The sequence below is a fragment of the Triturus cristatus genome, chromosome 10, assembly GCF_964204655.1.
Source record: "Triturus cristatus chromosome 10, aTriCri1.1, whole genome shotgun sequence".
Taxonomy (NCBI): Eukaryota; Metazoa; Chordata; class Amphibia; order Caudata; family Salamandridae; genus Triturus; species Triturus cristatus.
In genome coordinates, this window is record NC_140593.1 from 885944832 (window position 1) to 886233189 (window position 288358).

Genomic DNA, 288358 nt, shown 5'->3' on the forward strand with positions numbered 1-288358 from the left:
CTTCTACTTTTGGAATATAGACTTGCAGATGATAACCGATCTGAGCAGTCATATGCTCCAATTTCACGATGCGATAACATCTTCAAACTGAAACTGTATAATTTCTTACTTAGAGTCTTCTCGTGAGAAATCTCTTCCCACATTTCTTTCAATTCAGTCTTTTCTGATTTAGTAATGTAAGACGTTACATATCGAGCAACAGCAATGGAATTGTCCGCAACATACTGAATATCCATGTTAGCGTTCTACATGGATAAAATAACTGGATTGTAGTCATTTATGTATTTTGATTCTTCGCTTCTTCTTAAGATGTAGGTGTTTTTCGGAGACTTTCTTGTGATGGTATGTCGTACAGCTGACATAAAACTGTTCACTCTTCCTTTGGCTAATACAGGACGTGGAAATCCAAAAAGACATTTGGTATAGAACTTATCCTTTGACTTGTACTTTCGTCGACAGTATTTTCCACACCTGTGTCTTTGAAATCGTAAGACTTGTTGTTTTAAGTTTTTCTCTTCTCTGCTATTTGGAAGAGCACATGTAGCATAATTTTCAATGAAAGACAAAACAGTTTCATCTGAATCTGTTCCAAATTTGGGGGCGTCCTGACCCATAACAACATATGTATGTGAGGAGCACCTCTTGCTTGATACTCCTTTCTCCAAAAGAAATCCACAACTTCTCCAAGAGGAGGATTCTTTTTATTGCAGATGAAAGACATCATAGCTTCAAATCTATGATTGAAATATCTGCATACATTGACAGGATCCAAAGAGCACAATTCTCCAGGTGTCTTGTATTCAATATTTTTTATATTGGAATTTGCCTCTCGAAGAAATTCAAGTAAATCATCCCAAGCATACTCAGCACGGCTTAGTGTAACAAACCATGTAGGAGTTCCCAAGTTCCGTAGCATACATTTCAGTTCTCCATGTCGACGGTACCAATATTCATTAGTCCCACGCTGACATGCCATCAGATTAATCAACTGAGATTCTAAATGATCATCTCTCTGATGCACTTTATCCATAAAATCCTTTGCAGTTACATTTTGAAGATGCATTCCAGTTTTTAAAATGTGATTTACTGCATATGAAAGTCCAGACAAGTCACTTTCAAACAGAAGATGAAACATATAAGAGATACATTGTCGAAATCTTTGATCTTCTGCATATAATCTTGTTGTCCGATATTCAGATGCAGGAATCTGCATCATATCGTCCACCTTTTCCTGTTGGAAAAAACTGCGGGAAACAACGAGCTTCCAAGCTCTCTTCCCATACACTCATGGGACTTCCTGTTGCTTTTTTCATTTGAAACAACTCAATTGTATTCCCCATCACCTCTCTGGAATGAAATGGATGTACACTGTAATGTTCATAGATCTCTTCACATCTGGACATGTCCACTTTTTCAATCTGTCCACTTAATGTTTCACTATCTTCTGCTAAATCTATTTATTCTTCTCCAACAAACACATTTTTATAGTACTCATTATTTTTTAACAGATACAATGATGCCTTTTGCACTTTTCTAACATCCACTAACTCTTGCCAGATTTTCTTATTCTTAGTAGGAATACCATTAACTAGAATGACTAGTGGCTCATTTTCTGCATGATCTACTCCAATAGTTTCAATATTTTTACTTAAATCTAATGGTAAATACACAACTCTTCCTTTCAATCCTCTTGGCAACTCTGATGGAGGTAATATACTTGTTTTGGGCTCCATACGAACAATACCCTGAAATGGGTGAACACATTGTATCAGAATAGACTCATACGTATTTAAATTTATCAGCTGTGGAGGAATAGCAACCAACTCTAGATTATTATGAACAGCTCTAGCAGGCATTTTATTCTCATCTAATTTGTTATAACAATATTTGAAAATACGCTGCTCACATCCCAAATCAAAACAATCCTCTACCAACAAATAAGTTGCATATTCCATCCACTTATCATTATCTTCTATTTCACTTTTTAAATACAGATTGACACCCCTAGTCTGATTTTTATAGTGACTTCGCCGACAACAAATACAAGAAACATTTGGTCTTTCACCTGAAATTACCTAAACTTTGTGATTTCATCCTCAAATTTTTCTGTAATTACAGGTTCTACATTGTCTTCAACATTTTGTTCTACTAATGTGTCAGTTTCTTCACTCTCTTGCTGAGGCCCAAAGTAACAAAACTCAATATCCTTACAGACCTGCTTCACATCTGAAACTGACCCACATAAAAGAGCACTGTTCAACTCACTTAACTTTAGTGCTGGACTTTTTGCATAATACAACCTTCTCACTAACTTCCGCATTTGAGTAAGATGTACTGCCAGCATTCTGAAATGGTGAAAAACACTTTCACAAACTTTCCTAGAAAGACAAGCCAGAGAATGACCTTGCAAACCAGTATGTTTTCTCACTCTGCAAGGGTCTAGTCCTTGTAACAGCTTAATCTTTTATTTGACACTTTTTTTATTATAGACTCGTATAAAACTACAGAATTTTTCAATAGATTCCTGTCGTACACTACAACACTACTGCAATCCCAAGTGTACACAGGGTTTTTAGCACGTCTTCCTAAAACTTCATCAGCTATCACTTCTTCTGCATTTCTTTCAACCATTTTCTCTTTCTCCATTGGACAACCATCACTAACCTCATAACCTCTACCACTGGTGTCAACTGCATACAATAATTTTTCCCTTAGTGAATAACTCTCTTCATTAAAAAAAGGCTCTGAACTAGAACTGTGTTTCTATTCTCCCAAAAAACATCACAACGTTTTTTTTATTAATAACTCTTTTCCTCCTACTTTTGGCCTTCATTACATATATTGGTTTATCTAGTGGTCGAATTCTGTTTAACACTAAAATAAACAGTTTCCTTTTTACTTCAAAAGCCTTTTCCACAATGCTTTCAATATGCTTCTTCTTTTTATAAAATAAAGCTCTCTTTTTATATTTCTTCACATCTTTCAGCAAATTATGCACTACTCTCTTGTAAAATATTTTTTTGCGTAATTCCTTATACTGATTTTGTCATCTTTTACCATACTTTATCTCCTTTGACTGAACATTTGCTTTTTTACTTTTCCTCTTATTTTGATTTTGTTTCTTACTTAAAAAATTCTCTGAAGTTGCAGCATTATCTACATTCTGTTTGCCCCTACAAACATTTTTAATAAATTGCTTCGTGATCTTACCAGAAGATTTTTTCCTTTTAGCCACATTATCTTGTTCATTCAATACTTGTGGTTGATGTTTCTTCAAATAATCCTCCTGTCTCTGTTCTTTTCTTTTTCTTTTTTTTCTGGCATAATTTCTCTATTTTAACGTTGAAAAACAGTATCTGCAAAAAAGAATCACAAATAAATGTATATTAATAACTTTCTAATTTACAGTATTCCATTACTGTACAAACACATTTTATATCAAAACTGACTAAGAAACTATAGCCCTGAACCACAAGTGTGACGATGATTAAAACACTACATACATAGTGCATACTACTTTGAAGCAGTTCATGCCCTAAAGCCTACCTCACCAAAAGACTACATGCTAACTGACTGAATGAATACAGTACTAAAAGGAGACACACTGGGTGAGTAACAGGGTGTTTGCTAGAAGTGTATGAATACTAACTGGGGAATTGAAGGTGTGAAAGACAATTGTGTAGCTAATTAGAGGACTGAATGCATACTGGATAGGCATTTAAAGCAGTCCATGTGCTAAGGCCTGGCTCACTGCATGAGTACTTGGGTACTAACTGAATGATTAGACTACAGCAAGGAGACTGCCTGGATGAATTTATAAGTGGTAGGCTTTTCGCACAGGGAATGGATTAGTACTTGGTACTGAATGGGTCACTAGAAGAGTGCAAAGGGAGTGACAGGATGTTTGCTGGACTATATGGATACTGACTAGGGAATTGAAAGTGTAAAAGACAAGTGTCTAGGTGGTTAGAAGACTGCATGCATAGTGCATAGGGGTTTGAAGCAGTCCATGTGCTAAGGCCTGGCTCAGTGCATGAATACTTAGGCAGTGACTGAATCATTAGGGTACTGGAAAGAGAGTGTCTTGGTGAATTTATAAGTGTTTGGGTTTTGGCACAGTGAATGGATTACTACATGGTGCTGAATGGGTCACTAGAAGACTGCAAAGGGAGTGACAGGGTGTTTCCTGGAAGTGTATGGATACTGACTAGGGAATTGAAGGTGTGAAAAACAACTGTGTAGGTGGTTAGAGAACTACATGCATACTGCCTAGACATTTGAAGCAGTCTATTTGGTAATGAATGGTTCACAACATAAGTACTTAGAAACTGACTAAATAATCAGACTACTTCTAGGACAGTGCCTGGGTAAACATTTTAAATTTTCAGTTCTGGTGCAGTGAAGACAATACTACATGGTACTGCACTTTAGTGTCAAAGCATGATTCATTTTATCAATGCATAAGCAAACACTGGCTTCTAATGCTACTAAAACTTGACAACATGACAGGTTTTAAAACACTTATCTGCCACCAAATACACAATGTTACCAAATGCTTCTCTCACAGTGGTTCCCAAATGCACACAAACTCACAGTGTGATTCTAGACAACAACCACTATCCCTAGGAGTTTACCAAAACTCATTCACTACAGTGCAAGTGGTAAGGGAGCTGCACACAATCTACATATTTCACGACAACACTTTAGTGTCAATACCTGACTCATTTAATCAACACATAAGTAAAGACTGGCTTCTAATGCTACTAAAACTTGACAACATGACAGGTTTTAAAATAGTTATCTGTCAGCAAATACACAATGTTACCAAATGCTTCTCTCACAGAGGTTCCCAAATGCACACACACTCACAGTGTGATTCTACACAAACACCACTATCCCTAGGAGTTTACCAAAACTCATTCACTACAGTGGAAGTGGTAAGGGAACTGCACACAATCTACATATTTCACAACTGCACTTTACTGTCAATGCCTGACTCATTTAATGAAAGCATAAGCCATAATATGTCTTCTAATGCTACTAAAACTTGACAACATGACATGTTTTAAAACAGTTATCTGTCAGCAAATACACAATGTTACCAAACGCTTCTCTCACAGTGGTTCCCAAATGCACACAGACTCACAGTGTGATTCTAGACAAGCACCACTATCCCTAGGAGTTTACCAAAACTCATTCACTACAGTGGAAGTGGTAAGGGAACTGCACACAATCTACATATTTCACAACTGCACTTTACTGTCAATGCCTGACTCATTTAATCAACACATAAGCAATGACTGGCTTCTAATGCTACTAAAACTTGACAACATGACAGGTTTTAAAATAGTTATCTGTCAGCAAATACACAATGTTACCAAATGCTTCTCTCACAGTGGTTCCCAAATGCACACACACTCACAGTGTGATTCTACACAAACACCACTATCCCTAAGAGTTTACCAAAACTCATTCATTACAGTGGAAGTGGTAATGAAACTGCACGCAATCTACATATTTCACGACTACACTTTAGTGTCAATATCTGACTCATTTAATGAAAGCATAAGCCATAACTATCCTCTAGTTCTACTAAAACTTGACAACATGACATGTTTTAAAACAGTTATCTGTCAGCAAATACACAATGTTACCAAACGCTTCTCTCACAGTGGTTCCCAAATGCACACAGACTCACAGTGTGATTCTAGACAAGCACCACTATCCCTAGGAGTTTACCAAAACTCATTCACTACAGTGGAAGTGGTAAAGAAACTGCACACAATCTACATATTTCACGACTGCACTTTAATGTCAATGTCTGACTAATTTAATCAACGCATAAGCAAAGACTGGCTTCTAATGCTACTAAAACTTGACAACATGACAGGTTTTAAAACAGTTATCTGTCAGCAAATACACGATGTTACCAAATGCTTCTCTCACAGTGGTTCCCAAATGCACCACAGACTCACAGTGTGATTCTAGACAAGCACCACTATCCCTAGGAGTTTACCAAAACTCATTCACCACAGTGGAAGTGGTAAGGGAACTGCACACAATCTACATATTTCACGACTGCCCTTTTCGTGTCAATGCCTGACTCATTTAATCAATGCATAAGCAATGACTGGCTTCTAATGCTACTAAAACTTGACAACATGACAGGTTTTAAAATAGTTATCTGTCAGCAAATACACGATGTTACCAAATGCTTCTCTCACAGTGGTTCCCAAATGCACACAGACTCACAGTGTGATTCTACACAAAGACCACTATCCCTAGGAGTTTACCAAAACTCATTCACTACAGTGGAAGTGGTAAGGGAATTGCACACAATCTACATATTTCACGACTACACTTTACTGTCAATACCTAACTCATTTAATGAAAGCATAAGACATAACTGTCTTCTAATGCTACTAAAACTTCACAACATGACATGTTTTAAAACAGTTATCTGTCAGCAAATACACGATGTTACCAAACGCTTCTCTCACAGTGGTTCCCAAATGCACCACAGACTCACAGTGTGATTCTAGACAAGCACCACTATCCCTAGGAGTTTACCAAAACTCATTCACCACAGTGGAAGTGGTAAGGGAACTGCACACAATCTACATATTTCACGACTGCACTTTAGTGTCAATGCCTGACTCATTTAATCAACGCATAAGCAAAGACTGGCTTCTAATGCTACTAAAACTTGAAACATAACAGGTTTTAAAACAGTTATCTGTCAGCAAATACACGATGTTACCAAACGCTTCTCTCACAGTGGTTCCCAAATGCACACAGACTCACAGTGTGATTCTAGACAAGCACCACTATCCCTAGGAGTTTACCAAAACTCATTCACTACAGTGGAAGTGGTAAGGGAACTGCACACAATCTATTTCACGACTGCACTTTAGTGTCAATACCTGACTCATTTAATCAATGCATAAGCAATGACTGGCATCTAATGCTACTAAAACTTGACAACATGACAGGTTTTAAAATAGTTATCTGTCAGCAAATACACGATGTTACCAAATGCTTCTCTCACATTGGTTCCCAAATGCACACAGACTCACAGTGTGATTCTAGACAACAACCACTATCCCTACGAGTTTACCAAACCTTATTTACTACTATGGGAGTGGTAAGGGAACTGCACACAATGTGCATATTTCAAAAGTGCACTTTTGTGTCAAAGCCTGACTCATTTAATCAACGCATAAGCAAAGACTGGCTTCTAGTTCTACTAAAACTTGACAACATGACAGGTTTTAAAAGAGTTATCTGTCAGCAAATACAAGGTGTTACTAAATGCTTCTCTCACAGTGGTTCCCAAATGCACACAGGCTCTCTGTGTGATTCTAGACAACCAACACTATCCCTTGCGCTATACCAAAACACATTTCTTCATCTACAAGGAGTACTACATTTTACTGCAGAAACATAACTCATTTCACAAATTCGTAAACAATGACTGGTTTCTAATTCTACCAAAATATAAAAACTGCATAGTTATCTGTCTACAAACACATGAAAAAAACAAATTCTTATCACAAAATGGTTTCTACATGCACACACACTGTCAATAAGATTGTAGAGAAAAAAAAGTACTCCCTACACTTTAGCAGGAGAAATACATTAGTCTGATTAAAATAAAAATAGTCTACATATATCCCCGCACAATTAAATAACTCACCTTTCATGATGTTTTGTAGATTAAGAAGTATATCAGTCACACACCAGATATCAGTCACACACCAGATTTTCTTATACATAATCTCTGCACTGTGCACCTGTCAGCAGAACCAAAGAATGGCAAAGTTTCCCTCTCATTTTCCACACATATACATGTAAACATCAAATCACATTCCTTCCCACATAAATTCAAAAGCAAACACAGATTTCTATTGGTTAAACATTTCAACCCTTTCCAAATGACATAAACCTCCACCCCTCCCCCAATCTGACTTCTGCCCGTTACCATAGAAACAGGTCATGGAACACTGTACTGAGCACACAGGTCACAAGTTCAGCACACACAATGTTGCTAATCAAAACAGCAAGTGTGCTTGACTTCTCAACATATCAGCCTATCATATATAATGTTCCTTACAATACGTTTTTGTTAACCAATAAGAATCATGCGTTTAAAAAACAGAAATATGCACCCTACCTTTCAGTGTAGAAGGTTGTCAAACAACCAATGATTTCTTGTCTTTTTTCAAAATTGCATCTTAGCCACCATTTTACAAACATCTTACTTTCCAAACTGCCATTTCATTTACAGAGACCATCTGAGTGCATCCAGACCGCCTTACAAGATGCTTACAGTGTGGATTGTGGGACACAGCTACATGTTCTGGAGCCAAAGGTATGCAGAAAATAAAGGCATTCACAAAGACCTAGGTTTGCCAAATGTAGACATTAAATGGATTGGACAGAGAGGGTTAAAGTGGCACCAATTGATGCCATTGGTGAAATCCTTCATGCAAATCCAACACCCTGACCTCATAATAGTGCACTGTGGTGGCAATGACCTAGGCACTTTGACTGGGGTAGGTCTGGAAATGCTTATGAAGGACACCTTTGCAGAACTGATTTAACTTTTCTCTAAAACTGCCTTTGTGTATTCTAACATATGCCAAAGGCAGAAATGGAACTGGTCCGATCATTTTTGTCCACAGATTGAGAAAGCTAGGAAACATGTGAATAAATCTGTTTCTGCTTTTCTCCGAGACTACAGAATGGGGTCCATTTACAATAACAATCTGCGCTTTCATATGCAAGAGATGTATAGGAGAGATGGAGTACACTTTACTGATGAAGGAAACAGAGTCTTCCTCAACAACTTTAGACTCTGTATAGGTACTTACTTATAAGTACCAAAAACTCAGAATGAACACAACGGCTCTTTTTAGAGCCACTCAAGAACTAAACAGTTAAGCTTAATCTTAATCTCCCAACAATTTCATTTTTTTTCCCTTGGATCCGCGAACCCACCGCGAGAGAATCCGTGCATCCTACGCGATAGGATGCGCGCACCGTGCGCGCATTTCGCCGTTTTTCGTTTTTTTAAGAGGGGGGCCCCAGGGGGTCCTTCTGGGACCCCCTAAGCACCTCTAGAGGGTCAGAGTATTTCCACTCTGCCCCCTTTATATGTTTTACACACTTTTTCCCCTTGCTTCTTCAGCCTCGCTTCTACCGAGGCAGAAAATGGCCACCAACAGTTCCTAGTTTCGAATGTGGAGAGACACTCGACAGCCAATTAGCATTCAGCGCGCGATCGGGAGGGTGCGTGCTCAGTTCAGGGAGGGTGCGCTTATGGTGCGTGTACGGTCCCCGGCCATAGATATTTATGTACTTTTAACTCTAATTTTCTCAGGAACTACTGAACGGATTCACACCATATATGCAAAAGGCACGAGTCTGAACTGAGGACTACCTCTTTGCCAAATTTGGTGTCATTCCGTTCAGCGGTTCGGGCTGTAGCTGCGACAACAGATCCTATGGGAAATTGCATGGGGAAAACGCGTTTTGGGACCCCCCTTTTTTCTCGGCCCCCGCTTGACGAATCACCACGAAACTTTCAGGGTAGGAGCGGAGTGGAGCTGGACAAAAGTTTGGAAATGTTCACGAGGATTCATCAACCGGCGCCAGACTTATTGGGAATAGAATGATGCGGATTTCCTATGGAAAATAGGTCCTAACTATAACTATCTACTGGCCACCGCCAGTAGATAATATGTTTAAATAAAAAAGTTTGGTCAACTAGCCAGCAAGATAGACTCTTAAACTGTCTCCCATGTGTCTGGTCGGACCACTTTCTTATCTCTTGCTGGGTCCCCTTGGACTGTCCTTCCTCTTGCTTACCTCCAGAGTGGAGGACAGTACGAAGCTGGCATAAAATCAAGTCGGATAATCTCACCGACTTCTTTCGGAGACTTCCCCCACGTAGGCCTGAGGAGGGCCATACTAATATTGACGTAGCTAGCCAATCTCTTAATGATACTCTCCTCTCGGCCATTGACCATCTAGCACCAGAACGCAGCGAAAGAATTAAGCCCAAAAACAAAGGGGCCCCCTGGTTTAACGAGACCTTACGGTTACACAGACAGAGCCTGCGTAAGGCTGAGAGACAGTGGAGAAGAGCTTATAAGGCCTCGGACCTGATTCTCTACAAAGCTGCTCTGGTGCTCTATAAGAAAGCTATCACCTCCAGGAAAGCAGATTATTATGAGGCTCGGATTGTTGATGCTCCTAATAAACAAAAGGAAACTTTTAAGATCTTAAAAGAACTTAGCAGAAAGGTCGATGTGTCATCAACCTTAATATCTTTCGATGTTGATACCCTACAGTCCTTTTTCCTGCAGAAAGTGATGAATATTCTGCTTGAGATTAATAAATCTCCTGCAACTGCTGCAAGTCAAGGACTGGTGTCACCTCAAACTTCACCAGCTCAGTTTCTTGCCCAATTTCCTCCGCTGGACGCTGAAGCGTTGGCTTTCCTGACAAACAAAGTTAAATCCGGCTCACCGGCTGACCCCTGTCCTCCTAGGATTTTACAGCTGGCTCGCCCAATCTTGGAATGTCAGATTCTCTTGCTCCTCAACAACTCCCTGGCCATTGGTCAGGTGCCAAGTAACCTGAAGGAGGCCAGAGTTATCCCCTTACTGAAAAAACCAGGAGCCAACAAGGCTGATCTGAAAAACTACAGGCCAATTTCACAACTCCCCTTTTTGGCCAAAGTTATGGAGCAACATGTCCTAAAAAACCTCTCTGATTTTTTGGACACATTTAAGCTGCTGCATCCACGTCAGGCAGGTTTTAGAGCCTATCATAGCACAGAGCTAGTCATGTTGTCTGTCCTTGACGACCTTAGATTGAATGCTGATAAGAGAGAGCCGAGCGCACTTGTGCTCTTGGATCTCTCTGCAGCTTTCGATACGGTCAGCCACTCCATCTTGCTGACCCGTCTGAGGGACCTGGGAATCAGGGGCACGGCCCTTGACTGGCTAAAATCCTTTCTCTCTGGGCGCTCGCAAAGGGTGCAGCTTGGTGATTGCTCCTCTAAGAGAGGTGTTATCCCATGTGGTGTACCACAGGGCTCTGCGCTGTCCCCTTTGCTCTTTAATATCTATTTGCAACCCTTAGTGTCCGCCCTATCCAATCTCGATTGCCGTGTTTTTAATTATGCTGACGACACCCAGCTTATCCTGAGAATTGACAATTCAGCCCATGCCCAAGAGACGGCCCAAAATATTCTAAGATTTACAACTAACTGGATGACAGCTATCTCTTTAAAAATCAACCCCGATAAAATGGAGGTTCTCGTCGTCCCAACCATTAATAACTCCTGGGGTGGCCTGTTCTGGCCCAAAGAACTTGGGACTCCCCCCTGTCCAGCCCCAGTTGTGGAAAGCTTGGGAATTAAGATCGACGCAGAACTCTCGCTAAGTCATCAAGTCTCCTCAGTGGTGGGCATCTGTTCTGGTATCTTGAGGCAACTGAGGAAGTTGGTCCCCATTCTATCTACCTCCTCCATGAAATCCATAGTCTCGGCTACAATTTTGTCACGCCTTGACTATGGGAACGAGCTGTATCTGGTTCTTCCTCAGAAACTCACTAACCGGCTCCAGGTGGTGTAGAATGATGCTGCTAGGTTGGTTTTTAGCCTTCCTAGGAGGACCCATGCATCACCTCTGCTCTTAAAACTACACTGGTTGCCCGTTAGACAACGCGCGAAATTCAAGGTCCTGTGTATCGCCCATAAATCCCTCTATGGTCAAGCCCCTAGCTACATTAGGGATCGCCTGGTTAAGTATGTTCCAGGACGTCCACTTCGATCTGCAGATGCTTTCCAGCTAGTCTGCCCCCGTAGCAATTTGGTTTCCAAGGGTGGGCGAGCCTTTTCCGTTATCCTGCCACATCTATGGAACCAATTGCCGGATGCTTTACGGAAAGAACCAGGCTTACTCCCCTTTCGAAAGCTATTGAAAACGCTGCTTTTTAGAGACTCTTCCTAAGATCCCTGTCACCAGGACTGTCTTTGCCGGGCTTTCTGCAAATCTCCTTCTGTCAGCGCTAAGAGACCTGTCGGTGTACATGCGCTATATAAATCTCCATACAAATACAAATATACACACCCATAAATATGTGTGTGTATATAAATATATGTAATATAACTTTATACTTTCCTGCAAAATACTTACAATTGCATTGTAAAGGCATGCGTGGCAAAATGTTGTGTGGTAAAGACATGCATTGTAAAGACTTATGTTTTGTTAAGCCCTTGTTGTAAAGGCACATGTTGTAAAGGCATGTTGTAAAGGCATGCGTGGATCCATCATACAACCCTCTAGTGGTGATTCCTTATGAGAGATGCTGGGACTGTCGACGTTAAGAAATTGTCAGGGTACCTGAAACGAATAACCGAGCTGGATGGTAATTTGGAAGATACCCAAGCATCTCTAATGCCTTAGCAATCATGAGAAAGCACCTCGGCCAATCCATTGGCAAACCCTTTGAGATGTTAAAGATAGTATTGGGGTCAAGATTATGAGTGAGTGTTTTACAATGACAATCAGCTGAAACAGGCTTCATAATTTTCCTTCTGAACACAATGATCATCTTTTGAAATTTTAGACACAATTTGTCAATTTCAAGCCTGAGAGCTCAGCATTATAAGGCAATATTTAATGTATACTTCCCCCCGACTAATTTGTTTGGGTAGGCAAAGAGGGAAGATGATAAGTGCCCCAGGTGCGGTGTTGGTCGGGCTGAGCCAGTCCATATGTTTTACAACTGTGACCATTGAGATATGGCCTAGAGACATTCTGGGAGAAATTATTTGGGAGAAGGATCTGTCTCAGCCCAACCATGATGTTATTGGGGGTATGATAGCAGCAGACTAGACACAACCCAGATTAACCTTGTTTGCATATCAGTGGCAGTCGCTATGCTGCTAATTACAGCAAGATGGAAGGATCCAGAACCCCCCTCGTTTCAGGCGTGGCTTGGTCACTTAATAGCTAAATACAACCAAGAAAGAACCTTATATAATTGTAGTTGCAGACAGATAGGAAGTGGGGACAAAAGGTTTGGTCCTCTATGTTGGATTGGATGAGTGGGGACCTCTAATGTAGAGATTGGCTAGTCTCTGGCTCTGATTAGTTTTCAAATTTTCATACGCTTGCTTAATCACTCAGTGAGGTAATGAAACATGGGGACTTCATTATTCTTATTTATACATATACTTATATTTATGCTGACCTTTTAATATTTAATTGTTATAGTATGAATTTATATATGTAATCCATAGATGAAGCAATGAATTTATTCTCCAGGCATGGTGCTATCTATTTATGTCGGTGCTATTGTAATGAATTTTATTATATGCTCTTATCTCTGGGTAAAATACATTTTGATTTTTTTTTTTTAAAGTTACATTCAACTCTTGATGAAATCACACCAGCAATTCAACAGAGTGCGGGGCCAAATCTCCAGCCCTTGATGGAGTCCTCATCAAATTTATCAAATGTAATCTGGATCTATGAGCTCCCCTCCTGACAAATGCTTTTAATAGTATGACGTCTCCTACCATATCAAGTTCTTGGGTGAGCTCTATCATAGTTCCCCTTTTAAAAAAGGCGATCGCACAAAACCCCACAGTTATTGTCCAATCTCTTTTATTGACATACCGGCCAAAACCTTTGTTCGAGTTCTTTACAACAGGATTCAGGATTTGGTTTGTGAAGAGAATATCCTGGATCCACATCAATATGGTTTTCGGGCTGGTATTGGCACTGTGGAGCAGTGCCTTAATTTGAACTTGGTAATTGGTAAGTACACTGTAGCCAAACAGTCTACTCTGTATTTAGAATTCATGGACTTATCAATGGCCTTCGTTTGTGTTAACTGAAATAGGCTCTGGCAACACCTTCATGAAATTGGATTTGACGGGGCTCTAATCCATATATTAGATGCTCTCCACACTAACACCTCAGCAAGGGTGCAATATGGACAAGAAGGCAAACTTTCAGGCATTATTGAGACTCACCTTGGAGTGCGGCAAGGGTGTGTACTTGCTCCCTCATTGTTTATTCTTTTTATTAACAATTTAAGTACGCAGTAGACAGCTAGTACCCTAGACGTCCCAAAGATAAATGCCATTTTGATTCCTGCATTCCTATACGAAGACAATGCGTTTTTAATGGCTGGCACACCTACAGCCCTGAGAACCTTAGTTCACACTTTTGTGTCTTTTATGTCAAAACTTGATCTTTTAACCTTTTTTTCAAAACCCTTTATACTGACATGCGATGCCAAGAGATCCCCAGGCCTCAGCATTACAATTGGTTCAAATGTCTTAGAAAGAACAATTTTGTTTTTGTATTTATGTATAACTTTTAACTCAAGAGATTCCTGGATTCCGCACGTTTTGCAAAGCAGGGCAAAACTGGCACGATCAGCGGGCTCACTCCTCTGTCTCTCACGCCCCTTTAATGGGTGGCCTTTGGCCCAGGCTATACAAATTTATAAAGAGAATGGATGTGGTCCGTCAGCTAGACTGCCGACTTTGGTGCTGGACACCAGGGTTCGAAACTCGGGGTCGCATCTGTAATGTTCGGCGCGCGAGGAGGCGTTCTAGCCTACCGCGCTGCCGGAGTGCGCTAGCGCTGACGCGTGACGTCAGACACTAGCGAGTATTAAATAAAGGGGCGTGGCCTTGGCAAGGTAGTTGGAGCCGCGTGTAAAGAGCAATCACCGGCTCCTGTGTTTATTTAGCGCGAGCACGCTAGCATGCAAATGAACACTAATTGAAACACCACACTGGCGACGAGGGAGTGTTTCTGACCCCTGCACTATATGCCTGTGACCTCATGGGGCTGTGTGGCTGCTCCCATGGGCTTACACAGGAATCAGTGTTCTCTCCAGGAAGGCCCTGTGGAGGCAGCCGGTGCTGCACTGGGGACAGGTGGTGAGAGGCTCATCCAAGAGGCCCAGGCGCAGTGCCCCACGACTGTTGAGTGGCAGGGAAGGCTCAACCATTAACCAGCCGATGCCTATCCTGTGCCCTGTAGCAGGCCCGCGCCCTGTTGCAGCGTCCAGGCCCCGAGGACCCTGCAACTGGCTCCTTGAGCGACGTGACCCCGTTTGATGGTGAGGTGGCATCGCGGGGGAGCCACACCAGACGCGCACGAGGCATTGGCCCACTATCTGCGTTCGGCAAGGGAAGAGAGGCGGACGGCCTCCGCAGCACGCTGAGCACGTGCCAAGATGGTGACAATTCCCGCCCTAGAGCCGTTTGTCGTTGATGGGGCCCCGTCGTCCCTTGCCCTGCGCTGGAGGGACTGGACAGACCGTCTACAAATATATTTTGAGGGGGCAGGCATAGCTAGGGAACGACGCAGAGCCTTACTGCTCCACCTTGGCGGCAAGGACATCACCGCATCTACAAGACCATCGTGGAGGCAACGCCAAAGACATACATCACGCTGCTGAACGCGCTAAATGCCCATTTCGAACCCATGGCCAACAGAGACTATGAAAGGTTCATCTTCCGTCAAGCCAAGCAGGAGGCCGACGAGTCGCTGGATGCATTCCATGGCAGACTGAAGGAGCTTGCCAGCACGTGTGGGTTCCGAGATGAGCAGGAGGAGATCCGAGGACAGATCATACAAGGGTGTTACTCATCCAAACTCCGAGTCACCATCCTCCAGGAAGACGGCAAGCCCCTGGCGGACATCCTCACCTTAGGTCGGTCGAAGGAGCTGTCGCAGGTGAGGGCCTCACACATGGAAGCAGCCTTACATCGCCCTGTAAAGACAGAACAGGTCCAGGTGGCAGAAAAGGTGAATGTGGTACGCCCCAAGGTGAGACCCGCAGGAGGAAAGAGACAACCGGACACGAAAAGGAAGGACTGCGGGTATTGTGGAGGCCAGCCCCACCGCATACAAGAGTGCCCGGCAAGAGGGAAGAAATGCAGCGCATGTGGGTGGATGAACCACTTCGCAGCGGTGTGCAGGTCCACCAGAGTCAAGAAAGAAGCTGCACACGCGGTGCGGGAAGAGGTGGAAAGCGAAGACATGGATGATGACACCGAGGAGTACCCAGTCCACTACGTATTCGCGATCAACCAGCCACAAAGAAAGAAGCGCAGACTTCCGAAATGTCGCATATTGATCCACCAACAGGAAGTCAAAGCGACCATTGACACAGGGGCATCCATTGAGCTGATGGCCGCCAACGTCTATCACCAATTACGCACCAAACCCCCGCTACGAGAAGCAAGGATCCGAGTGTTTGCATACGGTCAAAATACGCCCATCCCACTCATCGGGTGCTTCAAGACAGAATTGCAACACGGGGAGGTGAAGATAGGCACCACCATCTATGTCACAGAAGAAGGCAGTGGTATGCTGCTGAGCGGGCAATCGGCCGAAGAGCTGAAACTGATATCGTTCGCCATGGCAGTCCTGAAGGAGGAGTTGGATACCATCATGGAGGAGTTCGGGGAAGTGTTCAAACGAATCGGGTGCCTGAAGGGGAAAGAGGTGTCCTTACATATCGACCCATCTGTCCAACCGGTGGCGCTGAGGCACAGGCGAATTGCGTTCCATCTGAGGCAAAAGGTCGAGGAGGAGCTGGAGGCGCTCGAAAAACAAGGCATCATCGAGAAAGTCAGTGGACCAACCCCGTGGGTGTCCCCGATCATCAAAACAGCCTGGACAGGTCCGTATCTGTGTGGACATGCGCCTCCCCAACGCCGCCGTAAAAAGGGAACGACACCTGACGCCCACCATTGATGACATCTTAGGGGAGTTGAACGGGGCCAGGTGGTTCTCAAAAATGGACCTCCGATCAGGCTATCACCAGCTGCCACTTCATCCAGACTCGATGTATATAACCACCTTCTCCACGCACGTGGGCCTCAGACGGTATCGGCGCCTGAACTTAGGCATCTCGAGTGCCGCCGAGGTATTCCAGAATACCATTAGGGAAGTCCTCAGCGGACTCCCTGGAGTGCTGAATGTGAGTGATGATCTGCTGATCTACGCGTCAACCATTGAGGAACATCACCAGAGATTGAGGGGAGTCCTCAAGAGAATCCAGGAGTCAGGCCTGACTCTGCACCGGGAGAAATGCCAATTCCTGCAGAACAAGATCAGTTTCTTCGGGTACACATTCTCGGATCTAGGAGTGGCCCCAGACCCAGACAAGGTGAAGGGCGTTCAAGAAGCCCCCGCCCCAACAAACATTTCAGAAGCAAGGAGTTTCTTGGGCATGGTAAACTTCTGTGGACGCTTTATCCCCAACCTCTCCAACCTCACCAAGCCTCTCAGGGAGTTGACAAAGTCTACGACCACATGGCAATGGGACCCCGAACAGGAGCAAGCGTTTCAAGCAACAAAAGCAGCTCTGTCGGCAGACACCACCTTATCGTACTTTGACCCGGCGAAGCCCACCAATGTGGCGGTGGACGCCAGCCCCTATGGTCTGGGAGCGGTGTTGGCGCAACTTTAGAGCAACGGAGAGTGGGCCCCCATCGCCTACGCCAGCCGATCTTTGACTGAGACGGAACAACGCTACTCGCAGATCGAGCGAGAGGCCATCACCATCCATTGGGCTTGCAGACACTCTCACGTGTACGTGTATGGCCATCACTTCACGGTGGCGACTGACCACAAGCCACTCATACCTCTCTTCCAAGGGTCGGCGTCAAAACCTCCACCCAGAATTGAGAAGAGGATACTCCAACTGCAAGGGTACGATTATCGAGTGGAGTACAAACCGGGAGCCACCAATCCAGCGGACTACCTGTCTAGGCACCCGCGCAAAGCCACCTAGGAAGAAAGGAACGAGGCGGAGGACACAGAAGAATATGTCCGGTTAGTGACTGAACGCTCACGACCCCTTCCGATTAGCCTCAACGCAATCATTGACGCGTCAAGAAGAGACGAATGTCTGCAAATAGTGGCGGCGGCAGTCAAGTCAGGGGACTGGAGGGCCCCTGAGGATAAAGGGGGAACTGTCCGTCGACAGCCAAGGATGTCTGCTACGAGGCCCCAGACTGGTCATGCCGGCCAGCCTTGCCCAGCAGGCGGTAGACCTAGCCCACAGAGGACACCAAGGAATGGTAAAGACCAAGGGCAGGCTCCGAGCCAAAGTATGGTTACCCGGCATGGACGCAATGGTAGAGCAAACGGTGAGAACCTGCAATTGGTGCCAAGCGGCAGGACAGCCGGATCGCCCTCACCCCGTGGTGACCGAAGAAAACCCCCAGAGGCCGTGGGAATGTGTGAGTACCGACTTCGGACACCTCTCAGATGGACGTCAATCACTAGTCATCATCGATGATTTTACCAAGTATCCGGAGGTCGAAATAGTGGGGAGCCAAACAGCCACAGAGGTGATTGCAAAGTTTGAGAAAACTATCGCCACTCATGGCATATTTGAGGTGGTCAAGACTGACAACGGACCCCCTTTTCAGGGGCAAGAGTTCGCAGAGTACATCAAGAGCTGGGGGATCCACCACCGCAAGGTGACACCGTGCTGGCCTCAAGCCAACGGAGAGGTGGAACGATTTATGCGCACCCTAAATAAGACAATACGCATAGCCATGGCGGACGGATCACCGTTGGAAAAGGCGATTTACAGTTTTCTGAGGGAATACAGGATGACCCCCCACATCACAACTGAGGCAGCGCCAGGAACAGCCACCATGGGCCGAGTAGTGAGTGACACGCTTCCCCACCACCCGACTTGGGTTCCGGCACAGGCCAGCAACGAGAAGACTCTGGCCAATCGGACTCGCTCAAATGATCAAGCCAGCCGACGGAGAGGAGCTAAGGAGTCAACGATCCAAGTGCAAGATCAAGCATATGTTAAGGACAGATACCCTGGAAGCAAATTTCGACTTCCTTTCGAACCAAGACCATGGACTGTCACCCGCCGGACTGGCACAGCGGTGACCGCCCAGAGAGGAGCTGAAACAGTCACCAGGGATGTATCCTTTTTCAAGAAAGCCCATCCTGGAACACCTCCATTTCCCGGGGTCGAGCCAGAAAGAGGGAGCCCGAGCCAACTGTGCGGAGACCGGGAGGGAGAGGAAGCTCCGGAGGATGATTACGATCCCAGGGACCGCGACCCCCAGTCCCGGCCGGCCACACCCGGGGGTAACCTGCCCAGCTGCTCCTCGCCTCAGGAGGAGCCCAACACCCCAAGGTGCAGGACCCCAGAGATGACCCGGTACAGAGGAAACCAATCCCACTATGGTTTGCGGAGGAATCCAGCACCATCCTCCCAGCTGGCTGACTATCTGCTGTAACCTACCTGGACTGGCGGACTGGTAACAGATCCATCGTTTATTTGCATTTCGTGTTAATTGTTTGCTGTTTTGATAAAGTTGGGAAGGAGTGTAATGTTTGGCGCGCGAGGAGGCGTTCTAGCCTACCGCGCTGCCGGAGTGCGGTAGCGCTGACGCGTGACGTCAGACGCTAGCGAGTATTAAATAAAGGGGCGTGGCCTCGGCAAGGCAGTCGGAGCCGCGTGTAAAGAGCAATCACCGGCTCCTGTGTTTATTTAGCGCGAGCGCGCTAGCATGCAAATGAGCACTAATTGAAACACCACAGCGTCCACATCCTGTGATTCTGGGCGAATCACTTAATCTCCCCGTGCCTGAATGTGTATTGTAAATACGGTGCTCATGTACAGCGCTCCAATACCTTCGGGTCGAGTTCGCGCTATATAAATATGCAAAAAAAAAAAAAAATTACAATGCTCTCGAACAGACACTTATGACACTTATGGGGCGGGCATTTCAAGTTTTCACCACACTACTTCGTGTGTTTCTATTAATAAATGCTAGCTCATTTGCATGATAAAACGGTCGAAGTTGAGTCTCAGAAAGTAAGTATGGAAAGTATTTGCTTTTAAGTGTGGATGCCGCCTCAAATAGTTATGTGTGGAATTCTAGTAGGGCCTGAGAGCGTTCTTTGTTATTTAGGTTTAGCGCTGACACAGTGAAGTACCTGCTTTGTGTCCCTCTAGGTATCAGACAAACCTAGATGCGGTTGCTTGTCCATGTAATAACGGCGCTAACCAATCCATGATTCATTTTCTTTTTTTTCTGCAAATATCAGAAATTGTACACTAAAAGTTTCTTGGTCCGATTTCTGAGATCCAGACATTTGAAACACTGTGTCTTGGCTTGCTTCTCTCTACAATGTCTTTAAGATGAAGAACCCTGCACTGTTGTAACCTGTTTTGTATGTGCTGCTGTTCGCTCACATGACACTATGGGTCGTATTTAATGGGGCGTTGCAATGGATTTTACGAGTTGTCGTTTTAAACGTAAGGCATTGAGCACTTTATTTGTGCTATGTATACAGGGCCTCACTTTGGATTTTATTGTGCCTGCAGTTATTTCTAACATTCATCAAACATTGGACATATTTTATTTGTTTTTTATGGTTGTTTTATCAACCTAATAAAGTTATTCTGATTCTGAAATGTCACTAGTGAAATATGGGTCTAAAGAAAATACATGTTATGCCGCAAAAATGAAGGGAAAAAACACTCGATTCATTATATTTATTAAGAATTTGGATCTCTAATGAGGTCCACTTAAGACGTACGTAAAAAGTCATGTTAGAAACCCAGCAACAATTATAACAACACTTCAATAAAACCATTCTATCTACATCACTACATCAATTTATACAAAGTTAAATCATCAAAAGACATAAAAGGTTACCAAAATCGACTCTGTGGTATTATTTAGACAGCAATAGGGCCCTCCAGTGGAGGAGAGCAGAAAAAACGACACCATATGGAATTTTAAAGCATGTGCAATTAGATAGAATACCATAGGAAAGCAGTTTCATCCAATGGCAGATTATTAAATAAAGTGCATCACATAGCAACAATAATGATAAATCCTTAAATAAAGTGCATCATACAACAGCAACAATAGCAGCAATCGAGAAGTTACCTTCTATACTAAAACAGTAAAGGATCAGATCCTGTTAAGTATAAGTACAATTTGGAAAGATATCATATCATAGCAGCACCATATATATTATATAAAGTGCATCATAAAGCAGCAAAGACATTTCCCTTAGGACTTATTTGTGATGGCAAAAAAACCTAGTTAGTGCAAACAGCAAAGAGTTAACAACAATTGTATATATATTGTTTTCCGCAAGTGAAAAAATAAATACAATGGTCAAAAAGACATAAGAACTTGGAGCGTTGAAGGCCGTATATAAAAACTAATTAGATCTATAGCCAACCATACTCGGGGTCTAATTAAGGCAATTTAAAATATATTCATAAACTCCCTAAAAAAGTTACAAAGTTTTGGGCATACTATTTCATTTTTTGGACAAAACAAGAATTCTCTAGCAGATGAAACATTTTTGATGCCATTCTGGATAAACATTGGACGGAGCCACCTAAATCGAGATGCAGTCAAAGCCGGACATAAAAACAAGATATGATCAAGGTTCTGAATATCCAGATAAGATTACAGAAGTTGCAGTTTTTTCCACCTTCCCTATTAAGTGGCCAATTTACAGTTAAATCATTTAGTGGTAAAAGGTTCATACGGCAAAGAGTAATCCATCTGTGAACACCATGGCTTAAGTTCCAGGAGAGGTACTTCTGAGGAACTCTCGGGGAAGCATTCTTGACTATTGTTCCCGGACTGGCCCTTGCTCTGCAAATACTGACATCTCTCTGATAGCCAATTAAGCCACTTGAAATCTTTAAAAAAGATTTTAATTCTGTGGGGGAGAAGGATAGCACGAAATCCTCTTCCACATTAAAATGTTGCAGTGCCAAGAAGAAATCGCTACGAAAAGAGTATTTATACATTTTTCCTGTCGCATAAAATTTCCTGTCGCATAAAACTCCTCAAAGGAAAAGGTTCACTGTTCTTTAGCTGATAACCCCAACTGATTACCCTAGCTAGACCTTGTGAAAACGAGCTTACCACGCCACATTGGAAAAAACACTCCTTATACGATTATAACACTCATACAGGTTTTTTTTATTCATAAACAGTCTTATATAGCGGCACGTTTCTCCTTGGCCACTTCAGGGTGCTAAGAGATGAGCAAGAGAAAATGAATTAAGAGGGATAGAGCCAGCAGGATGCAAGGGAGGGTCGGGAGATGGGTATTATTCAAATGCCTCCTTGGTGTAGTTGGTTGTAGTTGAACTATAATAATAATAATAAAGATTATTATTGTTATAGTTGAACTCCCATTGCAAAATTGCATTGAATATAGTTGCTCTCAGGTGCGAGGCGAATCTTGAGTGTCTACCAGTATGATTTATATAGATAAAGAGTGGCAACTGTGTCTCAGTAATGAGGTGATTTGAATTGTTGCAACAAGAAAGTTCCCTGACTTTAGTTTGGAGTGTTTGTTACAAAGTTAACAAGTATGACAGTGTGTGCAATATCGACTTGTTTGGTTCAGGTGAGGATTAATAATTATCAAGGTTCAGGGACAGGGGTGCCTTCCATTTTAAAGGGGGTGGACTTTTCCGGCTTGATCACAAGTTGGCAAGTGTATCTCTGCACCTCTTGCCTAACAGGCTAGGTTTGCCCTCCTTGGGTTCAAAGACATTGGAGGTCATTCACGGTGCACAAAGGGCGGAGGGAAAACCCTGCACTGGACATTTCCTGTCAAGGCAGCAGGACACTTACAACGGTAGGCCTGTGCATCGGCTATTTGTGACTCAGAGACAACGAGCCGTCTGTGTCTCTCCACAGCACCCTGCGCCCCATCCACAGCCTCGGACTAGCCTACAGGGCAATCTGGCAGTGCCTGAAGGGGTGGTCTCACAGATCAGTGCATGGGCTCGTTTTTGGGCTGTTTGATGGCCTGTATTGGTGGAATGATTATTAGCGTAGATTTTTCCGTTTTTCCCCAAACATTACCCACAGCAAGCACAACTGCATATGCAGTCTCCCTTACCTTTCAAACCACCTACACATCTTGCTGTTATAAGTTAAAACTGCCTTGATTTGGGAATGTGGTCCACTCTTCTTTAGCTATCTGATTCACTAACAAGGGCCACTCTTAATTTGCTGCTGGGGCCTATTTGTGTCCCAGCGCGACACTGACCCTTCATTCATGAGAGTGGGACCCCCGCCACTCCCCGCACCCCAAGGTTCCTGCACTCATGCCTCCCAACAGCGCAGCCCAATGCCAACTATAGATCTCATTCCTTTCGATATTCAATGAACAGAAGAATGTACAGCACAGCTTGAAATGGTAAAAAGTACAACTACAAGTCATAAAACGGACTAATGATATGTATCACCGATGAAAAGGGACCACTGTGACTTGGAAGCTGCGTGCCCCTCCCTGATCGCAGTACTGCAACCTGGGTGTATCTAAAGTGTCTCTGTTCTGCTCTCTGCAATCCGTCCCGTTACCCTGGCGGTGTCAATGCATACTTCTACTGTGCCAGCTAAAGGATTTGCTTTTTATCAAGAAACTGTTTGATGCCCCCTTAAACTGTTGGGAGTGGGCTATTCAATGCCTTTCAGAAGAGAGAGTGTACCTTTGGCTTAAAAATACGTGTCTTTATTCATTAACAGTAAGTTTAGACAATTGTCTTCATCAAGGTCTAGAATTGTTGTCTGAAATCTTTGTCTTGCCTAGTATTTCTTCTGACATCCGTGGCCTGTTTATTTTCTTTCTCTCTGTTGGAGTATGGGGGTTGTTGTTGCGTTTGACACTCAGGAGTGATTCCTTACAGAATGAAAAAAAACAAGTAAGAAAGACATACTAACCTAATTGTGAAGGACGCCAACGCAGAGTTCCCAGTCTGGGACATAAAAGAACAGACTAGAGCATCCCAATAAGGACAACATGCACAAAAGCCCTTTGGAGACAGCTTCTGCATTGTCTCCATACAGTGGGAACAGAGCCAGCCATGTTGACCTTTAAAAGTCCTTAGCCCTGAAAAAGACCCCACAAGGTAACCAATCACAATAGCTGAAACATGTTAACCTGTTTAAAGGAGAGAAGAAAAAACAACCTAACCACATTTTGATAATAAGGCCCCCTCCTTGGTTGGCAAAATCAGCAGGTCATTATGGGTAAGGTAGCATTGCATATACACTTTTTACGGCTAAACACGTGTGCCCCTAACTATTAGAAACACACTGCCTTACATGAGACAAGGGATATACTTCTGGTGATGAATTTTGCAACACAACTAATAACTAATTATTTATATAGAATGTAAAATATGTTGGGCTACTATAAATGATAAGAAAATTTTCTAATGTATTCTTCACTGTCCTTATATGCAATGTACTTCCTGTTTAGATTATATTGGCTATGCAAAGAAACCTCCCTACAGATTACAACACTCAGGGCTTAATTACGACTCCGGCGGTCCATGGACTGCCAGACTCATGGAGGCGCTGCAATGGCGGTCTTCCGACTACCCTATTACAATAAGGGCGGTCAGACCGCCATTGCCCCGCTGCAGCCGCTAGGGAACCACCGTTCCCTGGAGGTGTTGCTGTGGTCAGGAGGCAGTAATATGCTTGGCGGGACCGCCGCGGGAAATGTATTGCTCTGAAGTAATAATTGATGCGTAAACAAGAGGAAGTTGTAATTTTTAAAGTGAACATGAGAGATGGACGTTGGTGGGAGACCTTACTGATGGCACCCATAAAGCAATTATAGGAACACGCGTGAAGCCTACAATTGCCAGGTAACTTTCGCATAGTTCAGATATGAAGAAATAGGTGCATTTCACTACCCTCCTCAAACACAAAGCTCTCCGACTTGTAAGGCCTAAATTAGGGTCCTCTGATAATAGGATGTTAGGGCACAGGGAAATCTGCTACATCATTTATATCAGAACATTATGTATCTACACATTTATCTTTCTATTTTTTGGTGCATCTTTGTATTGGTGTATAGATGTACCTATGTAACTGTGCATCTATGAATCTTAGCATATTTGTTTCCTGATATCAATGTATCTGTCTCTGCTCATACTAGTATCTAATATATCAAAGGTGAATGAAGAGCTCAATATTTATAGAGGTCCTACGCCTATGTTCCTCCCAGAGGTAAACTAATTAACCATCAAAGTAGGAGTAGTCCCTCATAGGCTGAGTGGTCACAAAATGGTGAAACCACATGGCTAGTACTGCTGTCGCGGGGAGACCTCCAGGTCAGATCTTAATGGCCTCACATACCTGTTAGGCTATCATGCTTTATCATTGGGTGCTCCTCGTCTGGCTGGGGCTGCAATGCCTGATGGGGCTGGGGGCTCTATGTCGGAGATCTTTTGATCCAAATTCGCCGTTTAGGTGAATGCATGAGAGGGGGCTCTGTGAAAGTGTGTCAAGTGAAAAGTGAGGTGTGCCTAAAATAGACTCTAGTGCCCTAAAACCAATTTTAATGGGGAAAGGGTACCGGGACTAAATAAAAACAGTGGTGCTATCATCCGGTCACAATGTACCTAGATAGCTGTCAGCAAAGTGAGGTCTGTGCATCAGTGCCTCTATGTATCTGTCTTTGCATTTATGCATCAATGTCGTTCATCATCTGTTTATCTATGCACCTTTGTATATTTGCACATTCATATCTATGTATGTGTCTCTATACATCTTTGTAGATACACCTTTGTATCTATGAGTCTAAATTAGTATTTCCATGTAACTGAAATTCTATATTTGTATTAATATACATATACATCTGTATATCTTTAAGGCTAAGGGTTTGTATCTGCATATCTATGTATCAATGTCTCTCATTATCTTTGTATATGTGAATATTTATATCTCGGTATCATTATATCTATGGATCTGTGCATCTATACCGAAACATTGATATTTTAATCTATGCGCCTGTGTATGTATGTGTCACTCTATCTTGGTATCTGTGTCTCACGTTATCCATGATGCCCTTTCTTACAGGCTTCATTCACTATGAGAACAGAGTTTGTGGAATCTGATGCGTAAGTGAACAGAACTGGTTATTTGGACATGAGTTCCCATCCCAAGATGGACCGCTGCTTGCACTGCTGTTTTCTCAGCGAGGTTCAAAAAATAGATCAACTGAATACCAATGTCCCATAATGGTAAGAGGGCAGAGACAGGTGGGGCATCTTCTGGTCCTGACAACTGGTCCATCCTGTTATGGCTAAATCTTGATCCTGTAGTGGAAAGGAGAACCTTTAGACAAAAACCAGGATATGTAGAATGGTTTTGTTTCCTGATTTGAAGGTCTTTATTACCCAGCCATTATCAGCCCTCTGCCTTACATTGTCTTCAATGGTGCGCCCAATATTCCAGTATTTTAATATAGCCTTATAGCCTGCCACGGCAGGCTGTTCTGACCGTTAAAGGCTCTTTCCTTTTTTACTTCCTTTGCCTTTGATTGAGGCCAATAACACTGGAGTGGGCCTTTAATGACTGACAGAGCCCATTGTAGGTGAGCGAAAATAACAATCATCAGTGAAATATACACTTTTAATGGAATAATGGGAATTCGACCATCGGGAATGTTATTACAATATGGTAACATATATATATATAGTTCTCTCCTTCACCTCCATAAAACAGCAATTCCATCTAGTAATCAATCAATCAATCAAAGCTTTATTTTGACAACTCGTGTCATAAAAGCAAGGAACAGGCAAGAATATGATAAAATATAAAATATAAATACAGAATACATAAAAACACTTAAAAACACATACAGAGGACGATTTATCATGGAAAAGATAAGCATTAAAACGTAGGGACTTCTGATCTTCTTTAGACATCAGTCCCTCTCGCAGTTATACGAGAAAGATACAATTGTAAGACAAATACAACATAAGTTCATGGGACATGCCATATGGTACACACAGGATTGCTCCTAAGTGGGAAGAAAACGGTACTACGTACAACATGGGGGCTCTTATATGTTTGGCAAAAATCAGTCCTCATACTATGTCAGCGAAGGGCTCCCAATATTAATGAAGAAAGGAGCAAAAATGAAGTTGGAATTGGGTCTACAATTGTACCCTAAATAAAAACCTGATTATTCAGAACATTAAAAATAGCAATTCATCATTAAAGATAATAATGTATAAAATTAATAAAAGTTAAAATTACTCAAGTATGCAAGAAAAATGGAGAAAAACCCCCACAATCTAAATAATACAGTACATTGGAGGGGAAATATCACCAAATTAAGCTATCCCACTTCTAATTATCTATTGATCGCCCTGTGGGGCCCTACAGTACAAGGCAACATGAGTGATCAGCTCGGCTGATAAAAACAGTAAAGTGCTTGTGCATCTCTTCAGCATAAAATATATTAAAGTTATTTTTGTTTACGAAGTTTTATATAGCGCAAACTTGACCCAAAGGTATCGGGTATCAGAGAGTTTTACATAGCACCAGTTGCGTTACATGAGGACACATTCATTTTTGCTAGGCAAGGGGAGATTACGTGATTTACCCAGAATGTTCAGCGTCATTGCCGAGACTCGAACCCGGTTCCCCAGATTCGAGGTTGACCGACCTAGCCGTTAGGCCAACTCCTCTCCCCATGGGAGTTGAGAGTAATGCTTGTTGTTCGCGGCCAGTTACATACTTGGAATTCGCCTACTACATTAGACAATATACATTAGACAATACTTCTCTCTTGAACCTTTCTCCTCATAGCCCTCATAAGGCCTAAAAACGTTGCTACTGCACAAACAAAGGGAGGCCTAGCATCTGATTTAAGGATAGGTAAGGCGTCCTGGAAATTCCGTGTACCCAGTTGCTGGCAGATGGGTCTTATCCATTTGGATCTATAGCAAGTATAAGCTGGACATGCAAATAGCACGTGGGCAACGGACCCCGCTGCTGCCATACATCCTGGGTAGTTGCTAGAATATGAACTGTCATTATACCACTTAGCTAGTATCCCATTAATAGGTATGGTTTTAAGCCTGAATTGTGTCTAGAGTTTCCTGCCCCGTGGAACCTCTAATAAGTCTAGATAGGGTTCCAATGATCTAATGTGTTTGAGAGTTCGGAACTCTATCGTAAGTTTCCACTGGCTGGGCCTAATGGAGTCTTGATATGCAACCCACTCCCAATAAAGTCGTTTTACTGCATATTTTTGTAGCAAGGAAGAAGCGGGTGATCCCACACTTCTCGAAGTCCTACATCAGACGCAAGCTTCCTTACATATTTAATCCATCCCACCTTATTACCTGTGTCCAAGCGGGCTACCTCTATCGGGGCTTCAGCATATGACCGGAGCTCTGGGGTCCGCAGTATCCTGGCCCAGAATAGCAAAGGGCGGAGCTTGGAAATATCACTTATGTCCCATATCTAGCAAAAGAGGGGCTAATGGGATACTTTGGGGCAGCATCACTAGGTTCCTTAGGAACTTGTGCTCTGATCGACTTAGTTCGTAAATGTTGTTAAAGCCCCATAGAGCTGACAGCTTTTAGAATGTAAACATGCAAAGCATCAGAAACAGGTCTGCTGTAGGAGGAGAGGTGTTCCTTCCCTAGTGCCCCTGTGACACGCTTATGAGTCAGTACCATTTTGGTAAGGTGGGACTTCCATCTACTAATCAAATTCTGTGCAAATTAGCAATTGAGACAAAGATATACTCACCATAGTTTTATGACTTCATAGAAAAAAATATTTCTAGAATACAAACACTTAGAAACCATTTCATATAAACTATTTAGTGGAAATTTACGAGATGAATAATATTTAGCATTTGTTAGAAACAATTTGTGGAATATATTTTTTCTTAAATTGTATTTTAAATGTTTTGTCAAGGTGTAAATGCAATTAATATTGAAAAAGAGTGGCTTCAACTGTACCTTTGAGCCTTTGAGCCCAGATGACATGCTGGACCACAAAGGAGTTGATAGCAAATGGGCTGTCCCTCCACTTAATATACCCCCCATCAAAAGATGGACCAACTTAGCAATTCAACTTAATGCATTAACGACAGAGTTCAGCCTTAGGGCAGTTAACGGTAGAACCCCTTCAGACACCCAGGGGGCGAACACCTTCAATAAAGTCAGCGGTCCTTCATGCATCGACTATATTTTAGTTGATGTGAAACCTTGGGACGAGATGACCAACATGTTTGTGAGCACCACAAATGACAGTGATCACAACCCTCTATGTATGACAATGAAGAACCAGTGGTTTCCATTTCCCCACCCTCATCTCAGTCGGGCTTCAAACTTTATCACTGATATCGTCCCCTCGAATTGCAAAAGGCACCTAAAGTGGCACAAGGTCTCTTTGCAAGATTCCAACTTAGCAGCTATCCGCAAGACTTTATCCAAGAAAACAGCAGAACTTCAGGCCGCAGCTGCGGATATAGCCGATTGGGAAGCAGTCCCTGTTATCCATTCCCCCACTGTAGATTTATTGAGCTCTTACTTTCAAGCACCTTGTAGGCACAACAATTTGCGTGTTCCTAAAAAAAAACAGCACCCATGGTACACCAAGAATTGCAAGCTCAAATACAGGCTCTGACTTTAGCAATTAGAACTAAAAAACGCCCCACAGTTAAAACGGCCAGGAAGGAATATAAGGTTGCTTTGCATAAAGCAAAGATTGAATGGGATGAACTGCACTGGCAGGAATTGAAGAATGCAAGTCTTGGGAAGAACAGGAACCGTTTTTGGTCATTTTTTGAGCCGGGGTAACAACAGGGATTTAAGCACTCTGCCCAACCACATCACCAGCCACGAATGGCATGACCATTGAAACTATATTCCACTTCAGAGGACGGATGTCTGGAGGAGCCATGCGGCTCCACAGACGTCTCTCCAGTAGGGAATGGTAGTGATCCCTCCTCGTTGATTGAAATAGAAAATGCAATTAAGAAACTAGTCCCTGCCAAAGCTCCCGGACCAGACAGACTGCCAGGATATCTATTTCTGTCTGACCCCAGTAGTTGGTCGCATTATTTTCAGCTATTGTACAACGCCATAGTCGCAGGTTGCCCAGTCCCAGAATCCTGGAATGGCACTGAAGTGGTCCCCATTTACAAAAAAGGTGATAGGGAAGACCTCTTAAACTACAGGCACAGAAGCTTGATTGACGTAATGCAAAAGGTGTTAAGCAGGGTCCTCTTACAGAGAATTCAATCATGGTCCGAAGAGGAGAATGTCCTTTCTAAATACCAGGCTGGCTTTAGGGCCAGCACTGGGCCGATCAACCATGTATTAAGGCTAATGCTTATATTATGGAAAGTCGTGCTAATTGGAAAGTGCAGCCTTTACCTTGCATTCATAGACTTGAAGACTGCATTCAATCTGGTACCTAGGACCAGATTGTGGCAGATCCTTAAATATATGGGCATTCCACCTCTAATTCTCAACCTATTGATTCGCCTCCATGAGGGAAACTACGCCGAGGTGAGCTGACAGAGCAGATCCCCGTTGGTAAGAGAGTACGCAAGGATTGCGTCATGGCCCCCACCCTCTTCTCCTTATATGTGAACGGGGTAGTGAAGTTTCTCCAAGAAGACCCAGCTGACGCCCCAATCCTGGCAGGCGACAAAGTGCTAACACTTCTGTTCGCTAACGACACCTTGCTGGTGTCGCAGACCCCAGCTGGGCTACAAAAATTAATGGACAGATACCAATCTTTCTGTGACTCCCGTGGCTTAGTCATTAATACAACAAAAACTAAACTCATGGCTTTTAACCCCCTCAAATCCTTTAGGAACAACCTAACACTGAATGGTACCCCCCTGGAGAGAGTCGGTACCTTTGAATACCTTGGCATTCGACTCTCTACCAAAATGCTTTGGAGGCCCCATTTAGCCAAAATGCTTTTGAATCATAAACGCGTGGCAGGGGCACTAACCAAAGAACATCGCTCTTCGTATAGCAGGCCAGTTGCCTCGGCCCTCGTAGTTTACGACGCAAAAGCAGTTAGCTCAGGTCTTTACGGAGCTCAGCTATGGGGGTTAAAGAATGGGATCTGGTGATGCTTGCCCGTAACACCCCATTAACACCTGTTATGTACGATATGGGCAGGCGCCCGTTCAGAGACATTGCTAAGCTTCGCCCATTGCTCTTTTGGGCTCGCATAAGGCGCACCACAGAGCTCACCAATTATGCTACATCCTTAACGCAGGTAATGAACTTAGATGTGGACCATAGGGTCAAGTGGATATCATATGTGAGCAAAAGTATGACACTACTTTGCCTTAAAGAATCATGGGACACCCAAAATCCTCAGAGCAAGGCAGAACTTAAGCGCCAATACTGGGATTTGATTGATAGCCAGGAGCTTAGTAAGCCAAACATGGGGGGACTAACAGATGAATTTCTCACGTTTAAGCAGACTAGAATTCTAGAGCCATACCTAGACGTGATCCAGGTCCCACAGGACAGGGCTTTGTATACTGAGTTTAGGCTTTGCTCGCTCCCTGTCAATGCTCTAACATCAAAGTGGCACTCAGCCGAGAACACAACAGAAAGTTGCCCTTGCTGTGAAGCCGTGATGGAGTGTGTTGCCCATGTCATGTTTGCTTGTCCAGCTTACAGCAACGCACGGTCCAAATGCTGGAAACCAATTTGTAGTGACATGGGCACTCGCGACCACTGGGTTGCCCTGCGCATCCTAAAATTCAACCAAGCGTTTTTTTCGCTTGTGGAGTAGCTACGTTTCTAAGCCATGCGTGGCTAGTTAGGTATAAAGCCCTGCGAGGTGTGTCCTAACCATAGGCCTTATGTGACACCGGAGGTAGTCAAAAAGCAATGTGATGCTGCACTCATTAAATCATAGCTTACATCGGGATATCACCACAAACCTAGAACATCTTAGATGGACATAGCACCTGCACTTTATATAAATGGTGCTGTGACGAACTGTGTTCTTTTTGTCATTTTTTATACTTCCCTTTTAACTAATGTGAACATGTCATGGAATGAATTTGAAGAAACTCGCATGTACACTTTTTAGGTAAATGTTTTTAATGACATCTGTTTTATCTATTGAAATATAACACAACACCAATGAAGCTGTGCCAACATATCTTTTGGGAATTTCTGTACTGAAAGACTCACTCCATCGAATATATGTTTTTATTTTATTGTACATCTGTCGAACAATGCTTTTATTATACATGTTATTGAAATAAAGCTATTGATTGATTGATTGATTGAAAAAGAGTTATCCCTTTTGATTTGAAGGAAGTTAGTAATCCCACATCCATTTAGCCGAAGACATTTACCCTTTTTAGGTTTCGCCTGCACAGTGCTTGTGCTGTGCTTGTGAAATCTTTTGTATTTAATATATTTTAAAGGGGGGGGCTCTTATCAGTTCGCATCTCCAAATTACTGTGTTCATTTGCTTTTGTGTGGAACATTTTCTTTTGTTAACCTCCCCTGGCTGCATGAATTTACAATACTTCTTCTAAGCTGTTCACACTGTTTAATCCCCAGTCACTGTCAAGATAAGATCTCTTCTTATTACTTAGTTGTGTAAAACAGATGCTTTAGCCTCAGAACGTTTGTGGCATTTCCTATTCATGCCTCAGTACCATTCTTTGCACTTTGTAGGCATTATCGGATTATTTTTTTCAAAGTAATCTATTTGGTCATTATGATCAAATTCTAAATGTTGTAATAAACATGGCACATTAACAATAAAGTTAATATAAAAGAGCTATGCTATATTTTAGTACTAAACAGGCAGCCACAAGTGCAGTTACCTTGAAGACAACTGAGTCATTAGTTAAATGGTGCAGCAGGTGCAGTAGCACCAGGTCCCAAAGGTGTGAGAACTTCTTTAAACACATAATATTGCTATATTTGACTACCAAACAGGCAGTCACAATTGCAGTTACCTTGCAGTTAGAGGGTGCAGCAGGTGCAGTGGCATTGGGGCCAAAAGCTCTAGGGACCTTACTAAACCCAGATTATTGCTAAACTTTACTACTAAACAAGACATTCACAAATGCATTTATCTAGCAGGCAATAGGGTCATGAGTTTAATGGTACAGCAAGTGCAGTGGCACCGGGCCAAAAGCTCCATGGACCCCACTAAACACAGAATATTGCTAAACTTTACAACTAAACAGGCAGTCACATGTGCATTTATCTACAGCAGAGCTTTCTAAACTCTGTGGCACGACACAGTACTGTGTCGCCTCCTAAGTGTGGGTGTGTCGCACGACGATGAAGTCGCAGGCAGATTAGGGCGCCCTCTTGGAGTTTGCATTTAGTGGCGCAGTACCATATGTGGAGGAAGGAGAGGTGTTAGGTGAGCGCGGCCTCGTTCCCCTTTGCGACGCGTGTTGAACGTTAAAACCGCAGTCCACGGAGCCACCTCTGCAGTCCCCATCCCAGGCGCTCGGTAAGGCAAATTTCGAATTTTAAAAATTGTTGGCATTCAATTGTATCCCCTGAACTAACATTGCGCCAATGTCGGAGGCGTAGTTTGTATCCCTCCCTTGTTGATTGGTTAGGTAAATAGTATGGCGCCAATCTCGGAATGCTTCTGAATTTCCACTGCCAGGTTGGAAGATGAAATAGGTCTGCGATAGAAACAGACAGAAATTAGTCGAGCAAAAATCTAAATCAGCTGTTTTACAACCTCATCCAATGTGGCCAAGGTGATTTCACGAGCCAGGTGTTATATGGGAAATCCTACTGACTTTGCTTTGGGACACAAAGTAAATACAAAGTCAGTAATACATAGATGCCAAGGTTTTGGATTGCTATGTGTGACACGTTCATAATTTTGAGTTATTAGGAGTGACATTTCAACGACTATGAGTGACTCTTTCAACCGAGTAAAATGAAACAAAATAAATGTGTCCGTGTCCTTGTGTATAGTAACTGATACTCATAAAGCGGGTCGAGTTCGCGCTATATAAAATCGGCGGGAAAAAATAAAATAAAAATGCAATGTGAAAGTGGCTGTATTATTTCATAAAGAGTTTTAGGTCACGCTGATAAAAATCTTGAAATGCTGAGTGGCCTACTACCCAGGCTTGACCACGCTGTCCGCTACCTGCAAGTACAGTGGCACCACAATCTCTGGCGCTAAGTCACCCCGGCCCAAAACGAGTTAGTGCGCTCTCACATAAAATTTCTGAGACAGACTGCCTCACTGCACAGTTACATGGCCCCAGGCACATCCGGATCACCGCTGTGCGCTTACAAGGACATAACAAGTAAGTTAAGTACAATTAGAAGTAGCAGGCACAGTACCTTCTTAACGTACCTTCGTAGACGCCCGCATTCATGGACTAATTTACTCCTGTGACAACCAACGCCAGTCAGCATGATTCTGGCAGGCACTGTGCACACAGTGGACTGGTGCCAGTGCTATGGGCTGAATATGTCCTGGTTCTCTCTCAGTCTGGCCACCCGTGTGGGGTTGGCAGAGGTCGGGTCAATCCGGTCGCAGCGGGATCAATTTAATTAATAAATCCAAATTTTTTCCTTAGGAGCAGCCGCAGGTCCTGAATTTCTAAATCGCGTAAATTTAACTCTGAATTTCTCTGAGACAGTGCATGTAGCTCAGCTAAGAGGTGAGTGCCTCCGAGCTATGCTGTTAGTAGGGCAACTTGTAGAAATTCGAAGTTAAATGTAAGTACTTTATAATGTGCAAGTGCATGAAAACTGGCGCAGAGCTGTCCCCTCTCTGAGTACATGGCCACTGGAGCACAGGAAGGAGCGCATGCGACTCTCACCTGCAACCACCTGCACAAATTAAGCCTTTTTAGGTTATATCTGAACTACGGTGGGAGTGATATCTGATTTTTGACCTACCTGTGGTCATTTTAGCACAGTTGTTCTCTTCCTTGTAATCTCCCTTTTGAAACTGGTTCATATTTTATACGCCTTAGGGCCCAGATTTAATAATTTGTCATTCAACGCAGCACAGCAAGCAAATTTGCTACTCCGAGTAGCCACAATGGAAATTACAGCCCAGAGTCATATCTAATACGAGTGGCCTGCTGCTGCTGTCCGCCAAGCACAGACACTCTAAAAAAGCTGCCTTGCTTCATGCAAATAGTAACTACATCTCCAAGATTGGTGCCATAGTAGTTCACTAACATAGAACCAGGGGATACAAACTGCACTGTGGTTTGATATGCATTCCGCTCTCCCCCATCTCCGAGCCCCATAGAAACGGACAACCCATAGGTGGAATGCGCTGTGTGTTTAAGCCACAATTCTCTGGGAGCGCCTGGAACATGGTATTTTTCCACGCCGAACCGCGTGTGATGGGCAGGGCTAGGCGTGGGGTCAATGCTGGTGATAGCATCGGGCTCAGTGGGGAATCTGTATGTTGAATGCTTTTTTTTTTATTGAAGAGATGCGAAGGGGCGCAGGTGGCAAGTGGCCACCAGTTCTGGAATAGATCAGCAGCATGCACGTTATTATTCATATTTCAAAGACACGTAATCTCTGATGAATGAAGGTGTCCTTGCCTGAACCAGCTAAAAGACTGATGACTTCCATTCTGCCCTTGCTTAAGAATCTTGCCATGATCAAGATGCATGAACAATGGTTGTGAGTATGATCACCAGGTCGACAGGTCCTTTTATTCTTGTCAGAGTAGTTGCAAAGGCTGAGATGAAGGGTCTTGGGAAGCCAAAGGATGTGGATTCTCGAATGCCAGGGGTTAGTTGGCCCTTCTGGTGATTGTTCTGATATTTGGTTTAGTTGGCATTACAGCAGACACCTAGGTGGATTGGGCTCACTTGCTTCGCTCGCTCGTTTTGCTGTGTCGCAAGATGAGCATTGTCTAAAAGGTGTGTCACCAACATGAAAAGTTTGAAAAGCTGTGATCTAGAGGGCACTAAGACCATGATTTCAATGGTGCTGCAGGTGAAGTGGCAGTGGGGCAAAAGTTGTCAGAACTCCTCTAAACACCAAAAATTGCTATATTCTACTAAATAAGCAGTCACACGTGTAGTTTTCCTGCAGGCACTAAGGGCATGATTTGAATTGTGCAGCAGGTGCGGTGGAACCGGGCCCACAGTTGTCAGAGCTCCTCTAAACACATAATATTCCTATTACATCAATTCATTCTACTATTTCCTTCTTTCATTTAATTTTTCACTATTACTTACCCGCATTATACCACTGGTAACAGCACAACATATTGCCTTTTTGTACATGAACAAGTCATAACAGTTTAACAGAATTTCTGTAACTTATATTGTGCAACTACTCAGAAAGCTACAACTTACAACAATAAACAGCTTATTAATCACATAAGTGAAACCTAATGCATTTACCAATGCTTGTTATTTAAATTGTTGTTTCTGTTTGAGGGGCTTCCCCCTGAATACAATTTCCTTCTTTCGGTTACTTTGTTTTTCCCTTTCGCAGTTTTTCTCCCTCTCTCCTGATCCATGTTTCCTCCTTCACTCCAGTTATTTATAGCCCCTGAGTGTACTTCTTTTCAGCCGTTTTGTAAATTTGTTTACTAGTTTATTTTATTGTCTTCTTCCACAATGTTCCTCCCCTTTTAATTTATTTGATGGCCCCCTTGCATACCCTTAGTCCACCTGAGAATCCTTTCCCTACCCTGACTCCAACTGCCTTTATTTTATACTTTAATTTTAAAATGAGTGGCCTTATTTGGGATTGGTGGGCGTCCTGTCATATTTAGAGATCTGTGCCTGCCTGCCAGATATTGCTTGTCCATCAGAGAACAGTTAGTGGAAGGCACTGTAGCTTTGCTGAGTGGCACCCATATTTAATGCAGCCACTTTGTCAAAGCATGAGTTTGTTTTAGAAAAGCAAAAATCCAATGGCCCTTACAGTTTGGGAGTTTTCTCCTAGCACATGAGTGCCATTTATATTCTTTTCCTGATTGGAACTGCCAAGGTTTTCTTGGTAGTTCCAGACATGATACAATGCATGTCTGAATGTGTCCCTAAATGGGGTGAATGGCCAAGATACTTAGACTGATGGATCAATATCATTGAGCATGTTGGTCTAAGGTTACAGCTGGCGAGACAGAGGAGGCTCCCCAAGCTTAAACATGATGGTTCATTCATCTCCACCATGTTTGTGGCAGTTCCTGAAATGGAGGAAAAAGAGAACAATGAAGAAAAAGAAGAAGAATTTGTCCAGGCATTCCTTGTTGTAAACTCTGTTGTGGGTAGAAAGGAATGGAGTGAGGCAGAGAGCAATGATAAAGAGAAGTTAAGTTGCTATTCTAGAGCGTGCTGAGCGCATTTTATGCTGAACGCGACCTGTATAGCGCTTCTCGCTTTGTTGCTTACGAGCGGCTTTTTAATCTGCCCCATTTTTTATTTCGTTTAATTTGTGTTTTTTACCCCTGATTTTAACTGTGAGCCCCTCACTTGCACTATAAAAGGTTGATTTTCACCGCTGTTTGGCGGGTCCCCCTCACGGAGACGCTGGGGTTCTTTTGGCGGCCATATTAGGTGCGTACTGGGTGTGGATCGGGACGCCTTGCGGCGCCATTTTGGAGTTTCGACGTTCTAGTCGTCACAAGGACGCTAGACGTACACATAAGGGGGTCATGCAGACGCGCAGCGGTATCGCGCAGCGGGGTCGCCGGATTACCGCCGGAGTAACGCCAGAGTTCAGCCCGTCTGCGCCCGTCTGCACTGAGGCCGTGCTGCTGGACGTGTTGCTAGAAGATGATCGGCGCCCGATGGATCAGGTAAAGTGCTCGTATACCCTGCAAGATATGCTGGCTCTAAAGCCTTCGTCATCGGCCTGCCATCATCGCTTCACGCCCAATGGCCTTCTATGTTCCATTACATGTTACATCTGTAAGGCGTGTTGGGTGCCCTCTGGTCCTAACAATGATACTCACACCTCCTACGCTCTGCCCAACAGATCACCATTAGGAAATGGGTTCCTAATTAACGCTAGATCATTGATTAAAAATAATGTTGCTTTCTACGATTTTGTTACTGCTAGGAATCCTTCATGGGTGTTTGTCACAGAAACATGGGCCTCCTATTCTTCGGGCCATGATTTGCTGATGGCTATACCGGAAGGTTATGCACTCCATAGACTGGATAGAACTAGATGTAGAGGGGGCGGGTTGGCTATCCTTTATAAAAATTTTCTCACCTGTAGTATCAAAGCCCTGTCCGAATCTTTGGATTCTTTTGAAGCCTTGTATTTCTCTATCTCTTGTTCCCCGTCATTATCCTTCTCAGGTATTCTCATATATAGACCTCCAGGACCCAGATCCAATTTTGGCGGTGAACTTCTTAGAATTTTAGAGCCATATTTTGGTAGGCCGTCTTTTACTATACTTGGGGATTTAAATTTTCACCTAGATGACATGGGATCGAAGGATACACTTACCTTGCTAGACTCGCTGAACGCATGTGGCCTTGCCCAATTGGTTAGTAGTCCTCCCCACCATGCCGGCCATATTTTAGATGGGGTATTCTCCAGCGACCCAAGATTGTCGGTTGGCTCCCCTATCCGACTGGCCTGGTCTGACCATTTGGCAGTACCCTTGGAACTAGCATCTCCCCCTACAAGTGCGCCTATGCGAAATACCTGTAGTAGACAACCTAAGAGGAGTTTTAGGAACATAACTAATGAATCCCTCTCTCCTTTTATAGGGGTTAGGTCGTACTCCTCCTCTAGAGAAGTCGGGGAAGCTGCACAAGAACCCGCTAATTCCATTACTAGAGCGGTGGATGTGCTAGCCCCCGCCTCTCTCCGGTATTCAGCAAGGCGTAATCCATCTGCTCCCTGGTTCTCTGAGGCACTAAGACTCCTGAGGCAGAGCTGTAGGAGACAGGAGAGAAGATGGCGAAAGCTTTGGGACCCCCTCGAAGGTGAGGCATACAAGCGCTCGTTGCGAGAATATAAGGCTAGAATAATAAAGGAAAAGCAAGAGTTCTTCTCTAATCTCACCTCCTCCCTTACTTCATCTAGGGAATTATTTAAAATTGTGGACTCCCTCTGCTCTCTCCAAATGCTCTGTAATAAAATGTCAGACTTCTTCTATAATAAAATCGAGGACATATACCTTGCCTTGGAAGCTCAGAGGACTACGGTGGGTCCCCAACTCTCCCGGGCTCTGGTACAGTTGGAAACTGGGTCTAGAGATCCCTCTAAGATTCTCTCCTCTTTTCCGTTGCTTTCTCGTGAGGAGATGGATCTTTTGTTGAACAGAATAAAATCGGCCTCTCCCCTCGACCCTTGTCCTCTGAAAGTGCTGAAAGCATGTAGGGATACTTTATTACCCCACTTGGTGGAGGTGATGAATGGCGCTTTAACACAGGGTGTCTTTCCGGCAGCCTGGAAAAAGGCGATTGTGAAGCCCCTGCTTAAAAAAAACACTTTGGACCCTAAAATACTCAAAAACTTTCGCCCCATATCTCTGCTCCCTGCTCCTGCGAAAATGCTGGAATCTCACCTGAATTTCCATCTGTCGGCCTTTCTAGATGCTTCTGGATACCTGGATGATTCCCAGCATGGTTTTAGGAGGTGCCATAGTACCGAGTCGGCACTGACTATGGTGACAAATAACATCCGAATGAAGGTGGATCAGGGACAGACTACTCTGCTGGTCCTTCTGGATCTTACTGCAGCATTCGATACCCTCTCTCCCTCGACTTTAATATCACGTCTGAGGGAGTTAGGAGTAGCGGGTACGGCCTTGAGTCTCCTGTCCTCCTTTTTAGATCAAAGAGAGCAGAGGGTCAGGCTTGGTGAGTTTCTTTCCCCGGTTAAAGCCTTGCAGTGCGGGGTTCCACAGGGGTCGGCCCTGAGTCCGACCCTGTTTAACATCTATGTGGCCCCTCTTGCAAGGCTTGTGAAATCGCAGGGGATGGAAGTCGTGTCATACGCAGATGACACCCAAATTATGGTGTCCCTGGCCCACTCAGAGAATACATCAGCGATCAACTTTAGGAACTGCATGCAAGCAGTCTCCGAATGGATGATTCAAAACTCCCTGAAGTTGAACGGTGATAAAACCGAAGTCCTGATTTTTGGCAACAATCAGGATTGTTGGTCTAATGAGTGGTGGCCTCCCTCTTTGGGAACATGCCCTGTTCCATCCCACTCTGCCAGGAATTTGGGCGTTATATTTGACACCTCCTTGTCTATGACTCTCCAGGTGAACAGAACGGTGGCTACCTGCTGGGGTGTTATTAAGATTCTTAGGAGAATCGTTCATTATCTTTCCCCTCAGTCACGTATGCAGACTGTGGTTGCGTTGGTTGGGTCAAGACTGGATTACTGCAATACTTTGTATGCAGATATCAATAAGGGCCTTATCCATCGCCTCCAGGTTGTTCAAAATGCGGCAGCTAGATTTGTTTTAGCGGCACCTGCTGCCTCATCGGCCACCCTAGCCAGGAAAAGCCTGCATTGGCTTCCTATCCAGTATAGGATCTCTTTTAAACTTCTAGCCCTGGTGTTTGGAGCGTTAAGGTCTGTACCTTCCAATGCTTTGGGTTCTCTCTTAACCTGCTATTTACCTAGCAGGTCCCTTCGTTCTTCAGAGATGAACCTGCTGGTAGTTCCCCGCTTTAAGAAAATCAGATGGGGAAGTAGGGCTTTCTGTAATGTGGCTCCCCGGCTATGGAATGCTCTCCCTTTAGAGATCAAAGCCCAGCCTTCAATAATCCTTTTTAAAAAAGCACTCAAAACCTGGTATTTTGTTAAAGCCTATCAGTAAGCAACCTCTATTTTTATTTAATTAGTAATCTTTGTTAGGCGCCTTGACGCCCACTGGGCTAAATTGCGCGTTACAAATCGGATTTCATTTCATTTCATTTCAGAGGTTGCTGTATAAAAATGCCTAAATAGGGATCGTCTCGCCTCTTGATTGATCAGAGTTGAGAGAAATGAAGTGTAAGGTTTTCAGTACACAGAAAATAGTCTTGTGTCACCATGGCATGTTGCACATGGTGGGTACATGGGGTTCACTTGCATTAAAGTTTAAGCCAAGTGCACTATTGATGAGCCAGCATGGATATGTGTGCGGACGGTTTTATATGGAAATGTACAGTATATATGTGTAGTCACAAAGTTCATTGGATTGCTACAACCCCTAAAGTTTTTCTGGAGTTTTCATTACTACTCTGGAAGAAGAATGAATTTGATGATCTGCTTGTGGACGGCCACAATGGTAATTTTAGTTTGTTTCCCTGCTACCTTGACCTGTTCCATGTGGCAAAACATTATGCCAAGGAGGATAGTCAAGTTACTGAATGATATAATATCATACTATTTTGCTAACATTTATTGAGTTGTAGTAAAACTCAAAATAGATGGAGAGCTGAGAGGAGAATGGCACTGAACATTATAAGTCACTGCAGTATCATCCTGAAACGAGTAACATGAGTGAGCATCTCAAGATGCCTTTTTGGATATGTTACTAGAAGAAGGCACTGGATAAGAAAGTTTTGGCATATCATTTAATGCTCTGTGGACACAAGTCTAATACCACATGTTACCCAAGCAACATAAGCCAAGAACTAAATATTGATGTAGGCCATGAAGAAGCGAGTATATCATCAACAATCATCCATAGAAAGGTTTGAGTCAAATGAAGAGTAATGTTTCCGGGACACAGGGAATAGTCTTGTGCCTCCATGGAATGTGCCACATGGTGGGCAAATGGGGGTCACTTGAATTATAGCATAGGCAAAGCGTACGATAGATGAGCTTGGGTAGATATGTGTATTCATGGTGCAATGTCTGTTAAGCTTTAAATAACATTGATATTTGCTCATTACGCACTCAGAGTAGGGTCTAGAATTGGACACACTGCCCCAGGAGGTCTGCAGACTCAGACAGATAGGGTCTGTTTTAGAGGAGAAGACAAAATATGGATCTACAGGGTTTCCCCATGAAAGGAATACAACAGTGCTTTGTGCTGCTAGAACAAATGAAGCACAAGGATTGTTTTCAGCATAGGCGCCATTAAGCAGGATGGATTCGACATCCTGGAAATTCCTGTCAGTTAGAGAGATACGAGGGCCACCCCCCTAACACTGGCCTTTTGGGGTGAGCATCATCTTTTGTTATTACGCTGTCTACAGCTGCAGCCTGCATACCTGTTGTTTTCTCCTGGGGTGGGGCTTCATCCCCCAGGAGACCTCTGCCCAGTGAGGAGGAGCCTGCCAGTGACATCGCACTTAAAGCACTTTCAGCCCCCAGTGGCCGTTCGCAGCTGGGCTGAGCTAACTCTCTGATGTGGACCTCAGCTTGGCACAAGTATTTTGATCACTGTAGATGAGTGCCCCAACATTTACAAACTATGGGCAAATGAAAAGCAATTGGATGCACTGTTATAATAAATGTAGAAAATGAAGAAGGCCCACTCATGTCAATGCAGGCATCAGCAGAAAGTCAAATACATATGTTTGTGTTAAAAGAGAAAAGCAGGCCTAAGCTAGTAGAATAGAATACAGTACAAATGGAGTCAGAACCTGCGGGGAGGGAAATGAACATGAGCTTCAGTAGAATAGAGAAATATAAATTAGACATAAAAGAAATGGAAAGTTAGAGGCTCACATTGTTAGGCTTCAAAGAGACAAGACAAGGACAACTGGTAGTACAAGCTGTGGTGTGGAAGAGTAACGAATAGGACATGCACGAGTCGCATTCCATAAATGTGTGCTTACCTTGTTTTTTCGGAGAGTATTACTTTTTGATATAATGTTGTGCTTAAGCAAATGCTTTATTGAATATGCAAATGTATGATGTATTTGCGCTCACAAATGTATAAAGGAAACTGGTCGCCATATTGCAAGTTGAAGCTCAGATTCCAGTTCCACAGAGCGGACTTACCCCGCGCGCTTTATATAAACATGCTTTGTTGCTAACAGAAATCGTGTTGTCTTTTTCTTTCATCCGGCAACATTTGGCGGAGGCTTCCACTGAGTTCTTCTCGACTGTCCCAGACTGTGCCCGTGGGAGATGCTGCCTGCCCTTGATTGAATAAAAACTGCTCAAATATCAGGTAAGAAGACACCTACAGCCTCATGCATCAAGCCAAAATCCAGTCGGTAAAATACCGAATCGCTAATAGCTCCCGGTATTGAGTTAAAAAAACCCAATCCCAATGCATCAACCCAAAAGCAAAAATCGCTATTTAAGGAATCCTTAAATAGCGATTCCTTAAATAGGGATTCCTTAAATAGCGATTCCTTAAATAGGGATTCCTTAAATAGCGATTCCTTAAATAGCGATTGCATTTAAGGAATCCCAAAGTGAGATTCCTTAAATGCAATGCATCAAAGTTAAAAAATTAGCGATTTTGCTAATAGGGGGAGCAAATTACCATGAAGATGAACTGCATGGTAATTTGCTAAAACTTTGAAAAATGCACTTTTGTGCATTTTTCAAAGTTTCATGTTGCGCACACACATGCCCTTAGAGCATGTGTGTGTGCAACATATGTGCACATATCAATTTCAGGGGTGCAATAGGGTGTCATTTTGACACCCTTGCACCCTTGAAATTGCATGAGCAATTTGCGAGAACCTACTGGTACTCGCTATTTGCTCATGCAATCTCCGATTCATTCCTATGGGCCTGGAGGCCCATAGGAATGATTGGGATGGCATTCCTTAATTGCTACTCGCAATTTGCTAGTAGCAATTAAGGAAAGTTAAGGAATCGCTATTTGAATAGCGATTCCTACATGCATAGCCTTTTGCTATTCCTTATGAGCGAATCCTTATTTTTCGCTAATAAGGAATCGCAAATGCCAATGTTGATGCATATGCCCCCTAGTATTTTACTAAAGGCTGCCTAGTCACTGGATGGGCAGGTAAGAGTCCCAAGTTGCTGTCAAAAGGGGGAGTAGAAATTGAACTTCGTACCTTTAATATTTTAAATTGCATGATTCTTTGACAATTATAGTATAGAAATCCATGCATGGGGTTTTTCTTTTTCTTTTATTGAGATAAAATAAAATGAAATGTGGTGATTCCCGGTACACACTGGAACACTTGCTAGTGTGAATTCCCCTTTGAAATAGAAGGGAAGAGACGCTCCTTTGTAGAGTGATCTAGAAGGCAGTAGCCCATTACTCTGTGTCACGAGGCATCAAGCCCTGACCAGGAAAACGGCCTACGGTTAGGGGCTGACACTGTGAACAATCCCCTCTCCCCTCTTTACCTCCAGCAGCCAGAAACCCCAATCTGGACGACGGACTTTGGAAGTGAGGCAGGCACGGAAGAGCCATGTTTTTTTAATAGGGACGAGCTTGTCTCCAGCCACGTCCCCTTTGATGACGCCGAGAGAGGAAGGCGTTCAAATTGCGGAAGTATCGAGAGAGGAGGGTGCGTGAGGACGGTCGGAGAGGAGAGAGAGACGCGAGCACCCGGAGAGGAAAGAGCGGAGAACGACGGAAAGGACGAGAGAGCAGCCCCCAGAATGAGGTCGGAGACGGCAGAGCCAGGAGGCCAACGGTTCGGTGACTCGCCCCGCCACGTTTCCGGAGAAGCGTGGCACCAGCAGGTACGGGTTCGTATCCTGGGTTGGGCGGGTCGGCAGCAAGTAACTAAACCCTAGGGAGCCTCAATCCCCGGTACCCGTTCCCTCACTTCCCTGACACCTAGGATAGGTAAAAAGGTCACGGTGTACCTCCTCACTCCCCCTCCCCTCACTATTGTGTACAACGTGAACACTAGACTGAAACGGTCTCCCTTCTCTTTTACACGCATCGCGTGGACCGGAGTTCTGCCCCCTATCAAGAAGAACACGGCATCCTGGACCGGAGAACACGAGGAAAGAAGACCCCCTCCAAATGGGCAGATATAGAGACAGAGGACGACTCCCCTCTCCCCTTCTACAGACCCGTCCTAAGCAAGAAAAGAGTGTACAGATCAATAAAAACACCTTCAGTCTCTACCCCTGCCTCAGAGCCTTCTTATATCCCGCGACACTCAGAAGGAAACTTCTGGAAGGGACATTCCTTCGGGGAGTGCCCACAGCTATCCCAGTTAGATCTAGAGGGCTAGTGTAGAAATAGTAAGGCAGGACTGGGTAACAAGTTTGTGGAGTCTGACGTGGTGAAGAGACGGTCATTTGATTGGCACTGCAGGCCTTACTCTACATATGTCAGAAGCCTGGACCTCACATTCCTAGATTTAAGATATCTGGAAGGCGTCTTTAGGAAAAGCGGGACAGCAAACTGCTGGTGTCAATTGTCTTTGCCCTGAGCATGGCTAGACCCTTGGTTGCGAATTCAAAAAGCGCATTAGTTGCAAGTGGATGTTCCTCCAAGAATAAGAAGGACAACATAAAGAGTACAGTACTGCGTAATCACAAGGGACACATTGTAGAGTAGTGTCAGGGCTCCCTGCCAGATGTCATACAGTCTGTTATAAGCGAGGAAGAAAGGCAGTAAGATCTTTGCGATATCTTAGGTATTTCGATACAAACCCCTAAGGTGTCCTGGATGTAGGGAAACATTATTTCAGATAAAAACACAGGGAATCAAGATAAAATGACCCAAGGCAAGCCTAAAGAATAATAATAATTCTCTATGAGTGAGACTGATAATTCACTCTGGTAGGTAACGGATGAGATTGAATTAGAATTTACATTTATATGGCCTATGGAGAACCCTCATGTTCATGTAATACCCCTCAAATTCATATAATAGCAGAGTCACCAATCATTTCAGAGGCCCTTCTTGATGCATTTTTCACAGATATTTATCATTCAGGAGTTTGAAATATGAATGGGACACCACGTCCTCCAGCACCACATATAGTCGTTTATATTCACGATGATATTGTAACATGTACTGCGTCAGGCATAAATCCTCTTAGTTCCCCCCATAAATGCGCCGAGTCAGATATAACCATGGAAGAAATGTTATACAGAATAATTGTGATTGATGTTCACCACTTCGGCCTCACGGGATTATACGTGAAGTCAGGTACCAGTGCATAAGATCAATATGTTTTTACCACTACAATAAGTTAGTGATATTCATAGAACACAAATATAATACTGAGGGCAATAGGTCCAAAGGGACATAGAATAGTGGGCAAACGAACAAGGAAGTAAAGGTGACACTTCTATTACATACAACTAGGAAACATTCACATCCGTAGGGGACCATGGAGACCCCTCTGGAACACATGACAAAAACGTTCTCTTCAGACGAGAAGAAGATACAAAAGTACTGCATACAATAGTACAAAGGCACCAAGGGCCACGCCCAACCAAGGCCAAAGGAAGGGGCATTCGACGAAGACATAATTGAACACACATTGACTTACATTCGCTCTAAGTATAATAGAAAGAAAAGACAGAAAAGGAAGCCACACTGTCATTTTGGTGGGTGTTCCACGATACAACAAGCATAGCCAATAGGTCTCGCCTTTGGGACCTTATAAGTGTTTAGTTATCCAGCACAATATCATTGGTGCAACAACATCAAGTGTTGCATGGCTAAACACTTATAAGGTCCCAAAGGTGAGACCTATTGGCTATGCCAATGCTTGTTTTGAGTGAGTGGCTCATGCAGGTATGCCACTGTGAGGTAGAGGTGCTGCGAGTGCTTTTACAGGAGCTCCTGTGACATTGCGCCTCTTCAAAATGTATCTTGGGTCTGGTGTAATACTTCTAGCCCCTATTCCCATCTTCTCGCACCCAATGCATCCTTAAATGTCCCAAGTACAGCCGGGGTGACACTCCTATTACCCCTGCCCTCCAGTGGCACTTTACCTGTCATGGGTGGTGGTGGTAGACGTCGACAAGAGCACTGTTGGGGTGGGGAGGGAGGGCAAGAGCGTTCGGGGTTAGGATTAGGGGACGGGTTTTGTTGGGGTGGGGAGGTGAGGGGGGGAGAAAAAACTTCAAAGTGGAAAGTAAACGTCCTATGAGTAAGCCAACGACACTAGCCGCGGCTGAGGGCGATTGGGGACGCTGACCCACCTGTTGACGCTGCCCGGCCTCCGGGATGTGGGCTAAAAAGCTGTGTATGAAGGCCCCCTGGCCTAACAAAGATCTGGCACGGGTGATTGAGGCGCAGCCCGTAATGTATGTACAGTGATAATCCTGTGATTCTGCAATAAAAATGGTTTAAAAAAAAAAAATGGGTGGTGGTGGTAGAGGTGGTGGACGTGGTGGAGATGGTGGACATGGTGGTGATAGACGTGGTGGTGGAAGCGGTGGTGGTGGTGGATGTGGTGGTGGTGGACGTGGTGGTGGACATGGTGGTGGTGGATGTGGTGGTGGACGTTGTGGTGGTTGTGGACGTGATGGTGGATGTGGTGGTGGCGGTGGACAAGGTGGTAGAACTGGTGGTGGTGGATGTAGTGGTGGTGGTGTGGTGGTTGTGGATGAAGTGGTGGTGGATATGGTAGTGGTGGATATGGTGGTGGTGGAGGTCTTGGTAGTGGACATGGTGGTGGTGGTGGATGTGGTGGTGGTGGACGTGGTGGTGGTGGACATGGTGGTGGTGGACATGGATGTGGTGGTGGACATGGTGGTGGGTGTGGTAGTGGTGGATGTGGTGTTGGTGGATATGCTGGTGGTGGTGACCTTGTTGGTGGTATACGTGGTCGTGGATGTGGTGGTGGATGTGGTGGTGGTGGACATGGTGGTGGTGGACTTGGTGGTGGTGGACATGGTGGTGAGTGTGGTAGTGGTGGATGTGGTGGTGGTGGATATGGTGGTGGTGGTGGCCTTCTTGGTGGTGGATGTGGTGGTGGATGTGGTGGCGGACATGGTGGTGGACATGGTGGTGGTGGACGTGGTGGTGGATGTGGTGGTGGTGGACGTGGTGGTGGACGTGGTGGTGGGCGTGGTAGTGGACGTGGTGGTGGACGTGGTGGTGGTGGACGTGGTGGTGGATGTGGACATGGTGGTGGATGTAGTGGGGAGTGTTGTGGTGGTGGACATGGTGGTGGTGGATATGGTGGTGTTGGCCTTGTTGGTGGTGGACGTGGTGGTGGTGGACGTGGTGGTGGATGTGGTGGTGGATGTGGTGGACATGGTGGTGGGTGTGGTGGTGGTGTGCGTGGTGGATATGGTGGTGGTGGTGGCCTTGTTAGTGGTGGGCATGGTGGTGGTGGACATTGTAGTGGATGTGGTGGTGGTGGTCGATGTGGTGGTGGTGGATGTGGTGGACGTGGGGGTGGTGGTGAACATGGTGGTGGTGGTGAACGTGGTGGATGTGGTGGTGGATGTGGTGGTGGTGATGGACATGGTGGTGGTGGTGAACGTGGTGGATGTGGTGGTGGATGTGGTGGTGGTGGACATGGTGGTGGTGGGCGTGGAGGTGGTGGTGGATGTGGTGGTGGTGGACGTGGTGGTGGTGGACATGAATGTGGTGGTAGACATGGTGGTGTTGGTGGACATGGTGATGATGGTGGTGGACATGGTGGTGGGTGTGGTGGTGGTGGATGTGGTGGTGGTGGATATGGTGGTGGTGGTGACCTTGTTGGTGGTGTACGTGGATGTGGTGGTGGATGTGGTGGTGGTGGACATGGTGGTGGTGGACTTGGTGGTGGTGGACTTGGTGGTGAGTGTGGTGGTGGTGTAAGTGGTGGTGGTGGATATGTTGGTGGTGGTGGCCTTCTTGGTGGTGGACATGGTGGTGTTGGTGGATATGGTGGTGATGGTGGTGGACATGGTGGTGGGTGTGGTGGTGGTGGATGTGGTGGTGGTGGATATGGTGGTGACCTTGTTGGTGGTGTACGTGGTCGTGGATGTGGTGGTGGATGTGGTGGTGGTGGACATGGTGGTGGTGGACTTGGTGGTGGTGGACATGGTGGTGAGTGTGGTAGTGGTGGATGTGGTGGTTGTGGATATGGTGGTGGTGGTGGCCTTCTTGGTGGTGGATGTGGTGGTGGATGTGGTGGTGGACATGGTGGTGGTGGACGTGGTGGTGGATGTGGTGGTGGTGGACATGGTGGTGGACGTGGTGGTTGACGTGGTGGTGGATGTGGTGGTAGACGTGGTGGTGGTGGACGTGGTGGTGGATGTGGATGTGGTGGTGGACGTAGTGGGGAGTGTGGTGGTGGTGGACATGGTGGTGGTGGATATGGTGGTGTTGGTCTTGTTGGTGGTGGACGTGGTGGTGGTGGATGTGGTGGTGGAAGTGGTGGACATGGTATTGGGTGTGGTGGTGGTGTACATGGTGGTGGTGGACATTGTAGTGGATGTGGTGGTGGTGGTCGATGTGGTGGTGGTGGTGGATGTGGTGGACGTGGGGGTGGTGGTGAACATGGTGGTGGTGGTGAACGTGGTGGATGTGGTGGTGGATGTGGTGGTGGTGATGGACATGGTGGTGGTGGTGAACGTGGTGGATGTGGTGGTGGATGTGGTGGTGGTGGACATGGTGGTGGTGGGCGTGGAGGTGGTGGTGGATGTGGTGGTGGTGGACGTGGTGGTGGTGGACATGAATGTGGTGGTAGACATGGTGGTGTTGGTGGACATGGTGATGATGGTGGTGGACATGGTGGTGGGTGTGGTGGTGGTGGATGTGGTGGTGGTGGATATGGTGGTGGTGGTGACCTTGTTGGTGGTGTACGTGGATGTGGTGGTGGTGGTGGACATGGTGGTGGTGGACTTGGTGGTGGTGGACTTGGTGGTGAGTGTGGTGGTGGTGTAAGTGGTGGTGGTGGATATGTTGGTGGTGGTGGCCTTCTTGGTGGTGGACATGGTGGTGTTGGTGGATATGGTGGTGATGGTGGTGGACATGGTGGTGGGTGTGGTGGTGGTGGATGTGGTGGTGGTGGATATGGTGGTGACCTTGTTGGTGGTGTATGTGGTCGTGGATGTGGTGGTGGATGTGGTGGTGGTGGACATGGTGGTGGTGGACTTGGTGGTGGTGGACATGGTGGTGAGTGTGGTAGTGGTGGATGTGGTGGTTGTGGATATGGTGGTGGTGGTGGCCTTCTTGGTGGTGGATGTGGTGGTGGATGTGGTGGTGGACATGGTGGTGGTGGACGTGGTGGTGGATGTGGTGGTGGTGGACATGGTGGTGGACGTGGTGGTCGACGTGGTGGTGGACGTGGTGGTGGACGTGGTGGTGGTGGACGTGGTGGTGGATGTGGATGTGGTGGTGGACGTAGTGGGGAGTGTGGTGGTGGTGGACATGGTGGTGGTGGATATGGTGGTGTTGGTCTTGTTGGTGGTGGACGTGGTGGTGGTGGATGTGGTGGTGGAAGTGGTGGACATGGTATTGGGTGTGGTGGTGGTGTACATGGTGGTGGTGTACATGGTGGTGGATGTGGTGGTGGTGGTGGATATGGTGGTGGTGGATGTGGTGGACATGGGGGTGGTGGTGAACATGGTGGTGGTGGTGAACGTGGTGGATGTGGTGGTGGATGTGATGGTGGTGATGGACATGGTGGTGGTGGATGTGGTGGTGGTGGACGTGGTGGTGGATGTGGTGGTGGTGGACATGGTGGTGGTGGGCATAGAGGTGGTGGTGGATGTGGTGGTGGTGGACGTCGTGGTGGTGGACATGGATGTGGTGGTAGACATGGTGGTGTTGGTGAACATGGTGATGATGGTGGTGGACATGGTGGTGGGTGTGGTGGTGGTGGATGTGGTGGTGGTGGATATGGTGGTGGTGGTGACCTTGTTGGTGGTGTACGTGGATGTGGTGGTGGATGTGGTGGTGGTGGACATGGTGGTGGTGGACTTGGTGGTGGTGGACATGGTGGTGAGTGTGGTGGTGGTGTATGTGGTGGTGGTGGATATGGTGGTGGCCTTCTTGGTGGTGGATGTGGATGTGGTGGTGTACGTGGTGGTGGGCATGGTGGTGGACATGGTGGTGGTGGACGTGGTGGTGGATGTGGATGTGGTGGTGAGTGTGGTGATGGTGGACATGGTGGTGGTGGATATGGTGGTGTTGGCCTTGTTGGTGGTGGACGTATTGGTGGTGGACGTGGTGGTGAATGTGGTGGTGGATGTGGTGGACATGGTGGTGGTGGACATGGTGGTGGGTGTGGTGGTGGTGTACATGGTGGTGGTGGATATGGTGGTGGTGATGGATGTGGTGGTGGTGGACATGGTGGACATGGGGGTGCTGGTGAACGTGGTGGTGGTGGTGAACATGGTGGTGGTGGATGTGGTGGTGAACGTGGTGGTGGATGCGGTGGTGGTGGGCGTGGTGGTGGATGTGGTGGTGGTGGTGGTGGACGTGGTGGTGGTGGGTGTGGAGGTGGTGGACGTGGTGGTGGATGTGGTGGTGGTGGACGTGGTGGTGGTGGGCGTGGAGGTGGTGGTGGTGGACGTGGTGTTGGTGGACATGGTGGTAGTAGACATGGTGGTGGGTGTGGATGTGGTGGTGGTGGATGTGGTGGTGGATGTGGTGGTGGTGGACATGGTGGTGGTGGGCATGGAGGTGGTGGTGGTGGCGTGGTGTTGGTGGACATGGTGGTGGTGGTGGACATGGTGGTGGGTGTGGTGGGTGTGGTGGTGGTGAATGTGGTGGTGGTGGATATGGTGGTGGTGGTGACCTTGTTGGTGGTGTACGTGGCCGTGGATGTGGTGGTGGATGTGGTGATGGTGGACATGATGGTGGTGGACTTGGTGGTGGTCGACATGGTAGAGAGTGTGGTGGTGGTGGACATGGTGTTGGTGGTGGCCTTCTTGGTGGTGGATGTGGTGGTGGTGGATGTGGTGGTGGACATGTTGGTGGACATGGTGGTGGTGGACGTGGTGGATGTGGTGGTGATGGACGTGGTGGTGGTGGTGGGCGTGGTGGTGGGCATGGTGGTGGATATGGTGGTGGTGGATATGGTGGTGGTGGTGGCCTTGTTGGTGGTGGTTATGGTGGTGGTGGACATGGTGGTGGATGTGGTGGTGGCGGTGGATGTGGTGGTGGTGGACGTGTGGGTGGTGGTGAACATGGTGGTGGTGGTGAACGTGGTGGTGGTGGATGTGGTGGTGGTGATGGACATGGTGGTGGTGGTGGACGTGGTTGTGGTGGATGTGGTGGTGGTGGATGTGGTGGTGGTGGGCGTGGAGGTGGTGGGCGTGGAGGTGGTGGTGGATGTGGTGGTGACCTTGTTGGTGGTGTACATGGTCATGTGGTGGTGGATGTGGTGATGGTGGACATGATGGTGGTGGACTTGGTGGTGGTGGACATGGTAGTGAGTGTGGTGGTGGTGGACGTGGTGGTGATGGATATGGTGGCCCTCTTGGTGGTGGACGTGGTGGTGGTGGATGTGGTGGTGGACATGGTTGTGGACATGGTGGTGGTGGACGTGGTGGTGGTGGATGTGGTGGACGTGGTGGTGGTAGACGTGGTGGTGGGCATGGTGGTGGATGTGTTGGTGGTGGATATGGTGGTGGTGGTGGCATTGTTGGTGGTGGTCATGGTGGTGGTGGTGGATGTGGTGGAAGAGGTGGTGGGCATGGTGGTGGTAGACGTGGTGATGGTGGTGGACATGGTGGCGGACATGGTGGTGGTTGTGGATGGTCTGGTGGACATGGTGGTGGATGTGGTGGAGGTGGATGTGGTGGTGGACGTGGTGGTGGATGTGGTGGTGGACATGGACATGGTGGTGGTGGAGGATGTGGTGGTGGATGTGGTGGTGGTGGTGGTGAACATGGTGGTGGTGGATGTGGTGGTGGTGTGGTGGTGGTGGTGGTGGTGGTGGAGGTGGCCTTGGTGGTGGACGTGGTGGTGGTAGACATGGTGGTGGATGTGGTACTGGATGTGGTGGTGGTGGACGTGGTGGTGGACATGGTGGTGGTGGAGGATGTGGTGGTGGATGTGGTGGTGGTGGTGGTGAACATGGTGGTGGTGGATGTGGTGGTGGTGTGGTGGTGGTGGTGGTGGTGGTGGAGGTGGCCTTGGTGGTGGACGTGGTGGTGGTAGACATGGTGGTGGATGTGGTACTGGATGTGGTGGTGGTGGACGTGGTGGTGGACATGGTGGTGGTGGACTTGGTGGTGGGTGTGGTGATGGTGGACGTGGTGGTGGTGGACATGGTGGTGGTGGATTTGGTGGTGGCCTTGTTGGTAGTGGACATGGTGGACGTGGTGGTGGATGTGGTGGTGGATGTGGTGGTGGAAGTGGTGGTTGTGGACGTGGAGGTGGTGGATGTGGTGGTGGTGGATGTGGTGGTGGTGGACATGGTGGTGGTGGATGTGGTGGTGGTGGACATGGTGGTGGTGGTGGATGTGGTGGTGGTGGACATGGTGGTGGTGGTGAACGTGGTGGATGTGGTGGTGGTGGACATGGTGGTGGTGGATATGGTGGTGGTGGATGTGGTGGTGGTGGACATGGTGGTGGTAGATGAAGTGGTGGTGGTGGACATGGTGGTGGTGGACATGGTGGTGGTGGAGGACGTGGTGGTGGTGGAGGATGTGGTGGTGGTGGACGTGGTAGTGGTGGATGTGGTGGTGGATGTGGTGGTAGACATGGTGGTGGGGGATGTAGTGGTGGATGTGGTGGAGGTGGTGTTGGTGGTGGATGTGGTGGTGGACATGGTGTATGTGGTGGTGGATGTTTTGGATGTGGTGGTGGATGTGGTGGATATAGTCGTGGTGGGGGATGTGGACGTGGTCGTGGATGTTGTAGTGGAGGACGTGGTGGTGGTGGATGGGGTGGTGGTGGTGGATGTGGTGGATGTTGTGGTGGTGGATGTGGCGGTGGTGGTGGACATGCTGGTGGACATGGTGGTGGTGGACGTGGTGGTGGTGGACATGGTGGTGGAGGACATGGTGGTGGTTGACATGGTGGTGGTGGTGGACATGGAGGTGGAGGTGGACATGGTGGTGGATGTGGTGGTGGACGTGGTGGTGGTGTATGTGGTGGTGGTGGATGTGGTGGTGGGCATGGTGGTGGACAGTGTGGTGGTGGACATAGTGGTGGATGTGGTGGTGGTGTTGGACGTGGTGGTGGACGTGGTAGAGGACGTGGTGGTGGTGGTGGACATGGTGGTGGTGGACGTGGTGGTGGTGGAGGTGGTGGATGTGGTGTATGTGGTGGTGGTGGACGTGGTGGTGGTGGAGGACTTTGTGGTGGTGGACGTGGTGGTGGTGGACATGGTGGTGGTGGATGTGGTGGTGGGCATGGTGGTGGTGGACATGGTGGTGGATGTGGTGGTGGTGGACATGGTGGTGGTGGACATGGTGGTGGACATGGTGGTGGTGGACATGGTGTTGATGGTGGACGTGGTGGTGGATGTGATGGTGGTGGATGTTGTGGATGTTGTGGTTGTGGACATGGTGGTGGACGTGCTGGTGGACATGGTGATGGTGGACGTGGTGGTGGTGGACATGGTGGTGGTGGTGGACATGGTGGTGGTGGACGTGGTGGTGGTGGACAAGGTGGTGGACATGGTGGTGGACGTGGTGGTGATGGTGGACGTGGTGGTGGTAGATATGGTGGTGGACGTGGTGGTGGATGTGGTGGTGGTGATCGTGGTGTTAGATGTGGTGGTGGATGTGGTGGTGGTGGACATGGTGGTGGTGGACGTGGTGATGTTGGTGGACATGGTGGTGGTGGTGGTGGACATGGTGGGGGTGGATGTGGTGGTGGTGGTGGATGTGGTGGTGGTGGTGGTGGACGTGGTGGATGTGGTGATGGACATGTTGGTGGTGGACATGGTGGTGGTGGATGTGGTGGTGTTGGTGGACGTGGTGGTGGTGGAGGGCATGGTGGTGGATGTGGTGGACGTGATGGAGGTGTGGACTTGGTTGTGGATGTGGTGGTGGACATGGTGGTGGTGGACATGGTGGTGGATGTGGTGGTGGGGGTGGACATGGTGGTGGACATGGTGGTGGTGGTGGATGTGGTGAACATGGTGATGGTGGATGTGGTGGTGTTGGTGGACATGGTGGTGGTGGACATGGTGGTGGTGGACGTGGTGGGGGACATGGTGGTGGTGGATGTGGTGGTGGTGGAAATGGTGGTGGTGGGGGACATGGTGGTGGTGGTGGTGGATGTGGTGGTGGTGGACGTGGTGGACGTGGTGGTGGACATGGTGGTGGTGGATGTGGTGGTGGTGGAGGATGTGGTGGTGGATGTGGTGGTGGTGGATGTGGTGGTGGATGTGGTGGTGGACATGGTGGTGGGGGATGTGGTGGTGGTGGACATGGTGGGTGGTGGTGGACATGGTGGTGGTGGTGGAAGTGGTGGTGGTGGAGGTGGTGGATGTGGTGGTGGTGGAGGTCATGGTGGTGGTAGACGTGGTGGTGGTGGTGGACGTGGTGGTGGTAGATGTGGTGGTGGTGGTGGATGTGGGAGTGGACGTGGTGGTGGTGGACATGGTGGTGGTGGATTTGGTGGTGGTGGTGGACGTGGTGGTGGTGGAAGTGGTGGTGGATGTGGTGGTGGACGTGGTGGTGGTGTTGGACATGGTAGTGATGGTGGACATGGTGACAAATAGTGAGAAGAGGTAAAAGCAAAACACAGAGTGCAAGATAGAGCATGAGGGAAGAAGTGATGAGAAAACTGTCACATTAAAAGCAAAACACAAAGTAAATGATAGCCGTGCACGAGTGAATAACTAATGCTACTATTTTGAAGCACACGCGTGCTTGTCACAGTAAAAGCAAAACACACTGCTGGCACTGCAATCGTGTGTTTGCTGGCCCGGGAGAGGTGCGTGCGTGCGCGGGCAGTCAGCTCTTTTTGGAAGCACATCCTCATGCACGAGTATGTGCTTCCAAAAAAAGCAGAGCGACGGCTAAAGGTGGTGGACATAGTGGTGGTGGAGGATGTGGTGGTGGTGGAGGACGTGGTGGTGGTGGATGTGGTGGTGGTGGATGTGGTGGTGGATGTGGTGGTGGATGTGGTGGTGGGGGACATGGTGGTGGTGAACATGGTGGTGGACGTGGTGGCGGGCGTGGCAGTGGTGGACGTGGTGGTGGTGGTGGACGTGGTGGTGGTGGAGGGCGTGGTGGTGGTGGATGTGGTGGTGGTGGACGTGGTGGTGGTGGTGGATGTGATGGTGGTGGTGGACGTGGGGGTGGACGTGGTGGTGGTGGTGGACGTGGTGGTGGTTGTGGACGTGGTGGTGGTGGACGTGGTGGTGGTGGTGGATGTGGTGGTGGTGGAAGTGGTGGTGGTGGACATGGTGGTGGACATCGTAGTGGTGGTGGACATAGTGGTGGATGTGGTGACAAATAGTGAGAAAAGGTAAAAGCAAAACAGAGTGAATGGTAAAAAAAAGAAAGCAAGATAGAGCATGAGGGAAGTAATGAGAAAACTGTCACAGTAAAAGCAAAACACAAAGTAAATGATAGTCGTGCACGAGTGAATAACTAATGCTGCTATTTTAAAGCACACGTGTGCTTGTCACAGTAAAAGCAAAACACACTGCTGGCACTGCAATCATATGTTTGCTGGCCCAGGAGTGGTGCGTGCACGTGCAGTCGGCTCTTTTTGGAAGCACATACTCGTGCTTGTGGGTGCGCCCCTGCTCGCTCCCGCAAGGTGGATGCCGCCACAAGCGCGAGTATGTGCCTCCAAAAAGAGCAGAGCGACGGCTAAAGGTCCTCCTATGCAGCGCATGCGCGCTGCGTTGGCGAGACCTAAAAACAAACATGAAAACAATAGCACCCGAAGAAGCATACTCCTCAGAGAAGCCACCTCCTTGTTGTCTTAACCCTATTCTGCCAGCTGCAAGGTACCAAGATCCCTTTTAGAGTTCCACCTAAAGAGGAGCAACAAAAGTCACGGGGAACCGAGGCACCTTCGGACCCAACCCCTACGACTCCTTTGACCGGTCCAGAATCGGACCGAAGAGACAGACTCATAAATAAATTGCAGCACACCGTTATACAGGCAGTACGCTCTAGATGCCCTGCTCCTCTTCTAGGGCAATGGACTACTGGACATGTTGTTCTTAGGCTGGAAGACACTACTAAAGAGACTTTGAGAGCAGCAACTGAGGAATGGATAAGAGAAGAAGAAGGATAAGAGTGGGACATAGAGGCCCCAATATCATGAGCCTTTAAGTGGGTTACTAGACATAGGGGGGCAGAGGAAGACAGAGAGCGGAAAGATAGGCCTAACAGGGATGCAAATGAACAGAACAGGAGACCATATAATTTCCGTGTGTGTCCTCCGCTGGGTCATTTATGGCAGTAAGCAAACCTCACAAACGTGGAAGAGGTCAATCCTAAAAGTGTGGGTCAGATCTAACACCTATAGAGGTAACAGGATATAAGGATGATTGTTATTATTACCAACCCTCTTCAGATGACTTGGCAAAATGGACTAGAAAGGAGAAGAAGAAGCAATGGCCCAGTGAAGGATCTTTTCAACCCATCGACTTAGCAACTGCCGGAGATTGTATACGGCAGGGACAGGGCAACCCAGATTGGACCTATCCCTAGGATGAGTGTCTTGCGGTCTGGGAGAAGTTTGCTATAGACAAACCAACTGAAGGGATCGAAGTAATAGACCAGCTCTGAGGTTAGGCCGAAGACCTGTAAACTCTCGACCAATAACTCTGTTAGCCCTCATTTTCAAGGGTGTACAAATGCCCGCATACGTACCTTGGCCACAGATGAATAAAGAGAATTTAAAGAGAGCCCTACCTCTGCTGTCTGAGTGAGCGGGAAAATGGATCGGATGCTTTGAAAAATACACTGCTGGAGCACTGGCGTAACGATCCTTGAGGGAGCCCCCCGTACAAGGTATATGGAGGGGCCCCCTCCTGACTCTATCGGGAGCTCTCTGGCCAGGGTACTGTGCTGAGGGGGCTGCCTCGAGTTTGGGGCCCCACAGGGGCTGCAGGGGCCTTGGGCGATGTTAAAAGCTTGTTAAGCTCTCTGGTTGGAGACGAGGTAAATACAATTTTTACCAGAGCAGGATTCCCTCAAATAACAGAGATAAACACACAGTTTAATGGGTCATCCTTCAACAATATCTGTCAACATGGCTGGGATGCGCTTCAACAGACATACTCAGACAGACCATTGGAGCCCTTATGGCAGAGAGTATAAAGCCGACTGAAGACATTGCAGAAATCATCACCAGAATGAAAGAACGATGGGTACATGAAGTAGGATGCACCTGGAAAAACATTGGAGGAAATGTAATGTTATTTATAATGTATTGAAACGGGGCCTGCCCACGGATATACAATTAAGCCGAGAAGGAGGAGTGGGCCTAGAGGCTAAACTGTGGACAGAAATACAAGTCCACATAATACATTATTTCAAGAAAAGGAAAGGGCAAGGAAAGGACAGAGCAGGCAGAGAGGGCTACAGCTAAGTTGGTGCAACAGAAACTTAAAAAACATGTACAGAAGGGGCACTTGTAGCGGCATCACAAATGGCTGTCAACGCCGGTGCAGGCACCAGAAGGGTAGCCAGTAAGTAACAAAGGAAAGAGACGAGGACGTTTTTTAGGAGGCCAGGGCCCAGTGCATGGAAAAAGACAAGGAGGATGTAGGGCAGGACAACAGTGTGGTTATTGTGGCAATAGGTTTCATTTTACAAGGAAATGTAAAGTGAAAAGGAACTATGAGCAAGTGCAGGGATGGTTCACTCCACAGAGGCAGATGGGGCGCAACAAATGCAGTGGGCTCCCCAACAACCCCCACAAGTCCGTCAGGCTCAGTGGACCGCACAACAGGGGCAAATGCCACAGAATATGCCCCAGTTTGTCAGAAATACTAAAGGAGGACTAACACAGGTCCAGATAGGAGGAGTAACAGTACAAGGAGGTAATCTCTTTTCTGCACAACCCCAAATGTCCGAGGGACACCAATCAACAGCTTTATACAATGAGGAAGCCGGCAGACAATGATTATGTGCCCAAAATACTATTGGTAACCCACAGATCAGACGAAGAACCCACTGTGACGGTAGCCATTGAAAGTCGCCCTATAGTTTTTTAATTGATACTGGGGCCACTAAATCTTGTGTAAAGGAAGGAACACTACCACTTTCTCACAAGTCAATGGACACACATGGGTTTACATGGGCTGTCATGAGGGTTCCCTCTACTGAATCAGTGAGCATGACAATAGGAGACACTCAGATTGAAGGATCATTGTTATATTCCCCAGATGTATCTGTTAATCTTCTTGGAAGTGAACTAATGTGTAAGTTGAATATGACCATCTCTTTTTTGGAAGATGGGTCAATGGTATGTTACACCTCTGGTATTACACCAGGTAGGATGTTGTCACTCATAGCTCATGAGGACTTGGGACAACAGGTCAGAGTAATTCTTGTGGATACATAGGTCTTTTTGCACAGCATATATGTTTTGATATGCCAGCACTACTGGGGAAGGCAGTGCAGATGCCAAAAAAACTATTGTTCAGACCCGAGAGGCCTTTGGATCCTATAGAAGAACCTGACATGGTGTTGAAAATAATAGCCCTTGAAATAAAGCCACGTTATGCATTATTGATCGCTTTTGACATGAGACAAGCAATGTGGGCACCAGTAGTATTTACAGATCCAGAAATCAAATTGAGAGATATATCAGATGAAGAAATGCTTGGTGAAAGCCCATCAATTGAGACAGTGGTATTACAAATGGATATTCTCATTAGAGTACAGTTGTAATATAGGGGCAGTGCCGAAACATGCACGAGACGGAACAATAAGAGAAAAAGATTTGGCAAAGGTATCAGAGAGTCTGTGGAGAAAGGGACCACATGATGTGGGACTAATTAAAAGAGCTGAGCCTGTGAAAATAACATTGAAGGCCAGGGCTATACTGTCTGAGGTACGTCAGCATCCCTTATCCAGAGAAGCAGAAGAAGGCCACTTTCCCACAATACAGGCGTTACTTGAACAAGGAGTGATATATGAGAGAGCATCACCCTGTAATACACCGAGTTAGCCGATAAAAAAGACTAAGGGAAAACTTGGAGGATGATTCAAGACTTCCTACCCCTGAACTATATAGTAATCCCAGAATTTCCAAGTGTACCAGATGCATCAGTCATACAAACAAACCTTCCCATGGATGCCATCTACTTTTCAGTAATCTATCTGAAAAATGCATTTTTCAGCTGTCCACTGCACCCAGATAGTCGATATCTAACAGGGTTTATGTATAGACACATTTGGTTTTTTCTATAGAAGGGTCATTCAGGGCTATTATGAGTCCCCATGTATCTTTAACAGGACAGTGAAAAAGGATTTAGCAAATGTAAAATAAAAAGGCACCCTTTTACAGTACGTGGATGACATTTTGGTGTGTAGCCCCACTGAAGACGTGCAGGGAGGGTACTATTAGTCTCCTTTGCATGCTTGCAGAAAACGGATACAAAGTGGATAAAGTCAAACTGCAGTATGTGCAGAAAGAAGTTAATTATGGGGCAGATCATATCTAAAGATGGGAGGAGGGCGACACTTGATAGAGCAGAGAGCATCAGAAACATGTCCAAGCTCACCACTACCAAACAAATGCAGCAGTCCTAGGACTTGGCAATCATGCAAGACAGTGGGAATTTGACTACGCCACCCTGACTGCACCACTTTTGACTGCTCTAAAAGAGTCCCATACCAATAGAAACAAAATAAACTGTACTGATGAAAGAGATACAACATTTTTGGAGCTGAAGAATGCAATCACAAATGCTCCAGTGTTAGGTATGCCTGACTACAGCAAACCATTCTACCTCTTCTGTCATTGTAATGGAATGAGAATGACGAGCGTACTGACTCAAAAGACATCTATGGGGCACAAATCAATTGCCTACTACAGTAGGCTGCTAGATCCTGTCATGAAAGGTCACTACCCATGTGAGCCAAAGCAGCATTTGCAGTCCAGAAAAGCACCGCAATAGTTATGGGATCACCTTTAACACTGTATGTAGAGCATGCAGTATTTGCTATTTTACAAAGATGCAAGAGCACTCCTAACTCAGAGGGCATCTGGGTACAAAGTAAGACTTTCAGTACCATCTTTACAAGCGGTTCCCTGTCATACAGTTAGTCAAGGAACATTCTTTGCAAACCCAGTTACTGATGATGAACAAGTACATGACTGTGCTAATTGCATACCAGATGAAGAAAGTATGGTAGGAGAAGACCCCATCCAAGGGAGCATGTTGCGCTCTGTTGATGGATCTTCTGTCATAAATCAGGGCACTAGGATCAGACATTCAGGAGCCGCAGTTGTAAGAGCTGAACAGCAGGGATCATCTAATACATTACAAATCATTAGCCAGATGCCACTACCTTCCCATTTTTCAGAACAGGCGGCTGAATTAGTGGCCATTATTGAAGCACTGCAGCAAGCTGCGGGACTAGAGGTCACCATTTATTCAGATTCATCATATGTCACCACCACTGAACATTATAGCTTTCACAGCTGGGAAAAGAGAGGATTTCTTAAATCTGATGGATGCCCTGTGATGTATAAAGATGTACTGGCACAGTTAATAAAAGCTTTAACACTTCCATCTAAAGTTACAGCGATAAAGTGCGCCGCACACACCAATCAGCAAGTGCTTATCTCTAGGGGTAATGCTCTGGCAGACTGGGCTGTAAAAGAAGCAGCTAAAGCATCCCCAAATTATAGTCAATGTGATGAACACACATTAGGTATGATGACAAGCAAGCAGTAGGATGCTGCGGAATTACTATCCCCATTTACAGAGACAGCTAAATTACATTTGCGTGAGTTGCAAGAACAAGCATTACCTCATAAAAGGGAGCTATGGGAACAGCGAGGTTGCATTCAATCACCAACAGATTTCATTTACAGCCAAGAAAGTACAAACAAGCCAGTAAAGACATAAGCTCTGTTGTACACAGCTCTGGAGCAACTACATCTCCCAGCACACACCGTAAAAGAGTATCTTCTTGCTACATTAAAAGCAGATTAGTTTATTCCATAACTATCTGAAATGATCAATTTGTGCATTGCAGAATGCGCCAGATGTCAACAGTATAGCCCCAAGCCAACCTTAAAGGTGAATGCCTCAACAATACCTCGCCCAACAGGTCCATTTAAAAATCTACACATCGATTTTGTCGACATGATAAAGAGATGTAAAAATTACAGGTTGTTAGAATTGGGAATCTCTGGTTGGCACAGGTATGCACTTGTGACAAGCAGGGACTCTTATTTCTAAGTCAGAGTAAGGGGATCACCCATTCAAATAACCCCTGCTCACCCTTTAGGTAGTGTGGCGCTAGCAGTCAAGACTATTCTCAGGGCGTCATAGGTTAAGCATTTGTGAACACATACAGTACTACAATGACACACCACAAATGGACACCAGTCAAGGTTGTATAAAAATAGGTTTCTTTATATAAGGCTTAGCACAAGACCAGAGTAATGAGTAAAAATGACCACAGTATTATTTCAATGTTCTTGTAGAAAGGCTTAAGATACAAAAATAGGCTTCTTTTAGTCAATTATGCTTCTGTTAAGGCTCTGTACGGTTCGTACCTGGATGTGCGAATCGTTGGCGTTAAAAACAAGGAAAGTACGAGTCAAACAATCATTGCGGACTCCGGGGTCCGTGGCATGCACGCTGCGGTGCGAACAGAACAAAGTACCTTGGTTTTGGGGGGTCCGCGACGGACAGTGCGGGACAAGTCAATGGGTCCGGGTCGTAGTTCGGCAGCGTATTCAGATGCTGGTCGGGTCGCGGCGTCGAGACGCGGCGCTGGTACGGGACCTTCAGGGATACGTGCGGATGGCCCGGATCGGCTTGCAGAGTCTGTGGTGTTCGGCGTTCGAGCCGTACCTTCGGTGCGGATAGGCGGCGACACTTCTCGGCGAGCCGTACAGCGTACGGGGTGGATCGGTGTGATGCGGCGTCTCGGCTCTGAGCACGGCACAGTGCAGTACATCTAGCAGCGTACGGACCGTACCTGCGGGACAATGAAGCTTGGGTCCGGCGTACAGGATTCGGCAGCCAGGGTTGTACGACTCGAATCGGCGGGGAAGGTTAGGTGCGATGCGGCCGGGAGTGATACGGTGCGTACTAACGCTTTTAAATCAGCGTAGACACACGGTGCCGGGCGGCAAAGTTACGGCTTCGCGGCGGATGGGGTACGAGTCGTACTGGGGCCAAATCCAGCAGGAAACAAGCAAGAATTGTCCAGGCAACTCAGTTTTAGAAGGCAGATGAGTCCAATGGTCCTGGGACTCAGTTCAGGGGGCCAGCTCTTCTTCCAAGCCCTTGGAGATTGTTGAAACAAAGTGCAAAGTCTCTTTTAGTCTTTTCCTCTCCTTTCTCAGCAAGGCACCAACTGCAGGCCAATCCCACAGGCTAGGGAAAGTTACTCCTCCTTCAGCTTCTTCCAGGTCCTTCTGGTCAGGCAGAGTTTCTTCGTGGTTCAATCAGGATCTGATTTCTTAGGAGCAGGGCTCCTACATTTATACCAAGTTTCTTTTGTCTTTACAGGCCAGGGGGGCCTTTGCATAATCCCAGTCCAGTTCTTTTCAGTGAGGAGCACTTTGTTGTTGGGACTCTGGCTTCTTCTTTCAGCAGGCATTGCAGAGACATCAGACGCTCCCCAGGGGGTGGAGCCAACATTGTGGTGGCAGAGCACTGCCCTATTCAGAGTCATGGTGCACTCCTCCCACCCATCCTGGTGTAATCTCTCTATTCACCACCTGGCAGCCCCAGCCCTGTCACTCAAGCTACACACAAAGAAGATAGCCCTCCCCTCCAGAGGCGGACTGAAATGGTTAGGCACGCAAAGGCTAACTTTCTAAAAGTAGCATTTGCAAACCCGGGATATTAAAATAACCTTTACTAAAAGATGTATTTTATTATTCTGAGTTCAGGCATACTAAACATGAATTTCTACCATGCTTCCTGAGCCTGCTAGTATTACAGAGTGTTATAATCTAGCAGCCCATTCTGGCCTATGGAGAGCAGGTAGCCTTACAATAGTGAAAAACGAAAATGGCTGTAAATCACTATTAGGACATGCCACACACCTCAGGGCATGTCCTCCCTTATCCTTACAATGCACCCTGCTCTAAGACCTACCATAGGGGTGACTAACATGAAGGTAAGGGAAGGTTTAGGGACTGGCAAGTGGGGACACTTGCCCAGTCAGCATGACAGTACCAGACTGCATGCAGGTTCTGCAATGGCTGACCTTAGACACATTTTACCAGGCTGCTTCTGTGGGTGGCACAACCAGTGCTGCAGCCCACTAGCAGCATTTGGATATACAAGCCCTTGGCACCCCTGGTGCACTCTACTAGGGACTGATAGTAAACCAAATAGCCAAACATGGAAGCCAATTCACATAATACATTTTCCCATAGGGAGCACTTGCCCTGTGGCACTGGATGGCAGTGGCACAGGGCCCTGAGCAGCTAACACCAGCACAAAAATACATTGAGGCACAGACAAAAATGGAAGGGTGACCCACGGCAATGGTGCCAGGTCTAACACAGGTATATTAGAGTAGTTGTTTGTACATTCTCACGATGGATTGAGGCAGGACCCTGTGTACATAATGATGCTAAAGCAGCAGTTAATTTTCTGTTAAGAGAGGTGATACCGAGGAGGGGCATAGAGGAAGCAATCCGCTCTGACAATTGGCTCCATTTTGTCAAGGGAGAATTTCAACACATTTGCACCACCTTAGGAATTAAACATGAACTGACATCTGTTTATCACCTCCTAAGTAATGGAATAGTGGAGCGCCTGAAAAGCCTCCTTAAAAATAAAAAAGGAAACTATGTGCTATGCTGCAAAGGAAATGGCTGTACTGCCTACCACTGGCTTTGTATGCCTTCAGAAATCAGCCAAGAAGTGATCACCATTTAACATCACATCAACATGACAGGACGTCCTACGCACACCATTTTAATGATAGCGAGGCAAAGACATATGCCCATAAGACAGCTGAAGTTTCAGGGTATGAAATAAGTTGTTATTTATCCGAGTTAACTAAATCTGTCAAGTTCTTCTCTTAACAGGTATCGCAAACAGAGAAGACCTCCCCAGCCCAGCAGACCAGTCCAATACCCCTTGGTCAAGTCAATGTTCGGAATTTTGTCCAACAATGGAAGGATCCCAAGTACAATGGCCCCTTCGCAGTGACTATGAGCACTCCCACTGCGGGACACTGGATGGCAGGAAACCATGGATCCATATGAAGGATGTGCGACTGGACCCCACCTTGCCTCAGACACTTCTATAGACAGAAAGGGAGCAAGTGGGGGAAAGCGATACACAAGAGTAACAATGTCTCCCCTCAAAGCCCGGGTGGAGTATTTTGTTGACTGTACTAGGGGACAGTTATGTATTGCTGTTTTGTTTTTCTTGTAATGTCTTCTTACGCTGGCGGCTACATTGAAATGTTTTTTACCACACGTACGGGATTATGTAATAGCATTACGCACTTGCAGAGAACAGTACCCGAACAGAAAAATACATCCCATAGGATTGATGCTGGCTTATTAGATAATATGTGCTATCAACACATGATGGAGATAGAAGGAACGGAGCTAGCGGTAACCCTCTTGGACAGCACCGGATTATCAGTTACCCTTTGTGTTAATAGGTGATAAGTTCAGATTCACCCTCTGTGTGCGCTCTCGACTGGTACCCGCTAACACAATACCTCCCCAACCACTGGGGCAAGCTAGGAACATAAACAGCAAAAGGCGCACCACAATCTCAAATTAGGTCAAAATCAGTCCATATACATCCAATTTTTCTTTTTCAAAATGATCTTCTTTATTTTTCATATGTTAAAATAACATTTAAGAACAGCCAGAGCAGCCGACGCGTTTCGTCCACTTGGGACTTCTTCAGGGCTGCAAAGTGTATATATAAAACAATGTATAAATACAATGAATACCAACATACAATATATACAGAACAAACAACATTATTATAAATCTTAGACAAATCCACATAAAGTACTAATGAGACGGAAGACAAAGGACAAAAATAAACTAAACATATCAGGACATAAACAATTAAAAACAAGGTTATAAGTCAGTTAATCCTTGCTATTGATTTATATTCAATAGTTTTCGGTATCAGTAAGTAATCAACTCTATGGCATGTTTCCAAGTGAGTAGGAATTTTTAAAACTGCACAATTGTGTGATGCGACTGGTTTTTAGAAAAATGCATAAGCCATCGTTAGTTGAGTCAGAAGGGAAAAGAGTAGCTATCAACAGGCTCAGAGGGGTGTCACCGGAAGTGACAAGAGAAAAAGAAGAAGAAGAAGAGGGCGGTTCAAAAATGTACCCACCGTTAGAGATAATACATCTGTTTATGTGATTCTTGCTTGAGAATTCAGGAATATCATTTCAGAGTCACTAGAAAATGTCAAAAATGGAGGAGCATTACTCAGCGTAGTGTTCTAATATTTGCAGAGTGTCAAAGGTACATTTTATGTAATGATAGCCTAAAGATTTAGGCAAAAAGTGGAGTACAAAATCTATCAAAGGGTTCATTCAACGTCACTGAGAAAGGTCAAAAATTTATATGTAGAGGGTCATTCCTCAACGTAATGTTTTAATATTTGCAGAAACCAGAGTGACAAAGATACATCTTATTTTAATGATAACCTGAGGAGTTAAACAGGAAGTGGAGTATACAGCTTAGCAAGGGGTCATATGCAAGAATCGATAGCGCAAATAAGTGAACATATAGGAACTAATTCCAGTGTCACAAGTAAGCCCCCAAAAGGCGAGTTCACTGTACCAAAGTACATAGGGGCCAAGAGAAAATAAAACAAACCCCTTAGGGGTATCTGTACTTACATGGATAATGAGTATATCAAATAGAATAGTGGTCTGGTGTCGATGGGTAGCAAATGCGCGTCCCTTCTTAGTAAGAATCAAGCGTCCAATTAAGTAAAAACCAATGATATAGTGGGATCCCGAATCTTAAGAATGCCTAAGATGAAAACACAATAAACTAATGATTAAGATCAATAGTTGCGTTTTCAAATGGATTCAACTAACCCATTCACAGTATTAAGTATAGGTAAATCTAGGATGGGGATAAAAATAGGATAAATCTAGGCAAAAACGTTATAATGGTGACCAAAATAGGACAATCAAATATTGCGAGCAACCAATCTTAGATTGTATAGTCTTACCATAAGTGTCCAAACAGTAATTTATCACCAACCGTTATATGATTAGTGGATAATAATTAAAAGTATATTCCTTGTATCAAACAGACAGAGGATTTAGCCCTTAACATATATCTACGGGGTTTTATTACTAGAGTGCCATCAATCCTAAAAAACAAGCTCAATGAGAGTTTTTGAGTTTGCCAACAATACTGCTAAGTTAGGCTATTTCTAAATGCTCAAAAACAGCATTTGTCCAAACCTCCAAGGCACCTACCCGATTCCGCATCCTTCGGGTCCTCGATTGAAATCCTCAGGTTTTCCGTAACACCCGAGACTCCTGCTCGTGTGTTTATATAGTAATTGACCCCATGTGAACTCCGAACACCTGGGTCCCTGCCTCGTAACCAGGATTTGCATCACGGTGAAATAACTAAAAGTAGCATGTAAACGCAGTGGCCATTTTGGAAGGGTGCATAGTAATCAGCCTGCTAATGTCAGGAGGATTTGGAACAAGGTCGATAATACGATTGCTAATATAATGTAATAGCGGACGGCACATATATCTATTGCCGTGCATCTGGTGCATGATAACTTCGAAAAAAAGGGGGTATATCGATAGAGAGTAAACAACACTCCGTATAAACCTAAAAACGGGCAGAACAGCCGCCATTTTGGAACAGGAAAGTATTATAAACATAGTGGCCATCTTGGAAGGGTGAAAACGTAATCAACCTGCTAATGTCGACAGGGTTTGAAAAAAAGACGATATTGCAATTGAAGGTATAATGCAATGGCGGACGGCACACATATCCATTGCCGTACACCTAGTTGTGTGCTAACTCATAAAAAGGGGTATGTTAATACAGATTAAACAACACTCCGTATATGCCTAAAAACGGGCAAATCAGCCGCCATTTTGGAACAGGAAAGTATTATAAACATAGTGGCCATCTTGGAAGGGTGAAAAAGTAATCGACCTGCTAATGTCAACAGGGTTTGAAAAAAAGACGATATTGCAATTGAAGGTATAATGTAATGGCGGACGGCACACATATCCATTGCCGTACACCTAGTTGTATGCTAACTCATAAAAAGGGGTATGTTAATACAGATTAAACAACAAACCGTATATGCCTAAAAACGGGCAAATCAGCCGCCATTTTGAAACGGGCAAGTTCTATGAGTCTCAACTCCTAGTATGAGTTTAGTCATTAATCAAAAAAGGACTCGCCTATTACGCACACGTAAAGCATGTAGACGTGAGCAAAACGGACGCCATTATAGACTGGGCGGGTTCTGGGAGTCTTAACTTGACGTATAAGCTAATCCTTAGATAAAAGTATCACTTTTTACATGCATACAAGATCGGAGAGGAGAAACCGATTGACTGAGGAGATATGTCAAAATAAAAACAGAAAACTGGTCTTCCCTATGGTACTAACCAGGTGTATAAAAATCAGCCAGAGCTTGCTACCGAAAGAAGTGAATATAGTGTTATGTTTCATGAAAGATGGCCAATATCAGTGGTATTTGGAACAACTACAGGTGAAGTGCACCGGAGGCTATAGGTCCTAATAATTTATGGTGTGTACATAACACATGAGATCTTTTTCAGCAAAATAAGATAAGAGTGCCAATATGTGTATCGAATACATTTCGAGTTAACAAACCCATTTCAAATAGCCGTGAGTGAAGTCACATGTTGTGTTCGAAGTACAAATGTCACAATAAGGTTCAACCATTGTGAATCATAGATCAATCATCAATGTGCATAATCACATAATCACATAAATATTGTCAATTCAAAGAAAGAACCGGAAAATACAGTTTGGTAAGGCGACAAGATTAAGCATATGTAAATCAGCAGCATGAGCCAGGCTATACCAAGAACACATAATAATCACAATCACAGTGAATGAAAATATGTAGATCAGTAGCGTGAGCTAGACTATACCAGGAGCACATAGTAATAACAATCACAGTGAGCTAAGGCACATAACGTGGCAGTTGTCAAAATTCCGCGTTATGGATTCATACATAATTAACACACAAAAATGCATATCGGCATCAACATTTTGTTTTTCCAGAACAGCAGGGGATAGGGTTAACTTAATCGAAAAAGATGAGTGGTTGATACTAAAAATTCATATGCAAAATACATAGTCATCTGTGGTCGGACTAAGTTGTTCTTAAATCTCATGATCTCTACAGGAAATAATGCATTTCAGATTCTGTGTTATGCCCCATTTCCACACATCGGAGCCTACATATCCAACCTGCCTCGTTGCGTCTCAATTCTAATTCCCTATTCCCTCCTCTGGGGGATGGTTGTATATGATCTATCCCAAAGAACCACAGTTCATTTGGCTTGTGCCCTTTGTCCTGGATGTGTGTAGTAAGGGGATACTTGGAATCACCTTTTACTGCCGCTCTTAGGTGTTCCTGTATTCTGGTCTTAAGTTCCCTTTTTGTGCTGCCTACATAAATGATGTTACATGGACAGCCTAGGATGTATGTTACAAAAGTTGTTTTGCACGTAATGGTGTGCTTGATTTTGTGTGTTTTATCAGTGTTGTATCTGAACGTACGTGTTTTGTTTCTTCCCAGTTTGCAGACATTACATTTCATACATGTAAAGAAGCCCCCGTTGCCCTCTGTCAGCCAGTTTGGGGGTTTGGGGGACGTTACAAAGCTGGGACATAAAATGTTCCTCAGGCTTTGACCCCGTCTGTAGGTTACCCTGGGTGTGTTAGGGATTTCATCCTTTAAACCCGGTATTTCACATAGTAATCTCCAATGTTTCCTCAAGATGTTATAAATCCGATTACTATCTTTATTGAAGGTGGTAACAAGAGCAATGGTAGATTGTTTTTCAATACGTGATGTTTTTTTCTTTTTCTCCAGAGTATTTTCTCTCTTTACCTTGTGAGCCCTCTTTTCGATCTTATTCATGAGGGGCACAGGGTAACCTCTATTGATGAATCTGTTTTTGGTCTCCGTTACATTTCGGATGAATCCATCCTGAGTGCTGCAGATCCTCCTCATTCTTATCATTTCCCCAAAGGGGATGTTATTAACAACATGTCGGGGGTGGGCACTTTCATAACGCAGTACACTATTACAGGCAGTGCTCTTGCGGTATACCGTGCTCTGTATTGTGTTGTTCTGAACAAAAAACTGGATGTCCAGGAAATCAATCCTCTCCTTACTCCAGTTGATTGTGAATCTTATGTTGTATGGGTTATCATTGAGGAAATGAAAGTAACTCATCAGTTCAGGGACAGGTCCATTCCAGATGATGATGACATCATCTATGTACCTGCCCCAGAACAGTATGTATTCCATCCATGTGGAGGCATGGCGGCCCCAGGCGTGCACCCGCTCATACCAGCCCATGAAAAGGCCGGCATAAGCAGGCGCAAACCTGGAACCCATGGCAGTGCCCTGTGTCTGCTGAAACCATTTATTGTCGTGGAGAAAGTAGTTTTTGGACAGGATGATGTCTGTCATCTCCATTAACATCTCATTATGAGATAAGTGGACAGCAGATCTTTGTCCCAAAAAGAATTCCAATGCCCTAAAGCCAAATTCTTTTTTAATGCTGGTATAAAGACTGGACACATCGAGGGTAGTAAAGACTAAGGTGTCTGTCCATTCCAAACCCTCAAGTTTGGATAAGATGTCCTTGCTATCCCTCACATAAGCAGGTAGGTTTTGGACCAATGGCTGTAAGAAGCCATCCACATATTCCGATAATCTCTCTGTAGGAGAGTTAATACCGGAAATGATCGGTCGGCCAGGTGGGAAAGGAGCTCCTTTATGCACTTTGGGCAAAATGTAAATACACGGGAAAGTGGGCTCCCCGACAGCAAGGTATTCGTATTCCTTGCCATCAATTAACCCAGTCTCCCGCCATTCAACTAGTTTGCCATTGATGTGTTTACATAGTGATTTCATCGGGTTATGAGACAGTTTCATATAGCAGTTAGTATCAGCCAATTGTCTTTCTATCTCTCCCATGTAGTCCACTTTGTCCATCACCACCACGTTACCCCCTTTGTCAGCCTCATGGATGACCAACGCAGGATTAGATCTCAAATCCCTCAGAGCGCGATTTTCGGCTGTGGTGAGGTTGTATGTTGTATTATGGTTTACATGACGTGTGGCCTGGAGCTTGTATAGGTCCTGGCTTACTTTTTCCCAAAAGATATCAATATTTGGGTGTGTGCCTGTGGGTATGAATTTAGATCTTTCCTTTAGACCACTGTTAATGGTGAGGTCCTCATCAATATTCAGTTCAGTGCGTAACGAGTCTGTGTCCATTTCTGTTTCAAACTGTATAGATAGCATGGATTTGAGAGCATTGAATTCCGCAACTGTTTGTTCCAAACCCCCATGGGCTTGTTGGTTGTTAGTACACATAGGCCAAACTCTTGAGAAATGTTCTTTCAATTTTATTTGCCGCACAAATTTAAACAGGTCAACAAAAACATCAACATCCCTGCCAGATTGGGTTGGGCAGAATCCTAAGCCTTTACTGAGAACAGATAATTCACAGGTTGACAAAATTTTATGTGACAAATTAACAATCCTCAATTCCTCCATTGTAGGTTCCTCATTGCGGTTTAATTCCTGTTCCCTCCCCTCCTCGATCTCGTTGACCTGTCTGAGGTCATGTTTGTTGTGTTTTTGTTTTTCTCGCTGTTTCTGCCATCGCCTACCGCCCCTTCTTGTCCTTGTTCCTTTGGAGCTAATCTCCCCCCTACTCTCACCTTCTCCATTTCCAATAAAAAAGAAGAGGGTTGGGCAGTCTTAGACTGTATTGGTGTTAAATCTTCTGGTGGTATAGAGCTGACTGAAGAGGAAATCGAGGACACACTACCCGCAAGTGAAGAACCCAGTGTGTCCTCACGTTGTCTTTTCCCCTCTCCCACAGCCTTGATGTTATCATACTTGCGGGCACAGGTATAAACCCTACCATCTCTGTAATCTTTGTCGTCTCTACGTATCTTCTTCACCTTTTTGTCCTTGAGATAGATTTGATAATCCTCAAGGATTTTGTTAAGAATCTCGTAATTTTTTCGAATTGCCTCCTTAGGCTCCAGTGTAGATATCTCAGCCTCTAGGTCACTAATCTCCTGTTGCAACTTCTTCCCTTTCCCCTCCGCGTTTTTAATGAGTATCCGCATCATTACAAATGAGGCGTCATGTAGGTTCTTCTCCCAGTCCCTGAGGTCATCAATCTCAAGGTTTTCAAAGGTGGGAAAAATGAGGATTCTCAGTCCTCTGGGGATCTTGTCATTTTCCATGTATTTCTCAAGGGTTGTTCCGTCCCACCAACGAGCCATTTCGGCTTTTTTTAGTCTCTCCAATTTTTGGAACTTAATCTTCAGACCCTCAGGGCTGGGGGTTGTTGTAGTGGGACCTCCTGTTTTGGAGTTAGTTGTAAACAGATCCTGTGCTAACTCATGTCTTCTATCCTTAAATTGGGCCATCTTATTTCAAAATTGAATTCAAGTTCACTGTCTTCCAATTAGTACAATTTGCTGTGATAAAGTTAGTTATTGGGGTTAATCCGTGCTAACTGGGGTGCAAATACAACTTAGAAGGAACGGAGCTAGCGGTAACCCTCTTGGACAGCACCGGATTATCAGTTACCCTTTGTGTTAATAGGTGATAAGTTCAGATTCACCCTCTGTGTGCGCTCTCGACTGGTACCCGCTAACACAATACCTCCCCAACCACTGGGGCAAGATAGGAACATAAACAGCAAAAGGCGCACCACAATCTCAAATTAGGTCAAAATCAGTCCATATACATCCAATTTTTCTTTTTCAAAATGATCTTCTTTATTTTTCATATGTTAAAATAACATTTAAGAACAGCCAGAGCAGCCGACGCGTTTCGTCCACTTGGGACTTCTTCAGGGCTGCAAAGTGTATATATAAAACAATGTATAAATACAATGAATACCAACATACAATATATACAGAACAAACAACATTATTATAAATCTTAGACAAATCCACATAAAGTACTAATGAGACGGAAGACAAAGGACAAAAATAAACTAAACATATCAGGACATAAACAATTAAAAACAAGGTTATAAGTCAGTTAATCCTTGCTATTGATTTATATTCAATAGTTTTCGGTATCAGTAAGTAATCAACTCTATGGCATGTTTCCAAGTGAGTAGGAATTTTTAAAACTGCACAATTGTGTGATGCGACTGGTTTTTAGAAAAATGCATAAGCCATCGTTAGTTGAGTCAGAAGGGAAAAGAGTAGCTATCAACAGGCTCAGAGGGGTGTCACCGGAAGTGACAAGAGAAAAAGAAGAAGAAGAAGAGGGCGGTTCAAAAATGTACCCACCGTTAGAGATAATACATCTGTTTATGTGATTCTTGCTTGAGAATTCAGGAATATCATTTCAGAGTCACTAGAAAATGTCAAAAATGGAGGAGCATTACTCAGCGTAGTGTTCTAATATTTGCAGAGTGTCAAAGGTACATTTTATGTAATGATAGCCTAAAGATTTAGGCAAAAAGTGGAGTACAAAATCTATCAAAGGGTTCATTCAACGTCACTGAGAAAGGTCAAAAATTTATATGTAGAGGGTCATTCCTCAACGTAATGTTTTAATATTTGCAGAAACCAGAGTGACAAAGATACATCTTATTTTAATGATAACCTGAGGAGTTAAACAGGAAGTGGAGTATACAGCTTAGCAAGGGGTCATATGCAAGAATCGATAGCGCAAATAAGTGAACATATAGGAACTAATTCCAGTGTCACAAGTAAGCCCCCAAAAGGCGAGTTCACTGTACCAAAGTACATAGGGGCCAAGAGAAAATAAAACAAACCCCTTAGGGGTATCTGTACTTACATGGATAATGAGTATATCAAATAGAATAGTGGTCTGGTGTCGATGGGTAGCAAATGCGCGTCCCTTCTTAGTAAGAATCAAGCGTCCAATTAAGTAAAAACCAATGATATAGTGGGATCCCGAATCTTAAGAATGCCTAAGATGAAAACACAATAAACTAATGATTAAGATCAATAGTTGCGTTTTCAAATGGATTCAACTAACCCATTCACAGTATTAAGTATAGGTAAATCTAGGATGGGGATAAAAATAGGATAAATCTAGGCAAAAACGTTATAATGGTGACCAAAATAGGACAATCAAATATTGCGAGCAACCAATCTTAGATTGTATAGTCTTACCATAAGTGTCCAAACAGTAATTTATCACCAACCGTTATATGATTAGTGGATAATAATTAAAAGTATATTCCTTGTATCAAACAGACAGAGGATTTAGCCCTTAACATATATCTACGGGGTTTTATTACTAGAGTGCCATCAATCCTAAAAAACAAGCTCAATGAGAGTTTTTGAGTTTGCCAACAATACTGCTAAGTTAGGCTATTTCTAAATGCTCAAAAACAGCATTTGTCCAAACCTCCAAGGCACCTACCCGATTCCGCATCCTTCGGGTCCTCGATTGAAATCCTCAGGTTTTCCGTAACACCCGAGACTCCTGCTCGTGTGTTTATATAGTAATTGACCCCATGTGAACTCCGAACACCTGGGTCCCTGCCTCGTAACCAGGATTTGCATCACGGTGAAATAACTAAAAGTAGCATGTAAACGCAGTGGCCATTTTGGAAGGGTGCATAGTAATCAGCCTGCTAATGTCAGGAGGATTTGGAACAAGGTCGATAATACGATTGCTAATATAATGTAATAGCGGACGGCACATATATCTATTGCCGTGCATCTGGTGCATGATAACTTCGAAAAAAAGGGGGTATATCGATAGAGAGTAAACAACACTCCGTATAAACCTAAAAACGGGCAGATCAGCCGCCATTTTGGAACAGGAAAGTATTATAAACATAGTGGCCATCTTGGAAGGGTGAAAAAGTAATCAACCTGCTAATGTCGACAGGGTTTGAAAAAAAGACGATATTGCAATTGAAGGTATAATGCAATGGCGGACGGCACACATATCCATTGCCGTACACCTAGTTGTGTGCTAACTCATAAAAAGGGGTATGTTAATACAGATTAAACAACACTCCGTATATGCCTAAAAACGGGCAAATCAGCCGCCATTTTGGAACAGGAAAGTATTATAAACATAGTGGCCATCTTGGAAGGGTGAAAAAGTAATCGACCTGCTAATGTCAACAGGGTTTGAAAAAAAGACGATATTGCAATTGAAGGTATAATGTAATGGCGGACGGCACACATATCCATTGCCGTACACCTAGTTGTATGCTAACTCATAAAAAGGGGTATGTTAATACAGATTAAACAACAAACCGTATATGCCTAAAAACGGGCAAATCAGCCGCCATTTTGAAACGGGCAAGTTCTATGAGTCTCAACTCCTAGTATGAGTTTAGTCATTAATCAAAAAAGGACTCGCCTATTACGCACACGTAAAGCATGTAGACGTGAGCAAAACGGACGCCATTATAGACTGGGCGGGTTCTGGGAGTCTTAACTTGACGTATAAGCTAATCCTTAGATAAAAGTATCACTTTTTACATGCATACAAGATCGGAGAGGAGAAACCGATTGACTGAGGAGATATGTCAAAATAAAAACAGAAAACTGGTCTTCCCTATGGTACTAACCAGGTGTATAAAAATCAGCCAGAGCTTGCTACCGAAAGAAGTGAATATAGTGTTATGTTTCATGAAAGATGGCCAATATCAGTGGTATTTGGAACAACTACAGGTGAAGTGCACCGGAGGCTATAGGTCCTAATAATTTATGGTGTGTACATAACACATGAGATCTTTTTCAGCAAAATAAGATAAGAGTGCCAATATGTGTATCGAATACATTTCGAGTTAACAAACCCATTTCAAATAGCCGTGAGTGAAGTCACATGTTGTGTTCGAAGTACAAATGTCACAATAAGGTTCAACCATTGTGAATCATAGATCAATCATCAATGTGCATAATCACATAATCACATAAATATTGTCAATTCAAAGAAAGAACCGGAAAATACAGTTTGGTAAGGCGACAAGATTAAGCATATGTAAATCAGCAGCATGAGCCAGGCTATACCAAGAACACATAATAATCACAATCACAGTGAATGAAAATATGTAGATCAGTAGCGTGAGCTAGACTATACCAGGAGCACATAGTAATAACAATCACAGTGAGCTAAGGCACATAACGTGGCAGTTGTCAAAATTCCGCGTTATGGATTCATACATAATTAACACACAAAAATGCATATCGGCATCAACATTTTGTTTTTCCAGAACAGCAGGGGATAGGGTTAACTTAATCGAAAAAGATGAGTGGTTGATACTAAAAATTCATATGCAAAATACATAGTCATCTGTGGTCGGACTAAGTTGTTCTTAAATCTCATGATCTCTACAGGAAATAATGCATTTCAGATTCTGTGTTATGCCCCATTTCCACACATCGGAGCCTACATATCCAACCTGCCTCGTTGCGTCTCAATTCTAATTCCCTATTCCCTCCTCTGGGGGATGGTTGTATATGATCTATCCCAAAGAACCACAGTTCATTTGGCTTGTGCCCTTTGTCCTGGATGTGTGTAGTAAGGGGATACTTGGAATCACCTTTTACTGCCGCTCTTAGGTGTTCCTGTATTCTGGTCTTAAGTTCCCTTTTTGTGCTGCCTACATAAATGATGTTACATGGACAGCCTAGGATGTATGTTACAAAAGTTGTTTTGCACGTAATGGTGTGCTTGATTTTGTGTGTTTTATCAGTGTTGTATCTGAACGTACGTGTTTTGTTTCTTCCCAGTTTGCAGACATTACATTTCATACATGTAAAGAAGCCCCCGTTGCCCTCTGTCAGCCAGTTTGGGGGTTTGGGGGACGTTACAAAGCTGGGACATAAAATGTTCCTCAGGCTTTGACCCCGTCTGTAGGTTACCCTGGGTGTGTTAGGGATTTCATCCTTTAAACCCGGTGTTTCACATAGTAATCTCCAATGTTTCCTCAAGATGTTATAAATCCGATTACTATCTTTATTGAAGGTGGTAACAAGAGCAATGGTAGATTGTTTTTCAATACGTGATGTTTTTTTCTTTTTCTCCAGAGTATTTTCTCTCTTTACCTTGTGAGCCCTCTTTTCGATCTTATTCATGAGGGGCACAGGGTAACCTCTATTGATGAATCTGTTTTTGGTCTCCGTTACATTTCGGATGAATCCATCCTGAGTGCTGCAGATCCTCCTCATTCTTATCATTTCCCCAAAGGGGATGTTATTAACAACATGTCGGGGGTGGGCACTTTCATAACGCAGTACACTATTACAGGCAGTGCTCTTGCGGTATACCGTGCTCTGTATTGTGTTGTTCTGAACAAAAAACTGGATGTCCAGGAAATCAATCCTCTCCTTACTCCAGTTGATTGTGAATCTTATGTTGTATGGGTTATCATTGAGGAAATGAAAGTAACTCATCAGTTCAGGGACAGGTCCATTCCAGATGATGATGACATCATCTATGTACCTGCCCCAGAACAGTATGTATTCCATCCATGTGGAGGCATGGCGGCCCCAGGCGTGCACCCGCTCATACCAGCCCATGAAAAGGCCGGCATAAGCAGGCGCAAACCTGGAACCCATGGCAGTGCCCTGTGTCTGCTGAAACCATTTATTGTCGTGGAGAAAGTAGTTTTTGGACAGGATGATGTCTGTCATCTCCATTAACATCTCATTATGAGATAAGTGGACAGCAGATCTTTGTCCCAAAAAGAATTCCAATGCCCTAAAGCCAAATTCTTTTTTAATGCTGGTATAAAGACTGGACACATCGAGGGTAGTAAAGACTAAGGTGTCTGTCCATTCCAAACCCTCAAGTTTGGATAAGATGTCCTTGCTATCCCTCACATAAGCAGGTAGGTTTTGGACCAATGGCTGTAAGAAGCCATCCACATATTCCGATAATCTCTCTGTAGGAGAGTTAATACCGGAAATGATCGGTCGGCCAGGTGGGAAAGGAGCTCCTTTATGCACTTTGGGCAAAATGTAAATACACGGGAAAGTGGGCTCCCCGACAGCAAGGTATTCGTATTCCTTGCCATCAATTAACCCAGTCTCCCGCCATTCAACTAGTTTGCCATTGATGTGTTTACATAGTGATTTCATCGGGTTATGAGACAGTTTCATATAGCAGTTAGTATCAGCCAATTGTCTTTCTATCTCTCCCATGTAGTCCACTTTGTCCATCACCACCACGTTACCCCCTTTGTCAGCCTCACGGATGACCAACGCAGGATTAGATCTCAAATCCCTCAGTACTTTGGTACAGTGAACTCGCCTTTTGGGGGCTTACTTGTGACACTGGAATTAGTTCCTATATGTTCACTTATTTGCGCTATCGATTCTTGCATATGACCCCTTGCTAAGCTGTATACTCCACTTCCTGTTTAACTCCTCAGGTTATCATTAAAATAAGATGTATCTTTGTCACTCTGGTTTCTGCAAATATTAAAACATTACGTTGAGGAATGACCCTCTACATATAAATTTTTGACCTTTCTCAGTGACGTTGAATGAACCCTTTGATAGATTTTGTACTCCACTTTTTGCCTAAATCTTTAGGCTATCATTACATAAAATGTACCTTTGACACTCTGCAAATATTAGAACACTACGCTGAGTAATGCTCCTCCATTTTTGACATTTTCTAGTGACTCTGAAATGATATTCCTGAATTCTCAAGCAAGAATCACATAAACAGATGTATTATCTCTAACGGTGGGTACATTTTTGAACCGCCCTCTTCTTCTTCTTCTTTTTCTCTTGTCACTTCCGGTGACACCCCTCTGAGCCTGTTGATAGCTACTCTTTTCCCTTCTGACTCAACTAACGATGGCTTATGCATTTTTCTAAAAACCAGTCGCATCACACAATTGTGCAGTTTTAAAAATTCCTACTCACTTGGAAACATGCCATAGAGTTGATTACTTACTGATACCGAAAACTATTGAATATAAATCAATAGCAAGGATTAACTGACTTATAACCTTGTTTTTAATTGTTTATGTCCTGATATGTTTAGTTTATTTTTGTCCTTTGTCTTCCGTCTCATTAGTACTTTATGTGGATTTGTCTAAGATTTATAATAATGTTGTTTGTTCTGTATATATTGTATGTTGGTATTCATTGTATTTATACATTGTTTTATATATACACTTTGCAGCCCTGAAGAAGTCCCAAGTGGACGAAACGCGTCGGCTGCTCTGGCTGTTCTTAAATGTTATTTTAACATATGAAAAATAAAGAAGATCATTTTGAAAAAGAAAAATTGGATGTATATGGACTGATTTTGACCTAATTTGAGATTGTGGTGCGCCTTTTGCTGTTTATGTTCACATGATGGAGATAGGTTCGCAGACTGCTAATTCTTTTTGTTTTGTTTGTTCTTTGATTCCACAAGCCACCGATTCAGATAGGTTACACTCATCCAAGGAGGTACCTACAAATGTTACCATGTGTCTGTTACATCTTTTAATTTGTAGAATACGAGTGCAGATGCAACCACTGCAGGTCCAACAGGGAACATTCCTAGTAAACACCAAGCAATATGATAAAGAGTTAGCAGATGTAATGAGTGTTCTAACAGACCGCAAAGAGCTAGTAGTGAAGTTAGATGCAATGGCTAAGACAGGGAATATGAGGTAAAAGGATAAAACTTGGAGAGCTCAAAAATGACAGCAGGGATTTTAAGTGGTATCCTGACCTACGCTTTTTAGCAAGAATTATTCCACTACACCCGAGCCCCATGATTGTTAGGAAAGGCCATATTTCAGAGTAAAAGGATCAGTATACATTAATGGTCATTAACACAATGGCGCTACATTTGGGTGCAGGGCCCTTTCTTTATGGAAGGGAAACCAGACTGATAAATAGCACAAGAGAAAGGTGTTAGTCAGGCAGTATGGGATGAGACTATATCTAGACTAACTTGGGTAGCAACACCTACAGCTCTTTGAGCACGTGGAAAACCTATTCTTTTCCCTTAGCGTTTTAAGGGAAATGGGACAGTCCAGGTGGAAAGAACATCAATTACAATGTCACAAGATATAACGTCGACATGCAATGCGGCGCTTCCAGCCTAATGGATTTTTACTAGAACTGTGATGAGTGGCTGTATACGCGACTTCCTTCAGGATGGGAAGGACTTTTCTTTTTTGTCACTATGTACACTCCCTCACTGATGTTTCCAGGAGTCGACATTTCTGAACTACATGATCATCATTTTTATAATAATGACTTTGTCAGCGTGTCAAATCGTAGATTCACTGGGTTATTAGAATACATTGATTTTATTGTGGTGGAGTAGCAGGCGAGGGTCAGCAGTCGTATTTAGCAGGAGATTTTAATGCAAGATTGCTAATTCCAACTCATCAGAAATGGTCAGCTGTTGGTGAGGGCCCTGATTAGAGAGGCAAGGAGTTGAAGGTCCACCTTTCTGCATTGGACTAGCATGATGTGCTGGAAGTGACTGGCACCAGTGATCAGGGATAGCTTAACTTCCGAGCCAGGAACAGCTCATCTGTCACAGATTACATTTTTGTCTCCCACGATTTAATACATTTGTTGTTGTATGGATCCAAATTGCAGGCATCACAATACATTTGAGATAACCCTGACTGTGCCATCTAGAGAGAAACTCAAAGCAGAGGCTAAGCTCAGTAACTTAAAGCCATCTACTTACAAACATCTGAGGCTAATCTGGATGCTCCCTCCCCCGGCACAAGTTTCAGGACACGTAGTCACTGATAATATGGAGTTAGTCATGGGTTGCCTGGCAACTGACGTTGAAAATGGGGTGATTGTTAGCACCTATGTAGCCTGCTGCTATAGAATTAAACAGTTCCTATCTAAACCCTTTACACCGACTTATACTGCCCCGCAGTGGTTTGACCATGAATACTCAGCAGCTAATCGATTACTGCATAAATCCCTTAAAATCAGTCCCAGGGATGCTCTAGTTATGACTACTCTCTGGAAACACTATAAAACAGTAACAACCAGGTGATGGAAGGAAATCATCACCCAGCAGTGGGACACATTAGCGAATGTATGTCGTTACAACGAATTCCGTTGCAAAGCATGACTTTACCACACATGCGTTACAACGGAATGATTTTTCCTCGCATAATCTTTACCACTAATATTCCTTTACCACGCATACTTGCATGGTAATGGAATACTCTTGGTAAAGGTTATACCCCTCCCCTGTACCATTACGTTTCCCCCCTTCCACCAATACTTTTTATAATTACCCCTGCCTGTTACTCTCAATTTATATATATATATATTTTAAATTTGTATTTCCCTTACCTCTTCACGTCGTCTCTTCGTTCTTCCTTCGTGACTGACGTTATACGTCTTAAATTTGAAGCGTCATTTCCTTTCTCATAAAACGACGTCGATTTTCTCTACTTCCCCACGTTTTTTTGGGGGGGGGGGACCCCCCCATTTCTTTTCTCATTTTTCTTTTTTTGGGGGGGGGGAGAGCCCCCAAGCCCCCTTTTTTTCTAATTTTTGCCTTTAACTCACGTCTTCAACAAGCTGAAAACACACCTTAGACAGTAAAAAAGGACTACACTACTGACGTTAACGCAGGACGTAGCAACGTAGAAGACGATGAAGATGGAAGAAGACTTGCGTGTTAAAGATGATCGTGGAAGAAGAACGCGTGGTGAAGACATCTACGAGGTAAGTGTTGCGTAGTAAATGTTCCTCGTTGTAACGTCATCGTGGTAAAGGATGTTTCCCCACATTAGCCCATGCAGCTCTAACAAAAAGCAGCAAGTTTTTCTGTTGCGCTGTGTCAAATATGAGATCTGACAATCAATTGGCATCTCCAACTAGCTGCCATATAAATAGAGAGGCATGGGTGGCACATTTCTCCCAGATTTACTCTGCTGCAGAATCAGATCCCATGACGTTCGGGATTGAGGTTCCTCGTCAAGCCATACAGGTCACCCTGCAGGAAGTTACTGCTGCCATACATCAGAGCACTGGAGGCAAGTCACCAGGCCCAGATGGTGTCCCTATTGACTTAATCAAATGCAACATCAATCTCTCGGCCCCAATGCTGACCAGTGTTTTTAACAGTCTAAGTCACTCCCATATGCCAAGTTCCAGGGGCGCATTACCTATCGTCCCGATTTTTAAAAAGATGGACCAATCCTTGCCAAGCTGCTATTGCCCCATTTCTTTTATTGACACACCGGCAAAAAATTTGTGCAGGGTCCTATATAACAGGATGTTGGAGTGGGTTGAGGAGAATAACATTTTAGATCCCTTTCAATGTGACTTCCGTAACTGCATAGGCACAGTAGAGCAATGCCTGAACCTGAATTTAATTCTAGGGAAATACACAGTGACAAAGCAAACACCATTATATCCTGCCTTCATGGACTTGTCCATGGCTTTTAACTGTATAAACCATCCTAAGTTGTGGCAACTCTTATTTGGAATCAGGGACATCGTAAGGATTTAGAGGGCCACGGGCAAAACTTATTTTGGGGGCCGCTTTTCAAAACAGCTTTGAATGTATAATCCAGTTTCAACTCTTTCATACCCTCTTTGGCCAGGTCACTGACAGAGCACAGGCACACTGGTCCAAATTCTAAATGTGTTTACACCTAATATTTTGGGAAAGTGACGTCTTTTCAATATTGTAATACAGCAGCAGCTCACTATAATTACTGCAAATAACCTTTGTGACATATTAACATGTGAGGTCCTGTTTTGATCTAAAAGATATTTTTTATGGTTGTTGCATGAAACATAAACACATTTCTCTCTGCAAAAAGTCTGTAATAGGCTCTTACACATCAACCAGATTAAAAATAAATTAAAGGAAACAATCGGTTTAAGAATTATTCAAGTCCATCAGGGAAAGACTCTCTGCAGAACAGAGGTGGCTTTATAGTGCCCCCCCCGAAAGTCTGGGGCCCTGGGCCAGAGCCCACTTTGTACATGCCTTAAAAAGTCTCTGTTTGGAATGGTGCTAGACATGCCACTTGTCCATTTTCTAGCATCTCTGTACACGAATACAAAGGCCAGGGTGAGAGTTGTCCAAAATGGTGAAGTGTCCCAGGAAATCAATATAGAGCGAAGGGTCCGACAAGGGTGCATGTTCGCCCCCTTGCTGTTCATCCTACACATAAATAAGCTTACCTCCCAATTGGTTTCTTGTACCCCAGACGTTCCTTTGATAAATGGCGCCCACTCCCAGTACTGCTATACGTGGATGATGCTGTGTTAATCGCCCCCACACCCAAAGCTCTGCGCTTGTTAGTTTACTGTTTTGTGCAATTTATGGCCACCCTTGACTTATCAACAAATTTCACAAGGTCACTTATAATGGTGTGTATCCCTAAGTCCATTCGACTGTTTAGCATTGTAGTTGGTTCCAATTGTTTGTTAAGTGCTAGCACTTTCCCCTTTTTGGGGGTTACTTTTAGTGCAGCTGGTTCATGGGTTCCAAACAAAACACAGCGCAGAGTGAAGCTATCCAGGGCAGTCGGTTCACTCCTTAGTATCCCATCCCCATTGGGCGGCAGGGCACTTGCCCCACTGCTGCAGATATATACTTCTCAATGTGTCCCAGTGGCATATTACATGGTGCAAATCTGGGGTTTTGTAGTGTACGACCTTACAAACGGAGGAAAACCGTTTCTGCAGAAAGATTCTGTCCATTCCCCTATCCGCCCCTGATTTAATCTGCCACAAGGAGTTGGGTTTAAGCTAATTCTGCGGTAGTGGCCGGCATGGCTCGCAGTTGGGGGGGGGGGGGCTGGCACGGGTCGCTCGACGTGGGTCAATAATTAAAAAAATAGATATTTAAACCTACCTTTGGGCCGGCCCGGGTCCTGCGTCTTCACTGCTACTGCTTTCGTGGCTCCGGCAGGAACAGGAAGTAGGCAGCCTCCCTACCCTCCCCTAAGCCAATCACAACACTCCAGTGGAGCATTGTGATTGGTCGAGACGCCTCCCAGCCAGGGGCTGCAGGGGATAGCATGTTCTCCATGTAGGCTGCAATGCAACCAAAAGTTATTACCATTTTATGTTTCGGCTTTCTCGCACTGTGAGAAAGCAGTGAGGCGGCGCTCCTCCGCCCTAGTGGAGGAGCCGCCGCTGTGATTCTGTTCATCCACTATTATTTTGGCAGTCCATTTGGAATACAGAAGTGGCCTCTCTGACAATAGGTATAATTGGGAATAGTTTAGCTTGTGACAGAGGCCTCTCCTTCCCTTGGTTGGCTTATGTAAAGAAATCAGTGAAAGATACCAGCCTCAGTCACGGATTCTCCAGTGCAGCATCAAAACAAGCACAGCCTTACTAGCCCCGGCACAAGTTCAGAGGCTAAGCACAGAACCAGCTAAAACAACTTTTGCAGCCTAGTTACACTTAAACCCTGAGAACTCCCCTACGAGTTACCTCTGCACTACCCCTCAGCACAGTACTCTGGCCGGAGAGCTCCCGATTGAGTCTGGAGGGGGCCCCTCCATGTAGCTTAGGAGGGGGGGGGGGGGGGGGGGGGGGGGGGGGGGAGCTCAAGTTTCGTTAGCCAATGAGAGGAAGGTGGGGACGTCCTTTACTGTTTCATTTCCGGGTCGATACATCAAATTCCTGCTCTGTTTTCCTTCAGGTTATCGGTATAATCGTGAATCCAGACTGTGCCTATGCAAGGACACTTCTTGTCAATCAATGTCATATTTGATCTTGTTTGTGGTTTTTATAAAAGATCCCCCAAAATGTTTTCAGTCCCTTTTATGAAATTTACAAATCTCAGACAAGGTACCCACGTTTATCACCATCTTCAACAGTTATCTGGACGGGACTTACTTTTAGGTAAGTAAAGTTCTTTCCTGCGCGCTACAATGTGATCTCGGGGCAAAATGCACTTTGATTAAATCTGTTTTTATTGTTTATATATAATCTTTATTTCGGTTAACAAGCCATAAAAGCTTACAAGATAAAAAAAACACGGAACATCACTGTCAATAAAAATCATTCAAATTAATTCATCAATGTGTTGAAAGTCAATAATGACTAAAATTAGAATACATACGTTAATTACAGTTATTGACGCTACTATGTACGTATATATTTCCCCTGGAACAGAGAAGAAAAAAAGGGCTTCGTGAGCATTTGTTTGAACAGTAGGGATTTTTTGTTTATTCTTGTTATATTTTTTTAACACTGCTGATTTATGTGTTATCAGACTTGTATGTTTTCAGTTTATTGAAATTGGTATGGAAATGTTGGATATGCATGTCTGTTTTTATTACACCTACGCACTTTTTCTGGCACTTTGTTAGTCCATATGCACTAAGTTGGACGTGTATTCTTAGTTTTATTGCATTCGTGCATTCGTATGGCACATTGTTACTCCATGGACAAAAATGTCAAGGAGCAGTTGGTTAGGTATGTTTGTTCGATTGCACTTATGAACTTTTATGGCTGCTCCGCAAACAAATACAGTTTTATGAATCTGAAATCTGAATCGTACGTGTTCGTGATCAAAACGTTGTGCTCTTGGGTCCCATCTGCAAACACCGGCTCAAATTAAGCATTGGTGGACCTCAGAGAACGTGACACACAACTTTCATAAATTAACTAACCACAAAGTACCAGAGTACCGCAGCAATCCCCAGGGTCTTCTCCTGCGCATGCGCGCAGTGCTCTTGGCCCCGTCAATAGACCGAGTATAGTTAATAAACCGCTGGTGCGGTGGAAAGGTGGTTGACCTTGCCCGAAGGGCGTACAGGCTAAAAAAAAAAGATAAAAGTCCCCGTGAACCTGTCCAAACATCCAGAATCAAGTCCGATTGATTTTGTAATGCTTGGCACCTTAGATAGTGAGCATGAGGACAAGGTGAGCGCGTGCTGGGAGGGACATGTCACTTTTTGTTCTTCATGTTGTTGACAGCTCTGGGCGAGGCGGCCGGCTGTCATTGGTGTGGTGAGTGAGGCGATCGTCGGGGTCTTCAGGCTGCTGGACATGGAGATCTCAGCTCTTGGGTTTCTGCTGGTCTTGGCTTCCACCGGCCTCTTGGCTGAGTCGAACCCCGGAGGTCGGAGAGAACTCGACGCGGACATCAACTGGATGCAGGTTTGAGCGCTCCTGACGCTGGAGCATAATCTGAACCCTGAATTGCTAATTAAGGACTGACAGCCAATGGTTTTCGTTATTTGTATAATTAAATGGTTCCCTGAACTTCATTAACAAACACAGAACAGGTACCACAAGCACAGCACCAGTGCAAGCTACTCTCCCACAATGAACATCCACAGGCAATAGCACAAGCTTCTCTCCCACGGTGAACATCCACAGGCAACAGTGCAAGCTTCTCCCCCACTGTGAACATCCACAGGCAACAGCTCAAGCTTCTCTATCACAATGAACATCCACAGGCAACAGCGCAAGCATCTCCCCCACAATGAACATCCACAGGAAACAGCGCAAGCTACTCTCCCACGGTGAACATCCACAGGCAACAGCTCAAGCTTCTCTATCACAATGAACATCCACAGGCAACAGCGCACGCTTCTCTATCACAATGAACATCCACAGGCAACAGCTCAAGCTTCTCTATCACAATGAACATCCACAGGCAACAGCGCAAGCTTCTCTCCCACGGTGAACATCCACAGGCAACAGTGCAAGCTTCTCCCCCACTGTGAACATCCACAGGCAACAGCTCAAGCTTCTCTATTACAATGAACATCCACAGGCAACAGCGCAAGCTTCTCTCCCACGGTGAACATCCACAGGCAACAGTGCAAGCTTCTCCCCCACTGTGAACATCCACAGGCAACAGCTCAAGCTTCTCTATCACAATGAACATCCACAGGCAACAGCGCAAACATCTCCCCCACAATGAACATCCACAGGGAACAGCTCAAGCTTCTCCCCCACTGTGAACATCCACAGGCAACAGCTCAAGCTTCTCTATCACAATGAACATCCACAGGCAACAGCGCAAACATCTCCCCCACAATGAACATCCACAGGGAACAGCGCAAGCTTCTCCCCCACTGTGAACATCCACAGGCAACAGCTCAAGCTTCTCTATCACAATGAACATCCACAGGCAACAGCGCAAGCTTCTCTCCCACGGTGAACATCCACAGGGAACAGCGCAAGCTACTCTCCCATGGTGAACATCCACAGGCAACAGCTCAAGCTTCTCTATCACAATGAACATCCACAGGCAACAGCGCAAGCTTCTCTCCCACGGTGAACATCCACAGGCAACAGTGCAAGCTTCTCCACCACTGTGAACATCCACAGGCAACAGCTCAAGCTTCTCTATCACAATGAACATCCACAGGCAACAGCGCAAGCTTCTCTCCCACGGTGAACATCCACAGGCAACAGTGCAAGCTTCTCCCCCACTGTGAACATCCACAGGCAACAGCTCAAGCTTCTCTATTACAATGAACATCCACAGGCAACAGCGCAAGCTTCTCTCCCACGGTGAACATCCACAGGCAACAGTGCAAGCTTCTCCCCCACTGTGAACATCCACAGGCAACAGCTCAAGCTTCTCTATCACAATGAACATCCACAGGCAACAGCGCAAACATCTCCCCCACAATGAACATCCACAGGGAACAGCTCAAGCTTCTCCCCCACTGTGAACATCCACAGGCAACAGCTCAAGCTTCTCTATCACAATGAACATCCACAGGCAACAGCGCAAACATCTCCCCCACAATGAACATCCACAGGGAACAGCGCAAGCTTCTCCCCCACTGTGAACATCCACAGGCAACAGCTCAAGCTTCTCTATCACAATGAACATCCACAGGCAACAGCGCAAGCTTCTCTCCCACGGTGAACATCCACAGGGAACAGCGCAAGCTTCTCCCCCACTGTGAACATCCACAGGCAACAGCTCAAGCTTCTCTATCACAATGAACATCCACAGGCAACAGCTCAAGCTTCTCTATCACAATGAATATCCACAGGCAACAGTGCAAGCTTCTCCCCCACTGTGAACATCCACAGGCAACAGCTCAAGCTTCTCTATCACAATGAACATCCACAGGCAACAGCGCAAGCTTCTCTCCCACGGTGAACATCCACAGGCAACAGTGCAAGCTTTTCCCCAACTGTGAACATCCACAGGCAACAGCTCAAGCTTCTCTATCACAATGAACATCCACAGGCAACAGCGCAAGCTTCTCTCCCACGGTGAACATCCACAGGCAACAGTGCAAGCTTCTCCCCCACTGTGAACATCCACAGGCAACAGCTCAAGCTTCTCTATCACAATGAACATCCACAGGCAACAGCGCAAGCATCTCCCCCACAATGAACATCCACAGGGAACAGCGCAAGCTACTGTCCCACGGTGAACATCCACAGGCAACAGCTCAAGCTTCTCTATCACAATGAACATCCACAGGCAACAGCGCAAGCTTCTCTCCCACGGTGAACATCCACAGGCAACAGTGCAAGCTTCTCCCCCACTGTGAACATCCACAGGCAACAGCTCAAGCTTTTCTATCACAATGAACATCCACAGGCAACAGCGCAAGCTTCTCTCCCACGGTGAACATCCACAGGCAACAGTGCAAGCTTCTCCCCCGCTGTGAACATCCACAGGCAACAGCTCAAGCTTCTCTATTACAATGAACATCCACAGGCAACAGCGCAAGCTTCTCTCCCACGGTGAACATCCACAGGCAACAGTGCAAGCTTCTCCCCCACTGTGAACATCCACAGGCAACAGCTCAAGCTTCTCTATCACAATGAACATCCACAGGCAACAGCGCAAACATCTCCCCCACAATGAACATCCACAGGCAACAGCTCAAGCTTCTCCCCCACTGTGAACATCCACAGGCAACAGCTCAAGCTTCTCTATCACAATGAACATCCACAGGCAACAGCGCAAACATCTCCCCCACAATGAACATCCACAGGGAACAGCGCAAGCTTCTCCCCCACTGTGAACATCCACAGGCAACAGCTCAAGCTTCTCTATCACAATGAACATCCACAGGCAACAGCGCAAACATCTCCCCCACAATGAACATCCACAGGCAACAGCTCAAGCTTCTCTATCACAGTGAACATCCACAGGCAACAGCGCAAGCATCTCCCCCACAATGAACATCCACAGGGAACAGCGCAAGCTTCTCCCCCACTGTGAACATCCACAGGCAACAGCTCAAGCTTCTCTATCACAATGAACATCCACAGGCAACAGTGCAAGCTTCTCTCCCACGGTGAACATCCACAGGCAACAGCGCAAGCATCTCCCCCACAATGAACATCCACAGGGAACAGCGCAAGCTTCTCTCCCACGGTGAACATCCACAGGCAACAGTGCAAGCTTCCCCCCACAATGAACATCCACAGGCAACAGCGCAAGCTACTCTCCCACAATGAACATCCTCAGCCAACAGTGCAAGCTTCTCCCCCACAATGAACATCCACAGGCAACAGCGCAAGCTTCTCCCCCACTGTGAACATCCACAGGCAACAGCTCAAGCTTCTCCCCCACAATGAACATCCACAGGGAACAGCGCAAGCTTCTCCCCCACTGTGAACATCCACAGGCAACAGCTCAAGCTTCTCTATCACAATGAACATCCTCAGCCAACAGTGCAAGCTTCTCCCCCACAATGAACATCCATAGGCAACAGCGCAAGCTTCTCCCCCACTGTGAACATCCACAGGCAACAGCTCAAGCTTCTCCCCCACAATGAACATCCACAGGGAACAGCGCAAGCTTCTCCCCCACTGTGAACATCCACAGGCAACAGCGCAAGCATCTCCCCCACAATGAACATCCACAGGGAACAGCGCAAGCTACTCTCCCATTGTGAACATCCACAGGCAACAGTGCAAGCTTCCCCCCACAATGAACATCCACAGGCAACAGCGCAAGCTTCTCCCCCACTGTGAACATCCACAGGCAACAGCTCAAGCTTCTCTATCACAATGAACATCCACAGGCAACAGCGCAAGCATCTCCCCCACAATTAACATCCACAGGGAACAGCGCAAGCTTCTCCCCCACTGTGAACATCCACAGGCCACAGTTCAAGCTTCTCTATCACAATGAACATCCACAGGCAACAGCGCAAACATCTCCCCCACAATGAACATCCACAGGCAACAGCGCAAGCTTCTCCCCCACTGTGAACATCCACAGGCAACAGCTCAAGCTTCTCCCCCACAATGAACATCCACAGGGAACAGCGCATGCTTCTCCCCCACTGTGAACATCCACAGGCAACAGCTCAAGCTTCTCTATCACAATGAACATCCACAGGCAACAGCGCAAACATCTCCCTCACAATGAACATCCACAGGGAACAGCGCAAGCTTCTCCCCCACTGTGAACATCCACAGGCAACAGCGCAAGCTTCTCTCCCACAATGAACATCCACAGCCAACAGTGCAAGCTTCTCCCCCACAATGAACATCCACAGGCAACAGCACAAGCTTCTCCCCCACTGTGAACATCTACAGGCAACAGCTCAAGCTTCTCCCCCACAATGAACATCCACAGGGAACAGCGCAAGCTTCTCTCCCACAATGAACATCCACAGCCAACAGTGCAAGCTTCTCCCCCACAATGAACATCCACAGGCAACAGCGCAAGCTTCTTCCCCACTGTGAACATCCACAGGCAACGGCTCAAGCTTCTCCCCCACAATGAACATCCACAGGGAACAGCGCAAGCTTCTCCCCCACTGTGAACATCCACAGGCAACAGCTCAAGCTTCTCTATCACAATGAACATCCACAGGCAACAGCGCAAGCATCTCCCCCACAATGAACATCCACAGGGAACAGCGCAAGCTACTCTCCCATGGTGAACATCCACAGGCAAGAGTGCAAGCTTCCCCCCACAATGAACATCCACAGGCAACAGCGCAAGCTTCTCTCCCACGGTGAACATCCACAGGCAACAGTGCAAGCTTCTCCCCCACTGTGAACATCCACAGGCAACAGCTCAAGCTTCTCTATCACAATGAACATCCACAGGCAACAGCGCAAGCATCTCCCCCACAATGAACATCCATAGGGAACAGCGCAAGCTACTCTCCCACGGTGAACATCCACAGGCAACAGTGCAAACTTCCCCCCACAATGAACATCCACAGGCAACAGCACAAGCTTCTCTCCCACAGTGAACATCCACAGGCAACAGTGCAAGCTTCTCCCCCACTGTGAACATCCACAGGCAACAGCTCAAGCTTCTCTATCACAATGAACATCCACAGGCAACAGCGCAAGCTTCTCTCCCACGGTGAACATCCAGAGGCAACAGCGCAAGCATCTCCCCCACAATGAACATCCACAGGGAACAGCGCAAGCTACTCTCCCACGGTGAACATCCACAGGCAACAGTGCAAGCTTCCCCCCTCAATGAACATCCACAGGCAACAGCGTAAGCTTCTGTACCACAATGCACATCCACAGGCTACAGTGCAAGCTTCTTCCCCACTGTGTACATCCACAGGCAACAGCTTAAGCTTCTCTTTCACAATGAACATCCACAGGCGACAGTGCAAGCTTCTCCCCGACAATGAACATACACAGGGAACAGTGCAAGCTACTCTCCCATGGTGAACATCCACAGGCAACAGTGCAAGCTTCCCCCCACAATGAACATCCACAGGCAACAGCGCAAGCTTCTCTCCCACAGTGAACATCCACAGGCAACAGTGCAAGCTTCTGCCCCACAATAAACATCCACATGCAACAGAGCAAGCTCCTCTCCCACAATGAACATCCACAGGCAACAGTGCAAGCTTCTCTCCCACAAGGAACATCCACATGCAACAGTGCAAGCTCCTCTCCCACAAGGAACATCCACATGCAACAGTGCATGCTTCTCTCCTACAATGAACATCCACAGGCAACAGTGCAAGCTTGTCTCCCACAATGAACATCCAGAGGAAACATTGCAAGCTTCTCTCCCACAATGAACACCCACAGGCAACAGTGCAAGCTTCTCTTCCACAATAAACACCCACAGGCAAAAGTGCAAGCTTCTCTCCCACAATGAACATCCACACGCAAAAGTGCAAGCTTCTCTCCCACAATGAACATCCAGAGGAAACAGTGCAAGCTTCTCTCCCACAATGAACATCTACAGTAAAGAGGCAACATTGCAAGCTCCCCTTATGCTCAGAGAATGGTCAGTATGCTGCAAACTTCACTTACATGGAGAGAAAAATTACAGAACAAGTAGTTGCAGTACAGGTTTCTCTCATAAATATTAGGTGCAGTAATAGTGCAAACCTCCTGCACACACAGAGAGACATAGCAGCAGCAGGGGTGTAGCTTAGTCAGTAAGACGGGGGGACGCTTCAAATTTTCCAACAATCATGCTGGGATATCACGTTAATTATTATATGAGAAGCAGTGCTTGAGGGGGGCTTAAGGGCCAATGGAAAGATAAATAAGTGCAGATTGTGGGAGGGGTACACAGTATTTTGTAAAATACCCATGTTTTAAGACCTTCAAAACAGGAGAGTGTATATGTGTTTTTGTGTGTGTATTTAAAAATCCCAGGTGAAATCCGACAGACGTCTCACCATACCCGACTGAAAGCTCCTGTACCCAACTGTTTACTAAATAATACATTTATTAGGGGGGTGTAACACCTCAAACACCTCCTTGAAGATATGCCCCTGAGCAGCAGCACAATACACACATGCACACACCCAGACACACGCTCTCTTTATCTCTCCCTCTCTGTGGTGCAGAAGGGTACCATGTGCCCTAGTGCAAGGTAAAGGAGCCCACGCTCACCTGGTTTAGTAGTGAAAAAAACAGCAATAATAAGGTTGGCCGTTCACACCCACACACCCCAGTGCCACTGCACATGCTTCACTACTAATAGCTATGCCCTGAACGCAGTGTAGAAACAAGTGTAAAATAAGGGTCAGTACTACAACCATCGCAAATTAAATTACAAAGGCAGTAAAGCACGCTTCACGCACACACAGAACAGGAATAGCATGCACAGCAGCAGTGGTGGCAGTTTCCCTTACACACGTAGGACAGGTGCAGTGCAGCCTACATCAGTGCAAACCTAACCCACATATACAAAAACATATTGGCAGTCGACACACACTCCCTCCTGTCACACACACAGCAAGTACTGCGTAAACATCGGCAGTACAAACTTTCATTGTACATAACAAGGCTTAGTTTGAGCAGCAAACACAAAAATTTATGTAATACCCTCAGAGAAATGCTGTTTGCTTAATCATCAAGTCAGCAGGTTTACCACCAGAGACACAATGAGTTCTCTGTGTGCTGCTAGTTGTTTGTTACCTAAATTCAAGGCAATTCCAAGAATTGGACGAGTATGGCTCACTCACGTAATGTGACATGCTTCATCATTCCATACTGGCAAGATTTAAACTGGACCTAAATCATTGTCCCGAGAGAAGAAATATCTAAGAACCCCCTCAGAAAAGCCCGATTCTGAGGTTTAGTCCACCCTAGTAGTAACATCTTACCAGGATGGGATGAGGTGGCAAATGATGAAGCATGTCACATTACGTGGGTGAGCCATCCTCGTCAAATTATTTGAATTGCCTTGAATTTAGGTTACAAACAACTAGCAGCACACAGAGAACTCATTGGGTCTCTGGTAGTAAACCTGCTTACTTGCTGATTAGTACATTGGAACAGTGGTCCCAGTAAACAATTTATCAACACACAAACTACAATAATCACAAAAATTAAATGGAAGAAACGTGGTATACTCAGTATACAGTGTTATTTAATCACACTGAACGTAGATTGGTTCATAGTGTTTGTTTAAACAATGTCAAACAAGTACAGTGCCCCAGGAGGGACAGGTGAAGGCATTGTGGTTGAAGTGAGGATAAGAGGGTGAATATAAACCAAAGTGCGAATCACAAAGTCTGTCACTTAAAAAAAAACAAAAGGCTCGCATTTTAAGCCATAATATTCACAATTTATCCAAACGTTAGATAGCCATGGTTTAAAACAGTAGCACAGTGATTAATCGCTGTTGGTCAGGCTGGCTAGTATTACAGATGGGGCACTGTACTTGTTTGACATTGTTTAAACAAACGCTATGAACCAATGTAAGTTCAGTGTGATTAAATAACACTGTTCACTGAGTATACCACGTTTCTTCCATTTAATTTTTGTGATTATTGTAGTTTGTCTGTTGATAAATTGTTTACTGGGACCACTGTTTCAATGTACTGTTCTATACCCAGGTCCCAGTGACGCAATTTGGGTTTACCCTTCTAGGTAACTGAATTGCTGATTAAGCAAACAGAATTTCTCTGAGGGTATCACACCAATTTTTGTGTTTGTTTGAGTTGGTAAGGGCAGGTGTGAGCCTCATAACGCCACACTTGTCTCCCCTTTGTGATAGAATAGTAGTTTGAGCAGCAGGCAGTACAAGCTTCCCTCTTACACAGACAGAGTAAGTACTGTACAGGCAAAGCCAATAGGACTCTCCTCTACGAGATCTATTAGCTTTGTTAAAGCTTTTTAGACATGTTGCACTGCAGAACTGAGGGCAGCTGCGGTGCAACATGGCTGAAAGTAAAGAAAATAAAAGCGATGGCAGCAGTCAGCACTTGTATCAGTCAGCGCTTAACGCATCATTGCACTTTTTTCCTTTCCTTTTGACCATGTTGTGCAGCAACCATACTGTGCTCATATGTTGGAGCTATTTGGCTTTGTCAATATTAATTTGTTTGTGATGAGATGGGCAAGTAACGCAGGATGAGGTGGGAGGACCAAGCAAAAAAACATCTTTGTAATTCACTTTTTACCCATATATCATTTTAATTATCATCTTAACTTTATTATGTGTTGCAGCAATAAAGTGAGAAAAAAGTGCTGTGACATGGCCATCGCTTTTCGCATGATAGAGCTTTTTTTCTCACGTTTTTTCATTTTTCTCACTAATTCTGCAACACCCTGCCGGTTGTTCTGATGTTTATAAGTCTTATTTAGGATTTGTGCCAAAATCAGAAGCCTTAAAAAAAACACCAACATGTCGCAACTGTATTTTAGTATTTGTGTAACCCTGTAGACCACGGATGAGATCTCAAGTTTCTCTGATTAATGAATATGACGGCACTGATGATGGGGGTGACAACTCTAACATGCTTCAGTTTTGGTACAGACAGGCAGGCAACGAAGATAAGGAGGGTTGCAGGAACTGGTGCAGCTAAATGCTGAATAAGAACAGGGAAAAGGGTTGGATGTGAGGGTAATGAAGAAATACGGAAAATGGGTGGGTGGAGAAATAAGAAATAGTACCTCAATCACAGCAAGATCAGTGGGTGGGCGCTAATGAGGAGGAAGCATTCTGTGCTTGGTCCATGCTCCACAGAAAGAAAAGGAAGTGAGGCCTGACACGCCCTGGCTACTTTGGAGGCAGCAAAGAAGAGTGAAAATGAAGCCAATGAATGTTAAGCAATCGGTGGACTCCAAGCCCTTTATTGTAAACAAGACCCCTCACAAGAGAAAGTACATGCAGTGCATGCGCTGTTGCAGGCAAGGCCTCACAAAGTAATTGTCTAGTATTGGACAATGGGATAAAGTGGAAGGCGGGATTGATGCAGGGTTTCCTGATTTCACACTGTGCAATTCAGCCACTACATGGGTAACTTGTTCTCCCTCACATTTTAGATCAAAACTTAAAGCTTTATGTTTAATTCTTTAAGGCACTGAATCAGCACACTGTGTTAAATACATCCAGGCCATGCACGTTTCATATGCTCAGGTGGTAGTTATGTTTGGAGAGGTTGATGTTTTAATGCAGAAGCGGAATTGAAAACCAGAGCACTCACTCATTGTCAGTGCACTGTGACTATATGCTCCATGTAGCTAAAATTCTTTATTCATTGTTATCAATTATTGAATTAATTTATCCATCATCATTAATTCATCCACCCACACATCACCATCCAAATATTTTTTCATTGAGCCATGTGGCCTGATCTCTAATCTCCATCCATTAATTCAATGATTGGACAAGATTCTATAATGAAAAATGTGTTGTGTAACCTAACATATTTGTAATTTTGTTCAAACATTTCTTGGGAGAAGGGCCCCAAAACCTGACTTGCAATATGGCCAGGTTCGCTCACTGTGCTCAATCGTAACATGCAGGTTTGGGGCTGGTCTGACAAAATTTGCCAATGTTTCTGTAGGTTTACAGTCCAGCTCTGCTGGGAAGGGAAATTTCAGCAATGGTGTTTCACTCACAACCCCAATATGGGGGCCTTCACTCTGCTACACCATGCAGACCAGTGTGTCATCCCTCTCTAGCCATTCCTTGGTGATAGATGCTTGCCCCCATACTTACTGTCCTGTGCCAGTGTGGAGGCTTTGCCTACCTCTCATTTCCTCCTTACTGCTCCCATGCTCAGGGAACTACTCTCCACTGCCTCTCTGGTTGATGTCCCGCAAGAGTCTTCATCTGCTTGCCATGTGTGCTTACGGTTGGGGATGCCGGCAAGAGTGGGTTGGCAACAAACACATTAGTTAAATGATTGTCCAATCCACTGCTTGACTTTCAACAAGAAGAGTATTTTAAGGTACTAGAACTCAATACTACACACACAGTAAAAGGTACAAATTGCAATTTAGTGTTGTGGTGCTAAAGTACATTTGTGCGCACCGTTGACCCCAGGGTTTAAGTTCACTCATTCACCTGGTCCCTCTTTCATGTCTCCACTCTCTTGTTGCCTTTTGACTTACTGTTTAAGCTATTTTCTAGGCTCTTTTATTTTCTGCCCACATTCACCCTTTTCTGACTTCTTGCACTCAACTTTTTCTCCCTCTGCCACTTTCTGAACTGTCATTCCCGCTTTTCTGCATTTCCAAGCCTTTCTTTGCCACCTTTTGCGAATTTCTGCTGCTTTTTGTTGCCTTTTTCTCCACTATCTCTCATTCATCCTTTGATGCTTCTTGAGCGCCTCACTTTCTGTGCAAACTCTCACTCCTCTCATTCATTCCTTCTTTCTGCCCTTCTATGTTTTTTATTGCTCTTTCTTTGCTCGCTTTTCTCTTTCCTTAGGTGTTTCTTTGGAAGCTTTTTCCTCTATCTTTGGACTCTTACCTCCTCTCCTCCTTCCAGCTCTTTTGTTCTTACTTGCCTCCTTTTCCCACCTTTTCTCCCATGCCTCACTTCTCTCCTGCTTCTCACCACCTGCTAAGCCCCACCCATTGTCTGAAGCTCCTCTCCCTCATCCCTCTATTTAATGGTGACTGCAGCATGGATGTGCAGCGGGTGCACAACTGACGTGCAGAAGTGCGCCAAAGACAAGTGCGTATGGGCCCAGCTGGGCCCTGCCTGTGCCTAGTGCCAAAAACCCTGGCCCTTCCCTCACCCACTGCTTTTTCTCGTCCATCACCCTCCATGCTCTCAATCCTGGCCGCTCCACCCCACATTGCAGCTGAGTGTCACCGGCCAACAGCTGAGGGGCCTTCTCCTTCACCTCTTTAACCTTCTCTTGCACCCTCCTGAACACATTCATCCCCTGTACGCCCCACACACAACACACATCAAAAATCACACACCCAGCTACACTACCCCACTCCCACCACTCCACAACCTCTGTCTTTCCTTTCGTGCATTGTTCTGAATACCCGCTCACTCACCAAACATGCTACTAAAATCTGTGATCTGCTGCATGACCATGCACCAGATCCGCTCTTCCTAAAGGAAACATGTCTGGCTCCCACGTCAATTCCGACATTGCCACTGTGATCCCCCCTTCCCCCGGATACAAGACCATAAGATAGGACAGGACCTTCAGACCTGAAGATGGAATCATCATAATTTTCTAGGAGCATATTCAGCAGCGGACGCAAACAACAGCATGGAATACCTATCTTTCAAACTCCACATCACTGACAAAATTCCCACTGAATTGCATTCCCGTTTACCGACCTCAGGGACTTCCAGCCAACCTGGGAAGCACAATCAGCGATATTGTCGCACCGCTGATACTCGACTCCAAGGCCGTCATACTCCTTTATACTTGAGGACCTAAATTACCACCTGGAGGACCCCACAGACCCAAACACGTCCATCCTCCTGAAGGATCTGTCCAACCTTGGACTCACCCAGAGAGTGAAAGACCCCACCCATGATGCCAAACACCTTCTAGACCCCATGTATTACAGTTTCAGCAATCTCACAGTGGATAAGCCCACACCCATTTCCTGGTATGACCACACCCTCGTCCATTTCAACATACCTATCCTTTATCACCACAGGAAAGTCACCATCAAATCCGCTCATTGTGACTGGACCAAGGTCGCAGAAGAATCCTGGTCCTCCGAGCACCTATCCCACTGACAACAACACCTCACCATCCTCACCAGATTGGTCTCCAACTTCAACGCCGGGGTTACCTCCTTGTAGACAAGACAGCTTGGCCGCTGTCAACATCACTAAGGCCACCAGAAGTTAACCTCAAGCAATCTAGTACACACAAGATCTCAAACTCACCAAACACTACTGCAAGCAGCTAGAGCGCAGATGGAGACTATGCCAAGAATACACAGACAAGAGTACATTCAGGTCAGCTCTTAGACAATGCCAGCAACAGATCAGAGCCCCCAAACACCACCCTCACCAAACGCATTGCAAACAGCACAAACAGTGGCAAGGAAATCTTGACCATAATAGAAGACTTCACCTCTCTGACAGCAAGCTCCATCAGCATCATACGCTTGCTGAGCTGCTACACCCAAGTGTTCAATTTTCTTATCACCAAGATCACTAGTATTTATGACAATTTTAAGACCTATTCAGACCCCTCAACCCTCACAGCCCTTTTACCAGTCATCCCAGACAACCTGAAGAACACACTGACCATCTGGCCCACCATCACATCCTTGACACTGCAGTTACCATGCGATCTATACACTTTCAGAGCACCAATGGACCCATACCCCTATTACGTCTCCTCCAAAGGATTGAACGCCATAAGCATGGCCCTCAGCCCCAATCCTGAAAAACTCAGTCAACGCAACCACCTTCTGGGACATCTGTAAACATGCTGCAGTTCTCTGCCACCTTAAGAAGCCTCAGTGAACCCTACTACTCTTGCCAACTACCATCCCGTCTCCCTGCTGTCACTCCCAGAGGAAGTCTGGGAGAAGTTCATGAATAAATGAACAAGTAGTCCACCTTAGCAGTTCACCCTAGTGACAACCAGCTCCTTGACACCACTCTCTCCGGTTTCAGACCCAACCATAGCTCTGAGAGGGTCCTCATCGCCTCCATAGAAGACATCTGACTGATCATGGACATAGGAGACACTGCAGTCCTCATTCTTCTGGATCTTTCTGCTGCATTTGATACTGTGTCCCACCTGATCCTCGGTGACCACACATTGCTGGCAGCGAAGGACTGGCACTAAAATAGATCTGCTCCTTCCTGACAGACTGCACATAGTCAGTCAGCCAGACACCTTTCATCACATCTGATGCCAACCTCATTGGGGTGTACCACAAGAATCCTTGCCCAGCCCAGTGCTGTTCAACGCCTACATGACGCAACTCACCAGCATCATTCGGACCCACGGAATCAACGTTATTTCATATGCGGACAACACTCAGCGAATCCTCTTCCTCTGCCTCAATCTTAACACAGACAGCAAAGAAATAGTCATCTTTGGCAAAGACAGCTCGATATGGAACTTCACCTGGTGGCCTGCCGAACTTGGACCCACTCCCAACCCTACCAACCACGGCAAAAGAAAATCTCAGAATAGTAGTTGGCAATCAACTCTCCATGACCAGTCAAGGGAACACAGTCTCTGCTTCCTGTTCGACACCCTGAAATGCTCAAGGCGGTCTTCAAGTGGATTCTTCTCAGCACCTGGAAGACCGTAACCCAGGCCCTCATTACCAACAAGATGGACTACGCATGAAATGTAGGACTCAGTGCACTACTGACAAGGACACTTCAGACATACAGAACTCAGCAGCCAGACTCACAATCAAACTGCCATGCTGCTTCCACATCACCCCAAACCTCCAAAATCTCCACTCGCTCAACATCCACAAACATGCTATTTTCAAACTGCTTCTTTTTAATTCAGTTTTATCATACTTGCCCAACAAGTCTTTTTTAGCCAGCAAATGACCATGACGTCTTGGGTGGCTATCCAGTTCCTCCTATGCTCACTCGCTTCCCGACTAGGCCTCAGCAATCACAGTCTGAGCCTTTCACAATTCCTGCCTAGAACTGCCATGGAGAGACTGCAGGCCTAGAGACTTAAGTGACCACATATCGCTCACATCAGTCTTGTTCCTCTGAATGTCCCACAGGTCTTGTTCCTCTGAAAGTCCCACAGATACCTGAGACATGCTGCATATTGCTCCTTCTGGACAGACACTCTTCTGAAGGGTTGGCAGGCTACTTTCCTCTCAGAAGGCAGACAGCCTTCTAGGCAGTTCAGGTCAGGTATAAAGCTCTTCAAGGAAGAAGTCAAACTCAGGTAATGTTCCCTCCAATCTGGGAAGCTGGCCGTCAGGCAGGCACCAGCTCTGGTTGAACAACAGACCTTTGAGTACTTTGCTGAGCACTCCCTTCCTTGACCATAGAGGATTTGGATCTGGAAAAACAAGTGTGGTCTCACTTTTATACAGCAAAGTCATACAGGAGATGTGTATCCACTGTATGCCACTTCAGAACAGTTGTTTGGTGTTTGTCCTGTCAGGTGTCCTTTCCAGGTTTCGCTCTAGACACAGCCTTCCAGCAGAGTGTTGCTCCTCACAGCAGGGTAGTCTCCAGCTTGGGGTGCTCACAAAAGAGGCACAAATCAGAGTGTGATTTCTGCACCTGGCTTTCATTGGCCACACTGAGAAGTGACTACCATCACCTAACGGGTCCCTGTCATCTTGAATAATAAAGACTGAAGTCCCACCCTTCAACCCCACCATCTACTAAATGGAACTGCTTCAGAAAGACTAATCAGCACCCCCTCTCAGATTAAGGCCTTATTGAATGTCTAAAGGAGCCTCACCTCCTCACATCCCACTTCAGTGTCTAGGTATCCTCCATCCAGTTCAGGAATATCAGCAATACATTTCCACTGTCTGGGAAAACACCCTCACCTCTATCTTGTGCATGACCATGATTGGGGTATCCAGAATGGATTTCACAGACCTCCATTATTCTGGTTCTCTCGTAGACACCATGCATGTACTATGCAGTCCACATACAAAAACATGCACGACATACACTTGGTATGTTAGCACTAGGATCATGTCAGCGCAAAGAAGTGCAACTTTGAACAAGAGGGCAAGCAGGCCTCCAATGACACAGAATAAAGGGGCCTCATTTGAACTATGAATTTAGAAAACACAGTATGCAGCCTCCACTGCTCAATGTACCAAACCCATGACAGGGACCATAGTCCTAGTCCACTGTCAGTACAATGAGGGTTTGCTTGGTGCATCCCTTCAGGTCACAGGACCTCACTCATGTCAAGAGACAGGCCTAGGTGTCTGCGCACAAGCTGGATTAGTAGGAGGCTAGGGCCAAAATCAAAAACCAGGATACCAGATACATGCATTCGGGCACTCAGGGCTGAGGAACACAAATGTACACCATGCAGGAGGCATTCCTGACCCAGCACAACATGTATAATGAAGATACATTAATGGCTTTGTTGAAGCATGACAAAAATACAATATTCTTGAGTGTAGTAGTGACATTGATAGGAGTGTGGCGCACTCTTTGGGTCATAGTGATGTGTTTATACCTAGGGCCTGGTTGCTTCCCTGACACAGTAGAAGCTTCTTCTACTCCAGCTGTTGCTACCAATGCACTTGATAAGTGGACTCTGTGAGAGTTAGAATGTGTGAAGATTAGTGTAATCAATTTACACTATAAAGTAGGTAATGAAGTTCTGTTTGCGTGACACGAGTGAGATGTGTGCTTATTTTTGAGGGGGGAAGACAATGTGTCATGATTGTGAAGCTTTAATGTAATGGAAACATAGAGGCATGTTGGCTCTTCCCTGGCTTGATGTTGGAATTTCTGGGAACAGGAAGACTCTATACCAGGTCAGGGTGCATGGTAGAGAGGATATATTAATTTTCGGGTGTGAGATGGAAACAGATCTGTGCCCACCTCCAAGAAGACCCTTTGTCTACTATAAACTGAAATACCTCTCCATCACCTGCCTCCTCTATCTTGCTGCCACTTTTTGAGGTCTCCCACTGTGTGCTCCCCCTCCCCAATACATCGACAGAGCTTGTTTCACTGAAGGTGTGTGAAGTTCCCTGTAGTTATCTATAACAATGGTAACAACAAGGCTTCCTCCTCAGTGAATTCCTTTTCCTTTTGAGTGGGACTGACTCCATCCTAGAGGCTGTTGAAGTTCTCTGTTCTCTGGCAGTCAACAAAGTAACAGAGTCCAGGGGTCAGAGGGCACAGAGTAGGATGTGGGCTGTGGGTATGTGTATACAGTGTTAATGTTTGTTGTTCAAGTGCTATTTCGGTCAGGTGAATGCTGTCCTGAGTCCTGACGTTGATAGAAGTGTGAGTTTTTCGTAGCGGAGAAGAAGAGCTCTGCTTAGAGGAGTACAACTGAATCCAATTGTAAAGTTACTAGAAGTAAATTTATGGTTGTAATTTAAGTTGTCAGAGTCTCAAACCCCCTCATTCAAGAGAGCGGACACTCGTAAATCTGCTACTGGGTGGATATTGCCATCCAGAAATAGAGAATACAATCTAGTGGGGATTCTGGGCCACGCAAACTTGGGAGATCACAAAGTCTTCTCTACAATAAAACCTTTCCTCAAAGCCCAACACTGGCTATAGGGCCCCATACTATGGATGTCAAGTAATTGCTTTGGATATTTCTGGATACATCCTAACTTTTGTCTTATGGACTGAGCCCAAATCCCAACACAGGATGGTGTGGCTTGCATGGATCCTACTATATTATCCTATGCAGAATACACTTCAAATTTCAAACTTTGGTTAAAAAAACGGATTTTTTTCATCTTTCTGATGAGGAAAGCTCCAAATCTTTTGGCTAATTTCAAAAGTCCTATTATCGAGTGTTCCGGAACTTCTCCCATAAAAAACAATACTTGACTTGTGTCGTGGGCCTACTGCATAGGACCATGTGAAGTTAATGCAATGTCAATGTGGTCTTCACATAGTTACAGTTTTGCCCTTTTTCTTTCATATGCAGTCATTCTGGGTTCGAGAATACAATGGAACCCATGTAAGCTGCACCGTACTGGTTTGTCCTGGGTCATTGGTTTTCAGAAATGCCTGGGGTTGAGAGAGTCACTTGGGTGCCCGCTTACCTCGGTTTCCAGTTACTGCAGCCATTTCACATAGAAACTGAGAAGAAATTAGATTTTTTAGATATGGTTTTGAAATTTGCAGTTAAATATAGACAGGCGGTACCAAAAAAGGCAAGGAAGTGCACTGGCCACTGTTGTCATGCCAAATTTGTTAAAATGTCATCCAGTGTTTCTTGCACTATCCCTCCCCAAAACTGCACCCGGGTAATTTCAATCAGAAGAGCAACTTTTAAGATCCTCCCTGAATTTTTTCTCTTTTTACTCCTCTGCACAAAACTTTCCAAAATCCAACTTACTTGTTAGTGCAGTATTTTGGAAGTGTTTTATTTAGCTATGTTATAAGACACAAAAGTTTTAATCAACCCAAAATAGGCTTTTATTGACCTAACCAACTCAACCATAATTACAGTCACCATTGCCTACTGTAGTCTCTCTCTCTCTCTCTCTCTCTCTCTCTCTCTCTCTCTCTCTCTCTCTCTTCACTGATGAGTTCATGGCCACTGAGAGATAACAAAGTTTTTAATTCTTCTTCTCTTTCTTCTCCTAGGATGGTTACTTCATGGACAGTCCAGGAGGATGGCGAATGAATAACGACGAAGTCCCCTGGAGTGACTGGGATGACCACGTCTATCTGCCTGGTGCCACAAATCTTGTGGGTTACAGTGTAAGATGAGTAAGGATTAAAAAGTTGCTTGAAAGACCACATGTAGTGGAGCCCTAGTGACGTCTCCACTTAGGACTAGTTTTGTAAATCTCAAGAGAAATTCTTTAATCAATCATAAACCACTTTATTAATAGCATCACATTGGTTGTCAGTGAAGACTTGTTTTACTTGTAATCTTGGGGATCTGTGGTACCTGGTCCTCCAGGTCTCCAACAAATGTAGGACTCACTGTGTCATGGTGGGTGTATTTCATCTAGCAGTCATTGTCATATGCATGAGTAGCCCTAGCCACTTGCCTGACACTATTCCAGGAACACAAGAGGTGCCTACATGGCCTTCACAGGGCAATGGCTATACTAGGGAGGGTTTTCTATTCCGTTTTCTGTGACTGCTTGTCATTCTTTTGGTCTAACCCTTTATTTGATGATAGTAATGATGCTTACTCTTTTCAAGACCGCCAATACAGGATTTCACCTCATTCAGGTGTTCCTCAGCATGATATTGCTAGAGAACCTTTCTCTTTCCTGTGCAAAGACTGCTAGTAAGTGCCAGGGGCTGTGACAGTGGCATCTGAACTGTTAACATCCCTACCATCCCATCTAGTCAATGTGCTACCTATAAATCTTGGAAGAACAATTTCTATGCATGTCTTGTTGGGGTCGGGTTTTCCAAGACACATTTGTATTATGATATAGGTACTATCGCTCAACTGTCAAATATCACACCAATAAATATACTACAGATTTAAAATCAACTGTTATCCATAAATACGCCCTTAAGATTCAATGAAATAGTGCCTGTACTGTACTTTTTTCAACATGTTTTGCTGGAGTGAACCGGCAATTAATAGATGACAAAAGTTAATCGCTTCGGTACCGGCAACAGGTCGTTATAATTGAGAATAGTAGTCTTTGCGCCCGAGGTGATCTGGTCCACTTGCTCCCTCCTTGCGGTATCGTCCTCAGGATGGTTATTCAAAAGGATCAATTATGGCTGGCATTGGACCTTCTGTAGGTGGACCCTTTTGTTGCTGTATTGACTTTGTTTCCTGTTTATGTATGCTCAGGAGCTTAACCAGTATACAGTTTTCATCTGAGGGTCAGATGGATCAAGCCCTTTGATAATAGCCTCCCGGCATGATCGTATTCCTCTGTCCAAAAAAGCTTTTCTTAGTAAAGTGACTCGTGCTAGGTGAAGTTTCTTGTAGATGCATATTAGGTGAATAACATCTTCTTTTAGACGTCCACATAGGCGACACGTTTTTACTTCAATTTATTTCCACTTTGGGGGATCTGCCAGTAATGGATATTTTCCAAAACGCAAAGCCGATAGCTGTTTTTTTAGATGGGCCCGGAAATGTTAAATCTAAGTAAGCTGCTAGTTTGAGAACCCAACAGTTGTTGATAAATGTCCAGGCGTGAGATCTCTGGCTCAGAATACTTTTGTCAAGCAAGAGCGAGTGAAGTTTTGCGACCTTAAAAAGTGTAGATTTAAATGTTACATAAGGCAAATTTTTGTTCCAGAGTTCTAAAGTGCAGGTAGATTTAAGTGCATTGTGCAAATAGCGCATATGTGATATGTTAGGTCCTTTCTCTAGCTCTAACCACAAAGTCTCATTTAGGGTCCATCGAATTTTGCTTTATACGATACCACACTTTAATTGTTGAGTATAACCTGCCAACTGTCTCATTCATTAAACCAAATTCCAATTGCAATTGAGCGGGGGCGCTATTTGAGGGAGCTGAAAAACCCTGTTGAAGATGCTGGTTGTTATGTTATTAAGTAAAGTTGCATCTTTTCCTTGGAAAACAACGCTGGCATAGGTTAAAGTTGGCAGTGTTTTCGCCGTTATAACTGTGATCAGTGATTTGAGTGAGGGTCCCCCCAATTTTACTGCCAGTGTCTTATAGGCAAAGGTTTATACACTTGGCCGTTGAGCCATGTAGTTTTTCTGTTCTCGCTGGTTTAATTTATTATCAAGATAGAATCCCAGGTATTTGTAACTTAACACGCTCTCCAAGGCTTTGCCTTCAAGACAGATTTTATACGGACCGGCAGGCCAGTTGCTAATAAGCATTGTTTTTGTTTTTGCTATATTAATTTCTAGCTTGTTTACTGTTAGGAATTCTACAAGACCCATTATTAGCCTCGTGAGCCCAGTCTTGGTCAAACTGAGTAGGACTATATCGTCGGCGTAGGCAAGGTGCGTAAGGGATAAAAATCCCAGACGCGGGGAGTGAGAGTTGATTGTGCTCAGTTTATCCGATAGATCAGCTAAAAACAAGTTAAATAAATGGGGAGCCATCAAGCACACCTGCTTCAGAGGTTAGGAATAGGTTGAGGAGTAGTAAATTGTGAGTCAGCAGGGTAGATGAGATTAGTGGGCAAAAACTCCCAATACCCTTGTCAGAAAATAAAATCATAAAAGTTACTCCAAAGAGTTCTTGAATCATGATTTGTATTCTAACCCAAAGAGGGTTGACCAGTACTTTGCAGGAGTAAAGCATATGTTCCAAATAACCCACCACCTCATCGCCTTTCCAGCAGAGTCCGGACTCAGTCAGACCCACTTGGTGAAGCATGCTGGGGTTCAATTTTCTTATGAATAGACCAGAATGTTGACTGTGCTAAAGCAGGGGTGATTTTGTCCAGAAAGGGTGCTTCAAGTCTTTTGCGATGATGCATCTGTAAAATAACTAGTATGTGTAGGATGAATACATGAGCTCTATTTCTTTTTCGACTTTTTTTCTAGATAATTTGAAGGAGGTTAAATAAGTTTGTAAATGTGTGATGCCGAATGGCCAACCTTCCTAAATTTATTAGCAGATCAGGGAGGTCAGGGGAGGGCAGTTGAGGTAATTTTCTAAGCCTACCTTTCAGTTTGAGAAAACTGTAACACTTAGGGGCATATGTATCAAATTCTCTATTTGCTATTCTCAAATAGCGATTTTTTGAGAATCGCTATTAGGGAATCGCAAACGAGATGTAAGTAAAAATTCGCAAATTGTTAGCGATTCCTTGGCATTCCTGAATTGCGATTAGCAAATTGCGAATCGCAATTAAGGAATACCTTCCCATTCATTCCTTTGGGCCAGGAGGCCCATAGGAATGAATGGGAAGACATTCTCAATTAGCGATTCGTAATTAGAGAATCGCAAATTGAGAATAATTTCAAAGGGTGCAAGGATGTCATAAGGACACCCTGATGCACCCCTGAAATGAGCATGGGTGCGCATGTGACGCACATACAGGACCCTGAGAATCGGCCCATTTGCGAACGGGAAAAGGGCTTGATACATATGCCCCTTAGTGTCAGAAAGAGAAAATATTGTACACAGAGAGGAGAAGGGTAGAGCATTATTACGTTTTCCTAGATCACCAATAAGGTTGAGGACCCTTACAGCCCAGTGTCCCCAGTAGATTGTTTTGGGAAATACCTTCATTTTATTGTTATGCCTGAGAGCGGCCTGTGCAGAGCTGCACATCTATTTATCTAGTTTTTTTTATCTAACTGTTTCAGCGTGTGGACAGTATCTAGAGTTATGGTCCATGAATGTTCTAATATCAGTTGCAAGATTTGATGTATGGTGAGGGTAGTGCTAGGGGGCAAAGAATGTAGTAGTCACAATTCTATCTGTAACCAAAGCGGGGCTTGGCTCTCCTGTGATATAAACCACCATGTACCTTGGACAGCCAAAAATGCAAGTTGGTATCTCGGGAAGTCAGGAAGATTGAGGCCTCCCTTAGTTTTGTTAATTTTGAATGTGTTCATGGCACTCCTAGCCCTTTTGTCCTTCCACAACTAAATGTATTTGCCTGCTGAGTTGAACAAGAATTTGCAATGCAATTGGTCTCGCCTTTGGGAGCTTATATGCACTGGCGTAACGAAGCTTGATATAGTTCCAAGCTCTATTTTTAATATAACAGCAGGGTCTTCGGTGGTCATATCACTAAAAATACAAGATTTGAAAAAAATATTATTGTCTACGGTACGTGTGGAAGACAATTTCTATGGACTGGAATCAAGAGAATGCTAAAGTGATTCTGGTATTTTACTGACCTCTGCTAGTCGTTTTCTATCAAAAAAGTTAAAATGAGGCAGTTGCCAGAAAAACAAAAAAAAAACGAAAGACCCTCAGCAGAAAGAAATTCTGGTATTTTACTGACCTCTGATGGTCGTTTTATGTTAAGCCAGTTAAATAGAGGCAGTTGAACAGAAAAAAAAGACCAAAGCGGAAGCAGACAAGTCCTAGGGCTGATCTCCAGAGCCCACAAAGTACTTACATATATAAGTATATACTAAAGTATATACACTAAAGTATATACTAAAGTAGAAGTAGTTTCAAATGCTCAACCTAAAAAGGAGTGAGAGAGTGAGATTGGCGGCATACTTCATAGGAAATTAACCAAATTCCAGATTCAAAACAGTAATACTTTACTACCAATTTAGAAGTGGTGGTAACCCATTTGCAAAGGGGAAGGTGTCCCAAGGTACCTCCTTCTCCCTTGAGAATTTAAATAATTATATTTTTTAAGAGCAGGCAGTGATCCCAAAAAAAAAGATGGCTTTATTAAAAAGCATTCACAGACATGGTGGTCTGCTGACCTCAGCAGACCACCATCCCTATGATGGCTGTTGTGAGAAGTTGGCCTGGTATATGCTGTCCACTAATTAAAGTGGGCACCTTGCAACCCTTATGATGTATGAGGTCAAATATAACCTTTAGAAAGCTATCCTAGTGGTAGCTGTGGAGAGCAGCCTTCATGCTTAATCTTGAAGGATCACCTTTAGCATTAACTAAATGAAAGGAGAACCACACAGTAGTTATAAAATATGTATTTATTTAATAACACTCTCTAGTATCCTCTACACGAGGATACAACACAAAGTACACAATACTTTAGCAAAGAAACAGTTGTAAGTAGCACAATACACAGTGGGCTCCAGGGGGAGACCAAACCATATACTAAAATAGTGGTATAAGAACCATGACTGGAGTCGAGACAGTGTCTAGAACACGTAGAGTCGCTGGGACGCCAAGGAACCACCCACGGTGAGTAGAAAGGGACCCCCAAGGAGGACGAGTGCAGTGTGCTAACACGACCGCCTGCTCCGTACAATTCTAGGGGAAGTCGCGATTACACTTTAAAGTTTAAGGACCCTTCTCGGTGGACCTCAAGGAAACCCTTTGGAACTTAGGAGGTTGGAGAGCCACCGCACCCGTGGCTAGCGAAGTACTTGAGTTACCTATCCAAGAAGAGCCGGAAACCGCTGTTGTTTTCAATGGAGGGCCTCAAAGAATAGCTGCTGCTGGGAAGGAAGAAAGTATCTGTAGGAATCCAAGGGTGGATTCGTGATTGAAGGAACCTGTAAGCAGAGGGGACAGAGTCTGGGTCACTTCAGGATGATCAGGGGCTCGGTAGAGGAATGCCCACCGATGTCGGGTGCTTCAGGTGCGAAGAAGGGATGCTTGACTCTGCAGCCACGAGGTCCAGGAAACATCGAGGTCAACCAAGAGCCGGATGCGAGCTGTCCCACGAAGGATGTCGATTGCTGAGGGGTCAGTGTCCAGCTGGAGCACCAACAAGCCTTGCAACAGCAAACCCTGCAGGAAGGTCAAGCAGGTTACGGTGTAGACCAGCAAGGTCCAGAGGGCTCACCAAGCAATGGGGAGTCAGGGCTTGTCTGGAGCAGCCAGGAAAGCTCAATAGAAATCAAGATGACCCTCAAGAGGGCCCACAGGTCGAATGACCAGGGGTCGCGAGGGGACCTTGAGCAAGATCACAAAGTACCAGCCCACAGAGCACTCGGTGTGAGGAGGCTGGAGTTCTTTGGTGGAAATACTGCTCAGGGTCAGGACTACACGAAGTCCAATGGACAAGCTCAGGAATTGCCAACAAGCATATGCGCTTGCAAAAGTACACGGTACACAGGGGTTCAAGTTATGCGGTCCCCACGAAGGATACTGGCCTCAAACTCGGTGAAAGGGCAGCTCAGCCTCAATGAACTTTGGAACCCACCTCCTGTGTAGCTGGAGCCTTTGGAGTCAGCAGGAGCTCAGGATCAGCAGATGGGTCAGTTGCATTACGGTGCATGCGAATGCAGGGGAGGGACTCTTTCACTCCAAGTGAGACTCTTCAGTTGTCCTTAGTGCTCCACAGGACCTGCATGAAGCCTGTGTGGTGCAAGTGTACAGACGATGCTTTGGTCGGAGAGGGAGACGAAGTCGGATCTAGCACCAGCTGACACAGGCTGCAATGGCAAACCTGTAGTTCCTTTTTGCATGGCCTCTCATGGGTGGCATAATATATGCTTCAGACCACGGGAGGTCTCTGGTGTACCTATGCCCTGGGTACATGTGTATCATATTCTAGGGACTTATAAGGGTACCCCTGTATCCAATCTGGAGTGTACCAAAGTACATGGCATAACATTTTAAGGAGAACGAATAGAGACTGGGGTCCTGATTAGCAGGATCCCAGTCGGACTAGTCAAAACAGTGTAACACCAGGCAAAAAGTGGGGGTAACCATAAGAAGCAGATCCTACTTTCCTACAGCTGTCATTCCTAATGGGCCGCAAACTGCAACCTACCTCATTAATATTAATGAGGTAGGTCGATTTGCTACTCACAAGGAATCCCTATATGAACCTCAGTGAGTTTTAGTCATTAAAAATTCTAATTTTCAGATTGTGATTCAGAGAGAATCGCAATTAGGAAATTGGTATTTCTAATATTTATACATCTGGCCCTCTATCTTTCTCGAAGGTGAGGCCCAGAGAGATTTGGATATCCAAAATTCCAAGAATTCAGCATATGAGTTAGCATCACATTCTGTATTGTCAGGTAGTCCAAAAAGCCTAATTTTACCTCTGTGATTTTGTTTTTCAAGTTCGGTCAATTATCAGAATGATTTTTTGAGCTTCCATGCTTGACCATTTCTTTGTAGACATATTTGCATCCTCCAGCATGCTGATTCTAGATTCAGCTTCTGTAAGTCAACCAGTTCTTTAAAGTTGTTTCAGAGGGGCCGCTCACTTTTCTGTCGCTATACGCGCCGCCCACTGGGCTGGCCCAAGCATTATCTCATGCCGCGTCCCTGCTGGCCGCTCTCCCGCCGGGTGCTGTTGTTCTGGGTGGGGACTTCAACGCTGTCTCTGCCCCGCTGCTCATCTCTTCGGGCCCAGTCTCGACGCCCCGCGCCGCACGGGCTAAACAGCTGGTGGGGTGGGCGGAGGCCCAGGGCTTGTGCGACGCGTGGCGTGTCTGGCATCCGCGTGCGCGGCAATACACCCACACTTCGGCCGCCCACCATACTCATGCGCGGATTGACGCAATCTTTGTCCCATCCACCGAATGTGCGGGCATCCAAGACGTTCGCATTCTCCCCAGAGGGATCTCCGATCATTCCCCTGTCCTCCTGGGTCTGGGGCCCCCGCCCCACGGGGCCCGTCAGATGTGGCGCTTCAACGCCTGGTTTCTCCGGGATAAAAGACTCTGCAATGAAGTAGGGTCCGCGCTGGCGCAGTACTTTGGTGACAACGATGGGTCAGTCTCCTCGGCGGGCACCCTCTGGGAGGCGGGTAAGGCCACCATCAGGGGGGCCGCCAAGGCGTTGGTGGTGCGGCACCGCCAGGCGCAGCTTCAGCAACTCACTGCCTGCGAGGCCCGGGCGTTAAGTCTGGAACAATCTCTATCCGCGGATGGGGGTCCGGCCGAGGATCGTCAGCTGCGGCTTCTGCGGGACGAGATTTGCCAGCGGTCACTGGATGCGGCGAAGCTTCTTTGGCAGTCCTCGGTGGCGAGGGTCTACGGGTGGGGTGACAAGAATGGGGCTCTGCTGCACTGGTTGGTCACCTACCCCGGGGCGTCGCGCATTATCCCGGCGATCACCGACTCGAACGGCCAGCTTCAGTCCACCTCCGTGGCCATGGCCAATGCCTTCGCTCAATACTATGCTCGGCTGTACCGGGCCCGGGCGTCGGACTTATCCCTAGCTTCGCTGCTTGCAGCTCACAATTTAAAACTTCCTTGTCTTCGGTCCAGTGACTGGGAGAGTCTGGAGGCGCCCATCTCTCTGGAGGAGATCGGGGAGGCGATCGGGCGCACGTCAGCGGGGAAAACCCCGGGACCGGACGGATTTCCGCAAGAGTTTTACGCCGCCTATAAGGACCTTCTGACCCCTCGGCTGAGCGCCCTTTATGCTGAGGCGGTTGAACGCGGCTCCTTCCGCCCTGAGGCCGATGTGGCCACGATCGTGGTTCTGCCCAAGTCCGCGCCGCCCTCTTGTGACAGATCAGCTTACCGGCCGATCTCCCTCATCAATACAGATATCAAACTCTACGCGGCGGTCCTGGCGCAGAGGCTTCGGCCCTTTCTGTCCACCCTGGACCATCCGGACCAATGTGGCTTCATGCCGGATCGCGGTACCCGCCACTGCCTCCGTCGACTTCACGTGGCCCTGGCCCATCGTCACCGCATATCCCCATATCTCACGCTCCTACTCGCCGACTTCGAGAAGGCGTTTGATTCGGTTGGGTGGCCCTATCTATTTGAGGTCCTGACTCATATGGGTTTCGGCCCCAAATTTGTCGGAATGGTGCGGGTCCTTTACGCGCGTCCTCGTGCTAGTTAACGGGGCGTTGTCGAAGCCGTTTCGGATCGGCCGGGGGACGCGGCAGGGGTGCCCACTGTCGCCTCTCCTCTTTGCCCTTGCCATGGAACCCCTTGGTGCCCTCGTCCGCGCGGACCCTCTTCTTCGGGGCTGGGAGTGGCCGGGCCTTGCGCCCGACAAGATAGCCCTTTATGCAGACGACGTGTTGTTGTACCTTAGCGACCCGGCGCGATCTGGTCCCCGTGCCCTCCATCTCTTGGGCCTTTTTGGCCGTGCGTCGGGCCTCTATTTAAACCCGCATAAATCGGTCCTTGTGCCTCTGCACCCCTCTCGGGAATGCTTTGACTGGCAGGACAGGATTCCCCTCCGCCGGCTGTCGTTTAAATACTTGGGTATCTGGGTCTCCCTGCTCCCGGAATTGAGCTGGGCCCTTAACGTGGCTCCCCTGGTCAAAAAGGCCAAGGCTGACCTGGCGCGCTGGCAACCGCTCCCACTCAACCCGCTGGGGAGGGTGGCACTCTACAAAATGATGATCCTCCCCCGGTTCCTCTACGTCTTACAAAATACCCCCGTGTCCTTTCCGAGGCCTTGGTTCCGCGAGATGGACGGGTTGGCGACTCGATTCCTCTGGGGCGGTGGGAGGCCACGGCTGGCTTTGTCGACGTGTCGTCTACCCACCTTTGATGGAGGGTTCGGTATGACCAACCTCTACCTCTACTATTTGGCCACTCGCCTTCTCGTCATTCACGATTGGTTCGGCGGGGGATGGTCCGACCCGGCCTATGGGGTGGAACTAGCCGATTTGGGTTTCCCCTGCATTTTGGATCGCCTATACGGAGCTCCCATCCCCGCTTCCTGCCCCGGAATCACTAGGGCGGTCTTCTTGGCCTGGCGAGCGGCGCTTCGCCATACCCGGTGGACAGGACGGCTGACGCGCGCCACTCCCCTTTGGCACGGGGCGCTGTTGCAGGATGTTACTGCCTTGGAGGGCTTTCGGTCATGGGACCTGCTCGGCATCTCCCAGCTGGGAGATGTCTGGCGGGGGGGGCGCATGTGCTCATACGCAGAGCTGCAGGAACGCTTCTCCCTTCACTCGTCACAATTTTATAAGTATCTCCAGCTGCGCCATGCCCTGCGCACCTATACTCCTTTAGATGTTCGATTGCCAGACCACAGTCCCCCGGAAGCGCAGGTCTTGCTGGGTAACTTGGGGAGGGGGGGTATTTCCCGTATACACCGCTCTCTTATTAACAATACCCCCGCGGTTCGGGACGGCCTGAGGGAGAGATGGGAGGGTTGGGTGGGACCCTTGGATGAGGTGGATTGGAGGGACGCCCTTATGGCCCCCCGGCTGGTGACGGCCTCCGCCAAGTTGCGGCTGATTCAAATATACTATCTCCACACTGCATACCTCACACCGGAGCGTCTACACCGTGCGGGCCTCTCTGCTGACGCATCTTGCCCCCGCTGTGGCTTTGACCCGGCCGACTTTATCCATATGGTGTGGTCCTGCCCGGACCTAGGAGATTACTGGAGGGGCATAGAGGCTGACCTCACGGAGGTGTTGGGCTGGGAGGTACCACACAACCCTAGACACGCCCTGCTGGGCATCACGGATGGTCTACATGGCACCCGCGCAGAGAAGCTGTTTCTCATGACAGCGTTTATGGTGGCAAAAAGAGACATTGCAGCGGCATGGAAACACCCACGACCGCCTACTTTGGCTAAGTGGAGCGCTGGCGTGGACTGGTGTGCGGCCCAGGAACGAACTCTCTATCAGGCGAGGGGCTGCCCCAAGAAATATCGTAGGGTATGGGGGAAATGGTTGGGCAATGTACTTTGATTGGGCGCTTTGGGGGGGTGGGGGTGGGGGACGGGGCTTCGGGTGGGGAGGAGGGGGAGGGGATCTCACTCTGTGTGATTGTACAGTGGTGGTTTGTCAGGTGCAATGTTTTCTCCTGCTGTGTTTTCAAAATCTCCAATAAAAATTGTTTATCAAAAAAAAAGTTGTTTCAGAGGGCCTGGATATCATGGTACATTGCATCTGTGCTACTTTTGGTTTCTTTTTTTTTCATAACACATTTTATTGTTTTTTTGCAAAGGAAGCAGAACAACAAAAAATACAAATACAAATGTATAAATACAATTACTCATTCGTGGCCCCAGTATCCCCAAACCGGAGCACAGGGCTCTACCCCCAACATGATCAGTGGTTTTCTGAAGCCCAGCATCTGTACAGATAGGATCAATACGAATGTAGTAGCACAGGGTGCCTCTTGCCAGCAGAAGGCATCCACATCACTGACAGCCCAAGGGAAGAGAAACCTCTGCAGCAGTATTTAACCAGGAAGCCCAGCGCTGTGTTTCCAGGGAGCCAAAATGTTGTCGTATTAGTGTGGTACACCCTGTGCCTTAAAGACCAGCTTCTCCATTGCGGGTCAGTAGTCCATGCTCCTCGTCCACTCTTGCATGGGGAGGGCCTGTTCAGCTCTCCAGTGCCTGGCTAGGTCTCTCTTAGCTACCAAATAAGCTATGGCAATGAGGGCACATGTAGCCCTTGTTTCCCCAAGCATGTCCATGATCCCCAACAGTTTGATTTTGGGGGCTAGTGCTAGGCTACGACCAACCACCCACCCAATCCTGTTATTCACCTCTAGTCAGTATTCCTTCTGCTTTTGGTTTCTTGAGCCAAATTGTGAAGTGTCAGTGGTTCTAGCATGGTAAGATCCATATTTGCTGCTGAATCAGATTTCAGTTTAATCTGTGAATTAGGAAGCGGTGGATCCGTTTTTTTGTGTTTCAGGCTGGATTTGGGTTCTGTAGATTCTCTGGTTTCTTTGCCGTCTTTGCTTCTAGATTTGGCTATTGTTTACTGTTCACTAGAGGCAAGCAAAACAGGGAGCTTTACAGCCCCTGAAATGTTTAGCAGGATATGTCACAGTTTATTCTTTGTAGATTGTAGGTTGCAGTCAGTAACACTTGGAAGAAGTCATTTGGTATGACCACATTTTCTACAAATGTGCAGAAATTGAGATTGATAAAGGCATGCATTCAAGCACCAGAAGGACATTTTCTGTGTATTCTATCTCAAGTCCCAAAACATAAAGTAGGCCAGTTACAATTGTTACATAAAGGAATGTCCCAAGCCTGTACATAAAGAGCCAATGATTGTAGATAAGAGCTATAAAAAGTGCCAGAAACTTCAAATAGGCAAGATATGTGCACTGTACCTCTGGTGTAAGGCACACAGCGATCAGACATGGTGCCTGCACAGTTCCATGGGAGGAGAATCCAGATGAGTGAGAGGTGTATATGTCTACACAGCTTAACGTTCCTCTGAAAGCACAGCACCATAAATATTATTCTCTCTTAGGCCTCAGGGTGGCCTTTCCTTTTAAATTATGCTGCTACCACTGGTACTGGCATACCAGTTAAGGCCCAGTGTCTATCTTACCGGTTTATGTGGTTTTGCCAGTGCTCATCTTGAATCAGATAGAATTCAGCATCGAGAAGCAACCTTCCGTTAAACACCACTGCTGGGCGTTGGACAAGTAGCATGAGTGAAGTTGGGCCACATACAACCCTTTATCTGGGAAAATCAGCTGTCTCCGTCCTTATTCGCCATGGGGAAACACCAATACAGGTGGATCGGGAGCAGAGCTGCGGGCTCAGACAGCCATCATGTCCCCCTCGCTAACCACGCCCCCCCCCAACTTAAGTCTTATCCATCAGAAACTAATATGGTTGTTACAGTGTATTAGCCCTGCCTAACAGTGGGAATAGGTAGACTAAGGGGACGATTTTAGAATTTGGCAGAGACTCTGTCACAAACATGATGGATGTCCTAGCCACCTTATTACAAGTGCCATAGGATATAATGTGCTTGTAATAAGGCAGGAGGAGTATCCACCATATTTCTTATGCAGAAATCTGCCCACCAACTAACTCTGGCTCTAAGTGTGTATAGTAAGTTCGACCTCTGTATTTATTTGAGTGGCCCTATCAGTACTATAACGTTGAGTGTCACTTTTTAGAGGTAAGGACCCCAAATCAATGTTGTTTGTCGCGAGGAACTGAAAGTAGTAATAATCCATTAGACTAATTAGTTGACTCGTTATGTGCCATAGCTTGAAAGGGATGCAGTCTGAGTGTGAGTGCCACTGAATGGCGTAAAACAATGTGGAGAGGTCGGCAGCTCATACCGTCAATGTCTCAGGATCAAAGGATGGGTTTCAGTGCAGGCAGTAACTCTTTAAAGAAGATATCATGGTGGCCATAGATATGTCAACAGGCCATACAATATATGACAGTGGGCCATACAAAGTATAGGCGATAGAAAATATGACATTGATCAATAGAGCTGGCAACTTCCCTGCAGGGAAGATGCAAAGGTGGCCATAGATGTGGCAGCCTCACTTCACTGAAGTTATACCAGGCTCCCACAGAAGATATGACAGTTATCATAGGAGATATGGTAATGGGCCTACATAAAAATTACATTATGCCAGAGAATTGGCAGCCTATCTGCAGACAAGGTATGACAGAGGGCCAATCAAGATATATGTCGGACTGTGCCCCGTCCCTCGCGGACCTCACCTGACAAGTACTCTGATCCGCCCGCTCTTTCTCCCTTCCAGCCCCCTGACGATCGCGATTACCTCGGACCAAACGAGGAAGAAGACGAGGATTGGCCCTTGTCTCCAGCCTCTTCCTTCAAGGGGGCGGAGTCTCGCCTCCCGGAGATGAACAAGAAGAAGCCACCCGATGACGAAAGCGGAACCACAAACCAGGAAGAAGACGAGTTCCAGCTGACGAGCACGCCAGAGACCGGGAGAGAAGCCGTTTGAGAAGCCGAGACCAGGAGGGAGGACCCAGCGCCCCGCCACGGCCACGGAGGGTCGTGGCTTGAACAGCTGCGTGCCAAAGTTCGTGGATCGGGAGCGGGGTGGGGACAAGAAAGACGACAGGCTAAAGAGGGACAGGGTCATAGACCTACCGGGAAGAACCGAGAGTTCCTGCGAACTAGTCCGCCTCTGTCCCCCGCCTCCTCTTTTCTGGTGATGGTGCTCTTCTTCAAACTTCGCGCTGAATATCCTCACTCATCGTATACATAAAATCCCACACGGGTGCCCCCCCTACTTACCTGTTGTGGTACCCTGAGCACTGACCAGTGCCTTTTTTTTGTGTTTTCTTTCTTTTCCGGTTCACCTCGACGTCCACAAACAACGAGAGGGAACCCAGCCCAACCCTGACAAAAGAAGGGAGAAGAATCCTTTCCAAGAGGGAAAACGGCATCGGAGTGACTTCCCACACAGTTCCTTTTGTTTTGCTTGTGTTTCGTGATCATCAGTAATAAATACGGGGACCCAGAACCCTTTCCAAAGATCTCCGTGGTCCGCCTGTCTCTATACCCTTACAAGTGGCTAGTCAGATAGGAGTCATACTCCATTGCACGACTAAATGGAGGCCTTAATCCAGCACTTAACCGAAGGGCAAAAGAAACTGGAGTGGGCCATGGAGAGGCAAATGAACATCGCCCAAGCTGATCGGGACCTGTTTAAAGACCTGATCAAGGGACAAATGGATGCCCTTCTGCGTGTGGGGGAGGAGGCAGCACAGGGAGGCGGAGCCACTAGAGGGAGCAAGATCATCCCCTCTGCACCCACGGTCTCCCTTCAGAAGTATGTCCCTGGGGAGGACCCCGATGCTTTCCTCTTAAATTTTGAGCGGGCCGCTAGGGCCTCTGGTTGGCCTGTTGCAAAATGGCCCTTCTTTTTAGCCCCATTGTTATCTGGCGAGGCACAGGCAGCCTACCAGGTTGCCAACGCAGGTGGGGTCACACCCTATGAAGAGGTGAAAGCTATAATCTTAGATCACCTCGGAATGGACTCAGAGACCTATCGAATGAGGTTCCGGAAAGAAAAGGGGGCTCCAGGGGATAACCCCAAAACATTATACTTCAAACTTAAAATGGCGGCGGATAAATGGTTGAAACCCACCGAACGCAGCAAGGAAAAAATCATGGAGTCCATTTACCTGGAGCAATTCGTAGAAAACCTTTTGAACGTATCGGTATGGACCTCGTAGGACCATTCACTAAGACCGCTAAGGGATACCAATATATTTTAGTCCTGGTGGACTATTGCACACGGTTCCCGGAAGCTTTCCCACTCCGCGCACCCACCACCGCGGCTATCGCCGATCGCCTGCTGGAGTTCTTCTCCTGTGTTGGATTTCCTCGTGAAATCTTAACAGACCCGGGAACCCCTTTCCTCTCCCGATTGATGAAACAAGTTTGTACCCTCCTGAAGATTAAACAGATAAGAACCTCGGCCTATCACCCCCAAACTGACGGTCTAGAGGAACGGTACAATGGGACCCTAAAGTTGACTCTTAAAAAGATGTTGGCCCTAGAGGGGCGACGTTGGGATCATCTCCTCCCGCTTGCCTTGTTTGTCATACGAGGACAGGTCCAGGCAAGTCTGGGATGCTCATCATTTGAAATGTTATACGGTCGACAACCCCGGACCTTGTTGGAGATGACCAGGGAAGCATGGGAGGAGGAACCCAACGACGCCCGTGACCTTCTGGAATATAGCCGACAGTTGAAGTCGCATCTGGCTAAATTGCGTGACCTAGCCCACACCAATCTTGACAAACAACAGGAGAAACAGAGAGCCCAGTACGATAAGGGAAAAAAATTGCGTTCTCTCCAGGTGGGGGATTGGGCCTTGGTATGTTTACCAAAATCCCTGACCTCCGTAAAGAAGGAATGGAAGGGACCGTATAAAGTGGTAACAGTTTTTGGGGAAACCACCTATAGACTAGCAATCGGACCAAATCGAGCCCAAACCTATCACATTAATCTCCTAAAAAAATGGCTAGGACCCATCCCTGCCACCCACGACAACCATCTTATCCAGATTCCTAGTGCCATAGATAGCACCTTGGAAAACCTAGTTGTAAATGACCTCCTGAGCCCCTGTCAACAGACCTCCCTATTGAATAGGTTGGGATCAACACCTAGACCACGTCCAGCAGATTTTGGGGCCCCTGCAACAGGCAGGACTACACATAAATGCGAAGAAATCAAGGGTCGGGTTTTCCAAAGTCAAATACTTGAGGTATCTTCTAGGTAACAGTTGTATAGAACCACAAAAGGAAAAAGTAAAGGCCATAACAGACGCCCCACTTCCTACCACAAAGAAGGGGGTACGAGCCTTTCTGGGCCTTTTGGGTTACTATCGACGCTTCATCCCCCATTACTCTACCCTATTTGCACCACTTACTGATCTTCTAAAAAAAGAAGCAAAGACCTGTGATTTGTTATCTCCCTCCCCTGCTGTGCAGCAAGCCTTTTCCAATCTAAAATCCGCCATCGTACAAGGCCCTGTGCTCCTTTCTCCTGACTTCTCCCGGCCCTTCCTCCTGCAGACTGACGCTTCTGAGGTTGGCATAGGGGCCGTTCTCTCACAGGAAACGAAGGACAGAGTGGAGAGCCCAATCTTGTTTATTAGTCGCAAACTATTCCCTAGAGAAACCGTCTATCCTACCCTCGAAAAAGAATGTCTGGCCATCAAATGGGTGGTGGAGAAACTGAGGTATTATCTGGCGGGTGGCAGGTTCACCCTGTTTACAGACCACGCGCCCTTGGTCTGGTTGGCTCGGAACAAGGGAAACAACCCTAGAGTGATGCGTTGGTTCCTCTCCTTAAAACCCTTTGCCTTTAATGTCCACCACCGAAAAAGGATCCTGAACGCTAACGCCGATTATCTTTCCCGCTTCCCTGTCCTCCCCGAACGGGATGACTCTAGGAGAGGGGTGTGTCGGACTGTGCCCTGTCCCTCGCGGACCTCACCTGACAAGTACTCTGATCCGCCCGCTCTTTCTCCCTTCCAGCCCCCTGACGATCGCGATTACCTCGGAACAAACGAGGAAGAAGACGAGGATTGGCCCTTGTCTCCCGCCCCTTCCTTCAAGGGGGCGGAGTCTCTCCTCCCTGAGACCAACAAGAAGAAGCCACCCGATGATGAAAGCGGAACCACAAACCAGGAAGAAGACGAGTTCCAGTTGACGAGCACGCCAGAGACCGGGAGAGAAGCTGTTCGAGAAGCCGAGACCAGGAGGGAGGACCGGAGAGGCCCCCAGGAGGACGTAGCGCCCCGCCACGGCCACGGAGGGTCGTGGCTTGAACAGGTGCGTGCCAAGGTTCATGGGATCGGGAGCGGGGTTTCGGAAAGAAAAGGGGGCTCCAGGGGATAACCCCAAAACATTATACTTCAAACTTAAAATGGCGGCGGATAAATGGTTGAAACCCACCGAACGCAGCAAGGAAAAAATCATGGAGTCCATTTACCTGGAGCAATTCGTAGAGGCATTACCCTATCCCACAGAGAGGTGGCTGAAACAACATTCTAACCTGACGCCTGAGCAAGCTGTGGCTATGGCTGCCTCATACTCCAGGGCCCAACCTTGCGTACCCCATGTGGAGACGGAAAGAACCTCCCGAGCACACTCCGCCCCTCGGAAACCCTTACGACCCATCAGAGACGCGGAGAGAATACCGCCACCTCGAGGAGACATCCCACCCCATCGGGTACCACAATGTTTTGACTGTGGGGGTTGGGGCCACATTGCCAGAACATGTCCTAAGAAACACACCGACGAGCCCATGGATGTCAGCTGTATACCCCGCAGCCTCTTCTACACGGCAGAAGTCGGCTCCTGCTTCTATGTAAGTGTTGTGGTAAACGGGATTCCCATCGAAGCCCTTTTAGATGTGGGATGTAGGCAGCCAGTAATCCATGCAAGTCTGGTGAAAAAGGAACAGATCACTCCAGGAGGGAAGACACATATCCGGTGTGTCCACGGCGATGTAAAGGAATACCCCACAGCCACCGTGCCCCTGACCTATCAACACACCCCTCCCACCTGTATCACAGTCGGGGTTTCGACCACCCTCCCCGAACAACTGATCCTAGGCACTGATAATCAGGGTTTCATGTCCCTTATACAAGAACAAACAAGGAAAACCCGTTCCCTCCTAAAGAAAACAGGGGTTCAGACGGCCCTTCTTACCCAGGAACCCTGGCAGCAGGATACAAAATTCCAGTGGGCCCAGACTAGTGATCCATCCCTTGCCACCGCCTGGCAACAAGCCTGGAACACAGCTGAAGACAGCCCACCCCTCTATCCCTTATTTAGGATAACCAAGGGGTTATTGTATAGGATCGCTAAGGATGGCGAGACACCTCAACTACTAGTTCCCCAGCCCTATAGAGAACAGGTCATGTTTTATGCACACTCTCACCTATTAGCAGGACATTTAGGTCCGGAGAAGGTGTCCCTTAACCTCCTTCGGTATTTCTACTGCCGGGCATATATGCTCACATAAAAAAATACTGTCAGGAGTGCCCCATATACCATGTTAAAAACCCCTATAGCCCACGGGCTGTTCCCCTACAACCTCTACCGGTTATAGGGAAACCTTTTGAACGTATCGGTATGGACCTCGTAGGACCATTCACTAAGACCGCTAAGGGATACCAATATATTTTAGTCCTGGTGGACTATTGCACACGGTTCCCGGAAGCTTTCCCACTCCGCGCACCCACCACCGCGGCTATCGCCGATCGCCTGCTGGAGTTCTTCTCCTGTGTTGGATTTCCTCGTGAAATCTTAACAGACCCGGGAACCCCTTTCCTCTCCCGATTGATGAAACAAGTTTGTACCCTCCTGAAGATTAAACAGATAAGAACCTCGGCCTATCACCCCCAAACTGACGGTCTAGAGGAACGGTACAATGGGACCCTAAAGTTGACTCTTAAAAAGATGTTGGCCCTAGAGGGGCGACGTTGGGATCATCTCCTCCCGCTTGCCTTGTTTGTCATACGAGGACAGGTCCAGGCAAGTCTGGGATGCTCATCATTTGAAATGTTATACGGTCGACAACCCCGGACCTTGTTGGAGATGACCAGGGAAGCATGGGAGGAGTTACCCAACGACGCCCGTGACCTTCTGGAATATAGCCGACAGTTGAAGTCGCATCTGGCTAAATTGCGTGACCTAGCCCACACCAATCTTGACAAACAACAGGAGAAACAGAGAGCCCAGTACGATAAGGGAAAAAAATTGCGTTCTCTCCAGGTGGGGGATTGGGCCTTGGTATGTTTACCAAAATCCCTGACCTCCGTAAAGAAGGAATGGAAGGGACCGTATAAAGTGGTAACAGTTTTTGGGGAAACCACCTATAGACTAGCAATCGGACCAAATCGAGCCCAAACCTATCACATTAATCTCCTAAAAAAATGGCTAGGACCCATCCCTGCCACCCACGACAACCATCTTATCCAGATTCCTAGTGCCATAGATAGCACCTTGGAAAACCTAGTTGTAAATTACCTCCTGAGCCCCTGTCAACAGACCTCCCTATTGAATAGGTTGGGATCAACACCTAGACCACGTCCAGCAGATTTTGGGGCCCCTGCAACAGGCAGGACTACACATAAATGCGAAGAAATCAAGGGTCGGGTTTTCCAAAGTCAAATACTTGAGGTATCTTCTAGGTAACAGTTGTATAGAACCACAAAAGGAAAAAGTAAAGGCCATAACAGACGCCCCACTTCCTACCACAAAGAAGGGGGTACGAGCCTTTCTGGGCCTTTTGGGTTACTATCGACGCTTCATCCCCCATTACTCTACCCTATTTGCACCACTTACTGATCTTCTAAAAAAAGAAGCAAAGACCTGTGATTTGTTATCTCCCTCCCCTGCTGTGCAGCAAGCCTTTTCCAATCTAAAATCCGCCATCGTACAAGGCCCTGTGCTCCTTTCTCCTGACTTCTCCCGGCCCTTCCTCCTGCAGACTGACGCTTCTGAGGTTGGCATAGGGGCCGTTCTCTCACAGGAAACGAAGGACAGAGTGGAGAGCCCAATCTTGTTTATTAGTCGCAAACTATTCCCTAGAGAAACCGTCTATCCTACCCTCGAAAAAGAATGTCTGGCCATCAAATGGGTGGTGGAGAAACTGAGGTATTATCTGGCGGGTGGCAGGTTCACCCTGTTTACAGACCACGCGCCCTTGGTCTGGTTGGCTCGGAACAAGGGAAACAACCCTAGAGTGATGCGTTGGTTCCTCTCCTTACAACCCTTTGCCTTTAATGTCCACCACCGAAAAAGGATCCTGAACGCTAACGCCGATTATCTTTCCCGCTTCCCTGTCCTCCCCGAACGGGATGACTCTAGGAGAGGGGTGTGTCGGACTGTGCCCTGTCCCTCGCGGACCTCACCTGACAAGTACTCTGATCCGCCCGCTCTTTCTCCCTTCCAGCCCCCTGACGATCGCGATTACCTCGGAACAAACGAGGAAGAAGACGAGGATTGGCCCTTGTCTCCCGCCCCTTCCTTCAAGGGGGCGGAGTCTCTCCTCCCTGAGACCAACAAGAAGAAGCCACCCGATGATGAAAGCGGAACCACAAACCAGGAAGAAGACGAGTTCCAGTTGACGAGCACGCCAGAGACCGGGAGAGAAGCTGTTCGAGAAGCCGAGACCAGGAGGGAGGACCAGAGAGGCCCCCAGGAGGACGTAGCGCCCCGCCACGGCCACGGAGGGTCGTGGCTTGAACAGGTGCGTGCCAAGGTTCATGGGATCGGGAGCGGGGTTTCGGAAAGAAAAGGGGGCTCCAGGGGATAACCCCAAAACATTATACTTCAAACTTAAAATGGCGGCGGATAAATGGTTGAAACCCACCGAACGCAGCAAGGAAGAAATCATGGAGTCCATTTACCTGGAGCAATTCGTAGAGGCATTACCCTATCCCACACAGAGGTGGCTGAAACAACATTCTAACCTGACGCCTGAGCAAGCTGTGGATATGGCTGCCTCATACTCCAGGGCCCAACCTCGCGTACCCCATGTGGAGATGGAAAGAACCTCCCGAGCACACTCTGCCCCTCGGAAACCCTTACGACCCATCAGAGACGCGGAGAGAATACCGCCACCTCGAGGAGACATCCCACCCCATCGGGGACCGCAATGTTTTGACTGTGGGGGTTGGGGCCACAGTGCCAGAACATGTCCTAAGAAACACACCGACGAGCCCATGGATGTCAGCTGTATACCCCGCAGCCTCTTCTACACGGCAGAAGTCGGCTCCTACTTCTATGTAAGTGTTGTGGTAAACGGGATTCCCATCGAAGCCCTTTTAGATACGGGATGTAGGCAGTCAGTAATCCATGCAAGTTTGGTGAAAAAGGGACAGATCACTCCAGGAGGGAAGGCACATATCCGGTGTGTCCACGGCGATGTAAAGGAACACCCCACAGCCACTGTGTCCCTGACCTATCAACACACCCCTCCCACCTGCATCACAGTCGGGGTTTTGACCACCCTCCCCGAACAACTGATCCTAGGCACTGATAATCAGGGTTTCATGTCCCTTATACAAGAACAAGCAAGGAAAACCCGTTCCCTCCTAAAGAAAACAGGGGTTCAGACGGCTCTTCTTACCCAGGAACCCTGGCAGCAGGATACAAAATTCCAGTGGGCCCAGACTAGTGATCCATCCCTTGCCACTGCCTGGCAACAAGCCCGGAACACAGCTAAAGACAGCCCACCCCTCTATCCCTTATTTAGGTTAACCAAGGGGTTATTGTATAGGATCGCTAAGGCTGGCGAGACACCTCAACTACTAGTTCCCCAGCCCTATAGAGAACAGGTCATGTTTTATGCACACTCTCACCTATTAGCAGGACATTTAGGTCCGGAGAAGGTGACCCTTAACCTCCTTTGGTATTTCTACTGGCTGGGCACATATGCTCACATAAAAAAATACTGTCAGGAGTGCCCCATATGCCAGGTTAAAAACCCCTACCGCCCACGGGCTGTTCCCCTACAACCTCTACCAGTTATAGGGAAACCTTTTGAACGTATCGGTATGGACCTCGTAGGACCATTACCTAAGACCGCTAAGGGATACCAATATATTTTAGTCCTGGTGGACTATTGCACACGGTTCCCGGAAGCTTTCCCACTCCGCGCACCCACCACCGCGGCTATCGCCGATCGCCTGCTGGAGTTCTTCTCCTGTGTTGGATTTCCTCGTGAAATCTTAACAGACCAGGGAACCCCTTTCCTCTCCCGATTGATAAAACAAGTTTGTACCCTCCTGAAGATTAAACAGATAAGAACCTCGGCCTATCACCCCCAAACTGACGGTCTAGAGGAACGGTACAATGGGACCCTAAAGTTGACTCTTAAAAAGATGTTGGCCCTAGAGGGGCGACGTTGGGATCATCTCCTCCCGCTTGCCTTGTTTGTCATACGAGGACAGGTCCAGGCAAGTCTGGGATGCTCATCATTTGAAATGTTATACGGTCGACAACCCCGGACCTTGTTGGAGATGACCAGGGAAGCATGGGAGGAGGAACCCAACGACGCCCGTGACCTTCTGGAATATAGCCGACAGTTGAAGTCGCATCTGGCTAAATTGCGTGACCTAGCCCACACCAATCTTGACAAACAACAGGAGAAACAGAGAGCCCAGTACGATAAGGGAAAAAAATTGCGTTCTCTCCAGGTGGGGGATTGGGCCTTGGTATGTTTACCAAAATCCCTGACCTCCGTAAAGAAGGAATGGAAGGGACCGTATAAAGTGGTAACAGTTTTTGGGGAAACCACCTATAGACTAGCAATCGGACCAAATCGAGCCCAAACCTATCACATTAATCTCCTAAAAAAATGGCTAGGACCCATCCCTGCCACCCACGACAACCATCTTATCCAGATTCCTAGTGCCATAGATAGCACCTTGGAAAACCTAGTTGTAAATGACCTCCTGAGCCCCTGTCAACAGACCTCCCTATTGAATAGGTTGGGATCAACACCTAGACCACGTCCAGCAGATTTTGGGGCCCCTGCAACAGGCAGGACTACACATAAATGCGAAGAAATCAAGGGTCGGGTTTTCCAAAGTCAAATACTTGAGGTATCTTCTAGGTAACAGTTGTATAGAACCACAAAAGGAAAAAGTAAAGGCCATAACAGACGCCCCACTTCCTACCACAAAGAAGGGGGTACGAGCCTTTCTGGGCCTTTTGGGTTACTATCGACGCTTCATCCCCCATTACTCTACCCTATTTGCACCACTTACTGATCTTCTAAAAAAAGAAGCAAAGACCTGTGATTTGTTATCTCCCTCCCCTGCTGTGCAGCAAGCCTTTTCCAATCTAAAATCCGCCATCGTACAAGGCCCTGTGCTCCTTTCTCCTGACTTCTCCCGGCCCTTCCTCCTGCAGACTGACGCTTCTGAGGTTGGCATAGGGGCCGTTCTCTCACAGGAAACGAAGGACAGAGTGGAGAGCCCAATCTTGTTTATTAGTCGCAAACTATTCCCTAGAGAAACCGTCTATCCTACCCTCGAAAAAGAATGTCTGGCCATCAAATGGGCGGTGGAGAAACTGAGATATTATCTGGAGGGTGGCAGGTTCACCCTGTTTACAGACCATGCGCCCTTGGTCTGGTTGGCTCGGAACAAGGGAAACAACCCTAGAGTGATGTGTTGGTTCCTCTCCTTACAACCCTTTGCCTTTAATGTCCGCCACCGAAAAGGGATCCTGAACTCTAACGCCGATTTCCTTTCCCGCTTCCCTGTCCTCCCCGAACGGGATGACTCTAGGAGAGGGGTGTGTCGGACTGTGCCCCGTCCCTCGCGGACCTCACCTGACAAGTACTCTGATCCGCCCGCTCTTTCTCCCTTCCAGCCCCCTGACGATCGCAATTACCTCGGACCAAACGAGGAAGAAGACGAGGATTGGCCCTTGTCTCCCGCCCCTTCCTTCAAGGGGTCGGAGTCTCTCCTCCCGGAGACCAACAAGAAGAAGCCACCCGATGACGAAAGCTGAACCACAAACCAGGAAGAAGACGAGTTCCAGTTGACGAGCACGCCAGAGACAGGGAGAGAAGCCGTTCGAGAAGCCGAGACCAGGAGGGAGGACCAGAGAGGCCCCCAGGAGGACGTAGCGCCCCGCCACGGCCACGGAGGGCCGTGGCTTGACCAGGTGCGTGCCAAGGTTCGTGGGATCGGGAGCGGGGTGGGGACAAGAAAGACGACAGAGGGACAGGGTCATAGACCTACCGGGAAGAACCGAGAGTTCCTGCGAGCTAGTCCGCCTCTGTCCCCCGCCTCCTCTTTTCTGGTGATGGTGCTCTTCTTCAAACTTCGCGCTGAATATCCTCACTCATCGTATACATAAAATCCCACACGGGTGCCCCCCCCTTACCTATTGTGGTACCCTGAGCACTGACCAGTGCCTTTTTTTTGTGTTTTCTTTCTTTTCCGGTACACCTCGACGTCCACAAACAACGAGAGGGAACCCAGCCCAACCCTGACAAAAGAAGGGAGAAGAATCCTTTCCAAGAGGGAAAACGGCGTCGGAGTGACTTTCCACACAGTTCCTTTTGTTTTGCTTGTGTTTCGTGATCATCAGTAATAAATACGGGGACCCAGAACCCTTTCCAAAGATCTCCGTGGTCCGCCTGTCTCTATACCCTTACAATATAATAGTGGATCACAGAACATGTGACACCAGGCATGGTTTGAATAAGCCAAGAAAGGTAGAGTGGGATATTTAGAACATTTCATTACCTTCTCCTTTAGTTTAGACTTAAAGAATAGCAATGAGATACAAAGCTTCTGAGAGTGTGTAGAGCATTCCAAACTCTAAGTGCTTTCCTGAAAAAGTGCCTTGGAGGGTGAATATTTTGTTTGAAACTGTATTTTGAGAAGTTATGTTCATGGGCTTCTTTGGGTCCTGGATTTCAATGTACAGCATTGAATGTGAGGAAGCCTGTTTTATAGATGGAGCAAGATTCAAGTATTAATAATTTGAGGTAGTTCAGAGCGGGGTTATCTTGTCAAATGTTCTTGTTTGGGCAATCAACCTGGCAGCTGAGGTTAGGATACCTCTGAGCGGGGAGTGATTTAGATCTTGGTGGACGGGTTACTCCATCACAGCAGTGACGGATAGCCTGTCCGCCAAAATATAAATACCATAGGATGTAATTGGATTTATATTCCAGCAGATGGGATATCTGTCACCGTTGTGACGGAGTAACCCCTCTGCCAAGATGCAACCCAGGCCCCTAGTCCAGTTATTATTGTATTACCATAATCAATGCAGGATATCAAGTTCTTTGATTTGAAGATAAAGACTGATAGCTCTCAGGGTTTAAATAATGTGAAGGGTGGGATCGGTGCTGAACTAAACGTGGTGGCCTTGCAGTGGACTGCCACCTCCAATGACTGACCGCCAGCAGAGTCAACAGAAGCTCCACCGACAGTCAATTAGCTGTTCCCCAACTCTATATGGGTTGCTGAACCAGCAGGTCTGGTGGAGTGGGAGACTCACTGATTTGCAGTAGACCAAGCCCTCTGTCAAACTCTAAAAGGCTCCCACAGTCTTTTGAGGGTTAGAGACATCCATGAGCTGATGTCGGATAGGTATGGGGCTAAAATGTGAGTACCATCATCACCCATGGACTGATGAACTTTGATACATCCAAGGGAGTCCCGCAGGGATCTTGTCTAAGCCCTACCTTATTCAACATCTATATAGCTCCCTTGGCCAACCTTATGAGGATATATGGATTTGTACCAATATCCTATGTGGATGACACCCAGCTTACCTTCTCCTTTGATAAATACTCCACAACAGCCCAGACCAACTTCTCAACCGGCATGCTAGCAATATCTCAGTGGATGTGAACTAACTATTTCCAACTAAATGCCGGGAAAACAGAGATTATGCTCTTTGGAGAAGCCACCCTGCTGTGGACACCAGAGTGGTGGGCCAGAGAGTTGGGTGCCCCCCCGCTTCAAAGGCATCAGTAAAGAATCTAGGGGTGCTCATTGAGCAGAGTTTAAACGTGAAGGAGCAAGTGTCTCAAACGATATGCTCATGCTTTCATGTATTAAGTCTGCTGAGGCGAGTTTTTCAGTTTCTTCCAGACCATACACGGAAGACTCTCATCCAGTCACTAGTCCTAAGCCGCTTTGACTGCTGCAATGCTCTACTGATATCGACCAATGAGGCCTTGTTGGATCGCTTGCAGGTGGTGCAAAATACAGCAGCGCGTTTGGTACTGAACGCCTCCTATAGATCTCCTTCGAACCCGCTATTGCGGCAGCTGCACTGGCTCCCAGTGCGCAGGCGAATAAAATTTAAGATTTGCTGCATCACCCATAAGGCAGTGCATGGCAAAGGGCCATCATATTTGGCGGAGAAGCTTAGTCAATACACTCCCCTTAGAGACCTGCGATCTAGCTCTAAATCCCTTCTTAAAGTCCTGCGCATTAACAAGGTCAGGACAGGAGGGAAGGCTTTTCCAACCATGCCCCACGGAACTGGAATTCACTCCTGCTTACATTGAGGCAGTGCACAGACCATTCCCACTTCAGAAAGTCCTTGAAAACATTCCTATTCTAGATGTCTCACATAGTATTAGCATCTTCTTACTCGTCCGCAAGCGCAGAGATACCCCTACGTTGGTGAATCAGGCGCTATATAAGTTAGTAAATAAATAAATAAATACATGCTTTTAAGATAATCTCACCAAAGGAGCAACATACAGGTAAACAGAACCGCTGTGATCACTGATAAGGGATTGCCTGTTTTAATGCAGTATAATATGTTCAGTACCAAACTCTGAATGCCCGGTGTGGCGCATAAAGGTTAAAAAAGGCTGTTACGGATGATGCTATTGAATGCTTTGGATAGGTCCAAAATAATTTTCTAGTATTGTTGCCTTTGCTAAAGATCCTTAGAGGGTCAGCAATGATTTTGAACAAGGGGATTTCTAATTTCCTTGGTGTTTACTTTCAGCAAAAGAGCCATTTGAAGGCCCATCTGCAGATTTTATTCACTTGTTTATGTACACAAGGCTATGGTTATTAGCTAGGAGCAAGGCTGTGATAGTACAGGGCCCAAGTGATGTCTTCAGCGTTGTACTGTGTGGGGCTTTGGCAGTGATAATAAACCAGTGCTTGGGAGACAGGAAAGTTTCTTTCCCTTTGAAGGACCATCCACCCTCCCTCTTTTGTCAGAATTGAGATTTAATGCAAGCCTGGGTAGAGGCAGATTGCATGTTGGCTGCTGTTGTAGAGGCCGCCACACTTGACAGTTTTTAGGGAAACCCTTACAGGTGAGCTGGGGACCCATGTGAACCTTCTGTACTGACAACAGCTGGACATAGGAGTGCCTAAACTGTTCCACTCACTAGAAGGCATTATATCTAGTAACAAGATTACAGCGTAAATATACTACGGGAGAATGTGTGGAGTGGCAGTGGGCAGGAAGGATCGTTGCCAGTTGTATGGTCCCAGCCTACTTGCAGAAGAAGGATTTGCCAGCCAGGGGGCTGTAGCTGACTATGACTGCCTACTTTATACAAACCTCTGGCACTGAACAGTTGGACTTTCTTCTCCTTACCAAATACATTAAAGCCTGGACACTAGAGGGCTGCTCTTTGAAGCTCTGAATACTATACTTGCAAAGAAGAGCCTATTAGGCACTACCTGATGGACTGCTCTTTATTTATTAGCAATAGAAGGAAGTGGCCAAAACCAGTTATGATGAATTATCAGAAATGTAGCATTTGTGACCCGTCGCAGGTGTGTTGCAATCAAAGGGAATGGATCACTTGTAGCTGGCACCAGGGTTCGGGTGGTTGTTTCCGATATTTGGTAAAAAACCCTCATTCACGTAAGGCAGTTCGTGGGCGGTATATCTTGATTCTCCGCCTTGATATCTAAATACGTGACAGCATCATCATAGGGTTTTTCCCATGCTTCCTCCAACCCGGAGGGAACCACTGGATGTTCCAGTAGTGATCAGGGAAAAAAATTAAAAATAAAAAGGAGGTGAGGAGTGCTCAAGTGTAGTGATTGGTTATGTTAAAAAATTCCTCAAGCTACCTATATTCACAAATTTTTATTCTGTTAGGTGCAGGGAAAAAGATAAAAAACAGCTAGTTGCAGAGTGGACATGTAATGAATCCGCTGCAGTTTTAGTCTGAGTGGTCGGTTGACATGTTTCAGCCCCTAGAGTGCCCAGAAGGGTCGGGGGGCTTTCTTCAGGACCTCAGGTGAAAACAAAGTGAGATTGGTATATTATCCAATACTAGGTGGAAGTTCCAATACTATTCGAATGAACTTCATCAAGGATAGTACCTTCGGGGCTCCAAATTAGAACACTGTAGGGCGAACAAGTCAGCGATATTACGCGATTCCGGTGCAGCCACGACTTGTGCTGACACTGTCTTCCTGTTCCGTCGCAGGTGTGGACATGTACTATTATTGCTGCTGTCCTGTCACTGTTGTAGTTACAGATATATTGAGGGGCTGGGAGGTCTAGTCATAGACATCTTTTTGTATACATGTGGTCGCACTCCCATGCTGCACATGTTCTGTTTCCAATTGAATATAAGGGATGTGTGTTTGGATTTTACATATGATTTGCCTGTGGCTGTCTTACCTGATATTCTCATTTTTCACCTACCATTTTCTACCATGCTGCGGATGTTTTTTAATTGTTGTAACTTTATTATGCATGTATTCCCACATTTTATTTGCTTTTCATGTTTTTGTTTCTAAAGATTCTTACAGCGGAAAGAAATATGAGTGTACACTGGTCTGATCAAACCCCAGATTGGTAAAATTCAAATAAATGGTTTTGTGCTGTAAGTTTCAAGAGCTGAGTAGGTTGGTTTTCTCTATGAATTTCTCCAGGAAAGGTTTCTGTCTTATTTATCTATAGTAATGAGACTGTCAGGGTCAATAATAAGGTTTTTTAGAAGAGGGCAAACATAGCCTACTTTAAGGGCACCAGGAAAGGAGTAAGTGCAGCGTGTTCTTTGAGTAGGGATGGAGGTAAAGAGTCAGAGGAGAAGGATGAGGGCTTTGGATTTGAAATTGATATTTCCACATTAGATTGCGATATGGGGTGAGAGCAACCCATGTCGCTGAAGGTATTTCCACCGGTAGGGGATGCCATTAAGGTGCTCGTTGGAGAGAAAATCAATCAGTACCCTTCTTGATTGCATTAATTTTTTAACTGTGCCAGCCGGCTAGGAATGGTGGGTGGAGGATTGTTGGACCCTTGTGACTGGTCATGAATAATCTTGAAAAGCTCTCTTGGTCTATTCATATCATTCCCACATGTGGAACAGAAAAATGAGCAATTTGACTAAAAGGACATTTTTCGTTCCTTCTGTGGGGTTGAGAGTTTGGAGAGAGACGAGGATGTCCTCCTTTTCCTCTCACAGGAACGTTTGAAGTTTTTCTGTTTGCTCCTACCTTATTTGAGCCAACTGATTGGCTTCCTTGGGTTCTTTTTACTTAATTTTGACCGATGCACCCTATTAAATATCCTGGCTATATTGTATTTGTAGAGATGTGATAGTTTACTGGGGACACTGGAATGGGGTTTATCCTGGCTTACAGATTGTTTTCTGTTAAAATAATGCACAGTTTCTAGGAACCAGATACAACCATTCAATTAATGTTTTTTAAAAACGGTAATAGTTTTTGTTCTTTTTACAGGAGGCTGCAAAGGTTCAGCCCTATTTTGACCACCACCTTCAGGTAATAACAATGAATGAGACAGAACTGCAATGTATTGTGTGTATCAGTCACTGAGTATGAATGGATCCAAATCCTGAGTGAGCGAGGGTGGCTCTATCCACGTACCCGATGCAAATATACTGTATAAACCAACCTTAATGAAATGAATTGAACATTCCCACGCCACTAAATAAAACAATACCATATCTTAGAATATAACAACCTGTCATAGAGAAAATATGTCTACTTGAAGAGCAGATAACTAACCTTGGTGAAATATTGTCTTTTGAAATGAACTTGTGGAAACAATTTTAGGATGAAAAATATTTTCAGGTAAACACTCTGCATCCTTATTTCTTTTTTAGATTAGTGGCAGTAATAACTTTGTCCTTATTTAACCCCTGGCACACAGCCTGCCACACCTCAGGTAGTAAGAGTTTGTAGCGTCCTACCAGCCTGGGTACTCGCCAATGACTATGCCACAGATTCTGCTATGTGTGACTGCAACCTAAACATTCTCAAACAAGTTTTCATGGCATTGCGCTTTGACACCTACGTCACAGCTTTATTTATTTATTTATTTTTTGAATACTTTTATTAATTACTAATACGTTCTCTATATAATTTTCCAAAACAACATTTCAATTGTCTGACATCAATGAGTATCACTTGCTATTCTCCATAAACTTAGAATCATGTTTAACCATGGCGCTTGAATACTCTTCCAGTAGCTAAGTCTCTAGGGCATTAACCGCCTGTACATTCTAGCATCTCCAACCGGGCGCAGGGATGGAAGCTTTTAATGTACCCATTGCCAACTGTAGTTTAGGGTGCAACAGAGCTCAGGACATTTTTGTGTGAATAACAGGGACCCCCTGAATATAAGGAAATGAAATATAATTCCTAGGACAGGGTATAACACAATGCAATAGTAACTTCCTAGGCAATTGACGTAATTACTAGATTGATATTTAAGATGTGTCCGAATAGTATAGCCAAAACAGATTTTTTTAAAAGGTATTCACATTAGTGTTTATTGTTAATATGATTCTCACAGAATCAAAAATCAAATCAATAAAAAAAGGCAATTTAACAGTGCATTTATACATAATATAAACAATCAATGTGATAATATTTATCAAACAACAGTAAAAAACTTAAAACAGATCAGTGGCCATATGGTTAGTCTTCTACGCGCGTTTCGGCGAAAAGTACGCCTTCGTCAGGAAAAGCCACAATTCTTCAAAAGGTAGTCTAGCGTGTGGATAGCAAATGAAGGAGTTGTCAGGAGATAGCATAAACAGCCTGATACATGGTGCAGTGCTATAGGTAATATAATTTCATAGTGGCTGAAAAACGTTGCAGGGTAATGCTAGCGATGATCTTGGAACCTGTTCTATTTTTTGGATGGCTTTTCAGGTATGGAGATCAATTGATTGGGACTGACTGGGTATTCATTCATAAATTCAGAATATTTTCTTAATGCAGCAAGATTCTTATGCTGTATTACATGGGTCAGCAGTACGCTGAAGGGTGCTTTGAACTGATACTGTGTAGATAACAGGCGTCTCGTTTTGAGAACAAATGTCCTGATCTGCAGCGAGGGAGAATACCGATAGCTTCTTCGTGAACGCTAGTTTGGCAGTGAGTCAGGACATGCAGTCATTATACTAAACAGGAAATATTCCGCTCTTGCCTGAGAAGACCGTGCTTTGCAAAGCTCAGCCGTTAAGGTATATCTCGAAACAGCCCTACCACAGCTAGAGCTATATATGCCCTGAGATGTCCCCTCTGTTTGCTTATCATTTTCGTTTGTGTGTCTTATAATATTCAACACGTAAAAAGAAAAAGAAATATTTTCCAACATCTAACAATAAAACTCAACTAATAAATGATGTCAATGTGCTATTGTAATGTACAAAGTAAGTGGTGCGTCTACCATCTATAAATAGCCGTGTCTCTATTGATATGCTATTGGGGAGTGTGGGCTGCCACCACTATTGTTCTAGGTGTATAGCTGTCAGGGCCATGTCCACTTACATTTAATATACTTAGAGAATGCAAGGTGTCGGTCTGTGTCAGTCAGTCTGGGTGAGGTAGCATATAGGTGCAGCGCCTCCTCTGCTATTTGATGGCGTATCAAGCGTATATATATAAATTCACTGAAAAAGCCATAGGTTTCAGGCACGTTATAGTTAGGAATTAGCATTTAAAAAACCTCAGAAATTCACTGAAAAATCCATAGGTTTCAGGGGTGTTATAGTTAGCTGGACTTTTCACTTGTACAAAACTATTGAAATTCCCCCGTTATAGTTAGTTCAGCTAACTATAACTCGCGCGCCCGCAATGCACTGCTGATGACGTCACATATTACATCACTCATGACATGGTCAGTGACATCACTCATGACATCTCAAATGACATCACTGATGACATCATCCAGTGAATGTGTGTTTTTCTGAAAATTAAATATGTTTTATATATGTATATCTCAAGGTCGATGGAAGAATAAATGGGTATATAAGTGTCTAAATGGATGATTTGTTTTTGAAAAATTGATTGTGTAACTGACTGATTAAGTGTATCATAGTGAATACATGGCTTAGTGAGTAATGTTTAAATATGTAAATATCTGTATCAGTCTCTCACTTTGTGTATAAGTGGCTGCATGGGTTGGTGAGTAGCTACATGAGTGTCTATATAGGTTATTAGTTGGTTTTTTGAGTATCAGTCTGAGTGTCTGCATGGTTCAGTGGGGGGTATTACGTAGTGCATAGGTGCATGAATGAGTGACTCACTCTTTGTATGTGTTGAAGACAGCATGTGTGCAGGACTGTATGGGTAGATGAGTGTGTGTATGGGTGTGTTAGTGAGTGAATGACTGCCTCAATAGTGTCTTTATGAGTAACTACATATGTTTTAAACTAGTATATGTGACTATTGGTGTATATAAGTGAGTATATGTGAGAGTGAGAGATAGAAAGAGTTCCTGTATGAATAAGTATGTGTTTCTATAAGTGATTGTTTAAAAGACTAAGTATGTGTAAGTTTCCGTAGAAGTAAGTGTGGTGGTGTGTGTATAACTGTATATGCAAGTAAATGTATGTTTGATTCTTTATTAGCATGAGTGACTATGTGTGTGAGTAACTCTATGGATGAGTGGCATTGTGTAACAGGATGTATAGGTGTATGAGTACATATGATGAGTGAGTACACGTATGAGTGACTGTATTGGACTGTTGGTGAATGAGTGGATATGTATGTGGATCTTAGAATTACTGAAGAGGTTGTTGTAACTGGTATTGGTATGTCCATTGTTTTGAAAAGTTTAGTCTCTATTTTTGAATGTGTGTATCAAAGGTTATATTAGGGTGAGAGGAGGTCTGCCACTCTATCACAAGGATGATGTCATCAGTGATGTCATCAGTGATGTCATTTGAGATGTCATCAGTGATGTCATGAGTGATGTCACTGACCATGTCATGAGTGATGTAATATGTGGCGTCATCAGCAGTGCATTGCGGGCGCGCGAGTTATAGTTAGCTGAACTAACTATAACGGGGGAATTTCAATGGTTTTGTACAAGTGAAAAGTCCAGCTAACTATAACACCCCTGAAACCTATGGTTTTTTCAGTGAATTTCTGAGGTTTTTTAAATGCTAATTCCTAACTATAACGTGCCTGAAACCTATGTTTTTTTCTGTGAATTTCAAAGGTTTTTTAAATGCTAATTTCTAACTATGCCTACAGAGATAGGACATGTGAAGAAAGAAGAAAAAATGCACAGAAAGAAAAAAAAGAAATGCAGAAAGAAGCAACAGAAGTCCTCAAAGACGAAGAAAAGTGCAGGAAGAAGGATAACGTGTAGAAAGAACAAAAAGGAGAGCAGAAAGAAGCCTTGTTGCAAAATCATCCTGTACCCTCAACTTTTTCAGACGGATACTGGTGGTAACTGAGTCTGACTAACCAGTCCTAGAGCCAGTGCTATGTTAAAAGACACTTAGAATACAGTGAAAACACCTACATACACTAGGGAACATTATGCGTTGGGGTCCCCCTGTGATTAGCATGACATCCTCTGTAAGCCCCTAGTATATAATAGGGCAGGGGGATTAAAACTACCTCTTAAAACAGGCCACAGGGCGTTTTTGCACACGTTAACTCAGGCCCTGTATTCCCCCTTCACCACTGTGTAAACACGCCCTGTGTCCGTTTTTAGTTGGGAGATTAAGTTCATTTGAATCCTGAGGGTCCCTAGGGTCCAACTAGCCCACTAGGTACCTCCAGTAAGTGCCACAGAGCTGCGTTGCAGAGAGGTGTAAAAAGTGGCACGGCCTGGACCACCTCTCTGCAATGCAGCTCAGTGGCGCTTACTGGAAGCACTTGGTGGGCTAGTTAGCCTCCAGGGGCCCTCAGTATTGAAGGAAAATTATATCCCCAATTTAAAGCGTGCCATAGTGCGTGTTTGCACACGTCACCTCAGGCCCCGTCCCCTCCCTTCACCACTGTGTAAACGCGCCCTGTGGCTGTTGTAAGATGAGAGATTAAGTCCCCTTGAATCCTAAGGGTCCCTAGGGTCAAACTAGACAACTAGGTACCTCCAGTAAGCGCCACAGAGCTGCGTTGCAGAGAGGTGTAAAAAGGGGCTTGGCCTCAGAAACCTGTCTGCAGCGCAGCTCCCTGGCGCATACTGGAGATGCCTGTTGGGCTAGTTGGCCCTCAGGGACCCTCAGTATTGAAGAGGAATTAATTCCCCAACTTACAACTCGCCAGGGGACGCGTTTGCAGAGTGCTGCAAGGAGGGGGCGTGGCCTCCGGCACGATGCCAGTCTTTTATTTATTTTAATTTTTTAAGAAGGGGGGCTGTGTGGTTCCCCTTCTTATTCTAATTTATTGGCCCTGATGACCCCATCCCTCAGGGCCTGTCTCCTAATTATATTTTTTTGACCCCAATCCCCAGGGCCGGCCACTGTTTTTTATTATTTTTAAAAAATATATATTTATAGACACACCTAGGACATGCTGGACAAACCGTACGTACCTATCACCATGACGATTTGCGTGATATTCATTAAAAGGCGACTATGCATACAATGAATCTACGTGGAATGTATTTACACCACTAGTGAAGCTCTGACATGTCTGATGCCCTACCGTGCCTAATCCCGGTAGACACCCTTGTCGTTTATTTATACAAACATGGGTAGCTATTGACGGGCACATTTAATACACATGCACACCAAGCCATTCAAAGGGGATTCGACAAAAATTCAACCAAAACTATGCAAGAAACCCCCCTCACGGTTAATAAAACACACATCCACTGCCGGATGTGTAATACTTTTTATTTTACTCTCTGGAAAGGGGACGAACATCACTTGAGAGTCACAGCGCGCTCCTGGCAGAGCCCAATGCTGTGTTACACCCACCATTGCCTGCTGAGTGCCACACACCTCTGTGTTGTATTCCACTAGCTAGTGCATATGCTATGACACTCTCTAGCCCATGTGCACTGTAACACCACCCCGTGAATATGTCATGCCACACTTGTCTTCGCACGGGTTATATTGCCCCATCTAACGTGCCTTCCTCGATGCCTATGTTATAACGCACAGTGCTATGCCATACATATTACAATCTGGGATCCATATCTTTGTCACAGTGCATATGCAACGTTACACTCCCCAGCACATATTTTATATTACAACTTTAGAGACTAGTTAGGTTACACAACACTGCCCTGTGCATATTACACTCCAAGGCGCATATCGCATAGCACACGCTAGTGCCTGTGCTATCTCGCGCTCTCCAATGAATCTGTCATTGCGCACAATGTATTGCATATTATATTTCACGCCCGGTTCATCTTATATCACACATTTTGGTGCATAGTTCATACCATACACTATATCTAGTTTTCATTTTCAATCGTGCTCTCAGGACTATGTTCTATATAACACTGTGTTCACCTACCCTTTTCACAGGCATTACATTTTGCGATAGGGGGTGGAGGGTCAGGGGGTGTTTCTGCCAAGTGAGCCCGGAGTCACAGTCACAAACGTCCTCTTCTTCCTGAATAAAAGTGAGATTATGCTGCATACTTGTTCATATTTTAAGTAGTTCACACAGACACACGTTTTAAAAACAATAAAGTTCCTAATACTCGCCTTCTCTGAACAGTTAGCTTGCTGCCCCATCCCCCTCCTCCCTATCCTCTGTTGTGTGAATCCATGGACTAGCCTCCTCCCTCCTGCCATGCATGGTCTGATGTGCTGCCACTGCCCTAAATTTAGTATGATGTACCAGCCCACTCCTCCTGCCCTCCATTGCCCAATTCTATGCCCCATCATTGACCTCCTGCTTAAACTCTGTGCTTAGCTTGCTGCCCCTATTCTCCTTCCCCCTGCCCTCCGATGTCTTTGTGCATGCCCCTGCTCCATCCTTTTTGCCCACCATGTTCCATGGACCTGCCACTCCTATCTACTCTGAGTGTTCTGTTGAGCTGCCACTCCCCTCCCACCTGCCTAGAATTGTCAGATGACTGTAACCTGTCCCTGCCACCTCCACCCTGCCTGTCCACATGCCATGCCCCTATCCTCTTCCTCCTGTCCTACATGGTCCATTGTACTGCCACACCCTTCTGCCCTCCCTGGTCTGTTGTGCTGCAACTGCTCCTCCTGCCTGCCCCGTGCGGTCTGTTGTGAGGCCCCTTCCCCTGAACTTTCTTGTCTGTGCACAGGTCCTGACCCTCCCTTCTATCCTCCATCGTCCTTTGTGCATGCCCCTGCACCCTCCTTCTTGCCCATCATAGCCATTGTGCTGCCACTAACCCTCCCACTTGCCATGCATGGTCTTCTGTGCTGCCATGGCCCGTCCCACCTTCCCTGTGTGGTCAGTTAGCTTCCCCTGAACCCCTCCCACCTTCCCTCCATGGTCTGTGTGTATGCCATCACAGTCTCACTGTTGCTTTTCATGGTGTGTCTTGCTTCTAGTGCCCATCCTGCCTGACCTCCATGGCTATCTTGCTGCTCCTGCCCTGCCCCCTTGCCCCCAGCCCTCTGTTTACATGTGCAGACCCCTACTCCCTGCCTCCTGGCTTGTCTGTTCCATTGTAATGCCCCTGATCTGTCCCTCCTGCCCTTTATGGTCTGTTATGCTGCAGCTTTCTCTCCTGTCTGTCCATTATGGCCAGCTAGCTACCATTGCCTCTTGCCCCTCTGTTCTCTGGTGTCCATGTGCATGGTCCTGTCCCCTCACTCTTGCTTTGTATGGATTGTTGTGCTGCACTCCCGTCCCGCATGCCCTGTGTGGTGTATTGTGCTGCTGCAAACCCTGATGCCTGCCCTGCAGGGTCAGTTTGGTGCACCTCTCCATGTCCCTCCTGTCCTCTGTTATCCAAGTCCATGTCCCTACCCCATTTCCTTCCATGATCCAATGTACCATACTTGCGAACATTTTGAACTTGGTAAGAGGGAGATTTTGAAAAAAAACTGGGGTATTGATTTTCCCCTTTGGGTTACATTGAAAAAGAGGAGATTGTAGACAGGAGACAGATCAAGTAAAGCTCATTTGAGCTTAAAAACATTGGACGTTTCCTGCTGAATCGGGTCTGTTGGCATGTATGGTTGTACTACCATTGCCTCTTCCTTCTGCCCACAATGGTCTATTACATTGCCACAGCCTCTCTTGCAAGTCCTGTATTGTTGGTTTGTTGCCCCTGCCCCCCTTTCCACTGCCCTCCATAGTCTGTTGTGCTGCCACGGCCCTTCCTGCCTGCTCAGTGTGGTTAAATTGTTGCCTTTGCACCCTCCTACCTGCCTTCAATTTCAGAGTCCATGCCCCTGGCCTCTGCCTCTCAACAGTATCCTAATGAACAACTAGATTGCTAACATTCTATATTTATTACAAAAGTGTGGAACGCCTGACGTCATCTTGATGTAATCAAAACTGTAATACCTAGAGCATTTCCTTGAGAAATTACATATATGAGAGGGTCTTATTGGCATCAAAATTATGGTTAGTGCTCTAAAAGACTAAAATAAGGACATATTTTCTGAGTTTTCAAATAGCGACAAAGCACTTTTAAATTATTTGTTACCTTTATGTTTTTTTTATCCAGTTGACCACTTGATTAAATGTTGCACTTAGGGGAGAGGATGTGGTGTTACTTCCAGAACTGCAGACTTTGCAACTGGGGAACCAGGTTGGAGTTTCTGCTTCAGCTCGACATTCTGTGATTCTGGTCAAATCACTTAGTCTCCCCATGTCTACAACCAAAATGAATTTGTTCTTGTGTGATGTAACCAATGCTCATGTGAAGCACTCCAATACCTGACAAGTCTGCACTATATAACACTGCAAAAACACAAAATAATAAGTGTTTTGCACACTTCTGTCATTGGGCTATATTTGGGCTACATCTGGGTGATTTTGGGCTACATTTGGGCTCTTTTGTCTCCGGTGGCCATCTTGGGAGATTTATTTGTTATGAAGTTTCCTAATTCTATGTCAGGACAGGAGGCTCCGATTATGCTTTCTCATTTCTTTACTAGAAATGCTCAGCAGCCAATAAAAACACAGTATATGTAATGAAAAAAACTACGATACCCATAAACACTAGGGCATGACGTATATAACCATAGAGTCCACAGTATAAAAGGTAATATGGCAAGTACAACATCCTCTTTCTTTGCTGCTACGCAGCCAGTTAAGTGCTTTTTACTTTTCTATACATTTGCTGTGACTTTGTATACTTGCTTGATATTTTGTAGCATATTGTTTCAGGGTTTCAATGCTTCGTAGCGTTCTACATATTTCTGTTTACATTGCCATGGTTACAATTTGAAGGCGCGCATTGTTTTTTCCATTACCGCTCGCCGCGCTTGTGTTTTCCATGCAGGGAGCGTGTGGTTCACCTCCCGGAGTCGGGCGCTTCGCGCCCGCGTCTTTGTTTGTGGAGAGGGAAACAGGGGCTTGGAGGCACGCGCTAACGCTGCGATTGCTCCATTTTTCTGAAATACCAGGCGGTCGTGACCGCGCATGCGCGGCGGCCATATTTGTTGTTCGAATCAGGTGTTTCTCGCCTGTCAGAGCGGTCGCTTCGCGCCCAGAGCCCACAGCCTGAGTATTTGCCCCATTTTACGCCCATTTGATTTTCAAAACGTTTGGGCTGTATAAATTCGCATAGGCATTGCCTAGAGTGCTAGTTTTTTCTGACAGCAAGCCTTCCCTCCACATTTGAACTTATTTGATTGAGTGTTCAGATTCCTGATCTACACTTTGGCTTGCTGTGGGGTTTTTCACTCCCCCTGCATTGTGCCTTTGGCCACTATTGATTTTCTTCATTCCTGTGGGCATTGAATATTGTTACACTCTGCGTCAAGATGGAGGAATACTATGAAGAAGACTACTATTATTATGAGGAGGATCCTTCTGGCTCTTTGGAGCATGATTTGGTGGAGGCGCTCGATCAAGGGGTGCAACACTCTGTAAATAAGGCGCTTGTGCGCGCTATTAATCCTTTGAAGCGTCATTTATCACTTTACGCACAGCAACAGGGTTGGTTACCGCCTGCACGTGCGTCTAAGTCCCCTGTCAACCCTCATAGGTCTGATTTTCAGAGGTTGGCTAAATCACTGTCTTCGGACACGGCCTCTACTAAGGGGTCGGCTGGGACCTCGTATTCATCCCTCCATGATCCTGATGCTGACGATGCGCATTCCTCCTCTTCAGAGTTTGAACCACCTCCTCGTAAAAAAGCTCGCAAGGAGCATTTCGTAGACGCTCCTTCCAATCCTCCCATTCTCACATTTGAACCATCTGACATTATGCATCCCCACTCTTCTTCTTGGTTGCCATCTCCAGCGGTGGCGGATTATGTGCAATCACACATTCGCCAGCCTTTTGATAAGGATGTCCGGGCCCACATGAGATCTGAGTGTCCCCGTCCAGATCTGGCGGACCACTTAGCCGAAACCCCGGAGGTTGACCCTACCATGGTCACCTACCTTAAGAAATACGCCAGAGACCCCAAAAAAGGTTTGGACAGATCTTGGCGCTCCTGCCAGGATACATTATTGGATTTATTGGGCCCACTCACAAAAATTTTGGATTTGGGTGTTCTTGCTAAGGAGTCTTCAGCTCTTTTAAATCCGGATGAACTCATTGAATGGGCTCAGAGGGCCATTTGTCAATTGGGCAATGCTAATTGTGCGCTTTCATGCGAACAACGCCGCTCCATCCTTCTTCGCCTGGATCCCAGGCTGGCGGAGTTCTCCTCTTCGGAGGCCGGTCCCTTGGCTCAGGGGCTCTTATTTGGTCAGCCATTCCTCAAAGAGCTTTCTAGTTTTGTGGCCACTTTCAGTGGCCTTGACAAGGCCCAAGCCTCGCTGCGGCAGGCGTTTCGGCCGGTTTTTGCAAAGGCCGGACGTCTTAGGGGACGTTCGTTCGGCCGAGGAGCCCAGCAGAATTCTCAATGAGGATTTCAGTCCCACGGTGGAGGTGGACAAGATTCCGGCTTTACTACCCATTCTAACTTCTATCCCTCCCGTAAAGGGAGGGGTCAGTTCCGGAAGGGTCGCTTCGGAGGACAACAAGGAGGTCATCACGACTCCAACACTTCAGGTGAGGCTGATTCCTTTTTCCGAAGTGGTTTTGGGGGGAAGGCTCCAGTTTTTTCTCCACAATTGGCAGTTAATCTCCAGCGATGCTTGGGTTCTCGAAACCGTTCAGGGCTACAAAATAGAATTTTATCAGCCAACGCATCAATCTATCCTTCCCACCCCGTTGATTTTTTCTCTTCAGGATCGGCAGATCATTTCCTCGGAAATCGACTCCCTTCTTGCGAAAGGGGCTATTCTTCAGACTGCCCGCCATCCAAGAGGGTTTGTGAGTTCGGTGTTTCTGGTTCCGAAACGAGGGGGCGGCTCCCGCCTGGTCCTCAATCTAAAAGAGTTCAACGGCGGAGTGGTTTACCGACATTTCAAGATGGAAGGGATCCATCTTTTGCGAGATCTTCTCCGAGCAGGAGATTGGATGGTTCGTCTAGATCTCAAGGACGCCTATTTGTCAATCCCAATCTTCAAGCCACATTGGCGGTTTCTCCAGTTCCAGTGGCAAGGGACCTGGTTCGAATACCAAGTCCTTCCGTTCGGCCTCTCGTCGGCACCCTGGTGCTTCACGAAACTTCTGAAGCCAGTGGTGGAACACTTACGCGCTCGGGGTCTCCGCATGATTGTTTATTTGGACGACATTCTGATCATGGCAGATTGTCCTCACAAATTGATCTTGCATCTCGATTGGACGATCGATCGTCTCCAATCCCTAGGGTTTCTTGTGAACCCGCAGAAATCTGTCCTTCTTCCTTCTCAGGTGATGGACTTTCTCGGTTTCCAGATCAATTCTCTGACCTGTCAGCTTCTGTTACCCCATCAGAAGATTCGCTACATCAAACGGGAGTTGCTTTCGATTATCTCCAAACGGATTGTGTCATTGAGATCTATAGCTCGTGTAGTCGGTCTTTTGGCGTCTTCAATTCAGGCGATTTTCCCAGGTCCTCTGCATTACAGGGCATTACAACGGTTGAAGATCCGTCATCTCCAGCAGGGTCTTCGCTATTCAGATCAGATTCCTCTTTCAGAAGAGGCGAGGTGCGAGATGCAGTGGTGGCTGGACCACATGGAGGCCTGGAATGGGCGAGCCCTGTTCGGTTCTTCCCCGGAGATGGTGATCGAGTCCGATGCCAGCCTGTGGGGCTGGGGAGCCCGGTGCGGTCCAATTTCAACGGGGGGTCGTTGGTCCCCTCAGGAGTTGTCTCTTCACATCAATTGTCTGGAACTCCTGGCGTGGTCCTTTGCGATTCGTTGCTTCACGACTCTTCGAGCCAATTGTTGCATTCTCCTCCGCATGGACAATGTGTCCGCGGTTCGTTATGTCAACAAGTTGGGCGGCACGAGGTCCAAGCTCTTGGCGGAGATCGCCAAAGATTTTTGGCATTTTTGTCTACAGAAGAAGGTCACTGTTATTGCAGAGTATCTTCCAGGCCGCAACAATCTGATTGCGGATTGGCATTCGCGTCACTTTCGGGATTTCAGCGATTGGAGGCTTCATCCTCGCATCTTTCGCTCCCTCCGTCGGTTTTGGGGGCAGAGTCACATCGACCTGTTTGCCTCTCGCCTCAACACGCAGCTTCCCCGGTTCTTCAGCTGGAGACCGGATCCGGAAGCCCTGGCCACGGACGCATTTCTCCAGACCTGGCCTGCCCTTCTGTGCTATGCCTTTCCTCCGTTCATGATGATTCCGAGAGTCCTGGCTCGCACAAAGCGTTATCAGTCAGAGCTGATTCTGATTGCTCCTCTGTGGAGGGCTCAGGCTTGGTTCCCAGTTCTTCTGGAAATGTGTTGTGCGGTGCCGATCCTTCTTCCCCAGAAGTGGAATCTTTTGTTGGACCCTCTCGGGAATCCGCATCCCCTGATCCAGTCAGGCTCTCTCCGTCTTCTGGCTTGGCGACTTTCGGGGACCGTTGGTCGGTCCCAGGCCTTTCAAGCGACGCTTGTAAATTTATCAGTGACTCTTGGGCACCCAACACTCACAAACGCTACTCAGGTTCTTGGAAACGATGGTGCGATTGGTGTGTTCAACGGGAGGCTGATCCCGCTACAGCGGATGTCTCTCTAATTATAAATTTTTTAGCGTCTCTTGCCTCTTCAGGCTTAGCTTATCGGACGGTTAACAACTTCCGTTCTGCCATTTCGGCAGGCCATAGTCCTCTTGAGGGTAAACCTGCTGGTGAGCACCCTTTGATTACTAAATTGCTCAAGGGTATTCGCCTCGCGACTCCCCCTTGTCCTAAATACACGTCTTTATGGGATGTATCCATTGTCTTGAAGTTTTTGGACGCCTGGCCTTCCAACTCCTTGCTTTCCCGCAAACAGTTGTCAGCCAAACTGACCATGTTGTTATGCCTTGTCTCTTGCAGACGGGTGTCTGATGTTCGGGCATTAGACTAGGCTGGTCGTTGTTTTACCCCTGAGGGTGTCACTTTTCGACTCTCTCGTCGTACCAAAACGAATACTTCATTGATTTCCTATCCTTCTTTTCCTCTCCATCCCAACCTTTGTGTGGTCCAATGCGTCAAGGATTATGAGGTATGTACTGCTTCTTTACGTTCTGATTTGCAGGGTCAACTGTTGATTGCTTTGCAGAAGCCCTTTCGCCCTGTTACACCGGCTACTTTAGCTCGTTGGGTTCGCTGGCTTATGTCTGAGGCCGGCATTGATGTGTCCATTTTTGGTGCTCATTCGGCACGGGGAGCTATGGCTTCTAAAGCTTTTTCAATGGGTGTTACTTTGTCTGACATTATGAAGGCCGCAGATTGGTCTTCTGATTCCATGTTTAAATCTTTTTATTATAAACCTATTGATCATGTTGCCTCATTAGTGGTGGATAAGCTTTGAACAAGCATAATCGGAGCCTCCTGTCCTGACATAGAATTAAAAATTTGCAAACATACGTGACAAGAATTTTCAATTCTATTAAGGACAAGGAGGCAAGGATTATCCCACCCATTGTGTTTCTTCTGATGTATTTATTTGCATTTATACTGATGTTTTTGCATATATACTATATATTTTCTGATAATTTATTGTTCTCTGATATTTTTTCCCCCCCTTGTTATCTTTTTATTATATATTGGATGTATTTTACGGCAGTTTGTCTCTTTTCAGGTTCTGACCCGAAGTGACGATGTTACTGCTTCTTCTGGTTTCTTCTGCATCCGATGGCTTTCTGCTACCAGGGTCCTGTCGCCTTTCAGTGCTGTGTGTTTTTTCCTTATGGACTCCTGCGGTTATTGATGGTGGTTCCTCCTGTTGGTCATCGTGACTCTTGAACTGTTTCCTTATATTTGAACTGCTCTCCTCACCAAAGAAAGAGGATGTTGTACTTGCCATATTAACTTTTATACTGTGGACTCTATGGTTATATACGTCATGCCCTAGTGTTTATGGGTATTGTAGTTTTTTTCATTACATATACTGTGTTTTTATTGGCTGCTGAGCATTTCTAGTAAAGAAATAAGAAAGCATAATCCTCGCCTCCTTGTCCTTAATAGAATTGAAAATTCTTGTCACGTATGTTTGCAAATTTTTAATTTCCTCATGTACTGCAGTCTCCTCAGTAGGAAATGCTTTCAGTTTTTTACTTTGATTCCATCATGAAGGTATTCAGATATGTCACACATTTGCCATAAATTCTGAATGTTAGCACTCTAGTTGCTCATTAGATCACTGTAGTAAAACTACTGTTCACCATGGAAGTCTGCTCCGGGTATTAAAAGTGCATGTTTCAGTCTGCATGTCAGAATTTTTTAATGAAATAGAAGAGGATTTGAGAAGTCACTCAAAATGTGCCCTCATTTTCTTTCTTCAGCATTAATCATAATTTCTATGGCAAAATGAACCCCCTCATTGTGTTCCTTTTTAAATTAAATGTTTTAAGTGTTACCAGTTTATTCCAATCAAGATGGCTTCAGGTGTGCCATACTTTTGTCATAATGAAGACAGTAAGCGCTCTACTTGTTTTTGAGAACACTCTGGGACATTCTGTCATTGGGCTATACTTGGGCTACATCTGGGTGATATTTGGGCTACATTTGGGCTCTTTTGTCTCTGGTGGCCATCTTGGGAGACTTATTTGTTATGAAGTTTCCTAATTTCCTCATTTACTGCAGTCTCCTCAGTAGGAAATACTTTCAGTTTTTTACTTTGATTCCATCAAGAAGGCATTCAGATGTGTTACACATTTGCCATCAATTCAGAATGTTAGCACTCTTTTTGCTCATTAGATCACTGTAGTAAAGTTACTGCTCACCAGGGAAAACTGCTGCTGGTATTGAAAGTGCATGTTTCAGTCTGCATGTCAGAATTTTTTAATGAAATAGAAGAGGATTTGAGAAGTCACTCAAAATGTGCCCTAATTTTTCTTTCTGCAGCACTAATCATACTTGTTATGGAAAAATGAACCCCCTCATTTTGTTCCTTTTTAAATTAAATGTTTTAAGAGTTACCACTTTAATCCAAGCAAGATGGCTTCAGGTGTGCCATACGTTTATCATAAGTAGGACTGTTAGCGCTCTAGTTGTTCTTTGGAACACTCTGGGAAGCTGCAGTAGAACACAAAGGAATCAACTGACAGCCTCTGCCCTTGTTGGATGTACATGTTTTACTGAGAATGTCAGACTTCATTCTCACATGACTGAGAAAGATAATGTGAATTTACAGAAAATAAGCTCTCAGTTTAGCTTATAGATCACCTTCCAAACCTCTGTGGGAAAAGCATGAGAAAATATTTTTCTCTCAATCATGATATCCCAGCAGAAGGCTTTTTCACATGGTGAAATCACCTTAGAACATACCACAATTCCTAAAATGAGTATGGTACCATCAACAAATGATTTGTAATGTAAGTAAAGTCTTAAAACCTTCTATTAACTGCAATGCTTTTTAATGAGGTGCTATCATGTATATTGGTCCCAAGATGACTGCCAACACTTCTTGGATGAAGTGCTGACAGCCAATCAGATCTCAGGATGAGATGTGTGGTTAGGCTCCGCCCACATATGTATATGATTTTACTTTTGATTTTCTCAGGAACTACTGAACAGATTGACACCAGACCTGCAAAAGGCACATCCCTGACCTGAGGAATACCTCTCTGCCACATTTCAAGTAATTCTGTTCAGCCGTTCAGGCTGTACCTTGGACTAAAGGTCCCTATGCAAAATTGCATGGGGAAAACGCGTTTTGGGACCCCCCTTTTTTCTCAGCCCCCGCTTGACGAATCCCCCCGAGACTTTCAGGGTAGGAGCGGAGCGGAGCGCCCCACCTATTTTGAAAAGTTTGCGAGGATTCGTCAACCGGCGCCAAAGTTATTCCAAATAGAATGTTGCGGATTTCCTATGGAAACACGGTCCTAACTATAACTATCTACTGGCGACCGCCAGTAGATAATATATATATATATTCACTGAAAAAACCATAGGTTTCAGGGGCGTTATAGTTAGCTGGACATGTCCGTCGTACAAAACCCTAGAAATTCCCCTGTTATAGTTAGTTCAACTAACTATAACTCGCGCACCCGCAATGCACTGCTGATGACGTCACATATTACATCACTCATGACATGGTCAGTGACATCACTGATGACATCTCAAATGACATCACTGATGACATCACTGATGATGTCATCCATGTGATAAATTAGTGCATCTTCTCACACCCTAATATAACCTTTGATACACCGACTCAAAATTTCAGACTTCCATTCTCAAAACAATAGATACTCCAATACCAATAACTACATACACAATCATTGACTCTTAGGTCTACACACACCTCCACTCACTCACCTGTAGAGTCACTCATACTTACAGTCACTCAGTACAGGACTATCATATGCATTTATATACCTATATAGACACTCAGACACCACCAATCATCCATAGACATACTCACACACCTAGTCAGTAATGCAAATAATTAATCACACTCCCATTTACTCACCTATGCAGTTATACACACACAAGTTCACTTACTCATAAAAATAGTACCACATTCTTACGCTCCTATACAATCACTGATACAAGCACACACTCATCCATACAGCCACTCTCACAATCACACACTCTCACAAATACCCACTTATATACTCTTACACACATATATACTGCCTTTCACATATGTAGTTACTCACACATGTACCACTGAGATATACATTCAATCACTAACACACCTATACATACACTCACCCAACCATACAGTCCATGACAGATACACTCTTAAAAACATGCACCCACTGAATCACCCACTCACACATCTAGTCACAGAGTCACACACACCCTACCCACACAAACACTCAGGCACCCATACAGATACTCAGACAACAAATCAATAACCCATATAGACACTCATATAGCTATTCAAAAAACCATGCAGCCACTTATACACCAACACACAGACACATACAGACATTCACACAGTTTAGTCACTAGTCTGCAGTAAGATACATTTAATGACTCACTTATAGAGTCAGTTACGCACCTAGAAAATCATCCATTCACACACTTGTACACCCACTTATTTTTCAACAGGCCTTTCCCTATATATATTTAACATAATAAAAATGTTCAGAAACACATACTTAATGGATGTAGTCATCAGTGATGTCATCAGTGATGTCATTTGAGATGTCATCAGTGATGTCATCAGTGATGTCACTGACCATGTCATGAGTGATGTAATATGTGACGTCATCAGCAGTGCATTGCGGGGACGCGAGTTATAGTTAGCTGAACTAACTATAACAGGGGAATTTCTAGGGTTTTGTACGAGGGAAATGTCCAGCTAACTATAACGCCCCTGAAACCTATGGTTTTTTCAGTGAATTTCTAAGGTTTTTTAAATGCCAATTCCTAACTATAACGCTCCTGAAACCTATGGTTTTTTCAGTGAATTTATATATATATATATATATATATATATATATATATATATATATATATATATATATATATATATATATAAAATTATATCCCCAATTTAAAACGTGCCATAGTGCGTGTTTGCACACGTCACCTCAGGCCCCTCCCCTGCCTTCACCACTGTGTAAACGCGCCCTGTGGCTGTTCTAAGTTGAGAGATTAAGTCCCCTTGAATCCTAAGGGTCCCCAGGGTCAAACTAGACCACTAGGTACCTCCAGTAAGCGCCACAGAGCTGCGTTGCAGAGAGGTGTAAAAAGGGGCTTGGCCTCAGAACATCTGTCAGCAGCGCAGCTCCCTGGCGCATACTGGAGATGCCTGTTGGGCTAGTTGGCCCTCAGGGACCCTCAGTATTGAAGAGGAAATAATTCCCCAACTTACAACTCGCCAGGGGGCGCGTTTGCAGAGTGCTGCAAGGAGGGGGCGTGGCCTCCGGCACGATGCCAGTCTTTTATTTATTTTAATTTTTTAAGAAGGGGGGCTGTGTGGTTCCCCTTCTTATTCTAATTTATTGGCCCTGATGACCCCATCCCCCAGGGCCTGTCTCCTAATTATATTTTTTTGACCCCAATCCCCAGGGCCGGCCACTGTTTTTTATTATTTTTAAAAAATATATATTTATAGACACACCTAGGACATGCTGGACAAACCGTACGTACCTATCACCATGACGATTTGCGTGATATTCATTAAAAGGCGACTATGCATACAATGAATCCACGTGGAATGTATTTACACCACTAGTGAAGCTCTGACATGTCTGATGCCCTACCGTGCCTAATCCCGGTAGACACCCTTGTCGTTTATTTATACAAACATGGGTAGCTATTGACGGGCACATTTAATACACATGCACACCAAGCCATTCAAAGGGGATTCGACAAAAATTCGACCAAAACTATGCAAGAAACCCCCCTCACGGTTAATAAAACACACATCCACTGCCGGATGTGTAATACTTTTTATTTTACTCTCTGGAAAGGGGACAAACATCACTTGAGAGTCACAGCGCGCTCCTGGCAGAGCCCAATGCTGTGTTACACCCACCATTGCCTGCTGAGTGCCACACACCTCTGTGTTGTATTCCACTAGCTAGTGCATATGCTATGACACTCTCTAGCCCATGTGCACTGTAACACCACCCCGTGAATATCTCATGCCACACTTGTCTTCGCACGGGTTATATTGCCCCATCTAACGTGCCTTCCTCGATGCCTATGTTATAACGCACAGTGCTATGCCATACATATTACAATCTTGGATCCATATCTTTGTCACAGTGCGTATGCAACGTTACACTCCCCAGCACATATTTTATATTACAACTTTAGAGACTAGTTAGGTTACACAACACTGCCCTGTGCATATTACACTCCAAGGCGCATATCGCATAGCACGCGCTAGTGCCTGTGCTATCTCCCGCTCTCCAATGAATCTGTCATTGCGCACAATGTATTGCATATTATATTTCACGCCCGGTTCATCTTATATCATACTTTTTGGTGCATAGTTTATACCATACACTATATCTAGTTTTCATTTTCAATCGTGCTCTCAGGACTATGTTCTATATAACACTGTGTTCACATACCCTTTTCACGGGCATTACATTTTGCGAAAGGGGGTGGAGGGTCAGGGGGTGTTTCTGCCAAGTGAGCCCGGAGTCACAGTCACAAACGTCCTCTTCTTCCTGAATAAAAGTGAGATTATGCTGCATACTTGTTCATATTTTAAGTAGTTCGCACAGACACACGTTTTAAAAACAATAAAGTTCCTAATACCCGCCTTCTCTGAACAGTTAGCTTGCTGCCCCATCCCCCTCCTCCCTATCCTCTGTTGTGTGAATCCATGGACTAGCCTCCTCCCTCCTGCCATGCATGGTCTGATGTGCTGCCTCTGCCCTCAATTTAGTATGATGTACCAGTCCACTCCTCCTGCCCTCCATTGCCCAATTTTATGCCCCATCATTGACCTCCTGCTTAAACTCTGTGCTTAGCTTGCTGCCCCTATTCTCCTTCCCCCTGCCCTCCAATGTCTTTGTGCATGCCCCTGCTCCATCCTTTTTGCCCACCATGTTCCATGGACCTGCCACTCCTATCTACTCTGAGTGTTCTGTTGAGCTGCCACTCCCCTCCCACCTGCCTAGCATTGTCAGATGACTGTAACCTGTCCCTGCCACCTCCACCCTGCCTGTCCACATGCCATGCCCCTATCCTCTTCCTCCTGTCCTACATGGTCCATTGTACTGCCACACCCTTCTGCCCTCCCTGGTCTGTTGTGCTGCAACTGCTCCTCCTGCCTGCCCCGTGCGGTCTGTTGTGAGGCCCCTTCCCCTGAACTTTCTTGTCTGTGCACAGGTCCTGACCCTCCCTTCTATCCTCCATCGTCCTTTGTGTATGCCCCTGCACCCTCCTTCTTGCCCATCATAGCGATTGTGCTGCCACTAACCCTCCCACTTGCCATGCATGGTCTTCTGTGCTGCCATGGCCCCTCCCACCTTCCCTGTGTGGTCAGTTAGCTGCCCCTGAACCCCTCCCACCTTCCCTCCATGGTCTGTGTGTATGCCATCACAGTCTCACTGTTGCTCTTCATGGTGTGTCTTGCTTCTAGTGCCCATCCTGCCTGACCTCCATGGCTATCTTGCTGCTCCTGCCCTGCCCCCTTGCCCCCAGCCCTCTGTTTACATGTGCAGACCCCTACTCCCTCCCTCCTGGCTTGTCTGTTCCATTGTAATGCCCCTGATCCGTCCCTCCTGCCTTTTATGGTCTGTTATGCTGCAGCTTTCTCTCCTGTCTGTCCATTATGGTCAGCTAGCTACCATTGCCTCTTGCCCCTCTGTTCTCTGTTGTCCATGTGCATGGTCCTGTCCCCTCCCTCTTGCTTTCTATGGATTGTTGTGCTCCACTCCCGTCCCGCATGCCCTGTGTGGTGTATTGTGCTGCTGCAAACCCTGATGCCTGCCCTGCAGGGTCAGTTTGGTGCACCTCTCCATGTCCCTCCTGTCCTCTGTTATCCAAGTCCATGTCCCTACCCCATTTCCTTCCATGATCCAATGTACCATACTTGCAAACATTTTGAACTTGGTAAGAGGGAGAGTTTGAAAAAAAACTGGGGTATTGATTTTCCCCTTTGAGTTACATTGAAAAAGAGGAGATTGTAGACAGGAGACAGATCAAATAAAGCCCATTTGAGCTTAAAAACATTGGACGTTTCCTGGCTGAATCGGGTCTGTTGGCATGTATGGTTGTACTACCATTGCCTCTTCCTTCTGCCCACAATGGTCTATTACATTGCCACAGCCTCTCTTGCAAGTCCTGTATTGTTGGTTTGTTGCCCCTGCCCCCTTTCCACTGCCCTCCATAGTCTGTTGTGCTGCCACGGCCCTTCCTGCCTGCTCAGTGTGGTTAAATTGTTGCCTTTGCACCCTCCTACCTGCCTTCAATTTTCAGAGTCCATGCCCCTGGCCTCTGCCTCTCAACAGTATCCTAATGAACAACTAGATTGCTAACATTCTATATTTATTACAAAAGTGTGGAACGCCCGACGTCATCTTGATGTAATCAAAACTGTAATACCTAGAGCATTTCCTTTAGAAATTACATATATGAGAGGGTCTTATTGGCATCAAAATTATGGTTAGTGCTCTAAAAGACTAAAATAAGGACATATTTTCTGAGTTTTCAAATAGCGACAAAGCACTTTTAAATTATTTGTTACCTTTATGTTTTTTTATCCAGTTGACCACTTGATTAAATGTTGCACTTAGGGGAGAGGATGTGGTGTTACTTCCAGAACTGCAGACTTTGCAACTGGGGAACCAGGTTGGAGTTTCTGCTTCAGCTCGACATTCTGTGATTCTGGTCAAATCACTTAGTCTCCCCATGTCTACAACTAAAATGAATTTGTTCTTGTGTGATGTAACCAATGCTCATGTAAAGCACTCCAATACCTGACAAGTCTGCACTATATAACACTGCAAAAACACAAAATAATAAGTGTTTTGCACACTTCTGTCATTGGGCTATATTTGGGCTACATCTGGGTGATTTTGGGCTACATTTGGGCTCTTTTGTCTCCGGTGGCCATCTTGGGAGATTTATTTGTTATGAAGTTTCCTAATTTCCTCATGTACTTCAGTCTCCTCAGTAGGAAATGCTTTCAGTTTTTTACTTTGATTCCATCATGAAGTTATTCAGATATGTCACACATTTGCCATAAATTCTGAATGTTAGCACTCTAGTTGCTCATTAGATCACTGTAGTAAAACTACTGTTCACCATGGAAGTCTGCTCCTGGTATAAAAAAAGTGCATGTTTCAGTCTGCATGTCAGAATTTTTTAATGAAATACAAGAAGATTTGAGAAGTCAATCAAAATGTGCCCTCATTTTCTTTCTTCAGCATTAATCATAATTTCTATGGCAAAATGAACCCCCTCATTGTGTTCCTTTTTAAATTAAATGTTTTAAGTGTTACCAGTTTATTCCAATCAAGATGGCTTCAGGTGTGCCATACTTTTGTCATAATGAAAACAGTAAGCGCTCTAGTTGTTTTTAAGAACACTCTGGGACATTTTGTCATTGGGCTATACTTGGGCTACATCTGGGTGATATTTGGGCTACATTTGGGCTCTTTTGTCTCTGGTGGCCATCTTGGGACTTGGGACTTGAGACTTATTTGTTATGAAGGTTCCTAATTTCCTCATTTACTGCAGTCTCCTCAGTAGGAAATACTTTCAGTTTTTTACTTTGATTCCATCAAGAAGGCATTCAGATGTGTCACACATTTGCCATAAATTCAGAATGTTAGCACTCTTTTTGCTCATTAGATCACTGTAGTAAAGCTACTGCTCACCAGGGAAAACTGTTGCTGGTATTGAAAGTGCATGTTTCAGTCTGCATGTCAGAAGTTTTTTAATGAAATAGAAGAGGATTTGAGAAGTCACTCAAAATGTGTCCTAATTTTTCTTTCTGCAGCACTAATCATACTTTTTATGGAAAAATGAACCCCCTCATTTTGTTCCTTTTTAAATTAAATGTTTGAAGAGTTACCACTTTAATCCAAGCAAGATGGCTTCAGGTGTGCCATACGTTTATCATAAGGAGGACTGTTAGCGCTCTAGTTGTTCTTTGGAACACTCTGGGAAGCTGCAGTAGAACACAAAGGAATCAACTGACAGTCTCTGCCCTTGTTGGATGTACATTTTTTACTGAGAATGTCAGACTAAGAAATTTCCTAGTTAGCACAAAGGAAAGTTTCAATTCTAATAAGGAGACGGAGGCGAGGATTATGCATTACTTTCCTCACTTTATTTAAACAGCAAGTTAAAAGACACAGTGTAAAAAACAAACACAAGACCACAACTCCCATGAAGCGAGGGAGTAACCGTGGCAACCAGTAGTCCAATCATAACCACGAAGGGTCCCATAAACAGTAGCAGTCTCCGTAGTCCTTCCTCTTTCTCTGCTGCAGGAAGTTAAGCCCTGTGGGTTCTATTCCGCCTTGGAGTCTGAACCTAGGATGACAAATACAAAATAGTGAAGTCTGCTACCAAACCCTTACCCTGACATTCATCAAGGTCCATATGCTACATAAGTTATCAATGCACTTGCAAACTTTGCGAAAACAATCATAAACAGATATATAATACGAGAATGCCACAGCGTGATATAATATCCAATCAGATGCAAAACAAAGTATTGAACATCAGCAATAAACATTGACAATAAAAAGTCTCAAAAGATACTTCCTTGATACGAAACTCTGAATCACTCCATTCATAGATCGCTGATCGGAATTCACAAAGGGTGGGAAGGCATAAGAGAAACATGCCCGGGTGGGATAACCCTCGCCTCCGTCTCCTTATTAGAATTGAAACTTTCCTTCGTGCTAACTAGGAAATTTCTTATTCTACAGCAGGAGCGGAGGCGAGGATTATGCATGTTCAAAGCCTCCTTACCACCAAAGCGGCCGCTTCATTGATTGGTTTAAAGTAGAACTTTTTAAAAGTTGAATCTGAAGACCAATCCGCCGCATTCATAATGTCCTCCAATCTACCCCCTACCTGAATGGCCTTAGAAGCCATTGCTTCCCTGGTAGAGTGTGCGCCAAACTCAGCAGTGTCAATACCGGCCTCAGTCATAATCCACCTGACCCATCTGGCAATGGTCGGGGAAGATACCGCCTTAAACGGTTTCTTTTTTTTTTTTTTTTTTTGAAACCGTTTATTACAGGACTCAAAAAATTGTACAAGTATGGGCCTACAACCTTCCGGCCGGCCGCTAGCAATATAAGGAGCATACGGTATACATTTGTAAAACACATGGTGCCGCTGCCGAGCATTTCCCGGAGATAACATCGTTGCGTGTCACATTATGCAGACCCCATCATACGGTTCCATTTTAAATTTAAAGCACAGCAAACACAAACAAACCCACAAGGCAATCCTCAATCGAAATAGCAACACGTGCTCCCCTAGAGGGGAAATCTAGCCATCTATAGGAGTCTCAAGAGGTGGGGGAGAGATCAGAACTAGGATTGGGGACACCCGATGCCCAGGTACCGGGGGGATGAGTTGGCTAAGGGGACGGGGCCGGCGATGGATCAGGCAGTAGGGGTGGAGCACAGATTCCCCCGCGGTAGGCGTTCCAGGGGCCCCACACTTTCACCCATGTCGCAGGCTTACCTCTCGCCACATACACCACCTTTTCCCGAAACATGCACCAGTCCATATGCTCCTTCCAGGCCGAGACTGTCGGGGTGCTCTGGGATCCCCACAGCTGGGCAATATCACGCTTGGCAACCATATATCCCAGAGTCACCCACCACGTCTGCGGCACCGAGTAGTCGGTAGGCTCCCACACATTCAACAGGCATCTCCTCGCTTCGGGCAACAGCGCCACATGCGTGACCACTCGCAGCACCTCATGCACACCTCGCCAGAATCCCTCCACCTGCGGGCACTCCCAAAGGATATGCAAAAAGGTCCCCAGCGCACCACACCCACGCTTACACAAACCGTCCTCAGCATAGCCCATACGCAGGAGCTTTGGCCCCGTCATATAGACCCTGTGGAGTATCTTGAGCTGGACGAAACGAAGGCGAGCCAGTATGGCCACCTCTTTCGGGGAGGCCACCGCGGAGATCCAGTCCTCGTCGTCCAGCTCCAGCCCATCGGCTACCCAAGCCTCACGAAGGGCAGTCAGCAAGTCTGAGCGGTCGTTGATTAGTTTTTTATAGATCAGTGAGATCGTGCTGTCAGGGACATGTCCGTCCAGCACTCTATCCTCCAGGGGGGAGCACTCCGGGATGGAGGCGACGTCCGGAAAGACGGAGCCCAGCGCATGCCGGACCTGCAAGTACCGAAAGTACTCGCTGCCCTGCAACTGAAATTCCGTCTGCAGCATCTCAAACGTTTTAAATCCTCCCCTCGTCCAGAGATCCCCCACTCTGCTGACGCCTATTAAATCCCATTTCTCAAAGCCCTTCGAGGTCCACAAGGAGCCCAACCGCTCAGATGCGTATAGTGGTGATGCCCGGGTCAAACGGTCCTTCCACCCCATTGCAGCATTAGCCGTGTGCCACACTTGCACCAGGACACGCGTGGGGCCCGTCAGGCGAGCGTCGGGCGCGCTAGAGTAGAGCGCTCGATTATAGTCACCACCTGGAAGTAGCATCCTATCCATTTCAAACGCAGGGTTTAAGGCTGGCCCATATAGGCCCTGATTAATTGCGGCTAGCTGGGAGGCCCAATAATACCGTTTAATATCCGGGAGGGCTATCCCCCCATCATACCAGGGGAGCGTCAGCTTAGCCAGGGCAATACGTGGCCTCCCGTCCCAGAACAGGCGGCGCTGCAAGCTCTCCACTTCTCGGAAGTAGCGCGCCGGGACAAGGTCCATCGTGTTCTGTAACGCGTATAGGAAACGCGGCAACGACATCATTTTAAACAATGCCGCCCGGCCGAGCGGCGAAAGCGGCAAACGCCGCCAGCGCGCGACATCCTCTTTCAGACGCTGGAGGGGGGGAAGCAAGTTCCGATCATACCGAGCCTCCGGGTCCAGAGTAATGAAGACACCCAGGTACCTAAATCCCTGCGGGGCGACCTGGATCGGACAGCCCCGCGGGAGGATAGGAGCCTCCCCAGAGAGAACGTACACACACGATTTAGCCCAGTTGATGACCAGACCGGAGTTACGACCGAATGAATGCAGAACATCAACTAGTACTATGAGTGATTTACGTGGGGAAGCTAGGTACAAGAGGATGTCATCAGCGTATAAGGATACACGGTCCTCATACTCGGGGGTCCAGCGGAGACCACGGATGGAAGGCTCCCACCGCAGCCACTCCTCCAGGGGCTCCAAGGCAAGTGCAAAAAGGAGCGGCGATAAGGGGCAGCCCTGTCGAGTGCCTCGGCCCAGCTCAAACGGAGCCGATACTCTTCCGTTCACCACCACCTGCGCCAATGGGCCCGAATACAGCAATTTGACCCAACTGATGAACCCTGGGCCAAATCCAAACTTCGCAAGCATCGCCCAGATATATGGCCATTCAAGCGTGTCAAACGCCATGGTGGCGTCTAAGGACGCCAAAATGGCCGGCTCCCGTATAAACGGGGCACGTGCGAGCACACCGTGCAAACGCCGCAGATTAAGGGCCGTGTTGCGATGAGGAATAAAGCCAGACTGGTCCTGATGAACCAAATCGCCCACCACGCCGACCAGCCGATTGGCCAGTACCTTAGCGAGAATCTTGGGCTCCGCATTCAGCAGCGAGATGGGCCGATAGGATGTAACCCGGTTCCGAGGTCTCCCCTCCTTGTGGATGACCACGATTGTAGCCAGACGCTGGTCCGGCGGGAGGGAGCCCACCGAGTGTGCCGCCAAGAACATAGCCCGGAGGTGGGGTGCCAGCGTATCCGGTCGTAACTTGTACAACTCGATAGGGAGACCATTCGGACCCATGGCCTTGCCGGAAGCGACCGAGCGTATGGCGAGGGCGATCTCGTCGGAGGTGGGAGCGGCGTCCAACGACACCCTGTCCTCCCCAGAAAGGGAGGGCAGCGCGATATCACTGAGCAGGGCGAGGGAATCCTCTTCCGAGCAGGAAGACACCGGGGAATACACCCCATGGAAATAATCCGCAAAGCAGGAGACAATTTCTTCTGGCTCGGTCACACACACACCATCCGTTTTCTCAATCTGCGGGACCACACGATTAGCTCTCTCTTTTTTGTCCAACCACGCTATAAGCTTACCAGCCTTATCACCCACATCATACAAACGCCCCTGTTGCTCTCTACTGAGGCCCCTGGCCGCCTCCGTGACGAGGGCCCTGTAGGCCGCCTGCTTGAGTTGGAGGACATGTAATGCAGCATCCGTCACCCCACCTTCTAGATTCCCCTCCAACTCAGCTATTTCAGCCTCCATCCGGGTCACCTCCTCCCGCTCGCGCCTCCGGGCATGGGAAATGAGGGATAGGGCCTCTCCTCGGAGTACTGTCTTGAAGGCCTCCCATAGCGGTATGGCCGAAGGCACAGACCCCACATTCTCATCAAAATATCGCTGAAGGGATTTAATCAATGCAGCGCGAATGGAGGGGTCGCGCAGGTACCAAGGATTGATTGGGACCACCCTACCCTCACCCCTCGGAAAGACATCAAAGTGCAGTAAAAGCGGGGAGTGGTCCGAAATACCCCGTGGCAAATGGCGTACCTCTCCCACCCTCCCAACATAGGCCGCCGGGACAAGGACATAGTCTAGTCGTGAGAGACTACCATGGGCTCCCGAGTGGAAAGTATACTGTAACTGCGCGGGGTGTTTTAAACGCCAGCAGTCCACTAATCCAAATGTATCTAAGAGGCCGGGGAGCCACACCTGTGCCCGGGGGAGGTCCCTAGGGGGGTGACGATCCAAAGATCCAGATACCACCGCATTGAAATCCCCCCCCACAACCAAAAGCCCCCCCGGAAGGCCAAGGAGAAGGCGCCCAAGGTCCGCAAAGGTGGTCGACTGCAGCCCCGGTGGGATGTATATTGACACAAAGACAACCACTTTGCCCTCCAGTCTTCCCACCAAGACCGTATAGCGTCCCCTATCATCATGGAGCACCTCATCAATCTCCAACGGGAGCGAGTTCTTCACCATGATGCCCACACCCCGTGAGCCGGACGTAAAGCCCGAGTGAGCCACTAGGCGATATCCACGCCGATTCATGGCGCAGAAGGAGTTACCAATGAGGTGTGTCTCCTGCAAAAAGACTACATCAGGCGAGATTCGCTTCAAAAATTGCAGGACCACACCCCGTTTGATCCTGTCCCCCAGTCCATTCACATTCCAGGATAACAAAGTTAGTTCCCTACCCCCCATCATATACAAGAGCCATCATTCGTACCCCGGAGAGCACTTTAAAACCAACACAATAATACGTTTGCCTTGTGGTAAGAACGAACAACACCCCATCCCAACCCACCCCAACAGAACTCCCCCCTCCCTGCACCCCTGCATGAGCCCAAACAGCCCCCCCAACGTGCAGTGTGCCTGTCGCCCCATATATAGTTAGACTAACTAAGCCCCCTAGAGGAGGAGGGAGAACCCCCAAGAGACCCAACACAACCTCCATAGGAGGGGAACTTACAAAAAAACTGACGTAGAATTAAAAGTGGCATCATTTTCGTCCAGAGTGAGGCCCATTATGAGACCCTCAGTCCTGATCCAGCGTGCCGTCACCCCCCGCCGCCCCCCCCCCCGCCCCCCCCGATCACGATTCCCGGGCAGAGTATCCAGCCATTCCCCGGCCGCCTCGGGACGATCAAAGAAATGCGTGCGACCATCCACCTCCACACGCAACTTGGCCGGGAAAAGCATGGCATACTTGAGGTTTAGGTCCCGAAGACGGCGTTTGACACCTAGGAAGCTCAGTCTCTGCTTCTGGACCGCTGGAGTGAAATCAGGATAGAAATTAACCTCCATATTGTCTAGCTTGACCGGTCCATGCAGTCTGGAGGTTTGCAGGATAGCGTCTCTATCCCGAAAATTGAAAATCCGGGCGATGAGAGGTCTCGGAGGGGCTCCGACATTAGGCCGACCCCCGGGAACCCTGTGAGCCCTCTCCACAGCGAATAACTTGCTCAGCCCCCGTGGCTGGAGATGGGTAGCAATCAGGTCCTCCACAAAAAGATCCGCCGCCGCCTCCTCGCGTCCCTCGGGCACCCCGATAATGCGGATGTTGTTCCTCCGTGCCCGACTCTCGGAGTCCTCCAGGCGCCGATCCATTAGCGCCGTCGCCCGACTAAGCCGGCGCACCTCCGTTTGCAAGGCCGCCACATCTGTCGTTAGGCCCGATGCGGTGTGGGCCAAAGAATCTACTCGGTCATTGGTTTTGGAAAGATCGGCCCTCACCAGGCCAACATCCACAAGGACCGAGTCAATCTTCTGCGCCAGTGTATCAAACCGCTGGCCCACCGAGGCCTTCATCTCGGCAATGGCGCCCATAACATCTCGCAGAGTCAAATCTGCGGGCAGGTCTGGGGCATCAGGAGGACTCTCAGGGGGCTTGCGCGGTCCATCGGGCGATCCCTTCTGGAGGGTATAGCGGTCCATACTGTTGGCCTGATGGACGGCACCGCGCCGGGTCGATTTGGTCTTTACCCGGTCTCCATCTTGTTTCGTGGCCATGGCCGCCAGTCTCCCAGTCGCACCAGCCACGCCGTGTAGGGCAGGAAAGCAGACACAGGCTCCAGGGGGGCCCCCTCGGGGCAGCGGGGTGGACACAGCCGGCAGGCAGGCAGGGTCTCCCAGCAAGGCCACACCACACCAACACCAAGGGCTCCGCGACCCAACCTTGCAGAGACAACAAGGTGGTGCGAAAGCGAAAGTGAAAGTGCGGGGCACGCGAGTCGCCAGGCCCTGCCTGCCGCTGTTGTTCACTTTGTCCCTGGATCACCCCACTGCGCAAATCCGGGGTCCGGCGAGGGGAAGGCCGCACACTTCAATCGGTGCTCACTCCGGTGTCCGAGGTCCGATTCGGAAGCGGGAAACGGGTGCCACCTCAGCTCAGGTTCACCAACCTAGTCCCCTCATCCAGGGCAGGATAATGTCAGGATATTCGTAGGAGGTCGCGGAGGTCCTCGGGAGCCTCGCACCTACGCGGCCATCTTGGTTGCGCGCTAGGCTCCTCCCCCCCTTAAACGGTTTCTTAATGGCAATCAGTAGTTGCCGTTCTCCCGGAGGCCGTACCTCCAATGTCATATCCTCATAGGCCTTGAGACATCTCACTACACACAATTTCGGGGAGTCTGGAAAAGCAGGATAAGATACTGACCTCGTACTCGTCTTGGTTCTCCTGGAAATGGTAAAAGTGACCCCTTCCGGGGTAAAGATCCGTGCTGTGAGATCCAAAGCTCTAACATCTGACGCCCTCTTGCATGAAATAAGGCATAACAACATAGCTAGTTTCGCTGATATCTCCTTTCTAGACAGGTACTGATTGTCTTGCCAGGACATCAGTAATTGTAAAACCAGGTTGACATCCCAGAGGCCTGTATAACGGGGCTCAGGGGGCCGAGAAATTCTAATGCCCTTCAAGAGTTTACACACCCAGGGATGTTCTCCCACCGGGATGTTGTCAATGGGCACATGGCCCGCCGAAATAGCCGATCTAAAAGAGTTGATGGTACAATAAGCCAGCCCTTCCTGAAAGAGCTCTGTTAAGAAATTGATGATGTCCAAAACTCTGGAGCCTACGGGATCCAGGTGTTTCGCCATACACCAACGTACCCATCGCCTCCAAGCTGATCTGTACCTTTTGATGGTCGCCGGGGCCCATGCCTGCTGGATGAGGAATTCAGCCTCGCGCGAAAGAGTTCCGTCCGACCAACGTCGCCTGAAATCCTCCACGCCATAAGCTGAAGATGGCCCTGCATCACCAGGGGATGAGGATTGCCCAGGGGGTCCACCAAGACCTCGTTGAATACAGGCAGACGAATAGGAAGGTCCCAGCTCAGCTTTAGCAGAGAAGGGAACCACGCTTGAGAGCGCCAAATCGGAGTCACCAGGATCAGAGAGGCTGTCTGTCGCCGAACCTGGGCCGCCACTCTCTGGATGAACAAGAATGGCGGAAAGGCATAAGCTGGTATCGAAGACCAGTTCTGGAGAAAGGCGTCCACCGCTGCTGCTCCGGGATCCGGTTTCCAGCTGAAGTACCTGGGAAGCTGGGTGTTCCACCTGCAAGCGAAGAGATCCACTTGGCAAGGACCCCAGGTGTGCATCAGAGAGCTGAAGACTGTCGCATCTAGTCTCCAATCGCTGGCGTCCCGGAAATGCCTGGAGTTCCAGTCCGCTACCGAGTTCTGAGCTCCCGGGAGGTATTCGGCCGTCACCGAAATCTGACGCTGAAGGCAATAATGCCAGAAGTCCTTGGCTAGGTCCACCAGGACCCTCGACCGCGTACCGCCCAGGCGGTTGATGTATTGCACCGCCGTCGTGTTGTCCATCCGGAGGAGCACACAACAAGACACTCTGTCCGTCGTGAAGGATCGAATAGCAAAGGACCCCGCCAGAAGTTCCAAACAGTTGATATGCAGGGAAAGCTCCTCCTCCGTCCACCTGCCCCCCACTGAGGTTGAGCCGCAACGGGCTCCACAACCGAGGCGACTGGTGTCCGATTCTATCACCAGATCCGGTTGCGACCCGAAGATCCCTCGGCCATTCCACGCCTCCATGTGGTCGATCCACCACTGGAGTTCCCCTCTGGATTCCTGATTCAGAGAGATCAACTGGGAGTAGGTAAGTCCCCTCCTTAGATGGGACGCCTTCAGTCTCTGGAGGGCACGGTAGTGCAGGGGGCCCGGGAAAATGGCCTGAATCGATGAAGATAACAGGCCGACAATCCTGGCCAACTGCCGCAAGGAGATCCTGTCCCTCCGCAGGACCTTCCTCAATTCCTTCTTGATCTTCCCGATCTTCTGCTCCGGGAGGTGTAGGGTCGCCGTCCTGGAGTCTATCCTGAACCCCAAAAAGGTCATGTATTGCTGCGGGATTAGGTCCGACTTTACTTGATTGATGGTAAACCCCAAGCTCTGGAGGAGGGAGACTACAGTCTGTAGGTGGGAGAGAAGATGCGTCCTGGACTGATCCATTATCAGGATATTGTCCAAATAAATGATCAATCGAATGCCCAGAGTCCGGAGGTGCTCCATCACTGGCTTGAGGAGCTTCGTAAAGCACCACGGAGCCGGAGACAGGCCGAAGGGAAGGGTCAGAAACTCGAAAACCTGTGTCCGCCACCGAAACTGGAGGAACCTGCGGTGCGGAGGAAAAATGGGGACCGAGAGGTAGGCGTCCTTGAGGTCCAGACGCACCAGCCAATCGTCCTGCAACAAGAGGTCTCTGAGAAGATGGATCCCCTCCATCTTGAAGTGGCGATAGACTAGCCACTCGTTGAAGTCCCTGAGATTGATAACGGGACGGTAACCCTTGTCCTTTTTTTCCACCAGGAAAATGTTGCTCAGAAACCCCGTGGGGTGAAGATCTGTAGGACCGATGGCCCCTTTGGATAAAAGCTCCTGAACCTCTCGGTCTATGAGAGAATCGTCCTGCGAAGAAAACACCAAGGGCCTGGGCCTGGCCCCTTGAACCGGGGTTCCGTAGAACTCTATGTGAAACCCCCTGACAGTCTCCAGTACCCAGGGATCGTGAGTAATCTCTGCCCATCTGTGATAGAACAGGGCGATTCTCCCTCCCAACCGAACCGGGGTTAACAAAGGTACGCTTACCGCTGTATCCTCCGGTGTTGTTGTGGGCGCCTCCCCGGCCTCGGTTGTTCTTTCCTCTGCCGCCCCGGGAGGGGTAGAAGGTCCCTTGGCGACCGTCCTGCCATCCATTATTACGCTTGGCCTGGGCTCTATTAGGGCCTTGATGCGATTGCCGGCCGGAGGAGCGATCCCTGCCTCGTCCGGCCCCACCGAAAACCTTCCCCGGGAAAATTTTCTTCATCGAGGCTTGCGCCTTGTCAAGGGCTGAAAAGGTGGCCACAAACCTGCCTAACTCTTTGACAAAAGGATCACCAAACAGGGAACCCTGGGCTATCGGGCCTGCCTCCGAGGAAGAGAGCTCCCCAAGTTTGGGGTCTATCTTTAGCAGTAAGGAACGGCGACGTTCGGCCGAGAGGGCGCAATTCGCATTGCCTAGCAGGCACATCGCCCTCTGCGCCCAGCCCGTAACCTCGTCTGCCGATAGGGGTTCCCCAGAAATACGGGACCTCTCCGCTAATTCTATCACCTTAGTCAAAGGGCCCACTACATCTAAGAGCTTGTCCTGGCAAGCCCGCCATGATCTATCTATCCCTTTCTTGGGATCTTTCATATACTTAGCAAAGAAGGTGCACAATCTGGGATCAATATCGGGGGTCAAAGTGACGCCATTGGGCAGGGAGGGTCTGGGACATTCTGACCGCAGACGGGCCCTAACCTCTTTATTGAGCGGACGCCTAATTTTGTCGGCCACATAGTCAGCCACCTTTTTGTCGGGGACCCATTCCGTGGACCGGGGTCTATAAATGCACATGGGATTAAACATGTCACTTGAGGGACCTTCCTCCTCTCCTACTGAAGATGCAGAAGACTGAGGACGCCAAGATCTGTCCTGCTCCTGGTCCCCATCCGAGGAATCCCCATCATCCTCCAATTCCACCTCCCCCAATTCGGGAAACCCCTCTTCAGGGTCGTAATCTGTGGCGCCTTCGTCGCCGTTTTCTCCGGGTACAACCTCCTCCCGGTAGGGTGCATCACGAAGCGTGCTCGCACTTTTCTGAAAGGCTTCCGCCAGACGGCTGAAGCCCTCAAGGTGCCCCGCGTCACGCTTGTGGGCGCGGGATAGCAACAGGCGCCCCGCTAGGCCCGGCCTCCCCGTCCCTCAAGATGCCTGTGCCCCTGAACACATGGGCGGACAGACGGTTAACGCTCTCCTGCAGAGGGGCAAGCGCCTGGGCGATGGCCGAAGAGAGGAGCCTGTCCACCTCTGCAGGTCTGCGCACCTGGGATAGCCGGTCCTCTTCAGAGGATAATGATGGGGTATAGTCGTGCTCCCTCTGAGCATGCATGATAAAAGGAGGTGAGGGCACCAAATTCAGAAACGCCCCAACTAAATTAAGGGGGTCTCTCCCCTCGCCGGTGCCCCGTAGCCGATACCCCTCTGATGACTTTCACTACACGTGGAGGAGTCAGCTCGTTAAATTAAACAGTAGGACTATGCCCGTCAATCCTACCGCGAAAGCGGTGTCAGGCGAGGGGTAGAATGTTCTAAACACCGAGGCAGAAGCCTCACACACGGCGCTTCACTGGCGCCTGAAGCGGAGCGTTGCGCTAGAAGCGCGAAACAGCGCCACCTAGCGGACCCGCTCCGTATTAAAAAATACACGCGCTCGGGCCGAAGCCTACCGCGCGACTCTCAGTCAGAGAGCAGTCCGCTACGATATCGTAGGAAAACGAACAGAATCAGGCAATCAATGATAATGAAAAACTACACAAAGCCCATACAGCCAAGACCCAAACCCACAGTAAGGAGAGAAGGGACTTAACTGACGGGCCAGCAGTGAAGAAAGAGGAAGGACTACGGAGACTGCTACTGTTTATGGGACCCTTCGTGGTTATGATTGGACTACTGGTTGCCACGGTTACTCCCGAGCTTCATGGGAGTTGTGGTCTTGTGTTTGTTTTTTACACTGTGTCTTTTAACTTGCTGTTTGAATAAAGTGAGGAAAGAAATGCATAATCCTCGCCTCCGCTCCTGCTGTAGAATTCATTCTCACATGACTGAGAAAGATAATGTGAATTTACAGAAAATAAGCTTTCAGTTTAGCTTATAGATCACCTTCCAAACCTCTGTGGGAAAAGCATGAGAAAATATTTTTCTCTCAATCATGATATCCCAGCAGAAGGCTTTTTCACATGGTGAAATCACCTTAGAACATACCACAATTCCTAAAATGAGTATGGTACCATCAACAAATGATTTATAATGTAACTAAAGTCTTAAAAACTTCTATTAACTGCAATGCTTTTTAATGAGGTGTTATCATGTATATTGGTCCCAAGATGGCTGCCAACACTTCTTGGATGAAGTGCTGACAGCCAATCAGATCTCAGGATGAGATGTGTGGTTAGGCTCCGCCCACATATGTATATGATTTTACTTTTGATTTTCTCAGGAACTACTGAACAGATTGACACCAGACCTGCAAAAGGCACATCCCTGACCTGAGGACTACCTCTCTGCCAAATTTCAAGTAATTCTGTTCAGCCGTTCGGGCTGTACCTTGGACTAAAGGTCCCTATGGAAAATTGCATGGGGAAAACGCGTTTTGGGACCCCCCTTTTTTCTCAGCCCCCGCTTGACGAATCCCCCCGAGACTTTCAGGGTAGGAGCGAAGCGGAGCGCCCCACCTATTTTGAAAATTTTGCGAGGATTCGTCAACCGGCGCCAAAGTTATTCCAAATAGAATGTTGCGGATTTCCTATGGAAACACGGTCCTAACTATAACTATCTACTGGCGACCGCCAGTAGATAATATATATATATATTTACTGAAAAAACCATAGGTTTCAGGGGCGTTATAGTTAGCTGGACATGTCCCTCGTACAAAACCCTAGAAATTCCCCTGTTATAGTTAGTTCAGCTAACTATAACTCACGCCCCCGCAATGCACTGCTGATGACGTCACATATTACATCACTCATGACATGGTCAGTGACATCACTGATGACATCACTGATGACATCTCAAATGACATCACTGATGACATCACTGATGATGTCATCCATGTGATAAATTAGTGCATCTTCTCACACCCTAATATAACCTTTGATACACCGACTCAAAATTTCAGACTTCCATTCTCAAAACAATAGATACTCCAATACCAATAACTACATACACAATCATTGACTCTTAGGTCTACACACACCTCCACTCACTCACCTGTAGAGTCACTCATACTTACAGTCACTCAGTACAGGACTATCATATGCATTTATATACCTATATAGACACTCAGACACCACCAATCATCCATAGACATACTCACACACCTAGTCAGTAATGCAAATAATTAATCACACTCCCATTTACTCACCTATGCAGTTATACACACACAAGTTCACTTACTCATAAAAATAGTACCACATTCTTACGCTCCTATACAATCACTGATACAAGCACACACTCATCCATACAGCCACTCTCACAATCACACACTCTCACATATACCCACTTATATACTCTTACACACATATATACTGCCTTTCACATATGTAGTTACTCACACATGTACCACTGAGATATACATTCAATCACTAACACACCTATACATACACTCACCCAACCATACAGTCCATCACAGATACACTCTTAAAAACATGCACCCACTGAATCACCCACTCACACATCTAGTCACAGAGTCACACACACCCTACCCACACAAACACTCAGGCACCCATACAGATACTCAGACAACCAATCAATAACCCATATAGACACTCATATAGCTATTCAAAAAACCATGCAGCCACTTATACACCAACACACAGACACATACAGACATTCACACAGTTTAGTCACTAGTCTGCAGTAAGATACATTTAATGACTCACTTATAGAGTCAGTTACGCACCTAGAAAATCATCCATTCACACACTTGTACACCCACTTATTTTTCAACAGGCCTTTCCCTATATATATTTAACATAATAAAAATGTTCAGAAACACATACTTAATGGATGTAGTCAGCAGTGATGTCATCAGTGATGTCATTTGAGATGTCATCAGTGATGTCATCAGTGATGTCACTGACCATGTCATGAGTGATGTAATATGTGACGTCATCAGCAGTGCATTGCGGGGACGCGAGTTATAGTTAGCTGAACTAACTATAACAGGGGAATTTCTAGGGTTTTGTACGAGGGAAATGTCCAGCTAACTATAACGCCCCTGAAACCTATGGTTTTTTCAGTGAATTTCTAAGGTTTTTTAAATGCCAATTCCTAACTATAACACCCCTGAAACCTATGGTTTTTTCAGTGAATTTATATCTATATATATAAAATTATATCCCCAATTTAAAACGTGCCATAGTGCGTGTTTGCACACGTCACCTCAGGCCCCTCCCCTGCCTTCACCACTGTGTAAACGCGCCCTGTGGCTGTTCTAAGTTGAGAGATTAAGTCCCCTTGAATCCTAAGGGTCCCTAGGGTCAAACTAGACCACTAGGTACCTCCAGTAAGCGCCACAGAGCTGCGTTGCAGAGAGGTGTAAAAAGGGGCTTGGCCTCAGAACACCTGTCAGCAGCGCAGCTCTCTGGCGCATACTGGAGATGCCTGTTGGGCTAGTTGGCCCTCAGGGACCCTCAATATTGAAGAGGAATTAATTCCACAACTTACAACTCACCAGGGGGCGCGTTTGCAGAGTGCTGCAAGGAGGGGGCGTGGCCTCCGGCACGATGCCAGTCTTTTATTTATTTTAATTTTTAAAGAAGGGGGGCTGTGTGGTTCCCCTTCTTATTCTAATGTATTGGCCCTGATGACCCCATCCCCCAGGGCCTGTCTCCTAATTATATTTTTTTGACCCCAATCCCCAGGGCCGGCCACTGTTTTTTATTATTTTTAAAAAATATATATTTATAGACACACCTAGGACATACTGGACAAACCGTACGTACCTATCACCATGACGATTTGCGTGATATTCATTAAAAGGCGACTATGCATACAATGAATCCACGTGGAATGTATTTACACCACTAGTGAAGCTCTGACATGTCTGATGCCCTACCGTGCCTAATCCCGGTAGACACCCTTGTTGTTTATTTATACAAACATGGGTAGCTATTGACGGGCACATTTAATACACATGCACACCAAGCCATTCAAAGGGGATTCGACAAAAATTCGACCAAAACTATGCAAGAAACCCCCCTCACGGTTAATAAAACACACATCCACTGCCGGATGTGTAATACTTTTTATTTTACTCTCTGGAAAGGGGACGAACATCACTTGAGAGTCACAGCGCGCTCCTGGCAGAGCCCAATGCTGTGTTACACCCACCATTGCCTCCTGAGTGCCACACACCTCTGTGTTGTATTCCACTAGCTAGTGCATATGCTATGACACTCTCTAGCCCATGTGCACTGTAACACCACCCCGTGAATATGTCATGCCACACTTGTCTTCGCACGGGTTATATTGCCACATCTAACGTGCCTTCCTCGATGCCTATGTTATAACGCACAGTGCTATGCCATACATATTATAATCTTGGATCCATATCTTTGTCACAGTGCATATGCAACGTTACACTCCCCAGCACATATTTTATATTACAACTTTAGAGACTAGTTAGGTTACACAACACTGCCCTGTGCATATTACACTCCAAGGCGCATATCGCATAGCACGCGCTAGTGCCTGTGCTATCTCGCGCTCTCCAATGAATCTGTCAATGCGCACAATGTATTGCATATTATATTTCACGCCCGGTTCATCTTATATCACACTTTTTGGTGCATAGTTTATACCATACACTATATCTAGTTTTCATTTTTAATCGTGCTCTCAGGACTATGTTCTATATAACACTGTGTTCACCTACCCTTTTCACGGGCATTACATTTTGCGATAGGGGGTGGAGGGTCAGGGGGTGTTTCTGCCAAGTGAGCCCGGAGTCACAGTCACAAACGTCCTCTTCTTCCTGAATAAAAGTGAGATTATGCTGCATACTTGTTCATATTTTAAGTAGTTCGCACAGACACACGTTTTAAAAACAATAAAGTTCCTAATACCCGCCTTCTCTGAACAGTTAGCTTGCTGCCCCATCCCCCTCCTCCCTATCCTCTATTGTGTGAATCCATGGACTAGCCTCCTCCCTCCTGCCATGCATGGTCTGATGTGCTTCCACTGCCCTCAATTTAGTATGATGTACCAGTCCACTCCTCCTGCCCTCCATTGCCCAATTCTATGCCCCATCATTGACCTCCTGCTTAAACTCTGTGCTTAGCTTGCTGCCCCTATTCTCCTTCCCCCTGCCCTCCGATGTCTTTGTGCATGCCCCTGCTCCATCCTTTTTGCCCACCATGTTCCATGGACCTGCCACTCCTATCTACTCTGAGTATTCTGTTGAGCTGCCACTCCCCTCCCACCTGCCTAGCATTGTCAGATGACTGTAACCTGTCCCTGCCACCTCCACCCTGCCTGTCCACATGCCATGCCCCTATCCTCTTCCTCCTGTCCTACATGTCCATTGTACTGCCACACCCTTCTGCCCTTCCTGGTCTGTTGTGCTGCAACTGCTCCTCCTGCCTGCCCCATGCGGTCTGTTGTGAGGCCCCTTCCCCTGAACTTTCTTGTCTGTGCACAGGTCCTGACCCTCCCTTCTATCCTCCATCGTCCTTTGTGCATGCCCCTGCATCCTCCTTCTTGCCCATCATAGCCATTGTGCTGCCACTAACCCTCCCACTTGCCATGCATGGTCTTCTGTGCTGCCATGGCCCCTCCCACCTTCCCTGTGTGGTCAGTTAGCTGCCCCTGAACCCCTCCCACCTTCCCTCCATGGTCTGTGTGTATGCCATCACAGTCTCACTGTTGCTCTTCATGGTGTGTCTTGCTTCTAGTGCCCATCCTGCCTGACCTCCATGGCTATCTTGCTGCTCCTGCCCTGCCCCCTTGCCCCCAGCCCTCTGTTTACATGTGCAGACCCCTACTCCCTCCCTCCTGGCTTGTCTGTTCCATTGTAATGCCCCTGATCCGTCCCTCCTGCCCTTTATGGTCTGTTATGCTGCAGCTTTCTCTCCTGTCTGTCCGTTATGGTCAGCTAGCTACCATTGCCTCTTGCCCCTCTGTTCTCTGTTGTCCATGTGCATGGTCCTGTCCCCTCCCTCTTGCTTTCTATGGATTGTTGTGCTGCACTCCCGTCCCGCATGCCCTGTGTGGTGTATTGTGCTGCTGCAAACCCTGATGGCTGCCCTGCAGGGTCAGTTTGGTGCACCTCTCCATGTCCCTCCTGTTCTCTGTTATCCAAGTCCATGTCCCTACCCCATTTCCTTCCATGATCCAATGTACCATACTTGCGAACATTTTGAACTTGGTAAGAGGGAGATTTTGAAAAAAAACTGGGGTATTGATTTTCCCCTTTTTGTTACATTGAAAAAGAGGAGATTGTAGACAGGAGACAGATCAAATAAAGCCCATTTGAGCTTAAAAACATTGGACGTTTCCTGGCTGAATCGGGTCTGTTGGCATGTATGGTTGTACTACCATTGCCTCTTCCTTCTGCCCACAATGGTCTATTACATTGCCACAGCCTCTCTTGCAAGTCCTGTATTGTTGGTTTGTTGCCCCTGCCCCCCTTTCCACTGCCCTCCATAGTCTGTTGTGCTGCCACGGCCCTTCCTGCCTGCTCAGTGTGGTTAAATTGTTGCCTTTGCACCCTTCTACCTGCCTTCAATTTTCAGAGTCCATGCCCCTGGCCTCTGCCTCTCAACAGTATTCTAATGAACAACTAGATTGCTAACATTCTATATTTATTACAAAAGTGTGGCACGCCTGACGTCATCTTGATGTAATCAAAACTGTAATACCTAGAGCATTTCCTTTAGAAATTACATATATGAGAGGGTCTTATTGGCATCAAAATTATGGTTAGTGCTCTAAAAGACTAAAATAAGGACATATTTTCTGAGTTTTCAAATAGCGACAAAGCACTTTTAAATTATTTGTTACCTTTATGTTTTTTTATCCAGTTGACCACTTGATTAAATGTTGCACTTAGGGGAGAGGATGTGGTGTTACTTCCAGAACTGCAGACTTTGCAACTGGGGAACCAGGTTGGAGTTTCTGCTTCAGCTCGACATTCTGTGATTCTGGTCAAATCACTTAGTCTCCCCATGTCTACAACCAAAATGAATTTGTTCTTGTGTGATGTAACCAATGCTCATGTAAAGCACTCCAATACCTGACAAGTCTGCACTATATAACACTGCAAAAACACAAAATAATAAGTGTTTTGCACACTTCTGTCATTGGGCTATATTTGGGCTACATCTGGGTGATTTTGGGCTACATTTGGGCTCTTTTGTCTCCGGTGGCCATCTTGGGAGATTTATTTGTTATGAAGTTTCCTAATTTCCTCATGTACTGCAGTCTCCTCAGTAGGAAATGCTTTCAGTTTTTTACTTTGATTCCATCATGAAGGTATTCAGATATGTCACACATTTGCCATAAATTCTGAATGTTAGCACTCTAGTTGCTCATTAGATCACTGTAGTAAAACTACTGTTCACCATGGAAGTCTGCTCCTGGTATTAAAAGTGCATGTTTCAGTCTGCATGTCAGAATTTTTTAATGAAATAGAAGAGGATTTGAGAAGTCAATCAAAATGTGCCCTCATTTTCTTTCTTCAGCATTAATCATAATTTCTATGGCAAAATGAACCCCCTCATTGTGTTCCTTTTTAAATGAATTGTTTTAAGTGTTACCAGTTTATTCCAATCAAGATGGCTTCAGGTGTGCCATACTTTTGTCATAATGAAGACAATAAGCGCTCTAGTTGTTTTTAAGAACACTCTGGGACATTTTGTCATTGGGCTATACTTGGGCTACATCTGGGTGATATTTGGGTTACATTTGGGCTCTTTTGTCTCCGGTGGCCATTTTGGGAGATTTATTTGTTATGAAGTTTCCTAATTTCCTCATGCACTGCAGTCTCCTCAGTAGGAAATGCTTTCAGTTTTTTACTTTGATTCCATCATGAAGGTATTCAGATATGTCACACATTTGCCATAAATTCTGAATGTTAGCACTCTAGTTGCTCATTAGATCACTGTAGTAAAACTACTGTTCACCATGGAAGTCTGCTCCTGGTATTAAAAGTGCATGTTTCAGTCTGCATGTCAGAATTTTTTAATGAAATAGAAGAGGATTTGAGAAGTCAATCAAAATGTGCCCTCATTTTCTTTCTTCAGCATTAATCATAATTTCTATGGCAAAATGAACCCCCTCATTGTGTTCCTTTTTAAACTAAAATTTTTAAGTGTTACCAGTTTATTCCAATCAAGATGGCTTCAGGTGTGCCATACTTTTGTCATAATGAAGACAGTAAGCGCTCTAGTTGTTTTTAAGAACACTCTGGGACATTTTGTCATTGGGCTATACTTGGGCTACATCTGGGTGATATTTGGGCTACATTTGGGCTCTTTTGTCTCCGGTGGCCATCTTGGGAGATTTATTTGTTATGAAGTTTTCTAATTTCCTCATGTACTGCAGTCTCCTCAGTAGGAAATGCTTTCAGTTTTTTACTTTGATTCCATCATGAAGGTATTCAGATATGTTATGTTATGTTATGTTATGATTATTTATATTGCGCACAGCTGCCCCAGCTAAGGGGCGTCCTGGCGCATGACCAGTAAAAACACAACACACACTGAAATGAATTTCCAAGAGAGGGAGCAACTAAATAGGGATAATTAAAACAAGAAGGTTTTTAAGGCTTTACGAAAAAGAAAGAGATCGTCCATCACACGAATCTCAAGCGGAAGCGAGTTCCAAAGTGCTGCTGCTTTTACCCGAAAAGATCGACCACCTATTCGGCTGAGCTTAAACCTCGGCACCACAGCAAGTGCCTGGCCCAGTGATCTTAAAGGGCGAGTCGGAACATAGCTAGATAAAAGATTCGAGAGGATCTGAGGAGCTACTCCTTTCATGATCTTAAAAGCCAAGCATAGTACTTTGAAATGAATTCTCGACTTGATCGGTAACCAGTGTAAAGATCGTAAAGTACTTGAAACCGAGCAAGACCTAGGCAAGCCAACTATGGCTCTGGCTGCGGCATTTTGGACACGTTGAAGGCGGATGATCTCTGCCTGATTTGCCCCTATCAGGAGCGAGCTGGCATAGTCCAGACGAGATATTACAGTTGCCTGAACCGCCAACTGCCTGGTGGGAGGGTCGAAGAACTTCAGGACAGATCTTAAGCCCCGAAGGACCCCAAAGCAGCAAGCTGCGGTTTTCTTGGTGTGCCCAATAAAACTCAAAGTAGAGTCCAACCATACTCCTAGGTTTCTCAATCCCGAAACCGGAGTTGGGGATGGCCCTAGTTCTGAGGGCCACCATCTGTCCCCCCAAAGTTCCTTACCCTTCCTGACAACCATGACCTCGGTCTTCTTAGCGTTGAGCTGGAGACAGTTGGCACTCATCCAGCTCGCCACTGCCCTCAGTCCATTCTGGAACCTAGGGGCATCCACATCATCATCCCCGCTGATGGTCACCGCCAACTGAGTGTCGTCCGCATATGAGACCATATTCATGCCCCACTGCTTGACGACATCAGCCAGCGGTTTCACGTACAGATTGAATAACGTGGGGCTCAGCGAGGATCCCTGAGGCACCCCCGAGGCCCAGATGATGGAATTTGGACTGATACGGCGGCATGGCAACGCAGAAGGACCGGTCGTCGAGAAAGGAACTAAACCACTGTAGGGCTAACCCCCCAATACCTATCTCCTCAAGACGATGTAGAAGGATGCGATGTGAGACAGTATCGAAGGCGGCGCTCAGATCTAATAATACTAGCGCCGCCGTCTGTCTCCTATCCAGCACCGACCGCAGATGTTCAACCATCGCGGGAAGGGCTGTCTCCGTGCTGTGCCCAGTACGAAACCCGTTCTGGGTAGCATCCAAGATGTTAGCTCGAGTGAGATGGTCAGAGAGAACCTGGTTGACGTGAGCCTCCACCAATTTTGCCGGCCAAGGAAGCAAAGAAATGGGCCGATAACTCTCCGGCTTCAACGGATCCAGAGAAGGTTTCTTCAGAATGGGAGTAACCACTGCACGCTTCCATTTAACTGGAACCTTGCCCGTAGCCAACGAGATGTTTATCAGGGAGTGGACCGAGGAACGCCCCAGAAAGGACTGGTCCCTGAAGAGGGCAGGTCTTACCGGATCCAAAGGAGAGCCCGATTTAATCTTCAGGATAGTCTATCAAAAGCCTCAGGTAAGAGCAGGGGAAAAGAGTCCAAAATAGGAGGGGCAGAAGAAATGTCCACAACCTCCAAAAGTGGACTTGTACAGGGAAAGGCCCAGTAGATGCCCTGCACTTTCTCCAGAAAGAAAACAGCTAAAGCCTCACATTGAGAGGTAGAGGCCATAACCGGGGAAGAAATACGTTTAGACAGAAGATCTTTAAGGGCCTTGAATATGGTCTTAGATGGGTTCAAGCTGTTACGGAATTCCCGAGAGTAGAACGCTGCACGGGCTCTACATATGGCACGATGATAAATCTTAATGGAGGCCAGATACGTCGCTTTCATAGCCGTATCATAAGTCCTCCGCCATTCTCTCTCGGCCCGCCTACAATTCCCTTTCAAGGCACGTAAAGCACTGTCATACCAGGGGTTTGACTTCTTAGGGCTCAATATAGTTGTAATAATCGGGATCAAGGAGTCGAGCGCCCTGGTGATCCATTGACAAAACTGGTCATAGCCTGTTTCAACATCATCCAAAGATCCTAACGGATCAATAGTCAACACATGATGCAGGTCCTCTAGCCTAAGTTTACTCTAATGTCTTCTAGGGACCGATCTCACTGAGGGAGTAGAGGGAGTCATAGGCAGAGAAACTCGAACATCCACTAAATAGTGGTCAGTCCATCCTAAAGGTGAGATGGAAAAGACTATGGCTTCCGATAAATTAGTAAAAAAGGGATCCAATGTATGTCCCCCTATATGAGTAGATTGTGAAACTTTTTTGAACCAGCTGAAGGGCCTCGGGATCCGCTAGAAAATTCAAGACAGCCGGGGAGATCTGATTATCCAGATGAAGATTAAGGTCTCCCAGGATAGAGAAGTTGGCCTAACCAACTGCCAGAGAACTAACGGCATCAGGGAAGGCATCTCTAAACGCGACATCATTCCCCGGAGGGCGATATACCACCATCCCTGAGATCGAGAACTGGGGGCTGATCGAGATCTTAAAGGAGGCGCTTTCGCACCCAATGATGTTTAAGACATTCCAGCTACAAGGGAAGCAAGATTTCACAGCAAGGGCAATACCTCCTCCTCTAGTAGGACGATTAAGAGTAAAGATGGAATAGTCAGGGGGAAAAGCCAGATTGATAATAGCTGTATCGTCCTCCTGCAACCAAGTCTCCGTAATGGCAAAAACATCTGGGGTCTCATCCTGCATGAGGTCCAAGATGACTTGATGGTGTTGCACCAAGGACCTAACATTCAGGCTAAATATTCGAAGGGCGCTCGCCATATCCTTACTCCGAGAAACTGAAGCCAAAGGCTATATTTGCCATAAATTCTGAATGTTAGCACTCTAGTTGCTCATTAGATCACTGTTGTAAAACTACTGTTCACCATGGAAGTCTGCTCCTGGTATTAAAAGTGCATGTTTCAGTCTGCATGTCAGAATTTTTTAATGAAATAGAAGAGGATTTGAGAAGTCAATCAAAATGTGCCCTCATTTTCTTTCTTCAGCATTAATCATAATTTCTATGGCAAAATGAACCCCCTCATTGTGTTCCTTTTTAAATTAAATGTTTTAAGTGTTACCAGTTTATTCCAATCAAGATGGCTTCAGGTGTGCCATACTTTTGTCATAATGAAGACAGTAAGCGCTCTAGTTGTTTTTAAGAACACTCTGGGACATTTTGTCATTGGGCTATACTTGGGCTACATCTGGGTGATATTTGGGCTACATTTGGGCTCTTTTGTCTCCGGTGGCCATCTTGGGAGATTTATTTGTTATGAAGTTTCCTAATTTCCTCATGTACTGCAGTCTCCTCAGTAGGAAATGCTTTCAGTTTTTTACTTTGATTCCATCATGAAGGTATTCAGATATGTCACACATTTGCCATAAATTCTGAATGTTAGCACTCTGGTTGCTCATTAGATCACTGTAGTAAAACTACTGTTCACCATGGAAGTCTGCTCCTGGTATTAAAAGTGCATGTTTCAGTCTGCATGTCAGAATTTTTTAATGAAATAGAAGAGGATTTGAGAAGTCAATCAAAATGTGCCCTCATTTTCTTTCTTCAGCATTAATCATAATTTCTATGGCAAAATGAACCCCCTCATTGTGTTCCTTTTTAAATTAAATGTTTTAAGTGTTACCAGTTTATTCCAATCAAGATGGCTTCAGGTGTGCCATACTTTTGTCATAATGAAGACAGTAAGCGCTCTAGTTGTTTTTAAGAACACTCTGGGACATTTTGTCATTGGGCTATACTTGGGCTACATCTGGGTGATATTTGGGCTACATTTGGGCTCTTTTGTCTCTGGTGGCCATCTTGGGAGACTTATTTGTTATGAAGGTTCCTAATTTCCTCATTTACTGCAGTCTCCTCTGTAGGAAATACTTTCAGTTTTTTACTTTGATTCCATCAAGAAGGCATTCAGATGTGTCACACATTTGCCATAAATTCAGAATGTTAGCACTCTTTTTGCTTATTAGATCACTGTAGTAAAGCTACTGCTCACCAGGGAAAACTGCTGCTGGTATTGAAAGTGCATGTTTCAGTCTGCATGTCAGAATTTTTTAATGAAATAGAAGAGGATTTGAGAAGTCACTCAAAATGTGCCCTAATTGTTCTTTCTGCAGCACTAATCATACTTTTTATGGAAAAATGAACCCCCTCATTTTGTTCCTTTTTAAATTAAATGTTTTAAGAGTTACCACTTTAATCCAAGCAAGATGGCTTCAGGTGTGCCATACGTTTATCATAAGTAGGACTGTTAGCGCTCTAGTTGTTCTTTGGAACACTCTGGGAAGCTGCAGTAGAACACAAAGGAATCAACTGACAGTCTCTGCCCTTGTTGGATGTACATGTTTTACTGAGAATGTCAGACTTCATTCTCACATGACTGAGAAAGATAATATGAATTTACAGAAAATAAGCTCTCAGTTTAGCTTATAGATCACCTTCCAAACCTCTGTGGGAAAAGCATGAGAAAATATTTTTCTCTCAATCATGATATCCCAGCAGAAGGCTTTTTCACATGGTGAAATCACCTTAGAACATACCACAATTCCTAAAATGAGTATGGTACCATCAACAAATGATTTATAATGTAACTAAAGTCTTAAAACCTTCTATTAACTGCAATGCTTTTTAATGAGGTGCTATCATGTATATTGGTCCCAAGATGGCTGCCAACACTTCTTGGATGAAGTGCTGACAGCCAATCAGATCTCAGGATGAGATGTGTGGTTAGGCTCCGCCCACATATGTATATGATTTTACTTTTGATTTTCTCAGGAACTACTGAACAGTTTGACACCAGACCTGCAAAAGGCACATCCCTGACCTGAGGACTACCTCTCTGCCAAATTTCAAGTAATTCTGTTCAGCCGTTCGGGCTGTACCTTGGACTAAAGCTCCCTATGGAAAATTGCATGGGGAAAACGCGTTTTGGGACCCCCCTTTTTTCTCAGCCCCCGCTTGACGAATCCCCCGAGACTTTCAGGGTAGGAGCGGAGCGGAGCTCCTCACCTATTTTGAAAATTTTGCGAGGATTTGTCAACCGGCGCCAAAGTTATTCCAAATAGAATGTTGCGGATTTCCTATGGAAACACGGTCCTAACTATAACTATCTACTGGCGACCGCCAGTAGATAATATATATATATATATTTACTGAAAAAACCATAGGTTTCAGGGGCGTTATAGTTAGCTGGACATGTCCCTCGTACAAAACCCTAGAAATTCCCCTGTTATAGTTAGTTCAGCTAACTATAACTCGCGCCCCCGCAATGCACTGCTGATGACGTCACATATTACATCACTCATGACATGGTCAGTGACATCACTGATGACATCACTGATGATGTCATCCATGTGATAAATTAGTGCATCTTCTCACACCCTAATATAACCTTTGATACACCGACTCAAAATTTCAGACTTCCATTCTCAAAACAATAGATACTCCAATACCAATAACTACATACACAATCATTGACTCTTAGGTCTACACACACCTCCACTCACTCACCTGTAGAGTCACTCATACTTACAGTCACTCAGTACAGGACTATCATATGCATTTATATACCTATATAGACACTCAGACACCACCAATCATCCATAGACATACTCACACACCTAGTCAGTAATGCAAATAATTAATCACACTCCCATTTACTCACCTATGCAGTTATACACACACAAGTTCACTTACTCATAAAAATAGTACCACATTCTTACGCTCCTATACAATCACTGATACAAGCACACACTCATCCATACAGCCACTCTCACAATCACACACTCTCACATATACCCACTTATATACTCTTACACACATATATACTGCCTTTCACATATGTAGTTACTCACACATGTACCACTGAGATATACATTCAATCACTAACACACCTATACATACACTCACCCAACCATACAGTCCATCACAGATACACTCTTAAAAACATTCACCCACTGAACCACCCACTCACACATCTAGTCACAGAGTCACACACACCCTACCCACACAAACACTCAGGCACCCATACAGATACTCAGACAACCAATCAATAACCCATATAGACACTCATATAGCTATTCAAAAAACCATGCAGCCACTTATACACCAACACACAGACACATACAGACATTCACACAGTTTAGTCACTAGTCTGCAGTAAGATACATTTAATGACTCACTTATAGAGTCAGTTACGCACCTAGAAAATCATCCATTCACACACTTGTACACCCACTTATTTTTCAACAGGCCTTTCCCTATATATATTTAACATAATAAAAATGTTCAGAAACACATACTTAATGGATGTAGTCATCAGTGATGTCATCAGTGATGTCATTTGAGATGTCATCAGTGATGTCATCAGTGATGTCACTGACCATGTCATGAGTGATGTAATATGTGACGTCATCAGCAGTGCATTGCGGGGACGCGAGTTATAGTTAGCTGAACTAACTATAACAGGGGAATTTCTAGGGTTTTGTACGAGGGAAATGTCCAGCTAACTATAACGCCCCTGAAACCTATGGTTTTTTCAGTGAATTTCTAAGGTTTTTTAAATGCCAATTCCTAACTATAACGCCCCTGAAACCTATGGTTTTTTCAGTGAATTTATATATATATATATATATAAAATTATATCCCCAATTTAAAACGTGCCATAGTGCGTGTTTGCACACGTCACCTCAGGCCCCGTCCCCTCCCTTCACCACTGTGTAAACGCGCCCTGTGGCTGTTCTAAATTGAGAGATTAAGTCCCCTTGAATCCTAAGGGTCCCTAGGGTCAAACTAGACCACTAGGTACCTCCAGTAAGCGCCACAGAGCTGCGTTGCAGAGAGGTGTAAAAAGGGGCTTGGCCTCAGAACACCTGTCAGCAGCGCAGCTCTCTGGCGCATACTGGAGATGCCTGTTGGGCTAGTTGGCCCTCAGGGACCCTCAGTATTGAAGAGGAATTAATTCCCCAACTTACAACTCGCCAGGGGGCGCGTTTGCAGAGTGCTGCAAGGAGGGGGCGTGGCCTCCGGCACGATGCCAGTCTTTTATTTATTTTAATTTTTTAAGAAGGGGGGCTGTGTGGTTCCCCTTCTTATTCTAATTTATTGGCCCCGATGACCCCATCCCCCAGGGCCTGTCTCCTAATTATATTTTTTTGACCCCAATCCCCAGGGCCGGCCACTGTTTTTTATTATTTTTAAAAAATATATATTTATAGACACACCTAGGACATGCTGGACAAACCGTACGTACCTATCACCATGACGATTTGCGTGATATTCATTAAAAGGCGACTATGCATACAATGAATCCACGTGGAATGTATTTACACCACTAGTGAAGCTCTGACATGTCTGATGCCCTACCGTGCCTAATCCCGGTAGACACCCTTGTTGTTCATTTATACAAACATGGGTAGCTATTGACGGGCACATTTAATACACATGCACACCAAGCCATTCAAAGGGGATTCGACAAAAATTCGACCAAAACTATGCAAGAAACCCCCCTCACGGTTAATAAAACACACATCTACTGCCGGATGTGTAATACTTTTTATTTTACTCTCTGGAAAGGGGACGAACATCACTTGAGAGTCACAGCGCGCTCCTGGCAGAGCCCAATGCTGTGTTACACCCACCATTGCCTGCTGAGTGCCACACACCTCTGTGTTGTATTCCACTAGCTAGTGCATATGCTATGACACTCTCTAGCCCATGTGCACTGTAACACCACCCCGTGAATATGTCATGCCACACTTGTCTTCGCACGGGTTATATTGCCCCATCTAACGTGCCTTCCTCGATGCCTATGTTATAACGCACAGTGCTATGCCATACATATTACAATCTTGGATCCATATCTTTGTCACAGTGCATATGCAACGTTACACTCCCCAGCACATATTTTATATTACAACTTTAGAGACTAGTTAGGTTACACAACACTGCCCTGTGCATATTACACTCCAAGGCGCATATCGCATAGCACGCGCTAGTGCCTGTGCTACCTCGTGCTCTCCAATGAATCTGTCATTGCGCACAATGTATTGCATATTATATTTCACGCCCGGTTCATCTTATATCACACTTTTTGGTGCATAGTTTATACCATACACTATATCTAGTTTTCATTTTCAATCGTGCTCTCAGGACTATGTTCTATATAACACTGTGTTCACCTACCCTTTTCACGGGCATTACATTTTGCGATAGGGGGTGGAGGGTCAGGGGGTGTTTCTGCCAAGTGAGCCCGGAGTCACAGTCACAAACGTCCTCTTCTTCCTGAATAAAAGTGAGATTATGCTGCATACTTGTTCATATTTTAAGTAGTTCGCACAGACACACGTTTTAAAAACAATAAAGTTCCTAATACCCGCCTTCTCTGAACAGTTAGCTTGCTGCCCCATCCCCCTCCTCCCTATCCTCTGTTGTGTGAATCCATGGACTAGCCTCCTCCCTCCTGCTATGCATGGTCTGATGTGCTGCCACTGCCCTCAATTTAGTATGATGTACCAGTCCACTCCTCCTGCCCTCCATTGCCCAATTCTATGCCCCATCATTGACCTCCTGCTTAAACTCTGTGCTTAGCTTGCTGCCCCTATTCTCCTTTCCCCTGCCCTCCGATGTCTTTGTGCATGCCCCTGCTCCATCCTTTTTGCCCACCATGTTCCATGGACCTGCCACTCCTATCTACTCTGAGTGTTCTGTTGAGCTGCCACTCCCCTCCCACCTGCCTAGCATTGTCAGATGACTGTAACCTGTCCCTGCCACCTCCACCCTGCCTGTCCACATGCCATGCCCCTATCCTCTTCCTCCTGTCCTACATGGTCCATTGTACTGCCACTCCCTTCTGCCCTCCCTGGTCTGTTGTGCTGCAACTGCTCCTCCTGCCTGCCCCATGCGGTCTGTTGTGAGGCCCCTTCCCCTGAACTTTCTTGTCTGTGCACAGGTCCTGACCCTCCCTTCTATCCTCCATCGTCCTTTGTGCATGCCCCTGCACCCTCCTTCTTGCCCATCATAGCCATTGTGCTGCCACTAACCCTCCCACTTGCCATGCATGGTCTTCTGTGCTGCCATGGCCCCTCCCACCTTCCCTGTGTGGTCAGTTAGCTGCCCCTGAACCCCTCCCACCTTCCCTCCATGGTCTGTGTGTATGCCATCACAGTCTCACTGTTGCTCTTTGTAACGCCCTGAACGTCTCAGGATCGTTTAACAGACACGATAATGAGGACGCAACCACTTGTGAAGGGTTAGTTATTTTAATGAAGGCAAATATAATACAAAGAATAAACAAAAGTTATAGTCACTGGAATCCTCCAGGCTAAGTACGTTACCAGCCCACAGCACGGATGGTCCTAACCGTCCTCTGCATCTACGCCGATCCCGGCGTATGCCAACAGAGGGCAGAAATGAAATGGCCGACAATGCCAATCGGTAGGCTGTGAGGGGCACGAAGAGTATGGGGAGAAGCGAGGAGTCAGGGAAACACCCAGCCGGGGTCTCTACCTGAAGGGAGCAGCCGCTCAACCTCTTCCTCAGACTGCACCGGGACGCGGAGTCACCTCCTGGTGATGCGTCACCGATACCCCAATCACAAGCAAGAAGACTGAACCGAGAGCAGCCGCTCGATCGATCCTGTGGACTTCCGAGTCTGTAACGCGGCAAACACCTCCTGGTGTGCGTTACAGCTGGCAGTCCCTGTGTCTCTGGTCGGGCTGGGAGTTACGACTCCAACCAGCAAAAGCGCCACTGCGCTTGGACTCAGCCGAGTCAAAAAGCGAAGCTCAATGGTTGACCGGTAGAGCTTCCGGGTCCTTCACAGGTGACGATGGGGCAAGACACGGCCCAGGGAGTAACGACTCGACCTACCTCCGTTCTTGCCTTACTGGAGCACCACTCCGGAACACTGCTCTTCACGAAGCAGGTACGTCGGTGTAAACACAATATCCGACAGCGTTGTACCTCCCGGTTCCTCCCTTTATAGGGCGTGTTTTCCTTGAGTTATGTAACAGCTCTCCTGTTTACATAAGGGCGTGCTTTCCTTGAGTTATGTAACAGCTCTCCTGTTTACATAAGGGCGTGTTTTCCTTGAGTTATGTAACAGCTCTCCTGTTTACATAAGGGCGTGTTTTCCTGGAGTTATGTAACAGCTCTCCTGTTTACATAAGGGCGTGTTTTCCTGGAGTTATGTAACAGCTCTCCTGTTTACATAACCTCTCAACCGCTAAGCATCCTGGGAGATGTAGTCCGTTTTCGCTGGTTACCGTTTTCTTCCCCTCGCATGACAGGAATTCTTGACAGTACATCCTCCCTCTCAGCGGCTCCCCACGGGTCCAGCGCTGGCAGGAAAACGCCGATGGAACAAGGAGACCAAGCGCGGAGCATGAACCCCTTCAGCCGGTTCCCATGATTGCTCCTCCGGGCCATAGCCTTTCCACGCAACCAGGTACCACAGCTTCCCCCTGCGCCATTTGGACGCCCGTATGCCCGATACTTCATACTCCACCTCCGACTCCACGCATACCGGCCTAGGTGTCCCAGACGGCTTGGAGGGTGCAGGTTTGAGCAATGATACATGAAAGACAGGGTGTATCTGCAAGGACTGGGGCAAGCACACCTTCACGTTCACGGGACCCATACACTTGGCAATTCGATAGGGGCCCATGTACTTGGGATGGAACACACTGTTCTTTCGAAACCTCATGTTTCTTGTGGATATCCAGACGTAGTCTCCAGTGCGGTACAGTGGCCCGGGCCTTCTCTTCCTGTCTGCCGCAGCCTTGTATTTTCTCTTGGCCTCTATTAGGACAGCCCTTGAGCGCATCAACGTGTCTTTTATGTGTGCCACCCTGTCCGCTGTGGCGGGAATCCTGTCCTCTCTGAACGGATGTAGAAATGACAAGAACCTGGGATGTTGGCCATAGTTGCTATAGAACGGAGATGACTGTGTGGAGCTGTGAGTGGCGTTGTTATAGGCTATCTCTGCAACCCATAGCAAGTCGACCCATTCTTCCCTGCCCTGGTCCACAAAACATCGCAGATACTGTTTGAGCGTTTGGTTCAGGCGCTCGGTTTGGCCGTCCGTTTGAGGGTGATAGCTGGTGGACAGGGCGGTCTTAACATGCAGCGCAGTGCACCAAGTCTTCCAGAATTGCGCAGTAAACTGCGATCCCCGGTCCGACACGATCACCCCAGGTAATCCATGCAGTCGTACCACATTCTTTAGGAGTAGTGACGCCAATTCCCCGGCCGTAGGGACTCTCTTGCAGGGGATGAAGTGCCCCATTTTCGTCAAGTAATCCACCACCACCAGTATTGCCGTCATCCCCTGGTCTACCGGTAGGCCCACCACGAAGTCCAGTGATATGCTATCCCATGGTCTATCCGGGGTCGGAAGTGGATGTAAGAGCCCTTGGGTTCGGCCATGGTCGGCCTTCATGGTAGCACACGTAGGACACTCCTGTCCCCACCTCCTGACATCCACTCTCATGGTTGGCCACCAGAAATGCCGTCCCATGCTAGCCACCGTTTTTTCAAAGCCCAAATGACCTGCGCATGGAGAGTCATGGCACCAGGTGAATGCTTGTTTCCTTAGCCTAGGCGTGGGTATCAATAGGCACCTGCCCTTTAGGGGTATCCCGTCCTTCAGCTGCCATTCTCTGTGACTGAGGAGCCACCTCCGCCATGCGAACGACCTGATCCCTCTCTTTATTCCCCTCAGGAAAGTATCCGGTTGGATAACCCCCAATACCATCCTCGGGGAAATGATGGAACGCTCGGTCGCAGGCAATGGTTCCTTAACTGCAGATTGACGGGACAGGGCGTCCGCCTTCCGGTTTTCCGTCCCCGGCCGATATGTGATGCGGAAGTTGAACCCCGCAAAGAAGATCATCCACCGCAGCTGCCGGGGAGAAAGGTGTCTTGCGGCCGTCATGAACTGTAGATTCCGATGGTCCGTGTACACCGATACCACATGTCTTGCCCCCATCAACCAGTGCCTCCATTCGGTGAAGGCGTCCTTGATTGCAAGAAGCTCCTTCTCCGCAATATGGTAGTTGCGTTCGGCGTCGTTGAGTTTGCGGGACATGTACGCAACGGGATGAAGCACCCCTGTGTCGTGGTTGCGTTGGGACAAGATAGCTCCCAGCGCCACATCCGAAGCGTCCGCTTCCACCACGTAGGGGAGATCCGGATCGGGGTGAGCCAACACCGGCGCCTTACCAAAGGCGCTTTTCAGGGCCTCAAAGGCTGTGTTCGCTTCAGGGGACCAGACAAACTCCTTGGACTTCCTCAGTAGCTGTGTGATTGGGGCCACCAATCCTGAAAATCCATCTATAAACCGCCTGTAAAAGTTGGCGAAGCCAATGAAAATTTGGACGTCCTTCACGCTTTGGGGCACCGGCCATTCTTTCACCGCCTTGATCTTTCGTTCTGCCATCTCCTGTCCCTCTGGACTCAGCATCACTCCGAGGAATTCCACGGACGTGACGTGGAAGTCACACTTGCTGAGTTTACAAAACAGCTTGTTTTCCCTCAGCTTTTGGAGCACAGCTTTGACGTGGTGTACGTGCTCCTCCACACTGGACGAGTAGATGAGGATGTCGTCGATATATACGACCACGTAGATATCCAACTCCTCTCTGAATACCTCATTCAAAAAGTACTGAAAGGCTGCCGGGGCGTTGCACAGACCGAACGGCATGACGAGGTACTCAAAAAGGCCGAACCTGGTCTTAAAGGCGGTCTTCCACTCGTCTCCGTCCCTCATGCGCACCAGATGGTATGCCCCTTTCAAATCCAACTTGGTGTAGATACGAGCTTTCTTGACCTGTTCCAGAAGTACACTGATGAGAGGCAAGGGGTACCGATTCTTTATGGTTATCGCATTCAATGCCCTAAAGTCCACACAGGCTCTCAGCTCCCCATTAGCTTTCGGGATGAAGAAGAGTGGCGAGGCGGCCGGAGACTTGGACGGGCGGATGAATCCTAGCTTGAGGAGTTTATCCAGGTACCCCCGGAGATGCACGTTTTCAGGCTCCGTCAGGGCATACAGCCTGCCGCTGGGAACGCTGGCCCCTGGCACCAGGTCTATCTGGCAGTCAAACTGTCTATGTGGTGGTAGCACTTCCGCCTTCACCTCATCAAATACATCCTCAAAACTGTGATAAGCCTGGGGGAGAGCCACATCTTTTTCTGCCGCTGTAGCCACCGTCTGACTCCCGCTCTCATCTGCGTCAAGGGATTCCGTTCTTTTTCCACAATGCAGGATGCAATACGGTGACGTCATTTCGACGCGATGTGTTGGCCAATCCACAGAGGGGTTGTGTTTCTGTAGCCACGGCAATCCCAATATGACGCCATATTGGGGCGCTCGGATGATGTTAAAATCGATTTGTTCCAAATGGTTCCTCCCATATCTCATCGGAAGGACCCCCGTGTGCTGCCCGATGGGCCCCGTCACCAATCGCCTTCCGTCTACAGCATAGACGTCTTCGGGTACAGCTTTGGGAAGAAGCACTAGCCCTAGCCTGCATGCCTCGTTGTGGTCCATAAACATGCCAGTGGCCCCGGAATCCACCATGGCCACAACGGGTATCCACTGGTCATGCACTCCCACGTGCACCGTGAGAAACAGGTGTCGGTGTCCCTTAGTGACCGAGTTGGAAAGTGAAGGGATGGATGAGTGACTCCGAGATGCCCCTTCTATGGTCTGGGAGTCCTCTAGTTTTCCGCCGGTATGTCCACCACGGCTGTTACCGACCGGTTGGCCCGATAACATGACGTCTTCGGTTTGGCAGGGCATTCCCGTACGTAGTGGCCTTTTTTGCCACAATATAGGCACAATCCTTGTTTACGGCGTGACTCTTTCTCCGTGGCTGTGAGGCTCGCTCGTATTGCACCGATGTCCATGGGTTCTCCCTTGGATGCGGTGGAAGTTTCAGGACTTCCCACCGTCACATAGGATGGAAGGGATTTTCCTTTTCTCCCATGATCCCCCTTTCTTTCACTTAGCCTATGTTCCAGCCGTAATACCAGGTTGATAAGGCCCTCACATGTCTTGGGTTGAGGGTCAATATGAGCCACGGCATCCTTGAGCTCATCGCACAGCCCTTGATGGAAGAGCGCCGTCTGTTTAGCAACAGGCCACTTGGTTTCCGCAACCAGCCTTCGGAACGCGTTGAGATACTGCACCAGGTCGTTGGATCCCTGTCTCAACTCAAGCATTTCACGGTCCGCCGTGTACGAGTCAGCCCTTCTGTCGAATACCTTCAGGAATTCCTCCCGAAAAGCACCCCAATCACATAAGATGGGGTCGTCCCTGCTCACCAGAGGTACGTCCCATTGTGCTGCGTTTCCAGCCAAATAGGATATAAGGAAAGCCACACGAGCCTGACTTGTGGGGAACGCCTTTGGTTTGCACGATAAATGTAGCGCCACTTGTGTGAGGAATACCTGCACTGTGTTAGGATCCCCACTGTACCTCTCTGGTGTTGCCAAGGGGATGGCTACCTGCATTTCCACTACTACCGCAGGGGTCTGGTTCGTGAGGGAGGTGCTGGGCGTGAGCGGGTCCAATTGGATAGCATCCAGTCTGGCTTTTACATCGGCTGTTTCTTGCCTAGAGGCAGCCACTTCAACTTGCATGGCCGCTAAAGCAGCCAGCACATCATCAAGTGTTGCCATGTCTGTTATCGACCGGGAGACAGTTAGTGTTATTAAGGTCGGATATTTTGTAACGCCCTGAACGTCTCAGGATCGTTTAACAGACACGATAATGAGGACGCAACCACTTGTGAAGGGTTAGTTATTTTAATGAAGGCAAATATAATACAAAGAATAAACAAAAGTTATAGTCACTGGAATCCTCCAGGCTAAGTACGTTACCAGCCCACAGCACGGATGGTCCTAACCGTCCTCTGCATCTACGCCGATCCCGGCGTATGCCAACAGAGGGCAGAAATGAAATGGCCGACAATGCCAATCGGTAGGCTGTGAGGGGCACGAAGAGTGTTGGGGAGAAGCGAGGAGTCAGGGAAACACCCAGCCGGGGTCTCTACCTGAAGGGAGCAGCCGCTCAACCTCTTCCTCAGACTGCACCGGGACGCGGAGTCACCTCCTGGTGATGCGTCACCGATACCCCAATCACAAGAAAGAAGACTGAACCGAGAGCAGCCGCTCGATCGATCCTGTGGACTTCCGAGTCTGTAACGCGGCAAACACCTCCTGGTGTGCGTTACAGCTGGCAGTCCCTGTGTCTCTGGTCGGGCTGGGAGTTACGACTCCAACCAGCAAAAGCGCCACTGCGCTTGGACTCAGCCGAGTCAAAAAGCGAAGCTCAATGGTTGACCGGTAGAGCTTCCGGGTCCTTCACAGGTGACGATGGGGCAAGACACGGCCCAGGGAGTAACGACTCGACCTACCTCCGTTCTTGCCTTACTGGAGCACCACTCCGGAACACTGCTCTTCACGAAGCAGGTACGTCGGTGTAAACACAATATCCGACAGCGTTGTACCTCCCGGTTCCTCCCTTTAGAGGGCGTGTTTTCCTTGAGTTATGTAACAGCTCTCCTGTTTACATAAGGGCGTGCTTTCCTTGAGTTATGTAACAGCTCTCCTGTTTACATAAGGGCGTGTTTTCCTTGAGTTATGTAACAGCTCTCCTGTTTACATAAGGGCGTGTTTTCCTGGAGTTATGTAACAGCTCTCCTGTTTACATAAGGGCGTGTTTTCCTGGAGTTATGTAACAGCTCTCCTGTTTACATAACCTCTCAACCGCTAAGCATCCTGGGAGATGTAGTCCGTTTTCGCTGGTTACCGTTTTCTTCCCCTCGCATGACAGGAATTCTTGACACTCTTCATGGTGTGTCTTGCTTCTAGTGCCCATCCTGCCTGACCTCCATGGCTATCTTGCTGCTCCTGCCCTGCCCCCTTGCCCCCAGCCCTCTGTTTACATGTGCAGACCCCTACTCCCTCCCTCCTGGCTTGTCTGTTCCATTGTAATGCCCCTGTTCTGTCCCTCCTGCCCTTTATGGTCTGTTATGCTGCAGCTTTCTCTCCTGTCTGTCCATTATGGTCAGCTAGCTACCATTGCCTCTTGCCCCTCTGTTCTCTGTTGTCCATGTGCATGGTTCTGTCCCCTCCCTCTTGCTTTCTATGGATTGTTGTGCTGCACTCCCGTCCCGCATGCCCTGTGTGGTGTATTGTGCTGCTGCAAACCCTGATGGCTGCCCTGCAGGGTCAGTTTGGTGCACCTCTCCATGTCCCTCCTGTTCTCTGTTATCCAAGTCCATGTCCCTACCCCATTTCCTTCCATGATCCAATGTACCATACTTGCGAACATTTTGAACTTGGTAAGAGGGAGATTTTGAAAAAAAACTGGGGTATTGATTTTCCCCTTTGAGTTACATTGAAAAAGAGGAGATTGTAGACAGGAGACAGATCAAATAAAGCCCATTTGAGCTTAAAAACATTGGACGTTTCCTGGCTGAATCGGGTCTGTTGGCATGTATGGTTGTACTACCATTGCCTCTTCCTTCTGCCCACAATGGTCTATTACATTGCCACAGCCTCTCTTGCAAGTCCTGTATTGTTGGTTTGTTGCCCCTGCCCCCCTTTCCACTGCCCTCCATAGTCTGTTGTGCTGCCACGGCCCTTCCTGCCTGCTCAGTGTGGTTAAATTGTTGCCTTTGCACCCTCCTACCTGCCTTCAATTTTCAGAGTCCATGCCCCTGGCCTCTGCCTCTCAACAGTATCCTAATGAACAACTAGATTGCTAACATTCTATATTTATTACAAAAGTGTGGAACGCCTGACGTCATCTTGATGTAATCAAAACTGTAATACCTAGAGCATTTCCTTTAGAAATTACATATATGAGAGGGTCTTATTGGCATCAAAATTATGGTTAGTGCTCTAAAAGACTAAAATAAGGACATATTTTCTGAGTTTTCAAATAGCGAGAAAGCACTTTTAAATTATTTTGTTACCTTTATGTTTTCTTATCCAGTTGACCACTTGATTAAATGTTGCACTTAGGGGAGAGGATGTGGTGTTACTTCCAGAACTGCAGACTTTGCAACTGGGGAACCAGGTTGGAGTTTCTGCTTCAGCTCGACATTCTGTGATTCTGGTCAAATCACTTAGTCTCCCCATGTCTACAACCAAAATGAATTTGTTCTTGTGTGATGTAACCAATGCTCATGTAAAGCACTCCAATACCTGACAAGTCTGCAATATATAACGCTGCAAAAACACAAAATAATAAGTGTTTTGCACACTTCTGTCATTGGGCTATATTTGGGCTACATCTGGGTGATTTTGGGCTACATTTGGGCTCTTTTGTCTCCGGTGGCCATCTTGGGAGATTTATTTGTTATGAAGTTTCCTAATTTCCTCATGTACTGCAGTCTCCTCAGTAGGAAATGCTTTCAGTTTTTTACTTTGATTCCATCATGAAGGTATTCAGATATGTCACACATTTGCCATAAATTCTGAATGTTAGCACTCTAGTTGCTCATTAGATCACTGTAGTAAAACTACTGTTCACCATGGAAGTCTGCTCCTGGTATTAAAAGTGCATGTTTCAGTCTGCATGTCAGAATTTTTTAATGAAATAGAAGAGGATTTGAGAAGTCAATCAAAATGTGCCCTCATTTTCTTTCTTCAGCATTAATCATAATTTCTATGGCAAAATGAACCCCCTCATTGTGTTCCTTTTTAAATTAAATGTTTTAAGTGTTGCCAGTTTATTCCAATCAAGATGGCTTCAGGTGTGCCATACTTTTGTCATAATGAAGACAGTAAGCGCTCTAGTTGTTTTTTGGGACATTTTGTCATTGGGCTATACTTGGGCTACATCTGGGATATATTTGGGCTACATTTGGGATCTTTTGTCTCTGGTGGCCATCTTGGGAGACTTATTTGTTATGAAGGTTCCTAATTTCCTCATTTACTGCAGTCTCCTCTGTAGGAAATACTTTCAGTTTTTTACTTTGATTCCATCAAGAAGGCATTCAGACGTGTCACACATTTGCCATAAATTCAGAATGTTAGCACTCTTTTTGCTCATTAGATCACTGTAGTAAAGCTACTGCTCAGGGAAAACTGCTGCTGGTATTGAAAGTGCATGTTTCAGTCTGCATGTCAGAATTTTTTAATGAAATAGAAGAGGATTTGCAAAGTCACTCAAAATGTGCCCTAATTTTTCTTTCTGCAGCACTAATCATACTTTTTATGGAAAAATGAAACCCCTCATTTTGTTCCTTTTTAAATTAAATGTTTTAAGAGTTACCACTTTAATCCAAGCAATATGGCTTCAGGTGTGCCATACGTTTATCATAAGTAGGACTGTTAGCGCTCTAGTTGTTCTTTGGAACACTCTGGGAAGCTGCAGTAGAACACAAAGGAATCAACTGACAGTCTCTGCCCTTGTTGGATGTACATGTTTTACTGAGAATGTCAGACTTCATTCTCACATGACTGAGAAAGATAATGTGATTTTACAGAAAATAAGCTCTCAGTTTAGCTTATAGATCACCTTCCAAACCTCTGTGGGAAAAGCATGAGAAAATATTTTTCTCTCAATCATGATATCCCAGCAGAAGGCTTTTTCACATGGTGAAATCACCTTAGAACATACCACAATTCCTAAAATGAGTATGGTACCATCAACAATTGATTTATAATGTAACTAAAGTCTTAAAACCTTCTATTAACTGCAATGCTTTTTAATGAGGTGCTATCATGTATATTGGTCCCAAGATGGCTGCCAACACTTCTTGGATGAAGTGCTGACAGCCAATCAGATCTCAGGATGAGATGTGTGGTTAGGCTCCGCCCACATATGTATATGATTTTACTTTTGATTTTCTCAGGAACTACTGAACAGATTGACACCAGACCTGCAAAAGGCACTTCCCTGACCTGAGGACTACCTCTCTGCCAAATTTCAAGTAATTCTGTTCAGCCGTTCGGGCTGTACCTTCGACTAAAGGTCCTATGGAAAAATGCATGGGGAAAACGTGTTTTGGGACCCCCCTTTTTTCTCGGCCCCAGCTAAACGAATCACCCCGAGACTTTCAGGGTAGGAGCGGAGCAGAGCGCCCCACCTATTTTGAAAATTTTGCGAGGATTCGTCAACCGGCGCCAAAGTTATTCCAAATAGAATGTTGCGGATTTCCTATGGAAACACGGTCCTAACTATAACTATCTACTGGCGACCGCCAGTAGATATATATATATATATATATATATATATATATATATATATATATATATATATATCCCAACCAAACCCGACTTCAATAAAAATCGGACACCGACACTGGAGATGCTTTTAGCCATCCGGCTTGGGTATTTATTCTTTTTCGCTACGCGTTTCGGCACAACTGCCTTGCTCACACAGTTTAACGCAAACAAATCACTTACATTTAAACACAAGTCACAAAGTCACATGATCAGTTCCTGAATGAACATGGTAAACAGACTAATCCTTGTTCATGTGATGCTGATACAAAAACACAATGGTTTGTTTCATAACATAGTGCCTAGCTCTCTTTTCTCATAATATACTTTAATTCCTATAAAGTGCATTCAGGAAAATAAATAAAAGACCCCCAATGTTTTTTATATTTACTATTATCCAAAGGATTCTTTTTAAAAGGGAAGAGAGAGAGCGACATTATTTCAAACACAAGTGCATTAAAATATTAATTCAGCAATACAGAGTTCATACATTTCAATGTTCATAATCATTACATAATCATCATTTAGTCTCCTGGGCGAGTGCCCCTGTCCCGAATTCAATTGTTCATCTATCATTGTTTCGATTGGGCACATCGCAATGACTATTTCCTGTCAATCCACTGTTGGGACCTTGACATCCAAACCAGAAGAGAAAAAGAGAGACAAATAATGACATCTCTATAGGACATATTCTTCATAAAACAGACTAACTTCATCTCAATAAATGTTATAAGACTATATAAAGTGCTATATATATACATTTATTTATTTTTTTCCCTCCCAGTCTGTTTCCACAAAGTCCGTGGCGCACACACGAGTAGGTTCAATTTAATAATATTTTATTGTTCCACCGTGGCTGACAAACGCGTTTCAGCCGTGACGGCGTGGACATTGATGAAGGCACAGTGGAACAATAAAATATTATTGAATTGAACCTACTCGTGTGTGCGCCATGAACTTTGTGGAAGCAGAGTATTTGTGAGAAATTGTTGCAGAGCACCGCCGCTTCGTGGCAGCATCCGACTGGCAAGAGAGCGGCGTTCTTTGGTGCGAACTTTGGGAGTTTATATATATATATATATATATCCAAACAAAACATCGTCCGGATGCGAGGACGTGCACAGCAAGCAGAGTGGTTTGGAAACCATTTATTTCAAGAAAAAACGGCAAATCCATTCTGATTCATGTCATTTTCCTGACGCATTTCGGTGCTTCAGCAGCTCCTTATTCATAGGATGACAACGAGTAAAACACTGAAATGCTCAACGTGGCGCCATTTTCTGCATGCTGCTCATTTGCTTAATCCCCAGTGGGCTTCTCAGGTGAGTAATCCATTTGAGCATGCTGGTACCTGTAGTTTTAAATACTTGAGCACATATTTCTCCCCAGTGGGATCAGCGCTTTAAAAGTCCTTGATAAAATATTTTCAAGCTGAGCCTCTCAAGAGTTGCACACTGTACTGCTTTCATTAGCGTACTCATAAAATGATCGAGTCAGTTGGCCTGCGGCCACAAAGGGGTACTCTTCTGATGCTTTATGTTCAGATGCCCCAGAAAACCCTTGAATATTCGACTGTTGAACGGCAGGCCAATATCAGACTTCAAAATAGTTGGAACACTCCATGTTGCAAAGATGCCATAGAGCCTCTCAATGACGTGCTCATGAGTTGTGGAAGACAGATTCTCTATTCATGGAAAAAGTGAGTACTCATCCACAATTGCCATCAGATAATGTCCATTACCATCAGATAATGTACATTATCGAGTGGACCAAAGAAATCGATGGAGATTCTCTCCCATGCACGCTTAGGGACTTCTGACATGGTAAGAGTAGGTTCAGTAATCTTGGTAGGAAGAGACCTACATAGATGACGGGGCTTGAGTTCCTTTTCAACCATCTCATCTAAATATGGAAACCAAACTTGATCTCAGAGAGCTCTCTTGATGGCAACAATACCACGATGTCCAACAGGAGCCACTTCATTTATTTTATTCTTGAACCTCTCAGTATAAGTCCTTCTTGAGTTATAGACAGTTTATCTTTAACGTTTTTGTACTTTTGGTATTCACCATCACTTGTGAGCAATTGTGTCGATTCCACGACTGATGTGTAATTATATATTTCAGCTTCAGCTTGTCACTATCATGGCTCTTGGCAGTGATGACCTGAGCTAATGTTATGGCAGCTGGCGTATTTGACTTCACAATGAAATTAATGTAGGTTTCAGCCGTCTTGGATGGAGCACCTTGACCATGGATAGGCACTGTGGAAAGTTAGTCAGCAGGGTTTTGATCCTTCCCTGGACAATGCATAATGGTATAATCATGCTCTTGTAATCGTAGTCCCCACCGTTCAATGCGAGGAGGCATCTTGGCTTGTGGATTGCCAAAGATACTCAATAAAGCTTGATGATCAGTTACCAGCGTAAAAGGCTTTCCAAACAGGAATTCATGGAAATGTTCATGAACCCACACTATGGACAAACTTTCTTTCTCAGGTTGTGAGTAAGCACGTTCTGTGTGGGACCAGCTTCTACTGTCATATACCACAATATGCCTTCAAGCATAGGGTGTCTGCTGTGCCGTGCCAGGATATCTCCTTACCCGACTGGGCTGGCATCAACAACAACCTCTGTATTAAGCTTTGGATTGAAATAGGCCATGTCAGTAGCAGTTTCAATGGCTTATTTGATTTTCTTAAAACTTCTCTCACATTCTTGTGACCACTTGAATGAAACATTTTTCTCTTCGTTAACTCTGGTAAGGGAGCACTTATGGTAGCAAAGTTTCATATGTATTTTGAACATTAACTGGTCATGCCAAGAAACAAAGTGTCATAGAAACATCTTGTGGGGATCGGCATTTGACAGGGCTTGTGCTTTGACATGATGTGGTGTCATACACACATCTGAAAAAATATGGCTAAAGAATTTTACCTATGTCTTTTGGAACTCACTTGGTTGCATTCAACGTAAAACCTGCATAAGTCTGTAAACAACATACTTAGGTGAGAGCTTTATCATGCTCCTTCTGTGTAGCTCCGAAAATCAATGTCATCGCTATGATTGAATGCATTGACAAACGGCTGAATGACACATCAGATGACTTCTTGGAAAAGTTCTGCAGCCGATGACACACCAAAACTGAGTCTCTTAAATCAAAACAGACCGACATGTGTAGAAAAGGTTGCAATATACGTGCAATCTTCTTCTAGTTCCAACTGATGATAACCTTTATTTAAATCAAGGGAAGAGAAGACCTTTGCACCATTCAATTGTGTTATCATGACAGCAATGTATGGACCTGGATGTTGTTCTCATTCATTTGCCTTGTTTTCTTGGCGAACTACAATGCATATGCATACAGCTCCTTCAGTGTCCTTTTTGGGCACTACCACTGTGAGAAACCCATGGCATTGGACAAGTTGAACGATCAATAATGTCATGCTTAAGTAACGATTCAAGTTCTTTTTGAACAGCTACTTGTAAATGAAAAGCAACTTGTCTATATCTATGAGCAACAGGACAGACATCATCATTAATATGTAACTTTACTTTCATAGTCTTCAGCTTTCCCAAACCATGAAAAAATGAAAGAAATTGACTTACTATTTCATGGTGAGCATTTATATTGTAATTCACAGAAATCAGTCCCATATAAGCAGTGGCACTGAAACTGAGCAGGCAGGCACTAGCTGCTGTACCTAGAAGCACATGGATGGGTGCTTGCACCTTTGTTTTCATGTTTTCAGTGTTGCTACAAATGAACCTTGAATTTTTCGATGCAGCCCAGGTATACACTTTGGTTTTCAATGGCATAAGTCGAGGCTATGAAGATAATTATTGTATTTCTCTTCAGGCATTATGATTATCGATGTCCCACTGTCGATGATGAAAGGTATTGAGCACTCATTTATTCTTAATGTAATTTTTGGGCAATGTTTATATGACTTTGGTGCTTTGGCATGTTGACTTTTCTTTGACTGCCATTTTTCCTCACATGCAGCCAGTCTGACATGAGCACGATTCTCTAAGGTGAACATCGACATGGTGCAACCGTCTTCCTCACATTCACTTGATCTTGAGGCAGACAAACTGACAATGATTTTGATGATGATCAACTTCATTCAGTGTTGATTTGTCTCAATTGATGTCGCCGCTTCGCCTTGTGGGGGTGCGTCGAACGTTGTTTCTGGAATGTTCTGGGAGCCATTTTATCTTTGCGCCGTGACACACTTACTTTTTCTTCACTTTACAAACCATCACTAAATAGTTCTCTTTCCCACAGCCATACGTATCTGTCCAATGGCGGGAAATTTACCTTTGTGTAGGGTAATTAAAATCCTCATCTATAACAACTTCTTTTTACGTGTAGACATCGCCTTGTATCCTTCATTTTTTTGCTTTGGCTTTTTATACTCATTAATGATTCACTCTGGGCACCTCTTGCCTCTATGTCAGCAACTTGTCTTTAACCACGCTCCTCAGCTCTGGCAGCCATCAACAATCATTCCATACTAAGAGTTTATCTCAGCATTCATCGTCTGAATGAATCTGACAAGCATTCATCAGCAACTCTAAGCCGCATAGCTTCCTCCTCATTAAATTAATTGAACTTACTGTGTGTGATGAGTGTATCGAGTCTCTCCGCAAATTCATCAATGATTTCACCAACGTTTTGGCATTCTTTTTTTTTTTTTGAAAACCTTTATTGTACATAAAAACTCAATACAAACATGGGCCTACAACCACCAGGGCCGGCCGCTAATGTATACATGTTCAATAACATCAAGGCAGCGACAGGCCCCCTGGGGCTCAGCCGAATTAACAAATTACTGAGTGCACCTCGGAGCTTATCAGGATAAATAAATTTTATAAATACAAACAAAACAAAAAAAACAAAATTAAAATAAAACCAAAAAACAAGGCGGAAACCATCGAAAAAGGGCGTCTAACCACAGCCGGGGGACCACACAATACATACTCCACCCTCAGGTGGTCAATGAAGATAATCAGGGGGGAGGGGGGGGCAACGGGAGAGCCAAAACCATCCACAGGTAAAATGTAATAGTCCGGGAACCTCAGGATCAGGGGGACAAAGCAGCATCAGATGTGTCCACGAGGGGGGGCGTGCAGATATTCCCTCGGTACGCGTTCCACTGACCCCAGATTCTACCCCACGCCCCCGGCTTACCCCGAGCCACATACACAGTCTTCTCTCTGCACATGCACCAATCCATGTTCTCCTTCCATACTGACACGGTGGGAGGCCGCCGGGAACCCCAAAGCTGTGCGATGTCCCTCTTAGCAATCATGTTCCCAAGGGCCGCCCACCGAGTCTGAGCCGCATTATAATCATTAGGCTCCCACACATTCAGCAAACATCGGCGAACCTCAGGCAACAGAGCGACCCCGGTGACACATTCCATGACAGCATGCACCCGGCGCCAATACTCCGCCACCTCACAGCACTCCCAGAGAACATGGAGAAAAGTGGCGCTGAGCCCACAGCCGCGCTTACAGAGCCCGTCTTCAGAAAAACCCATCAAAACCAAACGAGGGCCCGTCACGTAGACACGGTGGAGAATTTTAAGCTGGACAAGACGGAGACGCGCGGGTATGGCCACCTCCTTAGGGGAGGACAGCGCAGACTGCCAGTCTCATCGTCCAGTTCCACACCATCCCCGATCCACGCCTCCCGAAGACGCACGAGGAGATCCGCCCGAATGTTTATTAGTTTTTTATAGATAAGGGAAATAGTACTGTCGGGCAAGTGACCGTCGAGTATACGGTCCTCGAGTGGCGAAGACACAGGGACTGCAGTCTCAGCCCCGAAGACCGAGAGCAAAGCGTGCCGAACCTGAACGTACCGAAAGAACTCCCTCTCACTCAATTTGTACTCACTCTGCAGCGCCGCGAAGGATTTAACCGCACCCTTCACCCAGAGGTCACCTACTCTGCTGATGCCAATCGTGTCCCAACGCTCAAAGCCCTTCGTCGTCCAGAGGCTTCCCAATCTTTCAGACGCAAACAAAGGGGTTGCACCCGTCTAACGATCATTCCAGCCCATGGCCACATTCGCAGCCTTTCACAAGCGCACTGCAATCTTAGTGGGACCGGTTAAGTTCCTCCCAGCCGATCGAGAGTAAAGCGCTCTGTTAAAGTTGCCGCCAGGCAACAAAAATCTATCCATTTCGAAAGCCGGATTCGGACCAGGTGTGTACGTTGCATGGTTAATAGCAGATAGCTGGGAAGCCCAATAGTACCTCCTGATGTCCGGGAGCGCAATGCCCCCATCGTACCAGGGGAGAGTCAGTTTTGCAAGAGCAATACGTGCACGACTGTCCCAAACAAGTCTCCTCTGTAAGCTCTCCACTTCCCGGAAGTAGGCCGATGGAATAATATCAAAGAAGTTCTGAAGTGCATAAAGGAATCGGGGAAGAGACATCATTTTAAAAAGTGCCGCACGACCGACGGGAGACAAGGGAAGCTTACGCCAACGGGCCACGTCTAACCTCAATCTCCGAAGTGGAGAGAGGAGATTATGCTCGTAGCGGACAGCCGGGTCCAACGAGACGTACACCCCCAGGTACGTAAAGCCGGAGTGAGATGCCTTAATGGGAAAACGAGAAGGCAAGAGAGGAAGGCCACCGGATATAGCATAGACACAAGATTTGGACCAGTTAATGATCAAACCAGAGTTCTTGCCGAAGGAAGTAAGGATGTCAAAGAGCACATTGAGTGACTTACGTGGTGAGGTGAGGTACAAAAGAATGTCGTCCGCGTACAACAAAACACGATCCTCGAAGCCAGGGGCCCACTGGATCCCTCTTATCGACGGTGCCCAACGAAGCCAAGCAGCGAGTGGTTCCAAAGCCAGAGCGAAGAGCAGGGGAGACAACGGACACCCCTGCCTAGTGCCCCTCCCAAGGGCGAAAGGCCGGGAAACCCGCCCGTTTACGACAACCTGTGCCAACGGAGCGGCGTATAAGAGTTTAACCCAACTAATAAATCCCGCCCCGAAGCCAAACTTTGCCAGGGCGGCCCAAAGATACGGCCATTCTATCGTATCAAAGGCCATCGTGGCGTCCAAGGAAGCCAAGATGGCCGGCTCTGAAAGATATTCCGCCCTAGCAAGTACGCCATGTAGGCGCCGCAAGTTAAGAGCCGTATTCCGGTGCGGGATAAAACCGGATTGGTCCGGATGCACCAAATCACAAATAACAGTAAGCAGGCGATTAGCAAGAACCTTGGCAAGGATTTTCAGCTCGGCGTTCAACAGAGAAATAGGCCTGTACGAGGCGCAACGGTCCCGAGGCTTACCGTCCTTAGGAATCACGACTATAGTGGCCAGACGTTGATCATCGGGGAGAGAACCAAGTTCAAGCGACTCCGAAAACATACGACGGAGAAATGGCGCAATTTTATCCGGTTGCAATTTATAGAGTTCAATCGGGAGTCCGTTGGGGCCCATAGCCTTGCCTGAGCGAAGGGAACGAATCGCGGTAGCAATCTCGTCGACCGATAATGGGGCATCTATCTGCTCACGCTCATCCACCGACAAGCAGGACAAAGCAATATCCTTCAACAAGTGACGAGAGTCAGCCTCATCTCTATCAGACACCGGGGAGTACACAGCACGGAAGAAGTCAGCAAAACACTCCACAATCTCACCAGGGTCAGTCACACTTACTCCCTCCGACGTCTGAAGCTCGGGGACCACTCGATTCACTCTCTCCTTCTTATCAAGCCAAGCAATCAATTTACCCGCCTTATCCCCAGCATCATACAGTCTACCCTGCTGTTCCCTATACATTGTCCGAGCAGCATCCGTAACAAGGGACTTATATTCAAACTGCTTCAGGCTGAGGGCATGGAGCCCATCCTGAGTGACACCCGTCTCCAAGGCAGCCTCCAACCCGATATCTCAGCCTCCAATGCAACCACCTCCCCGTTCTTAGCTTTCTTGGCCTCAACGATCAGGGATAGGGCGTGTCCTCGGAGAACCGTTTTGAAAGCCTCCCACAAGGACACTGAGGACAAGACGGACCCCTCATTCTCCAGAAAATACTGATCAAGCGACTTAATGAGACCATTGCGAATCTTGGGGTCACGCAGGTACCAGGGGTTAATGGGGGCGATCCGCCCAGCGGATCGCATCCCGGTATCGAAGAGGAGCCACAATGGGGAATGATCGGAAATGCCCCGGGCCAGGTGCTTAACCTCCCGGACCCGGGTGGTCTGGGCCGCGGGCATAAGAAAATAATCTAGTCTGGAGAGACTCCCGTGGGCCCCGGAGTGGAATGTGTACTGACTATGTGTCAGATGTATCAACCTCCAGCAGTCCACCAGACCGAAAGTGTCCAAGAACCCGCCGAGCCACGCCTGGGCGGCAGAGAGGGCTCTGGGAGGGTAACGATCCAATTCGCCAGAAATCACGGAATTAAAATCCCCACCCATAAGCAAGAGACTATCAGGAAGTTCAAGTAACATACGACCCACATCAGAGAAGGTGGAGGTCTGGAGGCCCGGGGGAACATAGACCGAAACCAAAGAAAGGGTCTGCCCCTCCCACCGTCCGGTCAAGGACGCATAGCGCCCTCTATCATCAAGAGTGACTTTGTCAATCTCAAGCGGGAGGGAAGAACGCAGCAAGATGCCCACCCCTCTGGATCCAGTGGTGAAGCCAGAATGTGCAACCAGTCGGTAGCCCCCCTGTTCATAGCATGACATACATTGCCCACCAAGTGCGTCTCTTGAAGAAATACCACATCAGGGGCCAATCGGCGCAAATATTGCAACACAACCCCACGTTTGATACGGTCCCCCAATCCGTTGACGTTCCAAGACATCAGTTTCAACCCGTACCCCCCCATCCCAACACAAGAAGCTGGAGTCCCCGGGCACGCAGCCAGACACCCGAAACTGAGAAGGAACCAACACACCGCATTGAAAAGAAAAAACACACAACCCAACAACCACTTCCACCCTCCCACCCCCACACCATTGCAACTCCCCCCACCCTGCACCCCTGCGGACTATACAGCCCCCCCAACTTGCAGTGTGCCTGTCGCCCTAACAATCCCATGCTACAAAAAGACCCTAGAGGAGGAAAGGGACCCGTCCCCGCCCTCACCCAAACATAACATTAATAAACAAAATATACAATTGAAGTAGAACCTGGCTGAGCGCAGAAGGAAATGTCAAAGTGGAGGACCAAGAATCATTCCTGCAGAGGCCCACCGCCCTCGGCACCACCAGTACGCCCAGGTCGTTCGCCCCGGTCCGGCAGGGAATCCAACCAGTCACTCACGGTGTCAGGGCGTTCAAAAAAGATAGTCCGATCTTCATATTCCACACGAAGCCTGGCAGGGAAAAGCATAGAGTATTTGAGTTCCAGATCTCGAAGACGGCGCTTCACCCCCTGAAAGCCCATTCTCTGTTTCTGAACGAGTTGGGTGAAGTCCGGAAAGAAGTTAACGGAGGAATTCTCATATTTAACTGGGCCGTGCACCCTCGAGGCCTGCAGGATCGCGTCCCGGTCTCTGTAATGAAAATGTTTTGCAATGATAGGCCTCGGGGGAGCTCCTGGTCGAGGCCTACCGCCCGGGACACGATGGGCACGCTCCACGGCGAAGAAATTGCTCAGGCCTGAAGGAGCAAGATGAGTGAGGATGAGATCTTCGACCATGAGGTCCACCGGACGATTGTCGGAAGTCTCCGGCACACCTATGACGCGGATATTGTTGCGTCGTGCCCGGCCTTCGAAATCCTCCAGCCGCCGGGACATCGTGTCGTTTGCCGACTTTAGATCGCCAAGAGTTGCCTGAAGGTCCGATACATCCGTAACAAGAGTGGATGTCCTCAAGTCCAGCGACTGAACCCTTTTGTTAGTCTTAGAGAGATCTGCCCGAATTAACGTAACATCAATGGCAACCGTGTCAATTTTACGGGCCAGAGCCTCGTACTGCTGGGCGATGGTCTCCCTTATGCCGTTGATGGCCCCCATAACGTCCTGCAGCGACAATTCCGTGGGGACGGACGGGCCACCACCGGAGTCCTCCACGACGGCACTGGCTGGCCCGGGGGATCCTTTACCCTGGGTATAACGATCCATGATGTTACTCTGGACTGGTCCCCCACGCTGGGATGTCTTGGTCCTCCGCTTCTCGGGATCCCCCTTGCCCGTCATGTTGAACAATGCTCACCGGAGGGGTCCGCCCGGACCGATAGCAAAGGGGCGCCAGACTGTCCCGGAGCCCGGACACAGTCGGACACAGACTGTCCGAGAGCCCGCTCGGAAGAGTTGAGAAAAAGGCACAAATCAGTTCAGTACACAGGCAATAGAAGAGAGCTAAGGCGCTGAGCGAAGGCCGGAGGACGCCCCAGCCGCGCGAAGTAGCTCCTCGATCAGGCCATGCAGAAGTGTAAAAGCGAAACTGAAAGTGGGGGCACGGCCACTGGCAAGGCTCCGATGCCGTTGTTGTTCAACTACTCCCCGGCCCCACAGTTCACCAAAGCACCGGGCACAGCTTCCAAGTGGGCCTCCAAAATGCAAGACGCTGTATTTCAGGTCTCCCAGGTCCGATTTACGTTCTGAAAAGAGTTATGGATTCAGCCAAGGTTCATCTTCCAGAATCCGTCCACAAATCCAGGATAATGTCAGGATAAGTTACGAGGAGCGGCAAGGGTCCGGGGAGCCCTGCGCTCACGCGACCATCTTGGATGCGCGCGAAGCTCCTCCGGCATTCTTGATTGTAAATGTATCTTTCGTAATCAACGTATGGCCCTGGATTGAATTTGAGATTCTGTTTATTCAATCTGACAGTATGCAACTTCTTTGACATTTCGCAGCATTTTCTTTATGACTTCTATCACAACCATAACCAGCAAGATTTTTGAGATACTTGATAATCTATTTGTTATCAGTTTCTTCAAGTGCATCCAATAATTAATCAAATATCTCTATCCACACAGTCAATATTTAGTTTTTTTGTGGTATCGAAAGGTGATGGTTTCAGGAATGGAGACGTGTTGTAGACCAGTGTGGAACTTACTGACACCTCGGGTGGATCCCTGTAACTTGTTGTCGGCAACTCATCTGTTCAGACCTTGCAACATGCTGGCCTCTGACTCATCTTTAATGGGAGCTGGAAACATGACTTTCTTCACTCAAAATGTCACTATCCTGAGAGTTTTTCTCGGGTCCCTATTTTCCGAAGACCTGTTAAGTTGTTCTGAGCTCCACTAGGCAACTCTTGTGCACAAACTGGTTCAGGTATGGATGCTCTGTAAGCACAACCCAAACACTTTTCCTTGAGCCAACTTTACAGAGGGTTGCTGTGTGTGGAGGAAATTAACAATAAATACCACTAAGATCTAAACAGTGGCATGTGTAAAAAGGTCTCAGAGGAGTCTAAGCTTTTTTATTAAAGGTTAGCAATTACGAGGGTTAAACCTTTTATCAATCTGGGAATATCATTCACCAGCAAAGGTTCTTGGGTCAATCTTATACAAGGTGCCAGACTAAAAATGAGTAGGGTCTTTGAGGGTATTTCTAGATTCTCATATTAGCTCCATAGTCGTCAGAGAAATAATTAAAATATATCAAGCTAAAGATCTGTCTGCCGCTGGGTTTGGAGGAGGCATTTGGGGTTGTGTGAAGAGTGACTCCTTACAGACAGAGGAAAATTTTGTTCTAAAATGTCTGTTGAGCATCCCCACCTCGGTTTCAACATATACTACTTATAAAGAGGTTGGGCTTAATTACCTAGAGAATCTACTCCTACTTGAAACCATTTAGCTTTGGCGATTAATTTAGGTAAAGCCCGAACCGAGGTTTGCAAGATCGACTATTATGGATTGTCTTACTCTTCATCGTACTTTTAACATTCCTTGGCTCTCCCATACTATCGGTATCCTAAAGAAGCTCTGTGGCCCTCTCATGGTGTAATTGACTGATAGTGTGTTGGCTCACAAAAAAGTGAGTTAAAAGCTCTTTTCCTAGGTTCCAGATGTGAAAATAGGTAAATTACTGAAGGGGTGAAATCTACAGTTTGTTTATAAAATGTCACTTTCATCTGGTGAAGGTTTTTAACCTTACTTTTCTATGGTCACACACCCTGAGCACTGATTTGTTTTAAATAGGCTGCGTTTGGGAACACTGCATTTTTTAGTTACCTTCCCAGCAATGAAACAATGACCCAGTGAGGGTGCAATCCCTTGCCCATTCGATGGTATTTTTTATCAAAGCACTATGCAGTTTTTATGATGATTTGAGACAATTCTATTTGAAACAACTTTTTATTGAGAATAATATTAGGGACCACAAAGCTGCGATAAAATTCTTATGTGCTTTGACGGATCCTTTTCCATATTTTAGTGTTTCTTCATTTATATGGGGCACAGTAAATATTAGGAAAGGTATTCCTTTCGAGACAAAATGGAGTATTCACATTTAAGCACTTTTAATAGAGTTATTCCTCTGGGAATCAACAGAAAAGATTGGTCATCTAAATTTTCTGAACTTGAGCTATGTGTGATGTATGTAATTCTTGAATTGCTACACCTATCTGGAATGTCTGTAGGATTGATGTTTGTTTTAAATTTTTATTGTTATAAATATGGACTGAGAATAGGTAAATAGCTATTATTTGAGAATGTTCATTTTATAGTTTTGTTTTACCTGTTGGAATTAAATCTTTATGCTATGTTGTTTTCATTAATATTATTATTATTAATATTGTATTACTGCTCCTTTATGGTAAACATATTTGCACCAAATAAAGAATTTTAATCAAATTGTCTCTCTTTAGAGTATTTAGTAAGTCATCATCATCAAAATATATTTATTCGATTGTGAAAAACAATCATAAAAGAACATATAAATATCTTAAAACAAAAATAAAACCCACCTACAGCTGATCATAAATGCATTGAGAAAAAAGAGAAAAAAAAGAAATTAAGAAAATTAAAAACAGAAATAAATTACAACATAACAGTGCTATATTTCAACTCTAGACAGCAACAGGTTAAAGACCCCTAGAACGTCTTGAACACAAAGCGGCACGTAGAAAATTAGAAACAGCAAGTAAGACATGCTCAGTCGGTAAAAGCTACAAATAGAAAAGTGCTGGTTATACTTGGGCGAAATTAAGAGCTTTCAGTAGAGGTTGGAGAAAATGTTTCCTCGGTGCTCTAAAATATTTACATAGCAATACAAAATATAGGGTATCCTGTGGAGATAAACCGTCGCAGCCACAGGGTCTTAAAGTGCCTGAGGATGACCAACTACGTGGTCTTACTAATATATGATGTAGTAAATTGAACCTAAAGTGTGCTACCACGAATCTGTCATTAGCATTGGATAGAAGAGAAAGATATGGCTTCGTTCCCTGAACAGATTTTAGCAATATAGGACTCTGTACCCTCGGTTTACAAAGCTCCATGTGTTCACGATGCACTGAAACACGTTCTAAGAACAAGTCCCTCACAATTGTGAGTTCCTTATGCCAGAGGGTGTGATGGTTTTCAAAAATGTCTGCCCGCCCCAAATTGTTGGAAGCAGGCTTCACATAGGCAATCCACAGAGTTTTAAGTATGTGGTCACGGGAGAGACAATCAGAAAGTAATAATCTGTTTAGCTGAGTGCCTTTCCCTGTCCAGATCCTTATCCAACACTAAAGGGGCTATAAAATTCTCTATGTACCTAACCCCCTGTTCCTCGTGAATAGAGAAGGCCAGGGTACTATGTGGGACCCTCAAAATGCATCTAAGAAATTTGTTCTCTGTAGTTTGGATCTTGCCAACCGGTTTATAGCCCCAAACCTCACTACCATATAGTACCTTGGAAATGCACTTGGACTTAAAAAGCTGAACAAGAGTAGCTGGTGGCCAAGACCCCAGTCTTTGAGCAAAACTGGCCACTGCCCCAGTTGTTTTAACCAAGTCCAGAATCTTACCCTCAACCAAGGGATTCCATGCCAGATTGGCATCAAATAACACCCCCAGGTATGAGAAAGCTGAGACCTTAGAGAGGGTATGAGTTCCTGCTCTGAAAATATTTTACTCTGTTGAACGTTGGACCGACTGTCAAAATGTGTGATTTATTGAAATGAACCTCTAGATCCAGACTGTCCATAAAATTGACAAACCTATCCAGCAGGGACTGCAATCCCACAACCGTGCGGGCAATAAGTACCACATCATCGGCATATAGAAGCACTGGTAGTGGCCTCTTTCCCACCATGAAGCCTTGGCAGAAAGAAGAGCAAGTTCCAGTCAATTGATATAAAGGATGAAAAGAAAAGTAGCCAAGATGCAGCCCTGCGTACTCCCCTAGAAGTTCTAAAAAAATCTGCGAGTTTTGCACCCTGGGAATACTTTACAGCTACAAAAGTGTTGACATGCAAGTTTGACAGGAGTAAAATGAGTATTCAGTAAGTCATTTATTTATTTTCTTCTAAATGTCACTTTGTATCTCCACCTTGCAGTGCTTCTGTTGCAAGTTTGCAGCGTTATCTTGCAAATTATGATTTTCAGTGGCTGCGCTTTGTAAACCAGGTTGAATACGCTTTCAGCATTAACACTCCGTATCATTTACAACTTTATCTTGCATGGCAGTACGGTACCTTTATGTATGGCCTGACCAGCAGGTTCTCGACCATCAACATGTAGATTCATGGCCACGCTTCTGTTGTCTTCATTTGATTTACAGCGGCTGGAGTTACGCTTTGACTCCACATGCATGAATCGTTGATTCTCTTCTTCGGCAGAAACACACATGGCACGCATAAGCAGTTTGCTTGGACCACGCCACTCTTTCTTGAAGAGCACAGTCGTTCTTCAGGTTACTTATCCCCTATCTCATCGCCATTTGTAGTGTCTTCCCAGCCTAGGTACTCGCCAATGACTATGCCACATACAGAGCTTTGTATTAAACGTCTTTATTCTGCTGTGTGTAACTGCAAACTCAATATTCTAAAACAAGCTTTCATGGCATTGCGCACTGATACCTACGTCACAGCTCTACGGATTGTGTTAAAAGCCAAAAGGGTTCCATCATAAAATATTGCAAGACACTACAGAGGTCATGACCTCCGCCACCATGGCAGAAGGCCACCTACCATATTTAGAGATCCCTGCCTGCCAGGCCGGCATCGCACTTTTGTGAAGGAAGCACCACTACAGCAGCTTCCTTTACAGCAGTGAAGTCTGCCAAGTGGGCACAATGTTTGAAATGACTGCTTGGCAAACAGTTTTGTTCAGAGAAAACAGACTCTCCAAGTGTTCTTGAAGCAGATAATGGGACCTGTGCCTAGGCGGGCACTTTGGAGTTTCAAAATTTGCTTGTTTTTTGGCTGCAGTGCAAACCCAATCAAAACATCTGCCCAGCAACAACAGTGACAAAAAATCTTTTTGAGTGATGTTCACAGAAAAAGCACTGCTCTGGCAAGGATAACTGGCTTTTGGCCTTGCAATTCACACCTCACTGACCCTTTACTACTTTCTCCCTACTCCAGTGCAGGACACCTATAAAAATTCCAGCAAAGAGATTCATTCTGCTCTAGCTGGCGGGGGAGGACAATTAAGAAGATGGCTTTTCTGCAGCAGTAGTTTGTACTTGTTTAGCCCTTGACCGGAAGCTCTGCAGCTCGAGGTGAGAGAAATATACCATGCACAGTTGCTGTTTTTCTGGAGGCTAAAAAAACGCTTAGCATCCGATTAAAGCTACTGCCCCTCCTTGGGAGAAGAGGACCTGGACTAGCCTCGGTAGAGATGAGAGAAACTGCTCTGACCTAGAGGGACAGAGCCACGAGTCATGAGGAAATGCAGCCTAGGCGATTTGGAATGACAGCTGAGTCATCTACTCAACCATCTACCCATCTACACATGGCTATGCTCTATACCACAACCATCGTTAGACATCTCATTTTAAAGGGATGTATTATCATTCATAAACACAGATCTAAAATAATATAAGGTGCATTGCCATCATCAATAAAGTGTTATGGGACTGTACCATAAAAATATCACCCAGTTCCTTGCCTTTGAGCTTCTTCATAGAGACAATAACAAATTACATCAATGAACTGCCACCCCTCCTCACCCCAACTCTCAGAGTAAGATTAGATAAGCCTTCGAATCCATTGTATTCTAATAAAATACAATTTAGTAAAATGGTAACGAAGGATCACGTCCCAGGAGAGTCATCTTCAAAATGAAAGGAATGAGCTCTGATGCAAATCCACTACTCGCCACCAAATAGGAACTGAGGGCTGAGAAGTGCGAGGAAACCCGCCTTCTGTTTTTTGTTAGCGGGAAATGTGGAAGGGAAGGAGAAGAGAAGCACACTGGAGGTTAAAGACTCATCCTTTAGTGGTTCAGGTCGGTAAATGTCTCTCTCTTGAAGCTGTTAAAGGGACCATGCATGCCATGGTTCAGCTAATCTAACTATAATGACAAATGCAAGCATTCAACATTGTACTAGATATGTATATACCACAAAGGAAAACAACCCCCATTCCCATGTAACTCACCTGCTGCTCCAAAAGTGACAAACGTTAAAGACCTCAGAATGTACCCAGAGACCTTCCCAAGCTTGGTGGCACCAGGAGACGCAAAAGCGGGTGTAGCATTAAGTGGGTTCCAGAAATGAACATCCCAGGTGAAAGCCGGAGATACAAGGGAATGTTTAAGAAAAAATAAAGTTGTAGGGAATGTAAAATATGTTAGTGAACACAACCATACAACCAAGCAGGTGCTACCTGGCTGCTTAAATTGTTCTGGATGCAGTCCTTCTGTTGTTCTGAGTGGCTGTCAGTTTCTGTCTGATCCAGGAGACCTGGCTCCTGTATCTCATCCCCAGTCCCAATTGTCTAGTCGTCTATAGTCTCCATGTTTTCGGTTTCAGTCTTTTCTTGTGTGTACATAGGGCTGTTTCTGACCACTGGTGTTATCCTGATGAGGCATGACATGAAGAGACTGGTAAAAACGCGCAACTAAGTGAAATTGGCCAGTGAACTCAGGGCCCTTAATGAGCAGAGAAGTAAACATAAACATCTATTCCACACTACGAATTCCCCAAAACAAGATTAGAAAATGATTCAACAGACCAAGAACCCTTTTACAAACCATAACATACTGCTATTATCTGATTAACCACCCAGAGATTTTAAGCTCAAAGACCAAAGCAGAAACTACTATAACATTCTATGCAGAATAAACGTCCAAACTATACATGAAGACCTAGACTTAAGCATTGATCAGCCACTCATACTCATTTCCAAATCATTATTCTGTCAACATCTGGAAACTGGTAACCTCCACTAGATAATCGCTACCCCAAACTCATCAGCATACTCATAAGAAGCTCTACCAGCTTTCCTAATCAAGTCATGCATAGATGACATTCTCTATCTAGTGCTGAAAACTGTTAATTCATCACTGTCCAAAGGCATTTTTCCAACAGCTCTGAAATCTGCACAAGTTACCCCCCTACCTAAGAAACCACTCTAGAAAACCTGCATGCTGGGGAAAAAACTAACCTTCTGTTCAAAAGTATCGAGAAGGCAGTCGATATACAACTCACCTTGTACATCACAACAAAAAACAACATGCTTCACAAGACACGTTCAGGCTTCAGATCCAGGTCCCATACATACCACAGATGACATTCTAAAAATAGTGATTTTAAACCTGTTGGCAGCGTCCAACAGCATCAAACATACTTCCCTGGTAAATATTCTGTCTGCCAGAATGGATATCAAAGGATCAGTCCTAAATTGGTTCCAGTCATTTCTTACAACCAGAACCCAGTGCTTGACACCTTGAAGTCTCAACATACACCTTAAACTGTGGTGTGCATGCAAGCATTATCCCTGTCCCCACACCTCTTGAACCCCCACACCCCAGGAAGACTTAAACTTCCAAGTGGAAATCGGGTTTAACACTGGAGGTCCCAAGAAACAGAACACCAAGAGTTTGAAACAGGCTTTTTCCTGCTAAACCACATGACTATTGAACCAGCTCCCATAATCCATAAAAACCATACCATACTCCTAAACTCAGCAAAAAAAGATCAAAATGCGCCTTTTTAGACTCTTTCTACAATAGTACGCTCCTAGCTACTAGCTAGGCTCCAGTTAAACTGATTTCCTTGATATGCAGTTATTGGAATTTGATGTTATAAAATATTCTATTGTAACAGAATACTTTTTGTAAAGTACCCCTCTGCTCTCTATGAATAGCATAAGTAAATAAATGTAAAACATCCCTCTGCTCTGCACTCTATGAATACCATAAGGAAACAAATAAATAAATAAATACAGTAATCTACTTTACAAGAGGGAAAATGACATGAAGGAAACACCAGAGAACTGTGTTGTCTCCTTGAGCACTTACCCTCTACACCTGCCTCATAACTCAGTAGAGCGCTGGTAAGACAGCGACTAACTGGCGGACAGAAGTGTGCCATGAAAATGTTACTTGACCTCATTTTATGTCTTGATGCTTCTGAAACCCCCATCACTGAATAAGGCCACTAAAATGGGCTTAAGATATCACTGATGCCAAAACGTTGTCCCTTGCTCTCCATGACTGTCACATGAGCAAAGTGACTTCCCTACACAGGACATACATTACTTTAATAACTTTGCCCAGTCCTTTCCTAACCAAGCAAAAGCCCCTTCGTTCATTCGGTGTTCGGGGACCTATTACAATTCTGGATGGCTGGTGTCACACCTGTTGTACAGAGGCCAAGGATCTCAGGGGCAAGGTGTCAATCCTTGTATCATGGGTACTACTGTTAGCTCACTGAATGGCTAAGTATCTTCATTATAGACTTAGACCTTCAGAGGAGAGTGAGGTAGAACAGTCAAGGAATGCTTTTAAATGGTGATGTTGGTTTAGAATCGCAGGTAGAAATAACACATGAACAGTGCACCAAAGTAAACCTACAAAACCTTACACTTTTCCCGTTTGTGCAATAAATGAAATGTCCAGTCTGTGTTATTACCTACAAAAATGTCTTGGAGACTGATTTATAGTCCAGCGATGGAGAGTACATCTACCAACCTCTGCCATACTGAACGACCTCCGGCCACAAACTTTAGCATTGTCTGTTGGCCCTCTGGACAAATCTCTATATTGGCAGGAACCGCTGCCATTGTGGTTCCTGCCAATGAAGGAAAAGTTTGACGGTTGGTACTGTCAGCCAAGATGACCGGTGCTAACATTTGTTTTACAGTTTTTTTCCCGTAAACAAACGCCAAAAGCAGGGGTTTGTTTTTGAAAACAAAAAACTAAAGGCCCCCACAACCTGGCAGTTCACTTCCAGAGTGTGGGGGGTCAAAATTATTTTCCTGTTCCTTACCACCAGGTTTTTTCTGGTGATGTCAAACAGGGAAAAAATGTGTTTACCCCTCCACCCGAAATAGCACAGATGGTCTAAAATGCTTCTTGTGATGGCTCTTTCTTCATTGGGAAGTACTCTGATGATGCAGTCAACGGGGGCTCCATCAACGAAATGCTTATGGTCTATCCAACTCTAAATGAGGCGGCCGGACTGAGGGTTTAGCAGACAGGGTACTTCGTCATGTTTGCAACAGAACACCCTGTCAGCCAAACTGTAAATCTTACCGGAGACGCCCCCTGAGGTTACTATGCCGTAATGCGCCACACTCTACAGATTTGATTTTAGTTCTCGAATTTATGGAACTATACTTCACACTTGGAAAGTGATTACAAGATCATTGCCCACTGAATATACATATAAAAATGTCTTGGACATTATGCTTTTAAATTTTCGCTTTTGACTGATTCATGGCCTATTTTGCCAGATTGGGAAGCAAGTTAATCAACTATTTAGATATATTTAATTCTTTTCAACATATTGATTGGATGTGCGAGTGCCCTGACGAAGTCACTTTTGTGACAAAACGCGTTGGCTGTGTGCTGTTTCTCTAAATTGAACCTAATAAGTGAAGGAACCTCTTGGATTATAGTGGACTGGATTGACTGACTTCATTTTGAGTGCATCGTCCCTTTTCTTTTTTCCTGTAATAACTCTTTGAGTTTTTGCATCCACGAACGGCGGATGTAGGAAGTGTTCTGCACCATTAATCTATTTGAAATGAGATGTGCTTAACCTTGGTCAGCCGTTTTGCTCGTCTCTGTTACAAACGTTAAATCTTATTCTTTGACTTTTATTTACTTTAGGCTAAATAGCTATGTGATTGGTTGACCTGGTGCTATATCTGTTATACATGAATAGTTCAGAACATTCTCATTCACTTTTTAACCATTTAGTTTTACATGAGCTGGGTGTGTGGCAGTGGCTGCATGGATGCAGAGCAGCTCCAGAGGCCTGATGGAGCACCGGCTTGGGGTAGATGTTTTAGCCATGTGATGTACTTGGAGGGAAAGTATAGCTTCTATTGAAAGAGGCTCCCAGCCTAAGGGATTCCACAGTTGTGAACCATGATTTGGAAAAAATGGCTATCTGAACTGATAGGCAACAATGTAGGATTTAAGCATCATCGCAGGCATGGATGAAGCAACTTCCTTTGTACAGCTAGCAACAGCATCAACATGAGCAGGAAGCCCACACTCCACAGTCACAGGACAAAATGACACAAGAAACACAGGAGCATCTCATTCTGGAGTTTTTACTCTCACCTTCCACATTGTCTCTGTATTACAACAGTCACTGTCTCAGTGGGATGCGGAGGATGATTGAAGGCATAGTCTCCACTGATGATGATCCTTAGGCTGGGCTGGGCTGGCCAGTAGCAGGATCACTCCACTCTAATGCAGCTCCTCTTTCATCGTAGACAGCTGAGCATGTTAGCAGGCCTCACAGCTGCTGACCCTTTGTGCCTCTTGCAGCGAGTTAAGGTAGGTTATTAGCAGACAGGGTATTACGTCCAAGTCCTCTCTTTCAATTAACAGGAAGATTTCGTTTTTAGTTCTAAAGGTTGTCAATGACTCTTAATGGAGGGTCTCACCAAAGTCCTACCTCTGGTCCAATCCTTTCTCAGTACTGCTGCACAAAACGTCAGCTTGAAGTGAAAGGTCAATTGATATTCTGACTTCTAGAGCCTACATATATCTCAGGTTAGTGGCAGCTACTCTGGACCTTGTGTAGGATTTGTACATTTGGAAGGGCAAAGAAATTCAAGCACATCTATCTTGTGGTAAAGTTCAGTTCCATGGTAATCAAAAGCCCCATTATATGCACATCACCGCTAGAATCTATGGTGATGTCTCAAATCCCTAAATATCTCCTGTAGATGTGTATTCATTCTAGAAAGGCGTTTAGCCAATCAGAGGCTCTTTCAGACACTGCAACTCTTCTTGATGAAATGCTTATAGGATACAGGGGATGGGCATATAGCTAATCTCATTATCAAGGTGAGAACATGTGGTACTGCCTTGAACATAATGCCAGAGATGCTGGTCAAGAAGTGGTAAAACCCAACTACATTGCACTGAATGGCACTCCCCATGGCCCACACACTGTTCAGTGTTAAGTGCAAGAGCTCCTGTTGTAAATTGTGTTATGGATTGGTGTTTCCATGATTGGCATATTTGATTTACTAGTAAGTCCCTAGTACAGTGCACTGAGAGTGCTAGGGCCTGTAAATCAAATGCTACTAGTGGGCCTGCCGCACTTATTGTGCCACCCGCAAAAGTAGCCCTGTAAAGGTTACTCAGACCTGCCGTTGCAGAGTCTGTGCGCAGTTTGTAACTGCCATGTCGACTTGGCAAGTGCACCCACTTGCCAGGCCCTAATCTGCCCTTTTCTCTCATGTAAATCGCCCTTAAGGTAGACCCACGGTACCTATGTGGGTTGGTGCTGTGAATGTTGAAGGTAGGACATGTACTGGTGTGTGTGACATGTCCTGGTAGTGAATTACTGTGCATGTAGTTTTTCACTATGGAAGGCTATCTGTCCAATAGGGTAGAATGGGAGTTTTGCCTATAACATCTTATAAGCATAACTTCCCATTGGGACAAGATAGGGAAATGGAGTTTAGTATGCCAGGACCCAGAATGTAAAAATGCATCTTTTAGTAAAGATGATTTTTATGTTCCGTGTTTGAAAATACCACTTTTAGAAAGTAGGTGTTTTCTTGCTTAGCCATTCTGTGTGCCTCTGCTGGGTTGTGGATTGACTGTCTGGCTTTGGAGTGACAGGGGCAGGGGATGTGCATTCTCTTCAGACAGCCACTGGGGGGTCGAGGTGCGTCCTGCCTTTCCTGGATGAGTCAGGTCTGGGCTGAATAGAACTGGGAGATTTCCTTGCACCTGAATTGGCCTGGTCTGCTGTAGACAATGCTGTCTCCGCCTCCTGCTGGGAAGCTGGGCCAGAGAGGACTAAACTTATTTGGACTATGCACAGACACTCTCTGCCTGAGAGAACAAAGGAATTTTCAGTATAAGTATTGGGGCCCAGACTTCAGAACTTTAGAACTCGCTGGAATCAAGGAACCTGCCAAAAAGAAGAGCTGGAAGAGCCGCCAGGAGGAGTACTGCCCCTTTGCTGCGTTGTTAGTTTGTTGGGTTGGCCTGCAGTTGCTGCTTCTGCCTTGGGCAGTGAAAGGACTGGACTGGACTGAACTTTCTTCACCTGTGCTGAGTATCTCCAAGGGCTTGAAGTTGAGCTTGCCTCCTGTTCTGAAGTCTCAGGAACTGCAAAGACTTCACCAACCTCTGGGTATCACTTTTGGAACCACTGTTTCAGTTGCCACAGAGAAGGGAAACGCAACCGACTACGTCACCAGCTCTGTGTCCTGATGGCACCCCAGAGGGCACCATCTGCATCTCGCACAGCAACCCTTGTCTCACCGAAGATGACCACCACCGCCGCCGCCACTGACCCGCTGCTTGCACCGTGACCTGTGTGCACCGCACTTGGCACTGACTCACTTCACTTTGCCATCCTGGTCTCACTGACGCCATCATTGCTGCTGACTTTGACACCCGTGACTGCATCGTAGCTGGGGGCACCGCTTGTAAGTTTCACAATGCACCAACTCGTCCCACACAGCTGTCTGGGCCGACCGACGCCAGCTCCTGATAACCGACTCTGTCACTTGCACCACAACCTGCCAGCACCGCATCGAGCACTGCCTCTCCCTACACCGTAAGCCTTGGTCTCACCGTCGCCATCTGGACGATCGTCACCAAGCCGCTGCCTGCACCACATCGTGAGGGCACTGCACCCTGAACCGCTTCCATTTTGTAACGCAACCGCGACGGTTGCCACGACCGGCTTGCACCAACATGCCAGCCGCAACAAGAAAGGTATTGTTCAAGAGTCTGTCCATGCTTTCGCTGGCCCGTACCGACGCAGTCGGCTGGAACTGTTAGATTCGGTTGTTTTCAGCATCACAGTAGCCCCGGATGGAGCTAACAACTCGTAGAAACTGTGTTTTTGAGATATTTCTGCAATTCTAAGGACATCTTGCAAATTATATCTTTTTTAAGTACTGTATGTTGGATTCTTATTGTTTTGGTCTTGTTTTGGATGTAAAAAAATATTGGATATTTTTCTGAACTGGTGTGGTGTCCTTTTGTAGTAATTTCACTGTATTACTGTTGATTATGTGCAAATGCTTTACACAATGCCTCCGAGAAAAGCCTGACTGCTCGTGTCAAGCTACCATGGTGGTGAGAAGGGGTTATTTTAGGAGTATAACTCCCTTATCCTGACTAGGAAGAAGGGTCCCTACTTGGACAATGGAACCTACCTCTGCCAACTTGAGACCCCCATTTTAGCACCCATTTTCTGATTTCTCTTTCTTTTTTGTGATGTCCATGGTGAGTATCAGCTCACAAGGTTTGAACCCACGGCCTTGGTCTGGCCGCCTCCAGCAACACAGATACAATCTCAATACATGTCCAGCACACCCCCATACCACCTCCCGAGTACATTAAGAGTACTCTGGACAATCATCCCTCCCTTCACAGGCCTTTCAAAAGTACATCAGAAGCTGGTGAGGAGAGGGAAGGACGATTCCCAGGGAAGCAAGAGGCCCAAGAGACTAGGTAGCAGCCTTGGAGCCTAATGGATTCTACACAGGCAGCTCTTAGGAGATATCTGTGTACATATCTGTAAATAGGGAGACGTATTCTCTTCTAAATGACACATTGTCAGTTCCATCTTCCTGCATGTATCCCCGTACCCTGCACCGGTGTACCAACTCCGGTGGGTTTCACTCTCTGAGAACCCCAGATTTTCCTGCTTTTTTCCGAACCCTGCTAGCCTGTTATACACCACACAAAGGACTGTGAAGCCAGGGTGATGGGTCAGACTGGTACTCCCGGGGTTTGCTCTTGGCATACTGGGGGAGGTAATTTGTAGAGAATAGCATGGGGGGGGGTATCAACAGCAGCTGAAAGAAGCAAGAAGCTCCTAGGGGAGTCGGGGGTCCTACTTTCAAGCAAGACTTACTGGTGGGTTAGAACACAACCAAATTGTAATTGCAAGATTAATTGAGAAGCAATGTAATGGTCTTGGGAGCAAAGTCAAGGAAGCTTCAGCAAGCCAAAACGTCTCACCCTGAGGAGGAAAAATATTCACACAAATGGTTTTCGAACAGATGCAGATCTGGCGAGAGGAAGAAGGCAAGCATTGGCAAAACCAAAAGGTCTGGCCTAGGTAGGCTCATGCGAAGGTTATCTATTTACCTTATTTATTTTAAGCATGTGTAGCAAAAATGTATACAAAAAACTGCAACTACCTAAACGTGGTTGCCATATGTTGCAATTGAAAAAAGAAACTCTTTAAAAAAACATTCACGAATGTGACCGCATTTATTGTGAGATTTATTAGATAAGCCTCGTAGTGGTGCAATGCATTTTATTGTTATTTTTGAAGGAGACAATATATCACATTAATTTGCACAGAGATACAATGTTATAAAGTCACTTTATAACAGCAGCTTTAAACATGAGGCAGTAAAAAATCACCATTTAACTAGGCAAAGTGTGGTGTAGGCAATAATAAATAGTTGGTATTTAAAAGTTAATATAAACAAAGAAAAAATAAAAACCAAACCCACGTTGAACCAGGTGTGTCACGGAATACAACTGAGCCACTTCTAAATAGAAGTGAAAATGTGCACAGGCTTGGTGCAGTCACTGAAAGTGAAGAGCGCGAACGGGCAAAATTGCTGACCTTTTGTGCCATGACATTTCCTGGAGTGGGTAGAAGCTAAAAAGGAAACACAATTTAACAGACCAATGGCTGAAGCCCGCTGACCAAAAGCCCCGCCAAGTTTCTGCAATATATATTAACTTTATGAAAAACTATAGTCTGATGAGAAATCTAAAGGTGCCTTAATGACGAGACCTAAAATGTGTCCCCAGTGCAGGGTTGCTTTAGTATTGGTCTCCCAACCACATACCAAGTAACTGGTTATGTCACTTCCAATCTGAATTGCCCACACTCAGCTCCTAGACCTACAGTAGAAGCATGATTGGCCCAGAAGATTGGGGAACATAATTGATCAGAGAAACAGGTGCCACATATGAGCCCACCTATATTCACAAGCAACAGAGCCTAATACCCCTCCATCTCAAATAGAACCCACCTCATTGTGTGTAAAACTCTGTCTCCAGTTTGTTTGAGTAGCAATCTGGGATCCAAAACCGGCCCTGGCAAAGTGCTCGGCCGGCCCCCCTGGGGTGTTGGGGTGCCGCCGAACTCTTTGCCAGGGCCGGTTTTCGGCCGATTTTGTTACAGTTCCGATTTTGCAGCTATGCTGCAAAAACGGCCCTGTAACAAAACCAGACCCCACCCGTGCGGCCCACTGGGGGATTGCCTGGTGCTCGCTACGGCCAGTCCGGCTCAGGTAGCAATTAATGAACAGGATGCTGATTATATGCTGTTTTCTATGACTGTGTTGTCATTAATGCCCTTAAATGGTATTATGGGTCTCAAGGTATTATTACATACAGTAACGCCTCATTTTGTTTTACTAGGGACAGCTCCTTCAGGTAATTCCTGGTAGACTTTGACCAGGGCAAACTTCTCAGAATTATGGGTTTATCTATTTTTGCATGTTAAACTCCATTTCACTTGGGCCAATTGGGGATCAACTTGTCACCCCTTGATAGTACACATATCCCTGACATAGGTAAGATTGGGTGTAGTATCACCTCCTGAGAAAGCTGAGCTACTTTTAATGGGCCAAGAAACTTTAGACTGTCTTTGTAGTGTGTGTTAACCTCCTGCAGGGTGGCATGCTTCATCATAGGGTTCTTCCCGTTCCGCCATGGAACAGGTCTTGCTACTACCTGCGAATTTTGTGGGAGCACTGAATGTATGCTCTAGATGATGATAGAATAGGAGTAGGAGGTTTTTTTTGGTGAAAATTGAAAATACCTGCCTGGTGGGATGGCAATGCTTTAAACCGTCCTCCAGACGGTATGGTTAACTTCTTGGTTTAAATCCTTGAATACTGATTGTTTGGTTAGCCTCTTTCAAACAGCCTTACATTTCAAAAGTCACCTTGCTTATAGTTACCCTCTTCCTCCCTGCATTTCTTTCTGCTTCAAATCTTTGATGTTTGAAAGCTAGTAAAATAATGCTGTGCAATTCTTTAAGTTTAAATGCTCCTGGGAGGGAAGCTAATTCGGATGTATGACGTTACAATGCATACATTTACATCGCGGTACATTACATCGCGGTTTTTACAACGCAAGTCGTTACAACGACTTGCGTTGGAGAGCGCTGGACTTAGGAGTAGTATAATTTACTATTCCAACTCCAGTCTACGTACAGTAGGGAAGGTGTTGGATAGTAAATTATACTATTCCTTGTCCTAGAGCGCCATCTAGCGCAAGTCGTTGTAACGACTTGCGTTGTAAAAACCGCGTTGTAATGGCATCGCGATGTAATCCCCGCGTTGTAAACGATGTTTCCCAGCTAATTCCAGCCCCAACTAATTCCAATGAAATGTATACATCTTGAGATGGGCCCTGAGAGTGGTCCAGGAGGAGTGAGGTGTAGAGGAGGAAATTGACAGTCTATCGTAAATTAATATGTGAGCTGATGGGCCATTTGGAAGATTCCTTTCCATTTGTATTGATCCAACATTCGATGTGAAATACCTTTCAGGCCTTAAAGATGGTTGAAATGTTGTACAGGAAAGTGTATGATGGTTTCACATTGCAAAATATGAATGAAACAAACTTCATGGTATTCCTCCTGAACACAATGTTCATCTTGTGGATTTTAGATAGAAATCATGTTATTTAAAATCTACAATGAAGTTAAGATGTTCGAACTTGTTGAGCCAGAGCCAAACTCCACCGAAAACCGATGTCGTGACTGCTGCACTCCGACACCCTATGATCCCAAGCGTCCAATTATGAGAAGAGAAGAAAGCGCTTCGACCAGAGATCAGCCACCGCAAAATGTGAGTTTTAGTAATAAATGAAAGTCAATAAGTATAATATTAATAAATTATACTTAAAACCATCTGAAATGATAACAAACAAAATAATGTAGCAATATTGCCACTATTACAATTGCAAAACATTGACAAAAGTTTTAACTCTAGAATGTATAACGTGGCAGCGATTGACAAGATCTCCAATACAAAGGCCCTTATCTGACTAAGTCACTTAAAGCTTTATAATTGTTGAACAAATGTAGCAAAAAACACAAGACCGGTTTTGAAAACATCATAGTTACTCTCACTAGGGTTTTTGAGGTACTTAATTCTGCTATAGGTTCCGGAGTCTACACCAAGTAGTCACTTAGGGGCTCATTACGATGATGGTTGGATGAGTGTCCGACCGGCATCCTAGCGGACACGGGACCACCCGACAAGGAGTCAGCGGTCCCGCTACCTTGATTTGATGGGACCGCCTTGAAGGCGGTCGGAAAGTTTATTTCTCCTGTTGTGGCTTGTGCTGTGGGATGCAGCACAAGCTGCAATAGGAAAAATACACTTTTGAAACATCCATGCATCATGTGGAAGGCACCAAGCAGTGCCTGCCACATGATGCATGGATGTTTAGGGGGGCAACATAGGTGCACCCCAGGGCCCATAGCGGAGGGCCATGGGCAACAGGGGCCATGCTAGGGGCCTCAAAAGACCCTTTCCACCAGCCTTTTCATGGCAGAAGAACCGACATGAAAAGGCTGTCGAGAAGGTGCATCGTAATCCCCAGGGCGGTGTTTGAGTAGGCACCACCTCCATTTTGGGGATTACTATCTGCCCACCGCCTCAATGGGCTCCTTGAGCCTGTTGGAGGTGGAGCGGATTCCCAGCACAGGCATTGGTCGGACTGCCTGCATCCTAGTACGGCAGTTGGACAGATGCCCCAGATATCGGACGGACCGCCACCGACGAGCTGTCAGATGGCCTTTTGCCGACATCGTAATGAGGCCTTTTAGTATTTTATTTTACTTAATAGATGTCCTCCTCTTTCCCCTTCATCTTCAATACCTTTCCCTTAGATTTATTTTTTATTTATTCAGTGTGTAAAGTATCTTGTTATCAGGTTTTAAATGACAGAAATGATGGTTTATGTCGATAAATGTACCCCTAACTATACAGCTGGGAGTGCATTCTTTGGATGAAAATTCGATTTGCAGAATATATTTTGACCGACTAAATATGGAAAAACTACTTATAATTATGTTATAATCAAATTAAATTTTTATTTATATGAAGAAGAAGAAGAAAATGCTTTATTCTGCCGTAGGTCGTAAATAAAAAAATAAAAACACGATACATTGATATTATAAATCAGTACAGTAAATGTAAAATATTGCATAAAAAATGTTCCTCTGTTGGCCTGACTGCACAAAAGTCAATTTAGAATGAAAACCATAGACAAAAACCTAAATGGTCGTTCATGCCTAAAAATAAGGTTTATGGATATCATAATGTAAACAATGACTTAAACTAAGAGCAACAGCAGACCAAATAAACGGTTGACAGTGTAAGAAAATACATCTATAAAATTCATTAGTAAACGTGTTAGCCTGCAAGAATAGGATTCATAAACTATTAAGCTAAAATATAACTCCATACATATGACATAGGCTAGCAGATGGCGACAATGGCTCACATAGCGCAGCACTGGTGCACATGCAAGCCCTAAAGGGTTCCACAAGTCAATCACAATACATAAAGTGCAAGTGCTCTTTTACACTGGCAAGAGGACAAGTTACAACCTGATCAATTCCACTGTCAGATTTTCTAGAATCCGGAACACTAATATTATAGCAGAAGCCCGAGTCGCTTTCTAATCACAGCCACTGCCAGTAGGAATCTACTTTCCAAAGCTAGTGGGTGATTTAAGGTGCCTCGTGGGAATGTAGCAATTTGAGGATTTCCTTTCATTTAAGCAGTTAGACAGAGGGGAGAGCTCGTGGGGTAAAAGATGGTGGGTAAGAATGTTGTTGACAACATGTTAAGAATAATGGTGTAGATGAAGAAGGGATTAATAATCATGAGAGTAAGGACGTTGATCACATGGAGGAAAAACAGAAGGTTGTTGTATGAATAGCAGTAATATAACGTAAAGCAAAAAGAACAACACAGATCTGTAGAATGAATGGAGGGGGACTATGTAGATGCATACACTTTAACACAGTGTTTTATGCAGGGAATACTTGAGCAGACCATGATGTGGAGTGGGAATGCTATTAATTTGTGATTTATATGTGATGATGAACAACGCAAAATGTAAAACTATGAAATTAAAGTTCATTATTGTTCTATTGTTTACAGTGACCCCTGATGAAGGGCGATTGCAGCCCGAAATGCATTGGGTTTTTATGAATAAACACTGCCTCTGACGAATCAATGCTTCAGTCGTGTTCATACATAGAGGTCCGGATGGACACATTTTGAGCATTAGAAACTTGGAAAAACGCATATTAGTCCATGTGTGGGCGACTTAAGATCAAACGGATGTGAACAGTTACAAATGAGATGGAATAAATTGAAAAAACGGAGTCAAGGAATGATGAATGCCAACATGGCGTTTACTGAGTTGTGCAATTGGTTTGGCGAGAGATGACACCGCTTTCTATGATGCCGTTTAACATGGGTGCCACTATGGGCTGGCACCATACCAGTTTGCACGCTATCAAAAGAAAAACACAGAGAACAAGTTAAAAAACGATTGATTTAAGGTGCGCATCCCATCCCTACCATATGATCAGTGAAACTAGTGACATCTTGGATTCACAGCAAGCTAATTGACAACAGAGACACAGCACTATGTCAGTCTCAATTGCCCCTCCTTGATTACCTGGGCCTCTACCTAGATACAGAATGTCTATAATAATCCACATTTGTAAAGCACGAACAATCACCCGTAAGGGTCTCTAGGCGCTGGGGGCCGTCGGGAAGATTAAGCAAGCTATTGCCCAGAGTCACATGGTGCTGGGCTGTTTTGCCACCGGCGCTGGGGATCGAACCGTGATCCCCAGATTCCGGAGTCAGTCGCCCTGTCCGCAGCGCCACACCTCTTCCCATGTCTTAGCATAGTAATTCCATTTGCTCTATGAGCAGCATTTGACACTGTCTCCCACCCATATCTTGTTTGGGAGAAGAAAGTGAGAGGGAGTGGTTTATTTGTTCCTTGCACTGAGAGAGCTAGGTGTCAGCTTCCTTTCTTTCGTTCAGCCTTGCGTCCTTTAACCAGAGGTGTTCACAGGGCTTTGATCCCATTCTACAATTTTTAACCTCAGTTTGCTTCAACTTGCTCATTTGATTTAGTAATCAAATTAAATTGAAATTGCATTTATAATTGTGCTTACTATTCCTGATGAGGCGTTATAGCACTTTACAGTGAGTAGCATGTACCCCGGAGCCCAACATTAGTGGTAAATCTACCGGTTTTTGGGATTAGTCTTGTGCTCTCAAAGAAACCATTTTATTAATTTATTCCAGTTGCTTTGTGGTACATTATTACTTATGTGTGATAATTAAAGGGGTCTATGTGAGCAGCCAATGGCTGACAGAATGAATAGATATTGTTAGGTTGCGTGGATACAGTTTCAAAGAGAGACTAAGACAGACAGGCAGGCAATTCTGAATAGTCTATATCAGTGGTTCACAAACTTTTTAGGACACAACCCACTTTTTAGAACAACAAGCTTTTGTGACCCACCTACCTTTAATGGACATGAGGCAGACGATTTTTCATTGTAACTAAAGCATCATGTGGTAGCCCACTGTCAATTACAGACAGCACATTTTCCATTAAAGTGGCCACTAAATTTGCACTGATATACAGTTTTACTGATTTAACTATATAACACACAAATGACAATGTGTAGAAATCGGGTTTCAGTGAACAGTTATCATTTGTGCACCACCAAGTAAAATCTTTGTTGCCCTCAGTCTTCAGAATTACAAAAAATGGGTTTTTATTTTTGCTTTCTAACTGCGAATGTGTACAGTTAATTTGAAAATATTGACATCTTGTTGTTCTGTTTTGGGCTCAGAGAAGACAGTGCAATAACAATGATTATAAAGGTTTTAGATCATGTGTATAAAGCATTAACAGCGTAAATGTCTGTATATAATGGAGAGCAACACAGAGTTTATCAACAGAGAATCAAACTTTAAGTTGCATAATTATAAGAAAATTATGTATCTCGCACTTCTGGCACTTTAGCATATTACTGAAAGTAATAAACTGAGCCAAAAGAACATAATACAGAGGTAGATGGCTGAACGGATTTTAAATGTTTTTTAAAACTTTTTTTAATGAAATATAAAGAAACCATCAGCACAATTACAATGAACTGTATGTGTTTTGCACATCTGGCACATTAGCCCTTTAATACATCTATGAAGTCACAGACTGAGCCAAAGAAGATTATAATATACTGGCAAATGGGTGAACAATAATTTAAATTACTGTAGAAGAAGGAATACAAACTACATTTACACTTGGAAGGTGTACGTATTGAATCTTTAACGGTAAAATAGATGCATATATTTTGCATAATCAGCACATTAGCACTTTATCATTGAAAAAGGATTAGACTGAAGTAAAGAAAATAGTGATACAGCGGTAGATGGATGAATAATGTACGGAAACCATTGCTTGAGTTGGGAACATACATAATTTTACACTAAGGAGTGTTTGTACTGAACCTGATTGTGAGTTGTAATCATTGAAATTTTTAACTACTGACAATTTTTCTTCTAAATGGTCGCACTTTTATTATAATCAATTGATTAATAAAATAAAGTATTTACTACTACTACTTCTACTATATTTTGTTGGGTATTACAAGAAAATTACCTACTACAGCCTTTCCTATCAAACACCTGTACCTCAGGGAGATTGTCACATAATTCACTTTACTTTCTCTGACTGCAAAGTGAGAGAAATTTGCAAACACCAATCCCCTTGTTAAAAAGGCAGCAAAGCAGCAATTGTCAGAAGACATAGCCTGACACTTGACATCTATCTTTGAAGTGCAGCAAATGTGACGAGATAAATACAGAATTTAAAGGAATCTTTAGTTATTGCTTGAACTTTTACGACTCACAAAAAAATCGGCTAATGACCCAACAGTGGGTTGAGACTCACAGTTTGAGAAACACTGGTCTTTATACACAAACAGCATCCAGAAGGTAGAATGGAAGGAGAGGTTCATTCAAAATAAAAAATGGAGGGAAAAATTGAAAGTCTAAGTCAAGATAAATTTTTTATGCAGGGTTTTATTAATATAGCGGGTCGAGATTTTTTGTGGTAGCATGCAATCTGATGATGTAAGCCTGTAGAAAGAAAGAAACCGTTATAAATTCTGTTCTCATGGAATGCGGCTTTTAATAGTCTTTCTTGAGAAATGTTAACCTTCAAAGAGGTGGCAGATACTTGCCTAGCTGCAAAAGCAACCCTAATGTTTCTTGAGCTCACATTATGAGTGACCATCTAGCAGTGTAACATTTAATCACATCACAGTTCCAGTAATTACCATTTGCCAGCACCACTGAGAAAGGTAGGAATTAAAACTGTTTGAGACATGTGATGTTATATCTAGTGCTTGTGCACATCTCTCCATTGTATGCAATGCAAGTAATACTGTCAAACGCAGAATAGACCCCTATGTGTAATTGTTACAGCAGTGTATTCAATATTATAAAGTGTTGTTACCGTTTATGCAAATTGTTTTCCAACATATATAAACTACAATATAAACATACGTTAGGTAAACACCTGCCAAATTATTATTAAAGAAGGAAGCTGATAAACTTGTTGGCGCAATCATCATTAGTATCTTCAGTGTGCGTTTATATGTCCAATTCATTGTCTGATTTGAAAGGGAGACAGACAGTGCTCTACCCTGCCCCCACCTAAAGAGCACCAGGCCCCACAGAACAGACAACAGGCTCTGAAGAATGGATGAGATACATTGCAATTTTCTATGCCTATCGGCCCTGGCGTAGTCGTCAGACAGTTTGCAGCACCGGTCCTATGGACCATGAGATACCTGCTAAAAGTGTATTCTGTGAGCAAACATCAGTATACCAATTCAGATTACAGTGAAACTCATTTGGTGCCACAAGAATGGAAAATGATGGTTTCCAAACCATGAAGATTTATCAGCAAGTTTGTCAAAATTACAAGCTTTATTCATTTAGTAAATAGAAATTGTCTCGTAATCAGATAAGGGAGAGAGAAGCTGAGATTCATTCGGGTTCCATCGAAAGGCAAATAATCAAGAGAGAATGAATCACTCATCCTGTTTAAACCAGGGTCTAGGGTTCTTTCCGTCTTAAAAAACCCTCATTCACTTGGAACTCGTAAATGCGGTATATCTTGATTTTCCGTGAAAAGCATAATCATTGGGTCTTTAATTATTCTTTCCTCTGCCTGGAGGGAGACCAACTGGTATTCGCAGTAGTGATCAGAAATGGCGAGGGTGAGTGTGAAGTGTTGTTAAATCAATCAGTGCTGGGTATCTGCCTTCAGATCCATGTATTTGTGTTTATCTCTGCCGCCATCTATTCACAATGTTTTGTCTTACAGGTTTCAGTCACTGTTTGGACAGAGGTAGCGGCCTCTAGTATGGAAGTGAACAGAACTGGTCTCTTGGGAAAGAGTGTCCATCCTGGTATGGACCGCTGCTCGCACTGCTGCCTTCTCAGCGTGGTTCAAAAAGTCAAACGTCTGGATGCCAATGACTCATAATAGTGAGAGGCCAGGTACAAGAGAACCAGCTCCTGGTTCAGACAACTGGATCATTCTTCCATGGCCACATCCAGAGCCTGCATCCACAGGAAAATCTCTGGGCTAACACACAGGTTGTGTAGCATGATCAGGTGTCCAAATCCACTTACAAGACAAAGACTCTGATACCATCAGGGCCATTTTGATTGGACAGGGCTCATATAATGCTTTATATTGAGATTATGTTTTTGATAATACGTTATATCAACTACATTTATTTACATTATGCATTGCAATGAAGTGGAAACTCATTCAATATGTATATTTTTATATAGCACCATATAGCTCAGGTGGGAGCCAGGATGTACATGGGCAATTTCTAAAAGCAGGTCTCCTTCCTCTCCATCTAGGCTAATTCTGAACCAATAAGTTATTTAGCCTCTACATCCCAATACTCAGAGTTTCTTACATTACACAATACATTAATTGTAATGTTTATTGTTATGTGTAAACCATGCTGATGCCCTTAAGGTATAGCAAGGCTATAGAAAACTGCTAAATGAATAAAAAAATACATTTCGGCTTCTATGTACTGTCTTTAAATGTATGTGAGTCTCCAATCTTATGTCTTTATCTTGCCTCTCGCTTTCTTCTTATTTTTTCCTTGCTTCCTCGTACTAAATACTGCTTTGGAGCTTCTTAATATCTCTTAATACCCATTCTGTTTCTACACTTGCCATCTCTCTTGTTCTTAGAGCCACTTCTAAGCACAGTTTTTTAATGTGGATTTTCCATAGCTCTGTCTATACTGGAAATGTGTATTATTTTGAATTTGTTTTAGGTATTTGATAAAGCATGGACTTGGCTTCAGTGAGAAGCTGAGTGCTGCACTTGGACCAATATTTATTGCAGGAGGAGCATCTTAAACACGAGGAGCTGTGCATAAAACAGTATGGTGCCCGAGATCCTGCAAAGAATACGTTATAGGATCCCAAATTAGCGTGGCAATGCGGGTGGGTCAGTACAGTACTAAACAACACAATACATTTTTTAATCTATCTTTGGGCTGATCTGATTAACCAATATCAATTAAACAAAATTTTAGAAAGTGCCGGTCTATTCTTACTTCTAAATACTTGTACATTCATCCACTCACCCACATATTTCCATCAACCCACGCAAGCATATATCCATCCACTAACAAGCAAACACTCATTTATCCACAGAGACCCAAGCATTGATCTATTCACTCTTTCATCCACCCAGGAATGCATCCCCGCCCATCTATCTACACATCCTTCCACCCACCATCGCACACACCCCCAGCTAGCTGTCCATCCCTCTATAGCACTTCACAGCCATGATTTTAAGCATTTTTCCAACCAACATCCATCTGCGTCTGCATGTGCTTCTACGTGTGCGGTCCGATTGTGTGTACATGTGCGTTCAAGAGCACATCTGTGCCGTGTCTGTAGGCAAATGAGCACCTGCACGTGCGGTGTTAGTCAATGCATTCAACATAGAACCTGTACAAATGTATCAAGACCAGACCTATTGGCAAGGTTGGTTACTTTTTGACTTTCATTCTTACTTTGCATATATTTATATATTCTGAGACATTACTAAAGTGATGTATTTTTATATAAAATAAAACCCTCACAGGACATTCCCAGTGTATTGCCACTCTGATAAATATATAGCACCACTGCACTACCCCTCTCCTAACCCTCTACCCCTCTTCTACCCCTCTTCTTCCCTTCTACCCCTCTACCATTCTACCCTTCTACCCCTCTACTACCCCTCTTCTACCCCTCTTCTACCTCTCTTCTGCCCCTCTACTACCCATCTTCTACCCCTCTTCTACCCCTCTACCCCTCTAGCCTTCTACCCCTCTACTACCCCTCTACCCCTCTTCTACCCCTCTACCCCTCTTCTACCCCTCTACCCCTCATCTACCCTTCTACCCCTCTACCCCTCTACTACCCCTCTACTACCCCTCTACCACTCTTCTACCCCATTACCCCATTACCCCTCTTCTTCCCCTCTTCTACCCTTCTACCCCTCGACCACCCCTCTAGCCCTCTACCACACCTCTACCTCTCTACCCTTCTATCCCTCTACAACCCCTCTACCCCTCTACTACCCCTCTACCCCTCTTCTACCCCTACCCCTCTACTACCCCTCTACCCCTCTTCTACCCCTCTTCTACCCCTCTACCCCCTCTTCTACCCCTCTACCCCTCTTCTACCCCTCTATCCCTCTTCTACACCTATACCCCTCTTCTACACCTCTACTCCTCTTCTACCTCTTTACCCCTCTACCTCTCTTCTACCCCTCTTCTACCCCTTTACCCTTCTTCTAACCCTTTACCCCTCTTCTACCCCTCTACCCCTCTTCCCCTCTTCCCCTCTTCTACCCTTCTTCCCCTCTTCTACCCTTCTTCCCCTCTTCTACCCCTCTTCTACCGTTCTACTTCCCCTCTGCCCTCTTCTACCCCTCTACTGCCCCTCTACCACCCCTCTACTACCCCTCTATCCCTCTACTACCCCCCCTTCTACCCCTCTACCCCTCTTCTACACCTCTTCTACCCCTCTACCCCTCTTCTACCCCTCTTCCACCCCTCTTCCACCCCTCTACTACCCCTCTACCGCTCTACTACCCCTCTACCCCTCTTCTACCCCTCTACCCCTCTTCAACCCCTCTACCCCTCTACTACCCCTCTACCCCTCTACTACCCCTCTACCCCTCTTCTACCCCTCTACCACCCGTCTACCACCCCTCTACCACCCTTCTACCCCTCTACCCCTCTTCTACCCCTCTACCCCACTTCTACCCCTCTACCCTTCTACCCCACTACCCTTCTACCCCACTACCCCTCTAGTACCCCTCTACCCCTCTACCCCTCCACCCCTCTTCTACCCCTGTACCCCTCTTCTACCCCTCTACCCCTCTTCTACCCCTCTTCTACCCCTCTTCTACCCCTCTACCCCTCTTCTACCCTGCGGTGGACTAAGTGGCAGCCAGAGCCTGATAGCACTGCTTGTCCTTTAAAAAAAAAAAAGCATTGTCATAGCCAATAGGTCTCGCCTTTGGGACCTTATAAGTGTTTAGTTATGCAGCACAATATCCTTGGTACAACAACATCAACTGTTGCATGGCTAAGCACTTATAAGGTCCCAAAGGCGAGTCCTATTGGCTATAACAATGCTTGTTGATATTCTGTCCTGGATATTGTGTCCCATTGATATCGTGGTTTCGATATTCAGGGGGGACACCCATTCATGCATAGAGATCTTACTAGTAAGGAGAAGGGTGGGTGATGAAAAGGCACACTTTACAAAGCAGAGGTATCTCTAAGGAAATACAAATTTAGTAGCACAAGCCGGTCTAGGCCACATTTATCTTACATTTTCAAGCCTTACAGAGCAGCTATTGTTATAAATAAGAACATCATGATAAGTATAGATACAGATGCTTCCACGCAAGCCATTGAATGGCTGCCACAGGAGCAAGAAAGTCCCTTCCTGCAACCAAGAAAGTGATAAAATTGAAAAGGTGCTCTTAAATCAGCATACATTATCACTAAAATCTTGGAAGTATTCCTGGTTTGTACAGGCAGCAAATGCAGCTGTCTCAGTACTGAACTCAGGTGAGATCTTTGAGAGATCTCAGTGACAATTTGTGATTCCAGATTCTAGATTACCTGCAAACTGTACTTCAATACTGCAGGCAGGCCAACATAAAGGGAGCAGCAATAATCGGATGTATGTCGTTACAACGCACACTTTTACAACGCATGCACTTACAACGCATTTTTTACAACGCACAATTCATTACAACGCATGACATTACAACGCATGACACTACAACGCATTTTTAAAAACTACCTTTACAACGCATTTCCATTACAACGCATACTACCATTACAACGCATACCATTACAACGCATAATATTAAATTGCATTTAAGGTAAGTATTAGTTAAATTGCATTTAAGGTAAGTATTAGATAGTATAGGGGTAAAAATTACTTTTCTAACTCCAGGGGGTGCAACAGTAGGGTAAGTGTTGGATAGTATAGGGGTAAAAATTACTATTCTAACTCCAGGGGGTGCAACAGTAGGGTAAGTGTTGGATAGTGTAGGGGTAAAAATTACTATTCTAACTCCAGGGGGTGCAACAGTAGGGTAAGTGTTGGATAGTATAGGGGTAAAAATTACTATTCTAACTCCAGGGGGTGCAACAGTAGGGTAAGTGTTGGATAGTATAGGGGTAAAAATTACTATTCTAACTCCAGGGGGTGCAACAGTAGGGTAAATGTTGGATAGTATAGGGGTAAAAATTACTATTCTAACTTCAGGGGGTGCAACAGTAGGGTAAGTGTTGGATAGTATAGGGGTAAAAATTACTATTCTAACTCCAGGGGGTGCAACAGTAGGGTAAGTGTTGGATAGTATAGGGGTAAAAATTACTTTTCTAACTCCAGGGGGTGCAACAGTAGGGTAAATGTTGGATAGTATAGGGGTAAAAATTACTATTCTAACTCCAGGGGGTGCAACAGTAGGGTAAGTGTTGGATAGTGTAGGGGTAAAAATTACTATTCTAACTCCAGGGGGTGCAACAGTAGGGTAAATGTTGGATAGTATAGGGGTAAAAATTACTAATACTTACCTTAAATGCAATTTAACTAATACTTACCTTAAATGCAATTTAATATTATGCGTTGTAATGGTATGCGTTGTAATGGTAGTATGCGTTGTAATGGAATGCGTTGTAAAGGTAGTTTTTAAAAATGCGTTGTAGTGTCATGCGTTGTAATGTCATGCGTTGTAATGGATTGTGCGTTGTAAAAAATGCGTTGTAAGTGTAGTGCGTTGTAAAAGTTGCGTTGTAAAGGTTGTTCCCCGCAATAATCCATTATGGCGCCAACAATTGCATAGGCCTCAGCTGCCAGATGATCTTGGAATAAAAAAATTGATCTGCCAAATTAGATTCCTGTAGTGTGAACCTGCACTGACCACCTCGCTCTCATGTGATTTTAGGAACATACAGCTACCCAGGTCTAAGTTCAAAACTTGACTGCCAGGGTAGGCAGAATGTTGAAGAATAGCATCTTGCCATTTACCGATAAATAGGTACTTTGACTGTGAATATTGGGTAAATTAACCATTTTCCCCCAAACATCAGTTTATGAATTTCATAAGAAACACAAACTCAGTCCTGAAATACCAGATGGTTATTTGTAACAATTAAATATCAACTAGTCATTTTATGAAGAAACACACTTTTACCCACAAATTAGCTTAACATTTTCAGTAAATGCACTAATTGCTTTCCAAAGTATTATTCTGTCATTTTTAGTAAAGACATATATCCCAGGTATTGCCATCCTATGGCAGTCAATGCTTTAGTCTCTCAAGTGCCATATTCCAGATAGTGCAATCATGTAAAAGATCGTGTTAATCACATGGCAGACAGTGTCATGTGTAAATGTACGCATTATCATATGCTAGTCAATGCAGTATCCCCATGTATGTCTAATTATAGGTCAGAGAATGCATCATACCCAGATAATCCTCATATGCCCATGAATTTGCCTTTATGTGCCCATGGAGGTTCCATCATAGGCCAGTTAGTGCCATGTCACTTGGTCTACCCATATCCCAGTGAATTCCATCATGTTGTCTGGTATACCTCATAATATGTCTCTTCATGCCATGTTGTCAAGTATCTCCCAAATGCAGGTCAATAATTCCATACCGTTAACAATGCCACATTGCCGCCAGTATGCCACATATGCTTGTCAGTGTAATGTACACATATATGCCCTACATAACAATCAGTGGCATCATGTGTCCAGATAAGTTCAGTATGCCTGTCAGTGGATCACATGTCCCTAGATATGGTCCAACAATCAGCCATATGAATATTTTATTTTAGTTGGTAGCGTTGTAAAGTACTGCACATCACCTTTTGGCCACTTTAGAACACCAGAGAGTCAGAGGTATCTAGTGAAAGTTAGATTCCAATTGGGAGCAAAATAGTTCCTGTACAATGTTACATTTGTGTAGATTAACTGAAGGTGATCCTAGTTTTCAGAAGCACATTTACTCAGGTTCTATGCTTCCACAACCTTAAGCTTGGATCATGGACTTCCAGTGGTCTGTCCCCATATTTCATAATCTTGAAGACATGGTAATTGAGAAGGTGCATGGTTGTGGAACACAGTTCCCTAGACGCCACACAGTGGGTGCCAATTTTTGCATCTATCTGGCCATGCTGCATTAGTCTTTATGCACTGTGCAGCAAACATTTTCAACTTGCTCTCTGTTCCCACAGGGAGCCAGCAGAGTGCTTTCAGGACTGGTTTTTGGTGGTCACACTTTGTTGGCTAAAACCTTTCCTCCACCTTTTTTTTGATAAATCAATGTTATTGATTTTTCCGAGTTAAACATAAACAGTGAAGTGCAAACAGTATTACACAATCTAAGAGAATTGCACCATAAGTCCATAATCGGCCCATCATCTGATCCATATTGTCTGAAACCATTGCTGACAGCCTTTCGCCTCGTAGATAGGTTCCTTGCGTTTTCCGCCACCTTTTAACACATTTCTTTGCGAGCTCCTCTCGCAATATTGATGGAATATTCTAAGCATTTTCTGACTAATTCAGCAGCTGGTTTGAAGAAATGAGAGGAGTTTCCATAAGGGAAGATAGCGCCAAGTTTTTATCCTTCACCATTGTACTGATTTGCAGAGGGGATGAACGAACTGTGTTGAATTGTACTGCTAAATTCCTGATCTTCAAGAGTGCCGAGAACGGTATTTCCAGGTTTGGAGGGTAGACAAAAAGCAGCGACTTATCATTTGGTTTTCCCAAATCCAGAATCTCAGTATTGTATCTGTTCATGAAAAAGAGCTCTTACACATATGGCCTAGACATGTGGTGGTGTTGGTCTTGATCCTTGCCTTCGTTTCCAAACAGAAGTGAATTTGTGTAATGTTTGCATGCATCTGGAGCTGCACTTACAACAGTACTAGAAGCAGTACCAGATGACATGTTTTTGAACAGCATGCACAATTCTGCTGCACAACTGCACACAATTGAAGTGCTTCTGGAAGAAATCCAAAGAGAATCTAAAAGCCAGCCAGGAGGTCATGGAACAGTGGTATGACCTGAAGGCCACTCTGGTTGAGTTTCAACGTGGCCAAATAGTGTGGGTGATAGAGCCTGTGGGGCCCAGGGCCCTGAAAGACCGTTGGTATGGGTCCAATGAGGTCAAAGAGCGTAAGAGTGAGGTCCGAGGTAACCATACTCCTGGACACAAATGATGGAGTGGATGAAGAGAGTGAACCTATCCCGACCTCCTTTCTTCTAAGGGGCAGGATGGGCCAGTGGAGGGTGTCAGCCTCTCCCCTACACTGACCCTAGAACAACAGAGAGACTGCTGCCAGTTGTTAAGGCAGTATGCCTCCATCTTCTCCCTTACCCCAGGACTCACTACAATGTGCACCCATAATGTTACTGGGGATAGCTTAGCTGTGAAATGTAAGATCTACAGGCTGTCTGATAAGGTGAGAGCCAGCATTAAGGAGGAGGTCTCTCAAATGCTAGTTAGGGGTTATTGACCCCTCAAACAGCCAATGGTCCAGCTCAGTGGTGCTGGTCCCCAAGGCTGCTCCTCCAGGTGCCACCCCAGAACTTAAGTTCCATGTGGATTACCGGGGGCTCAGTGCAATCCCCAAGACTGATGCACCCCCATCCCCAGAGCTGATGAGCTCATACGTCAGTTAGGATCTGCCAAGTTCCTCAGCACGCTTGACTTAACATCTGAGTACAGGCAGATTTCCTTAAACGAGGAGGCCAAATGGAGTTCTGCGTTCTCTAGCCCATAAGGGCGCTTCCAGTTCCAGGTAATGCTCTAGGTTAAAGAACGCCCCTGCCACCTTCCAGAAAGGCCCACCTTCCAATGTATGACTGTTCAGTCCTTCCTTTCCTAAGCAACACCCCTCTTACATTGTGAGTTCTTCCAGCTATCATGTGAGGCTAGAATCATGGCCTCTTACTGGCTCCAGTCTTCCATCTGATTGTGGAAAGGTTTGTTGGTGACTGAGAAGCACGTCATACGAATCCCCACGCCTGAATTGGCAGAGTATAATAATGATTGACGTCTGTTACACTATTCTGCTTCTTTCTCTGACATTTCTCAGCTTGGAGGAGTTGTAGGAGAAGCAGTAGTGTCTGTCACTTGTTCTACGCAAGGCACTAGTGCACCTAAAGGTCACTTTGTGTATTTTTTATCAATATATATATATTTTTTAAGTTTGCCTGCTTTGGGTACATCACATGGAAACAGGAACCTACCATAGAGTTCAGTTAACCTACTTTTTTAATCAATCCAGGATTAGATCGGGCGGAATGACAATAAGGTATTCACTAAAGGAAAATAAAAATAAACAAAAATACATATGTTAACACATTACATAGACCACAATGTGTTATTCAAAGTGAAACTAAGAGATGATTGTTAGGGAACTAGAAGCAGATACTTGCCTCTTGACTTGAAGAGACTTTGTTGAAAAGTGACCATGGTTTGTATAGCAAAGTACAGGAGTCGTAAGAGAGCATAAGGTCTCATTTGGGTATCATGACAATCCTTTAGAGATGACTGTGGTTCAAAACTCTTGATTAGAGGATGCAGAGGGTTATCTGGTGCTTAGATGATGAGGGAAATTAATCTTCTCAGTTCCTCATTACAAGGAGCCCATTGCATTCAGGTAGGTGCAGTAAAACCTGTTGGTGCACAAACCAGAATAATATGTTTTGCGGCTAACACTGCACCCTCATAATTATCCTTAGGTTAATGTCAGTCAACCCTGTTAATTACTGGGGCATGCAGGTTTTGGTCTGATTAACACCAAAATATACATGCTTTCCCCAAACCTTGTAAAATACACTATTTATCGCACCTGATACATTTTGTTCCCAAAGGAGTTGATAAATAGTGCACCAAACAGGATGACTCATAATGGGGCCAACGTAGATACAATAAAATAGCGTATACACTAATGTGCAATGCCCGGTTACTTACCAATAATATTCATTACTCCGAGTCATCTCTTTCTCGTCACAACCCTTATGTATGAGTTTATCTCCATTCATGCAGAACCTAATCACCAAATTTGACTTTTCCTTCCCAAGCAAATACCAAAACAAAGGACACTGCTAGAGGATTCACAGAACCCAAAACAGCGGACCCTTAAGCAGAAACCCAATACCCCCCGATGGCAAAGGGCAATGGGTAATGAAAGGATGAGGCAGAGCCCAAACGGCAGCAAAGCAAAGATCCCAAAATGAAGCACTTTGAAAGCCGCCCAGAAAGGCAGAAACACTCCCGGCCAAACCCCCTGAAAACAGGGAGGCCAGCGACTGAAAAAAGAAAGGGAAAAACCAACCCAAACCAATAGGATCAAGGAGAGAGAGGGTGTGAGCCCCTCACCACCAGACAATGAGAGACAAATAAAGCATCCGACCTGCGAAACAAAGCAGAACATAGCAAAAAATGGATTTTGCATGAGGGACACCCAGAAACAGAAAACGCCCCTCAGTGCCAGACACAGGAGGAGGGCCAAAGGCAGGCAAGACAACCTCTGAAGGCAAAGGGAAAGAGGAAAACACCTCGTCCAGAAACCAACTGAAGGAACGGAGGGGAGGACTAAGCTCCAAGCACCATCACTTGGCACCCTGAAAAAACAGCCACCAGAAACACAACAGTGGCAGAAGGAAAACCAGAAGCCAGGCGACCACCAAGGTCAAAAGGAGCAAGCTGCAAACTGAGCCAAGCCAGAGGCCCCCCTACAAGGCACCAGGAACCAAACAACCGGATGCCAGAAAGAGCAATGCCAAAGCCCAGATAGAACGCCTGTCCCCCTGAAAAGCCAGAAAAGCCGTCTCCTGGCTACGGGGAGCAGACACAGGCAAATCAAGTGGAAAACTACCTGAAGGAACTCCATCATTGCCATAGGAGCACAAGAAGAATTTGACAAACCCTATCAGGAGATCAGAGAGAAAACTTCCACTAAAGGACGGCCAAGTGCTGCAAGGTCCGACGGCAGCGGCGACTGCAGGACCAGGGCTGGAACAGCCAACAAACACCCTTGCACCAAGAGGGTCTGCCACACAAGCCCCACACTGCAAACTTCAACCTGTGAAGCGTGTCCAAAGGAAGAGGCAGCAGATGCTGCGGTAATGGAGGAAGTGGCAACCCTCAATGTGGCCGCACAAATGGAGAAGGCAAGGGAACCAAGGGCACCTTGACCCAACTGGTGAATGCCACAGAATCAACAGCAGGTCCTGTGCCACCCTCCGAACCATTCAGGGAAGAAAAAGAGGAAATGGCAGAAAACAATAATGGAGATAATGGAGACCACTGGGCCATGGAACAGCCAGGACAACAACGAACCAAGCGCCTGAGGACAGGACTAGTGAGAAGAAAACGGGGAAGGAGGGCATGCACCTCTGACGTGAACAGAACCAGTCAAAGGAGACCGAACTGAAGAAGAAAAATATGAAAAACTAGAGATCCAAACACAACTTCACAAAGAATGAACCAACCCGGCAGGCCTGCCCCCCTCCCCCTCCCCGGAAGATAGATTGCAGCAAACCAAGAGAAGGGAAATGGCCCACTGGCCAAACCTCAGAGAAAGAGAAACGGAGAGGGGCACACAGTACCCGCTTCTGCATATCGGAGCAGACAAACTGGCTGACTGCCAGAACACACACCGCCAAGTGCAAGCGGATTGAAAAACAAAACATCCATCAGAACAGCCGCTAGCCCCTCCAAAGTGGAAAACAGTAGTGTCACCATTCAACTCCAGCACTCCAGAGCAGCGAAATACCCAGAGAGGCACCCCATCCATCCCACAGGCATCGGTCGCAAGAACCAGGACCAGAAAACGCCCAAGGGAAAAAAGAGCACAAGGGAGAGGGAGAGGGCAGCGCCTTCTGACTGTGGGGCCATAAACCTGCAGATGCTGAGAAGCAAAGTAGGTGAGAGGACAAAAGGGAATGGAACTCAAAGCCCAACTGATACAAAGATCACCCCCATGGTCAAGCTGAAGTGGACCCCTACAAAGAGGAGATCCTGGGACGGCCGGACCAGGGACTATCCCAGGTTCAACAAGAAGCCGTCCCGCAGCCACAACGTGCCCACCCAAAGAGCAACCATCTGGGCTTGAAAAAAGGCAACCAGTCAGCCATCCAGAGAAGGGAAGAGGTGGACACCCGCAATTGTAAAATTACCCATAAACTGAGTCAAGGTGGGGAGAACACCCAGGGTTCGGACCCCAGCTCAAAGTGTGGGACCTAAAACAGGCAGGGAGGCCCTGGACAAAGAAACGGAGGAACAACTGGTGAGACGGCAAAACCGGGACCTGGAGAGAAGCCACCATGAAAACAATAGAGGTCAGGAATCCGCCTTCCGGTAGCGAGGCAGAAGCAGCTGGAAAGACACCAACCGGAATGACACATGAGGGATAACCTGAAGGAACCCCACGAGGACTGGAAAAGGGCAGAAGACACGCAATGCCAACCGGACCAGGAAAAGCAGGGACAAACACCTAAGGAAGATCCACCTAGAGGAATTAGGGCAACCTAATGGACCCACTAAAGCAAGTCCTGCCAGCAGAGAGACAACCCACACCAAAGAGGGACAGTCTACAGCAAAAAAATCTCCAGCGGATACCAGGCAGACAGATATCAAGGAAACCAGACTCAACAAACTCCACCCACTCTCAACACAGGAGCCACAAAGCTAAAGAGTGAGTAGAGAATCAGGCTCCCACCACTGCTACTACAGAAAAAAGTACCAGAAACGACATGGGAATCAAAAAGAGGAAATGAGTGCCAGTAGAACCCACATATGCGAGCCAAAAGGAATCTCTCCCTGAATACCACATCCGTAGACGGCCATCTGGGGCAGCCAAACACAAAACATTAGGATCAATGGGGCAGGATCTCCTTCTCCAGCTGTAAAGGCAGAATTCCCTGTTTTATTAAACAGTATCTGCTGCAGTACCAGAACAAGTTTGGAGCCCCCCCTTCCGCCTCATGCAAAACCACTGGGAAAAGGCACCTTGTGTTAAGCCCCCTCTATCTCCTGAGGATACCATAGCAAGGCAACCTATAGAAACAGGGACCCCCTCCATGATGCCCACCAAAGAGCAAAAGATAATGGAGAACCAGGATAGTCTACTGCGTCATGTAACCCAGCATCAGAGAGGGGGCTATGCTCACTACGTGCTGTACTGTAAAGCAGGATGAACAAGAATGAAGAGGCAACAAGACAGTGCACAGGGGAGATCCAACGCACCCTTCCACAGCTAGAGCCCATCCCCGCTCCCTAGCCAAGCAGAGTGGGAACACCAGAACCAGGAGCACTCCAAGACCAAGCCACCTATCCACAGAGCCAGCCCCATAATTTCCCAGTTGAGGAGGCAACACATGAAGAATCTGACAAACGGAGGCCGTAAGGCAACTGCAGGAGCAGGCAGTTCAAATATAAATAAAAAACAAAACTAAGACAAATCTGTGCCCCGCACAAATGGCCAGTAAGGTTCAAATCACCCCAGCCAAGGGGGAAAGAACCTATGTTTCACGCATGAAGTGGAAGAAGGCCTAACAGGGAAAACACTAAGAATCAAACACATAACACCTGATTTCAAGACCTGAACCACTAGATCACATTGATACTTGACCAACAAAACATACTTGAACAACAAAACACTCTGAAGCGAGTAGCAGTAAGGCCACCACAAACTGCAACCAGCACGGCAGCGGAAAAGAATTCTATGCCAAAGCCAGCAGGGCGCTGAGCCAAAGACGCTCACGTCGGAGCGCACTCCCTGCCCCACATATCAGGAGGAAGCACCCAGACATACTGATTAGAATGCATAAGACAGCCAAAAGGAAATTCGCCATCCGGGAAGGCAACAAAAGAAAGGGCACCAAGGACCACCCTCACATAACGTTACAATGAAGCAGAAACCAGACTGGCACAAGCCGGTCTGGACACTATGCCACCACGGCCCCATGCCGCACACTCCCGTCCCACAAAGGATAGGCAGAAGCCATGAGAAGCGCCGCATGCAATTATGTGAACAGGTAGATGCCACGCGACTGCCAAATCAACAAAAACATGGACCAGGCAGACCTAAGAAGAGCCAGGCACCCCCACCGGAGTCCAGAGTCAAACACGAGGGTCAAGCAGAAGCGCCAGGATGCGTCCCACCACAAACATGGAGGCACCATCCTGGAATCAGGCAGATGCCTCCCGGCTGCTGATTCCAAGGACAAACTGCATCACACCGATGAAGAACCTAGTGCAAGCCAACACCCTACATTTAAAAGGCACCCTAATCTCTTTAACTTCAACTGGGCCTTAAAAGAAAACGACCTTTGGATTCTTAGTCCCCCCAGAAGGGGAGCGGAAAAATATCAGAAGCCCCCTACATTTGAAAACCATTTAGCACTGATCATTGAAGCTCTGATTTCAATGGCAAACGCTGTGATAATGCATGCAGATAAACTGGACACTCAAATAAATATACTACAAACAGTTGCCGGTCTGATTTCGGGGAAAGACTCTAAACTGGAACATTTGAATTCACTGATACATAGAGCCCAGGCCAATACAGCTTTAACAGTCAAACAAGAGGACTGCGGCTATAGCCCAATATTGCACAACCTAGAAAAGCTTCCAGAGATAATGAACACGCTAGTCGAGGAACTTAAGAAAGAAGTCAGTAGGCAACCGAACATCTCACACTCCCAACAAAATGCAAAGGAGTTCACAAGCACGGAAGGCTCACAAACCAATGACAAAGAATTCTCGCAAGAAATGACAGGGGAATGGTTGACTATGAAAACAGGGTGGAAGAAATCGTAATAAGAACCAGCCACGATCCAGACAGCGAATACGGAACTGAAAATAAGCCAAAGCTGGCAACCCCAGACATCCATCATCTATCTCGAAAAAATAAAAAAAATTAAACAAACTGAAAAAAACCAAATCTAACAACAAAGGCTCCATCCAGCAGTGGCTGCTGCCCGAAAAGCAGGAGACTGAGATTCATATTAAAGATCAACACAAGATTAATATCTCACCTCACAGTCAGAGCCTAAATAAAAACACTGCAGGCTCACAAGTACGAGGCAAAATCAATACTGAAACTATCGCCAATAACATTGTGGAACACCCTACGGCCCATCTGTTAAAGCCTGCGGTTATGAGGAAACAAAAACAAAGCTGGTGTTTTAACAACTCACAAGGACAACAAGCTGGGGAAGGAAATTATTAACTACATGAAGATCTTAAAGAGTCCCCCACCGACCAAACCGGCTAATAAAACCTCAAACAGCACGAACCAAGGAACACTCAAAACAAGCAAATATTCTACCACGCCAGCACCAGGCCACAGGACATCTCAAGGCAAAACTGAATTTACCGATAATAAAGAGATGAAACCCACTCAAACCCGACCAATGACCAAGAGCAAAGCTGAGCAGAAGGTGGCTAATTTAAATCAGGCAGGGGACTATCTGGACACCCAGGCAAAGATATCTCCAAACTCTATAGAGGCCCATGACGTGCAGGAGGCAATCCTCCAACAAAATCTGCCGTCCAAAGACCACGATGAACTAAAAATATTGATGTATCCTGAATATATCTCACAGGGGAAATGGGATATTCTCAATCGCAGCAATCTCCTGAAACTCTGCACAAATATTCCGGGTCTAGAAAAGATAAAAACCACTGACATCGAGAGTGTGTCTTTTCTTGCCCCAGGATTAAATGAGATCAATGAGACAACAGAGCTAATCTTCACCAATCTGGCTATGGCTGAGGCCCTGAAAGGAAACAACAAGCAATTGGAAAACTGGGGCATAAAAATCATGGCCCAGCCTGAGATAAAATATCCAATGATCCTGAAAAATAGAGACCTGAAGGAACTGCCAGACCCCCAAAAACAGACCAACCAGAAAAAGCCACTTATGACTGCCTCGACCCGCCCAGTACCTCCAGCTGAGTCCATGCTCCATGGTACCAAAAGTGGCCCAAAAAATAATCTTTACCAACGACAGCCTAATTAAAATAACAACATGCTTGGGAGGGGGCACCCGCTCTTGTTCGATTAGGGGGAATATCAGCAAGGACTGGTCTTGGCTCCCACGGGCCTTAAATCCTAGCCCCTAATACCAAGTTCCCTGTAAGTAAGGAGACCGCGTCATCTAAGGTTCGGCACCCCTCCGAAAAACGGCTTAGCCAAGTACAGAGACCCTTTGGATAATACTCGAAGATTAAATATTATGACCTGAAACGTTGCAGGGATTTCAAAGCTCGTGCAAAACCCATTGGCACTAACATTCATTGAAGGTGCCGACTTAATTTGCACTCAAGAGACATGGGCAACTAAACCTATATCAATAAGAGGGTATGCGGAATACTGTAAGCCAGCCATCAAAGGCAATATATTTGGAAGACCCTCAGGTGGGATCTCCATATACATTAAGCACTCTCTGAAAATACACTTCACAGAAATAAAAACTCCATCAAATATGTTTCTGGTGGGCACCCTGAAAGGCCTTTCCATGGTTGATGGCCCACTCTCAATCCTTCTAATTAACGTTTACAATAACTCCCATGGGCCGGGTGCCAAGGACAAGCTGACTGAGCTGATAAATCAGATAGAAACTCTGCTCTTAAGGTTTGCATCTATGGAATCTATCATCCTTGGGGATCTTAACACACACAATATAGGGGATATTGCACCAAAGAGCCACCACTCCGGGCCCACAGGAATTTTGAATGCCCTAATGCAGGCTTATAATCTGACAACAACACAATCTCTGTTTTTACGGAACAAGCCAGGGGCATTCTTTGCTCCTACATACAACAATCAAACGACAATAGACTACATTATATGAAGCAAGAGAATACAAAAACTCATGGTAAATTATAAAGTGCACCCACGAAGCGAAAGTGATCATGCTGCCTTACTGATTCAGTTAAATCTCACAGCAGATATACGCCACTTTCTACGCTGCATTGGGGCATCCATTGGAGAAGAACTGCACAAACTACTAAGAAGAATTAAATGGGGGCCAACACCAATTAACAAGTTCGATAAATGGAAAAAAACATGGGCAGGTTGGCAATTTGGTGCAAACATCAGGGGCGCAATAGAGGAATGGGATCAGTTTGCCAACAAATTAGCCTCACTCCTTCGGGGGAACACAACACGCAGAACCCCCTTAGACTCATCATATATTTTAGGACTTGTCCCAGCAATCAAGGAAAGTGCCAAACAATTAAAAGCCAAACGCAGGGCTCATCGGAAAACTGGATCAGCATCTGCCAAAAGGCTATTCTAAGAAGCTGCAAAAAGCCATTCAAAGCAGGCCTGGGCCGCAAAACGCGAATGCATAGAGGCGAAATGGCTGAAGATCTTCGACTTGCTGAGACCATGTAAATCTCAAGAGTTCTGGCGATACTTAAATAATTTAATCCAAAGCGTCACTATCAGAGAGAATTCACTTGATGCAGGTACCTGGGTTGCCCACGTGAAAACTTTGTATAAAGATGATCAAAGTACAACTTCTTTAAATAAATCCCTTATTGCAAAGGAAGGAACAGACAGTACTTCAGCCGCATCGAAAACGTCGGATGACCCAGCTCCTCCAGGTAAAACTTTAGTTTGCACAATCTTAAAAAAGATTCGACACAATGGGGCACCGGGTCCCAATGGCCTGCCTGGCTCCCTTTTCAGGGCAGACACAGACTTCTGGACGGATAATCTGACCCAGCTATATGCCGAATGCAGGCTCTTGGGGGACGTTCCAGACTCCTGGAGAGGATCGTTATTGCATCCAATATGTAAGAAAGGACCAAAATTGGACCCAAAAAACTACCGTATGATCGCCCTACTGGATATCGAGGGCAAGGCCTACGCAATCACCCTTCTGGTGGAACTATCAGACTGGGCCAGGACTGAAGGCCTTCTACCCTTTTTTCAAACAGGGTTCAGACCTGGGGCATCGACGGTGGACAACATAATTGCCCTGTTATATCTAGCCCAACAAGCCGTGGCTCACCAAAGCCTGCCGCTCTTCGCCTGTTTTATTGACTACTCGGCAGCTTTCGATGGGGTAGACCGTACCATCCTCTGGCAGAAGCTGGCATGCTGGAACATCAATCCATCTTTACTACAAGTGATCAGATCGTTGTACTCACGAACTTGGGTAAGAATCAAACTCTCGAGCAAATTTGCTACAGAGAAAATTGACACGGACCGCGGGCTAAAGCAAGGCTGCATCCTGGCCCTGATGCTTTTTAATCTATACACCACAGACATAGGCCAAGCCTTGATTGGAGCCACACTAGCCACACTCAGGATTGGGTGTGCCAAGATCCAACTGATGCAAAATGCTGACGACCTGGTGCTCTTAGATCATACCAAAATTGGCTTACAAAAAGCACTCACGGCCCTTGCAACTTACAATGCCAAAAACAAGCTGGTTGCCAACTCAACAAAGTCTAAAACAGTGATTTTTGGGCACTACCCTAAAAAAAACTGGCAAAATAGAGGCTGGGTCAGTTGACTTTGGACTGCATACATCATTACAACTACCTGGAGGTTTGCTTTAGTGAAACAGGCCGCCCAGGAGTCCATCTCCACAAAATGCAGATGAAAGGGAAAAGCCTTATCTACTACACTCTGTAAACTATACGCCACCTTACATAGTCCTACAACAACGGCTATTCAAAGAGTTCTGAGGGCGAAATTAATACTGTAAACTATACGCCACCTTACATAGTCCTACAACAACGGCTATTCAAAGAGTTCTGAGGGCGAAATTAATACCATCTCTTAATTACGCACAACAGGCATTCCCAGGGAAATTCACGAAAGATCTAGAAAAAATTCACTGCACAGCTTATAAAAAGCTATTTCATCTACCTACTTGCACCAGGAACAATCTGATTCGGTTGGAATTCAACCTCAACCATTAAAAACTGGAAGAGATGGCCTCTCTGAGCAAATACTTCTACCTAACAACGGCAGCACCGGAGAAGACAATGAAGGCCGCTATAAAAAGTATTTTCTTAGAATCCGGCAATCCTTGGTCAGCCGGTCTCGCCTCCACCAAAGATCTCTTGCAACTTGCAATAGAGAACTGGGACCCCAGGATAGTCAAGTATGCTGCTATCAAAAGCACAATAAAAAAACAAGTGCATCTATGCTCTCGTTCCTTGGACATGGAATCCCTGTCAACAAGAGGATTCCATGAGTCCCAAAGCCTCCCACATACAGAGCACAACCTCAAACTCCATCTCACGGAGGCTGTGGGGAGAAAAGCCCTACACAGGATCTTAGGAGTCAGACTACATCCTCTCCCCCCTTAAAGAATTATACCCTATTGGGTCAGCAAGACCAGTGATTATGGAGTGCCGGCTTTGTAAATATAAACGCGAGTCTTTGGTCCATATCTTACTTTGCTGCCCGGCTCTGCGCTTAGCCCGCAGAATCTACCGCAGGCCTATCTTGCTACAATTGGGCACTCGTACAGCAAAGGAGGCAGTCAATCGACTTTACACATTGGACACAGTGAAGCATATGGCTACGTTTGGCAAATTTGTACAATATACTCGCACAATGTTGATGGGCACTCCCCCTAAGCAATCAGGCAGGCACTCGAGCGGAGGCTGCCTATCATCTCTTATTACCTGACTAGTTTAGTTGAAGCATGTAAAACTTTTACCAATTGTCGCGTACATAGATCTATCTCTTTTTAGACCTTGGATTTTAGACCTCTAGATTTTAACTCTACTGTTTTCTTTTAAATGTAGTGCTCTTCTTTTTTATTGTAATGGTTTTGAGTAACCACGCAAATAAAGTTATTCATTCATTCATTCATTTGCATTGGTGGAAGCTATGAACAAAAGTAGGAGGGCACAAATAAAAAATAGAAATAGCACCAAATATCCTCGAGGTCGTCACAGGCTGCACAGAAAGCCCCAGATGCCCCCTGTGGCCTTGCATGTCCCACACACGAGGGTGACCACCCAAAAACAAACAAGCATTTGCGATGCAATAGGTCTCGCATTTACGCGAGTTTGAGCTATTGACATTGCAAATAATAATGCTTTGTATTTTTGTTTTTCTTTTAAAAACATAAATAAAAGGCATTGTTATTTACAATGCCAATAGCTGAAACTCTCGTAACTGCGAGACCTATTGCATTGCAAATGCTTGTTTTTATTCCATTTCCCCTTTAGAAACCCTAAGGAATCCTGCCGGATTGGGGAGTGAGTGGTGATTAGGGTAGAATTCTTGTTTTCCCCTTACATTCCTCATCAGCTGCTTTTTGCTTTTCATTCTGTAGGGACAAGCCACACCATGTATGGGTAGCATATGCAGCATCTCCCAGGGTTCAGTGTCACCACCCCTTCTCTTGTACTTGTATGTAAGCACTTTACACGATACCCTGACTGCCCTGGGAGTGGAACTTTACTCCCCTTACTACATCTAAAATCAACTCTACACTTGATGTTAAATCGTTTACCGGTTATCTTACCCAGAAGTTCTTCAACACCTTGTCATTGATAGTAAGCGCTATATAAATGCAATGACACTACAGTGTGCGAAGGAAATCTAAAGTAAGAGATTGAAATTAATACGGTCACTGCAGACTAAAACTATGTTTCTGGTAGAAGATACAAAACACAGCCTCATTTCCAACAGCATGTTAACGTGAACTACAGTCCAAATGAAAAATATGTTTTTTGCACATAATCTGTTCCTTATTTACCAGATTCACATATTACCCTATCGCCCACGTTTCCCAGTTCCACTTGAGTAGCTCGTCTTGACCTGTTATTTCTGTGCATTGTGGTACTCGTAGTCCTGAATTTATTTTAAAATAAATACTAGAATGGAAGATAAAATCCTTGACTGGGTGCAGTATTCAAGCAAAGAACTGGTAAACTGCAGCTGTGAAGAATTTGTTTCGAACCATGACTATTGCATGAAGACTGTGAGACAAACGTCGAACAAGAATACTTCACGGGTAATGTATTGTTATTTTGGGAACGCATATTGAGCTCAAAGGCTTTATATGACACTCTGCCACCTGCTTCTGCCAGGCGTTGGTGCTCACCTGTACTCGGGACAGCTGCCTGGGTCTACAGTGGCCACGTGCAATTACACTGCTCGTTTTAATCCGTGCTATGTCCAACCACAGTCTTCTGAAACCCGTGGCACCACCCTATTCAGTCCATATAAAAACCATATCCAGGGCTTTAAGTGGGCCGGGTCATGCCGGTGCTCAGCACCGGCAGTTCTAAAAAGCAGGTGCTGCGGCGTGTCCCTATCGGGCTCTACTTTTTTGACCTCGCCATCGTAGCGGGAAAACGAAACTCACCGCTGCAGCAGTACCACCCTTCACTGCCTGTGATGTAACTTCAAGGAGACGCGTTATAGTTCTTTCACAGTCATCATTTCAGAACTGAACCATTTTCAATACTTTATACATCGAAGCCATAGTGGTTGTCTATCTTATGCAACTAACTACCATTCACAAAGTCAATAGTCCTGGCTTGTTGTAGGTGTAATGTAACTTGTATTATGTATATGAAGGCAATAACAGAAGTAGCAAAATACCAGTCGGGCGGCACATTATGCTAAGCAAAGATTTTTTAGTTTATGTGTTTTTAAGCCACGCCCAAATCACATTAGCCAGCCCCTTTGAGAGACCCCCCCACCCAGTTTTTTCATCACACTTAAGCCTCCCCATATGTAAATATTATTTGTGCACCCACTTCCAACTCGTGCAGTGTAGATCAAATTATGTATTTCTCCCTATCAAGCAACCAGTCAGTGTGCCACGGATGGCAGAGGCAAAATGAATGATGGCGACATATTAATATGCGTGCACTAGCAGCTGTCGGGCACTGGGGCTAAAGTCAACAATGGCATACCTCAGTGTGCCCCTGGGAATTCTGTGCAGTGTTGTAGATACAGTGTGAAAAGCCGCACCACACATTTCGGCAATCGGCAAGCCCTTCTCTGAGCGCGGATACCCATCTGGGGCATACTCCGGGGGCCCACACGTATCAAATAGCAAAAGTGCGCGCGCTGAGAGCGTGGGGCCGGCCGCGCGCTTCAGCTGGCTTCACACCTGGCCATGCTCCTCGGGGCGCTGACCAGGCACCACGAACTCCCCGAAAACAAACGAGCTTCACGTCCGTCATTCATGGAATAGCGAACGAGAGAAGAGTGGCTTGGTACCCTTGCAGTGTGTAAAGATGTCACCCACCTGTATGTTGTGTTTGTATTTATGTTTACATTGTTAGTGCACTATATTAGCACCTTTTTACGTCCTGGCTAACGAAGCTGCGCACTTAAACTGCTGGGATTGGGGTCGCTCACTTGTGGCCAATTTCGAGTTTTTCCCTTTCCACATCTTACTTCCCTGTGCCACAGACGTCAATGGTCTAGGGTAACCAACTTTCTCTGTGTGATTAGAGACACTGGTTCCTCCTTTGATTTTTTTGTGTGATAGCCTAATGCCTTCTGGGTGTTGTAGTCTTGCTTTGCTTCCATTCAAATGAAGTAAAGCAGCACACGTGAAGTCAGTGATTGGTTAGTGGAAAGTTGAGGACTAGGGACGGTGTCCTTCATGATGACCTTGAGTTTGATGGTTCGCTGCACGGTGATCTGTTCTTTAGATAGTACTGGTGAAAAAGCCTGCAGGAGCCTCCTGCAACAGTGCGCCAGGTAATCTCTTAATACTGTGAGCAGAGCAGAATGAACGCAGACATACAAATGCCTTCAGACTAGTGTGATATTGTAGGAACGTGCTCAATTATGTAGCACCACAGGCAGCCTTGTGCACCTTGTAGCCGCAAAGTTATCAGCTGAATTATTATATTAATTCAGCAGAGAGCCGTTAATCAAGCTGTGCATTAAGGAACTCATGTGGAATTTGCACTCTATTGCTGATTCCATGCCAGACAAAATAAACACAAGATACCCCGTATTACCCCATGCCCGTTTCTGCCCACATGGGGATTTTTAGTAGTGTGTAGTACGAGTACCGTGCTAGCGTGATCACCAGCCCCACGTCAAGCATAACCATCACACATGTAGGGCATCACACTGAGAAAAACAGGCAAAAAAAAGCTGAAACCGGCCTGAGTTCTTGGGTTCCCGCGCAGATGGGACCTGGCTTGGCAGTTCGGGCTGGACTTGGCAGTTACAGCACGACCAGGACTGATTTGCATACGGCTGGTTCCTGTTCTATTATAAAACAAACAAGCCCGCGAGTGGTGTGCGCGCGCGTGCCACAGCGAGACATGTGGTTTCAATTATCGCGCCTGTGTCTGGGCACGATAATTGAAACCACATGGCGGCGGTGCGGGTAACCGACACCAATAGGCCATGGGCAGAGCAATGCGCCCGCCTTTGGCCAATTGCGTGCTGTCTTTGTTAAAAAGACGCACGCCAAGGCCAATAGCGTGACCCAAAAGGAAAAGCACACGCACAAGCGTGTGCGATTTCTAGGTCAGTTTTCAAACCCCCTACAAGAGGTCTCTCGCTGCGCGAGCAGTGCTATGCACTGCAACGCTAGGTGCGAGAACTAAAAAATTAACTGCTACAGCAGGTCTGACAGAACAAACTAAAAAGATTAAACATACTTGTAGACAAGATGGTAATCGGCAGCAGAAACATGAAACAGAAAGTCCTTCCCAGGAAGTGATGTATCTATACCCTTTGTTATGGGTGGCCATCTTTGAGTGGGAAGGAAAAGTCAAGTTTGGTGATTAGGTTCTGCCTGAATGGAGATAAACTCATGCATAAGGACTGCAAGAGGAAAACAGATGAGGAGATAATGTCTCCTGAAGCCAAGCGGCGTTTTCAGTGGTACCAAATGGCTTAGTGTTAAATGAGAGCACCATTCTATATGGATACCTGTGTACCTGGGCCTAGGTGCTTTTTGTATGAAGTTGTGTTCGGATGCAGAGTACTTATGAAGATGAAGAGCCACAATGGTGACAGCAGTGTAGTCAGAAATCCTGCAGTTAATCTGCTTGTTATTCTTATCAACACCTAAGCTGAGGGGGTGACCAAAATGACAAATTCTGCATGAATTCACGCAGCTTTTTTTTTATTCACAATTCAAGTGATGCCATATACGGATTTCGATGAGTTTCTACCCATAGGTTTGTGGAGTTTTCTGCTTTTGCAGCATTAATGTCCTGGCTAAGGTTTGCTCAACAAACTGTTGACATTTCCTCTTGAGTGCTAGTTGGCACCAAAAATAGATGGGCCATTTTCTTGTTAATTAGCTTTCAAACCATTTTCCCTGCGACTTTGAAACTGGATGGATGTTGCTGATAGGTTTTTTCTCGAAACAAGGTAAAGGGGTGTGACTCCGAATCTTTTTGCACTTCGATTCTTATCTCTCACCCTTAGAGACATGTTTTCTGTGATGGGCTACAGTCGTCCTTCCACAAATGGGCTTTTTTTATACATTAAGGCGCATGGTGACACAAGGACAACACAAAGGCTTCAGTAATATTTACAAAGCTACACAAGGGGCGATTTGTGCTGCCTTGCGTGGCCTTGTGAAGAAAGGTAAGAAAACGCAGTGGTTTGTTCTGTGTTACATTACATTTCAAGCTGAAAGGGGTTCCATGGTAGGAACATGGGCATTCCCGTGCATCCACCCTTCGATTTTGGTGAATTACCAGATTTACTAAACCTAGTAAAGCATCGAAATGCTACACCTTCCGCAGAGAGGCATAACAAGAAGAAATCTATTTATTTCTCATCATTACTTCTACTTTCCATGTCTGAAGAACACACAGAAAGAGGAAAATGGCTGTAAGGATTGTTTTTCTGCAGGCAGGTGTTCCTGTCTGCACAAAAGCAACGCTGCCTGTAACGCAGGCACCCTTGCACTATGGTGCAAGGGAGCCTGCATTGGTGATAGACTGCACACAGTGAACCAGTGCAAGGAGAGAGCAGAAATGATTTATATCTTTCTGAATATGGAGCATTTCTGTTCTCTCCCTTTCACGCACTGCAGAACAAAAACTTTGCTTGCTGCCCTGCATTGCGTGGAACATTAGTAAAAATTATTAATTTTTGTCATACAAAAATGTGCAGGGAACAAGCAGTTTTTGATCACCTAGAGATGGAACTATATCATCATCAGGACATTGTCAGTTCTCAAAAACGGAAATGAAGAGTAGAAAGAAATTGACCCAACATATCCCACACCACTTAACATCTCAACAAACGCTAAGACTCCCTCTAATGTTGCAATACATTTTTATATATTCTATGCTATAAATGCAGACATGACTATTATATAGCATGAAAAGTCAATTTGCACTTCTTCATACAACTGTTATCTCCCCCTGTAAATATCACAATAAGAAAACAGATTTAGAGCCCTGAGTCTTCGGGGTCGGGAGTTGACAACTGGAACACCACATAGGAGGTAGCATATTATGGGTCCCCAAATTCTCTCAAGCTCTTTATTCTCATTTGGTGCCCACGTCAGTTGGACACAGCCAGGATATTTCATAGCCTTTTTGTGCGACTCTTCTGTGGATGGTGGATATTTGCGTTTCCAATTAAAGGTAAGTACTAACTTAGAAAATTCCCAGACAGTTGCACATAAGACACTGGCGTAATGAAACTTGAGTGGGCCCCCCTGCGGAAAACGACCTTAACAACGCGGTCAAAACACTGCAATACATTCACGTCGCTGCTTTTACAGCGCAAGTCGTTACAACGACTTGTGCTGGATGGCGCTATAGACTAAGGAATAGTGTGATTTACTATTCCAACACTTTCCCTACTGTACGTAGGCTGGAGTTGGAATAGTAAATCATACTATTCCTAAGTCCAGCGCCCTCCAGCGCAACCGACTTGCGTTGTAAAAACAATGATGTAATGTACCGCGATCTAAATGATCGCGTTGTAACATCATACATCCCCCCCCGCAAGGTCCATGGAGGGGCCCCATCCGGACTCAATCACAGGCTCCTCAGCCACAGTACTGTGCTGAGGGGGGCCCCTGGAGCTTGAGCCCCCCCACACCACGGGGTTTGCGGGGGCCTGTGTTATGCCCCTGACATAGGAATACAATCTGATTTTATCAGTCGCTTAAGCCTCGACAGAGCGTAACCCTAATATATTTGAACCCATGTCAACTATTACAGGGTAGCCAAACGTGATCTTCTTGGCTGCGAAGATCTCACCCAAGTATGTCTTGAATTGTCGTGCAACCACACCAGGCATGACAGAAGTCACACAGTAGAACACACACCTTCCAACATAACAGGTCAATTACTAGATGGAGTAAGACGGTTGTTGGGGTAGGGGCACCAGTCAAACATAACTTTCTGGTGAGCGTCTCTCACTTGAATGCTAAACTAAATAATGTTTGCGATAACCCTATCATGCTTCAGCGATCCCTTCTCTAAAATGCATTACCCTTGGAGTCTCTCCGCACCGTGCTTGTGACGTCCGCCCACAGGCCAGGTTAGACAGTCGATCACTCAGCGATAAGCATGCAGGAGCTAAGAGAGGACGCAGAAAGGCTGCTGTTGTCGGAGCGCATTCTTTTGTCTCTCTGCCTCTTTACTGTAGTCGTTGTTTGGCGAGGGAATAGATCTCCAACTAGCGGATTAGATTACCCTGCGAGGGCTCCGTCCTTTATCCCTTTTACTCTGTAGCCTGTCACTGTTACTGTTACTGCCACTGTGTCTGCCTCCTTCGGGGCGCCAAGTGAGTTTAGGCATACCGCTGGACGGTCTTGTGTTAGCATCTCATGCAAGCAAGGCAGAAATCTCATTACAGTGGGGGACAGAGCTAGCCAATGGACTACGGAGGCTGAGGAAGAAGAGGAGAAGAGTGTTTTTGGAGTACACAGAGTGCCTTTTGAGTACTCCTTGTCTGTGCTTGTGAGTGGTGGTGGCAGCAGACATCAAGGTTCAGGAGTGGAGGTAAATGGCTGTTACCGTCTGACACAGTATTTTTGCATATCACACTGCTTAGTGACTTAGCTAAATCTAGCCCTAAAATAGCCTGCCCCAGAGTGGTGCAGTGCTCTATGGACTAGGACTAGGGTTTTGAAGAGAATTCTCTTCTTTATCTGCAGCCAGTGTAGTGCACGCAGGTGCGAAGACACTTGTGTTCTTAGGGGCAGGTAAAATAGAATACGGGCTGCCATGCTTTGGACCACTTGAAGCTTGTTAACCAATGTAGTTGAAAAGTTTAAAAACCTAAATGTAATCTCTGTGGCCCTCCTTAACCTTAGTAGTTCTATTGAAGTTGATGAAGTAGCCTGTGCAATTAAGATATCTTTTTCAAGGAAAGCACCAGGCTGTGATGGTGTGCCATTAGATATTTTCAAGTCTGACATCACCTTTTAGCTTCCAGTTATCACCAATGTCCTGCATCCAGTAATTCAAGGCAAGCCAATAGCATCATGAATGGAAGCAGTCATAGTCCCCATTATTAATAAAAAAGGGGATAGAAAGAGTCCTAATTGTTACCAACTGATCTCCCTCCTTGATTCAACCTCTAAGATCTTGGGATGCAATTTACTTACAAGGCTCGAGGATTGGGCCAACAGAAGTTCTGTTTTATCAGAGGTTCAATATGGCTTTCAGCTGGGTATCTGTACAGTTGAACAGTCCTTAAAACTCTCCATTAAGGCCAGACGAGGTTCACTACATATGGCTTTTATGGACCTCTCCTGTGCATTTGACAGTGTAAATCACTCCACAAACTATGGGCCATGTTAGAAACCATGGTAGTGAAAGAGGCCCTTATCATCCTATTGAAGACACTACATATGAATATTGTAGTCAGAATTAGATATGGCTGAAGAGGGGTGAAACCCCGAAACCGGTCCTAGGATGCTTGTTTCCAGACCAGGGAGGACCTGGCTTGGCAGTTCGGGCTGTTTCCATGAGGCACAGGGTCAAGACAGATTTGCATATGGCGGGGTCCGAACTGGAATGGCATGGTGAGCAACAAAACGGTGGATTTAGGCCCAGATCGCTGTACTGGGGTGAATGTATGACATTGTTCTGCATTCTGTCCATCAACTGTTGTTTTTCCAAATGGTGAAAATACACCCCCACTGAGCTCTGAGTATGGCCCCATTCTTGTTTTTATTGTACATTTATGGTCTGGAATCCTCAACATGGTGTCGATGCGCCCTAGGCCGGGAAACGTCCGATACCAACTTTGCTATTTGCCAACGATGCAGTACTTTTAGCCAGAAGTGCAAATGCCCTCCATTTTTTACTAGATGCTTTTATGAGAAATCTTGACTCAAAACTACATTTTAGCAAATCTTTTATTAAGATGAGTGGACCGAGAAATACGAACTCTAAGTCCCATTTTATGGGGGGGGAGGGGGTCAGTAAGGTCACTGCATTTAATTATTTGGGAAAGTATGTTTGACACTTTCGCTTTTCCAACAAGCTCGGACACAAACCCCTAGGGTGGTGCTACAGTTGTATAGTAGTAAATGCATTCCAGTAGCTATATATGGGGCGGGTGTATGGGGGTCACTTTCCTTATGGTGCTCTTCAAAGAGTGGAAAACCTTTTTTTGACATAGACTCCTTTCAGTACCCACGAGCACTGCCACCAACATTTGTCACACTGAATTAGGGGTAAATTACATATCAGATACTTTACGATTAGCTCCTCTATTGCTATGGATTATAATTTGCCTTTCATCAGAGGCGAAATTTTCAAGACTAGTATTCAAATATTGCCTAGAGCTGAATAATTCACAAAAAAATCCTTGCCTTGCCTATATCAAACCATCTATGTCAAAGCTTGGTGTCCCAGAATATTTATCTAATCCTGTGTTGATTCATTCAAATATCCACTTAAGCATTAGAAGTTTGTTCTTAAGCAAGTGTTCAAAGGAGAGGGAGAACAATCTCAATAAATGCAGTGTAGCTTCAAATAGTTCCCTCATAACTTCCTTTAATATAAAACCCTACTTGGCTACCACAAGTAAATCACAACATGAACTTTATCTGACTCACTTTCGCCTTAGCACCCTATTGGTAGCCTTCACCTGTAAGGGAGGCTGATTTGCCAGCCTGCCAAAATAGCCCTGTGGCAAGTTGTCTCAGCAAAGTACTACTCATCTTACATTAATTTTGCACTTAATTAATACTTTATGTAAAATATTTTTAGTCTCAACACTGCGAGAATCCACTATTAGATGATTTAAAAAAGGCATGCTTTATTTACAACTTGAGACACAAGAAATAAGATGCACAGTATTACATTTTATACTCACAGTTTTAGTAGTGGGGAAAAGGTATGAATTAGTGCCATGATTAATATTTGCATGTTTTATTTTTATTATTTGGATATCACTGGACTCGGTGTGTAATATCACCTCATTTTTAATATTTTGTCTGTGCTATTAGTATTGGACAACTTGCTTTTGTGTGTATATTTTGATTGTATTCTGCTTTGATATTTTATGCTTTTAATGTAACTTCTATTGTATTTTTCCAAATAAAGTTGATTGGCTGGCTGCCTGACCATTTTTGTGGGAAATCTACTTTTTCTGCGTGGTCACCCTGTGCTTTTCACCTTTTGCTGGTGTTAAAACTGTGCACTTTAAACCTGATAACCAACAGAAAAGTGGCAGTGCTCTCCCTTTAAACATGGTTTCATTGTCTATTTCTAATTGGTATATTTAACTTACCTATAATTCCATAGTATATGGTACAGGATGTACTGAAGGCTTGGAAGTTAAATTGCACTAGTGGACTGCAGAACCTATTGTTCGATCTACTACAGTGGCAATGCAAAAATGGCTTCTGGCCTACCAGTGCAGCCTGATTATAGCTGCGTAAAAACTGCAATTTGACCTGTCAAAATAAACCCTATTGACAGATCAAAACTCCCTTTCAAATATTAATAAGTCACCCCTATGTAGGCAGTGTTATCCACAAGGCAGGGTGCATGCTATTTAAAATTAGTACATGTAGAAATGTATTGTTAACATATCCTTAAATTAACTAGCACCCAAAAGCCATTTTCACTGTGGCAGACCTGGCTCAGCACAGATAAACAGCTGAGTAGTGTCTTGCAGAGATCTGCAAGTACATCCCCTGGGTAGGCACTCCAATGGGTAATCAAACTAAGTTGATTCATGCAAAAGTGAATCCTTTTAAGATGCGTGTTTTTAAATGCTTTTATTCAGCAAATTAGTTCAATTCGATATTGTTTGGCATATCAAATGTTCATTTGTAATCCATACTAGCAGATCTATGAATCTTGATCTCCTATGCATTTCGGGCTGGGACGCCCTTGGTCACGGAGCACTGTTGAGGAAGGGAGGGAGGGATGAGTCAGTGAGGGTATACCGCCTGGATTTACACGTGCTTAATGTGACTAAGTGCAACAATAACTAAAACGGGTGTGTTTGCTAACGTTTTAGTGACTGAGTGAAGGTACTGGGTAGTGCAATGGAAATTACTGCGTGTGTCGGTTGAATGCGCGCTGCGCAATGACATGCTGGGTTCTGTAGCGCTGTGGGCGAAGAACACTTACTTCGTAGATACCGGTGGCAAAGCGTGCCGTCCATCGCTTAGTCGATGGGTCTGCGTGTGGTGCGGGCGGGTGCTCGTTATGTTTAAACACTCGGTGATGTGACGTGAAGAAACGTAAACATAAACAAAGGACTACTCGGAAGTATGCACGGTGGCGTCCATCTTAGAATGTGGGGAGATAGAGTACAGGTAATGCAAACTGGGGAGAATGCAGAGAGACAATGTCAAAAAACAGAAGTAGTATTACATGAATAAACAGTAACATAATAAGCAATGCATCATATTCGTATTACAGGTAACAACTATACTCAATACGGTCATTAAGACCATGCGGCTTCAGAGTCTGTAACAGATAAATCCATTCAAGTTCTCTTTTTAACAAGAGTTTATGATTGTCAATCCCTTCTCGTTTGGTGAGGGTTTCAAGTACTATGAATTTTAATTGGGCGATGGAATGCCGAGCCTCAGCAAAATGCATGGCGATGTTGGATTTCTCAACTTTCAGCCTGATGTTAGATTTATGCTCGTTGAGGCGAGTTTTAATTTTCCGTTCGGTTTTACCGATGTACAGCTTTCCACAGGGACATTTCAAAGCATATATCAAATTCATCGAGTCACAGGTAGCATCAACTTGAAGTTTAATGTTGTGACCTTTCATTGGGTGCTGAATACTGTTGCCTTTGATGACACTATTGCAGTGATTGCAATTGAAGCAAGGTATGGTGCCACGGTGTTGTGTGTGGGTTTCAGTGGGTTTAGACAAAATTTCCTTGAAATTTCTGCTTCTTGTGTGTGCAAAAATTGGTGGTTTCTCAAAAATGCCCTTGAAGTCGGGTTCACTTTGTAAGATGGGCCAGTGCTTCCGTATAATCTTCTTGTATTTAGGGCTGGCTGTGGAGTATTTGGATACTATCACCATACGTTGTTCTTGCACTCTATTGCTTTTTAAAAGGCTATCTTCTCTGGTGATGAGAGCAACTCTAGATTGTGCTTCATTCAGAGTATGTTCAGGATATCCTCTAGCACGGAATCGTTCACGCATCTCATTAATGCGCATGATGTATGTCTGTTCGTCTGAAACGATGCGTTTAACACGCAACATTTGCGAATATGGCAGGTGTTGCTTCAGGGACCCTTGGTGGAAGCTGGAAAAATGTAAGGTATTGTTTCTGTCTGTGTTTTTTCTGTGTAAGTCGGTAATGAATCCCTCTGGTGTAATCTTGATATTGACGTCAAGGAAGGAGATATCTGTGTCACTTATGTGCCATGTTAGTTTTATTCTTGGATCTTTGCTGTTGATTTCTGTTAACAGATCCTGAAGAGACTCTTTGGTGTTGGACCACATGAAAAACAGGTCATCTATATATCTGACGTACATTTTGGCATGATCTTTGAACTTAGAGTTGGTATATATGTACTGTTTTTCAAAGTTCTCCATGTACACATTTGCATACGTTGGGGCAGCACAATTTCCCATCGCCATTCCGGATAGCTGTAAAAACCATTGATTGTCTAGCTTGAAGTAACTGTGATAGAGAATAAATATCATCAGTTCCATGAGGAAGGCCTGCATGTATGTCTTTATCTCACTGTTAAGCAAAATTTGTTTGATGGCTTCAATGCCTCCAAGGTGAGGTATAGATGTATAGAGAGAACTCACGTCTGCAGTGCATAAGATCAGTGGTGGCATATTGTTGACTTGGATGGATGATAGTTTCACAAGGAAGTCTGTAGTGTCTTTGATATAACTAGCTGTGTTAACAATAAGAGGGAGGTACTTGTCGAGAAATTTGCCTGTATTCTCATGTATGGATCCTTTTGTTGACACTATTGGTCTACAGGGTGGGTCTGTAAGATTCTTGTGTATTTTGGGACACATGTGGATCGTTGGACTTCTTGGATGTTCTGTTATCAAGTAATTTTTAGTACGGTCTTCAATTGTACCAGCTTCATGGGCTCGATTAATGATTTCTTTAAGTAGATTCTGGAACTCAATGGTGGGATTATTGTCCAGTGCCTGATAGGTCTCCGTGTCTTGTATATGTTCCCATAGTTTTTGTGTGTACATACTTGAGTTCATAATTACTAATGCACCTCCCTTGTCAGCTTTGGTACATTTTATTTTGGGGTTGTTAGCCAGTGCTTTAAGTGTGTCACGATCCTTGTTGGTAAGGTTGAATGCTCTCCTTGGTGCTTTGTAATTGATCGTCTGTAGATCGTTGCGTACTAGTGTTTCAAATAAATCAATACATTTATGACTACATGGAGCCTGGTAGGTACTGGGGGGTCTTAAGCCTTTAAGCTCATCCTCTCTTGTGCTAGTTGTGGTGTTTGTTACTGGTAAGACATTGTCAAAGAAATGTCTAAGTCTTAATTTCCTTGTGAACTTAAAGGTACTGACCTCTAGTTCAAGCAAATTAGTCACAGTGGTTGGAATGAACGAGGTACCTCGTTCAAGCAGGTTCATTTCATGGCTCGAGATTTGTATGTCAGAGATGTTAATCACTAGACTGTCTTTTTTGGTTTCAAGTCCTTTTTGGCTACCATGCTTCGGGTGTTGGGTGGGCTTTTTTCTTTGTCTTTTGGCCTGGCTGCGCCTGAGTCTTCGAGTTCGGTGGTGTCCACCTCTAAAAAATGACTCATCGATGTTTGCTCATGACTAGTGGTTGAGGTGCTAGCTCTTTCAGAACTTGGTGCTGGTCTTGGGCCAGTGGTGGATTTTCTTGAAGTGCGGCTAGTGGTATCGGAGTCAGAGGATGATGTGTCAGTTTGAGCATTAAAGGGTTTGTTGCGTCGCCTTTGGGCGTACACGTCGGCCCAGGAGTAAACCCCATCAAGCTTGTAATCAAGCGTGTCCCGTCGGAACTTTCTAATTTTGCGTTCATTGATGTCTTTTTGGTGTTTGTCCAGAATACCTTTGATGTCTTCTAAGGTAGACGATAGTTCCTCGGATGTGAGAAGATTTTTCATTTCATTGTCAATTTCTTTCATCTCTATTTCCAACTCTTTTAGAATGCCGGCTAGTTCCTCCACTATCAAGAGTATTAAGTCCAGGCTGCACTTATTCAATATTCCATTCCATTTTTCTAGGAAAGGTTTCGAATTTTTGCAAAGGGAAGGCTTCAATGCTATGCGCAATCCACGTGGGATTCTGAGTGCCCGGTGGTATCTCAGTAATGTGCTCGCGTGCAGCTTTTGGTTGATATGACGCTTGGATAGGTATAACAACTGTTTAATGCATTGCTCCTTGTTACGACTGGTAGGAGCAGGGGTGATGTCTTCCTCAATCAGTGAATATATTCGTTGTCTCTCAGTTTCATCATATGCTAATGTATGGGCTCTCGCTTCGGTGCTTTTACTAATTTCCTCGAATTGCATTGTGCTTGAAGTGCGTGCTGAACCACCTCGGGGCGGACAAACGTAGAATACAGAAAGAGGCGTGGGTGGTGCACTGCATAAGCTAGGTGAAAGGTATTTTCGTTCAATAAGGTCTGGGTGCGCAATCAGGGTGGTGTTATCCGTCCTAACACCATCAATGAACAGCTGAGTAGTGTCTTGCAGAGATCTGCAAGTACATCCCCTGGGTAGGCACTCCAATGGGTAATCAAACTAAGTTGATTCATGCAAAAGTGAATCCTTTTAAGATGCGTGTTTTTAAATGCTTTTATTCAGCAAATTAGTTCAATTCGATATTGTTTGGCATATCAAATGTTCATTTGTAATCCATACTAGCAGATCTATGAATCTTGATCTCCTATGCATTTCGGGCTGGGACGCCCTTGGTCACGGAGCACTGTTGAGGAAGGGAGGGAGGGATGAGTCAGTGAGGGTATACCGCCTGGATTTACACGTGCTTAATGTGACTAAGTGCAACAATAACTAAAACGGGTGTGTTTGCTAACGTTTTAGTGACTGAGTGAAGGTACTGGGTAGTGCAATGGAAATTACTGCGTGTGTCGGTTGAATGCGCGCTGCGCAATGACATGCTGGGTTCTGTAGCGCTGTGGGCGAAGAACACTTACTTCGTAGATACCGGTGGCAAAGCGTGCCGTCCATCGCTTAGTCGATGGGTCTGCGTGTGGTGCGGGCGGGTGCTCGTTATGTTTAAACACTCGGTGATGTGACGTGAAGAAACGTAAACATAAACAAAGGACTACTCGGAAGTATGCACGGTGGCGGCCATCTTAGAATGTGGGGAGATAGAGTACAGGTAATGCAAACTGGGGAGAATGCAGAGAGACAATGTCAAAAAACAGAAGTAGTATTACATGAATAAACAGTAACATAATAAGCAATGCATCATATTCGTATTACAGGTAACAACTATACTCAATACGGTCATTAAGACCATGCGGCTTCAGAGTCTGTAACAGATAAATCCATTCAAGTTCTCTTTTTAACAAGAGTTTATGATTGTCAATCCCTTCTCGTTTGGTGAGGGTTTCAAGTACTATGAATTTTAATTGGGCGATGGAATGCCGAGCCTCAGCAAAATGCATGGCGATGTTGGATTTCTCAACTTTCAGCCTGATGTTAGATTTATGCTCGTTGAGGCGAGTTTTAATTTTCCGTTCGGTTTTACCGATGTACAACTTTCCACAGGGACATTTCAAAGCATATATCAAATTCATCGAGTCACAGGTAGCATCAACTTGAAGTTTAATGTTGTGACCTTTCATTGGGTGCTGAATACTGTTGCCTTTGATGACACTATTGCAGTGATTGCAATTGAAGCAAGGTATGGTGCCACGGTGTTGTGTGTGGGTTTCAGTGGGTTTAGACAAAATTTCCTTGAAATTTCTGCTTCTTGTGTGTGCAAAAATTGGTGGTTTCTCAAAAATGCCCTTGAAGTCGGGTTCACTTTGTAAGATGGGCCAGTGCTTCCGTATAATCTTCTTGTATTTAGGGCTGGCTGTGGAGTATTTGGATACTATCACCATACGTTGTTCTTGCACTCTATTGCTTTTTAAAAGGCTATCTTCTCTGGTGATGAGAGCAACTCTAGATTGTGCTTCATTCAGAGTATGTTCAGGATATCCTCTAGCACGGAATCGTTCACGCATCTCATTAATGCGCATGATGTATGTCTGTTCGTCTGAAACGATGCGTTTAACACGCAACATTTGCGAATATGGCAGGTGTTGCTTCAGGGACCCTTGGTGGAAGCTGGAAAAATGTAAGGTATTGTTTCTGTCTGTGTTTTTTCTGTGTAAGTCGGTAATGAATCCCTCTGGTGTAATCTTGATATTGACGTCAAGGAAGGAGATATCTGTGTCACTTATGTGCCATGTTAGTTTTATTCTTGGATCTTTGCTGTTGATTTCTGTTAACAGATCCTGAAGAGACTCTTTGGTGTTGGACCACATGAAAAACAGGTCATCTATATATCTGACGTACATTTTGGCATGATCTTTGAACTTAGAGTTGGTATATATGTACTGTTTTTCAAAGTTCTCCATGTACACATTTGCATACGTTGGGGCAGCACAATTTCCCATCGCCATTCCGGATAGCTGTAAAAACTCCGTGACCAAGGGCGTCCCAGCCCGAAATGCATAGGAGATCAAGATTCATAGATCTGCTAGTATGGATTACAAATGAACATTTGATATGCCAAACAATATCGAATTGAACTAATTTGCTGAATAAAAGCATTTAAAAACACGCATCTTAAAAGGATTCACTTTTGCATGAATCAACTTAGTTTGATTACCCATTGGAGTGCCTACCCAGGGGATGTACTTGCAGATCTCTGCAAGACACTACTCAGCTGTTCATTGATGGTGTTAGGACGGATAACACCACCCTGATTGCGCACCCAGACCTTATTGAACGAAAATACCTTTCACCTAGCTTATGCAGTGCACCACCCACGCCTCTTTCAGCACAGATAAAAACATCCTAATACTGTATCTCAGGAATGGGACTATCTAGAACAATAATTTAAAAAACTACTTTTATTGATTATTAAAAGCCCAATTCAATGGTGAAGTTGGATTTTTAAAACAAATTAAGGAAAATTAACTTTTAGAAAGTTCCCTAGTCTCTGTCTGAAGTTCCAAGAGGCTAATTTGCATCTACTCTCAAATTTATTCCAACGTCGGATTAACATTTCAATAGTTGTAAAAAACAATAGGTGTGAAATGCTTCCCAAGAGCAAACAATAGGCTGACCTGCGTGGGCAGACATGACTCCTCTGCACCTCCCAGAATATGCAGCGTGATGGCTGTGAGCATCGTTTTTGAAATTACAAATCTTGCTTGAGTGTCAAATCCTACTTAACAGATCTGCTGGGTCTGCATATGACATCTTGGGGTGCATTGGAAAGGTAAAGAACAGAATTGTAAGACATTTCTTGAATATCCACTTTCTGGTTGCAGACAACCTCTGCAGTGTCCTTACCAGCCTTCTGTCCTGGGTTTTACATATAAACTGAGGGTGAAAGGAAGGGAAACAAGATGCCCTGACAATTGTTGTATGTATATTGTCCAGTTATTGGAAAACCCTGCTTTGATATACCAGACTTCTGTTTCTTGGCTTATTGGGGGTACTGTGGCTGACTTAAACTGGATTTTGGTGTTCGATAGTGGTGACTAGGATTACCAAAGTACCCCCCATACACACCCAGTCCCCAGAGTTCACGTTTAATGTGGCTGAAGACTTTCGCCAGCCAGAGAATGCCCAAAGGAGGCAGTGTTGGCCACTGGGACTTTTACTCCATAGCTTAGAACATGCCCAGGAGCTTTTCCCTCCCACTAGCCTGTGCCAGGCATAAATGTGGAATCTCCAAGCTCCCACTTTAGAACACTCCTGGACCCAAGGAAGATCATAAGAGGTCTGAACCTGCTTTGTGTCTTGAGAAGAGCCGTGAACGTCATGGTGTATTCTCTCTTATAGCCAGGACAAAAATGTGTACTCCAAAGGTTCATAAGACCTGCACTGGGCCATGCTGGTGGCCCATGCAAGACACCCGGTGAGCCTCTAAGCCCTCCCATGAGGTTCTGGGGGGGCTTTACAAGTTTCCTACTGTGGTAGATTTAGACCTAAAGGACTAAAGTCATTAGGTAAAATCTTTGAGCAGGATGAAACTGCATGGTGTATTCAACACGTGATCATTTGCGGCCAGTGTCAAATTGTACCTAGGCACTATTTCTACTTAATACTCTGAAAATTCATATCTCCAGTTGCGCTCATTAGATTTGTGTCATATTGGTGTCATTTTGTTTTTTACATTTTTATAATTCTCTTTGGGATTTTTATTGTTTTGCATTTTAACTTTTTTGCAGTTTTCGTACTGCATAAATACATAAACATTGCTCCAAGTTAAACCTGCATGCACTCTGCCATAGCTACCAGGGTGTTGAGCTCAGGTTGACTTAGTCACTTTCAGGGTTCCTCATGACGTGTCATGATTATTCCTTGAGGTGTTAAATCACCCACCCCAATATAATAATCCAATATCCTGCAGTGTTACCTGTAGGATCAATGCAAGGTGGGACTGACGATTAGTATATTATATACATCAGATATAGTTCCTTTCGAGCATGTCGCAGATGCAATACACTTTTCTAGGCTGCAGTACCCACTATCTTAACAGGGTATAGTGGTATCTTTCTACCTCTCTAAGTGAGAATTCAACAATATAGGTATCACATGATTTGGCCTGTTACACAGGTCCATGATCATAATACAGCTTTGCTTTCACCATACTTATGTGCTAGAGATAAGGGTAATCCCTTTGGGCTTCTGAAGGGTTTGTATGGCAACTGGGGGTTTGTAGCCCACCATAAAAAAAGCTTGCAAATGGCAAGTAATTAGTCTAAATTTGGGAGGCCATCCTCCCCTCAGGTAACTAATCCATTATGTTTGCGCAGAGCCCATGTATTTCATTTTCTGGAGCCCCCCCATGTGGGAGAGCTATCAAGATGTGCACGCTGTCTTGAAGGGTGCAGCAGAGTGTGTTAGACCTTGGCTTGATGCGGTGCTCACCTTTGTCGAACACAAGTGCAGATACAACAATCAACTCCATGGATTATTTCTGCCAGGCTGCCATAGCATCATCACTAGCCAGTCACTGAGAGATTCCCTCCTAAAGCTTCTTTGGGGCAAGCATCTGCATCCCCAGGGCTTCCATCACCATCTGATCCCTCCTGCTCCACTGCTAGCCTCAGTCCCCAGTTTATGGGAATGGCCAGGCCACCACATCCCTGTCTTTGCGCCATCCAGCGAGTCATCCAGTAGGTGTCCAGGACTCTCCTCACATGGCCATGGCTCCAGGGAATGCCACTCTTGATCCCTCACTGGAACATTTCCAAGTGTGAGACCACTTCAAACATCCCCAGACTTGTAAAGAAACTCTGGCTGTCCCACATTGACACATATTTTGGGCTAAAGTTTGGGACTGAGTGGGAGACCATCATGGTCACGCCAACTCACGTCGGGACATAAGCACCTGTAAAAATGTTTTGGTTAATTGTGATGGCATCGCCGGAACCAACTGCTCCATTTGCCTCACTTCATTAAATCCGAGAGATATTCAAGTCAGCAGTGGTAACTCTTCTGCTTAAAGTATCTTCCAGGGAACCACTGAATGGACACATTTTAAGTCTATCTACCTACCTGGCCAAACTACCACAAGGGAACTGCCAAGCAACGCTTTTTATAGAGAAGAATAACAGACTTGATTCACATCAAGGTGTCTTCTGCACTAGTTTGATCCTGTTGTATCTTTCTGTTGCTTCTGCCACACCCTCCTCCTGCAGCCCCTCTCTGATGTTAAGATCAGAGAAATTAGATTTCACGTTGCGCTTCTACATTTTTAGTCGAAGCCTACCAGACAGTGCAGCTGTCTGGTTTGCTAACAACATCCTGGGGACTTCTGGAAAGCTTCTCTGGGTATGTATTCTGCCCATTGCTTACCATTGGCTTTGTGGTGTGTAACTCATTTGCTTGCTTTCTATTATCTGGCTCTATTTGTTTTAGGTTGTCCAGCTTGCGTTCATCCCTTCTGTTGTGCAAATTCTATTCACTGTATTCTTCTACCAGTTCTTGATTTCTGTAAAGAGGCCTTTGAATCTTGTTCTGATCTTGTCACATTTGCTGTACATAAAAAGGCAGAGGTCAGATGTCAGGCTCTGTCTTCCAGGGAACTTGCTGTTTACTTTTCTTTCTCTGAGTTCAAAGTGAGAGGATTTATGTGACAATCATGCTGGCTTCTGGGGGTGTCCTTGAGGAAGGCTGTACAATGTTATTTTTTTCTAGCACACAACAACATTTAAATGTCTGTAAATGAGTTGTGCAGATATTTTGGAATATATCAGAATTAAAAAAGCAGAAATGAAGCACAGTTTTGGGTAATTCTGAAGTGTGGTGGAACCAAATATTTTAATACAATAAAAACAAATCAATACACTAGATGATGACTTTTCAACACATTTTTGTTTGTGCGCTGTATACTTTATGGGTACTGTATGTATGTGTTTTGTGTGATGACATGAGCTCTCATCAGACAGCTAAAGCTGTCTGTAAGCGAGACCAAAAACATGGGGAGTAGATACAAAGAAAGAAAGCTGGGTTAAAAAAAGGGGATGAAGGATGAAGGCTGAATGGAAGAGAGGGCGAAAGAAAGAAAGGAAGGAAGAGTGACAGGAGGAACGTAAGATAAAAGGAAGGATTAAAGAAAGGAAGTAAGGACAAATGATGAAAGGAAGGAAGGAATGAAGAATGAATGGTAAAAGGAAAATGGAAAGGTGAACAAAAGAACAAATGTTAGAAGGAAAGGTGGAAGGATGGGTAAAATGAAAAATGGATGGATGAATGGTTAAAGGGTGAAGGGTAGGTGGACAGAAGGATATGGGGGTTGATAGAATTGTGATCGAATTTATATAGCGTTTACTACGCCTGATGAGGTGTTGAAATACTTTAAGCCAGGCAGCATGCTGTTCTGGACCTCAGGTCAGTAGTTAGTCAAGTTTTACTGGTTATTGTGCACTGAAGCAAACCATTCCATACAATCACTCATGATTCTTTGTGGTAGATTAAAGTAATAGGAGTTAGGTGTGATCATTATAGGGTAATTTCACGCAGGTTTTAGGTTGGGGGTCAATAGATGAGCTAGAGTAGAATAGGTCATGTTAGGGTGAAGGGGTATCAGTTACCTAATAAGAAGACTTTGGGGCTGATTACGATGGCGGTAGGACAAAAGCGTCCAACCGCCATCGTTGTGGGAACGGGACCAGCCGACAGGTAGTCGGCAGTCCTGCCCACCAAATCACTGTGGAGGCAGTCGGAAACGTGCCTCTTTGCATTGAGGTTTGTGCTGCGGCCCTGAAAAGGGCCTTAGCATAAGGCCCAATCCCAAAAGGCATGTTTGTTTAAACATCCCTGCACCCTGTGGCAGGCACCAAGCGGTGCAGGGATGTTCAGGGTGGCACCACAGGTGCCCCCCAAGGCCCATAGCGGAGGGCCAAGGGGAACACGGGTCCTGCGGTGGTCTGATCGCTGTTATAGATGTTAGTGGGACCGACAGCATGTCAGTGTTGGTCCCACCTACATCATAATCGGCCCCTTTATGATTGCTGAAATCAACTGTGGGAAATTTGTAGAAATACAGTTATGGTGATTATGGTTAACATGCAGTGACTTTGAAAAAGTTTTGCTCAGAGAGAAGAGGCATGGATATGATGAAAAAGAAGGAGAAAGTCATTTAAAAGGAGAAAGGAGAAGTGACCATCAGAGATTTTAAGTAACACTCGTTTTTTGTTTTTCATGCCAGGCTTTAGAAATATATCGTTTTGGGAGGGACAGCGTGTCATTTGAGGATGCAAGATTGTAAAAAGAAGCAATATCACTTGCATGTGAAAATAGCACTATGGTAGGGGCTAGAATAAGGCAAATAATTGGTCCACTGTTAGGTTATCACTAGAACACAGCTTTAGCAAGGAGAATGGAAACAGAAAGAAATGGCTGGATGCAAACATTGAAAGGAGATTCTACAAATGTTGGAGTGAAATCTACAGATGTTCACTCTCACGTTTGGCTCATTATTAATTATTTGGCACAGTGGGATCAATTTAGGATCTCTGGTTGTGATAGGGTGCAAGATGGAGGGAGAGAACAGCTCACACACAGTGGAAGTGTATTACCTGCATTCCTGAGGGTGGGGATCCAGACACAGAGGTGAGGCGGATCCCCACACAAATTCAAGAAGGCTTTGTTAGTAAGTGGCAGTTCACTGACAAAATATCGCCTACCACAATATATACATACAAAAATATCGAGTCAAAAATATTGATCTAAAAAATATCGACTTCCTATACTTAAAATTAAAATTATAAATACATAGCGAGAAAAAAAATGTATTATCCCTAATATGTTTGTCTAAATATCGATTTTTAAATATATATAAATTTAAATAGTAAACATTAATTAAATTAAATGATAATACTAATATAATAAAAATAAAATATATTGAATAATGCTTTTGAAAAATATAACAATTATTCTTATTTTCAAAAATGTAAACAAATATATATTAATATATGTATATTTATTAACAAATATCTATTTAATAATATCATTAAATGAATGTTTTTATTTATATTATTTATTAATACTTTTTAAAAATATAATATAAAAAATTAACATATATACATATATTCAATAACATAAAGGGCCCGATTTGGATGTTGGACGGAGAGCCTGAGACCAGCAGTTGGAGGTTCTCCATCCGAAATCCAGAGTTTTCCCTCTAACCGCGGCATTTTGATCACGGCGGTCGGAGGAAAACTCACAATGGGATTCCGCTCCTCTTATTATGGTCTCTGGGTGCCCGTCGGAACAGGAGCGGAATTATAATAACCTTTAATGACGGCAGAGCCGAGCAGGATTTGGATGTTGGTTTCCGACAGCCAATCCATTGCAGCCTTTCCAACATGGATTGGCTGTGGGAAAGCTGCGTTGGGGGTCCCTAGTAGGGCCCCCTTCCCCCCTGGCACTCCGCATATGGGCCTGGGGAGTGCAGGGATGTTTACAAACTTCCATTTTCCTATGGGAGCTTGTGCTGCGGGCGGTTCCCACCCACCGCACAAGCTCCCATTGGAAATTGAAGTTTGCGACCGCATCATGTGTGGTCGTATCCTAATTAGGGTGTCGGAACCGCTGACCTATGGTCTGACAGTTCCTTCCCCGCAACAGTGTCGGGCGGACACAAGTTTGCCTGACATCATAATGAGGGCCCTAATATTTAAAAAACAAATCATTTTAATTACAAATAAAATACTCAAACAAAATTCAAATGTTGAATTTACTTAAAAAACAAAAAAATATTAAAATCATTAATAATTATAAAAATTATAATTTTAAATAACCAAAAACATATTAATATACATGTAAACAATATAAAGTGAACTACAAATGTTTTAATTATTACATATACTATTCTCACTACAACTTACAAATAGTACACTGAGGGCCTGGTTAGAGGCTTATGGACCAACATTGTAGGTTAAAAGTCCAATCGCCGTATTACAATGATGGAGGTTGGAGTTTAAACCGACTGGTCAATCTGACGCGGTTCCTTGAGCCGGTCGGCCTGTTGGAATGGCCTCATAATCCCTTAAATTAAACACAGCGTTTCCTCCGTCGGGATTATGATGCCGGTTTCCCACAGTCTTTCCATGTTGCCCTTTCCGACATGGAAAGGCTGTCGGAAAGAGACTTTGGGGGCCCCTGGCAGGGCCCTCTTCCTCCCTGACCCTCGAATTAGTGACCTGGGGGGCATTTAGGTGCCCCCTGAAAATCCCTGTGCCATGTGGCAGGCACTGTGAGGTACCTGCCACACGGTGCAGGGATTTACACAAACTCTAATTTCTCAATGGAAGCTTGTGGTGCGGGAAGTTTCCTCCTGCCGCACAAGCTCCCATAGAGAAATGGGAGTTTGCGACCGCACCATCTGTGGCCGCATCGTAATGAGGTGTGTGGAACCGCTAATCTATGGTTGGGCCGTTCACACACTAAAACAGTCTTGTTCGCAGGCAACTCCGACCGACAGCGAAATCAGCCCCAAAGTGTCCCACTACAATCAATGCAACAGTAGGGAAAGTGTTGGATTGCGAAGTATAAAATGTACTATTCCCACTGCAGTCAATGCAACAGTAGGGAAAGTGTTGGATTACAGAGGGGTAAAATGTACTATTCCCACTCCACTCAGTACTACAGTAGGCAAAGTGTTGAATTGCGGAGGGGTAAAATTTACTATTCCCACTCTAGTGAGTGTAACGGTAGGGAAAGTGTTGGATTACGGAGGGGTAAAATTTACTATTCCCACTCCAGTCAGAGCAACAGTAGAGAAAATGTTGGATTGCAGATTGCGGATTGCGGAGGGGTAAAATTGACTAATGCCACTGGGATCTATGCAGCATAGGCAACAGACTATGGCACTTCAAGTAAAATAAATATTTCAAAACTATAGTAAATGACCAAAAAAATTATTTTAAATAAAAATATCTATTTTTTAATTAACAAATTACATATTTATTACAATGTTTAATACATATTATACATTAATTAAAATAATATTTTGTTTCTCAAAATACCATAATCTATTGCATAAATAATAACAACCAATAAATACAATATTATTTACAATTAAAAAGCATAACACAATTAATACATAGAATAATAATTTACAATTTAAAACAAATTATGTTACTCTTTATAATGTTGTTAATACTTAGATAACTTTCTACCCTATACCTCTACAAGCTACCCACCACACATCTAAAATGTATATATTTAAATTTAAAATATTTACACATTTTACATAATTTAATATCTATTAAAATATTAATACTAATTAACTACTAATAAAACAATTACATTTAATTACCTTTCCACCCTTTATCCCTACAAAACAAAGAACCAACACCTTATATATACAAAACAAAACATTAATTAAAGATTTGACATAATTAGTAATCAATTAAGCAATTAATATTACTAATTAACTAAGAATAAGTAAATTATATTTAATTAACTTCCCACCCTTTAATTACACATTTACATAATTAATTATCATTTAAGCAATTATTTAAAATGAACAATAATTATAAATTATTATAATTTCTCTACACATCCTTTACCCATGCAAAAAACACAAAACACCCCCAAATATATATATTACACAATTTACAAAATTAATTATCAATTAAATTGTTATTTATTATAATAAATAACTTTCAAATAATTATGATTAATTTACTTCCCACGCTATACCCATACAAAACCCAAAACCTGCAACTAAAATGTAAAAACAAAAAATATTAATTATACAATTAAAATGAATAGCAATTAAATAATTGATATTGATTTAAAAAGATTTATTAATTGATTATAATTAATATGCTTCTTACCCTATACCCCTACAAAACCCACAACCCGCACATAAAACTTAACTAAAAAATATTAATTATACAATTAACATAAAGAATTATCAATTAAATAGATAATAATAATGTAAAAATGTATTAATTATTTTCCATTAATTATCTTCCCACCCTATTCCCCTATAAACACCATAACCCGCTACGGTACGAAAAATAACAAGAAACTATTACATTAAATTTAAAAACTACTATTAATTTGCAAACCATATTAAAAAGCTAACACTATTTAACCAAACTTACCTTTAAATCGATATTCTTGTCCACAATATTATTCTCACGATATTTCTGTGTCACAATATTTCCAACTCGATATTTGTGCCTGTCGATATTATTGACTTGATATTTTGCCTGAACACTGTAAGGGGCTGTTGGTTAAATGTTCTGAAGCACTGCCATTTCTTATATGGTGGGGGAGGAAGGTGGGACGGCAGGTTTCTGTTGTGCAAGGTGAAGAGAAGCACTGCCTATGGTCTTCCTTGATCACACTTTCAGTTTGGTTGATGACAAGGATTTTCTAAAACCTCACACCTTTACTATATTTCTTTCAGATCTTTCTCTTTGCTATCTGCTACACAGGCGTGTAGCTGACATGAGCGTACTTCTTCAAGATGTGCTGCAGGGATTTGAGGGAAAAAAATCCTCATAGACGGGTACATCATAATATATAAGATTATGTAACACACCATTCAGCCACACACTTGTCTGCGCGGCCGCAGCTATGTTTCATATCTTGGAGGATTTCTTTCTCCCCGTCGGTGCATAACTTTATTTCCAGTAGGTTAACTGAAGCTCTGCACAACCCATGCACACTGTTCTCTGCCTCCTGGGAGACTGAGGTGCAATGGTCAAGAGTACCTCGATGACAGCGACTCTCGCCACATTCTTGAGAGTAAAGCCAGTCCTTAAAAAGGGGTTTGCCCTGGTAAGACTCCCAGTCGAGGTGAAGACTGATAATGGGCCCCCCGTTCAGGGGCAAGAGATTCAGGACTAACTAACGTCTCTCAACATCATACATTGAAAAGTGACTCTACAATGGCCCCAAGCCAATGGTGAAGTGAAGCACTTTGTGTGTACGTTTAACGGAGCCCTATGCATAGGGATGAAGCAGGGTGAGGATGCCTAGTGCTGTCTCCACAGATTCCTGAGAGCATACCGGCAAACTCCGCATAGCACCATGAACTGTGCCGCAGTAGACCTGCTGTTTCAATGGCCCACCAGAGACAGTATCCCAGCAGGTCCTGGCTCGACATCAGCCACTCTAGACACAAAGACGGTACAAGAAAAGAGAAGAACCATAAACAATCGTGCAAGCCAGGTCCGGCGAGCAGTGACCCTAGACCTGTTAGGGGGCAATCAGGTCGTCATGCGGGACCATCACATAGGGTGGACATTCTTCATGCCATATAAAAAGGAGATCTGGATCGTGGTGAACATTCAAGTGCCAATGGTCACTGTCCAGCGGTGCCATAACACGGTGGTCAGAAACGTTTCCTGGTTTAAATGAGTAGCTGCCCCAGCAGGGGAACAAGGTGATGGCCCAGCAGGGGTGAATGATATGTTATGTCGTGGGAGGAGACTGCAGCACCCAGCCCCTACAAATGGGGTGCCCAAGGCCGCAATGGCAACCCCGAGGCCCCAACCATGGGTGGTGGATCTGTGTCGGCGATGGCCCCTTCACGTTTTGCACATCCACACCACAGCCAACCACTGGACTGGTGAGGGATAAATCGGAGGCCAGAGCCAGGAGTATGGACTTCACCCTAACCTCGCACCAAGCCAGGGACTGCATGATTATGTATGCATGATGTAAAATGTTAAGCGTTGAATTACGTTAAATACAATTTGGAAGGAATGTAGAGTGCCACTCGGCCTCTACAGTACAATGTAGCAAACTCTTCACCCCGAGGGCTGGCCACGGCCTGAGGGGATAGATAAAGGATGGTGTGGCTGCTCGAGGCCACACCCGCGCACACCATCACACTGACTCTGTGTGTCGTTTCTGCACTGGCGCAGCATCAGAGGACTACCTGCGCTTCTGCACTTATGCAGATATGACACAATCCTGATGGGCACTATGCAAAGACTCCTCATCCAAAAAGGATATAGCAGAACCCATCCTTCTTCTGGACCAATCAAAGTAGCCAGCCCTCTTGGTCAGTCAGAGTTTTGACTTAAAATTTTACACTCCTTTGGATTGTGTTGTGTGTCAATACAATTCAAAATCAAACATTTATTTATTCGATTTAAACACAGTAAACCATAAAAGTATATAAAATGTAAAATGTATAAAAAAAATCATCCTAAAATATCACCAAACTTGTATCCTCTGAATGAAAAACCCCTGCTAAAAACCTTGATACATAAAAGCAATCCTTGACATTAGATAAAAATTGCAAATACCACAAAGCTGGCAGAACTTGTTTAAAATTCTTATCTATAAAAAGAGGGCGGATATACTTGTGTCATAGAGATACATACTTACGGCATATAAAAATTACATTTAGAGAGTCAATTGCACTGGCCCATCACACATACAGATTGGTAGTTCTGAGGGTCTATGCCATCCTAATAACAATCGGGGAAGCAAATTCAAGCGAAAGTGAGATAGCAGCCGTCTGTGCAAAATTGGCATATCTAAAGTCAGATACATTTCTATATTACTCATAGATTTGACCATAACAACATGCGCCCCAGGTTTTTTTGCTATCATCTTGATTCATGTGCTTTAATCGGAAACGCCTCCCTACCCCGCCCCACATTTATTTAGCTTAGACATTTGCTCAGGAACAGAGAACAATTGTGGAATACCTAGTTTGTCTAGGGTACTTTGGCTTGTGTTGTGAGTACAAGAAGTAAATCCAGTATGAGTGTGGCTCATCTGTTAACAAACTCTTCTTACCAAAGGAGCTACAAGGTCTAAAGAGACTCAGTTGGGTCAAAAAGGCAGCATAGATGTTCTAAGACCTTATAGGTCCAATTCAGCTCAGTCTATTCAAGTATTTTGTGGGGAAAATATTCTCTAAGAAGAGATTTGAGAGGAATTCCCTTCCACACGCCATGCAGTAGCAATCAGAGCTACGAAACCCTCCGGGGGGGGGAGTTCAGTGCACTTTAGTACACATTCGACTCATGAGATGAAGTTTAGGTCTCTTTAGGACGGACTAAGCATGCATGTGCAATTGTGATCCATTGGCGCATATGTGTCCCAACGCATGCATTGTGACATGCCACAAAATTGCAAACAACCACTGATAAAGCTAACAGGTTGGTCTAACCTTCTTATTTTATTGTTGTGCAAATGTTATTGACTGTTACCATGTGTAAACATTGTCTTCCCCACCTTATGGTCTTCACTTAACCATGCCATTACGAGTGTTTCTTTGTGCATGAGGGGCTCCATGTGCAAGATAAATAGAATGTTATGGAATTGTCTGTTGGAAGGAGCTGGTTAAGGCATTCCTTGTGAGGTGTGACACACAGTGGTAATAAACTCATCGAGCTTCTATTTCTGTTTCCTACCATTACAATAGGAGTTTAACTATTGACGAGGATGGGATTTGAAATACTACGGCAGGAGAAGCTACTGCACTCTGTTGAGAAAGACCTTCTTGTGGGTCTAAGCTCTCAATGCCCAGCATCAGTACCTGTTGAGGTTGACATCCCAGTAGGTCTCAGCAGCTTCCCTGCCTTTCTGCCACTGCCACTGGCTGTTGTAGTGTCCTCCCCATCTCGGATACTCACCAATGGCTACACCACACACAGAGCTTAATACAACACATTTTTATTCTTCTGCATGTAACCGCAAACTTAACTTTCTAAAACTGCATTCACTATGCTCTAATACTCATGTCACAGGTCTACGGTGTCCATCAGGAGCCACAAAGGTTTCGTCATTACAAACTCACATGACACTACATCCATTCCTCTGTTATATAAAGCATTAAACATTTTAACAAATATGTACAATTAGAGCTCTTCAAAGAGCCTTCATGGCGCTTGGATCATACGTCTTGACCGTGTCTTCAGAAGCTGGAGACAGGCATTAGAAATGTCCATTGCTGCCGTAGGTGATTGAGGAATAGCAGCAGTCAGAGATTCTTCACTTAACTTTTCAGAACCAGTTTCTGCAATGACATCAGTGACTGATGAGTGATGAGCCACATGTCGGGAATGCAAGGAGTCTCACCTAATGGACTTCCCGAGACATTGGGCAGTCACCATATGACCTTTGCTGGTCACAGCATGAAATGGTTCAGCATCAAAAGGAGCATCAGACTTTCATTTTCTATGCTGATGAACAGGCACTCGACCTCCTCTAGTAAACATGACATCTTTTGTATGTCTACGCTTATCCGCATAGGCTTTTATTTTCCTCTTACGATCCACGTTTTTCATGCTTGTTTTTTACTCAGTATTGGCTCTTCTGTTGGTCCATTGAGGTAACTTGGATGTCATGGTTCTCCTGAACATCAAGGTTGCAGGATTTTCACCTTTACTCGAGTGAGGGGCGAGTGGTATGCTCGAAGAGTGAAATTTAAGCCAGCTTTAAGGTCAAGCTTCCGTAGTACAGCACACTGGATGGCTTTCTTTAAAGTACTCATGAAACGTTCGACAAGGCCATTGGACTGTGGCCAAAGAGGGGTGCTACTCTGATGCTTCACATAAAGATGACTGAGAAAGTCTCTGAATTCTTGACTATTGAATGGTGGGCCATTGTCAGACTTTAACATTGCAGAAACATCCCAGGGCATGAAGATGCTGTCTAATCTCTCATTGAAACGTTCTTGAGTGATAGATGAGAGATCTTCAATCAATGGCAAATGGGAATATTCATCAACGGTCACCATCAGGTGATGTCTGTTGTCTAGAGGACTGAAGAAGGCCACTGCAGTTCTTTCCCATGCGTACATTGGCAACTCTGACATGTTCAAAGGGTGTTGAGTAGTTTGCAATGACCGGCAGTTGCATGGATGACAGGCCTTTAATTCTCTTTCAACTCTCTCATCCAGATGTGGAAACCAGACTCGGTCTCGGAGAGTTTGTTTGGTGGTAACAATTCCACAATGTCCTCATGGGCCACTTCAATTATCTGTTGTTGCAGACTCTCCGTAAAGACAATTCTCGAACCTTTCAAGACAATGCCTTCCTGAGTAACAGACATTTCATCATTGACATTCTTAAACTTTTGATATTCACTGTCAGTGGTAAGAGGTTGAAGTTGCTGATACCAAGACTGATGTGTAATAATCTCTTTCAGTTTGAATATGTCACTATCTTGACTTGTGGGAGTGACAATTTGTTCCAATGGAACGGCAGTTGGGTTGCTTGATTTTACTATGAAAGTTATGAAAGCTTCAGCCGTCTTAGAATGGGTGCCAGGGCATTGTAGAGGCACTCCTGAGAAGTAGTCAGCAGGATTCTGATCTTTCCTGGGACGATGCACGATGGTGTAGTTACTCTTCCAATCACATTTTTGCTTTTGGATTTCCAAATATAGTTGATAATCAGTCCCAGTGTGAAGGGACTTCCAAACAAGAATATGTGGAAATGTTCACAAGCTCACACCACTGCTAAGTTTTCTTTCTCAGGTTGGGAATAAGCACATTCAGTTTGGGGCAAACCTTGGCTTGCATAAGCCACAATACGTCTTTGAGCATTTTGGGTGTCTGTGTGCTGTGCAAGGAAGGCGTCCCACCCACGTAACGTAACTGGTGCTATTTAAAGCGCTCTGACACCTGATTGGATTCGTGTTCATGCTATATAAAACTCTGCAAAAAAACGAAGAAAAAAAACGACAGGACTAGCATCAACAATAACCTCAGTATGAAGCTTTGGATCAAAATATGCAATTTCAGTAGCATTCTCAATCTCTTGTTTGATTTTCTGGAAGCTTTGCTCGCATTCATTTGACCAAAGAAAATAAATATTCTTTTTTGTCAAGCCTCTTAATGACGCAGTGACAGTGGCAAAGTCTTGTATGTAACTAGAGCAATAGCTGCCCTTGCCAAGGAATGAACGCAACATGGAAACTTCTTGTGGGAGACTGGCAGTTGACAGCACTTGCACTTTAACTGGATCAGGTGTCATGCCCCGATCAGAAAAGATATGGTCAACAAATTTTAACTTTGTCTTATGGAACTCATTTTCCAAGTTAAACTGTCATCAGCAAGCAACTGACACACTTGTGTGAGAGCTTTGTCATGCTCCTCTGTGTAGCCCTAAAACCAATATGTCATCACTATAAATGAAAGCATTCATGGTAGGCTGTATGATACATTGAATGACATCTTGGAATAGTTCTGCAGCTGATGACACGCCACAACTTAGGACCTGATTACGATCTTGACGCACTGGTTACTTGGTCACCATGGTGACGGATATTCCATCTGCTGGAATGTAAATTCCATAGGAAATTATATTTTGGCGGAAGTGATATCCTATGGAATTTATATTTAGGCGGATGGGATATCCGTCACCATTGTGACGGAGTAACCCATCCGCCAAGATAGAAATCAGGCATTTAATCTCTTGTAATGGAACAGACTAATATGCGTAGAAAAGGTTGTAATGTGCCTACAATTCTCCTCAAGTTTCAACAGATAATATCCTTTATTCAGATTCAGGCGAGAGGATACCTTTGCATCATTCAATTGTGTTATGATGTCGGCAATGTGCAGATCTGGACGTCGTTCTCTTTCAATTGCATTGTTTGCTTGACGCATATTCACGCAGATGCGTACAGCTCCTTTACTGTCCTTTTTGGGTAGTACCATACAATTTAGGGGCATATTATCAAGATCCGGCGTTAAAATTATCGCCGATTTAGCGGCAGAAAACTGCAGCTAAAGCTGCGATAATGGGCTTGATAATATGCCCTTGAGAATTCCAATAGAAGCCCATGTTCTGGTGTGAACATGGGCTTCTTTTGAAATTCTCAAGGGCATATTATCAAGCCCATTATCGCCGCTTTAGCGGCAGTTTTCTGCCGCCAAAGCGGCGATAATTTTAACGCCGGATTTTGATAATATGCCCCTTAGTTTTCAATGGCGTAAGTCGGGGCAATGGAGACAGTTCATTATATTTCTTCTCAGGCATAATATTTATTGATGCACTACTATCGATAATGAAAGGAATTGAACAAACAATGACTTTTAGTATCATCTTTGGACAATGTTTGAATGACTTTGGTGCTTTGTCATGTCGATTTCTCATGGACTGGTGTTCTGCACAGGCGGCCGGTCCAACATACACATGCTTCTCTGAGGTAAACATCGACATAGGACAACCATCTTATTCACTTTATATAGATACCAAAGTTCTGTTTGACAAAGATTTATCGATTGACTTAGTTTGGTGTCGATTTGCCTCAGCTGATGTGGTTGCTTGGCCTTATGGTCATGCGTCGAACGGTACTTCTGGAACATTTAGGTGGCCATTTTGTCTTTACGCCGTGAATCACGTACTTTTTCCTTCTCCTTGCACACTGTCACAAAATGGGTTTTTTTTCCACAGCCTTTGTCGATCTGTCTAATGCAGGAAATTTACCTTTGTGTGGAAATGAAAATCCACATCTGCAGTGCAACTTTTTTTTCTGTGGAGGATTCACTCTGTGTCCCTCGGCCTTGTGCATTGGCTTATCTCTCACATTCATGACTGACTCTCTCTGGGCACCTCTGGCTCTCGTGTCAGTGGCTTGTTGATCAGCACTCTCTTCAGCTGTGACAGACAGGAGAACTCACTCCAGACTAATCTCGTTAGGAAACTGTCCCGAATGAATCGGGTCCTGCGAGTCCGGACGACTGATTATGATGCTTCCCAACATCGTTCGGTCGGACTTGCATTGACTTCAAGGGAGCCTGTGTTCCGAACGCCAACACAGGCTCCCATTGAAAAATGGGGTGGTTGGGGAAAACCTTGCACCCTGTGACGGGCATCCCATGGTGCCTGCCACATTGTGCATGATTGGGAAGAGGGGTCCCTTGGGTACCCCCACGGGCCACATTCGTACACCTCTTGGTGAAGGGGGGCCTGCAATAGGCCCCCAATAACCAATTCCGACAGCCGTTTCGTCTTGGCCAAACCGAATTGGAATGGCTGTCCGAATCGGTCATCGTAATCGCTCGTTGGGAAACCGTGTCCATAGAGCTGTACGATTCGGCTCCGAAAGACTCAGACTGTCCCAATGCCTTTCGGAACCGATTCGGACTGCTTGTATGGTTTCTGGGCATCGTAATCAGTTGTTGGGAAATCTGTATGATTTGGTCGGAAACAAGAGTTCCAAATTGGATTCTGCAATACCGAATCCCATCCGGAACCTTACAGTTTCTCTCAGCATTTTTCATCTGAATGAATCTAACAAACACCTGTCAATTACTCTGAGGCGTATAGCTTCCTCATCATTAAATATACAGAGTTTGAGGAGCATATCTAGTCTCTCGGCAAATTTGTTGATGGTCTCACGGCTCTCTGTCATTCTTGACTGAAGATGTACCTTTCATAAACTACATTTGGGATTTGATTGAACTTGAGATTCTAGGCTGCTTTGATTTGACTGTATGTAATCACCAGCGAGGGTCTTAAGGTACTTGATAATCTTTCTGTTATTGGCTTCTTCAATCTCACCAATGAAATCATCAAATGTCTCTATCCTGGCAGTCTATCTGTCGCCAATATTCAACTTTTTGGCGGAATCAATTGGCGGTGGTGGTTTTAAGAAGGTGGCAGCATTGTAACCATTGGTGGAACTTACCGGCATGGAGAGTATACTTCTTGGTGATCTTGTTTATGCAAACCATCTCTGGGGCCTTGCGAATTGCTGACCTCTGGATCATCTGGATAATGACAGGAAATGGGACCCCTTTTTCGGTCTCCATGGGAGAAGGAAACTGTCACAATTCCGATTGTGGCTCTCGGCTTTCTGCACTCCAGAAACCTATTTGGAGTTGTTCTGAGCCCCACTCTGCAGCTTTGATGGGGGGCCACTTTGGTTATGGACGGCTCTGCAGGCACATACCTGAGTGCTTTCTCTGGGTTCACCCCCTCGAGCACTGTGGCATGATGACTCTCTTTACTCAGAACTGGTAAGCAGATGGCCGTTTCTTGTATCACTTTGCCTTTAAGCATCTCTTTGTGCTGTCTGACATCTGGCTGATCTCTGCCTCGAAACACTCCTGTTCACAGTGGTATCACTCCATATAAATCTGTGGCTTGAGTTGCAAAGTAGCGCAGTACCTCTTTGTACGGCCTTCCCAGCAGGTTCTCAGCCACCGATGTGTAGACTTTGCAGTAAAGTGTTCATTATCTTCAAATGCTCTACATGGAACTGGGGCTGTACTTTGACTCCACATATGCCAAATGTCGATTCTGCACTTTGACTGAGGCACATGTGGCCACACAACCAATTTGCTGGACCACGGCTAATTCTCTGGGAGAACACTGTTGATCTTCGGGTTACTTTCTGCCCTATCTTGTTGACAGTTGTAGTGTCCACCACAGCCCGAATACTCACCAATGACTACGCCCTGCACACAGAGCTTAGTATAACACGCTTTTATTCTTCTGCGTGTAACCACAAAATCAACATTCTAAACCTGCATTCACTTCACTATTCTTCAATGCTTATGTCACAGTATTATGGAGGGCTTCAGAATCGACAAAGGTTCTGTCATTACAAACTCACACAACACTATAGCTGTTGGTGCGCCATTGGTGTACCGTCCTTCCCTCAGCCCAGCACACCTCTGCTCGCTCCTCCTTTCAGAGTATCAGGATTCTGGGTCATTGCCTGCCAAGCACCGACCACCTCTCCGGGAAAAAACTCGCCCTGTTTGTTCTCTTCCTTGCTGTTACTGGCCCTCGTTCTTCCTGCCATCCTCCAGTCTGCCCAGAGAGGCATGTGCCCAAGCACTGGTCCCTCCCAGCCCTCGTTCCTCCTACTGGCCTCCAGTCCTACCCTGGAAGGGCGTATGCCTCAACACTTGTCTCGCCCACACAACTGATTGCTGGAGCTTCCACAGCATTATTATAATAAACATGTTTCCAACACAGCTCTTTTTCATCACCTAGTGTCCAGAACTTTCTATTGCGGGCACCAACCTTCTTGTATCATTTCAGTTCTCACAAACCAGTGCACTTACCTACCTGCCGACAGTCTCATGAACACACTTGGAATGAGCGACGACCTTACCATGTCATTGTGAATAATTGCCCCTATGCAACAGTTGTCCACACTCATGCCTTTAAATTTCTTGTGCAACATTTCCTGGCATTCACTGTTTTCTTGTCCAACCAAAGCCATCTTGTTTCCTCCGCTATTGCTGGGGTAATGAATGCAGTGGCTATGAGAGCAACTATTTGGAACTGCCCTGATCGCCTAGGAAGTGGTGGAATCAATGGATTTGCAGTTTTTAAATGCCTCTTCTAGCTGTTGATGTCACTGAGTACAAGACAGAGCGCAAGCCAGCTCTGCTATAAGATTAACCGGGTGCTGAAGGCAGATGGCTTTTCGAGAATGTAGTGCTAGTGGTGAAACAAGAAGGTGAAGCTGACTGGGATCAGTACATTAAAGCAAAAAGGAGAATGGAGGGGCATTTCGATACCACCCTGAGAATAATAATTGAATGACACAACTTTTACTATAGATACCAAGCCCCAATAGAGCCGGTTGAAGCCTATATCACTACGTTATGCATGTTGGCATCTACATGTGCCTTAGGAAGCCGTCACCAAAGGGCCATGTGCATCAAAGCACAGGAAAAATTATGACATCATATAAACCCGAGTCTTGGCAAGCTTGTCAGTATCCTCAAGAGTAGTGAATGCTCTGCAAAAGTGGCAAGGAAGTTTAAAAAATCAGAGAGACAGGCTAATGAAGTGAACCTTGTATGGACACATATGACATCCAACCATGACAACCTAAATTCAAGAACAAGGTGAGCATAACCAACACCAAACAAGAAGTCACAACCCGTAGAAAATGCTATTGATGCACATCTGGCAACCATGTGGCATCCTACAAAAATAGTCATGCTATGGAAAAAGAATGCCACATGTGCAGCAAAAGAGATCATCTTGTGAAGGTTTGTCGGGTTTGCAATTGCCAAAGTGTTGCCAAAGTACTTGCCTTTCAGGAACAAGATTATAGTGAGTCGGATCTCGATGAGTGCAGAGAAGACCTTGTTCTACTTTTCGCCCTCTTCAATAAACACAATGCTTGTGACCAGTCCAAATGCACACAGCAAGCCAACTGTCATGATGTCACTATATTAGTGGACACTGGATCCCAAATCACAATCATCTCCAAAAACTAGCACAATGGTCTGCCCAGTAAAAGGGCCCAATTACCATTTTCGCATCACAGTTGGTGTCTACGGAGGCCACACGATTATTCATGAAGAGTTCTTTGTAACCAACTTAACATTTAATGGGAGATCAACTGTGGACAAAGTTTATGTGGTTGACTGAAGTGTCAACATCCTAGGATTGCACAAACAGAAGACGGTCTGCATGTGGATCAATCCATGAAGGGCACCTTATGCTTTCAGTCTTCAGGACACCAATGTGCACAATATCTTGAAAGTATTCAAATCTGTTCTTGCTGGAACCTTAGCACAATTGAGAGGAATCAACACTTCATCAAACTAAAAGACCATACAGTTCCTATCAAGCAGAAAGTGCATAAGATTCTCCTTTCTGAGATCAAGGAAGTAGAGAAATTGATAAATAATTGGCTAAAAGAGGGGGTGACTGAACATATAGCCACATCTGCAATGGTTGTCACTGGTAGTGGCTAAAAAGAGAAATGGCAAAATCAGGTTATCCATAATCCTACGCCAGCGGAATCAACAATGGGTTGTGGAAAGTCAACTCTTTTCCCACAATCACAGAATTATGGTTTATTTGGGCACTCAAAGGTTTTCTCCAACTTGCATTTCAGTGCTTCTTATCATCAAATAAGGCTGCACAAGGTTTTGCATGACCTCATGTCTTTCATCATGCCTAACTGGGCATCAGAATGATACTGTTGCATGGCCTTTAGCCTCAATTCGGCATTCATCATTTTCCAGAAGATGATGAACAAATTATTTCAAGGTATGAACAGTGTTCAGGCCTTTCAGAGCTATGTGCTTGTTTGTTCCAAAGACTGTGAAACACACCTGAAAATGTGGGATGTTCATGGGCGAATTCAAGATAGTGGCTTAACTCTAAAGAAGGAGAAATGCAAATTTCTCAAGGATAGGTTGGAGTAATTAGGCCACTTCATTGGTGCGGAAAGTTTAGTGCCCAACACAAGCTTGATCTTGTCATGATTGTTGGGTCGGACGCCTACAAACTGCAGAGGCTTCCCCCGCAATCCTGACAGTCGGCAAGAGACTCCCGTTGGACGCGCATGCGCAGGGATAGGCAGAACAGTCAAAACCCTGCCTTTCCCGAGCAAGACACTTCACGTTCTAGTGTTCTCGGGCCTGGGTTCGTCACTTCCGGTACATCGCGGCCCCTCACTTCCGCGTCGTTGGCGTCCTGGTTCCTCGTCGGGGCGTTAGCTTCTGTTTTCTTCGTGAAGTCGGTATCCTGCACTCCCAGAATACCGTGAAGGCGAAGAACAAGCATTTACATATCCGTGGTTACGGTATTCAGCGCTCTGCGCTGCCTTTATGTTACTTGTATTTTTTTGCAATTATATAATGGCAATCTCCAACCAGAGTTACTGGTAGCCTGCTGAGCACCTATAGCTTCCCCCATTGGTGCTGAACTTCACCTGCTCTGATATTTTATTGTTTTCAGTTATTAATGTCAAGAAGTTGCAAGAATTATTGCAGGTGGGCATCAGAGAAACAGGGACATATGGAAAACGTTTAGATATGTGCATTCCCTAAAAGATTGTATCTTGCATTTGGAGCATTGTTTAAAACCTGTCCTCATTCTGCACCTCCTCAACAGTCCTGGCCAAAAAAGGAGACATAGGTATATCTCTTCCTGCTGAGAGTCATACAATTATAGGAGTTGGTGGTATTTTGTTTTCTAATATGTTCCATTTGCCTTCAGTTTTATTTGCCTAGTGGATCGTTTTCAGAAATCTCCTGGTTTTGAAGTCTCTTCGCAGTTCCTGGTATCACAGAGGAGTGTCTCCCCATCCTTCCCTTGTTTTGTTTCCCCTCTTCCCCTGATTACCTATTGTAGCCTGTTTTCATATAGGCACAGGAGGTGGTTGGGGGGAAGTTGTGGATTTCTGCTGCAGTTCCGTGGCGTTCCTGTAGAAACACAGGTGAGGTATTCGACAGATCTCTGCCATTGTTCAATCTCCCGAACCACCCAGCAATTACTAACTTCTTTCCTTCTTAAGATGATGCCTATTTTACTCCAAGTTCATTGAAAACTATGCAGAGAAGATGGAACCTTTGGGCTAACTCACTAAAAGGGACACTGATGTACCCTGGAATGGCAAATTGGAGTGCAGCATGCGTGAAATAAAGAAAGAACTGCAACATGCCCCTTCCTCAAAGTTCTTTGAGGAATCTTTAAATTTTGTTGTCACTGTGAATGCCAGCTAAGCAGGACTGGTTGCAGTTCTCAGCCAATTGGCTGTTGTTGCGTCATTGGTGTACCGTGCTTCCCTCTGCCATGGCACAAGCATATGATTGTCTAATTGCATTTACTTCATGAAAATTGAGTGGCTTTGAAATCAAATACTAAGTTATTTTGCGATAAATATTCCCATAGGCGTGGGCTGTGTCTAAATGTAGATGTTTTCTTTGGGGTAGACCATTTCTCATCAAACAACCATAAACTATTAGTCAGCATTCTCAGCCACAATTGTTCAGATAAGGTTTCCTCTGCATAACCATATTGGCATGCAAATTACATGAATATATGTTTGATGTTGCGCATATTCCTGGCTAGTCTAATAATTGTATCCTGTATGCCATGTGACATTGATGCCAATGATGAAGTGCAAGATGATGATGATGATGTGACTGTTGCTTACATGTTTGATGAACCTGACATTGAGAAAATCTTGTGTAAGAAAGAGTGGATGGTTGCCACTGCTAATGATATTGAATACTCCAGTGTACCCATATTCATTATCAATGGTTGGCCCAAGAAGAAAGCATTATAAAATCAACCTAAGGCTATATTGGAAGGTTATGGGTGAATTGTCAGACATGATGCACTTATTGTTCCCATCCTACTGAGACCACGTCTCATAAGCTTGGCCCACAAAGGGCATTGGGGGCCTGATGGGCACCAATAGGAAATAAAAAATACTCATTAAACCCTTAAGGATCGTACTTGCCTCCTTTAGCCTGTTCCTCTCCCTGATAGACCCTGGCTGAAAGAGGGAGTGGATTTAATTATACCTTTGCCCAAATTATCCCCTAAAATGCATTACGCTATAGTAATTACTGACTATTACTATAAATGGTTTGACATAGAATTCTTAGAAAGCTCTACTACTAGTGGTATCCTGGATTGCCTTAAACACATTTTTTCCGGGGAAGGTTTCCTCTCTAAAGTGGTGAGTGACAAATGCACCCAATTTGTTTCTGTGGAAATGTTCATATTCTTTCAGTTATAAGGCATCTTTATACCACCCAAAAAGTAATGGGCAAGTCATACGGACCAACTGTATTATTAAAGAAACCACACAGTTAGAACCACATGGGAATTTAATGGTTTATGGACCCGCCTTTGGGCATACCGTACCGCTCCCCACTCTGCAGCAGGCAAAAATCTATCTGAACTGCTTAGAAGCAGGCCTGCCCCAACCAAGTTATGCCCCCCTTTGTTAAAGAAGAAGGAGAAGAGACCTTCTGATGGGTCTGATGCCAGTGAAGGCAATATAAGATGTGCTGTGAAGCTAAAAAAGCTAAAATTAAACAACCAAAGAAAAGCAATCACCCAAAGAAGAATAATGCCCATGAATGTCATCAGAGTCAGACGCCAATACAATACATTTGGCGGTGACAAATTTGGTAACACTTGAAAGTGATAAGGATTTCCAGTAATGCCTTGAAACTCTAGCAAGAGTTTTGGTGGGACATGCTTCATGTGGAGCGTGTTTCACGGCACCAAGTGCTGCTTATACCAGCCCCCAGCACTGGTGGCGTTGTCCCCACATCCGTAAAGGTTATTGGTAATTCCACTCATTCCTTAATCAACTCGCCTACTGCATCACCACCGAGTGTGACACTCCACTTCTACACTGTGGGATCTTTCCCTGAATCCATGGATAACCAAGGTGTGGCAAGCGAATGACCTTCATGCAATGTTGGTTTGCCAATCAAATTTAAAGATTTTCTGGAAAAACGTTTTCTTAGAGAGGGAAAAAATATAATATTCCTATTTTCTTGGTGTGCAGGTGTTATTGCCATTTGCCATGTGTCTTCCCCATCTTGTGGTCTTCCCCTTTTCCCTGCCCTTTCTAGTGTGTCTATGTGGGGAGATGTTTCTCATGCACGCTTATTAGTGATATCGAAATTGTTATTTGTGTAAATACTGGGACAGACCAACACGTCTGGCATTCTTACAGTGCATGT

General features: G+C 45.4%; 1 protein-coding gene across 1 annotated transcript; it reads left to right on the forward strand.

Moving 5' to 3' along the window:
• The first annotated feature begins 84743 nt into the window (after positions 1 to 84743).
• On the forward strand, positions 84744 to 229291 carry LOC146796179 (uncharacterized). Its single transcript, XM_085628596.1, has 6 exons — positions 84744 to 84844; positions 85925 to 86107; positions 103875 to 103991; positions 133204 to 133245; positions 221782 to 221961; positions 228563 to 229291. The coding sequence occupies exons 2-6, from the start codon at positions 85997 to 85999 to the stop codon at positions 228722 to 228724; spliced, it is 612 nt and encodes a 203-aa protein (XP_085484722.1). The 5' UTR covers positions 84744 to 84844; positions 85925 to 85996; the 3' UTR covers positions 228725 to 229291.
• Positions 229292 to 288358: the final 59067 nt, after the last annotated feature.

Coding starts and splice junctions, on each gene's coding strand:
- LOC146796179 (XM_085628596.1), top strand. CDS start 85,997: ATGGAGATCTCAGCTCTTGGGTTTCTGCTGGTCTTGGCTTCCACCGGC. Junction 133,246..221,781: donor ATTTTGACCACCACCTTCAG/GTAATAACAATG, acceptor TGTGGATTTTAG/ATAGAAATCATGTTATTTAA. Junction 221,962..228,562: donor GAGATCAGCCACCGCAAAAT/GTGAGTTTTAGT, acceptor TTTGTCTTACAG/GTTTCAGTCACTGTTTGGAC.